The sequence below is a fragment of the Brachypodium distachyon genome, chromosome 2 (genome assembly GCF_000005505.3).
Source record: "Brachypodium distachyon strain Bd21 chromosome 2, Brachypodium_distachyon_v3.0, whole genome shotgun sequence".
Classification (NCBI taxonomy): domain Eukaryota; kingdom Viridiplantae; phylum Streptophyta; class Magnoliopsida; order Poales; family Poaceae; genus Brachypodium; species Brachypodium distachyon.
Genome location: NC_016132.3, coordinates 52,153,679 through 52,424,092, shown reverse-complemented (window position 1 = coordinate 52,424,092; position 270,414 = coordinate 52,153,679). Strand labels below are relative to the sequence as shown.

Genomic DNA, 270,414 nt, shown 5'->3' with positions numbered 1-270,414 from the left:
AAAACACTTCTGACTTTAAGGAAATAAAAGACTCGAACAACTCAAACCCTAAACCGAACCAAACTTCAAAACTGGTGGTGTTCTAAAATTGGGCTTCACCTCTTCCTTAGCGAAAACTTCAACGCAAAAAGATCCAAACTTTAGAATATATGGAGTTGGTGAAATAGCAGGGCAGTCGATATCCTCCCCTCATCATCCCCCCCAACTTGAGAGGAAACCGTCCTCGGTTTCGACTTTGCTTGTTGGATCTTCTTCGTCTTCACAGCAAACGTAGCCACCTTAATATCTTTGTCATACATAGGCTGCAACAAATGACGCTTCTCTTGATGCCACAAAGAATAAACATTGGATCTGCCTTGATGCGTGGTACGTTTATCAATTTGCCACGAACGGCCTAGCAGCACATGACAAGCATCCATAGGCAAAACATCGCAGACCACCATGTCCTCATAAGTACCCACCGAAAATTTCAGGCGCACCTTATGTGTCACCTTCATCTTCCCGAAATTGTACAACCACTGAACACAATGTGGCTGTGGGTGTTTCCATGTAGGCAATGAAAGAGAATCCACCAAACTGTTGCTAACAATATTGGTGTAGCTTTCACCATCGATAATCATCTTGCAAGCGGTGTTCTGGACTGTGCATTGGGTTTGAAATATATTCCAGTGATGTCCTTGTCCTTCTATGCGATCTTTGGGTACACGCTGCACCATCAAATTAGTGCAATTAGGAGCAGCATCCTTGGGATACACATCGAAGTTATCATGATCTTCCGACTCCACAGCAAATGGCACATCAACCTTGTCATCATCACTAGCAGAAACATAGCCATCTTGTGTAAGCATCACCCTTTTTGTGTTAGGGCAATCACGCCTCATGTGTCCTCAGCCTCCACAAGTAAAACACTCAATGTAAGAGGTGGAGTGTGTACTAGGTGCAGCTTTGGACACTCCAGATTTTAGCGCCTCATTGGGAGAAACAGGATTGGAGCGTGACGAAGGTGTCGGCTTAGCACTAGAACCAGCAACCTCGGTCTATGCATGACATCATGAATTTGCAGGAGCTACAGCTTGACGTCGCTTGAATTGTTGCTCCGCACGCTCAGCTTGATGCACAAGATCCTGAATATCATAATAGCTAACCATCTCCACACGATCTTGCACCTCAATATTCAGGCCATTAAAGAATCAAGACATTGTGGCCTTTGGGTCCTCCCTTGTTCCTGTACAGATCATCAGCAACTCCATCTCTTTGTAGTACTCATCCACATATTTTGTGCTTTGAGTGAGCTGTTGCAATTTATTGTACATATCTCTCTTGTAATGGTCAGAAACGAAGCAATGTCGCATGAGGTATTTCATACCTCTCCACGATGTTGGGCGAGTATGCATACGAAGAATCTGATTCCACCAAATCAGCACATAATCGGTGAATTCAACTGCAACAAGTTGAAGTCTCCTTTCCTCGCTATAATGATAGGAAGCAAAAATCTGATCCATACGCATCTCCCACTCCAAATAATCTTCCGGTCCACGATCACCCGAGAACGGAGGTATGGACAATTTGATACGCCCAAAACCACCATCATCATGTGGAACGCGAACAGCATGACCAACTTGATCACGAACAGGTGGTTGTCCACGAAGAGCGCCTGCAGGACGTGCAACAAATGGGCGCTGATCTGGTGCATCATAGTCAAGCTCTCCATCAGCAGCGTCGCCCGCTTGGTGACGATTTTGCTGTTCGGCAGGTCGGCGATGAACCACGTCATGAGGTTGTGCACGGGCAGGAGGATCGCCCAATGCATCCATCCAGGTAGCTAACTGTGCAATCTGTTCCGTCAGCGCGACATGACTCCGACGAATAAAATTGCAAGTGCTATCACAACCAGTCCGAACATTGGGAGCCAAATCTGCAGCAAAAACAGGCGGTTCGAGTTCCTGTGGCTCATCTGTAGCGACGACGGAATTTTCCCTGGTCTTGGAAGTCACCATCTCGTGCAAAGAAGGAGGAGAAAATCTGCAGTGGTACGGTGGCAATGGCAATCTTCAGATCGGTAGGATCGGAACAGATCAGGATCCAATCTTTATCTAGGGTGGCGGCCAAAGAGTCCAGGAGGAATACGACTCAAACGGGGTGTCTAGAACGAAAAAACTCCCAGGCGCCGACTCGGACAAGGACTCCCAAGCGGAATCGGACGCGGACTTCTAGGCGGAATCGGACGAGGACTCCCAGTAGATAATTCTTAGCAGAGAATCGCCGTGAGAAACCCGACGAATCTGATACCAAGATGATAAGGTTCAACGTGATCCAAAAGGGTTTTTAGGACCAATCTTTCACGGCGATCGGCGAACAAGCAGATCAGCAACCGAGCGAAATCAATCTGAAGTAATCCAGATCAAATTCCTCCAATTGCTCACTTGGAACTGATTAGAATCAACTCCACCGCAGAACATAACATCAGATCTTCAAGATCAGCAAGCAAACACGACGACATGCGCCCCCAAACATTGAGACTTTTCTGATCTATTCTTAATCTCGAAAATTCAACCCCCCTACAAACACGGCTACCAAAAACCCTTTATAGGGTGACTCTAACCCTAATCGGGTGGGACAGGGCCCACGCCACAACTATGGCCCAAAGGCTGACTCAAAAGTGGTTTTGGACAGGCCCAAAAACCATCAAACAAAAGCAAAGTAAAACACTTCTGACTTTAAGGAAATAAAAAACTCGAACAAATCAAACCCTAAACCGAACCAAACTTCAAAACTGGTGGTGTTTTAAAATTGGGCTTCACCTCTTTCTTAGCGAAAACTTCAACGCAAAAAGATTCAAACTTCAGAATATATGGAGTTGGTGAAATAGCAGGGGTAGTCGATATCCTTCTCTCATCAAAGTGCGTTGCTACTTTTTCAACAAAGTTGGTCAAAGTTAAAAAAGTTTGACTTAAGAAAAAACTAGATCTACAACTATTTATGGACCAAAGGAGTAATTATCATCGTCACCATTACATTTGTAAGGGTGGTCGCCGTTGCCGAAGTGCACGTGGTCACTCAAATATTAAACCATATCTCAACGCATATATTCCACGTCGAGAACCACCTGTCAGTCTGTCACCCCCATCGTTCGTTGACGTCAAAAGACGGCCACGCCACTGACGAGAATGACGACGAGGACGCCGCCGGCGGCAGCTCGGAGGGGAAGTACTCAGGCTGCTCCTGGTGGATCTGTGTCCACGAACCGCGCGACATCCCATCGGAGTAGCCCATGGAACGTGCTTCCTCCACGGGAGGAAATAGCGTACCGCACGAGAAATTCATCTCCGTCATCTGGTCCAGGCTCGCCCAATATTCTCCACCGGCCGCCGGATCACTCGAGATCGCTTCCACGGGCGGCGACGGCAACAACGATGGAACTGGAGCTGAGCCTGAGGCCTCCTCAGCAATGGGAGTAAATGGAAATGGCGAGCCGCACGAGAAGAAGGACGTCTCCTTTGTCTCCGTCGCCATCTCGTCATCCAGGCCCATGCTGAAGTACTCCAGCTGCAGGCTCGGGTAAGAATGCCCGCCGTCCGGCACGTACGCCGCCGCCGGATCACTCATGCTCGCTTGGACGCACGGCGGCAGGAAGGAGGAGGAGGACGACGACGAATTAGGAGCTGAAGCTCCGCCCAGGACCATGGCGAGGCACGAGACCAACGCGTCGTTGCCGAATCCGGCTCCGTGGTTCGGAGGAGCAAAGCTGCCGGCGTAACCGGCGTTCCTTGTCGGGTTATTCGTCGCAGTGATGGTGTTTTCGTGTCGAAGCGGAACACCTTGGCACGTGTGTTCGTTCACGTAGGTGACCTGAAAAATTGGACGGCCCTCGCCGGCGCTGCTGTCCTGTTGCCGCACTCGCTTCTTCGCCCTGCAACCACGCTGATGGCTAAACATGCATTTGTAGTAGTACCTGTACACACAGAGCAATTGACATGTCGAAATTATTGCTTGCTGCTGCACGCATTTAGCTAATTTAGACGTTGTTAACAAGTTGTTGGCTCATGCATTCTCAGATAGTCGGATATCACTAGTTCCAGAAATAAATTCATGGAATTGATTTGCCAAAAAAAAAAATCTTTTGTCTTGGTTGACCACTTGTTGACTGGAGAAGTCGTCCACTAAAATAGTACAAGTTCGCCCCTATTGACTGAAAAGGCTAGCTACTCGCTGCCAATGTTCATCAATCTGACAATATTTCAGCAACATTTAATATGTCTTATGGTAGCATTTTGCTTCTACTTTGGCACATTCAACATGATTAAATATTTGACGATTTTGCAAACAATGTACATTTCGGGGCAAGGTCTGGGACTATCTTGGGATTTCTAAAAGAAGTGAGTTTTGAACCATAGGAAATTGTCAACGTTCAGCCAACTAGCAGAAATGGTAATCCGGAGTAACGACAGATTTTCTAGCTATATCCGGAATGTGAAAACTTTTGGTGGCATATTTGGTAGTACTAGCTAGACTATTTTTTGTGGCAAAACAGAAATACCCTCAATATGTAATATAAATAATGAATATGTAAATGGGTGATTTTTTTTGAAATTTTAACCAAAATCAAACTAAGGTTATGCTCTATGCATGTATGCGAAATTTCATAACCAAGGTTTTCATCCTTTGTGTACTGATCTTGATTTTCATTTTTTAAAGACCAATCTCACAATTTTGGATTTTCTATGAACTTCTAAGATTAGCGAAAATATGAATCTCCTTACGATATGCTGCCATTTATATTTAAAAATTACCCCCAGGCACCTGTACAACAAAATTGCATGGTTAGTTTATTTCTTTCAAGCATGCAAACAGTGTATTAGTATAGTTTTAGCCAGTGACAAAATTCACGGAATCAAATGACCTTAGGATAGCCTTAAGTTGGGAAATTGTAGTGCCATCCATGCATACTGAGGATAAATAGGAGAGCTGGAAATTAATTAGGAAAACCATATCTTCACCTTGGAAATATTCTATCATGAATGTTCTTTTGCCCGTATTTTCTCCATAGGCAAGCATCCTTGAATGGCGAGGCTGTAATGTCTTGTCTACCATTTCTGGGGGGCGTAACATCTTCTGATCCGCTACTAGATTCCACGGGAAACAACAGAATAATGATTACCGAATCACCCAAAAATGAAGCAACCACATGCCAGGAAAGTACTAATACTAAAGATGGAGCATGAGTTGTGTACCAGATGCGTTTATCTTTTGTCAGAGAACGGCGACGGATGCTCCTCTCCGTCGTTACCTCGGGCGCGACCATCCTGGCTTCCCCTACTCTACTGCTGTCGCCAGGCTTCAGCATGAACAGAGACACCATGAACACCCGAGAGATCTGTTTGATCATCTCCAAAGCCGCTTCCCGGCCACCGCTATCGAGGGGGTGGCTGATCAACTCCCAGAGCCTGGCGCTGAGTTCTTGCCCGCCGTTGAGCTCTTGCCGCAGTTGTTCTACAGCCTCTAATTGCCCAAGTGCCATCTCGATCGAGATTCTGGGTTTGCTGGGTCTGCCTCCGTACGACAATGGAAGTACTGTAGGAGTTTGATCAGTTTGTGAACTGTCGACCCGAGTAGCTATGGGACGTCTTGATGAAGCAAACCATATTTATAGAGGCGGACACTGTACTAAGTACTAAGCATTGTCCTTGACACGGCTTATCATTCAAGCGCTTTTTATTCACAAGTGACGAAATAGTAAATGTATCTAGAGTTCTAGACACTTTTTGGTATAAATACATTCGTATTTGGGCAAATTTGAGTCATTTCATATGGGACGGAAGGAGTATATTGAGCGCAGTGTCAACGGTGGGGGCATTTCTTCATTGTGGTCCTACGCATGCAGCTTACAATGTTACGGGGATCCATTGATAGATTTTCTTAGTCCTTAAGGTATCTGTTGACCGGTGCCGTGCGTCTCCTTTGATATGCAGAATTGCAGATGAGAAGAAGAAAAATTCTTAGATAGTAGGTTGACCGGTGTTGTTTTCTCTACTCTACTGAATCCATCTCTTGTACAGATGGACATTGTCGAAATGAATAACTGAACCTGGGGTGTTTCATAGGGCCGGCTAGAAGAAAGAACTACGCAGGCTTAACTAAGAGAAACGATTAGACAGCAATATGTAACCTTGTCTGCTGTGTACTCTTGCTTTTATTATGTTATCACAGTACGCAATTCACCTTCTGTTTCCCTCAAAAACGAAAAGAAAACTATCAGGCCCCGCTTCGATCTGGACGTCAATATATACTTCATCTGATATGACAAAATAGGAAATGGTAATGAGGTGTTCCAAGCCTGCAATCAATATGCATACACCGTGGAACAGACGCGTGCATTGATTTCTAGGATCACTCCCGGAAGAGATGTTGGAGTGGACTGCACATACAGATCGGCAAAATGTGCAACACATGTAACAGGTCAAGAGGAGACTGGGCATGCAGATTACCATTTCGATCCAACAGGGTACCTATGCGTATTGTTTGTGCTATCCTTTTTCCAAGTACCCAAGCAGTATGTAAGAGCTCGAAATATTATCGACACAGATTTTTTTTTCTAGCAAAGTGATAGCACGAAAACAAGTACAGTACTAGTATTGGCCATCTAAATGGAGCATCATGTGTTAATCAAAGGATCGAGGTGACCTTGATATACGAGATCCAGAGTTGAACACCAAGTAGTGCTTATTATGAAGCAGAGTGATGTTCTGCGGACTGCGTTAGTGGTGGCTTGTTAACTTAAACCTAACGAGACAGGTAGCTGAGCCTTTTATCTTAGAACAAGTGTACGTACGTCTGGGGTAAGCCCTTAACACAGGTGGATGATAAACCGGGGGGTTCCTACGTATACTTCTTGGTCGGTCAACACCTGCTTGATGCCAATGAGCAATCTTAGAAGAAGAAAAAAAACAGGAGCCGGACAGCAGTCAACAAGTCAACTTCAGCGGAAATCTTAGCCCTTTGACTGCAATTACACAAAACATCTTCCTCTGCTCAAATTAATGAGCAAGTAAACATCGATCTGTACGTACTTCTCGCACAAAGAATATGTATTAACCACGTACTTAACTTCAGGTCAAATAATCGGCAGTGTCTTATACGGTCGCTCATCATTAATGCTGCACACACATTAACTGTCAATAGTGATCATCGCCAGCATTGCCACTGTCAGGGAGATACACATGGTCGCCGAACTGCACATGGTCATTCAGCCCGTATCTCAACGAGTCCCACGTCGAGAACCTGTCGCCCCCATCCGTCGTCGTCGTCGACGGCGCCGGCAACCCCGCCTCGGTCGAGAATAACGACGACGACGTGGACGACGATGCTGCCGGCGGCAACTCGGCCGAAAGGAAGGCAGGATGATGCTCGTGATGATGGCTGGGACTGCTACTCGAATCGAAGCTCAGCATCATGGACGGCCACGCGGGGGCCGGGAGACTCTGGTAGTGCCGTTGACGTTCCTGCTCCATCATCATCGCCCGGTGCGTGTCTCCGTGGCTGTGGCTGTGGGCGGCGCCGGTGGAGTCGAACCTGACGAAGAGGGAAGAATCACCGGAAGCGGGAGGCGGCGGCAGCTGGGCGACGACGTCAGGGGTCGGGACGGGCGCGGTGTTGCACGAGTGCTCGTACGTGTAGGTGACCTTGAACAGCGGTGGGTCGTCGCAGTTCTCCTGCTGCACCAGCTTCGAGGCCAGGCATCGCTTGTCCTCGCGGTACGAGCATCTGTAGTATAGCCTGCATATGCATTAATTGCCATTTACATGCATGTAAGTACTTAATTAGTTGACCTTAAAAATCACACAGGTGCGTAAGCTAGAAAAACATTTGATGAATCGAATTGCACTAGCTTGGGTTAGATTTGTCAACGAAGCATGTAAAACCATCGCACACTAACAATAGCATGGCGCACATATATCCATCATATTTCAAAAAAGTTGGATATATACCCCAAATATGGGAAAACGAGGTGGATCATTGCCACTAGTAGGTGTCAAATTTACTTTCGGCGCATCATCCATAAACTACCTCACACACCAACCATAAACTAGCTAGCCCTCAACAAACTTGCAGTTTCTTCAAACTAGTGGATGGCCTGACTTGTTCCATATATCCAATTTCCATGGATGACTTTTGACGGTCTATAGTAAGTCAACGTACAATTCTTTTTCTTTTGACATCGCTAATTAATAGTCGACTGGTAAATTACCTGGGGAAGGCAGAGTCCTTGATGTTTTTCTGGCCGTACTTCCTCCACAAGTGACCGTCAAAATGAGGTGTGAACGTATGTTTGACCCATGAAGGTCTGTCCTTCCTGCATCAAAATCCCAGATCGATGTAATTCAAAATTAACAAAACGAGTTGAATCTAGGATTCATGATGCATGGTAATTTTATAAACACTCCTAAAGAAAGGCATGCTTGGTATATCCTATAACAAATTAAGAAACTGAAGAATTTTCCTCAAAAAAAAACTGAAGAATTGAAAATACGCAAATAAAAATGTAAATGTATATAGGCCCATACGAAAACTGGCCTTTCTATGTTTTAGGCTTTGACCAATATTTTATCTTGTAACATATTTATAATACCTCCATAATTAATATCCAACATAGTTATAGTAGTCCCGTAATACTTAATTATTGGAGAGAGACAAATCTACATGTAGTTTCCGTTCAAATATTTGAAACGATATTGGTGGTCAAAGTGTTCAGAGTGTCCGCAGCATCACTTTTCTGGGAACTAAAGGGGGTATATGTTGGGTCAAACACTTGTGTTGTTGGTATATCTTGGTAATTACTCTTTGGACCTACATGTGCTTGTGTTGTTGGCAATTCTTGGTATATCTTGTTTTTTTAGGGAACTTGGTATATCTTGTTAATTACTTCTTGGGCCTACATATAGGCGGTCAACAGGAAAAGCCATCAACTGCGGGATGGTAATAATTAAAATTTGATCAAGGTTATAGAGAAATATACCGACATTTACAACTCTTAGTCAGTCTATTAAAGTATCTTCATAGTATATAAACTTTTTGATAGTGCAGATCGATGTTAGTAATTTTTCATAACCTTGGTCAAAATTCTAAAAGTTAATTTGACTTAGGACAAAACTAAGCATCTTCTAATTTGAAACGCATCGGGGGTATATATCTTTGATCCGTGTAAGCTAGCTATATACACAAGGGCTTTCATTAAATCTCCGCATATAGAAACATTTGCCCCCAGTGGAGTTACAAGAAAGTCGGGGGTCGACAAAAGCCACTCAACCAGTTCACCAATATTGAAGGCCAATATAAATTAAATAATTCATAATCTTCTCTCGTTTAAAAAATGCAAGCGGTTAATTAATAACTCATACTAACTAACTGGCGCTGAAAAGAATCGTCCTTTAAAAATGTCCAACATAAGAAGACTGCATGAATGATGAGGAATGTAGAAAAACAAAACTAAGATCGCATCAAGGTTTGTTGAACACTTTTACTCGGTCAGTTTCGTTCAAAGTAAACCACCACTGGTACTAGTTGGCGAGAGATTTAATAGTATGATCAAGAACAACTCATATATATACTGCACACTATGCGTATATATGCTCAAATTATTTCTGTGGAGGGAGTGGTCGAGACTTTTCTGTTTCTGTTATACCTTTTGGAAAAGAAAGCATATATGCTTGAGTCATAAAATACAGTTCAGGACGGTGCTGCAATATCACAAAGGAAACCACGTGTAGTCTTCTTTTTCTTTCTTATGAACATGCAGACAATGTGCATAAAGCACTTCAGTTTAATTAGTACTAGTAGTATACTCTAGGGTTCACGTACAGGAGAATGGAGACCTCTACTATGGTCAAGATATATGAGGATAGGCAAAGAAAAGGGAAGGAATTATGACATCGGGTTCCAAAGTCTCCAAAGGAAATGGCATTCATTGAAAGAAGTAGAATATTCATCTTTTCGCAGAACTATATATATAGGGAAAATTTCCAGAAATGTCAAGCATACATGATTAGTACAACCAAGGCAGCACGTTCTCACAATTTATCTGGTTTTCTTAGTGTAGTAGTGCAGGATATATGTCCATCCAAATCCTGAGCAGAGTTAATTATATGTCATGCATTTCAGCTTTCATCTGATCCCATGAAATATAGCTCTACTCGAAAAAAATAGGACTAACGGAGGAAGAACTAAAGAAAGAGTTGTAAGATTCCATTAAATTGAGTTTTCGGTATGTTTCTCTAGCTAGTGTCGCAGGTTATGCAGACGAGCTATCGCTCTCAAAAATCAGTAGACAATTAACTCAAGTTGTATTATAGGACGGTGACATCTTAAATATTCCAATTCCAGCTAGAGCTAGCCTATTACCGCCGATTTCTGACCATGTTAATATTTCCTCTATCTTAATTAATCTGTCCAAATCTTGCCCATTATGGCATAAGCCGAGGAAGCCAGAGAGAACAGAAAAGCATCTATATGTAGTTAGTCTACAGAATTGACAGATTCACTACACAAACAAGAGAAAGTTCACGCCACGCAGTCATAATAAGCTAGAATGCAAACCGACAAGCAGTTTCAGGATCTGCTTCAGAACGAACTCGGCAAGGGGAGACAGGATGAGTATATATTAGCTAGCTAGAGGAAGAGCAAGTTAATTGTTTCCATACCTTCTCTTCCGGTTGTCGCGCGGTGAGGAGTCCGGCGGGGAGAGGCCAAAGATGGCTCCAGGAGGGCTATAGGATGCGGAGGCAGATCCCATGGCCTCCTGCGCGCGGGGATCCTCGAAGTCAATGGACTCCCTCTTGGGGCGGGGCGACGCCATTGGATCTTAATTTGCACTGAGACGATGAGTCGATGAGATAATAACAAGTCGGGGCTTGGCGAGAAGCGGCAGCGGGTATGTGGGAAATGGAGAAGGAGATGGGGTAGCCACCTATGTCGCTTTCATGCAAGCTGCTGCTCGCCGGAGGAGGACTTGAATTTTTAGGAGCTCAATGGCTGGCGTGCAGTACAGACTACAGACCCTATCAATAGTACTTTATGGTTTCGTTTTGTTTCAAGTCGAGAAGCGCTGCAGGGTCTTTTGATATGTTTATTGTTTCCACATATTAGATTCGAGCGGATGAATCTGCCGCTAATCAGAGATTGGAATCCCCACTTTCTTTTCAATCATAAAATTTTCCAGTATGGATACAGATATATACTACATTTTTTTTTCTGTCATTAGTATCATTTCCGGTGGAACTGTTTTCTTTAGTACTATGATTGTGCTTTCTTGGCATTGACGATCGAGCAATCGATCCTACGTAGGTGGCCGGGGTGGGATGCGTGCGTGTTTGTTTACAGGCAAATTGCAACAAAATAAAGGGTACACACAAACAATTGGATTAGATGTAATACCAGTTGGGATTACAATAGTGAGGCAATTAGTTGTTAATCAGTGCCCTGGAGGCTACCAATCCCGAGCCACCCCCACGTTTCGCTGCAGTTGGGAACACTTTGCTGCAAATTGCTGCAAGGCCAGCCATTTTATCAAAGATAATTTGCTGATAAGATCTGAAATGATCGGATGATCTAATCTGATATGAGCAGGGGCTTCATATGTCTTCTCTCTTTGTAGGGTGTAACAGTAGATTTATAGTTTTGAATGGATCCTGACAGTGACTAAACGGTAAATTCAGTCTTTGTCCCTGCTGATTTTTTGTTAGTCTTCTTTATTTCCTTTTTATATATGGGGATTCCTTTAGGACTTTGCACCATTAATTTTCTTGAATCATGATTGATGTACACGTACTTGTTAATGTATGATTCGTAGTACTACTTGATAATAACATTTAACATCAAAAACGGAATCGTCGTAGTTAAATATTGGTTGTTCCAAAGTTTATCTGACCAAACATAACCAGTGAACGGATGTCCTTTAATTTGCTCCCAAGAAACAACAGCAAGCAGAAGTGAAAATTCATGATCAAGGGAATGGACGCAAGGATTAACTTACCTGACGAAGGAAGTAATATTGGTGCAATTAACGAAGAAGAGTTACCTTGAGCCTTGAGGCAGTTCCCTGAGACCAGCCCCCAAATTGTCAACAAACAAGCGTGCGACTGCGTTAATTAATGCCCTAATTTGAGGAACGAAAGAGCGCCGTGACGCCAGATTTGATTTGCTCTTCAGAGGCATGGATCTGCAAGGCCATCGAAAACTGCCGGCGTTGTATTCGGTATTCCCTCTCTGGGTCTTATCAAATTAAATATCAATCACAAGGAGTCAAGGACGTGGAGGGCTGGACTTCGGATCAAGGATTTAGGGGTTTACCAATTAATTACCACGGCCAGGGGCAGGGGGTGCTCGATTTTTTTAGATGATCCAGGGGGTGCTCGATTGATCGGCATGGTGCATTGGTGCGTAATGCATGATTTGGATCTGACGACATCTCCAATGGTGAGCTCCCATTTGTACTCTCCATTTGTGGTTATCTGACATGTGAGATCCACCTATAAGGAAACATGTGAAACCGTCAAACCATCCGGTTTCGGGTTACTTGAGACAAATTGTCTCAAAATGTGTGGTTCTACGAATAGTTTTTCGATAAGTGTGGTTCAGCGATACAGCTGATCCAAAAATTATGGTTTTCTGAAATTTACTCATATCTCTAGATGATTGATCTCACCTGCTTAATTACCATTTTCACGTGCCAACACCTGATGAAACGCTGGACAAACTAAGCTGCCAGGCTGACACCACTTGTTACGGAGGAGAGAACCTGAGATGTGGCCAGAGGTTGGAGACGTTATGAAGAGGACACCACCTAGTACTTATTAGATCCAGACGTCTACTCTAAATCTCGTTTCTACCTTGGCTTATCGACTCGGGGTTGCAACGATAAAATACTACGAGTGCAAGTGGCAAGCTAAACAAGTCGAGGTGTCCATGTCCACAAAGATTAGTTAAAGCTCTTTCTCTCAGTATCCGCACGTGGTTTCGGGAGCAGGGCCATGTAAATGCGATTAGCAAGTGGGCACCAACCATAAACAAATTATGTTGCCCTTTACCCGCTAAAGAAAGATTCAGTTTGTAATGGAAGGATCGAGGAAGGTGTTATAAAAAAGTATATATCGAGAAAGGCTCGCTCGACCACCCAAGTCCACAAGCCGGGGTTGATCGACCGAGGCGCGGATCTAACGGCCATAGGGATTTATGTGCCCAAGGTGAAGCCCTTGATTCGCACTGGCTCAAAATAGAGAAAAAATAATCCATGGCTCAATGCACTAGTGTCTAAGTTTAATTTGGTCCGTTAAATATGGTCAAAATCTCTAAGTTTGTGAAAAGATCAACCGGTCTATCAATAATCATCAACATTAGTACAAAGAGTGCTAGACGCAATAAAATTACAAATAGGTCACTGGACCACCTAGCGACGGCAACAAGCACTGAAACGAACCGAAGTCGGCCACCGTCCTCGCCCCTGAATCACCGAAGCCGGGAAAGCTTGCCAAAGAAGAGCTTGTTAGAGTATACCGTGAATAAGTCATCATATTAAGGGATCCAGAGGACCAACGCACCAGAGCAGCAACCATCGCCAAAGAAGATGATCATAGATCGGAAGAGCCAAACCCGAACCACACCAATGAGCATGAAAACCGACTCGAGGGATTTGCCAAAAAGAAGAAAAACTGACCGATTCCCAAAGGATTCGCCAGACACGCAGCTCCACATGCCCCATCAGCACTAGGCACACCTGTTTAAGTGCCCACGTCAACGCCAACGTGGTATTTTTCTTTACTTTGCATGTAGATTTGTACTAGAGTGATAGAGGATTGCAAGTTATGATTGTCCGTTGCATGTTTTGCAGGTTGATGTACTTAATTGTACGTCTATGTCAAGTTCATGTATCCGAGGTGCATTTTTTTTTGCGAGAAAAGGAGATTTCATTGATCAAAGAAGTGTTACATCGGGTGTATCCACAACCGGATTACACCCCAACCAACAAACCGTACGTTGGCGTGACCTTGCGAAAGCCGCAAGGTCGTGACTAACACTATTCTGAGATCTATGAATTTTGATGAACTTAATCTCCCTTTGTGAGGCCACTAGGCGTTTCACCTCCTGAATCAAGCTACTATAACGAGAACGGTCCACTGCATTAGCCTGCACAATGGCCAACAACTGGGCGCTGTCCGTCTCCACCTGGATAGGTTCGTTCGATCGCTGGAGGGCGATCACTATGCCTTCCATGCAAGCAACAAGCTCTACTTCAAGGGCATCGGCACAAATAGGCAGGTATCTAACAGCGCTGAAAATTACGGCTCCCAGGTGATCTCTCAGGACCATCCTTGCCCCCGCTTGTCCAGTAGCCAACACATAACTGCCATCCGTGTTAAGCTTGACCCATGGGACATCAACAGAAGTATGGGCATCCCGATTCGGCCGAAGTGACAGAACATTGGTCAGCTGCTTGCCCTTACACAGGTCCGTCGATGGACACTGTTTGATGGCAATAAGAGAGTCCACATAGCTTTGGAGGAACCAAGACGAAGCATGGATATCAGGCGGCACCTTCCCGTGAGTGATCTCATTATGAATATACCACACACGCCATAGGAGCATAAGAACCTTGATTCGCTGGACAGGAGATGCCTTGTCAAGGAGCAGGAAAAACCAATCCGGGCTCTCACCATCAGATGGGGATACAGTGGGCAGTGGCCAAACTTCCTTCATAGCATTCCAGAGGAGGCGAGCATGTGGGCAGGTGCACAGTGCATGAAAAGCATCATCATCCTCCTGTCCGCAGAAGGTACAAGTACTGAAGTCTTCAATCTTGCGCTTCTTTTTGTTGAGCCTAGTAGCCAAGCTATTTGTGGCCACTCTCCAAGCAAAAATTCTCACCTTTTGCGGCACCGGACACTTCCAAATCAGGTCCCAACACGGGTTGGATCCATCCGGATGTGCACTAGAGGTGGCCAGCTGATCAACCTGCTCAAGGTGCAAACCTAGCTTGTAAGCACTTCTAACTGAAAAAACACCCGTCTTCTCACAGTTCCATGAAAGGAAATCGTCATCACGGTAGATTGAAGGCCAAATCTTAGAGATTGCATCCACATCAACCGGCAAAAACCACCGCTGCAACTCTTCCATCTTCCAAGCACCAGTCTCAGCAATGAAATCAGACACCCACCTTGTACGACAGCGTCCCTGCAAAGTGATTGGTTTCAGCTGAAATTCCATGGGGATCCAGTTATCACACCACACACGAATTTTAGTTCCATTACCCACCCTCCAGATCATGCCGTGCTTCAACAACTCAAGCCCATAACTGATCGCTTGCCATGTCGAAGAAGCATTGCCCGTGAACACTGTGTCAGGGAGATTGCCATCCCGATAATATCGGGCCTTAAGCACTTGAGCACATAAACTATCAGGGTACTCAAGTAGTCGCCATGCCTGCCGTGCGAGCAGAGCCTGATTAAAGATATGCATATCTCTAAAACCAAAACCTCCTTTACCTTTCGGTTGAGTCATTCGATGCCAAGCCACCCAATGTGTCTTTCGCTTCCCATTCTCAATGCCCCACCAGTAATTATGTATCATCCGAGTGAGATCATCGCACACAGAAAATGGAAGTTTAAAGACACCCATAATATAGGTCGGTAGCGCTTGCGCCAGCGATTTAATCATGACTTCCTTCCCACCGGTTGATAAGTGGCTATCACCCCATTGTATCAATCTCTTCTGCAGCTTAGCTTGGAGGTTCTGAAACTTACTCTTAGTCATTCTTCCTTCAGGTGTGGGCAGCCCAAGATACTTAGACTCAAAATCCTCCTGTACAACTTGCAAGGTTGCACGAACAGCAGCTTGCATGGTTTGTGGACAAGACTCACCAAAGAAGATAGAACACTTGCTAGGGTTGATGAGTTGTCCTGTAGCCCACTCATAAACATGCAAAATTTGTTGGATTTGCCTGGCCTCGTGATTGTTAGCTCTAAAGAACATGAGCGTGTCATCTGCAAACATAAGATGTGATATCCCCGGGGCTCGGCAACACACTCTGAGGGGAGATATGATGCCCAAGTGAACTCCCTGTCGAAGAAGAGTGGATAGACCGTCAGCCACAAAAAGGAACAAGAAGGGGGATAATGGGTCACCTTGCCGCAAGCCGCGAGATGGTGCAAACGAATCAAGGATGGTTCCATTAAATTTCACCGAGTATCGCACTGTGGACACACATGTCATAATCCACATCCTCCAAACGTGCGAGAAACCCATCCTCTGCATCATGCACTCCAAATATCCCCAATCCACTCTATCATAGGCTTTAGATAAATCCAGTTTATAAGCGCAGAAACTGTTCTGCTCCGATGTTGCATGCTCAATATAATGCATAAACTCAAACGCCAAGAGAGCATTATCCGTAATCATTCGCTCCAGTTTATAAGCGCAGAAAATTTTCTGCTCCGATGTTGCATGCTCAATATAATGCATACACTCAAACGCCAAGAGAGCATTATCCGTAATCATTCGCCCAGGAACGAAAGCATTCTGATTCAAGGATATCCAATCTCCCAACAGGGGCCGCAACCGGTTCACCAGACACTTTGACACTACCTTGTACAGCACGGTACACAGGCTAATTGGCCGAAAGTCCTTAAGTGTATTTGGTTGGTCAATCTTTGGTATTAAAATGATCACCGTGTCATTGACACCCGGGGGCATTATTCCTGTCTGAAAGAAGTGCTTAACACCTGCAATAACTTCCTCTTTCATCACCTGCCAATTTCGCTGGTAAAACCTCGCCGGAAAACCATCAATACCAGGAGCTTTTAATGGCCCAATTTGAAACAAAGCATCACTGATTTCCTGGTCAGTAAACTCACGGCAAAGAAGGTCATTCGACTCAGCGCATAACAATGTTTATTGATCACATTACATTTAGCTCCACAAAACATTTCAATGTACACTATCAATATACATCTGTCCTGCAAAAATTGCATATATACTCTGTTTCTTTCTAAAAGCAGAATAGATGGATATGAGTGACATCTTACAAAAAAAATAGCTCTCTCCGGGTGTATTGGGTGGGCAAAAATGTGTTATGAACCCACCCACACCTACGGTCAGCTCTTATTGTACTCCCTTAATTAGTTATTGAAGTGTGGCAAGGATATGTATTCTCTTCTCCCACCACATCTCCAAAAAAAATGGACTCCATAATTACAAACGGAAAGCTAGTCGCTCTAACATAATGCAAACTCAGATAGGGTGCGTGGATTCTATGAACCAACCCAAATCCAACGGCTCGAACCAACATGGGTCCAGTGACTCCACCATGAAGTCCAGTCCCAGGTCATCCGGTGCCGGCACCGCCACGGGAGAAACCAAAGAGCTACCGCTTCCTTCAAGGCCACTAGCTCCTCCGGCCACCGGCGGCGACAACATACACGCACCGGCACCGTAGTTCTCATGTACAGGTTCAGACTTCACAACGTCGACCTCGCAGCCTCTGATCACTGTGAGCAGGGAGGAGACGATGGCGTCTTTCTCTTGTTTTATCGCCGCGGCGTAGGCGGCAGCACGGCCGCGACGAGCCAGCTGCTGCTGCTGCGGGAGCGGCGGCGCTGGCGTCGTCTCCGGTGCTGGCTTTCTGAGAGAGGCGTCGGCGATCTGCTGGATCTGCATCGAGGAGGCCATGTAGCAGTACTGCTCCGAGGCGCCGCTGCACGTGTGGTCGTTGGTGTAGATCACCCGGAACAGGGGCGGGTCCTCGGAGTTGCTCTGCTCCACGTGCTTGCTCGCCGGACAGCCGTGATCCTGGTGGTACGTGCACCTGTAGTAGCACCTGCATGCGGAGAGGAGATTGTTGTTTAGTGCTCGCTTTTCCATGCATGCCTTAATTACGGGACACACAAAGCTTCCTCCGATCCATATTAATTATTTCAAATTTGCTCAAATATGTATGTATTTATGCTAAAAAACGTTTAAATACATGTAATATTTTGACAATTAATATGGATCGGAGGAAATACAATAGTAGTACATCAATTGACATGCATGTGGCGGCCAAAATCGTGGCACATGAGACCACCTGGCATTGTGTGCCACTTGGATTGTCAGGATTGTTAGTTAATCTTGCCGACATGCATCATTAATTAGCTCCGAAAGAAGTGGTACTTCCATGCATGCATCTCATGTAATTAGGCTTGCTTGGGAGCTGGCAAAAGAAAAAAAAGCATGCTTGGGATATCGCGATGTGAGGAGCATCTCCAGGTCCAGGTATGGGGATCGAATCACATGCAGTCATAAACACTTTTTTTTACGGGCAAGCAGGAGCACTGCATTTTTCGGATCTAGCGTATCCTACTAGTCACTATAGGTCAGAACAGATGCTTGCTGTTCAAAATCAAATTCGTTTAAAAACCTGGCACACTAGGATTGGGCCAGCAGGCCATGTTGGCCACATACCCAAAAGCCCAGACCCACCGTGGGGCAGCCAGGCAGGTGTTGATACTCTGTTTTTTCCTATAAAAAATGTTTTGATGCTGTATGTGTGGTTCTCAAAAGAAAAACGGACACCTTATATGTGTATTCAATAACATGATGTAATGAAAAACAAAAAATAATACAATTGGGGCAGCATGTACTACATGAAGCAGTAGGCATTTTTTTCCTCTTCTCCCATGCTTGTGGGCTGCCATCATTTCCCTTCGCCATCTACCTCTCTGAGGGCTCATTCGGTTTGAACAATTTTTAGAGAATTTCAGCCTTTAAGATTTTTTTTCTGCGTGTAGCGTTCGTTTCATAGGAATAATAATGTTGAATTCCTAAGAATTGTGTCCTAAATGAGCTAATTCCTAAGGATTTTAAACATTATGTGAGACCTCACTGAAAAATCCCAAGGATTGAAGTGTGCATGACATTCCAATCATATATTTTCTTATTCCCGTGATTTCAAAATCTTGTGAACCGAATAAGCCCCCAATACCTCATCACGTCGCTGCTTTTTCTTAGCTAGCTCGATCCCCTCTCTACTGCCTTTCTTCCTCCTCTTATGTCCTATCGATGTTGGTGCGTAGCGTCACGTCAGGGTGTCGTACGTATGATCAGGAATCCTCTAAGCTCAAGGTAAATATGGGTACAAATACCGGTCCGGCGCCAGTTCTTCACCATCCCTAGCGATGGTCATGGTCGCTGTCAATATCAGCTGATCGATAATGGTGAACAGTTCATGACCTAAGACTATCCGTCGAAGTTTGGTAGGTAGTTTCTTTTCAAAGATTAATTGGGTGTTAAATGAAAGAATTATGTACTTTGTGATTAGCATGGCACCTTTGTTTGTGGCTTTAAGACACGATCTACTCGAATAACATTATCTATGGGGCCAAAGACATTTAATTTACATGTCCTATATAACAACAAAAAGTTGTCCCGGATGAGAGACTACTTACAAAATTATGGTTGGTATGACGATGTGTTTTGTTTATTTATTGCAAAAACGATGGTTATGCTAGCCTACTTATGACTCATAATCTCATGTCACATAAACTTTTAAGTTGATATATTCCTCCGTCCCACAAAAATTGGCACGGTTTTAAACTAGAACTAGTTCAAATCCGTCCAATCTTTATGGGACGGAGAGAGTACATTATTTTTCATTCATCAATACTACTGAAATCCGTGTCAATCTATATGGGACGGAGGAAGTACATTATTTTTCATTCATCAATACTACTGAAATCGAACAAACTCGTAACAAACCATGACACAAATGTATTGTTCGCAGAAAGAATCGTGGCATATTATGATGCAATCGATCAATTACTAATCACAGCAACAAAAAAACTGGTTTAATCAAAAGCAAGTTGAGCTAGGGAGCTTAATAAATAGCTTATCCCAGTACATGGGCAAATAAACAACCCCCAGTGGAGTGTCACGAGAGCAGACCGCGATGATTCGCTCCGGCCGGTGCTTAATTAGAAAACTAGTTTCCTTTTTCTTTCCCGAATTGGTTCGTTGCGGTTGTTTATTCCGAATTCCCATTTAGGCATGTGGTTTCTAGGTACACGACAACATACAGGTCAGCGTCACAACCTGATGCGAGCCACAGGTGTCTACTGACTACTGAGACAGAGGAGGCAGAGCACAATCTAATAAACTGCACATGCACCTATCGATCTCCTTGCTTCGAGGCACACTTGCGACTAAACTAATAGCAACAGGGAGCTTTCTGGCTTGCCACGATTAGTTAAGCATTTAAAACCCTGAAACGATCAAACCAAAAACGTGCTGTACTTAACTAACATGGGAAAGCCTTCAAACCCGATCGATCAATCACATGCACGCACTTAACCAATACGGAAGCATCCGCTATGTTGCGTGTCAGTGGTGCTGGCTCGATATTAACGTCTTATCTCTATGTTTGGTTAGAGTTGCGTGTCATTTTTGAAGCTTTTGCAAAGACCCCAGACTTAAAGAATGTGCACGCATATGTTTGATCCTGTTGTTTTTTCAGGTGTACACTTTGTGAGCATGTATTCACTTCGGGTTTTTTTTCTAAAACTTGTTGGATTTATCGCAATGTTGTTTTTTTGAAACAAAAGATCAATTTTTTCAATCTCTTGCAGGGCTATCTTCTGTCCATCAACTAGTTGCGGCCTTGGTCAATACTGCAGCCTAGAGCATCAATTCTGTTACCAGGGAGTTTATATCCAACATGTTCTGGTTGGCGGCTTAGCAATAGGGTCTGTAATCTTTGACTTGTGTGGGTCTATATGATAGAAAGGATGATGTGTAATAATTGGGATGTGTGTGTGTGTGTGTGTGTGTGTGTGTCTGGATGCAGAGGTCGGTGAGACGTTCTCTTGTACGGAGTAATACACAGTTTTGACCACCACTTGTTAGTTTTTACTACATACTAACCTAGCTAAAGTCGGAACATATATCTAAAATTTTCAGAACAAATATAGATATTCAAAGTTAAAATGTTCGAGCATTCGTATCCAAAACAACGACAAGTTTCAGAGAGCAGCAGTGTGAATCTTGTCACGTCAGTTTTCTGAAATATATTTCTGATACTGTACAGAAATAACATCAGAGTATCTTGGGAAGGTACAATACCTATTAATTCCCTAACAGTACGACCTAAATTATAATCGGTAATAGTACAATCTATGCAGGTAACTGGATAACATGCAGCACGCACCTTGGGAATATATTGCCCCTGATCATCTTCTGGCCATATTTTCTCCACTGGAAGCCATCATGATAAGGTGCATATGTGTAGTCTGTTCTCACGCCGACGCGAGTCTTCCTACTTGAGGATGCAAAGCACCATTAAACACAATACACCAAGAGAATATATATCGCATGCATTTATAGCAAGAAAACATCCTACGGAGCAAGAACCAAACCATAAACCTGCAGCTCAATATACAAACTCCATCCCTTGATCACAATGCATTTCATTCACCGTACCTACTTATAGCTAACTTAGGGATGATCAAATTTGATGAGACCAATATATAGCAATTTCGTGCGTGTATGCATAAGCATGAACTTACTTCTTGGCGTGCTCCTGGGCACAGCCTCCAACGCTATCCTGCAACGGCCTTTTGTTGGCTCCATCGAAGCTGCCACTGCTGGAGCTGCCCCCGCTCTTAGCCATGGTGGCCCTTTTGGTGGCTCTTAGCAATCTATCGCAACCTCCGATCAGAATCGATCGGCGATGAAGGCCGGCGTAGGCGAAATAAGTTGGAGTTTCCCGGCCGGGCGATATCCAGCAGTACGTCGGCGCTGAGGGAGGCAGCAGAGCGCTTTCGGAGCCCTGAATTGTTGGAGAAGGTACGGTGGGTTTTATTCTCCTTGCTCGTGCTGCAGACTGTACGGTTTATATATATGCACATGGTCTGCAGGACCTGGAGGCCCGGCGTGGACGCATGGAGTAGGTGCACGCTTGCTTTCAGGGTTTTAAAATGTCCCAGCACGCTTAATTAACCACACAAACGCGGGATCGATCTCTTTTGGACTTTGAAACTTCACCGGTGTGTATGCAACGTGACCTGCGTGGCTGCAGTACTCAAGTCTCTCCGCGGGCCCGGGGATGACATGTTAGTATAGCTTAATTAAGCCTAGCTACCGGTATATACATTGCGTGCACGCGCTACTGCAAATCAATATAATGCGAAATTTAACGCCCAACCAAATTACTCTGCGGGTCCTGATATGGACAGTGTAACACTCTGCAGTCTAAGGCCATCTCCAGTATTTGTGTGTTAGTTTGTGTGTTAAAATGTCATATCATCAACCAATCTATTACTCCCTCGGTCTCAAAATTGATCCAACCATATGTACAACCCATTAAGGGACTACAAAATATTATGGAACCTTCTGAAGACTATCGGAAGCTTCAATGACCTTCTTGGTACCTTCCGACACATTTCTGATAACACCGGGACACTCCCGAAACTTCTAGAACACTTCGGGAGTCAATCGGAACGCTTCCGATGCTCAATTCTCAATTCCACGAACACGTTCTAGTTCAACTACAAACCTTCGGACGTTAAGCGTGCGACCCTACAGGTTCGGTAATACTCTCTCCGTTTACAAATAAGTGTACTTCTAGGTTTTGTCCTAAATCAAAGGTATTAAAGTTTGACCGACTTTATTGGAAAACGTAGCAACATTTATGACACTAAATTAGTATCATTAGATCCATTTTGAAATATAGTTACATAACATACCGATTTGATGTCATATTTGTTGCTATTTTTTTAACAAAGTCGGCAAATATAGAAAACATTGCTTATTTGACGTAGGGGAGAGGATGGTAGCCCGCCTTCGTGTTGTTCCAGTGCTTGTTGCCGTCGCTAATGTACAAAGACCTGTTTGTAATGTTTACTACTTTTAGGACATTGTTTAATAAAATGGTGAACGTTTTAGCAAGAAACAAAGGAACACAAGATAAATCGCATTATAAGTCCAATTAAACCAAGTCGAGTTAAATGAACTACATGTACAAAAGTAAAAAGTAAAAGAGTGAATTTCACAGAACCACTACTTCTGGGGCTATGGTTTCAACTAGCTACCGGTTCGCAGCATTTACTACTACTCTAGCGGTAATTATTTTCATTTCACCTAAGTCTTCCGGATCAGAGAATTTGACAGCAAATCCGACAAATTGTACCAACACGTAAGACCATTTTTATCCGCCCCATGTTTTCACCCTGCCCCTCCTTATTTTTATTTTTATTTTCCTTTCTCCCCCATTATTCTCATGCTCTGGCCGCTGACGAAGTTGGGACTTCGACAATGTCCATATTGGTGGACTTATATCTAGGAAAGATTTTGAGTGTATGTGTTGGCGAACTTGTCGGCTAACAAGGACATAGGGAACACGATTTACCTAAGTTCAGAGCCCTCGGAAGGTAATACCCCTTCGTCCTGCTTGTCTGATCTGGTATTGATGAGTCGATTACAAATGGTTGCCGAAGAGGCTAGATGCACAGATTCGATCTGGCGAGTGCGTCTAGGCGGCTTCTATCTAGGTTGGGGTGCCCTTGGCTCCCCCTCTTGGTCCTTCATATAGGCAGGAACCCAGGTCTCAGGTAGAGTCCAAGTCGGTTACAATGAAAAAATATACTCTAATTAAGCTTCCTTATCTTCAGTCGCAAGATTTGGTATATGGACTTCTGGAGTCGTAGTAGGCTTCCTTGTGGGCCCCCAATGAAAAGATATACTCTAATTAAGCTTCCTTATCTTCAGTCGCAAGATTTGGCATATCAACTTCTGGAGTCGTAGTAGGCTTCCTTGTGGGCCCCCAGCTGGCCGTAACGGGTATACTCGAGTTGAGTACGTGGTTAGTCATAACCACGTCAGCCGCCTAGTCCATCGACCTGCCGCTCTCCATCGCCCTCGTCGTCAGCCTCACCGACCTGGATCCCTCTCTATGGCGGGAAAACGGCGGAGGAGAACGTCGAGGGAGCGCTCGCGGTTGAAGCTCCGGGTCACCATCTCACGGTGCTGGCGCGGGTCGCCGACCTCCTGGCGGCCACGTGTGGAGACGTTGCGCTCGCGCTCCTCGCCGCCGTTGAGGGAAGGATGCATCCACCGCGGTCGTCGAGCACCTCGACAACTTGTCATCCGCTGCAAAGATTGGGAATTGGGGACAAAATTGGGGATGGATAGAAGGTTGGGGCTCGGTAGAAAATTGGGGAGCGAGGACGAAATTGGAGATCGGTAGAAGCTTTGTAGACATGTCCCGCCGTGTATTGGTAGCCCGTGGGACGCAGGAGCGGCGGCAGGCCACCCTCTGCGAGGTGCTCGTCTCCATGCTCCCCACCGATGCTGTTCAGGAACCTTACATGTGGCGTGCAAGAGGCCCACTCTTCCCACCGATCCGCTAGGCGTGCAAGTTCAACGCGGTGCTCACGTTCCGTTCTTCCACTGGCTCGTGGCCCCCACCGAGGTGGAGAAGGATTTAGTGAATTAACTGCACGGCGACGCCCCATTGAAGACCACATCATTCCGATGGTTCCAAATGGTCCAAGTAAAAGTATGATCCCTGTTCAGAAATCCCTCCGGGATTAACGCAGAAAGGGAAGAGAACACCACCATTCCCGCAGAGTAGCATCCGCACTCGGAGACCACTCCGCGTGCCCCCAAGCCGTCCACAAGCGCGCCCAAACCTGCCGCGCAAAGACACACCCCAAGAGAAGATGGGAGGTGGTTTCCCTCTCCTGATCGCATAAGGGGCACTTGTTGGGATGAGGAAGCCCACGCCTCGCAAGCCGATCCGCCGTCCAGCACCTATTCCGAACTGCGTGCCAGGCGAAAAAACGACACCTCTCCGGGGCCCGCGAACCCCAGAACTCAGCCGCCATCGGATCAACCATGCGGCCAGCGAAGAGGTTTGCGTAGGCAGTCTTCGCCGAGTAGCTTCCACCACGAGACCAATTCCAGAGAAGAGAGTCGGCCCTCCACTCCTCCAGTTGGACCCCACGAAGCCAGTCCCAAAGAGTGAAGAACTCCCGAAGGGCGGCTTCCCCCAGGTCCGGTCCCACATCACCAGTCCACGCCCCATGCAGAGCCTCACGCACAGTGCATGTGCGCAAGAACCTAGGACGAACATGGCTCACGAGAATCGGGAACTCATCCCGAAGACGGACACCATGAAGCCAACGATCGGTCCAGAAGAGTGTCCTCCAGCCATCGCCCACCAGAGAGGAAGTGGCCGCCTCAAAGATAACATCAACCTCTTTGGGCGTCTCAACCCTGAAACCAACCCACGGTTTGGAGTCGTCCACCCTCTCAAGCCACCTCCAACGGACCCTCAAGGCCTCGTTGAGCATGCGAAGATTAGGGATTCCGAGTCCACCGAAAGGCTTCGGCGAACACACCACATCCCAAGCCACCATACAATGCCCCCCTTTAGCGTCCTTCTGTCCACGCCAAAGGAAACCACGACAGATCTTCTCCACCCCTTTAATGATCTTATCCGGGAGGTCGAGGGACATCATCGAGTAAACCGGCATCGCAGTCAGGGTGGACTTGACCAGCACCAGCCGTCCTCCCTTGGAGAGGAGAGGGGCCTTCCACGAAGCCAGGCGACCATCCACCTTGTCCACCAGCGATCTTAGCTGGCCCGCCGTCTGCTTTCTCAGGCCTAAAGGAAGCCCCAAGTAAGCGCACGGAAATCCCCGGACCTCACATTGCAGCAAATCGCCAACCAACTGGCTCTGGACATCAGAGTAGCGGATGAGATGGGCGGAACTCTTGGCGAAATTAGTGCGAAGTCCCGAGGCGGCACCAAAATCCAATAGGATCGTCGAGCACCCCACCACTTCCTTCCACGTAGGACACAGAAAAGTGACCACGTCGTCGGTGAAGATAGAAGTGCGATGGTCCAAGCCACGAGTCGCCAACCTCGAGAGCAAGCCCACCTCCGTTGCCTTCTCGATCATGCAATGGAGGACGTCCATCACAAGGATAAAGAGCATCGGGGACAAAGGGTCACCCTGACGAAGTCCCCTCCTGTGAGCAATGGAGTCACCCGGAATGCCATTTAGGAGGACTCGCATCGTGGCCGTGGAGAGGAGGCCACAAATCCACGCCCTGAATCTCGGCCCAAAACCACGCCGCATCACCGTCTCCAGAAGGAAGGCCCAACCCACCGTGTCAAAAGTTTTAGTGATGTCCAGCTTGAGAAGAACAGCCCCAGTCCTAGCCCAATGAAACCGCCTAGCCGTGCTCTGGACCAACATAAAATTATCATGGAGACACCGGCCTTTAGCGAAAGCACTCTGAAGCGGGCCCACCAACCGGGGCAGCGTCGGCGCCACCCTAGTCGCCAGCACCTTAGCCACAAGCTTGGCGGCACTGTGGATAAGACTAACCGGCCTAAAATCCCGGACCTCCATCGCGTCCGGTTTCACAAGGCGATAAAGGCAGTGTTAATGGCACCCATACCATGCACGTCTCGCCGCGCCAAAGCTTCAAAGACCGCCATCACATCTCGCTTAATGATATCCCAGCAAGCCACATAGAATCTTCCAGTGAAACCATCCGGCCCAGGAGCTTTGTCAAATTCTTGGGCCTTCACCACGGCCCAAATCTCCTCCTCCGAGAAATCCCTCTCCAGGGCCGCCAGATCGCAGCCCGGCACCTGAAGGAAGTCCAGATCGAGTGAGCACTCCCGATCCGGTGCCGAGCCCAACAGGCCGGAGAAGAAGTCATCCACCGCGAAGGCCTTCTCATCATGTTCCACCACCATGACACCGTCCACACGGAGATGGGTGATGAAGTTCTTCCTTCTCTGATGACTTGCATGGAGATGGAAAAAATTGGTACACGCATCCCCCTCCCGCAACCACAAGGCTCATGACCTCTGCCGTGCAATGGTACGCTCCAGCGACGCAAGACCAAGCAGCTTTCACTTGAGGGTTCTTCGAAGACCCCTCTCCTCCGGCGAAAGTAGCCTCGAGTCCATCGCCACATCAAGATGGGGTATCACTTCCGTCGCCACGAGAATTTGGAGCCGGATGTTCCCAATGAACCGGTCACTCAGCTCCGAAGCTTCCGTGCCGTGCACCTAAGCTTGGAATCCAAACGCTTGAACGGGTTGAGAATGAACTCCCCCATGTCCCAAGCCTCCTTTACCACATCAAGAAAACCTTCAGCCTTGGGCCAAAAGCTCTTGAAATGGAATCGCCTCCCCCGCACGAGCCGAGCCTCCAAAGTCACCAAAAGAGGGCAATGATCGGAAGTCGCCGTGCTCAAGGCCGCCATGAAGGCATTTCGGAAAGCGGTCTCCCAGTCCACAGATGAGAAGGCCCGATCAAGCTTCTCAAGAGTCGCAACCTCACGCTCGTTCGACCACGTAAAGCGGCGTCCATTGAGATAGAGCTCCTTCAAGTCAAGATCCCGAATAGCCTGCCGGAATTTACCCATCATCCTCCTATTCAAGTTCTCATTGCTTTTGTCCCCCGGATCCACAATAAGGTTAAAATCACCCGCTAAGACCACGGCCCCGCCATGAGATCCCGAATGTCACGCAGCTCTTGGAGAAAGAGCGGCTTGTCAGCATCGTCCTGCGGGCCATAAACGATCGTAACCCACCACGGCGTGCTAGGGCCAGTCGAAACACTCGCGGTAACCGCGCATGTCGTGACATGCGGATTGGCGAGCCGAACGACCGAGCTCTTCCACGCCAGAACAATACCACCACGTGTCCCGACCTCCGGTAGGTGAAAAAAGGTGTCGAAATCGGCGCCCAAGCACTCCTCGAGGAAGTACCGCGAAACCACACTCAATTTAGTATTCTGAAATCCAACGATACAAGCTCCCGAAGAAGCAACCACCTGACGAACCGCAATGTGTTTGGCCCTGAAATTCAAGCCACACACATTCCACACTAACAAACTAACATTCGCATCCATTGACAAGCCCACCGAACCACCGCACACCAAGATAACCAACGGCTATCCGGACACCGCCACCTCAATCCCCTCCTTGAGTGGAAGAGCCACATTCTCCCACCTGAAGAGCGAGAGAATCGCCGTGATGTGCTCCGCCGAGACAGGACGCTCGGACAGCTTGATGTAGGCCTGCATGGCCTCGTCACCAATGCGATCCCCCTCCCTCGCCACGCCCATCCGGTGCATGAGAGCGCGCTGCTGCCTAGTGGCGCCTCCCGGAGTGGCCTTCCTCCCAGCAATCCGTTTGCTGCGCCGCGGTGAGTGGTGTTGCACCACCTTCCTCCTCAGCCTACGCTATGTTGGCCGGGCAAGCACCGGCGACGAAGTGCGCCGCACCCGCGCTCTGAAGGCCTCGACCTCCAGGGCCGCAGCCACCACAGGGTCCTCCACCGGAGTGGAGGGAGAACCAGCTGAAGGCAACGCCTCCGCGGACTCCACCACCGGTGAAGCCTCACCCGAAAGGCTCACCATGAACATGCTCAGCATCGACTGCTCCACCGTAGCTGACGACGGCGGCGGCAGCGAAGGGAATGCCACCGCCTGGAAATCCACCGGCGACAGGTCGAGGGAGGGCGCCGGAGCCGAGGAGCGGCTAGACGGTGACAAAGAGGTCGCCTCCAGCCGCATGGGATCCCAATCATCGGTGGTGGTGAGCGAGGGAACACACCAATCGAGGGTAGGATTCGGCGTCAGCACCTTGCAGGGGGCGCCGGCCTGAACTCTGACACCGCCGCCGAAAGGCCCACACGCCGCCTGTGGCCCGACGCCTGAAACCACTCGGGTGATCGCCAAGATCATCCTCATCCACGTGCCCACGAGAACAGCTGAAGAAGTTCTGCCTCGTTCCCCGCGCAGGCCAATGATCCACGTAGCCCCTCCCGGGGTCACCATTGTGGCCACTGTCTCCGTCATCAGACGGCCAGTCATCCGAGGAAGGACGATCTGTCGAAGCCGTAGTGTCCTCCACCCGTAAGAGATGGACAATCACCATGTACTCCAGGAGACTGACCTCCGACGGGACCACCATCTCAAGCGGCACCAACAGATCATCGTCCTCCTCGTCCTTGAGCGCCGGAGCCTCGGGAATCTGAAGCCGCAACTCCCTCGGGATGAGACTGGGATCCAAGGTCCAAGCGTAGACCTGGAAGCGACCAAGATCAGCCCTTCTCTCAGTGTCAGGACACACCCTTTCGACAGCACACGCCGGCCCAAGCAAAGCCGGCGCCGTGCTGGAGTTCCACGCGTGAGGCGGCACGCCCTCGATCTCCAAGTGTGTATGGAAGAAAGCTGTATGACCCACCGCCTGTCGGAACCAATTCCAAGGTGAGAACCTCAAGGAAAACCCGCGCCCGTCGATCGACCCGACGGTCAGAACGGCGTCGCGCGCCCCTCGAGAGTTGAAGACCACCAAAAAATCGTCCAGCCAGAATCTGTGGGTTGTGAAGCTTCCCTCCAACTCCGAGAAGCGAGCCGCAATCACCCGACCCACAGCAGCAAGCGCCAAGCGCGGTCTCGTGCCAGTGACCGAGACCACTGTGCTCCACTAAGCGACCTCCGCCGCGTCCACCTCCGCCGAGCGCGGGATGATGCAGAGCTGCACACGAGGACGGAGGGAAGCCGCCCCCAAAGGCAGTGTCTCCACAGCCTCCACCCATGGTTTCATAGCCACCGGAGCCAGCTGCGTCATCGCGGGAGGCGGCACAGCGGCAGGAGGCGGCACTGCCACAGGCACCACCGGCACCCTCGGCCCCAAGCGGGCCAGCAGGGCAGGACCCGGCTTGGGGTGAGCAGCCTCCGCCACCGCCCGCGAAGCCGAAGCCGCGCGGCGAGCCGGAGCGCGAGGAGCCGGAGCCACTCGGCGGTCTTGAGCCGGAGCGCCCTGGGAACCCGCAATCGCCGCCCGCGCAGTGCCCTTGGATCCCGCAGCCGCCACCCGCGGAGCGCCATCACCACGAGGGCTCAGACGGGGTGGCCACCGGCACCTGCCCCGCCGCCGTCGGAGAAGAGCCCCCCGAAGGGTTGCGCCTCGAACGGCACAACCTCGCCACGTGGCCCTCGCCGCCACAACGCAGACACCTCGTCGGATTAGGGTAGAGAGCCGCGACGTGGTCATCGCCCAAGCAGTTGAAGTAGCGGTCCGCTAGTCGGCCAACTCCTGCCGGACCACCACCGCTGGGAGAGAGGCGTGAGGTTGCGGCGGCGCTTGCGAGGCCGAGGCGCGCGCATCCACCCCTCCCCATCAGCCTCAGGATGGCCGACCACAGCCGCCGCCTCCGCCGGAATCACCACCGAGGCCAACCGTCGAACACCTTGCGCACGTGAAGGAGATGGGGGCACCTCCTCCAGCGAATCCACCGAAGGGCTCCCGCTGCACAGCACCTCGCAGTAGGAGCGCACGGACCCCATGCTGTCGGAGTCCGGCGACGCCTCCCTCCAGCGCCTCTCCATGGTGGAAGGCCGGGAGGACCCAGCCGGCGTGGCCGCCATGGCTAGTCCAGCGAGCGGGGGAGGGAAACCATTGAGAGAGGGAGAAAACAAGGCGGCCATGAAGGGTGGCCGCCGGAGCCGGAGCGGCCGCCGGCGGGAGGGGGACGCCGATGCCGGAGTGGCGGCGGCGGTGGCCGGAACCCTATTCGCCCCCGAGTCGCCTTTTCCGCCAGAGAGAGAGAAGACTTAAAAATATGGAGAAATTTACTAAAAACAGCAACATAGTTATTATTACTCCTTCCGTCACAGCAACAGCAAGATAGTTATTATTCTTAAGAAAAACAGCAACATAGTTTTGCACTGGACAAGCCCAGGTCAGATGAGGGGAAACAAACTCCCGAACAACTACTCATCACGCTTCCTCAGCGTTGCCATACGACGCCTGGCGCCAGATTGAACGGAGCTTGGACTTTTTGACGAACTTGGACTGAAGGATCAGGCCTTGGTGTCATCCTCTGGCGCCATCGATTAGCGAGAGAACAGAGATCAGCGTATTGCTGCTCCATCGTCCAATAAAAAATATTTCAAGTTTGTCAAAATTTGAATGCACCTAGACATAACTTAGTGTATAGATGCATTCAAATTTAGTCAAAATTGAAACATCCTTTGTTGGACGGAGGGAGTATTTTTGTACCAAGTTAGTTCAGGTTGTTTTAATTTATTCCTTGCAAACGGTCTACATGATCATGCGCGCCATTCAAGGCCTTCAGATCTGTCAAGGCGTAGGAGACTGCAACCATATATTATTGGACATATAGTTAGGCTATGTATGCGGTATGCCGGTTGCTGTATGCTTATCTGAATTTTATATTACTCTTAGATTTTAGATCCGAACGAAGATTTAATACATGCCAGCTGCTGTATACTTATCTGAATATTAATACATATTCATAAAAAAGTAATTGTAATTAGACTATATGCTGGAGTCTGGAACCTGTATACCTCCGATTGACTCTCTGAACAAATATTTCAGTTTTCCAGAACAAACGGCACCACAGAGCGTTTAATCCCACTGGGGCGCATATGGGGTATGTGTGCAGGATCTAATTCTAGCTAGCTTTATCTTAAAACTTCCATGTATATATTATATATATGTACACAGGATCTATGCTTTACCTAAAAGCCTCCAGGTTTCTCTCGGGGCTCATCATTTTGGGATAAGCTATGCCTTTCCGCGTTTGCTTTCTAGACATGGTTAGGTCTTCGCTTTCCTTCTAGATGCATAGGCATATATAGCACAACCAATATCTACCCATAGATATAGATAAATGGCCACGTGAAAACATAGGACAATTGTCTATGATCGACACCACAGGATGCGAATTCTATTTTTAGATAATGGAGGAATCATCAATGATGAGGATGCTTAAGAAAATTAACTAAAAGATTTAGCAAGATTTCAACATATATATTAGACGAAATAGTGTAAGATATGCTACAGGGAAATTATTAGGGACAGTATCCACGCCATCACCTATAGTTTTCGGACAGTTTTCCTACTCGTCTCGGATCGGAGTTGGGATAGCAAGAAAAAACTCAGTCACAGACGAGACGACCATTCTTTAGAACTGTATCATGTTGAAATATATTTGATGTTGAAATATATGGGCCCAGTCTATATATTATTTCCTAAAAAAATTAAAGGCACATTAGGTGGAAATGCCAACGCTGAGTAAGCTACTCCATTTCCCTCCCTTTTCGTATTTGAAACCACTACCTCCGGCAAAAGTCCAGGCGCATTATTAGGAGTAGAAAGATTTGCACAGCCTGTGCAAAAAAAGGATAAATAAGCTGGCGTACATTAGCAACCCTGTCTTTGAGATTTATAGGTTAACGTTACCAAAATCCAAAGTATAGTCGAAATTTTGCAAAAGGTCAAGAAGGGCAGTATCAAATACAAGTATACAACATACATTTTATTTTATAGTGAATTTCATCCACAGTCAGTGAACTAAACTGCAGCTTGCAGTCGCTGCAGTTTAGCCACTGTGCTTTTTGGAACCTCAAAATACAGTGCCTAAACTTGTTCCATGTGTTATGGTCATTGGGCCGTATGTGAGATACGTATTTTAACGATGTGGCGTTGGATGGGTCTCTTTTTGACCACGTTTGACCAGCCACCATTGGCAATCAGGGGGTTTGGGCAAGTGCGGGATGAGGGGTTTTCTTTTTGCAAAATCTACATGGATCATTTTATTTTATTTTTGAAAAGTGCGAAATGACCTCTAACGTCTACATCGACTGATGCACATAGCATACATTATAGACTCCTTACATGGGCCATTTACCACAAGGGTCATTCTCAAACGATTTGCAGGAAAAAACCTCGTACGAATCCCTCATGTCTATAGAAACCCTTGATTAATTTGTCACAGGGAAAGTATGCCACATCAGCAAATCTTGTACCTTGTACGATCTAGGGACCGTAGATAAACCTGTGGAAGACTATTTACCCGAAAAAAAAGTTTAGAATTTATTTTGAGGTCTTAGAAGTATGGTGACTAAATTGCATACACCGGTCAAATTCAGTGACTATGATGAAATTTACTCTTGATTTTATTATCGGTGAGGGAACGATGCGTCATTTTTATGCACTGAAAAAGACATCACGGGATGCATGCTGTCATGCTGATGATCTAACAAGGATAGTGATGCCATCCATGTTGTTCAATAAGTGGACGAATATATATAAGTGAAATGTGATCCATGCTGTGCGGTTGGTGTGGGACTAGATCTCCTTGTACGATATCTCTGAACTTTTGAAAAAACAGTACGCGAAGGTACCACTAATGAAACATCCAGGGTCGCTGTCAGTCGTCTGAGTCTACCTGCAATATTCTGGTCATCTATACTCCATTTGACCATCTTTGATTGTACAAGTCTACAATCAGTGAAAGCCACTCATGATAAAGGGACTACTCGTTTGTATTGTCATTGATTACGTGTTCGCTAGCTACATATATACTGTCCGTGAATTAAACCAACGCGCGCTAGAGCCTAAACAAGTGTTTAACTTGCCTTTTTTTAGGAAGTGTTTAACTTGCCTTAATCACATGTATATACGGTTCCCACTATTATTCCAACCTTTGAATTCCAGGTCTAAAGTACGGACAACGGAGTAAGGCAAGAAATTAATGATTCTCACACGCTTTAGGGAATCTGACATGACTGTTTATTAGAGGCAGTATTGACTACTGGAGTAGGCCCATTGTGAATCAATCTGAAAGTTGCAAGATGCCTTCCTGCCTTCCTTTTTTTTAGATCAGTGCAGAAGTGGAAATCAGGGTGACGGCAGTCTTACATGTTTGATGTGATGCGAGCAGGGTGACGATCGAAGCTAACCAAGTGTCAGCCAAAGGGTCCTTTGGACAGTCAAAAGTCCCTTTCCCCTGAGCATGCCTTCAGATAGCTTTCCGAAAGCTAGATCAGGGCGGGTGGGAGTTGGATTTTGTTGCAATGCCTCTTCCTTCGATGCATATCATAACCAGCTGATCATAACTGCATATATCTCCACAGTCCAGGCTGAATTCCTTGTGCGCGTTCACTATCTAGCACCAGTGGCAAACCGAAGGATATCATGTATGGCATTCACCAGATATATATGCTCTCTTTCTTTCTAGAAGAGAGCTCGCCTTTTCCTTGGCTAGCTGTTTTGCACTTCAGATTGTTAGTACTGTAATTCAGCTTCTGTGTATTCTGTTTCTTTAGAATATTCTAGTAGAAGCACGCCTCATTAAATCAAAGCTCCGCAATTTATATGAAGTAATACATCTTTTGTGTACATCTTCTTTTAATACGGAAGTGTAACACATCTTAACATCATCCAAGTTGTTGTTCTTTTTTAGGCGAGTTGCAACTTGCACTTTTCCACACACAAAAAAAAACTTCACTTATTTCTGGCTTCCTGCCTTGAAGCGCCCCACCGGCCTAACTTTGGATCCGTGACGTGCGAACCGGGCCAGGACAGGACTAAGTAGGCTTTCAGCATCAAAACATGATTAAGTAGGCTTTCTGCATCATTGACAACGATTGATCCAAATCGGGCTGGATTTTGGGGCCGTAGCGATGTTAATGAGGCACGGAATAAGTCCGGTGCTAGGTCATGGGCTCGTGGCTGCCGCCCCCATTTTTTCATCCGAAGCCCATCGCCCACAACCACATGCTCACGTAGAGAGACTGGCGGCACACGGAAGTTGTAAAATGCATCCATTGAATGCAGAAGATGTAAAATTAAACGGACAATCTACCCGGGGCACGTGCCCAGATCTGTCTTACTGAGCGGCGCTGCTTTCAGATTCGGACGAATCGATCGCACGGTTTGCGGCCTGATCTAATATCTTCCCGTGTCTCTGCGGATTCCCCACCCCTCTTTCTCTCGTGTTCTTCTCCCCGCCTTGTTTCTCTCATTAACCCCGCCGCCCACCTCCAACGGATCCCAATCAGCCCTCACGGCACCACCTTTGCCCCCCGGCGGCCCCTCCTCCAGCACCTCCACTGCCGCTGCAACCTTCCCCCGCCCCAGGTCGTGGTGGAGGAAGCGGGAGCGGTGACGAGGTCGCCGTCGTGGGCGTATGCAGTGGCGAGGACGGAGGCCAGAGGAGATGGTGGCCGAAGGAAGAGACGATGAGTAGGACGTGGAGGCGGGTGAGTGTCCAGGGCGTGTCGCGGGAGGAGAGCAGGCGGCGGAGGCAGGGTGAATCATTGAGGAAGGCTGCGGATCCAGGCATTTGGTTGCTGGATCTTCAATTCGACGGAACAGCTGCCAGCCATATCCGGTATTGAGATTGTGTATGCGCCTTGACGGATCGAGAAGTTAGCCCAGTCGATTGATGGTGACTGGAGCGGCTCATTCGATGCATTCATGCATGTACTTTGACTGGCTCAAGGTATGCAGAGTTGCAGACACATATTGTACGCTCCCATACTGTATTACTTACAAGCGACTTGAATACTTCATTAGTACTCCATACATGCTATTGGATTTCTGCATCTCATGTGTGCGAGCATATATATTGGATTTCTGCATGGATCTCCTCCATACATGCTAGTTTTGGTTTGCATCTTAACTTGTGTGTATCCTGATCAAATTCTCATCCTGTCAGTGTTCTCCATACATGCTAGTTAGTCTCCTGGATGCTGGCCGGGAGTAGTTCCAATCTTCCAGAATGCCGCCGTCGACGACGCTGGAGCTCCAAGCAATACAATGTTTATTTTAGATCCATTTGCCATAGGTATTCTAAGGTATTCTAGTGAAGTGTTCCATGCGCCTGGGTGTGGATGGGATGGCCTTCGTCTTGTAAAATGTACATACTTGGAGCCGGAGCCATTTCTTATTCATGTCAAGACTAGATTAAGAGCCTATTTGTTTGGGCTGTGGCTGTGACAGAAGCGGCTGTGATCAAGGTTGACCGTTTGGCAACATAGCTGTGGAGTAGCTGCGAGCTAAAGAAATATCTGAAATGCCTCTTTAATGATAAAGCCACTATAACCTGTGCACGACAACCAACACAAATAAAAAAACAGTTGCACACACAAAAATTGCTTGCTTATCTCTTGTATGGTCCTAAAAATATCAAAAACATTTAATACTTCATGTAGATAAGTGTTTTTCATATTAGTAAAATATGTAGCAATTTATCTTTGTCAGGAGATATAGAGAGAGTTGGCAATTCTGTCACGCATGGTGTTCATGTTGCTCTCGTCGTGTGAAATTGAAACATCCTCGCCAAGCAAGGGTGTAGCTCGTTCACCTCCAGGCATGTAGTTTTCATCTGCATCACATTTGTCAAACTCTTTATCGCGTAGCTTGCTATCTCTGATAAAATTGTGAAGCGCCATGCAAGGATTAATAATCATCATTTGACTTGCGATCTTGTACTGCGGCACATCCCTTAGAATGCGCCATTTCTGTTTCAAGACACCAAATGAGCGCTCAATCACATTCCGAAGAGAAGAGTGAGCATGATTGAACACCTCTAACTTCCCAGTCGGTGGACGTCGATTCCGAAATTTCAAGACACCAAATGAGCGCTCAATCACATCCCTTAGAATGCGCCATTTCTGTTTCAAGACACCAAATGAGCGTTTGCGTAGTTCACTGTCTGACTAGCAGGAACAATAACGGGGATGTGTGATCCGTCAATCGCACCAATGCATCCTTTGAAGTGAGGCCAAAAACGTTTATCTCTAATTTTTGGATGCACGGATGTGAATGTAGGATCTATTGGTTTAATGATGTCTCCTCCCAATGAATTCAGACATTCCAATACAGGCTTGAACTTCCTGTGAATTGTTTCGGTTGAGCGAACAAAGCGATCCTCGGCTTGGATAAATGTTTGAGGACCTCCAAGCATCCACAAGCACATGCCAAGACATTCTATCGAAGCCATCTCTCTTGTTGACCGTAAATTATAGTTACTCACTAGAAGATCGTGCAAGCGCATGAAAACATCTAGATACATTCTAAACATCTTGTAGAAAGATTTTGGATGCTGTAATTTCTCCATCACCCATTCATGGCCAGTTTGCACTCCAATTCTCCTAGGTTGCTTATTCAAATATGTATTACTGTAGTGAGTAGCCATCTGGCCCAACATGGCAACACCATAAGTTAACTGAAGCAAACGCAAAAGTTCTAGTCTGCTATTGTTGCCATCATCACCATCATTGTTGTTGTCACCATCCATCTACAAATATCAATATGACGACAACATTAGAATTTCATTATTTGTAAATGATGCAAAATAACAGCACATACGATTATCCGATAATACACATAGTACGTTCACACAAACATGTAATAAAAATTCAACGACGACGATATTAATGTTGCAAACAACTCAGCACTTAATCTAAAATAAAAATTACATATCATGTGCCCTCTCAAGCCAATCAAACATTCCTTCCTTGGTCTGCACCGAAGCAAACATCTCTCTATACTCAGGCTTCATAAAAAGCATGCTAGAAGAGAAAAATAGAGGAGTTCCTTCCTCCACTCCGCATTGTCAAACCATCTCCATTGCCTCCAACATACTAGGGGCAGTCGAAGGAGGAGTCCTATTGGTGGTAGTGGCCTCAGCAGTAACACATATCGCATCAGTAGCCTTCTTGTACATCCGAAAAAATGGGTTCTTCTCTTCCATTGCTGCGAAATCATCATGAGAGGACTTTTTTCGCTTCCCGGTCTTTTTTTGCATAGGTACATCATCTTCATCGGTATCATCAGCAGCAAGATCAACAGTATTAGATGGTACTTCTCCAAGAATAGCGGATGTAGCGCCGGTGACATGACGACCATCAAGCATGATATCCATCTCATCCAAATTGGCCGGTCCTCCATTCCTATACCTTGCATGATCTGGATATTTCTGAAAAATTTACAAGTAACAATGAATTAGCATAACAGAAACAAACTTAAAAAAAATATGTACAAATAAAAAATTACCTCAATGTGAGTGTTCCACCAATCGCTCGAAGCATCAACAATATTCAGCTTGTTATCCCACCCAAGTCCAGATGCAGCAATTTTCAGTTCTTTCCATTGAGTGTAATCCTTTTTTAGTGCATCCCATCTATTCTTAAATTGCTTCTTCACATAATTTTCTTGGTAATAGTAAAGAAATTATCCTCAAGGTTCTTATATCCCTTTGAACTCAAGAACGGCCCTGGCCTATTGCCAAGTTGAACCTCCTTTGCACATACCTCACAAAAGATTCTAGTATGGTATGCGTCCCAAACTGCCTTCTCCATTTATTGCATTGACCAATCCGTTAACAAAAATATATATACATGGTTGCAACATAATTACAACGCATCATACAACAAGCACCCGAATACATTAGCGGCATTATCTAGTAACATCAATACAGGAGTATTATGACCACCGTCAACAAATTAACAACGACAACATCACAGAAGTGCCATTATAGCCAAAAATTATCAACAAATACTACCAATCAAAGCACAACCAAGCATACAAAATTAGAGAAAAATAATTACCACAACAGGCCAGCTTGGTCCGGAGGAGATGAGGACGAAGGGGGCGCTACGGGGCAGCGGAGCGACGTCAGGGCACGGTGGGGGCAGGCGGGCGCCGGAGAGAGATGCAGACGGCAGCTGGAGGGCAAGCGGCGGCTGGAGGGCGTGAGGTTAGGCCACGGTTGGAGGGCAGGCGGGGGCGGGAGGATGCGAGGCACGTGGGGGCAGGAGGGCGGCGGGGAAGGAGTGCGGCGGCGGGATGGAGTGCGGCGGTTGGAGGGCAGGCGGCGGCCGGGCCAGGAGGAACGGCCAGCAGCGGCTGGAGGGCAGGTTGCGGCGGGAGACCCTGCTCCCGATGCAGATGGGATCGATCGATGGAGAGATGGAGAGATATTTCACAGGCTAGAGATGAGAGAGAAATAACGGGCTGAATTCATTTTAGCGATGGCATATGCCTGGTAATTTCTATCAACTTCCAGCGGACAACGGACGTGGATTTTCAAGAAGTCCAAGAAGTACCTCGTGCATGTGCTTTGTCCAATATAACTAAAAGCAGCTTTAGGCTTTGGTGAGAAAGCGGGTCCAAATTCGTTGTTTGGTTGGGCTTCAGCTTTTTTGCATTGAAAGCTGCTCTGAAAGCCCAAACAAACGGAGCCTAAGTATAAATGAATAGAATTAGATGAAGTATAAACGAAGAGAATTAGTGTACTTTGTTAGATTCGTTAACCATTATCAATGAATTTTTGAATTTCATAATTATTGTGGTAGATCGTACATATTCGTTGTTCCATGTCGTACATTAACTTGGCAAGTAGCCACGATTAATGGCAATTAAGTACAGTTAATTTGGCAAGTAAATATGATTAAACCAGCAAGCGAGCATCCAACAAGCAGATACAGTTAACCTGGCAAGTAGGCACATTTAGTTTGGCAGGTAAGTACAGCTAATCTAGCAAGTATGCATGGTTAAATTGGCGAGTAAATATAATTAACTCGGCAATTAGGCACGGTTAATCCGGCAAGTACGTACAATTAACATGGCAAATAGGAACAGTTAATCTGGTAAGTGGGGAAGGTTAAACCGGCTAGAGGGCATCCGGTACAATTACCTGGCAAGTAGGTACAATTAACCTTACAAGTAGGTACAATTAATCTGGCAAATATGCATAGTTAACCTGGCAAGTAGGTAAGGTTAAACCGGCAAGGTTAAACCGGCAAGTAGATACAATTAACCTGACAAGTAAGAACGGTTAATCCGGCAAGTATTCATAATTAACCTGGCAAGTAGGCATGGTTGAACCGGTATGTTGACATCTGACAAGTAGTTACAATTAACTTGGCAAGTCGGCACGGTCGGCAAGTACTAAAATGGCAAGTATCCAGAGTTAAACTAGCAAGTAGATATAATAACTTGGCAATTAGGTACGATTAATCCGGCAAGTAGGGACAATTAACATGGCAAGTAGCCACAGTTAATCTGGCAATTAGGAAAGGTTAAGCCGACAAGTAAGCATACACAACCAATAGGTACAATTAACCTGACAAGTAGGCACAGTTAATCTGGCAAGTAGGGAAGGTTAAACCGACAAGAAGGTACAATTAACTTGACAAGTAGAAATGGTTAAACCGGCAAATAGATATAATTAACTTGACAATTTGGCACGGTTAATCAGGCAAGTCGGTACAATTAACCTGCCAAGTAGGCACAGTTAATTTGACAAGTACGGAAGATTAAACCGACAAGTAGGCATCCAGCAAGTATTCACGCTTAACCTGGCAGTAGGAACAGTTAATCCGGCAAGTATTGTGAAATCATAGGTGATGTGTAACATTGGCAAGTGTTTTAGATGAAAAACATTGATGTGGATATTTTGGATAGTATGGATATTTATGTGATGACATGTATCATGTTTTGGACTTAGTGATTTGCTATTGGTGTGTTGATCCATTAGTTTGTTATGTGAAAAACATGGCGTGAGTTGTGTGGAACTTACCCTGAGTCAAGTCATGGACTTGTGCTCGCACTGGTTATTTGTGTGTTCTCTTTCAGGTGTTGCCGGAGTTAAAGGAACGTGTTCAATGACGGGATCGAGGGACGAAACTTGGGAGAAGCTGAGGTCGAGGATCAAGTTCATGCGGGACGTTCGTGCGAAGGAACAATGGAAGTGAAGGCTACGATGATCCGGGAGAGCACCGGCTTGTCGTACGTTATTTACACCGGAGATGTACGGTATTGGAGATATTCCATATGTGATGGTCGAGTTTTGAAGACATCACAGGAAGAGTTGATAGCATGAAGTAGCATCGACGTGAAGACATGTAGGTCCAGTCGTGGCCGGATGAGAGTTGTTTAAAGATTAAATAATAGCGTCATCAAGATGGCGTTCGATGGAAAAGTGGTCCACATGAAAGTTGTGCGCGTCATCGAGGCGAACAACTTTTCTTTTAGAGTCATCTCAATCCGAGGTCGTATGAGGGACCCATGGGCAGAATACTGACCGGGACAGAGGAAGTCGTGTTGGATTCGGACTCGGTTTAGGGTCGCGAATTTTCCCTTATAAATAGAGGACGTACTAGCTAGGGTTTTAGCAAGGACGTGAGGGAACTCAGAACTTTGGGTCTAGATCAATTTTTGGAGAGTTCTTGTATGCATGGTTGCATCTTTTGTAATCGATCGACATCGTTGCAATTAAGAGATTCGTTGGCGGTGTCATCTTTGTTCTTCTCGGATCTTCGTGGATTATTCGTACTAGATCTTTCTAACACTTTGCTGCAAATTTATCACGAGTTCATAATACTTTGCTGCAGGTTTATCACGAGATCAAGGAAAGATCGCAATTATTTCATCTTTATTGTTATTCCTCGAAATCGATTATAGATTAATTTTCGTAACTTTCTGTCAGCTGTTACTGTTTTGATCATATCTTTTGATTGGTACGTCTGATTGAGCTGATTCTTATTGCGTTGGTTAGATAATTTCAATACCTTTCTTTTTCATACTCGTACGTATTTTTTGGTTCATCCAATAAAAAGTTATGGCTTTTTTACTATCACGGACAGAAAAGTGATTTAGGGTTTGAACTTTCGGGAAAAGTTTTAATTTGCTTCCGCGCAATCATTCACCCCCCTCTGATTGCCTATCTCGATCTCACAAGTATTCACAGTTAACCTGGCAAGCAGGCATGGTTAAACCGGCAAGTTGACATCTAACAAGTAGGTATAATTAACTTGACAATAGGCACGGTTAATCCGGCAAATATTCACACTTGACCTGCCTCAACTAATCTGGCAAGTAGAATAGCTAACGTAATGAGTAGGTGTGGGTAACCCGGTAAATAAGCGTGGATAAACGGACAAGTAAGCGCTGACATCAACAAGTAGACGCAACTAAATCGGCAAATAGACACAGTATATGTGAAAGTGATGTTTCTTTTCAGAACAATGGTGTGTGTTGATGAATTTATAAACACCAGATCGACCAAAATTTTACGTCCCTGAAAAAATAGGTGTAATTTAGAGAGGAGAAAAATGCCAACGAGCTGCGCCGAAGAAACGAGTCACGTTCTAACGCACATGCACGAGCAGGCGCCGTTGGGCTGGGCTGCGGGAGCTAGCGGCCTGCGAACGGAAGCTGGAATCACGGAACCTGGCGCTGCGCTTGCTGCGAGCGGAAGCGAGCGCGCGCGTGCTGAAACGCGCCGCTGGCTGCGCCTAGGTGGGGCACGCCACTGGGTAGTTAGCTCCAAAATTAAATGGACCATTGGCTGGGTCGTACGGCGTCGAAGAAATTTAGTAGGCTGACAAGGTTGAAGTTAATAAGTGGGCTTTCACGGTCCTGTGGGCCGTTAGGCCGTATGTCCCCACCTTTGAGTGGATCTTTATAATCACTCCTAAAATAATATAACTAGCTGAAAATGCCCGTGCGTTGCAACGTAGCAACAAAAAAGAATGGTACACTCGAAGGTCAAAATTACCTCTTTGATTTGTTTGAGCAAAGACCCTTTCGTACAATAAATAAGAAAAGAGAACTACATAAAAATATGAAGAAAAAAGAAGAGCTGCAAATGCAGTGTTCTGCTTGTAGCAACTTGAAGGTCATTGAATGCCAAACTGACTATTAGGGTCCAGAAATTTATCTTTGCCATTTGGCCGACTAAACTAACACCGTAACATGGTTGTAACCCACTAACCCCAAACCAGATCAAGCAGCAGCACCCGACAAAGTGCATACTTACCTTGGGCTCAAACTGGACGTCCTTGAGCGTGGCTGGGGAGGCCCAGGAATTCATATTGAAGATGGACTTGAGGCGACGCGGTGGTTGTGCCCGTGTAGCGATGTCGGACTTGCTCCGACGTCGACATCGATTCCCTTTCTCAGGCTCCAGCTCCTTACTGGTGAGGGCCAAATACGGCAGCCCTTCCCCTCCCCTCCATCCTCCTCTCTCTCAGCACGAGCAGCAGCAGCTACCCATCCCGTCCTTTCAGCACGAGCAGCAGCAACGCCGGGCCAATCCCTTTTTTTTCTCAGCACAAGCAGCAGCAGCGTCCCATCTTCTTCTTCCTCAGCATGAGCAGCAGCAGTGGCCCCTTCCCTTCTCCATCTCCCCCGTCAGCGGCAGCCCTTCCTTGGTCGAAATCTTCCATCGGCAACGCTCCGACCTCATCTTGCCAGTGCGCTTGAAGCGACCGCCCCCGTACAGGGTTCGATCTCTGTGCTTATTTGTGCTAGTCCCTGGATCGACTCACTAGCACACACAGTTTCAAAATGTAATACCACAATACAAATGTCAAAAGTACTTTATTACATCGTATCATCCAGAACTTAATTGTACTTACAAACTTGCATGACCCCTTGGGCCAGCATAAACAAATATTGTTTCGAAACCATAAAACATTGTATCGTAAAACTGCAGCAGAAAGGTAGAGCAAATGGGCCTCAACTACTCCCAGAGGAGAGAGCATGTTGGAATGTAACCACATGACCCAAAGAATATCGACGAACCTCTTCGTCAGATTCACCTGCATTATTGACTGCAGCCACTACGTGGTCAATACATTGAATGTATTGGCAAGTTCACCCGGAAGTTATAACAGATCCTACCAAGTATATGCAATTGAGGTATAGTGGGGTTCAGCTTTATGGCGTGGTAGCAAAACATAGTTTATCTTACTACAACTGAATGTTACATTATGGTTAACTAATGGACACCGGGTAGAAACACCGATGCTCCTATTAATCTAAGAACATCGAGTAGACACATCAATGCTCCTAAACCCAAGTTCAAACCATTCATTTTATTTAAGAAGTTGGAATGAGTGAGACTTTCCTTACAGCCCTCATATCTAGTTGCTCATGATTGTCCGTAACCAGGAACACGGCTAAGTCCTTAGTTTGACACTCTCGAGAGGTCGTACACATTTCCCACAAGAAATCGACGTGCTAATCCCTGGCTGTCCTCCGGGTGGAGTAGCAACGGCATCGACTTCAAGAATTTTCAGAACATATTCACCCAAACCACCTGAGGGACCCGTGCTCGCACCTACACAACTACCTCAGTACAATCCCTCTGATATGGGTTCATATTTCTTACTCCATCCAGCCAGAGCCCATATTAGCTTGTGGTTGTACTGAAAGCTACTAAACAGGAAACTAGTCCAGTCTCTGATACCCCAGGTGGCATTCCACATTTGCGACGCAAGCGCTCCTCGAATCCACGGAAGAGACGTTCATTGACGATCCATCTCCGAATCCACGGAGACTCGACTCAGAGGGACCCACAGAAATGGACCTGACGTCGCATAACATCTCAAAATCTCAAAGCAGTCCACCCAGGATGGTTCATTAGGGTTGTTTTTGCCGAGTTTCCAAAATCACTCCACATCATCATTTCACGGTGATTGAGATTCCCTCCCACGTTTACTAACATAGCATGGCTAAGCAAAACTATTCACGATGGCTATTGGTGGAGGATTCATGGCAAAGGTTACCCTATAGCTAGTAGGTCAATCATAGCTAGCATAAGTACGAGTAATAATCCTATCAATGCATTCTACAAGCAGCTCTAATACATAAGTATTTTAAAAACAAACAGTAATAGGATAATGATCAAAGTAAACTTGCCTTGGTAGCAGTTGGAGTTCAAACACTCGTCACAATCACAAGGTTCGCTCTCCGAGAAAACTATACGAAACAAACAACATACACATACATAAACACACAATTCATATCACGACAAAACAAGATATGCTATGATGTGATGCAACATGTGACATGTATTGGTTTATTTTATTCGGGTGATCAACTGGTCCTAAGCATTGATAATTAAAACAAATGCATTAGGGTTTTAAACAAAAAGGCAAAAACAATTGATTAAAACCCTAAATTATAGTTCCATTGGCATCAGCTAAATAATTTAATTCAAAATATTTATTTCTCTGTCCCAATGGACAGAGGACAATAAAAAAAAATTTTGGGCACTGGTTTCAATTAAAAAGGATTTCCAAAGAATTAGTTATGAATTAAATGGCATAAAAGGCCTTTCTGTAAATTGACTGTGATTCAAATATTCAAATTTAAATTTAAAAAGTGCCAAAAGATTCTACGGGTCAAGAGCTTTCCAGAAAGGTAAAATTTTTCAAATTTGGCCAAAGGGTTTAAAAGTTACAAGCATTTGAAGTTCTAGGGGCTTTTCTGCAAAACTGCCATTTAATTATTCCGGGAATTAAAAATTACATTTTCTTTTTTTCTATTATAGTGCCACATGTCACGTCCCTATTGGTGCGTACCGGTTCACTTAAAACATTAAAATGTTTTAATCTCGGCCGTTGGCCGAGATCCAATGGCCAGGAGGGGGTCGGGCTCACCTCCGAGAACCCTAGGGTTTCGGCGAACGGCGTCCGGCGGCGGCGCAGCTTGGGGCTCCGGCGAGGTCGGCGAGCGGCGTTCAGCGGCTTCGAATCTCCAAATGAAAAACCGATCGCATCAAAATGTGCGCAAGGTCGAGGGGGTCCAGAAATTTGAGGTCTCGGGCGGGGGAGGCTCACCGGCGGTGTTGACCCGAAGCGAAGGACGGCGGCGGCGTTCTTCGGCGAGTAAATCCGGCAGCGTGGGCGCGTAATCGGGCGAGCAAACAGAGGGAAAAGAGAGAGGGGAGGCTGGGCTTTATATGGGTGTGCTGGGGCAACTTCGGGAAGCACGGAATCGACGGGCGCGGTGATGGCGGCGGCGACGGCGCGGGCGGATCCGGCGGCGTGACGCGCGGCGCCTTCCTTCGGGACGAAGGATCTGACAGGCGGGCCCCGCCTGTCAGCCTCGGGCGCGCGCGCTGCGCGGGCGCTGGGCCGGTCTGGCTCGGGCGCGCGCGGGAGACTGGGCCGGTTCGGCCCATTTGGCCAGGCCGGTCCGGTTTTCTCTTTTTTTTTCCTTTTAGCCTTTTCTCTTTTTCTTTTTCTGATTTTTTTGATATCTTTTGATTTTGAACTCCAAATTGATCCAAATAAATTCCAAAAAATTTGTAAAATCATTTTTTATCATGATTCAACTTTTGGGAGTAAGTTTCCCTCAAAATAAAATATATAAAAATACATTTGCCCTATAAATGCGGGCTATATAACTATTTAAATAAAATAGTTTTTCAACTCCAAATAAATATCCAAAAATTATGGGATAGCTTATTTATGCAATAAACCCCATTTATAGATAAACCTTCTTGGTTTTAAGATCCAAGGCTCAAATGGGTGAAACCCTAGGGTTTAAAATGGAATAAAAACCTTTTAAAAGCCTTTTTGGAATTCAAATTTGAATTCAAACATGCAAATGTGGCATGATGCTCATGGATGCAATGCATATGAAAGGTTTTGGAATTTTGGAATGTGACAGCGCTGACGCCTCCCTACCTCCTCTTCGGCACTTTCCATGCATGCAGTGCTGCCCCCTACCTCCTCTTCCCCATGCGGCGGCCAGCAGGAGCGACGGTGGCTGAAACTGCGGGATGCCAGCGTGCGGCAGAAGCGGGGCGCGGTGGCGGCAAAGGTGGAGCGAGGCAGGCGGCAGCGCACAGGAGCGGCTGGCCCGGCGACGGGGTGGCTCGATCGGGAGGAGAGAGGCACAACACGGAGTGTGCGAGCGAGACAAGAAGGGCAGGACGAGAGTGAGAGGGATAGAGTTCGAGGAAGCCCGCGGCGGCTAGGGCTCGGGTGTCAGACAGATGTTTTTCGGGACCGGGGATGTGCGGTGGCATATTGAGCGTAATTTTAATGAAGTGACGTACCGCGACGACCGTACCATCACCACCAACTCCAATTTAATATATTGGTATAGATGATACTTCTAGTTCAGGAGACGCATTCCCTAAATAAAAAGTCCGGAAGACGTGCCAGTCCTAGAAAAAAGATTTGCACCAAAAGAGTCCCAATCAGAGGCTGAGTTAAACAAAAATTCCTAATCAGAGGTTAAAATCCTCGTCCAAATGCCAAATCTTGTAGTTGCAGCGCTGCTGCAGTTTTCGCTTTTAGAAACGCAGAACGGTGTATTTGTTGCAAAAGAGTCGTCATGTCCAACACTAGGAATTCACTTCACGACTTCAACGATCTAAAGCCCCATCGATCGTGGCAGGAAGAAAATCTTAGCATGAATAAGAAGGGCACTACTACTAGTGTTGCTTCTTTCCAATTTCCATGCTCGTGGTTAGGACGCAGCTCCGTGGGGCTGCCGCGTTAGCACTTACTAGCAGCGTGGAGCACGGGCCAGTGACAACTGGTTGTAGTTGGTGAATAACTTTGGGAAGTTTACCCACGCAAACCAGGTAGGAAATAACGATAGTGCATTCTGCTAATTTAAAATTCGATGTGAAAATATTTCTTTCCCCGTTGTCAGTGCACACTGGCGTCAAACAAACCTTCCCAACAAGTCAAATGGTGATGTCTAACCCTTTGTCCAACCACTCCCCTCTCTTGTTTGGACGACGCAGAGACCTACCAAGCCCAATGTCTATCGGGCGTTGGTTGGTGTCAACAACCAAAGATACGATGCATGGACCGGCCGGGCACTCAATTGCTCGTCAGGGAGAAAGGAGTCAACAGCAACATGGACCTTTACGTCCGTATCTCGGCAACTTTCCTGCGGGGCATTGAAAACCCTGTCATGCACGGGTTTACCGGCGGTTTAAAACGGGCAGGACACATATACCGGAGGGTTTTGTTATTTCTAAGAACTATTTCTAAGTCGACGATAACAACCATCCGATCCAATCATTGGGATACGTGCAAGATTCATATAAGTATAAAATACGACAAAATCTTAATTAGATGGTCATGATCGTCGACTAAGAAATAACTATTTTTACGTCAATTAAGAAATAGACACTCCTATGCCATATGGAGACCAAATGTTGGAGGCTTTACTAGCAAAATGCATCTGCCCACATTTTATTTCTAACTTGTTACATCATGTCAAAAATTACTATATTTAAAATTGGTGAAATATCACATGAAAATCTCGATTAGTGAAAACTTTCTGTCCTAATCATTAGATTTAAACAAAGCACATGAAAAAGTTGAAACCTCTAATCACCTAAATGTATTTTATGATTCGTAATTAGAGATATAGTTTTCTTTTCATAAAATATGTTCAAGCGAGTAGATATTTCACCTTTTCATCTGATCGGTTTATTAAAGATCTAATGGTTAGGATCGTAAGTTTCTAATTTTTCGCTGAATGTAGGTTTTCAACATATACGCTCCCATGTAATGTTTTCCCTCTTTCTAGCTGGTCAGGCCTACTTGTTAAGCTAATGTGGCTAGTGTTAAATTTTCCCTCGTTTCTTGCTGGCCAGGCCTACTTCTTAAGCTAATATGGCTAGTGACTGGGATGCCAACTCGAAACACAAACCTGATGAACACTTTTCTCCGTGCCTATTTCTCTGCCCGGCCCACAACCCACTATATCTCACTTACCCGCCCAAGCTGAAAATATGTAAGGAATCTGATGATCGCTTGTGGCGGACCTGACGCCTCCAAACTGCTCCTCGTTGCCCTCTATTTCACCTCCCGCCAACCGCGTGTAGCCTCATGGGAAGGGGTGAGTGGGTCGGGCCTAACCAAACAAACAAAGCAGAGCGGCGTAGTAAGCCAGGACGGGTTACAGGTAGGGCTGAGAGCCTAGTAAGCTGGTCGGGTCCTTAGGGAGAAAACATTCATCGGATTTATGCTTGTGACTTGGCATCCTAGTCAGCGCCCACGTCGGCCTGACAGATATGCCTACCAGCTAGAATGGAAAAAAGATGTTAAACGGGGTAAGCTTTGACAACGTGGAACAAGTTCGTCGTGAATATGATACACAATTTTAAATGGGGCAAACAATGTCAGAAATTTACAAACAAGATGTGAAAAGTGGAATTCACCCTATTGTATGATTTTCTTAACAACATATGCCCTTGTAATCTTTAGTTTTATGTTAAATATCAATTGTGTCAAATTTACGCGAATCCATCCAATTATAATCAAAAGATGATAACATGTACTCGTTGTGTCAACAAATAAGTGTACATCTAGGTTTTGTCCTAACTCAGGCCAACCTCAAAACAAGTGTCTACCTAACAAAATATTCCGGGCACTATACAACCTCAAAACAAATGTCTAACTAGCCAAAGTTTAATAATTGATCCATGTAACATAAATAACACTAAGTAACAAAAATGAGGTGCAATGCGATGGATCTTTATAATTCCAACAAAACAAGGCACCTTTCCACACACTGTCAGGCTATGACCCAAACAATAACGGCACGTGTCCGTTTACATCGTTGAACCGTTACACCTATTTAAGTGCCTAAATGAAAAAAGAAACATTAATAAAAAATGCAAGTTAGCAAGAAACACGAGATCCGAAAGACATGTTTTATATTTAGGATGCACGTGCACGTGCTTGCTAGTCTCAACAAAATATTGAGAAGGCACAGGCTAATTGGCGGGCAAAACGGGCTGCCCACAGGCCACATACAGAGAAAGTGTGATATAGTTACTATTTCTCCATTTTAGAATGTAGAATGTAGTTTTGTTAATTATCGAACTTTAAAGTTTTTGATCAACTTTAGTGCGAAAATACCAACATACGTTGTCAAATGAAGATTATTAGATTCACCGTAAAATATTTCTTCATAATATATATTTGTTTGACAATGTATGTGCTAATATTTTTACTTTAATATTTCTTTCTCTTGTTATTGTTGAGATGCCGCATGTTTTTTTTAGTTAGAAATATGTCTATGTGACCGACCCTCGAATCTTAACCTAACAGCAACAAGTGGAAGAAGGAAAGTAAGGATGGCATTTAAATCTTAATCCGACGACTCTGATGCATCTAAGCCTTTTGCTTAAAAATCAGACGATTTAAAAATAGTCACACATAAATTTATACTCCTCGCGATCCATAAAAGTGTCACCCAATTTGTACTGCGACACTTTTTCATGAATCGGAGGAATACATATTTAAAAACATAGGAAGTAAGCACTGACATACTCCCTCCATTTCATAATTCTTGTCGAAATATTACATGTATCTAGACGTTTTTTAAAAATAGATATATTTATTTTTAAACAAATTTTAGACGAGAATTATTTAACGGGTACGCAATAAACCACGACAAAGTCCGGAAGAGACCTGTCGCGCTCAGGCCCGAGTCGATCACAGGTCCAAGAAACCAACCACAGAAGGGCGTGCACCCAGAGGCTCTGGACAGTGGAAACGAAACGGACGTGTTGCAGAATTGCGTGGCTGCAAATGAGAGTGCAAATAGACACGTCCAGCAGATTTAAGCTGCAGAAATGGACCTTTGTGGCAGGCCGCTCTGCCACTTGCCCACTGCACGGCAGCACCGCTCACTGGGGACCGCCTAAAGCATTCCACTGGCCGCCCAAACGCATACCAACCCGCTTGCGTCGAGCGGGCCGGATTGGGATAGCCTGGGCCGTTCTGCGCCCAGCAGCTCGGCCACGGCACGGTCGATCAGATGCCAGAGAATATCCTACCAATCGGAGAAAACGGGTTTTGTTTTGAGGTAGAGCACCGTTCGGATTCACCGGTTACCTCACCTCTTGTCGCTATCTTGGCCCTGCGAGGTGAGAGGAATTTCGGATACTCTTGGGCGTTTTTAGAAGTTTATAATATTACGAGTCTTGTGATCTTCATCGGTAACACTACGGTGGAGGGTGCGATGCCATCGGAAATAACGGTATTTTGGTTTTTTCTCTGCTGCGGCGGTGACTTATTGCGTAGTGCCACGGGGCCAGAGAGTTTTTACTCACCGCGGATTTGAAGTGTCCGATCACGCGGATTTTGAGTTTATGTACTCGCAGATTTGTTTATACGGATTTGATGAGTTTTTGTCAGTGTGTCATGATGCTTATGTGACTTTGGAGTCTTTCTCTGGCGTTTTCGTGAAGATCATGTGGTTCAACGACCTGCATCTCTAGGGGATCATTCCCGGCCCAAGTACGTTCAACGCTCGCGGCTTCTCATCTTTTTAGATGGGCGACTCAAGGGGTTTTCTGAAACCTTTGAAGGGAATCAAGTTCGTGCAGGGGTACGAGTGGCGATGTTGCCGCTCCAGTCTAATTGCAGTTCTTTTGCTGAAGTTCGGAGAGTATTTCGTGTTGCAAAGATTGATGCCGCAGAGAATATGTTTTCGAGAAATTTCATTGTAATTTTTAGTCATACAGGTTACTTTGTAGTTTCTTGTGTCTATGATCCGAAACATTGTATCTGTAATGGTTTTCGGGTTTGAATAAAGTTACATGAGATTCTAAAAAAAAAGATGCCAGAGAATATCCCGTGCTCCCAATGCTACCACACAGTAGCACACCTAAAAGTTTTTTCAAAATAAATTAAAGGAATTCATTATGTATCTATGTTGTAATAAAATTTTATTTCTAAATTCATTATACACTGAGAGAAACAAAATAAGCCAAATGCAAACATGAATAGTGTTAGAAGTTTTGTCTTTTGTCTTTTGTCTTTTTGCGACCTATTCATATTCGGATTTGTCTTTTTGTTTCTTTATGCATATAATAAATTTGGATTTGAAACTTCGTGATATGGTAGACATATATCTTATGAATCCACTAAATTTATTTCGAAACTTTTGAAACTTAGGGGTACTACCGTGTGTTGGTAGGACAGTAGCACCTAAAGGGATGGGAGCACAAAATCTTCTCGATCAGATTTCAGCTGCACACATACCATATTGAATACACATAAGCATATGTCCCATGCGGAGTGGCAGAGGACGGACAATGGCGTGGCACGCGCAATAGAATCCATGAATGGAATTCGTGTTCGAGGCATAGGCAAAGTTGTGTGATGAATTGAGATGGTGTCTGTTGTCGCAGCTGAATTCGTGCTTGAGGCAATTCGATGTTGAAAAAAACGGAGGATATAACTTGTCCTTGGAGCAATCACGGCTTCTCCATCGCGACGGCCGCTTCAGCCGCCGTGCTATAAAACGCCATAGAGGGAACACCGCCATGCGGTTGCAACAGCCAAGGGACAAGCCAAGGCCGCGGTGGCTACTCGGCCAAAGCATGAGCGAGAGTGGGAGAAGGAGAAGGCGAATGGGTAAAAATAGATGCATGATGCCAAGAGACATGGGAAAAAAGATGGATGGACAAAAATAACCTGACGTTACAGGTGGGCGGCACTGGGCCTGTCTTGCTGGATTCACTATCAAATATGTTAATCTAGTAAATTTGAGCTAATTGGAAAAAAACTTAACACAATACTTATGGTGAACCGAGGAAAATTCCATCTAACCCAAACGTGCAATAAAAACCTAACTCCAAACGGTCTGATTTTATAAAATTTACTCATGTAATGTGTGCGTGTGTGTGTCATTAGCATCTGTCACTTTTTTTTTTGCTCTACACGGATTTTTTCTTCTTCACATAACTGAAAACACACGTGATATAGATTTAATATATGGAATGCATATTCTTACAACAAGTGCAACTTGCTAGGGAAAATCTGCGTTATATATAGTCTCTTCCCGTTTTATATTCTATAAAAAAAAACCATCATGTATGCCATGCGGCATACGCGTATGCCTATCTTCACAAAAACTCGCTAGCGTCATTTTCACTGGCCTGAAAAAAAAAGCGAGGATAAAACACAAGTTTTGGCTGTCAATTTGTACGCATGATATAGGAGTATCTAACAAAAAAAAGTAAGGTAAAAGATACGCCAAACACTTGGGAGAAACGGTCAAAATCCAACTCCACGTTACCTCACCTACCCACCCATCGTGTGGTTTTTCCTCTCCACTCAAAGAAACAGCATGACATGGCGGCCACAGAAGCCTCCACGTCTCCACACCACCCGCCTTCGTCAACATGCACGGTATACCAACCTCCCGTCTCGCCCCTGGCCTTCACCAAACTCACTCCGTCTCCTTCCCTTCCACACCTAACCCACCGCCGTCAACTCTAACGGCGGCCACGAACGGCACTCCGCCGCGCTCGTCCTTATATAACCGCTCGGCGGCACGGGCGCCTCTCCAGGAACAAAAACCACCAAAAACAACCGTTCCTTTTCAGCACACAAGGGAGCGTAGAGATCGATCGATCGAGGCGCGTACAGTGTCCGTTCCCGCCCGCCGCCCGTCCGCCATGGACTTCCTCTTCGTGGAGAAGCTCCTCGTCGGGCTCCTCGCGTCGGCGCTGGTGGCGATCGCCGTGTCCAAGATCCGCGGCCGCAAGCTGAAGCTGCCCCCTGGCCCGCTCCCCGTGCCCATCTTCGGCAACTGGCTGCAGGTCGGCGACGACCTCAACCACCGCAACCTGGCTGCCATGGCGCGCAAGTTCGGCGAGATCTTCCTCCTCCGGATGGGGCAACGGAACCTGGTGGTGGTCTCCTCCCCGCCGCTGGCCCGGGAGGTGCTCCACACGCAGGGCGTGGAGTTCGGCTCACGCACCCGCAACGTGGTGTTCGACATCTTCACGGGGGAAGGCCAGGACATGGTGTTCACCGTGTACGGCGACCACTGGCGCAAGATGCGGCGCATCATGACCGTGCCCTTCTTCACAAACAAGGTGGTGCAGCAGTACAGGGCCGGGTGGGAGGCCGAGGCCGCCTTCGTGGTCGACAACGTCCGGGCCGACCCCAGGGCCGCCACGGACGGCGTCGTGCTCCGGCGGCACCTGCAGCTCATGATGTACAACAACATGTACCGCATCATGTTTGACCGGAGGTTCGAGAGCTTGGACGACCCGCTGTTCCTCCGTCTCAGGGCGCTCAACGGCGAGCGCAGCCGCCTCGCGCAGAGCTTCGACTACAACTACGGCGACTTCATCCCCATCCTGCGCCCCTTCCTCCGGGGATACCTCAGGTTGTGCAAGGAGGTCAAGGAGACCCGGCTCAAGCTATTCAAGGATTACTTCCTGGAGGAGAGGAAGTGAGTTATTTACTCTATTGATCATTCTTCTTGCTTGACCCCTGTCTTCTATCATCTTCGTCCATTGCATTTATTAATTGGGGCAGTGACTGAAAGTGAGAGGCCAACCAGAACTAGGACCCTCTTTGTTGGATTCCTTAATTTGCTAAACTTTTTCTATCGAAATTATTGGCGAGTCCATGAGGAATCATGGGGATGTCATGCATGATGTGCTCTGCTCACATGGTGTGCGCCTGGTGCGTGCAGGAAGCTGGCGAGCACCAAGGCCATGGACAACAACGGGCTCAAGTGCGCCATTGATCACATCCTGGAGGCGCAGCAGAAGGGGGAGATCAACGAGGACAACGTGCTCTACATCATCGAGAACATCAACGTTGCCGGTATGCTCTATTTCTCTCTTCAGTTTTACTTTTGGCATAGGCTGCATTTTGTATTTTCTGCTCGTGCCATGACGAAACAATCTGCCGTCGCGACACGTCACGTCTGTTCTTGGAGTGTAGTGCAAGTCTGGAAGCTTGTTCAACTATGATGTTTCTGTCTGTACTAGGACTAGGTGCACTTGGTAACGTAAATTGGGTGTTTCCAGAATACAACAACCCCACCTTTTCTTTTTACTTACATGTGTAGTAGTACCAAACCTCTCTCTATCGCTTCTTTGGCGGTATGTCAATTTTCTCTTGGGAACAGCCAGCCATGAGCCATCCCCTGCAGTGGGGGAACAGAGTTGTCCAGAACGTTGTTGGAGATGTCGACGTGTCGTGCGATTGAACTGCGCACCATTATTTCGTTTGTTTTTACTCTAGGTGATTTCCATCTTTATGCAAGTCTTGTCTTGAGTGGTGCTCCTGAATCCTGGTTCGGTCCCGTGCCCACGGCGGCACGGCAATGCAGCGTGAGAAGTTTTGAAACATTGTGGGCAGCTGTGCTGTGGGCGTTGAAATACTACCAACCTTTGAATTGTTCAGTGACGGTGTTTCTTGTTTCTAACCTGTTGCCCGTACGTGCATGCAGCGATCGAGACGACGCTGTGGTCGATCGAGTGGGCGATCGCGGAGCTGGTGAACCACCCGGAGATCCAGCAGAAGCTGCGCGACGAGCTGGACACGGTACTGGGCGCCGGGCACCAGATCACGGAGCCGGACACGCACAAGCTCCCGTACCTCCAGGCCGTGATCAAGGAGACGCTGCGGCTGCGGATGGCCATCCCGCTGCTGGTGCCCCACATGAACCTCCAGGACGCCAAGCTGGGCGGCTACAACATCCCCGCCGAGAGCAAGATCCTCGTCAATGCCTGGTTCCTCGCCAACAACCCGGAGGAGTGGAGGCGGCCCGACGAGTTCCGGCCCGAGCGGTTCCTGGAGGAGGAGAAGCACGTCGAGGCCAACGGCAACGACTTCAGGTTCCTGCCCTTCGGCGTCGGCCGCAGGAGCTGCCCCGGGATCATCCTCGCGCTGCCCATCCTCGGCATCACCATCGGACGCCTCGTGCAGAACTTCGAGCTCCTGCCGCCGCCCGGCCAGGACAAGCTCGACACCACCGAGAAGGGCGGCCAGTTCAGCCTCCACATCTTGAAGCACTCCAACATCGTCGCCAAGCCCAGGGTGTTCTAACAAGTGCTTTGGTTGGAATGAGGACTTGCCGCTTTTGGTTTCATGTTGTACTTTCGTGCATGTTTGCTCTGCTCGTCTCAAGTCCTTGATTATAATTTATAGATATCCATGTCTGCGGGGTAGATACATGTTATGTTAATGTTATCTGCAAGAAACAGAAGAATTAAACAAATGTCAAATGGGAATGAAAAGACCAGGCTTCCATCATACAGTACTCCTATGTCGAGAGTTCTGAATCCCGAAAGTAAACTAAATTCTCCAACTGACTATTCTTTTTCCAAAACCAGCACACGTCGCAAAACGGTCATTGTCTCCTCCATTGTCAATTTGTAACGATCGTCTACATAGAATTTGCCTGCTGTGGTACTCTGACGGAAGTGACGCAGCATTGCAGTCTGGTTCATTTCTTTCTTTTTGTACCGCAAATTCCTTCCGATTCAAGCAAAGCTGTCGCGGGCACAGTTTGCGTTGGTTGTGATGCTTCAGTTTCTCCTAACTCTACCTTTCTTTCGGTTTCAAAAAAAAACCACTACTGCTGTGTTTGGTAGTTCAGTATTTTTGAAGTTTTGCGTGAATACCACAGTTTCTAAAATTACTTTGGTTTCAAATACTTTGAGATGTTTGGCTACAACAAAAAACCGTAGTTTTAACACTGTAGTATAGCTAAAACTATGGTATTTTCATTGTATAAAATAAAGAGGCATGGACCTTTTTATTTTTTACCAAGCACGGAGGAAAAACGGATCCTGCGTCGCTCGGTGGTCTTCAGCTATTGTCACTCGCAATTCCCTCAAGCCGCGGCCTCCCTCGCTAGCGCCACTGCCGGCCAGTGAGACGCATGCCCACCACGCCGCATGCATCCCAGCACGATGCGCGCGCAGACTCAACAGCCACCGCCACGATAGACGTCGATGTCGCGGGCGCCGCCATAGATCAGAAATTGGAGCAGCTGTGGGCGGCGGCGAGTGATGCAGGCTCCATCAGCAGGGGACAACGGAGGGAGAAGCTGGGAGAGGGGCACACAAGATTGGAGCGGAGGGAGGCAGAAGACGACACCATTGGAGCTTGATTCGGGAGGCAGCGGCCGCGAGGAATTTAGGTCGGGAGCGGGTCACCGTGCCGCCGCTGCTGGCCGCCTCTGCGCCACCGCCGCTGCAGGAGGTCCCCGTGGCTGCAGATTGATGCGTGCCGCCGCTGCAGCTGGAGGTTGCCGTCCCCGCTGCAGGTCCCCGTGCCGCCGCCCGCTACCGCCCTCTGCTGCAGGTGCGCCCCCCCCCCCCCCTGCGGGTCACCGTGTTGCCGCCACTGCAGGCTGCCCCGATCTGCCGGCTGTCGCACCGCCGTCGCTGCAGGTGCCCCCACCAGCTGCAGGTCGCCGTGCCGCCGCCCCTGCAGGCGGCCCCCGCTGCCGACCTCCATGACACGTCGCTGCAGGTCGCCGCGCCCTGCTGCGGGTCGTCGTGCCGCGGCCCTCTGCTGGTCACGGCGCCGCCCCTCGCTCCAGGTCGTCGTGCCGCTGGCCGCCGCGTCGCCCGCTGCCGCTACAGGTTGTGCCAACAGAACTAGCTAGCTAGGATATGCGGTAAAAATAGCACTAGCCAAACGCTTGTGTGGTTTTGTTAAAACTGAGATAAACTTGATTTTTTAGAAACTGCAGTATTCTTTGCCCAAGGTAATAATACTGTAGTTTTGGAATACCATGGTTTAAAAAAAACTTTGTGTCCAAACAGAGCCTACCTCTTTTCATCTTTTTGCAAGAACTGGTTGATGCCACAAACTGTTAGGTGCTTAACCTGTAAAGTAAGCCTATAAGGCCTTCCACAGTGTAGGTGAAGCAAACTCAGAAAGTTTGCACCGGTGCTTGTTTTGTCATTTGGCTACAATGGCATTCACCTCTTTGTTACCCAATGGGACCTACATGTTGGTAAAAGTATCAATTGATTTATTCAATCACATACTCTCTCTCCATCCCTCTTTTCAATGACATGTGGGCTCTTTCAACAACTTTATTTCTTTGGATCGGTTTATCTATATGAACCGGTGCATGCAAAAGCTGAGTTTGCTCCACCTGCTTTTTCATGCTCCAATGGTATGCACCGATGCAAACTCTGAAAAGTGAAGTATGCACCGATACATTGGAGAAGGCATAAAGCCTATCAATTCTGTCCAAGATCGGTAGGACATAAAGTAAGCCGTTGTCAAAAGTTCTCTCAAAAGTCGTGAAGTATATCGCTCCATTTGCTAAATTATACTCCCTCCGTCCCGAAATAAGTGACATAGATTTGCATAGATTTTTATACAAATCCACTTCATTTATTTTTGGACGGAGGGAGTATTATCTAATGGTTGTCCAAACCACATTTGACTGAAAATACACTAGATCATGGCCGAGGACAGGAGGCAGTAAAGAATGCATGAATTTTTTGAAAAATATGTATCTCAAGGCTCCTGCTCGAATCAAACACTAAGTATGTTTCATCGAAAGTTTTGACTTCCAAATCCACTTGAAAGGCTTTTTGTGGTACTTTTAGTGCCAGCACTAATCAAAAACTGCTACCTAAGTGATTATTTGTGGCGAATTGGAATATACTAGCACCAAAGTGCTTGCTATCCACAAATTTGGAAATTGGCATAGTGATATAGCAATTTATCTTTTACACTTATAAACATTTGAGTTGGTGGTCGTCAATTCATCTATTGAGATACACCCTATCTTGTTAGATAATCACTTGATTGTCACTCATTCAATGTGATGTAGATATGTATCAAGATCTTTTATTGTAGCTGATTTGGTTTGATTATAATTTTGAGATAATTGTTTTCTCAAATAAATATTTTTAGAGAATTATTATTTATCATAAAATTGGAAAATATGACCACATCAGAATTTTAAACAACTCATGCATGTAAAATGTACTAATTCCGTAGCAACGCACGTACATTTAACTAGTACCAATATAACAACATGAGTTAGTGTTTGATTCGAGCATTACTGGTGAAAGATCGGTATGGTCGGCTAGAGGGGGGGTTGAATAGGCGACTAACAAATTTTACTTTTTGTTTTCTTTTCTTGAAAGATACAAAGCACTTAATCTTAGGGTTTAGTAGATTCTCTAAAGTGAATGCAACCCTAGTATGAAATGCAATAGCTGAAGCAACAATAGATGGCAAGAATGTAAAGGGAAAAAGATACCACACGCGGAGACGAAGATTTCACCGGAGTTCCACCTATTGGGATCAGTGTACGTCTCCGTTTGGAGGAGTGCTCTACCACAAAGGTAGAGATGTCACAAAGGCTCACTCTATTCTCCAACTCACCACACCACAGAGGTGGGATGAGCTCTCACAACACCGCAAAGGTGAGGTGAGTTCCACTAGTGGCTTCCTTGAGGGCGAACGCCGAACCCTTACAAACTTGACCGGGGCAATCTTCACAACTCAATTGGAGGCTCTCAATCCAAGCCCCGAGCTCCTCAATCACCAAGGGAGAGCTCGAGGTGACCGCTTCCGTCTAGGGTTCCCAACAACCCAAGAGAAACGAAATCCACAAAGAAAACAAGGGGAATCAACTTTTTGACTTGGTAAAACCCTAGATCAAGATTTTCTCCTCCAATCCTCAAAGAATCAAGAGTTGGGAGTGGCTAGGAAGGGAGATCTTGAAGATTTAAGCTTGTTGTGTTCTTGGGGTGAGAGGTGGTGTTCTTGGCTGCTTGCTTGGTCATTTTGCTCGTTGGGGACGAAGGGGTATATAAATGGGTCCCCAAAAATCGAGCCATTAGGCACTGGTCGGGATAGGTCGGAATTTCCGCTGAATAGCCGAAACTTTCGGCTAACCAGAAGTTCTGAATATTCACCGGAAGTTTCGCAAATTCCTCCGGGACTAACAGAGAACACTCGGAGGTTCAGGCGGAAGTTCACCTGGAACTTCCGCCGTCTGTGAACCAGGAAAGCCAGAACGGTCTCTTTGAAAAATGTTTTCTTCTCACACCTTATTGGGTCGACTTTTTAGTGGGTGCAATTTGGTGTAGATGTGTACGTGAAATTGATTCACCCGTTACCTTCCCTTGTGGATTCCCTCTTAATAGTACGGATGTCCTACGACTCAAATCAACCGAAAAAGCCGCTAAACATTACTACGATTCTTTCCTTTTTGAGGGTCCACAACTCATCTTGTGTCGAGCTCTTTATAAACCCTGAAATGTTTAGCACAAGATTAGATAACAAAACACATTGTCATCACCACTAAAACCACTTAGGAGAAAAATGCCCCTTTCAACTGGGCATTCATAATATTTGCAGCATTTAATCTTGACATTCCAAGGTCTTAACAATTGTCAATTTGATTGTTTTGCATATAAATAGCCTAATAATTGCCTCTTAAATTCTAATTTATACCTCATGCGGTAACCCTATGTATAAAACTAAGAAAAACATCATAATCCTTTTTAAGATAACATCCTACCAAATACCTCTTACGTTCTGCCTCCATTCCATAATAATCCTACCCTACAATGTCAAAATCAGGGTCAAAGTCGTGCATTGGAGACTCTAAAAAGTCAAATGTGCCTTATGTTTTTTGGAAATATCTATGATATGATCAAGAACTGCAGTTGATCTTCCCCGGGCACTTCCCCTCCGCTATTAATGAGGATATCCCTGTTTAGGATTTTCGTGACCGATTGGAAGTCACAAATTCTCTTCAAAAAATTTGGAAATCACAGATAATTTTCACCTACCTCTATCCATGGAGGCTTTTGATGAACTCCATCTTCTGCAAGACCTTCTGGATGTTGGGACTCACATAGTGGATACGTATGATGTTTGGCTCCCTCTCTAGGGGTCTTCATATTCGTCTGCTAAATTCTATGCTCGCTGGTTTTGGAATATTTCTCCTCCCCGACCATTCAAGTGGATTTGGAAGTCAAAACATTCGATGAAACATACGGTATGTTTTTGCTTGGCTGCTCCTAATGGATCGTCTCAATACCCATACTTTCTAGTTAATAACCAGGATTATTCATTCCCTCTACGTTCTTCTTGTGAGTAAGATGGAAATAGACCCAAAATTATCATGTCTCTCATTCTATGGTCCTTCCCCCCAATTTCCCAACCCGCCCGTAGTAAAGGCGACACGTCCGATAAATTGGCGGCGGACTGGCGACATAAGCTAGGGGCGACAGGCAGTAGTGAGATGTGATGCAAAGCATATGAGAGAGAGGCTCCAATCTCTATAAGGGACTTTTTGCAACCTTTGTTCACCAAACTGATCCTATAATTTTGACCAACCTTGACAACGCATTTGATCCAACGGGTCTCCGATCCATCCGTTCTGAGCGTTCTCTCCTCTATAGCCTATAGAGGAAGCTCCTTTGGACTTCTTACCTCGGTTGTACTCTCTCCGTTTCATAATTCTTGTCTCCAATTTGACTAAAAATAGATGTATTTATTTCTAAAAAAGTGTCTACATACATGTAATATTTCGATAAAAATTATGGAAGGTAGGAAGTATATCGTACGGTCGCTCGTGCCTAGGAAGTGCAAATCACGCATTTGACGTGCCAAAATATACTAATCACCCCTTGTAACTTGTAAACATGAGCTGTCAGCCTGCCTGTCCACAACCCAGTTCGAGATCCTAAGAGGTAAGGGGGAATATGCAAAAGTTTGTATCCATCTTCCTCCTCTTCCAGCTAGGCCCCCTCGTGCCGGTTTCCCCTCCGCCTCTCTACCTCCCTCGGGGCGGCCTCCTCATCCTCCCCGGATCTACCTCGACGCCTCCTCGTGCCGCAGACACCACCGACCGCCGCGGGGAGGCGAGCGAGGGAGACCAAACGGCGCGGAGAGAATCGAGGGAGAACACATCGAGGGAGTAGAGCAAAATGTTCAAGTTTCTGAAGGACGTGGTGTCGGGATCCGGATCGGGGCTCAAGGACTTCCCCTACACCGTCGGCGAGCCTCACGCCTCCGCCTGGGGCTCCTGGACGCACCACCGCGGTGCCTCCAAGGTACTCATGCTCGAACCCTTCCTGCTTCCGGCTCCTGATCGGAGGCGGATCGATTGGATCCCCGTAGGGCATGCGAGCTTTTCGACGTGTCGTTGGCTTGGGTCGTTTCGGAGCTGAACTAGCGATTCGGGAGTTGGAGCTAATCGCACGCTCTCTTCTAATTAATGAGGATTCTAGCGTGGGCTTTCGGTGCTTTGAGGCCTCCTGCGCATTGGACTGTGTTTGCCTGAGCTCTGTAGCAGTTCCAGGGCACAATTTTGGACTTCGTGTTATCTAGCTTTGCTTACTCCTTAGGAAGTAGAATTGGTGGATCCTATGCTTAGTTGATAATCTGGCTAAGCAGATGGTTGAACTTGAAATGGATTGCTAACTTAAGGAGTTCATTTATGATCAAATATTGTCAGTGCAGAACGTTTGTGCATAATCTTACCACTTACCACCCCCAGGTGATTGTCACCGATATTTTGATCATGATCCCAGAAGGTTTTTTACCCTCGTCCTACCACCAATGACAATTTTGTAACTTGCGCACCTTTGATTATTTAAGAAGCTTGTTATTTTCCCAAAAGGATTAGCGGTTTTCTTAATTTTGTTACATATGTATGCCGTTTCCCACATAATTGTTGCCTTGTCTTCTCCAGGATGATGGATCGCCTGTGTCTATTTTCTCACTGTCAGGGAGCAACCCTCAGGACAGGCACTTGGTTGCTGGTCGGAATGGTGTCAAGAGATTGCGAACAGTAAGCTACTCATTTGACCTTTAAGATTCTTGGTGACTATTAATATTTAATACTACTACTTAAAGAAACATATTAGAGCGAGATAAGTCGTGGTAAAACATAGTCTTAAAAAATAATATGGCGGAAACTAAAATAAAAAATAACTACAAAGAGCATATTTAATAACAATGGCTCTATATCTCAGCATTGCACATTTGCACATGATATTATATTCTTCAATGCTTCAACGTTTTTGTATTTATTTTGGACGACTCTGCCATGTTCTTCTTACTTTAGGAGCCATTTCTATTGTATTGGAGGATTTTTTGTTGGTTTGACTAAACTTCTTTTCCTCTTTTAGACAATTGCTAAGTCAGTCCAGTGTTGTTCTTATTGCAGGTGCGCCATCCAAATATCCTATCCTTTCTTCACAGCACGGAAGCAGAAGTTGCCGATGGACCTGCTGTGAAACACACAATTTATATAGTGACAGAGCCTGTTACCCCACTTTCGGAAAAAGTCAAGGAACTGAACCTGGGAGGTACACAAAGGTACCATGAGCTTCTCTTGTCTTCTTGTGTTTAATAAAACATATGTGCTGAGATTGTGTACCCTAATGCTAATTAAGGCTGATCTATATGATTTGTACTGAAGTATGTGCATGCAAACCTTTACTGTGATTCCATGATGCTGATGATCTTTACTAATATTCCTGTATAACCGAGGTTGGATCTGCTGGTAGGTAAGCCTGTGGCTCATTGTTACCATCGAATTTGTGTCCATCATGATGCTACCAGTGGCCACATATTTAATATCGAGAACTGGAGGAACTGAGCTCTTCAAAAATTGGTAACCAGTGATAGCCTCAACTAGTCACGCACCTAGTGGTCAACCAGTGATTATTCAACCCAACTAGCTTGCTTATGTGGCCTTGGCAATTGCATGGTAGGAGGGGACACCCATTCTTTGTGACCTTGTATACTAACGATTATGCTTCCTACTTCCCAGTAGTGTAGTAGACCTGTTTTTAGTCCACTGCCCATGGTAATTGCAGCCTACACAAATTTTAGTCAATGTTATCACCATCTTGGTTTACTGAGCATGTTGCTTCCCAATTTTTTGACATTTTTTTTACACTTGTCTACCATCTTTTTGTTATCAAGATTTTATTCATTTTTCGTTTCAGTGAACTTTATTCTCATTATGGCTAGTAATTGTGTTTCAGAGATGAGTATTTTGCTTGGGGCCTTCATCAGATATCAAAGGCTGTGAGCTTTCTCAACAACGATTGCAAGCTTGTAAGTTCCTGCCTTGAAAGAATGGAACCTTATATTCTATTTGTTTCATACAAGCTGTTTATCAAAACTTTTTTCTGTTTATTACTATCTAATATTTTACTTGTTGGTTTGAGTGCTTCTAATGGTTGCTGGCTTGCCGCTTGCTGTTTGCATTGTTCTATTTTATTGCATAGACTGAGCGGATTTCATATGTATCATGTGTTGATGGATTTGCATCATGCTTGCTAGTTATTTGCATGGCTACCAATTTACCATCCAAACCTTTTCACCACAACAAAATGGTTTTCTTTGGGCCCTTAATTTGTGTAGGGATGCTTGAAAGATCGATGTAATATAATGTACATGTGGTTGATATTACTTGTTGAGGGATACTTAAAGATCGTCATAATGTACATGCTCTTTTTTTGCTTTGGTGCAAGTACACACATATTTATGTTATTGGCGCCAAAGGAATGTTAGAGGGTGCCTTTAGTCATATTTGACCTGATAAGGCATAACTTCTTTATTGAAAACAATAAATACTTACATACTTTGGTCATGCACGAGGTGATTCCTGTTCCTTCGTCAATTTCAGGTTCATGGGAATGTATGCTTGTCCAGTGTAGTTGTTACTCAAACTCTGGACTGGAAGCTTCATGCTTTTGATGTTCTTTCAGAATTCGATGCGAATAATGAAATCCCTGGTAGCCCCATGTTGGTAATGTTTCTTTATCCACACCATCATTTATATTAGCTAGATATAGTAAAACTAGATGCAGTTCTTTTTCTGGTATGTTTTGGTGAATGTTCAAACCACACTTTTGTGTCAACCTCAGGAGTTCAAATGCTCTTTACGCATGTAGTTTTCTCTAAAAAGCAGGTTCATTATGAAATGTAACAAAGTTCATGAAATATATTATTCTGTGACTACATTATATACACGTTTGAATCTATGTAAAAAATAATCTCATGTTTATGTTCTTCACAGCAATTTGAATGGTTAGTTGGAACACAGTACAAGCCAATGGAGCTGACAAAGTCAGATTGGGCTTCAATTAGAAAATCACCTCCGTGGGCAATTGATTCCTGGGGCTTAGGTGAGCTGAGTTAACACACTGCATTCTACATTTAACACTCCCTCCGTCCCATATTAAGTGACTCAAATTTATCCAAATATGGATGTATCTATAATCAAAAAGAGTCTAGATACATGTAATATTTCGTCACTTAATATGGGACGGAGGGAGTACTAGGTTTCCTTTTCCTAAATTATTCTTTTGTTTGGTTATTCTGTTTGTTTTTCTTGGTTAAAAATAAACCTGTTCTCAAAGACTCAGACAGTTCCTGATGGATATCTCTCAGTGTGCGTATGAATTGTTTATGGAATCTTTCAATGTAAAGTCTACTCATTTTGCATGCTATACAAAGCGTGAAATCTTAACTGATAAACTGTGGTGATAACTCTCCTGCTGTTTGTCCTTGGTGATCTTTTTGTTTGGTCCGCCATCCCTCTTTTTGTTCAGCAATGGTCCTTTTTCCCTGAATAATGAAATAATGAGAGCATGACACCAATTACCTTCTGCTCCAAATTTGACACATGGCGCTCAATTGCAGGGTGTTTAATTTATGAGCTCTTTTCTGGTGGAAAGTTGACCAGGACGGAAGACCTTCGCAACATTGCTTCAATCCCAAAGGTTAGCTTGCATGATTGCACTCCTGCCAACTTATGCTTGTATTGGGCTATTGGGATTTTTTTATTGGTTTTTAGTAATCCCATGAACTCATCATATTCTCCATTGTTTCTACGGTAGAACATTATCTTGACCTATTTCTACTAATTGTACATGGTTTCTGTGACTATTAAAGTTCTTGTTTTCCTTCTGTTGCAGTCTCTACTTCCAGATTACCAGAAGCTGTTGAGTTCTACACCTTCTCGTCGAATGAATCCTTCAAAACTTATTGACAACAGCGGCAAGTTCAATTGTTCTCCCTTGTCATTCTGGCATTATTGTTTTATTTTCTGTAGCATTCTCTCTTATTAATGCCCAGCTTCTTCAGCCTTTATTCTTAATGCTGCAATTCTTAGTACCATTTCAAATTAATTGCACTACTCTGCTTGGTTAATGAATTTGGCTGATTCTCTTAATTTCAGAGTTTTTCCAGAATAAGTTGGTAGAGACCATACAATTCATGGAAGTTCTTAACTTGAAGGACAGTGTTGAGAAAGATAGCTTTTTCCGGAAACTCCCAAATATAGCAGAGCAGCTTCCCCGGGAGATAGTTCTGAAAAAGGTACTGCTGAAGTCTTTATTACTCCCTCCGATCAATAATAAGTGTCTCAAATTTTGTACTCCCTCTGTCCAACAAAGGATGTCTCAACTTTGACTAAATTTGAATGCATCTATATACTAAATCATGTCTAGATACATCCAAATTTTGGCAAACTTGAGACATCTTTTGTTGGACGGAGGGAGTACTAACTTAGTACAAAATTGTACTAAGTCTGAGACACTTATTGTGGATCGTAGGGAGTAGAACCTTTGATGCAATGGTCCTGTTGCTTTGGACTTCTGTTGATTTTATGTGCAACTAACTGAAGTTTATGTTTCCATTATGTCTACTTTGTCTATAGTTGCTACCAGTATTGGCATCTGCTCTTGAATTTGGTTCAGCTGCTGCTCCAGCCTTGACGGTGTTGTTAAAGATGGGTTCCTGGCTTCCATCTGACCAATTTAGTGCCAAGGTTTGTCATTGTTTTTTCTTAACATTCAGTCAATACGTGTTATTTTTTGTCATGTAGTTAAGATGGTTTCAGGACTTGTCACTCAAGTTGAGAATACTGGCCCTTTTCAGGTTTTACCAACTATTGTGAAGCTTTTTGCCTCAAATGACCGAGCTATCCGAGTTAGTCTTTTGCAGCACATAGATCAGTTTGGGGAGTCATTGGCAGCACAAACTGTTGATGAACAAGTATGTGATTTGTTTTCATATGGACATCTCATGTGTTTCTAGATAGTTGACATTTGACAGGATAATTCTCTAATGTATTTGCAGGTTTTTCCGCATGTTGCCACTGGGTTCTCTGATACTTCTTCTTTTCTCCGTGAACTGACATTGAAGTCGATGCTTGTGTTGGCACCAAAAGTGAGTTGCACGATCTTTCATGTGGGGCTTAATTGGTTGATCATGTCTATTTGATCAGGCCTACCATCTTAGTTTATTTCATTGAAGAGTTTTGGAATGATAACCTTTTTTCCCTTGACATTTTGAATTTTATGTTCCTTTAGATGTAGGAGTGTCAAGTGTACCACTTGCACAAGTTCACCTCCGTATTATCCTATTAAAGAACAATGCAGGGACTTAGTTTGTTTCGTCTCTTTTTCTTTTTCACGAAGAATAATTTTCTTTGAGCTAATCAGCTTTCTGTTACTGTAGTTGTCTCAGCGTACTATTTCAGGATCTCTCTTGAAGTATCTCTCTAAGCTCCAGGTGATGTTTCATTCTAATTAAACTTGGTTTAACTCTATGACGCCTTGTTGGACATGAGAAGGTTTATACTACAGTTGTAAAAGCATTGTTATTTGTCTTCAGGTGGATGAAGAACCTGCAATCCGGACAAATACTACAATTCTTCTAGGAAATATTTCAAGTTACATGAATGATGGGGTATATGTCAAAGATGCTCCCACCAATTTCATTTGTTTATATTGTTACTTTTCTTTTGAAGTTCTACTTAGGCATACTGCACCTGTTATGTTGTAAAGTTCCAGGTGAGGCTATCGGCATTCTAGGGAAATTTTGATTACCCGTTTGAAGTCTTGAAACCCCAGATGTTTTTTTTAGCCTTTTAGCTGCATGGGCAGGTTCAATTTTTTGTTCAAAAGTGGTGCTTACTGGAGGCAAGCAAAACATATAATAATACAAATATGATTGGAAGAGAATGGTAATTAGCTGGAATATACCAGAAAACTAGCCAGGTTGACAATTTGCATCAAAATGGGACATAACCATGTCTAGGAGCAACCTTAAAACATTTTCTTGATTGATTGGTTAACTTCATTCTGCATTTCCTCATGTATCCTGGATATGGAGTTCATTTGTTAGTATTACGGTCCCATCTTATTTATAGTCTTTATTAACATGGCTTCTTATTTTTACAGACTAGGAAGCGAGTATTGATAAATGCATTCACAGTCCGCGCATTACGTGATACCTTCCCTCCTGCTCGAGCAGCTGGTACCTTAACCTGAGCAGATGTGCTATTATATTATTGGTAGAGCATTTTCCATCAATTGTTTATGGTCAAGTATGAATCATCATTTTACTGTGCCAGGAATCATGGCACTGAGTGTCACCAGTTCATACTATGAAATGACAGAGATTGCAACTCGCATACTACCAAACGTTGTTGTCCTTACATTTGACCCAGACAGGTATTGGCTGTTGCCTGTTGTAATTGGCAATTACAATCTTCACTCTCTGTAAATTTGATAAAATAGATGACCCTAGTTCTAACCACTGCTCCCTTCAATCGGTACAGAAGGTATTTTAGACATGGTCAGAAAATACCAAATCGTGGTTAAAAAATAAAAATTAGTGGTGTTTTTAATATATCCTAATTACCCCCTTTTGTTGGAATTGCACTTTTGCTGAATTCTAACTTGTTGTTAATTAGTGCTGCTTATTACAATACTGTCCCAATTTACTCCGTTTTGTTGGAATTTCACTCAGAATTAAATGTAGATTGGCTAGTGGTGGATTGCCGTGGAGAGATACTGGTTAAGTTGTAACGTTAAGACTTTGTACTCGCTGCTCTGCAGCCTCCTCCTTTAATTGATGATACACCTGCCGGAGTGTATTCTAGGAAAAAAAGAATTAAACGTAGATATTTCTTGTAAACCCACCTAATTTCATTGATGCGTCAAATTTTGCTCCAAATTCCATTTGGAAGCGTGTAGAGAGGCATTTTTTATTCACTTTTTTGTGCCATATGCTTTGCTAGCTCATGAGTAAGCCTTCTTCTTTGAACCCATAAAAGCAAAATCCAGATCATCGTTGCTATATGTGTGAATATGTTAGTTTTCTCCTTCGAAAAGAAAGCATTGTTTATTAACTTTCTGTCCTGCTGCCACATGAGTGAATATCTTGTCGGTCTCACAACTTAGAGATATCATCGAGCACTAGATGCATTAGTTCTAAAGTAGTCCTGGATGAGCATATTCCACTTTGGATATGAAGCTTTAGCAACCTAAGTGGCCAATGCCAAGATGGCGAAATATGATGCACATGACATTTACAGCCCTTTGATTGTTGGTTCTCACTGTACCTTTTAACTTGCTGTCCTGGTGGCACACAAATAAATATCAATTTGGTCTCACATGTTCAGAGATATCATTGAGGACTAGATCTATTAGTTTTAAAGTCCTATGGGCATATTCCACTTTGGATATGAAGCTTCAACAACCCAAGTGGTCAATGCCAAGATGGCAAAATATGATGTGCATCACATTTACAACCCATTGTTTTTAGTTCGCACTGTCCTTTTGAATATCTACCTGCCCTATTTCCACTAACCATGAAATGATTTATAGTGACGTGAGGACCAAGGCTTTCCAGGCTACTGACCAGTTCTTGCAAATAGCAAAACAACATCATGAGAAGGTATGCATATCTAGTTTACCTGCCTACTATAAATCCACTACACCCGACTATTTCACTACACTATTTATTTATCAGTTCTAAATGATGTACTGCAATATACCTATTTGTGGGGGTGCAATGTGCTGTGAGTACTACATACATTCCTTTTGTTTTCTATATTGTGAGAACTTGTGGTTCGTTGTGTTTTGTAGCTTAATACAGGAGATAACAGGCCAGCCGAAGGTACAGGCGTTCAGTTAAAGCCTGGAAATGCTGGTTTACTTGGGTAAGCTGTCATTTATACTAGTTATCATATGTAAGCTTGTTTTATTATCTATTGAAATTCAGTCCCTACATATAATTAAATCCTTCAAACAATATAAGCTTATTAGCAAGCTCGTCCTCTTTACATAAGCCTTCCCTGCATGATAGGATTATGTGTTTAGATTACAGTATAATGGTACATCATTCTTTATAACTTCTGTAGGGGAGTTTTCTACCATATTTTTTTTTTCAATTTTTCCACTCTACTTGTGCTGATGCATAAGCAGCTGTCAAATAAACCATTACTATTGACTACTCCCTCCGATCCATAAAAAGTGTCGCCCACTTAGTACAAAATTTATACTATCTTAGTACAAAATGGGCGACGCTTTTTATGGATTGGAGGGAGTACATATCAACTCATGTAGCAGATATCACTGAACATATGTGATATGTGATGATAGCGTGCTTGTTGAATCACGGGCCATGGTTGCTTTGGAATACCCAGTTGTTAGTGCTACCGTGTCAATGTTATGTCGTGGGATCTAATCACTTACATGAAACTTTGCAGGTTCTAGTAAATTATTTGACTTATTGTATAGAAACGTAGAACTCATTTCCTATTTAGTTGTACGCTTTTCCCCTCGCTGCCAAGTTAAGCTTGTACGCTTGTACTGAAGCTATCTTATGCTTGTGCAGTTTGTCTTTAGATTTTCTTTGTATGCAGTTCAGTAATTACTAGTAACACATTTATACACAGGTGGGCCATGAGTTCTCTTACTCAGAAGGGAAAAGCTTCTGACCATGGTCCAGTATCTACTGCAAATGCCAGTAACTCTCAAGTTTCAGCATCCCCCAGTGCCGCATCAGGTATTATTCATTCCCTAAATTGCTTAAAGGAGTTTTGAGCTCAGTTCTCATGACTTGCATAAAAATTGAGGGGCTGTAAAGGTGATGAGATAAGGTGTAATTTTTAAATGAGGACTAACAAAAACTATAGATGTGTTGCTTTGCATGTGAATTCTCGTGTTGAGTCGATTCTGTTCCCGCAGATACTCAGTCTGCCCCTGTAGCATATGCACCATCCACATCCAACTCTGTTGACCACACTGCACCAGCATCAGAAAGCTCCTCCTTAGATGGATGGGGTGAGCTCGAGAATGATAATCTTCAGGAAGAGAATGGTAGTGATAAAGAAGGATGGGATGATGTAGATCCATTTGAGAAGTCGCCACAATCTCTTCTTTCAAACATACAAGCTGCTCAGAAACGCCCGGTGGTGCAACCGAAGCAACCAGGTATTTTTTATACTTAGTGCATTTGTTTTCTTTCTAGCACATGAGCAGCAATTCTAAAATGCTTAATAATTTAATTTATTTGTTTTCTCCATTCAATGTTATCAACTGCAGTTTCAAATTCATCAAGATCAAATCCGCCAATGGCGCCAAAAGCGGATGATGATGCTCTATGGGGTCCTATGGCTGTTCCAGCGCCCAAAAGTGCTTTGAAGTCTGCAGACATCAAACCCTCTACATCCCACAATGCGGATGATGATCTCTGGGGTTCGATAGCTGCACCTCAGCCAAAATCATCTGGGAAGCCTTTGAAACCAGCAGCAGCTAACAATGATGATTTATGGGGTGCTATAGCTGCACCCCCACCGGTAACGAAAGCTAGGCCTCTTGCGTCATCAGGTAGGGGACGGGGAGCAAAGCCAGCACCAAAACTTGGTGCTCAAAGAATAGGGAGGACTTCCTCAACTGGTGGGCTATAGAATGCAACGGCCCATGATACCATTGTTGTACAAGAATGCAAATTACCATCTTTTTTTGTCTTCTTCTGCTCTGTCTAGAATATCCCCTTTTTGTAAACTAGCCTGCTCATATCTATATGGACATGATTTTTTGTACTGGTGGGCTATATTAAAGATAGCTCAGAAGATTTATGTACATCATAGGTAACCTTGAACTACTTCCTTAATACATATGTTTTGTGTGTTGGTTGTTTCTCCGTAACGACGTGGTTTCTACAGATTTTTGTATCGGATGCCTGAACTTGACTTGACATCGTTATAAATTCTAGGACTGAAACTTGCCAAATTACTGTCTGAAGCCACTACAGTATTGCTGGTTTATGTCATCAACGGGGCTTGACATGCGCCTCCAGGCTTCGGATTTGATGTTCTTAAAAAAAAACATGCCGAAGCCAACTACATTTTTGCACAAAACGCAGGCACGCAGCTGGTACTTCAACAAAGACAAAACGTGCGAAATGGTTCACTGGATGAAGAAATAGCTGGTACTTCAACAGCCTACCTGAATGACGCCAATGAATTGAAGAACTCACAGAGCGTTGGTGGAGTACTCTGAACTGCCTTTGGTTAATGATCTGACTTTGTCAGACCATCATCTCAAACAGGGGTCCTTGACAATTGGTTTTTCATCCATACAAGGACCAAGGACATGAATGGAGCATTGCATTTCCACAAGCAATAGCATGTAACCCAATGGCAACTAGCGGGGTGACCCGCGCAGATTGCGCGGCTAGACTTACACGATAGAAATGATATTTTTATTTTGTTCTAATAGATTTATTTTGTATGCAAGTTAGATGTATTGTATTTTGAATTTTTCAATAATTTTACTTGCCAAAATATATAGTTTTGAATATTTAGATGAGTTTAAATTCATAACGCAATATATTGTAGATTAGGTAGTCATTGCATGTTTTTCAAAAAAGTTTTATTTTATTAGCATTGTGTGAAATACAAAAGTGTTGAGCTTCTAAGGTAACATACGTGATTTTTGTTTTAGATATTTGAAAAGTTTCATTTTAGAAATTGATTATAGACGTTTAGATTTTTTATCCTATCTTTTGTATGTATGTTGCTGTCAGCATTTATTTTTATTATTTGTTAGGCCCCCATTGGCATGTATGACTTTTTCGGTGGTTTTTTACGTTTGACTCACAATCTTTCCATATTTTGTCATGTTGTTTCTGATGCTTCTGCTACTTAGTGAGAGATGTTCGACTTTAGGTGACCGATTTGCGGTCATAGTCATGTATTTTTGTGCACCTTTGGTGCATTGTCTTTCGGTTGGCGTTTTCATTGCGATTGTGCTGCTAGCGGCTGACGATGTTGAGTTGCTCGTTAGTGGTGTCTTCAAGTTCTGAGTCGTACTTGTATTGTAAATAGGAGATTATACTAACACCTTCAAAAATATTTAGGGGAAAATAATTGAATTCTGGTGGCATGTGCAAAAGCTGGTGTGGATTAAATTCTCGCTACATGTGCGAAAGCTGTTGTGAATTAAATTTTGTTGAGTTTCTCGTGAGTGGTGTCTTAAAATTTTGGGTCTTCATGTGTCTTTAAACAACTTGACCGGGATTTTGTTGTCGCATCGCTGATTTTGATGGCTTGTTGGGTCTATCTTTTTATCAGTTGCTTTGATGGTTGTTGTGTTGCGCATATGCTATTGATGGGCCTTAAACCAATGCGAAATCAAGATTGGTTTATATTCCCAATTGGTGCGAATTCAATTGGCCTCAAGTAGAATTGCGCTAGCAAGGGACCATGCATACATGGTCCTTAGAGCAGGTCCAATCGTATGTTCTGCCCTCAACAATATGTGATCTGCCCGGACACATGTCACGTTGCAATAGGTTTGTCAATCGACGTGATGCTTATACATAGAACTTCCTTATACATCCTGATGGAGATATTGAATTGTTTTATTTACATATAAGACGTCCTTTCCTAATAAATCCCAATGGAGATATTGGATTATTTTCTTTGCATATAAAAGGTCAGGACACTGGAACTAACTTTAGTTAGCACTTTAAGCTAATCTGTGTATTCTCACGCGCGAAATCTGATTGACAGATGATTCGCTATGGAGTATGACCAGGTATGTGAGATTCAATCGGTCTGTCAGCTGTTTAGGTGTTCAGACCGAAAGTTTCTAATACCTAATTCTAACCTTAAAATCTAAAATCAGCGTTAGATATATTTTAACCTTTGTGGACTAACATGATGGCTTCTTGTCCTTTTATTTTAATCATATAGTATATTCACAATTGGTTACTATTCCAGTTTGGTTTCCTATACTCCATGCGATCAGATCAAATTGATTAGTTTCTAACAATTTTAGACCCTGCGTTAACTTTTGCAATATGTGGACCATTGAATTTCTATTGCTTAATTGGTATATTGCAAAGTAAAAAAAATCAAATTAGTACTGTTTTAGAAATCTGAGTCTCAGGCAACCATGCTACGGAAGTTGTGTGTGCATTACAAAGACGAACAGAGGCATGCAGGTGTTCATGGTTTGGACTTACTCAGTATTGCGGATTGGTTTCCCGATCATTGATTTATTTTTACCGTCCTCAGATCTGGTTGCTTTCTTATCCCTTCTATATTATGCTACAATAAATTTGAACCCTACGATAACTTTTGCAAAATCTGGACCGTAGAATTTCTGCTACTTTAATTATTATATTGACCCGGAGTAGAATGCCAGCCTCGAGTAAGATTTCAGTTTGGTCTACTGACAATCCAGCATCAGGAGTTCAGGAGAACCGCCGAAGTCCGGGCCTGAACCTCAGGTTCTGCAGAACTCACGGGATCCCGATCTTCGCACAGTTGATGATTGGTCTCCAATGAGAGCATCCATAATCTCTTCTATCAGTCCAGCGCTGCAGATGCAGTTAAGCACTGGAGGATAGTACTCCGTAGTATAGTATCAGTCACCAAGAGTGTTCCAGTAAGTACTGAAGATCTCGAGCCAAATCTTCCTTGGGGGCTCAAGTTAGCAACCAAGTGACAAACTAATGCCTACCCTTCACAGTGAGCACCAAATTCTTCACCAGTAATCTTTGCAGGAGCAAGCTCCATCCTCAAAGCGATGAAAGCGGCTCGCATCCCTGACGAGAAACACCCGGTTGGCAATTGCAGAAACCGTCTTTAGGAATGAGTGGCAGTTCCCGCATACCCTTAGGTTCTTGATAACCGCAATCTCACTGCCAACGGTGTTCAGCATACCAAAGGCCACCGCGAGCTTCTCGCTGTGAAAACCAATCAACGGAACAGCGGTCTTCTCTGAGTGCCCCTCGATCATTCTGCCTCCCTGAATTCCCACAGTGCCATCAGTTTTCTCCTTCACCATCTGCTCAAGCTTTAGTACAAGCTCGTAAATCCGCTTTGCCTGTGGATGAGAGTGGTCATCAGCCATGAATAGGTGAACTCTCCCCTTGTGTTCGACATAGCTGCACCCAGGTTCCTTCTTGAGCCCACGCTCCCTCATCATCGCCCGTACCCTCACCACACAATCCAGTTGTCCTGTGTCAGTGTATATGTTCGCCATGAGAACATAGTAGCCCACATTGGTCGGTTCGACCTCAATGACATGCTCAAAAGCCTCCTCCCCTATCTCCACATTCTTATGTATCTTGCACGCCCCAAGAAGGGCACCCCACACGGCACCGTCAGCTGGCATGGGCATCGACGAGATGAGTTCTCGTGCCTCCTTGAGACGGCCAGCCCGTCCAAGGAGGTCCACCATGCAGGTGTAGTGCTCCAGTGTAGGTCGCAGCTGGTAGGCGCTCTCCATTGCAGAGAAGTACTTGCGCCCCTCGTCATACATCCCTGCGTGGCTGCACGCCGATAAGAGGCCAACCATTGCAACATTATCTGGGCGGATGCCTTCTGACACCATCGTCTGGAACAGATTGATAGCGACCTCACCATGCCCATGCATTCCATACCCAGTGATCAGCGCCGTCCATGACACAATGCTCTTCCTGGGCATTTCGTTGAACAGCTGTTGTGCCTGGGGCAAGCAGCCGCAGCGTGCATAGAAGTTGATGAGCGCGTTGCAAAGCTGCACGTTGGTGCGGAAGCCTGGGAGTTTCCCCCGCATGTAGCGTTCCACGCCCAGGCCTACACTGCGTGCCCCGAGGTGAGCGCAGGAGGAGAGCACGCTTACGAGCGTCACGGCATCTGGTTCCACACCATGCCCATCGCAGCCACGCATGCGGCTGTAGAGGTCAAGGGCATCCACCGCGAGACCATTCTGTGAGTGCGCCGAGAGCACCGCGTTCCAAGAGACGAGGTCACGGGAGGCCGCCGGCATCTCGTCAAAAACCTGCCGAGCAAGGGCAGCGCCGCGGCGAGCGTACACAGATATGAGGCAGTTCGCCACGGATGTCTCAGCAGCGAGTCCTGCTCGAGCCGCGAGGGCGTGGAGCTGCGGCACGACGCTCGGAGGAGCGGCTGGGACCAGCGTCAGGAGCGTGACGGCATCGAAGCGGACGCCGGCCACCCGCATGCGGCGGAAGAGGGCGAAGCAGGCAGCCGGGAGTGCATGCAGCGCGCATCCGGAGATTAGGGAGTTGAAGGCAGTGCAGAGCGTGGCGGGAGGCGTGGACGCCAGGGGCATTTCGTCGAGGAGTTGGTGGGCGCAAGGGAGGAGGCCGAGGCGGGAGTAGGAGGAGAGCAGCGCGGAGACGAGGTAAGCGTCGGAGGATGGGAGCAGGCCGCGCTTGGAACCAAGCGCGTGTATCTGGGATACGCCGGAGGGGAGAGATAGCGCCGCGCAGGAGATGACAGTGGCTGGTAGCGCCAGGGCGTGCGGCGGCGGCGAGGGGTCGCCGTCGCGGAGGAGGGCCAGCGCGTCCCGGTGCCTGCCGAGGCGCGTCAGGCTTCGAACCCGCGCGCTCCATGGCTCGGTGGAATTAGCGTCGTCCGCAAAGGCGGCGGCGGCGGCAACGGCGGCGGTTGGAACGGACTTGAGAGGCTCGGTGGCCGTCATGGGCAGGTGCGGAGGTGGAAGGTGTTCAACCATGTGTGTTTGTCGCTGGCATGTGGGCCCGCTATGTCAGGTATCACACACACTAAATCCAATACGTATGTTCTTCCGTCTATGCATATGCAGAAACTGATTTTCCTAATCGAAAACAGTTCGTTGATCATGCCTCGAGAAGGAGCATAAGAGCAGGTACAACAGTTCCCCTAAAGCATCTCCAATACCAAATTTAGGGGAGAAAAGCCTAAAAACGACATCCAGCAGTTTTCCTAAAGCATTCATGATATTTCGGGATCCCCTATCCAGAGATCTTTCTCCCCTACAGATCGGAGAGCCCGATCCCCTCTCCAATCGACCGTGAGGACCAACCGTCCTTCCCTCCCGCCACCACGCGCGCCACCTGCAGGTACTCCCCGCCATCCCTCATTCTCCTTTCTCTCTGTTTTTGTTCGATTTGGGGCAGACGGCAGCGGCGGCCATCAGTGGAGCGGAGAGCGGCGGCCAGCAGGGGATGAGGAGGAGGAGAAAGAGGAGGGGGGGGGGGGGGGCGGCCAGCAAGGGAGTGGAGGACGGCGCCGGACAGCAAGGGATGAGATGGGGGCAGCGTCGGACGGCAAGGGATGAGACGCGGGCTTCGGGACAAGGAGCAGGGGCGGGCGGGCTGCTCGGTGGGGAAGAAAGGAGAGGGAGCAGAGAGGGAGAGGGAGAAAGAGGTAAAGAAATAAGGGGAGAGGGAGAAAGAGATGAGAAATAGAGGGAGAGATGAAATTGCTGCAAATTGTTGTTCAATTTCAGTCAAATTTGGATTTGGAATTATGTGCTGCGATCTGAACTAAAATCTAAATAAAGTAATGAAATTTGGATTTGGAATTATGTGCTGCAATTGTTGTTCAATTTTTGTCAAATTATGTTGGTTTTCAAATGGTGGTTACACAAAATTCTTAAAATATAAGATATGAGAGATCTTTTACGGGAACTGCTGGAGTTGGGCAAATTTTTGGGAAAAATATTTTTAGGGGAGTTTCCCATTTTGAGATATAGGGGAGATATTTTAGGAAAACTGCTGGACTTGCCCTTATGTCGTGTGCTTGTCCAATCTCAAAAAAGTCTCGATTTATTTTAATTTTTGAAATGGCATATTTACGGAATCCTCATAAGTAGGATCAAACCTTATTCCATCTTAATAAGATTATTCTTTCTCGTTCTTAAGCAAGCCCTCAAGAGGCCCTCGAGAGGGCTTAGTTGATCATGATTTTGGTTATCTCTTGTTATTTTCTTTTTGAATGTTTCGAGAACGATATCTATTCTGCCCACTCAGGACATGTACAATGGTCATATAGCGATGTCACACATTTTAATTGACGCTAATGCGAGATAATTAAATAAATGTTTGCCTTCTCTTAATCCTCTTCACAAGAAAGATGATACAATTTTCTTATTTTACTAGATTCCACCTTTTTTATCACACATTTTCTTAACATAGCTTCACTGACAGGTCACGAGTTTATTAGTCTATATCTCTATTATCGAAAAACAAACTACTCCTATAAACAATGCATATTTTCTAAGTTCTAACAGGGACTAGTCCTAGTCCAAAAAAGATCTCAGTGTAATAAAAAAAAATTCCCCTTCTTTAGTCCATTTTAGTTTGTGTAATAAAAAAAATTCGAAATGGTGGAAATACCCCGGACTCAGTTTGTACAATAATAAAAATGTACTTTCTCATATCCAATAATAATAACCGGATGGACTACACGTCCCCACAGAACTCCAAAAAAAATCACAGTTTGTGCCCAGTTTTTTAGGACAACCAAACAAGTACACAACTAAACAGAACAAGAAGAAGAATCATTTGTAAATCTTCACAATTCAATTGCTTCTTTCCGCGCCACAAGAAGGGGGGAAAAAAAGGGGGAAAACGAATGCTCAGAGCCTCAGAGGTCATCGCTGTAGCGCCGGCTCCGTAGCACGGAGCTGACGGAGCTGTACCCGAGGACGCGGTGGAGCGGCCCCTCATCGGGCCCCTGCCGCAGCTGCTCGCCGCTCAAACGGCTCCTGGCACTCGCGCGCATGTACTCCTCCGCCGCGGCATCGTCCGCGCCAAAACCAGCAGGCTGCGGCGCCGAGAATATCTTCCTCGGCCCGTCCGTCGAGGCCGAGGAGCCAGGGCCGCCCCTCGCCGGCAGCTTCACTGCCAGCTCCTCCCCGCAGCCGCCGCACTGCAGGATGGCGGATTTTTTCACGGACAGCGCGGACGGCAGCTGCAGCAGTTCCGAGCACTTTTCGCAGGCGACGAACGGCGTGCCGCCTAGTATCGGCCGGCAGAGCAGGTTCCTCGATGTCGACGCCCCGCGCCTGCTGCTTGACAATGCCGACGCCGATGCCGACGCCGGCGCCGATATCGACGCCCCTCGCCTGCTGCCTGACAATGCCGATGCCGACGCCGACACTGACGAGGAGGAGGAGGAAGTGGTGGCGTCCTGGCTGTGGCGCGGGCTGTTGGTGGGCAATGCCTGCGCGAGCTGCGACTCGAGACGGCGCAGGATGCGGGAGTCGCGCCGTGTCACCTTCTGCGCGGCGCTGTCGTTGTTGCAAGACGCGGTCTGCCGGTGCCCAGGCGCACTGGCATTGGCACTGCCGAACCGGGGCGCGCCGGTGCTGGCTCTGAACGGCTCCTCGACGGCGACGATGAGCTTCCGGAGGTTCTCCAGCGCCTGCAGGAGGTCCTGCTGGAACGACGGGTCGGTCAGCGGCGACCCCGCAAGACCAGCGGCGGCAGGGTCCATGGCCGCCTCGAGTTCTTGCGAGCTCAGCGGCGACGCCCGGCGCTGGTAACACGAAGCCGATCTCGTCCTCGGCACGTCGAACTCGGATTCCTCGGCCGGCCTGGGCGCGTCCAGGTCGGCGCTCGACGGCCGCCTGGTCCGCCGCGACGCCGGCCGGAGCTCGCCCACGCGGTTGTGCATCGGCGAGCCGCCGTTTCTTCGTCCAGACCCCGGTTCCTCGTCTCGATCCAGATCGCCGCTCCTTGGGCCGGTCCTGATCACGCCGTATGGCCTGAACTGCGACGACGACGACGCTGACGCGGCCACCGTCTCCCGACTGGTCGGGTCGAAGTCAGAGCTGGGCGGCTCGAGCTCGTCGGAGAAGACGGACATGGTGTCGAAGGAGAGGATCTCGAGCTGCGCGAGCGCGTACTCGTTCTCGTCCGTCGGCTCAGGCTCCTTGCCTGCAACAAAGAAAGAAGACCGCGTCAGCTACCTCCAATTCGCAGCACCGATCCTGCGCCGGAAGCCAAGGCGCCGCGAGTTGTTGATCGGATCCTTTCCTACGTACCTCGGATGGGCGTGCGGCACTTGCTGCAGAGGTAGACGACGGCCTTGGGGTCCTGGTACACCATGGCGCGGCAGTAGGGGCACCGCCCGAACCGCATCTTCACCTGCTCGCTCTGCATATGCTTGCCTGGCTTGATCGTATTCGTCCCCTCGCCAGCTGCAGGGAGAGAGCGTTTGATTGCTGAATGTTCCGAGTAATACATCTAGCATTGGACAAATCATCTCAATATCCCATCTAGAATCCCTGTTATCCTACTCGAAGAACAGGGCAAGAATTCAAAGGAAACGAACCGATCGATAGGCGTACCTCCAAATCCAAATCCTCGGAATCCCCACGGCTGCCTCCTCCGCCTCGCCTCTTTGTCCACTCCTCGCCAAATCGCGAGTCGATGATTAGGAAAAGCAACAACAAGTATAGTAAATCCCCAAGGCTTGGCTTTCCTTCTGCAAACGTGGATCCAGAGAGCAAAGAGCACGACCGAGGGAGCGAGTAGCGGAAAAGTCTTCCTCTCCGGCCCGGCCGTGACAGCGAGGAAGCAGCTAAGCAGAGAAAAGATCAGGGTCCACTGCGATGTGAGGATGAGCTAGAATTCTGTCGACGATAATTAAGAGGAGGCCACTGCTGTTATTAGGAGCCGGCGCTGGAGCGCGGATTGCTGCTTCCAACCCCCCCGTTGACGTACGTACGCGGTGAGTTGGGAAGAACTGACATGGTAGGTGCACCGTGCACGGGCGCTGAAAGCGAAGAACGAGCGACCCGGTCTGGCCTGCGAGCGCTCCCTGCAGAATGTTTTCCTCGCCTCTTCTTGCTTCTCCAAAGTCCTAACCGCTTCTTCTCGAATTTTCCACAGCTAATTTCTCCAATGGATTTCACGGTTGAGCTGTTCCATGCTTACGTACGGCAAGAGCTCGACGTAGGTTTGGTCGGGAAAAAATGTAATCAGTCTGTAAACTGTCAAGCATTTGATTTGGGTCTGTTCACCCGTGTTCCCAGCTATGCATTGACGTCAAAAGGGAAGGAAGGACCAGGAAGCGTGTTGCTGTCTGGGTACGTTAATTATTTATGCACTATATATATAACCAGGCTCGCGGGAGCTGAGACCGTGTTTTTGCTCCACGCGTTCCCAATGCTTTTGGACGCTTTCTCTTTTGCCTCACATGTGTTAATAGCTGAAAACGTACGAACATCCTCCAAACAAGTAATAGTTGGATTTTTGTAGAGCTTCTTGTTCACACCAGGAAAGGGAATTTAGTCGTCGTGTGGTGCCTAACGAAAGTACTAATATACGGCGCATGCCTGGACTGCCTCGAGGTCAACTCATGATTATTCTCGACTCTTTTTTCATGTGTCTTCTTGTCACCTTCTGTTTCATGACTGCCGAGTAGAACTGAGCAAACAGTGAGTTGAGCTCAAGGCATGTCAAAGTGCCAAACCGTTGGGCTGCTGCAGTGTTGCCCATACCCGAATGTACAAGAAAGTCGCCAGTCATCTCAAGTGTTCCGTTCAGTGCACTATTCCTCGGTATGCTGTCTGATCATCAGTGACAAAATAGGCAAGCATTGAGAAACTTCTATGCTCTCACTATAAATATCTGTGTATGTCGAGGAAATTACACTTGCTGCGGTTGGAGCAAGGGGAAGAGCCCGACGGGAACCTGGCCGGAGAGTCCCCCAGAATCTATCGCTCTGCGTATTTAGGTGCCATGACAAAGTGTGTCGCCAGAAAATATCTTTTTTTTTATGGAAAAGCCAGAAAATATCTTGAACACACAATTATAAAGAAACACGTGGCCTCGGAATCTATTGCTCTGCATATTGAAGTGCTATGCCAAAGTGTGTTGCCAGAAAGGATTTTGAACAGAAAATATATTATAAAGAAAAAATGTGGCCCATGCAGGTCTCGAACCTGCGACCTTCGCGTTATTAGCACGACGCTCTAACCAGCTGAGCTAATAGGCCTTTTGTCGAAGTTTCGACTTATTAAATTTCATTTACAAAGCAAAATGTCACCAGATTACACCAGGAACAGAATATTTGCCAGCAAGTGCTGTTACAGAGTGTTACCAGTAGTCCAGTACCAGATTACACCTTGTTGAGGTAGGATCGTTGGAGCTGGCTAGGGTGGCCAGCAAAGCTCATGTCGGTGAGAAAAAAAAAGGCACATATGTTCCAGATTCCAGTAGGGCCGACTGCCCAGGACGCTGGCGTCCTTGATCTTGTCAATGCCAGTTAAGTTAGTGCCTCGCTTAAACTTTGTAGAACAGGTTATACACCACATCCTAAGGCCAAGAATTCCGTTGAGAACCCGTTTTTAGGTTCTGATGATGAATCCTTGGTCGATACTATGATCTAGTCTAGTAACATAAGTAGTCAGAGGAGACGAAACACTGGGGGACACGCAAACCACGCCAGGTGGGCACGGAACAAACATCCAAGACCATGGGCACCATTTACAGAATAATATCATCATCAACACTAGCATAGTTATAATCATATGTCGATTTCATTATCAACTTTGGCAATGATATGTTGATGTTTGACTACGACTCGATCCTACATGGATCGAGGACACACATGCGACCGGCAAGAAATCAAAGAAAATGATGGCCCAGAAATAGTTTTTCGGGGCGGTGACACAATCTTCTGCATGCAAGCAGCGGATATGAGCATGGGACTGGACCTCATCCCATGGCATACTTCTGCGTCCAGCTGCGGGCTGTTGTCTCGTACTTGGACCGATCCGTCTTGTACATGTGGGCGATCTCAGGGACAAGAGGGTCGTCTGGGTTGGGATCGGTAAGCAGGGAGCAGATTGAAAGCAAAACCTGGTGCGAGTAATAAGACTGAAGTTAGTGGTGCAGGTCAACAAACGTAACTGTAGATTAGTAGATCTCAAAGAGAGGGTGGTTCCATGCTTCTATACTAACTGAAGGTGTTCATGCAAATGTAGAGTTTTTAGGAGGATATGCACAAATTTAGGCAAAAACAGTAGCTTCACTTAATATTCACCTAATAATGTGACAACATAAACATGAAATAACACCATTTCCATGTCTTCTTGGTTATAACTTCTAAATGTGTGCATTGGATAATAAATTCTGACTCAACCAAAAGATTATTCAAAAGGCGTACACTATTATGCTATTAGAAGATGGCAAACAATTGCCGAACTTCCGAGTGCATCAAATATCATCAATCATACAGTTATTATTATTATAACGATATAATGAAGCAACGCGAGTGGTAGCTAATCAAGAAGATGAATGTGTCGGGCATTTAAACAATTCCTTTCCTGTATACATCATAAAGGGGTGAAGTGTTGTAAGAGCACCTTAGAGATTGTCAAAGCAGGACTCCATTGCTCCTTGAGAATGTCGAGGCATATGCTTCCATTGCTATTGATGTTCGGATGGAAGACTTTTGTCTTGAAAGACACCTGAAAGAGGAGACAGTTTAGAACCCAAAAAAGAGACCCATACAGAAAAGGCAAGATTAAATAACCAAGAGGTACATTCATAAAGTGGAACTCCATACAAATATATGTGAAAAGACAAAACAAAAATAGCAAGGCAACAAAATAGTGAAAACATGAGCTGCCATATTCAGTTGATCCTTGATATCACAGGGATAAACATAAACCACAGCATCACACAAACAAACACTGATGCATCCATGAAACATGGAGAGGGGGGCAATATTTACACAATCCATCCTTCAATAAACATGACAAACATGCAAGGAGTTTTTTTGCTCTGGAAAATGCTTCACTGCTAACCTTTGGAGGCTTGAAGGGGTAGTCCGGTGGGAAATGGATATTCACTAAGAAAACACCTCCAGCATAGGGACTATCAGGGGGTCCCATAATGGTTGCCTGCCAATGGAACATATCCTCACCAGCAGGACCTAAATAAATAGAAACCTATAATCCATAAATGCTCCTGTGCACAAGCAGCAAGGGCAAGCAGCACCATAGTACAATCTTAATCACTGATTATAGAAGAACTGATGATCCATTGCAGTGATTGTTGTTCATAACTCATTAAGCAAAAACAAAATGGATAAATTCAAAAGGATGATACATTTATCAGGGGACCAAGGCCTCAAGATGAATTTCCCCGAGAATTGTAACAGAAATAATTGACAGCGAAGGTAAAAATAATTAAGCGCAGAACAAGTTCCAATAGCATGCTAAAGGGTACCATTAATTATCACCCTGTAATTCCAGCAAAGATGGAGAGGAGGATAACGACCCACAAAGTTCACATAACCGCTTTACATATTAATTTTGAGATATACACATTGTGCCTATGGATCATAGTAGAACTGATAAATCTGGCTCATACCTGCACTGCATGATGTCGGAGGATCTTTCTGCAGGTCCTTTAGTTCCTTGAGGATACGTTTTGAAGCCATGATAAGCTCCTGCTTTGATTGCATTTGTGTATTTGTGAGAACGGGTAATAAGCAATTATAGAATTTAAAACATGTTTTGGTAACTTACAATGAATTGACAGCATTTTACACAAAAGGCAAAACAATTTTCCTCTTATAACTATCAAGGGCCAGTTCTTTTCGGCTTCCTGGAGCGGTTTCTCTGAGAAGCTGCCCTCCCCCAGCTTTGTGGAGAAGCCACATCCCAAATTTAGCTAGATTTCCAAAATAGATTAGGCCAAACTATTTAGGAAGTCTAATCAAATTTTGGATGCGGCTTCTCCAAGAAGCTGGGTGAGGGCAGCTTCTCAGAGAAGCCGGGTCTAGAAGCTGAAAAGAACGCACCCTAAGCCTGGCATTGAAGTAACTTCACTACTGACTCATCCAAAATAATCTACATCCAAATTCAACTTCTATGGACTGACAACATTCACCCAAATCTTGACCTTTTTCAACAAAAATTAATAAGCACTGGGTATTTGAGTCTCCAGTCATGGTCTGTATAACCAATAAAGCTAAAAGGTAACATAAAGTACTGATGCAATAACTCATATTTGTTTTCTTATCGCAACACAACCAAGTAAATATAGAGCTGGCAAAAAAAATGATAAATCCATACCATGGTAAATAATTTAATATAATGAAGTTATCAAATCTTTTTCTTCGAATACAGTAAAAGCTGACAAAAAAATCATAAAAAGCAAAGCGAACCATTGAAGCCCAAAAAACTATGCACGCATGATAATTTGGGCCAATGCTTCGCCCCAACCAAGTACCAAGCCTTTGCCTCGTCTTTGATTTTAGCAACTCGTACTTGGACAGTTCCTGTGAACTATATCTTGTAAGCAGGCCCATGGAGCATTGCTAAGGGGAGTGAGACCCCAGGCGATGCTGTGGGTAATCCCCAGGCAGGCAGAGCATGGTCACACTAAAACAAGTCCAAAATTCAACGAGCTATGTGACAAGATAGCTGGAGGCGTTCGGGCAAAATCGAGGTTGCACAGCACAGTCAAGCATGGTTACAAAGGCCATTGGCGAGATTTCAGCCCTTACTGACCTTACATCATGATTAGTAAACATTGTATCAACCCCTACTGCTGCTAAATCAGATTAACAAGTGAGGCATATAATAGATCAACCCCACAGGTTCAGACTCTTCAGAGTACTTATGAGAGACCACTGGTTACATTAGAAACAACGGTATTCTCACACGGAAAAAACAACTAGCATACATAAACGCACACAAGGTTGGAGAAATAACAAAATCCATCGCTTCTATATCCCGCGACCGAGCGATGCTAACGAATCACATCACACAACAGATCGATGCCAACGATCCAAGGGATAGAACAAAGGGCATCAAATCGATGTACGGATCACCACCGAGGCGAACGAAATCTACCGACCACAAGCCCAACCGCGACGAAACAGATTACGGAGTACTAAACTACCAGAAGCGCGTAAATCAATCACACACAGGGAAAGAAGAAAATTTGGGGGGGGGGGGGGGGGGGGGGGATCCAGATCGGGATCAGGCCCGGACATAATCGCGCCGATCTGACGGGATCCAAGGATGGATTTCTATTCTAGAGCGGCAAATGGTGAAGGGGAAAGGCGATGGGATCGGAGACGGAGTGCGACCCGGGAGAAACAGCTCGCTGCCGTGAGGAGAGGGCGGAGGAGGAGGAGGAGAGTGGAGAGGCAGGGGACCAGTACCTCCACAGGCGACGAGGCGCGGCGGACCGACCGCCGGCGGCGACGTGGGGGGCGATGAGGCTGGGCGAGATCTGGTGGGGGAGAGAGTCGCACGAGAGAGTGCTGACAGAGACCCAGGCACAGGCAGGACCAAGCACGCCCGTAGCGACCGTGACGAGATGCGCGCTGCCTGCCTGTCGTGTTCCAGACGCTTTTGCACGGTCGTCGAGCAGCCAGCCTGACTTGACGAGGCCGCCGCGTGATCCTGATCTTACGCCGTTGCTGCCCAAAACGAAGGACCCGGATCCTCTAACGTGAAGAAGAGAAGTCAGAGGTGACTTCCCTTCAGCAAACATACGTTTCCATTATAAACGAACGCCGCCGTGTTCCCTTGTTCTTTTCGTCGCACGCCCGCCGCCTGCTCGCGTGGTCTGCTCGCACCGCTGCCAGGTCCGGGAGGCTGCAGGGGACATCGCGGCGTCGGTGGTGGCGTGAATCGCGACGGCGTCGACACAAATTGCAGTGGCGACGACTAGCGTTGGGCGTCAGGCCGAGTACCGGCAACGCGGGGTTCGGCGGCGCTGGTGCTGGTGCCGCCTCCTCCGGCTTCGGGTGCTCTGCATGCGTCGCCGGCAGCACGTCCTCGCCGTCGAAGTACAGTGCCGCCGCCACACGCGGAGGACGCTAACGAGCCGTCGTCGTTTTGGCCGAACATCCACCGATTCCATTTTCTTCTCTCCGGATGGCGGGCGGCATGCAGGTGCAGGCGGCGGATCAACTCGCGGTGCCGGCGTGCCCGTGTTAGTTGCTGATTTCGTTTTTATTTTATTTTGGAATGAAAACGTCCGTTTGCTGAAGAAAAGTCACCTTCTGACTTCTCTTCTTCACGTTAGAGGATCCGGATCCCAAAACGAAGGCAACAGGTTCCTTTGGCGCGACCGACGAATTCACGTTTGATGGACGCAGAAAATGGCAAGGTAAAATGCCTGGCGATGGGTGGACAAACAGAAGGGAAGTTAAGTTGGATGAATCTCAATCACACTCGGGAAAAACAATGCCGAATTACAGAAGAGCACGAACGCTGTGAAGACCAGATCACAAGACCTACCGGTTTAACCGGAAAGAGAACGACGGCAAGGGACATCATCCCGATCACTAGTTCGCTACTGCCAAAATGGCACAGCAAAAGTTACTTGGAACAAAGAATCATCAGAGATCAACAGGTAAAAGCAAGCGGCTATCAACTTTGCTGAGGCTATTATCTATAAGCAAGTAACTAAGCGACCTAGCTATAGCTACATCTGCTGAACACAAGGGGCGCTATCTTTGTGCCCTCATGGAGGCGCCGGGGCTGTCTCCTCCGGCGGCGTCATCGCCCCCGAGTAGGAGTTCCGGATCTCGGTGATCCTCCCGACCACCTCCTCCATTTTAGGCCGCTGCTCAGGGGGATGGCGACGCACGCCGGACCATCACGCAAGTGCAGCTGAAAAATAACAACAGAAATGTAAGATACCTTTGGTTGAGCCTGTAATTAGAAATCCACCCAACTGATACATACAAAAAAAAACAAGTAAAATTGTACATAACTAATCAGAAATCCACCCAACTGTAATTACACCCTCAATGCACAATACATACCTTTAGAATTTCCACTTTGTTTTGTTCCATTTCTCTGAAATGGCTATCAAAGAAAATATCCTTGGATGGGTCCTCCAAGTCGATCATGGAAAGAAAAAGGAACAAATCAAAAGACAATAAGGAATGCAATTACGAGTTGTGAAATAGGCTATGACTTACCACGGTCAACCTTTGCCAAACGACCTGCTTGAGTAAGCAGCTTGCAGCTGCATCAAGCACATATAACGTTCCACTATGCTGCATACGAAGAATGAAAAACGACTATGAAACAATGAGACTACAAGCTAAATAAAGCAAACAGATGTAAGGAATTGATAATTTATCTTACAACTGTGATGGTGCTAAATTTTCTTCCCCAATAGAATACAGAAGCATGCTTTGATCTCTCTTCCAGAACTTCGCTTATTCTCTTGATCAAACATGAAACACTGCCGATAAAAGAACAATTGTTAATGAAAGAGTCTCACATTGCCTGGTCCTTTACCCCTATCTAAGCATGCATACCTATAAGGGCTATGATGACTAAGGAACTGATCAATTAGTGTCCCTGCAAACACCAGCAGAATACTATGACTAAAGATATTGAAAAAATATGCATAATAAATTAATAACAGAAGACTAGCTATGCTCACCGTTCTCGTCAAGATCCTTCCCTCGGGACTTTTTCTTTTTCTTTAGGGTTTGAAGGAGATCAAAACAGCCTTTGTTCTTAATCGCTCTCTTCAGTTTAACATTCTAACACAAAATAATATAGACAAAACGTTAGATATACTGATAAAAAAAGGAGAGCAAAAGTGAAGGGTAAATGACATTAAGCAAACGACCTCAGGATCCAACACATGCCCATGATAAATTTATACAGTAAGACCTTGTGACAATCTGATATGTTTATTTAACATCCCATCCTTGAAAGTATCAACCCTGCATAATAGTTGAAACTGGACGTTAGGCTATCTAATGTTCAAAACATGTATGCTCTTAAACAAGCTCAAATGCATCGTATAGGCCCCTGAGCTTGCAAGTTGCATATATAGGCTCCTGGGCTTTGTATATTGCATGCATACTTCCCTAACATTGTATTGAGTGTGCCAAATCACCAATGCATAAAAAATAAATTTCATGGCCCAAATCGCCAATGCATAAAAAATACTCCATCCGTTTCATAATTCTTTTCTCAAATTTGCCTAAAAATGGATGTATCTATTCCTAAAAAGCGTCTAGATACATGTAATATTTCTACAAGACTTATGGAACGGAGGGAGTAGATTTCTTGGCAAAAACATGATATTTAAAGTGGCAATCTGTAATCACATTTTGCAATAGTTGAGAACATGCATTGCAGAACAAGGCATTTACACCTACTAATAAAAAACTATTATAAATTTAGATATCTAACCCATCAATAGTTGGTTCCAATACTCTATCTGTCTTGAAACATTTCATCAGGTACGTCGGGATAGCTTCGCGCGTTACCATAACACTGGGATGCGGATTGTTTGCAAAAATTTCCACACATTTTTCAAGCAGTAAATCCTTTGAAACAGTTCCTTGTTGCACCTCCTCATTTTCAAGCTTCAATACGTTGATAAGGATCAGTGCGTTACCTACAAAACAGAAGTCAGTAACTTAAAAATAGAAACTAAGAAACATATGAAAGCAATCAAATGATAGCTTAGCTTACACATGTAAGCAAAAGGTAGATCCCCTTGTTTTGGTACACATAGGATATATGTGCTTCCGCCAAGGTTCTGCACCGGGGGAAGGGAAGACGATGCCATCCTCAGAGCAAGTCCAACAGCCTCCCTAGATGACCCCCTATCCTCAAATTTAGGACTCGCGCCAAGGTTCGTCTTCCTCCCCCTTCCCTCCCTTCCCTGCTGTGTAGTGGCCTCCGGCGGCGTTGATTGGTGGGGCGGCGGATGGGGAAGCCCGCGGTTGTGGCCGAGGGTGGGGATGTCGGCGGCGCTGGGGTCGGGATGGGGAGGCTGTGGCGCTCGGGGTCGGGATGGGGAGGCGCTGGGCGGGATGGGCAGGCAGCGGCGTTGGGGGTCGGGATGGGGAGGCCGGAGGCCGAATCCTGGCCATCGGGCCGACCCGGCATGGCCCGGGCACGAGAAGCCGACGGCCCAGCACGGCACGGGTGGGCACGAAATGAATTCGTGCCGTGCCGGTTAGGCCCACGGGCCTGATCTGCGAAAAAAGCCTGACACGCACTGGTTTCCTGTCTGGCCCGTCGGCAGGAAAGCACGAAGGCCCAAGGCGTGCTGTTTTGGCCCGTTCGGGCTGTTTTGTCCCATCCGTGCTTTTTTTGCCTGTTCCAATTTTGAAGGAAAAAAAATGGAAAAATCAGAAAAATTCGTGCCTCGTGCTGAACGTTTCGAGGGTTTCGTGCCGTGCTGTGCCAATTATTTCGTGCAGGACGTACCCGTGCCGGGCTCGTTCCGTGCTGTGCTGGTCCCGCCTATTCCCGTGCCGTGCCTGTGCCGGCCCATGGGCCGAAATCCTAAGAAAGCCTGGCACGATTTGGCCCGTGCCGTGCCGTGCTATGGACTGTGCTTTTTTCTCGTCTGTTCGTTTTAGCATTTGAGTCTTTTTCATGGTCGATAAAATCTTTCTTTTTATGTCTTGCTAGTTCAATGGTTTGGCAAAAGCACGCGGTGTAATTCCATTGATTTTTGGATTTCGATCGTATCTAAGATTCTTTTTTATCTGAGTTGCTAACTCAATGGTAGAATACTCGGCTTTTAAATGCGACTATGATCTTTTACACATTTGGATGAAGCGCGTCCAAAAAAACTAGGCCGGATGGCCAGGAGGCGTGACGTGGAGGCCGACGGCGTTGCGTTGGTGCAGTGAGGAGGCCGCGAGGTCGATGGCTAATTTGCTTGGGGCTGGGCAGTAAAAGTGGGCGCCCTAGAGGACCTCTCACGCCATCAGAGTGATTCTGGCCTGTTTCTGGCCGTCCGATGCGTCTTTGCTCCCACATGGGCCGCTCATGGGCTGGATGTCTCGGGGGACGCTACTCTGGAAACAAAATCAGAGGCCTCTGGTTCACTTGTATCCGATCCAGGAAGGACATGGTTGTGGTAGCCTGGGCCCTGGTAGGATCTGAATGCTGTGTTCCGTGGCCACCATCTCTCCCCTCGGCACGCACACATGCACGACTGATCTCCCCCGCGGGGCAGCAGCGGAAGAAGAAGAAGCATCACCATCCTCAGGCGGCGGCGAGGATGGGGTCGAACAAGGCGCGGCTGCTCTCCAACAGCTTCTGGTGCTGGCGACGCTGTCCTCCACCCCAATCACCATCGAGGCGAGTATACTAATCAGAGGTCCTTGTTTGTAAGGAACTAATCAAAAGAACTTGGATGTTCATAAATGAAGAGGAGTGAAGAAGAGAAAGGCTAAGGCGTCATTTGATTATTTTGAGTAAAAGATGTTTAAGATGAGAGAATATGAAAAAAATTCTTTATCTGCATATGGTAGAGTTGGTAAACGACGGAACACAGTAATGATAGATTACTTCCAAGATCGATACGCAACACAAAGGATGACTGCGAAATCATTATGATTTGAGTAGTTGTGTATAGCAAAAACGAAGGCAACGGGTTCCTTTGGCGCGACCGACGAATTCACGTTTGATGGACGGAGAAAATGGCAAGGTAAAATGCCTGGCGATGGGTGGACAAACAGAAGGGAAGTTAAGTTGGATGAATCTCAATCACACTCGGGAAAAACAATGCCGAATTACAGAAGAGCACGAACGCTGTGAAGACCAGATCACAAGACCTACCGGTTTAACCGAAAAGAGAACGACGGCAAGGGCCATCATCCCGATCACTAGTTCGCTACTGCCAAAATGGCACAGCAAAAGTTACTTGGAACAAAGAATCATCAGAGATCAACAGGTAAAAGCAAGCGGCTATCAACTTTGCTGAGGCTATTATCTATAAGCATGTAACTAAGCGACCTAGCTATAGCTACATCTGCTGAATACAAGGGGTTATATCTTTGTGCCCTTATGGCGGCGCCAGGGTTGTCTCCTCCGGCGGCGTCATCGCCCCCGAGTAGGAGTTCCGGATCTCGGTGATCCTCCCGACCACCTCCTCCATTTTAGGCCGCTGCTCAGGGGGGATGGCGACACACGCCATCGCGACCTGGAGCAGCTGGACCATCTCGTCTTCGATGTTTGGATGCCTTAACAAGTCCACGTCGAAGACCTCTGCCGTCCACTCTTCTCGGACCACGGACTGCACCCATCTCGGAAGGTCGCCGACGGAATCATCGCGTCCCGGAGACCTGAGAGGGGCTTTCCCAGTTAGCATTTCAAGGAGTAGCACACCGAAGCTGTAGACATCAGACTTCTGGGTTGGCTTCTTCGTCTCCATGACTTCTGGAGCACGATATCCGATAAGCCGCGCAGGAGCAGGTACATTGCTCATGAGCTGTGCCAGGCCAAACTCAGAGGCACAACCGTCGAGGTTCTGCGACAGAAGGATGTTCGATGATTTGAGATTGCCATGGGTGAACTTCCCGCTTCCCTCAGCATGAAGATGAGCGATTCCACGAGCCACACCAAGAGATATCTTTACTCTGGTCTCCCAGTCCAATGGAGCTCTTCCCGTAGTTTTATTCCCTGAAAGTATATTTATAACCATGTCATTTGATAAGTCAACGGACACCATGGACACTCAAGTGCCTCTAAAATAAGCTAAAGCTAGTGCAGGTCAAAGAAGGCTGTTTAATAGTTCAATGCTACAGTGTACAGTAATAATTTCTACAACCAAAGATTCAGAAGAAAAAGAAAGGATTGCTACGAGGAACAAAAGGAAGTTCCCATGCTTCCCTCTATCTGATCTAAGCCAGAAAGTATTGGTGTATCCGTGATTATACAAGAAAAGGCAGCAGCTCAACATAAGTTAACAAACGAAGAAAAGGAGCAATTATTTGGCACGAACATGGACACATAAATGGAAATTATGTACCTCTCTGACTTCAGCGCAGAAGTCTAAACACTAGAATGTCAGAAAGATTAATGAATTTGTGTCAACTAACAAAGATTTAAGTTCACATCAAATTGTGCCACGTAACCCAATTATGGAACTGTTGAAGAGCATGAAAGTGATTTTTTCTTGAACACGCTGGGGGCGTGTCATTTTCATTAAGAAGTACAAGAAGCTTGGCAATGTTAAAGGGTAAATAAATTCATATAGAAAGAGGATTCATTGCTACTCCTTCATTGATAGAAATCGAAGGATTCATCTAAGAGTAACCACAGAAATGAGATGAATTAAACTTTCAGAGAAAATGACATAAAACAAGGATTTGGCATGGTAATTAGTAGTGTGCCACCCTCACTTGCAGCATTCTAGTTCGTTATATAACTGTCAGACTGAATCTAGCTAAAGGTTGAATGTGCTATAGCCTACCAGTGCCCATTAGTCAAGTGACTTGAGTCTTACTTAGCCATTACTTAGCTTGAACCGAGGAATGTGTTGAATAGGTTAGAAGTTCATAAGAGACAAAAGAGAACATACCATGCAAAACAGCGGCAAGGCTACCAGATGGGACATAGTCATACACCAGTAACTTTTCATCCTTGGAGTAATAATAAGCACGCAATGGAACAACATTTTGGTGCTGGCCAATCCTGCCAACTATCTCCATCTGCTGTTCAAAGTCTTTCTTCCCTACCACCACCTCCTTTAACCTCTTGACCACAACTACGGTGCCATCCTCAAGAACAGCCTTGTAGGTAGTCCCATAACTTCCTTTTCCAAGCACTTCAGCTGAAGCTCTCAGCAAATCCTCCAGGTCAAAATTATATGAAGAACCCTCAAAGAACACCAGTTTGTTCCTCTCTGCTTCCTGAACACTACTGCTATAGTCTTCCTTAGGGTTTTCTACCCTTCCACCTGCAATAGCTTTTCCTTTGGACGACGAAGTTGTGGTAGGTTCTGTGTGTTTCTTTCTCTTGAAAATACACACCAAGAGTACGATAATCAAAATGAGCAACAACACCCCTGCTGCAGCAGCAACAGCAATTAGAACACCAGTTCTAATCCTTCTCCAGAAGCTCTTTTTGGTCTTGCTAGGCATTGGTGATGGTGATGTTGGGGAAGGAGAAGGTGCGGTTCCAGGACATGATTCCAATGGAAACCCACATAGAAAAGCATTCCCCAAGAAGGAACTGGCTGGGAATTTCTGCAGGGAAGGTGGTATTGGACCACTGAGGTTGTTGTTGCTCACATTCAAATGCCTCAATTTGGGCAGTTGGAGGTCAGGGATAGGCCCAGAAAGAGAGTTGTTCTGGAGAAGAATTGCAGTAAGTCCAGTGAGATTTTGCACTCTCAATGGGATTTCTCCATCGAAAGTGTTGTAGGACAAATCTAGAAATGTTAAACTGGAAGAAAGGGAAGTTGGTATAATTCCAGACAGGTTATTATGCTGAAGAAAGAGGGAATGAAGAGAAGGAATAGATCCCACATCAGGAGGGAGGTCAACAGTAAGGCGATTGGACCTGAGGCTCAATACCTCCAGGGCATCAAGCTTGCTAAGCGTATCCGAGGGTATGGGGCCAAAGAGCCCTACTGCAGGTAGGCGTAATGTGTGTACACGACTGTTGTCCGGTGTGCATGTCACTCCCACCCAAGAAGTGCAGAGAGGTGTTGTGGAGCTCCAGTTGAGCTTCCTGCCATGGGGCAGTGATGCAGCAAATGCAAGAAGAGCCTGCTTGTCAGAGTTCAGATCAGCACTTTCCGCATGCAGGAGGCATGCAGAAAGAACAGCAGCAGACAAGGCTGCAAGTATAAGATGCTGCATGGTTGAGGTTTTCTGGAATCGAATAGGTTTCAACTTCACAGTCCAAGTTTACAAATCGGCTCTTCACTCTTCTAGCATAAGAGGAAAAACATTAAGTAAGTGGAAGTGTCGAACAAAGCATGGAGGCAATAGTAGATAGTACAGGTAAAAGGAAGGTCTGAAAAACAGGTAAAAAGGAATGAATTCAGAATATGAAACATGAAGCATAAACTTTGCACACAATCAAGGTCCCATTTTAGATCATCCAACGACAGATTCATAGGCCAGCTAAAAAATAGTGTGTGTATATTATATCACAGTTGTTATAAGCTATGAGGGGTTTGACCGTTTGACAGACCAAAATTAGATACATGCACTGTGTTTGGTCATATAAACAATATATAATGTATGTAGGATAATGTTCACGGCTGTTCCAGGACAGCATTTAAGGACTCTCCCATTTGTACCAATATAAATATCTAAGCTAATATTAAGCATAACCAGGAATACCTCTTCATTTTGCACTTTGAAGTGCAACTGGAATCTAATGATGAGCACAAAAGCTGGTGCAAAGCTCATCCATGTATAATAGAACAATCCAGTAGATTGGACCTGGAAAGAAATACTTCCTTGGTGAAGCATTCTATGCTGGGCACCTCATATTTGCCAACTGCTACATAGTAAGCTCCCCTCTATTTCTTATAGGCTCATTTTGTCTCTTCATCTAGTCTCAGACTAGGCCAAAAGACCCACCATCAAGCTGACTGCTCTATTTCGTCTTAAATCTTTTTCAACGGGGGCAGTTGGGATCATTTGCATTATGACAATAGAAAGCCCATCACCTCACATCACAAAGTAGCCGTGATTAATTGATTATCAGTCTCCTTTTTAAAAACCACATTTCCAATTACCCCCAGCTACTGTGTGTAAGCACTGCGCTTAGGATTAGCGAACAAGCATAAAGAAAACAGTGGGCAGATGATGCCAAGACTTTGTTTGAACTAGGCTCCCAGAGCAAAAGTTGCTAGATTCACTTGTGTGAAGGCGATCTCCTTAAGTGTACCACTGTACCAACGTATAGCACCACATTATAGATCACCTAACCTTACATGACACATGCCTGAATCATGTCACCGTTGCGTTCTCAATTTTTAGATGCTTACCAAAAGTAACGGCGTAGGTACCTAAAGGGCAGCACATAGAGATAAAGCTCTCCGATGCAATGAGAGAAAGGAGCTTTAGTCTTCATAGTCTTTTGCAGGGAAGGTGGGGGCTTGCCGGCTGGGATAAATCAATGCGAGTGTTCAACAGACTGAGCTGGGTGAAGTGAATTTAAGTGCATAATTCTGTAAATTAAATTGGAGTAGTAGAGTTTTGCCAGAAAAAGGAATGTAATTGTACAGTACTAGAACTAATCACTTCAGAGATCGAGTAGTCCGGACAAGGTAATCACTTCAGAGATCGAGTAGTCCGGACCAGGTGATCTTGGCACACTCCTCGTACAACCTAACTCTTCCTGCATTAAAAAAACTCATGTTTTCTAAAAACGTTTTACTCTTTACTTCGAAACAAAGTAGCGAGATATTATGCCGAAGCGCAAACGAAACGACGGCTGCAAACTACATTGCCCCAATCGATTCTGTTCCTCAAACAGGGGGGCAAATCCAAGCCCAACTCTCAGTCTCCCCACCAAGCTTCGATCCCCCCGAAGGTTCCCCCTCGTTGCATCCAACAAAGCAAAACGAAGAAACGCAAGGTACCACACAAAGAGAGAAGACCTCCAACCTTTGGCAGGCTGCAAAAATCGAGAAAAGGCCAGGCGCCTCCCTCCCCGGACGCCCGCCTCAAGATCCGACCTTCCGACCAGAGTCACGCGAGGAGCGCACCAATCGAGCGCCGCGGCCAGGGACCAGCCCGATCTGCCCCGGAAGCGGCCGGCATTGCGCCGAGGCGGCGCGGAGAGCTCGGGCCGGAGCGAGCCCACGCAGGTCGCCGGCCCCCCTTCCTCCCTCTCCCCTCGCTGGAGCCTGGCGATCTCCACTGCGCGTCCGCGACTGGGCTGTACTGCTCCCGTGCTTCTCTGCGCGGTGTGTCGGGGGATGTGAGCTGTGACTGGGTTGCTGGTGTGGAGTGGATGCAGGCAGGGGTGAACTGTAGGGAACGGTGGCTTTGGTGCGGGGCCGCGGGGTGTGTTTGTGTGTACAAACAGTGTGTGGCAAATTTGGTGTGTATTCAAGAGAAGCGTGTCAGTGTTCCTGGGGGCGTTTGGTTTGTGACCGATTTACCCCTGAGGATGACTGACCGACGTCGTCGACAGCTACGACCTGCAGTGGATATCGGACCTGACATTTTTATTTGGTTGACATCGGGTTTGTCAGGCCAACATGTGGACCCAAACGTTGCAAAACAGAGAAACGAGATGCTGAGAGCTTTTTTTCTTGGGGTATTCTCCTGCGATAGATTTTTCATGTTTCCTTGCAAACGGAAAACTCTCTTAGCTTTCAAAACAGTCATTTGTTGTATTCCTTTGCTGCATCAATGTAATATTTTGTTCGTTCTGAAACAAGTGACTTACATTTGTATAAAAATCTATATAAATCCAAGTCACTTATTTTTGATTAGAAGGAGTACAACAAATGAGTTTAAATATATCCTTGGTCTTTGCATCCAAGATGAACACAACTCCAATTAACCAAATCAAAGATTAGAATGAAAGTATAAAAAGAGCATCTCATGTCAATCTGTAAACTAGAAGGTCATCCATGCTGGGGTAACACCTCCTGGGCCCCTCGCTCCGATATACTCTCTCCTTTTTCACAAAGGTTAGCATATATGATTTCGTTAAAATAAAACTTTAACCAAGAATTATTTCATTAATATGTAATGGTAATTTATATGATAGAAAATTACAATAATTAGGAAAAGCTTTTGAAAATGAATCTGCTGATATATATTTCATGTTTTAAAAAACACATTTTAATAAAGTAATTATTGATTAACGCCTTGTCTTAACAAAACCAAATAAACCTTTATGAAAAAAGAGAGTAGGAATTTCTGTATGCCCTCTATACCAGCGAGTCGGAAGATGAGGAGAGGGAGCACGACAGTTAAATAACTATAGGCCCGCGCATCAAACTGCCACGCTGCACGGCTATTTTGTAGCTTTTCGATTACGACCAACTTTGCCACTCTGCCCAAGATCCAAAATCATTTAGACCAGCTGTCCAGATAGTATTGTTCTCAGCTTACTGTATTTCTTCTCATCAATCGGCACTCATTCGTTCGTAGTGGCCGGAAATGTCAGTACGTACGGTTAATCGTGACGAAACATCGGCTTCTAGTCTGCTTCCAGATGCTATGCTACGTGCTAAATTTCAAAATCGCTGGTTCATTAGCAGTGAACTGCAGTACTCCAAACATGCTACCACTACGGGCCCTGGAATCTGGATATAGAACTGGCAAAACACAAGGAGAGGCCAAGACGGTTGCTCCGCACCGCAGTGCCCTCGTCCCTGCTGCAAGTGCAAAGGCGTAAAGGCGTATCATCTCCCGGGATCAGCTGCTGATAACATGCCGAGAGGGGGTGGCCACGCCTCCTGAATGCCTGCAACTACAGGCCTGCAGATGACTAAACAGTTGGTCCACCAGTTATTACTACACATCTGATGTGTCATTCCGTCTGCACGGCACTGTGCTAGCTGTGCCAGCCACAATTGAAGGAACTGGCACGCCATTCACGCGTACGGGAGTAGTAGGTCGTAGTAGTGGCAGTTCAGTTCCCACCGGGAGCACTACCAGCTGATCCAACACCGTTCTTCTGAATGCTCCAAGAGGCGATCGATCGAGGACGATGCTTCTCTCATTCTCTGTACTGTAGTTCCGTGCTCCTCACCGGCTTGGACAACGTAAAAGTGCCGGCATGTCTATTGATTCTACCATGTGAACGGGCAGTTGTGCTAGCACTTTGGTGGTTGGCGAACCGATCCGTGAGAGCGACGCAGAAATATTTATGGCTAACGTCTCTCGGATCACCAACCCACTCCAGTCTCGATCGAAAAGAAGAGAGAATAAACTGCGCGCAGCTAGTCGCTAGTCCTCGAGCCGTGGTATACTGCCGTCGATTATAGAAGTTCTTTTGTCCTAGAATCCGCTGGTGTTTCTGAGGTCATATGGGATATGGCTACAAGGAAAAAGGGTTGCACTTGCATCTCGTGGTCCATAGATCGGGGATTATATCCAAGTCTACAAGTGAGTATTATCGGGAAAACCTTCTGGAGAACTTCGCAAGGTAGACCTAAAAGAACTGGAGCGTTTCAAATTTTGTACGGAGCAACATTTCACGGTTTAAGCGCCCACAGCTTTCAAGCTGTTGAATGGTTCGGCGCCCGGCGACAGACTGACGATGGAATCGATGGATGCAATTTATGTGCCCATTTAACTTGGCCGCTTATGGGCCAGTTCTTTTCGGCTTCCTGAAAAATTGGCTTCTCCGAGAAGTTGTCCTCTAACAGCTTCCTGGAGAAACCACCACCTAAATTTGATTCGGCTGACAAACTAGTTTGGTCTAAACTATTTTGAAAGTCATGGTAAATTTATGAGAACAACTTTTAGTAGAAGTCGGTTCTAAAAGCCGAAAAGAACGGACCCTATGTTGTTCCAAAGCTGGCTTACATAATCAATTGGCCTGCCAACCCATACCTAAATTCCGATTCCCACAGGCTCCAAACTGCTAACATATTGGACAAGAACTATGTATGTACAAGAAAAGCAGCAAGTATCTCGCAAAAAAGCAGCAGCAAGTAAGACATGACCATGCTAACATTTCAGTTTTTCGGAACCATTTTAACTAGTCTTTTACTCCAACACTTACTGACTTACACCACCGGAGTGATTCGGTGTCATATCATGGTTAACATGAACGGACCCTCCCCTGAAAAAGAATACACACGACTGGACGACTGGATGATCCCAGCTGCGCCGAGCACAAGAATGCAGCAGACAAGCATTCGCCAGGAGCTCAGCATACTTTTCAAGCTTAAACTTAGGAACTGTGAATTTGCTAGAATCAAGAACTAATTTGTGGCATTCCAGTAGTTAGGAAAACTTAGGAACTGCAACTACAGAGCTTGTTTGATAGCTAGAATTTTTAGAAATTCATCGTCTCCTGCTGATCAGTCTGCAGTCAATTTTGAATGAAAAAATTCCTTGATGCACTTCGTACTTTCAAAAACTGTGTATTTTTCATGTGATGCAACCAAACAAATTCAATTATCCATGATCATGTGTTTTCAGTTCTTATACTGTAGGAGTAGTAAACAATATGCCATGACATCCAACTCTTATGTTTTTCTTGTTCCCTCAGACTGGGAATGAATCAAGGAGGCCACAAATTAGAAACCAACATGCGCAGACTAGGCACAAAGTTGTCACGAATTCAGTTTCATAGTTGTATCTTGGAAATGCCAATGCTATAATATTCATGAGGCAAAGGTCATAAACTAGTTTTGCCGCACTTGGATCTTCAGTTCAGAAACATTCAAAACTGAGCCTGCAGTCCCCATATACCAAAGATACACAGTACAAACCCCACAATCTTAGTATCTTTGAGCACATTCTATAAAAAAGATGGGGGAAGTGGAAGACCAAACAGAAACAGCATACAACTTTGCAATCACTGGGAGCTAAAAGAACAAGGGGCAACACCTCTACAAATGGTAAACATCACATAGGACCAAATGGCTCTGGGAGTGGTTCAAACCGGTGATCGAACACAGGGCTCTGGTCAAACTTGTCATCGACACTGTGCAACCAGTCCGTGTTCTTTGTGTCCTCCCTAAGCAACATGTCCTCATACCTTGAACAGCCATATATATCCACTTCACTCAATGTCTCTTTAGCTCCAATGCTTTCTCTATCTGGGGAATCAGTTGAGCTACCGCCATAGTATGAAAGAGCTCCATTGGAATCACCGGAGAAGTGTCCATTGGTACTACCATTGTCGGTATAGGCGCCATGGTCACCATTTGAGATGTGATGACCAGGATCTGATCTGCGAGTTGGCTGGCCCTTTGCAGTAGAAGACCGAATGCCATGAGGAAATAGAGATGCACCACGAATGCCACCCAAGTTTTGACGAATGTCCTAACATAAGTACCAGCCATTAAGTTTCTTCTAAATAAAATATATTAACTAAACTAAATCAAATTAATAGTGGGTTCTAGATCTACAATATTGAACACAACAATTGGTTTAAAGCTTTTCACAGAGAAATAGAAAGACATATTATCAATTTTGAATGGCACTTCCATAGAGAATATAAACATGAGGGGTAAAGGGTGAACATACCATGTGCTTGATTGCCATATCAATTGACTTCCTTGATATTGTCCTGCCGAATCCATTTTCTGCACTTGTGGCAGACCGGGAGGGTCTAGCAGGCTGGCTGTCCATAACAGATCTCTCAGCCTGTCTATTCTGGTTTCCACTGATAAGAGAAGGTGCCTTGGATGGTGCATCAGAAAATTTACTTCGAGTAATAGCAGGCACAGACATCTTCTTCACAGGAGCTGATGTAACTGGTTCAGCATTTGGGGCTGACCTGGCTCCCAGACCAATTCCTGGCCGTGCTCTACCAGCAGAGAGTGGTCTGTCTGGTATCTTAGTCCTTAAGTTAGCGGGAGTATCACTTGGGAAATGTGGAAGATCTAGTGTCTTAACTGGAGCTCGCAGACGTGGATTTGGGGAACTTGGACGGGATGATGGTGCTGACGAAGGTGCTGAAATTCGACCACGGCTCTCTACCGATCGACCACTAGATGTTAAGTTATTGCTGCCAGAAATCCTCCCAACAGAAGGTGAGCGAGCAATGGGTGGAGCTGATGAACGCATGACAGGCTGGCGTGTTGGTGTAGATGATCGAGAGCTAGAACGGGTCACTGAAGCAGCTTTACTTGAAGAAGAGCTAGAACGACATATTGCAGGTATTGTGCCAGAGGATGAGCTGGGACGACTCACTGCAGGAGCTGTGCTTGAAGATGAGCTAGAAAAGCTTCGGGGCCGAGATGTTGGAGTTGAAGACCTTGAGTTCTGTGCTGATGTGGCCTTCACAGCAGTTGAGTTGGGCATGGAGTTGGAAACGGATGGACGGGTTTTGTCTGGAGTAGATGGACAAGTTTTGACTGGGGTAGCCGGGCGAGTTTTGACCGGAGTGGATGGACGAATTTTGACTGGAGTCGCCGGACGGGTTTTGACTGGAGTAGACGACCGTGCTACCACTGGATGTGAAGCTACAACTGATGGTTTCGATGAGGGAACAGTGCCAATCCTCTTGCTCGGTGTTGTAGGTCTCGAACTGACAGAAGAAATGCTTCCATTGAGCACTGATGACCTGTTATTGCTAGATAAGGGAGCAGATTGGATAGAAGGGCGGGAGTTACATCGTGCAGGTCTAGTAGAAACTATGGAATGCCTGTTCTCTGTTTCATAAACAGAAAGCTGCAACAAACATGTGACAGTGTTATGTTAGTTATGATCATCATAGACCAACTAAGCAAATATTAGGTTTCAACAAACAATTGTACAGATAAGTACGATCTCATGCTTAGATGAGACAGGAGTCACAGGATACACTGTGAGATGACTATACTAAGTCAGCGAGATCCAAGGGTTCACAGCAGCACAAAAGAAAAACCGCCTGGAAGTCCATCCCATTCCTAACCACAGGTTGCTTTCACTGGACGAGAAAAATTAAAAGTGTGTTCTAGATTCAAAAGTACTATTGTGATCGTCTAGAAAGATATCAAATGTGTAAAATATTGGCAGGCTGGCATGTAACCAAAGTATTATGCAAGGGATACTTCTTTGAAACTACATGTTGATAACGAAAGTTGAATCACCGGCATGTAAAAATCTGAAGCAAATAGTACTAACCCTTGATGCCCTGGTAGTGGAGGATGATCTAGTGGTAGTATGTTTGGACACATTTGAGGGTGGAACTTTCTCAGCAACCTCCAATGCAGGAAAACGGGGTGTTCCTGGGGGAGTCAGAAGCCTAAGAAATACATTCACATGTTATGTACAGTCAAATAAGATAAGCAATAACACAAGCATACATGTGTGCACATCAAAGATCAGAATGTTTCACCCTGTATAACCTTGACCAACAACACAACACTACATTTTTGTGTCAAGCCTTGCGTATCAAATAAACTTTGTCATTCATCCAGATGGTTATATACTTATCTCAGCCCAGCACTGGAGTGTGGTACAACTCAGAGGCAAGTCTTTTACGTATTGCTACATAAGTGGATTCAACATTGCAATAATTATATAGAAAATTACAGACTAACTAAATTAAGTTTGGAATTGGTCAATTATATTTATAGGTAACCAGTTCCCACTAGTCCATCTTTCAGCTTCCCTAAATGACTTTCATTGTAATATTTTCCTACAAATATTGCAGAGTTATTACATTATCCCATTAACTGTTACAGTGAATCCTAAAAGTTGGCAATGCTATCGGTCAACGGTCTAATTTTGAAAGTTGCATTCATTCATTTTTAATGAGCCATTGCATTCATTTATTTTGCCTTTCCAACAAAAAGTGGTGCAGCCAACTCATTGCTCTAACAGGAATGAGCCCACTGAACACACATACTTCTCTTTGCTCTCAACGCAACTAATCCTAGCTAAACCAACCTACTTCACTTATTTACTAGAAACAATGACAGCCAACAATAGCCAACCATGATCCAGGCAATACCGTTGATTCCACGCAAAAACAGACACAGTTCACATAATTGCAAACAAGATCAGTACGACTCGTCCGAGAACGACCAACCCAACTGCCCAAAACGTTTGAAAACGCAGCATTGCCACCGATTTCACTGAGCTTGGATGAGGGGTTCACCGATTGCAAGAAAAAAACATGGAACCACACCCAAATTCAGCAAACCAGATCACCATTCACTACCAAACGGGGGCAATGATTAGTGCATCACCAGTCGTAGTCGTGCTTCCCGATCTCCGTGTTCAGTAAGTCCTCCATCTCAACCCCGCCTCAAGCTCCAAGCCCCCCACCAGATCGACTCCAGCAAACTGCAAAGGGATAGAGGACAGGAAAAAAAAATCACTCGTAAACTCAAAGGCATGCTACAGAACTCAACAGCTTCGGCTTACTACTCACACTATCTCCGGTGATGGAACCACGGGGATCCAGCGAGGCGCGGCCGGGAGTCGATCCGCCGTACGGTGCTCGGATCGGGAGAGGAGGGGTTCGCGGGCTCTCCCTCCTCCTCCTCCCACGCCGGCGCGGCGCTTCGAGAAGCTGCGAGCTCCTGCTTCCGAGTCCTCCTTTGGCCTTTGCTTGTGGCGATGAGGTGCGTGCGGCTACGGTGCGAGGCTGCGACGAGGGAAGGAGGCGACCGTGAGTCCGGAGACGAAGAGGAAGAAGCGAGAAAGACGGATTCGTGTGCTCCCCGCAGTTAATTATTTCCCCTAGACGGATTTCGTTTGGCTTTCCGATTTGAATCACGGGGCGGTAAATACTGGGGCATGGAAGTCACGAGTGCTTCTTCCATGTGGACCCAGTTCCCAGTTTGCGGTCCTAGCTTGGGTGAACGAAAGGATCAAAAAAGGAGCGGTAAGTCTTGAAGGTCGGCGGCGTCTTTAAAGGACAGAGGCGACGTGTCGAAATTTATGGGGCCCACAATGCCGACCTGTCAGTTTTACCGATGGCTAAACGGGCCCGCGTGTCGTAGACTGGCGAGGCTCCGGGTCAAGATAGTAATGTCAAGCGGGATGATTGTTTTATCAGGTGTCAGCCGTTACGGCCCACGGGTGTACCCTAATCTGCAACTTTGGCAAGCTTCTGTCATTACATAATTGGCGATACCGATGGTCAAGTACGCTATTTCAGCAGTACAGCCCAACATGCCGCGCCAATTAGTTGTTCAAGAACATGGCACGCCCTTGGTCAACGATGCAGCCAAATGTAGTTTAATCGAGTGGATTGATGAACCGGCGAGCAACGAAATTAAGAAGGCCAATGCAGTATAGCTTAGCTGCCGTAGCACATGAGTTGGCTCAGATCGACTTGCCAATTCAGCGCAAGAGTTCTCTCCGGTTGATAGAAGTACGTACTGCATCAGGTTAGATACACCGATTGACAGAAATGCTGTACAACGATTAACTACAGTCTACACGGTAGCCGCAGCAAGTCCCGTAAGTTAGTAACGTAAGTCGCCTGTAAGTGCAAAACCACTGCTACTACTACTCATGACCGTATTTGCCGCATTTCGTGAATGAATCATGCATGCTGATTCAGTCCCTTTACTGAAAGAGTGAAAGGTAAATACCGTACCTTGCATCTGTTCATGTAACGCATTGCTCGCTCGTTCAGCCATCACGTACAAAGGGCAGGTAGCTGGAGTTATCAGTGCAGCTTCTCACGCCCGACATACAAACATCAGTTAATGAGAGCAAAACGCTTTCGTTTACTAGTATCAGCGGTCTCTCGTGAAAGTTATAAACTCCAATCTCCTACTGGGTACGGAGTACATGCAGACGCCATCGCATCTTGTACAAATCTCGTAGCGAATGACATACCATTGCGGTTTAACGCCAGACTCTGCTCACCACCAATTAATCTTAGTAGTGCGTTGTGCTTAGCTCATTCAAAGGACAGCATTCAGCGGACATCCGAATATTTTTCAGCTGTCAGCTTCAGGCCAGGCGTACGAATCCCGTACCTGTATAAACTAGCACTTGGGTCGCCGTTTACTTTGCAATCCAATATAAAGGCCCCCGCCGTCCTTTCTTAATTCTTCTTCGCTGAAAGCCACAGTTCCCGACTAGCGATTGGCAGATGGTGACCAGGCGAGGCGGTGACCCTGCAGACAAATGCATTGTTGTGCCGTGTGAACCGGTGTCGCATTTGTTCATGATCCCGTCTGAGGCTATGCGCTCCGCACTGCTGTATCAGATATTCAGATAACGCACAAAGACGCCGAGAACATCGGTCGACATCACGATCCACCCTCCGATGCCGTTGGAGAGTGAAACTGAGGGGGCCACGATCTTCCTCTGTTTCGTACTTGCCACCGATTTCTACGCCTCCTTTTCTTTTATCTTTATATTTAAGCTTGCTGATATCAGGAATCGTTCACGTTTGGATTCACCCACCGTTCTTTTGCTGTCGTCAGTGAGAAGATGCATTGCCATCTGCTGTCAACACGCGTGCTGCTTTGACAGGCCTAAAGCGAGCTGCTTATGGTTATCTCTTGGGCTTTATTTTACTGATAAGATTGTCGGGACCGACGGGACGTGTAGGTTGTGCTTACCACGTAAATCAGAGAAGCAAAACCGTGACACGGATGTTACCAAGTGAAAACGGAATATTCTGCGAGAACAGATACATATGTGGCGTAGCTTAGCAGTTGAGATGACCTTGATCAAACCTGAACCACCATCCGGAAGCTGCTTGTTCTCTGGCTGGAAACGGGAGAAACATGTTGTGATTCATACGCAATATAAAAAGTTCCCACGGGTGGAATTGTCTTGTGTACGACTGGTGATCGTCAAGGGTTAGGTTATTGAACTCTTCAAGTTCACAAGGAGCGAAATACTAGTACACACATGATCGCACAATCCAATCAAGTGTCCTTGTCTTGGACTGATCAATGGCGCCGTACAAAGGGGCAAGTCGCAGCCCAGCGAAATCAGACGACACACACAGTGTTGCCGACGATGGTTTCTCCTCTGGTCGCACTCGACTCGACTCACGCCTGAAGGTGAAAGGTGGCTGGTTATTTCTGGAGGTCCATGCTGCGCTAATAATAACCCTCTGAGATTATGCAAACATTTTTAGCATGAATAACTGATTTAGGAAAGGTCAAAAGCAAGCGCCCCGTCAAGTTAGGACTCTTAAAATTTATCTCACCACTTTCAAGTCAGGAATAAAATCAACACTAGACGATGTTGCCTGCAATGATATGCTAAATAAATTCAGGGTTTCGTTCGAAAGGAAGGATGAAAAGATTAAAGTGCAATGTTCTACTTTAAGACCGAGTAAACATCTGAGGTTTATGGATATGGCTATAGATGCAACTGGGTTATGACTTATGAGATGGTTGTTGTCTTGGTCTATACTATGTCGGACGGAGCAATGCAAGAAAAAAAAATGGTCGACAAGAAGAAATTAGAGAAATGTTTGCCGGATTTGGATCCCTGACTTAAAGTCAGTGACTTTGTTTGTCAGGGGATGTGCATTTCAACATTTGTAACGGTCTAGCAATACGATCAGTGATTTCGGAGTTATAGCGGTTGGTATAGGTTGTTCTTCATTTCTCTGGTAAACTCCGATACTCTGTAATAAATGTTACTCCCTCCTGTCCTAAATTCTTATCGTGATTTTAGTACAAATTTGAACTAAAATCACGACAAGAATTTAGGATCGGATGGAGTATATTGTGAGCATGCCCTAAGTATGTTCTCTAACATCTTAAAAGAAGAATACAGAGTAGTACATGACAGTTTATAGTACGATTCATGCATTTTAACTTGGCTGTTAAAACTGTCATGTTATAACTGTTCATGAATGATATGAAATGGCAACTCCCTTGATGATTATTTTGTGAACATGACTGATATAAAGCTTAAATTTCTATCTGCTGAAGGATGATACTCACACGCAACCAAAAAATTAATAAAATCCACAGTATTGTACTTACATAACCCTTACATAATACTATTCCCTCCGATCCATATTAATTATCGAAATCTTACACGTATCTAGACGTTTTTTAGGCATAACTACATTCATATTTGAGCAAATTTAAAACAATTAATATGGAACGAAGGGAGTAATACTATTTACCTTTCACCGGTTTTGGATGCACGATCACTCACGGCACAGAAGAAAGAGAACAAAGAATCGCTGTGAATCACTCTACAAGAATCACTTTTAATCACCCAGCAAAACCGAACGACACACTCATCATCTTAAAAAAGACCGCTACTTTTCTACTCAAGAAAATACTATGGACAAACACTACGATTTGCGATGAAACTTTTCTACTGTTGAAAATACTATGAACTAAAATCACGATTTCAGCAGCTGCACATCAGACCGTCCATCTCAACAGCAACCGTGTAGATTAGAGCGAGGTCAACATCAGACACAAGAAATGTCCAAAGCATCACCAATCAACCAAAAAAAAAGAAGACCAAGCAAAACCCCTCCCAAGTCCCAATCCATCGTGTCAGGTTTGACAATTCTGAACGAGAGACGCAGCCGCAGCAACAAGTCATAGATAGCTCCGCTTTGGGGTCCCTCTGAAAACATGACGGGTTTTGTTGCTTTGGACAAGTGGTCCCTGACGAGAACACCGTATCAGCACAGCACACAGCACGAGCTACGGCAGGGAGGGGCAGCGGTGGTCGCCAGCGGTTGGACCGCCGCGGACGCTTTCTTCTTCTTCTTCTTCTTCTTCTTCTTCTTCTTCCTCCGAGGCTTCCTCGTCACCCCAACGCACACAATAGAATAAGCAGCGCGAATAAATAAGTTGCTGCTTACTCCGGCCCTTGCTTCCTCCTTCCCTTTCCTCCCCTCCTCTCCTCCCCTGTCGTTCGTTCCTCCAAGCTCCAACAACCCACTCGCCCCGTGCCGCGGACGCCGCGGCCGCAATCCCAGTCCCAGAGAGGGGCGGGTGGAAAGCGCCGCTTGTAACAGTAGCTCCAAAAGGCAGAGGGTTTCCCGGGGCGGTTGTGGTCGCCGTGGGGACGGAAGCGAACGCGTCCGCATTTGCTCTCGCCTGCACCCGCGTTTGTTTCATCTCCTCCTGCTGTCTCGGGCATATCCGTGTCTGATTGCTGTTTGGGAGCGGGATTGGAGGTCAGTTTCTTCGTTTTGCTTCTCCTCCCCCTTCTCAATCCTCTCTTCGCGATTATTCTGCCGAGGGGGAACAACTCTGGGGTTTTTCGGTGGCCGGTTCACTTCACATTTTTTTTTCTCTGGTTAAAATTTCACTCCAGGTTATAGTTCTCCTTCTTCTGTTCATCCTTTGGATTCTCGTGCTTTTCCATTTGCAACTTCCAATCTCCATGTTCTTTGTGTGTCAAAACTGAAAACTGGAACTATCGAGAGAGATGCTTGATGCTTTGTTCTAGTAGCAAATACAGTACTATTATGCGGAAACGTGCATGTTGCTGCCGTGCAAATTTTACCTTACGTACGTCTGTAGCTGTACCTTCTAGTCTTTCACCAACTACTCCTATTTACCTTGTGCAATCAAAGTACGCGTTACTGACGAGGATGGCCTAATACTGTTAGTTTTAAAGATTTATTGTCACCAGCTGTGGAGCTTAAGCAATATGTAAGCTTGGCTTACTTTTCTCTAGTCAATGAAAGAGCCATATCTTCTCGCGGGTTGTTCGTCTGAACATAGCAGAGTCAGGTCAGGCACGTCGTTATCGTTAAGGATCTGAGACAGCCGAAATGCGTTCACACCTTGGGTGCCAGGAATAAGCACCTCCATTTTGGAGACACTTCGATCTTTAGAATGCTCCTAAGCACCTGTTTCTCTTGCTTGTTTATATTCTCAGATTGTTAGCAACTGTGCTGGGACGTCAAGTTGCTGCTGATTCTATTGTACAGACATGGCCAGGTTTGGAGGGTTCCTGTATGCAGCAATCCTCGTTGTTCTGTGCATTTTCCATGTGGATGTCGTAAGGGCACAAATCACTCACCCTACTGAAGGTAACCTCAAGTTTCCAGTTGGAAATTGTTCTGGGCAGAAGATTGCATGGCTTTGGCTCAGCAAGCCAAGCCCAAATGTCAATTCTATCCTGCACTCTTCAGATACTCCATTACATATTTAAAACCACCGCTGTGGATTGAATTTGTCCCTCTTACGTGCAGCAAATGCTCTCAGGGCTATCAGAGGCAGTTTGATTGATCCTATGAATAACCTTAAGAATTGGAACAGAGGGGATCCATGCACACCACGCTGGGCAGGAATCATCTGCGAAAAGATACCCAGTGATGCATATCTTCATGTGACAGAATTGTATGATTAACACACATGCTTATTATACCCGTACTTTCCTTTTTTCAATTCTGGTATGTTTTTTAAAATAGATATATTTTCTGGTAAGTGGGTGTCATTTTCATTAGAAGAAGCTCCGAGAAGGCGAAAGTTATAAAAGCAAACAAAGAAAAAGAAGGCAAAAGAAAAAAAAAACAAAGCCAAAACTGTACACTAGCGCTAGCTAGACAAGCTAATCAGGAAGGCGCGAGTGGAACCGCAGCCTTCGGAGGGCCTTGGTGCCGGCAATCATCTAGAGATTGGCCTCAGCCAAGATGGCTTCTACCAAAGTATGAACCTCGGGGGTAGCACCATTGAAAATGCAGTCACTGCGGAGACGCCAAAGTCACCAAGCAGTGAGAATGATGAGAGAACGAGTGCCCTTTCAATTGCCTTCACCAGCCCGGTCTGCAGGCGAACCAGCTTCTGGAGGAGTCATTCGGCTCGGAGCAAATGGACTGCAGATTGAATTTCTGCAAGACCTGGTGCCAAACCTGATGAGCGAAAACGCACCCAGTGAGAAGATGAGAAATGCTCTAAAAAACTTGACCTCAAAGGGGTAAGCCACCCCCCAGGCTTTTGCATTAAGAAGAAGACCTTCTCACGCAGGTCGAGAAACCCCCGAACTCCTGCCCCACACCATACACAGCGGCACCGAAGCCTGTGTGAGAGCGGGCGGGCCTTAGGTCTGTGCTTAAGGCGTGGGGCAGACGAGGGGATTTTTTAACCCCAGCCTGAAATTCGCTCCCACTGGGAGTGGGACTCAGGACCTGAGGAGTGCTACTAGAGTTGTTCCCTTAACCATTACGCCAAGGGCTCGTTCGCGATGAGAAATGCTCTAATCTCTTTGATCGTAGACTGGGCAGGCGTCCGGGTGATCAAGGCCCCTATTCTCTAGGCGGTCGGCGGAAGCAATTATTTTTCATGCACATGTTCCTCTGCTGAAGCAATTAGCCTTGTGAGTATTAACAAGCTACTGCAGCGAATGATAGCAACAGCCATAAAAGCAGCTCCCAAGTTAAACACTATAACTGAAATAGCAATTTTCTTTGTCAGCTCAACAGCACTCACATCTCCAATTTTTTCATCGAAGGACATATCTTGTCTATTGTATAAGCTACCCACGTATTTTCTGAGAGCAAAGACTATTACACTCAAGTTTAATACTGAAAGCTTAACAAAGTCTCTAAATTTCTCCAATATTTAATATAGTTTTCAGTGTCATTAGTACTGTAGGTCCTTTTAGTTACTGTTGTAGACTAAGTTTGCAATTCCTAGTAAAAAGAGGGTCACTCGCTGGTGCTTTTGTTGCATTGCTCTATCTTGTGTCCTAAAATCTGTTTGTTATTCACTTATCTTTCATTTCTGTATAAAGCATAATATGTTGATTGGGTAGCATGTTCTGTTCCGCTTAATAATGCATACCTTTTCATCACATAGGCAGTTGCTTAAGATGAATCTTTCTGGAACTTTGGCACCGGAGGTTGGTCTTCTGTCTCAGCTGAAAACATTGTAAGTACTAATTGGGTGGACTGTTAAAATTTCTAACTTTTGTAGCTGCTCAGCCTGTAGGTTTAGGTAGTTCTTTTTCAGGTTTGTTCATAGTTTAGAGCAGTTTTGGTTTCCTGTTTCTTAGCTTGGTTTTCTTCGTTCTTTCGTTTTGTTTGTTGCTTCTGTTGGGTTTCCCTGGTTGTCTTCCACTGTTGTCCGTTCATGGTCTGTACTTTGCGCCTTCTTTGGTGTTCTTCTAATATACAATGACACACATTTAGGTTCGAAGAAAAAAAAATGCTGACTGAATTTAGCCCTTTCAAGTGTTTTTTGAATATTGTACTGCATGGGCTCCACTTCATGTTTTTTATGGCTAAGTGGCTTTTGAGCAAGGCCCAGATTTTCTGACAAAACAAACTTACAAAAATGACAGAATTAGACAGAAAAATAACAGATCTTGTCCCATTTGAACTGTTCCTTTCATGTTACTTGTTTATTCGGTGTGCATGCTTTTTATACCATCAGGTACCCAACATATGTGAGATAACTGCTGTACTTATTGTTTTGGAAGGGATTTTATGTGGAACAATTTGACTGGAAGCATCCCGAAAGAGATAGGCAATATCACAACGCTCAAGCTTATGTAAGTTCCTCTTATCTGAACTAACTTCTGTACCCTTTTTTCAGTGTGGACATGAAGCCACAGTACTTGTTTATCATGCAAAGCGACAGAAGTCTAAGTGCAAAACAACATTTTCTCTCGTTCTTTTCTTCATTGTGTCCAAAAAAAACAAAATAAAGGCCCGTTTATCTGATTCAGCATTGGGGATGGCATTTGTGTTTGATCCCATATATTTAGTGTTGTTATTAGACAGGGACATTTTTCCAATCTTATTTAATGAAATATGGTTGTGTACATCTGTGGATGTAGATGACCGGAGGTGTTTACCTTCCTTTTTGGAAAATAAAAGAGTTGTCCAATCTTCTTTTTTTAACTAAAAGGAAAGCTGCAGTAAATGGGCTAAAACAACTTAGCATTGAGTGTAGACGTGTAGTGAATCCTGACAAGTATGTATATAGGTCATGAAGCACCTAGGTCCTAGGCAGTTTTATATAGTTCTCTGTGCAGTAGTCCAGGTTGCCATTAGGTCAATCTGCCTTTTATGTCGTCTTGTATAGCATGTCTTAGAAAATTCTCCCCTCTCGTGTCAATGTTTTTGTTGTGCGGGTTAGTTTTCTTGCTGTTCTACATTCACTTTTGTCCAAACATAAATATATTTACGGTCTAGTGTTTTCCTTCAATCTTGATGGAAACTTGTGTACACTTTCTTTAGATATAAGTAAACATTCATAATAATATTCACTGTCACTACCTCAATTTTTGCAGAACTTTGAATGGTAATCAGCTATCTGGCACCTTACCAGATGAGATTGGCTCTCTCCAGAACTTAAACAGATTACAAATCGATGAAAACCAAATATCTGGACCCATACCTAAATCGTTTGCTAACTTAACAAGCATGAGGCATCTGTAAGTATCAAGTATCATAGTCTTCTCACTTTCATTCCTATGTTGCTTTTTATTTCGCCCTTTGTAATCGTGACTCCCCTTTTACCTCTAGTCACTTGAACAACAATTCATTAAGTGGGCAAATCCCATCTGAGTTGTCCAGATTACCCGAGCTCCTTCATCTGTAAGTGGACATCTGCTTCTGTTCTGATTTTTCTATCCTGTTATGCAATCTGCAGTGGTTGTGTTTAAATTTGTCTTGTACTGTAAACTGCAGCCTTGTGGATTCCAATAATTTATCTGGACCTCTTCCCCCCAAATTAGCGGAGACACGCAGTTTGAAAATACTGTAAGTGCAGTGGTACCCAAAGAGACTTCGTTGACATAGAAAGTTGCTTCGTATCAGAATGTGTTCTGGTTTATTTCAGTTCCTGGTTGCTTGATGATTATACTTACTTTCGCTGCCTGAGAAGACTAATTAATACTGAAAATTTCTTGAGTATACTCTAATATAACTTTGCCGGTGTATTAAATCTATTTTGGCTTGTTACTAAACAAGTACTCCCTCCGATCCTAAATTCTTGTCGTTGTTTTAATTTAGGATCGGAGGGAGTAGCAAATATCTTTCTCTTCGAGGATGTTTCTTTGTTCTTTTAGATAAATTTAACACTTATGTTAGCTAATTACATTCATCTTTATCTGTGTCTTTCTACTTCTAGTCAGGCTGATAATAATAACTTCAGTGGAAGTTCCATCCCTGCTGCATACAACAACATACCGACACTTTTAAAGCTGTGAGTACAACCCCTTTCCCTTTTTAGTATTTGAATTAGATGCAGATGCAGGGTATTGCATGGGCCATAAGAAATACTCCCTCCGATCCATATTAATTGTCGAAATATTACATGTATCTAGACGCTTTCTAGGCATAGATACGTCCATATTTGGGTAAATTTGAGACAATTAATATGGATCGGAGGGAGTTCAGACTTGCAGAGGCTATCACAAGTTTGAGTGGAAAATATGAACGTTCTTTTTGAAATGTATGTTTTGAGACCTTGAGATATGAGTAACACCCCCTTGCAACAACAAAATAATAATTCAGTTGATTAACTTCATTCAATAAGATTAACACATATTCTCCATCATACTTGAACTCAAATCAAGATGTATGTTCAAGTTTGTAATCCTTTTTCATGTTAGCAGGAGTCTTAGGAATTGCAGTTTGCAAGGAGTTATCCCTGACCTAAGTGGCATACCTCAACTTGGATATTTGTAAGTCCAGATCAAAATAAATGCTGCAATTTCTTTCTCAGTCTTACTATTTTTGAAATCCTGCTATCAAAGATTGTCCTTTTATTTTAGTTTGTAGCAGCAATTTTGGAACAGCTGCTTTGTCCAGAATATGTTTCTAAGTAATTGTGTTGGCTAATTCAGGAGATTATTCAGTATCTCTTTGCTAATTCTGGCATGCACTTTCAGGGATCTTAGCTGGAACCAACTGACAGGATCTATCCCAACCAATAAGCTCGCTTCAAATATCACAACGATGTATGTTGCTCTTGGTAATAGTGTGTATTTTAAAATAACTAAACTAACTTTTAGTTTCTGGCAGTGATTTGTCGCACAACTTTCTCAATGGAACTATTCCGGCAAACTTCTCTGGGCTACCCAATCTTCAGTTCTTGTAAGTAACGTTACCTTACAAAATGATGCTCTTATGCCTGATAACTGTGCTAATCTCTCATGCCACTGAAGATGAATGCTTTCCTTGTTGAACTATAGATTATTATGTTCTTTTCAGAAACTAATAGTGTAAGGAAAAAAAGAGTAGGTAAACTGATTTACTTTGCAAGTACAAGTATGTTGCTAGCAATATCTGCTACTTATTTTGCTAGAGGTATATGAAATTATCGTTTTACAGGTCAATTGAAGGGAACCGCCTCGACGGTGCTGTTCCATCGGCTATCTGGAGTAACATCACTTTTACAGGAAACAGAAGCCTTGTTCTGTATGATACTCTTCTGCATATGCACTTTCTGCTAATCTATTCGTGATATGCATATATAATATATAATGTGTTTTTATAATAATGCAGGGATTTTCAAAGCAACTCCCTCGACACTATTCCGGCTACATTTGAGCCTCCAAAAGCTGCCACTGTTCTGTATGTTGTTTTGCCATGGAAAATTGATATCAGTTTGCACTTCTTGCGCACTTATATACATAGCCCACGTTCAGCTCTATAATTTGTTGGGAATATAGAAATTTCATCGCTGGAGATCTGAACAGTTTGACATTAGCAGCATCAGCTGTCAAGTTACAGCTGGTAGCACACCTGTATAAGAGATGTTAAGGTTAATACAGATTCTATAACGTGGAAAAATACAAAAATAATAATCACCCTGAGATTTTCAACCAAATCATCTCTCTCTGATATGACAAATAGCATTACAATCATTATCATTTTCTGCAGGCTTTTTGGAAACCCTGTATGTGACAGTTCTAATTCAGCTCGAGCAGCCGGTCTTTGTCAACCCACGTCTGTAAATGAAGCACCCTCTGGACAGGGACCACAAGTCAGTATAAATTGTGCTCCTTGCCCAAAGGATAAAACTTATGAATACAATCCATCGTCCCCTATACCTTGCTTCTGTGCTGTGCCACTCGGAGTTGGATTTCGGCTGAAGAGTCCAGGGATCGCCGACTTCCGTTCCTACAAAGAAGCCTTTGAGATCGACTCAACCTCTGAATTGCACCTGCAGATTTACCAGCTATACATTGAGCACTACATATGGGAGGCCGGTCCAAGGCTGAATATGCATTTGAAGTTATTCCCAAGTAATACTACTTTATTCAATATGTCTGAGGTTGTGCAGCTCAGACATTTACTTGCTGGATGGGAGGTTACTCTATCGGATATTTTTGGTCCATATGAGCTTCTGAATTTCACGCTTGGTTCCTATGCAGACGGTATGCAGAATTTATTTTGCAGAAGAAAATTACATTCACAATTTTACCATATTAAACAATTAGTTGAAATGTGTCATCTTTATGTGTAATTAGTTTGCAAAGACAGACAGTGGAATATTACTGAAATTTTGTGATTGTTTCATATGCTAGTAGAATCAGATATCCATGTATGGTCTATAGTGTTCGTACGGAATATTTGGTGTTATTATGTTCAGCAATTGGTGATTGTTTCATGCAACATAATAGATCTTGGTTATTTCTTTGCCTTCTTCTAGCCTATATGCTATGCATTTTTGTTGTGAATTTAGAACGTGGTTGTCAATACGTGAGATTCACCACTACATGTTCTCATAAGGCATACCAACTTAACAAGGAGAAGATAATGAGATCTTTTCAAAAGGCATACCAACTTAACAAGGAATTTAGAATATTTGTATTGCTAGTTTACGATTCACCACTACATGTTTTCACACTGCCGTACAAAAAATACTCCATCCAGTTTTATGATTCACCAGTTTATTGTTTTGACTCCTTGTGCAGAATTTCCAACTGTGGTGTCGTCAGGTTTAAGCAAGGGCGCGCTAGCTGGAATTTTGGCAGGAACCATAACTGCTGCTATTGCAATGTCAGTGGTTTCTACAATTTTTATAATGAAAAGACGCTCAAAACGTCGAACAGTTTCGAGGCGCTCATGTAAGTCAGGGGCATCCTTCATTTATATGGGAGTTCTAAAGACTAAAGAGACAACATCTGATATGTTTCAACTCTATAGCAAGTAAACTTTTAGAGTTTCTATAGGTGTTAAACTCAGACCACCATATCTAAAGAGGTATGTTATTTTGCAGTACTGTCAAGGTTCTCTGTCAAGGTTGATGGTGTGAGATTCTTCACATTTGAAGAAATGGCTGGAGCAACAAATGATTTTGATGATTCAGCTCAAGTTGGTCAGGGAGGTTATGGAAAAGTCTATAAAGGAAATCTAGCTGATGGAACAGCTGTTGCAATCAAACGAGCACATGAAGACTCTCTGCAAGGTTCAAAGGAATTTTGCACAGAAATAGAATTGCTGTCAAGATTGCATCATCGTAATTTGGTTTCTCTGATTGGCTATTGTGATGAAGAAGATGAACAGGTGCATATGTCAATTTGTAAGATCGTTCACGTAGAATAAAATATATTGGTCATGTTGTTCTAAGCATGCTTATCATGTATGCAGAAGTATATGCAGACTGCAGTAATTGTTTTTCACAGAGAATTGTGTTTTGCAGATGCTGGTGTATGAATTCATGCCAAATGGCACCCTACGTGATCATCTTTCTGGTGAGTAAGCGGCAAGTCACGCTTTCAAGTTTTCCTACCTTCTTTTCACCCCATATAACCATGGTTTCTTACATTGGTCGATTATGGTCCCAGCACATCTCCCGGTATCCATATTCAGTCTGTTTGTTGTTAGTCTGATGTGTTTTCTTTGGGCACTGAAAATAAATAAATCAAAGTGCATAATTCTAAACTTGTGTTGGATGTTAAGCACCTAATCTAATATAATACTTCTTGCAGTAACTTCTAAAATACCTCTGAATTTTAGTCAGAGGTTGCATATTGCACTGGGTGCTTCAAAGGGAATCCTCTATCTACACACTGAGGCAGATCCTCCTATATTTCACCGTGATGTTAAGGCCACCAACATTCTATTGGACTCCAAGTTTGTAGCGAAGGTGGCTGACTTTGGTCTTTCAAGGCTTGCTCCAGTCCCGGATATTGAAGGAACTTTGCCAGCTCATATCTCCACTGTTGTTAAGGGCACTCCAGTAAGTCTCATTAGACCTTGCAATCTAGCAAGACCTGCACCCATCATGATCCAATTTTTACTGTTCCATGACAGACAACAGGCAACACAATACTTGTTTTTCTTGTAATGTGCAAGTTTGGTTGATCATATCTATCATATTTCCTTTTGGCAGGGCTATCTCGATCCAGAATACTTCCTAACTCATAAATTGACAGAGAAAAGTGATGTCTATAGCCTTGGTATTGTGCTTCTTGAACTACTGACAGGGATGAAGCCAATCCAGCACGGCAAAAACATCGTTAGAGAGGTAACGACGGTTCCGCTCTGAGTTACACCTAGTACCCCGATTTAATTAACTGTTTACACCTAGTATTGTTGTTTAGGTATTGGAACTTTTTTGACCATTCAGTAAGAATATCAGTAATTCATTAGAATTTTATTAGCGAACTATATAAACTGTTTCTTACTATAGGTAAATACGGCTTACCGATCGGGAGACATTTCTGGAATCATCGACAGCAGAATCTCCTCATGCTCCCCAGAATGTATCACAAGGTTCCTGTCGCTGGCCCTGAAGTGCTGCCAGGATGAGACCGATGCGAGGCCTTACATGGCTGAGATTGTCAGGGAGCTCGATGCCATCCGGAGTTTGTTGCCTGAAGGAGAGGATCTTGTGTCGGTAACCTCCATGGAGATAGGCTCCTCGGCCACACTAACTAAATCCACCTCGAACTCCGTGACAACGACCACCGGGGAGCATTTTGGCTCATTCCAAACCTCCGGCAGCGGCCGCGCCCACAGTGGCATCCCATCCGGGACAGTGGCTCCTCGCTAGCATGGCCAGCCAGTGTTTTTTCGTGTTGTAAATGGGCATAGGCAGTAGGCTTGTAAGTAATTGATGCATTGTAGAACGCTGGTTTGGCCTGCCGGGCGATTTGTTCTTCTGTAAATGAAATGTGTGTTGTGCGTTTCTGAAGATCAGGGTGTTTAACAACTGTAGGATGCAATGTTTCTTTTTTATCGGGAACTGTAGGATGCAATGTTACTACTGATATATACTGTTGTGGAGTACTGGAGTGTAAATGACAAAGGGTGAATGCTGACGAAATCCTTTCAGCTACAGACTTGCACTGCTACGGTCGGATTGACTGGAAACTCTGTTGATTTCTCTCCGCAGTCTACAGCGCATTTCGTCCAGCCTCTTTGGGAATTTGCATGCATTCCAGGGTAACAAACTAACAATGCCGCTTGTTACACTGACGCTGTGACCAAAACAAACAGACGAACTACATAAGCTTACCTTTTCCGGCTAAAAAAGGCAAATGGTGAGACTGCGCACCAACATGAAGAGTATACAATAGGCTACGGGCAACAATCAAACACTCTATATAAGCTTCTGCAAACTATTTCCACAAGAAATCGAGTTTCAACAAGATGGTGATGACCAACACGTAGTCACCAAGGCAAACTAACTTCTCAGACCTCAGCTCGTGTCAGCAAAACGAACGCGTGCTGAAAACCGTTTCACTTTTTACAGGGACGCCGTTTCATCTAGAATCGCCGTGTCATCCATACATGTCAAAGCTTTCGCCTGGCCGGAATTGGGAGAAGCTCCCGGGGGTCTCCACCTTCCCCAAGAATTGATCAATTCCTGCACGAACAACAAAAGATTCAGTACAGTAGCTTATATGCAAGTTTACGTGCTGTGTAATGATGGTATTCTGTTTGCCAAACGTACTTGGATTTGACATAACATTCGCATAGAAGGACATCTGGCCCAAACCGCCCGATGATTTAGAGCTGTTGTCGCTGTTGGATCCATACATCATACCACGGTTTTGCTCATGCTCCATATCCAAGTGACGATGCATCTCTGAGATCCTTTCGGGGTTGTGAGCTCTTGTGGCCATGTTCTGGTGAAGTGGCCCATCTGACTTAGGCTTCTTCTCGGTCGGGGACTCCTCGTCCGCCTCGGCCTCAGATTCAGCATTGTTTGGTAGAGAAGCAGCCTGCTTCCGCTTCGACCGTGCACGCCTGTTCTGGAACCAGTTGTAGACATTAGTCTCTGAGATCTGGCCATGCTGTGAGAGCTCTGCTGTGATATCTTTTATCTTTTGCTTGCTTGGTGTTCCATTTCCTTGGTCAAAAATGCTCTCAAGGATCTGCAGCTGCATCTGGGTTGGTGTCCAACGCTGCCTCGCTGTGATCTTGTGACCACCATGAACCATTAGAGGATCACAATACATATTACCAAGCCTCATTCCTGAGAAAAATGAAATCTCAGTTCAGCACAAAAGGAACTATCGGTTCGATCCACAACAAATACGGTAGAAACAAGAAAAATAAATTGAGAATGGGCAACGGGGCTCAGGAAACTCAAATGTTTGTGTCTTGGGAGTTGGTGCAATCTTTTAGTGGTATTAGATTGACTGAATTATATTATATATATATATTAAAAAAATCCTAGAGTGGTCGGAAATTCTTGTGAGGCCAGGTAGTAAAAATGAATAAACAGAAACTGCAAATGGGAAAAAAATATATGGTTAAGTTGTGAAGAAGAAATCTATTAAGTTGAGTATAAAGTATTGACTGATGCTCCAATACAGCATGGACAAGTATGCAACTGAACATGACTGTTTAAGTTATTATAATTGTATAATAATTAGTGTTTGACCTAGTAGAAAGATAATTAGATAAGTAAACATGTTACAAGATTCCTACATGTCAAGCATAAATTCTGCTGAACAGCAGAACATTGAAGAACAATAGAGGTGCACATGGGAACATGGCACGAAATGGTAATTGATCCTACACGACAAACTTGTGTCCCTAGATAATAAAGTATGCATTGTTAGCTATATTTCATTTGTGGTGCAGCATTTGAGCTCCCCTCTGTAACTTAATTAATGCTCACACTATTAGAGCATAAGTAACAAGGCCTGCGGCAACTATCATACAGTTTTTTTTTACAGTGTAACATAAGTAACAAGGCCCCAGCCATGAATATGACGTAGAGCCAACAAATCTTAAAGTCATTAACTCAACCAGTAAATGAAGTACCTCCCATGTATATTGTTGGCCCGATCTACTGTCAACTTCCTAATAAGTCATCAAATTGATGATATGGCACTTTCTTGTATTTCCTACAGTTCTCCATTTAGTTCACAAGCAACATGAAAATAATAAATGCATGAAATAAGTTTTTGAGGCGAGCTGTAGGGTAAATCCTACCAAACTGAAATTTATTAGCCAAACAATGGAGTTCACAAGCTCCAACCGCAAGCTCTAGTTTAGGCAAGCAATGGGGTGCTTTTACTGGCCGAGCCATTACACTAATCAAGAGGATGTCCATTACTATATTATCAATAGCTATAAGTATGCCAAGCAAACAAGAAACATAACAGGATCCTGCATAATTAATGATGGAAAATGACGCGCCATGAACCACAATCTCATCAACCGCCCACTGCATTACCATTGCAATCAATTCCTAACAACAAAAAATTATCAACGGATGAGGCACCATCTACGAGCATAAACAAAGTCAAAAGGTACTGTCACCACCAGTCGAAAACAACAGATTGAACTATACAGCACTAAAAAGAAAAGTTAAACCGATCCCAGTTATACTACCTCCAACGCTAAACATCATCTGTACAGATCTGATAGTAACCCATAACACCCGAATTTTGTTCATAAAGAAAGAAAGCGGGGTCCTTCAAAAAGTTGAGCCGTTTTCGCCCTTTATGCAGAAAGAGTAAACCGAACCATCAGCATGTGGTAGTTGCTAGTACAAGTGTACAGACCTGCGATGGAGTCCTGGTGCGCGGTGAGGGCGCGGTGCATCTCGACGAGTTGCTCGCAGATGGTGGCGTAGATGGAGATCTGCTTCCGGAGCACCTCCATCTGCTCGTCAGTCATGACCTTGACGTACCCCAGTGCCTCCACTCCGCCCCTCTCGTCCACCTGCTCGCCGGCCACGGCCACGGCCGCGGCGGTGGCCTTGTCCCACTCCATGGCTCCCCGCCGGCCCCTTGAGGAGGCACACAAAATTTCAGGAGAGAAAGAAGAACGGAATTTGGAAACATGGGCGGAGCCCCTGCCTTAATTTGGCGCAAGAAATTATGTACAGGTAAATTAAATCTGGCTGTTACGTGAAATGAGGAAGGAAAAAAGGAATGTTAACGTGATTTTGGGGGCGTTGGGTCGTCGTTTACCTCTTGGGACGGGGACTATCGCTCCGCGCTCGGGAGATTGGATCGATCGAGTCCACTGGCTCGTGCCGTCGCCTCGTCAAAACCTCAGCGGCTCAGCACCTCTGGATTGATCAGCAGCGGCGCTAAGGAAGTTGGGATGGATTGAGACGGCGGGCGGCCACGGCCACGCTGCTCAGCGGACAGCGGCTGAACCTACACGGCGGCGGCCGGCGGCGGAAGCCCGGGAGGGCCGGCGACTCCACGACTGGCCCGGCGCGGCTGCTTGAGGCCTGCCTCGCTGGGCGCTGGTCACCCTGCTGCCACGCCAACTCTGTCCGTCTGTGCCAAATTTCTTCACCTGTGTTCTCCCCAGTTTCTGGCTGGCAGGAGGAGAGGAGAAAGACGATCGGTTTCAAATTGAACTATGATGGAGTTGTGTGTGCGTCAGTGCGTGGATGGATTTGCGATAAGGAAGGGGATGAGTAGAACGGAAGTGTGGAGTGCGTAAAGGCAGGGGAAGAATGATGGTGGCGTGGGCATGTGAGGGGGGACGAAAGCTGAAGACGACTCCAGGTACTGTTGCTTGTCTTGTCTCGCTTCCAGGATCAACCAACTAATACCAGGTACTCCGTACTTAATTTATAGCACCGGCACGTCCATTAGACCGAATTGCCTGCGTAGCTGCGTGTCGAGAGATAAGATGCAACGCCATTCTGTTTGTCAACGCTGATGAAGAATATACAGCATGCATGGCCAACGAGATACTCCACAAGCCAATCATATATGATCGACACGGTGTCATGGACTACTCATTCGAAGTAGTAGAAAATGAAGAAGAGGAAGAACTCAGTTGTTTGTATATTTGCATTACGTGGACATACAAGTTAGCTATTGCGGACAGGTTGCCATGCACTTCTCCGTGGAGATTGATATACATTACGTAGTGGGATGTGTGGACGGATACATTAGTGGGATATATGGTAAAGGTACCATCCATGATCCATGCCTACTCCATTGGTGCAAGAGAAGCTGTACCCAATTCCATCCGCCGCTCATCATGCTTCATGCATGGAGCAGCAGCAGCACTCAGCTCAGGTCGATACTTGCAAAGTTCAAAACGAAAAAATAAAGCGTGTGCGCTCTCGACCGATAGGCAATCGATGGCTACGGAAGCAAGCCCCACTACCAAGTGCCGAAAAGCGAAAGGCGTGTGGAGAAAGATGGGGGAGAAAAGAAAAGACGTGCGTGGCATTTGACCCACGCCTGCCGGCAGCCGGCATGAGCTGAAAGAAAGAAGGAAAGAAAGACCTGCGATGGATGGGAGGCCGATGTGATGCTGCTTTTGGACCAAACGACACCCACATATGCACCGCACTCCGGCTCTCTCTCCCCTTCGCCGGAAATTCGGCCGCGCGTCGCTCTCGCTCGATCCAACGTGCGTCTGGGGGTAAATCATGGCTTGCAACGTGAGTCTGATGATGCTGCGTCGAAAAAAGAAAGAATTCAAGTCCGATACTGGTTCAAGAAAAGCAAAGGACTAATTTCTTTTGCACTCCGGAAAAAGAAAGGACATTGTAAAGGACAACCAGGCCGCTTAGCGCTAGCCGGTCTTGGCATGCACATGGTATGATGGTAACCTCAATTCTCTAATCCCTCTCGTTTAAAAAGCATTAACACCAGATTTTGTCATCATCCGCGCCGCGCCTGCGGATACAATGTCTAACCACTTCACTCCAAGGTCCTCTCTCTCTCTCTCTCTCTGTGGCTCTTCGTACCTGATTTTGTCCTTTGTGAGTATTTCTTTTCATTAACAAAGGTGTGGCATGGCTACGTACGTAGAATCAGCAAACATTTTCTTCGAAGTTTGGCCGCGCAGGAAAAAGATAATACTCCCAGTCCCAGCGGCACGCGCTAATAAGCTCCAGAACGTGCCAGGAGACCAGGACTCGGGAGGTTCCTGTCCCCTGGCCCGCAACGACGCGCTGCCGTGGATGCACGAAACCGACGCCATGCAAAGGCATTCGACGAGGCCGGCCCGTCCCGTGGTGGTCCGGGGAAGTGGATCTAGAACGACGGAAAAATTTAGAGGTTTTGATTTTCTACAGAAGCGATGCCATTTCGTGCTTCAGCAGCGACGGCCCAGCGGGCAGCGGTCGGCAGAGGAACAAAACTGCGGTTCATAGTAGTACGAACAAAAAGGCCTCCACGGGCCACGGCCTCGACGGATGGCACCCAACCCATGATCTCTTTCGAAAAGGAAACCGTGGTCAACCCGCAACGGGTGGCGCGACTCGGCCCCCCGAGCTCTGTCGCTCCGAGGCTTCAAAATCTCAGCATAAAGAGCCACGAGCCGCCGCCGCCGCCGGGAGAAATGGCGGCCGTGCGCTTCCCGCTGCGCGCTATCGTCTCCCACCCGCGTCCTCCGACCCGGCGCCTCCTCCTGCCGCTCCACGCCCACCTCCTCACCTCCGGCCGCCTCGCCTCCTCCCCGGCCACGCTCACATCTCTCGTCTCCCTCTACGCGCGCGTCCCGGCCCTCCACGCCCGCCTCCCGCTCCTCCTCTCCCCCACCTCCCCGCTCCCCTGCTTCAACGCCGGGCTCTCCCTGCCCCACCCTCTCGCGCTCTCCGTCTTCCGCCGCCTCCGCCTCGTCCACTCCCCCGACCCGTTCTCCTTCCCTCCGCTCGTCTCCTCCGCTCCGTCCCCGCACCACCTCGTCGCCATCCACGCGCTCTCCCTCCGCTGCGGCCTCGCCCACGACCTCTTCACCGCCAGCGCCCTGCTCCGTGCCTGCCTCAGGTTCGGCCTTGCCGACCACGCGCACCGCCTGTTTGACGAATTGCCCTTCCGGGACGTCGTGGTGTGGAACGCGATGCTCAATGGGTTTGCGAAGCTCGGATGCTTCGACCGTGCTATACAGTTCTTCCTGCAGATGAGGAGGGAGAGCGGCGTGCTGGAGATCAGCAGTTTCACCGTCACCGGAGTCCTGTCGGCCTGTACCGCGACAGCGGACTTGCAACGTGGGGCTGCAGTGCACGGAATGGTGGTGAAGTCTGGATTTGACCACGAGGCTTCGGTGTGTAACGCGTTGATGGATCTTTATGGCAAGTCCCATAAGGTGGCCAATGCAGCGGCATTGTTTGAGGGCATGGCAGAGAATGACAAGGACTTGTTCAGCTGGAACTCAATGCTGTCGGCATTGCAGTACTCGGCTGACCATGTGGGGACAATGAGGCTATTTGCAAGGATGAGGCGTGCCGCAATATGGCCGGATGCAGTGACTGTTGCGGCTGTTCTCCCTGCATGTGCACAAACTGCAGCCCTGAAGGTTGGGAGGGAGGTGCATGGGTACATTGTGACGAGCGGACTGGCTTGCGATGGTGCACTGGATGTATTTGCTTGTAACGCACTGGTTGACATGTATGCCAAGAGCGGTGCGCTGGATGAAGCATGCCGTGTATTTGATTGGATGAGCCAACAGGACGTGGCGTCATGGAATATTATGATCGATGGGTATGCATCCCATGGGCGTGGGCAAGAGGCACTGAAGTTGTTCCGCCAGATGACAGAGGTAGAAGGGCTGGTGCCAGATGAGGTAACCCTATTGGGCACAATGTCGGCTTGCAGCCACTCTGGGCTTGTCGAAGAAGGGAGGGGTTTTCTTAAGAGGATGAAAGAGGAGTTTGGTCTGGACCCACAGCTGGAGCACTATGCCTGTGTGACTGACATGCTTGGGCGAGCAGGAAGGCTGGATGAGGCAAGAAAGGTAGTACAAGAGGCAGGGGATGTAGGGGCTGGTGCATGGAGGACATATCTTGCAGCATGCCGGATGCATGGTGATAAAGAAAGGGCCCAAGAGGCAGCTAGGATGCTGATGACGACACAGGAGTCTGGGAGTGGTGGATGGGTGCTGCTAGCAAACACATTTGGTTGGGAGGGAAGCTTTAAGGAGCTGGAGGAGGTAAGGGGGGAGATGCGACGGCAAGGAGTGCAGAAGGCTTCACCTGGCTGCAGCTGGATTGAGGTGGGTGGAGGAAACAGCGGGAGTGCAACATTGATGCATGCTTTTGTTAGCGGTGATAAGGCACATCCTGAGGCTGACATGATCTATGAAATGCTGCACGTGTTGATAAGTTGGATGAGGGATTGCGGTGATTTGAGCATCATTACCCCATTATATGCAATTGAATGCTCATAACTGTTCATATGTTGTTACAAGCTAGCATCGGTATACTGTTTCTCAGCTATCAGAATGGTGCAGCATTGGATACTGATAGGCTTGGACCGTCAATACCAGCACTGAGACTTGGACCTGGCAACAGGGTTTCACCAAATATCATAGTTCCAGCCGCCAGTGCTCCAGCTCCAAGCCCCATTCCAAAGTTTGTTGCGCCATTCTGACCTGCATATTTTCTAGGTGGTATATTTATGTAGTTCTGTGGCACTTGATCCCTACCGGTATACTGTGGTGGAAAGAAGCTGGGGTATGAAGTTGGTGGCGGCAGTGATGGAACCATTGGGGGTTGGTAGCTGTAGCTACTTCCTGAAGGGGGTGGATCTGAGCGAGTTCTAGGAGTCACTGGCATGGCATTACTATAGTGATCGACATCTTTGGTACGGCCCCTGTAATGGTTGGAAGGCAATGGTGGATAACTGTAAACTGGACCATCCTCTATTGCTAATGTGATGCCGACCTGATCTGGGTACTTCAATCCTTCACCTGATCCTGCAAATCAACAGTTATATTTATAGGTTAAATATAACTGTATGTGAACCATATCAAAATAAATATGGTGTTGTAATTTTGAAACTCATCGTATTTCACTTGATCTATTTGTGAAACATAACCTTTTGATTGCAAGAGCTCGATCATAGATACTATGAGTATACTACCATTCCTACTAACTGATTTTCTTTTTTGCCACGTACTAACTTAAGATTTATTTGTTCTTCTGCTAACACCGTTATGTTTTAAGAAGCAATTAAAGTGTTAGTCATTTCTGTATGTTTTTAGCCTGACGATGGATCAAGCAGTCATGCTTTTTTGTACGAAAAATGTGGTGGTCATTTTCTGTACAAATTTAGGACGCATGTACCCATTTAAGATGCACCATGTACTTTTGTTATTGCTATCAGCCTATGTTGTTAGGATATTGCCTGGAAAATGGATATCATAAGACTTCTTGCAACATATCTGATTACCCAAATATTATTGGATTTCCTATTATTACTATTATTATTTTAATTCTGACAACTATTATAGTGTTATGTGCAAATGATTTTGCAAAATTATCTGTTCTACCTACACTCCGACAGCAAAAAATGTTTTGGTCAACATGTCAGATGGAAGATGCCAAATCAGATACTTCCGTTCTTGCAGAACAGAAATTTCTGTTTACCTGAAAACTGACCATTATCATCTTTCTCCTTGCAGATTCGGATGGATATATCCACAAACCCATGAGCTTTGTCTGACTTCTTCCTTCTAAGCTGGAAACTCCCAGTGTCCTCAGTAACACCAGAATGCTCCTCACTGCATGCAAATTTGTCAAGGTACTCTTTCATCTGGACAGTCACAGCTCCCTGGAGATGTTCCGTCAGAAAGATGGGCTCTCTCCTGTAGACTTCAACTGTCAGTTCCATCCGCTGCAGTGCCAGATCATGTTCTTCAACCGAGAGCGAGAACTTGGTGCCCCAATTTGCGTCCGAGTGTCCTGATGTATCAACCTTAGTGCAATACTTGCTGTTGGGATCAACCCATCCGACTGCAAACCACTGTGGCTTCAGCAATGATGATTTGCGGCCTAGACCACGTGCGGAGATTATGCAGAACTCGATTGATATTTTTGTCATCTCTACGGAGAGGGAAGGCGAGAAGGTAGTGGTATGTTGATGCAGACCAGGGGAAATGATGCGAGGTTTATCATCTCATAGGCATCCTTTACCTTGCTGCAAAGTTATTCCAAGACGATAATAGGAACTTCCATTCTATTTTGTTGCTTCCCTGTGGTAATGGAATCAATTCTGAAGTAGTGGCGCTAGGAGAGGGAAAAGCATAGTTGAAAGACGGTGGCAACAGAAGCATGTTTCTGTTCTCATTTTCCGTGCAAAGTGCTTCTTAATTCTGGAAAGTTGTCTTTGGACTAGTACTTCTTAATTCAGAGAGAGTACTAATTTACTGGAAAGGTCTTGTGGTTTGATTCTTCTATTAGTCTTGCTACTCAATACTGGGATAAGTTGTTCTCGGTAAAAAGAAGCGCTATCACAGCTAATCTTTGGGTTAGGTTAATCCTCCAGAAGATGTGCAAGTGAATGGCCGGCGCCCAGTGGCTAGATGTGGTTTGGATTGCCCAATTTCTGTAGTCTAGGAGAACCACTGTTTGCCTGTTTGGTCTGTTATTCCGTTTTGAGCTGTGATTTGTTAAGTCTAAATGAGTTTGCCCAGCTCGGTCTTTATATACTGTCGTTAATTATTACGTTGATCTGGTCCCCTTGTAATTATTGAGAATACTCCCTCGGTTGGGAAATGCAAGATGTGCTAACTTTGTACCAAGTCTAAATTTGTTCTATTCAACCAGTCATGATATATGTTATCACAGTATACTTAATCGATATTGTAGATATCAGTATATTTTTCTATAAACTTGGTTAAATTTAGGACAAAACTTAGAACATTTTATATTTACGAATGGAGGTAGTATTTCTTATCTTTCAAGCAGTAAGTTGAGTATAAGGCAGAAAGCGAAAGACCTTAATTTCACTGTGGCGTGGAAGAATCAGGTAACCGTTGTTTTTTCACTGTGCTATCACCCAAATTATTTAAATTGAACTGCTGATCTGTTAAGCAAAATGGCAGCAATTTTTATATTTTTTGAACAATTTGAGACGGTAGCTAAATGCTGGTTATTGTTTTTATTTTTTATGTGTGACCAGTACTCAAAGATAAAGGTTTGTGTGACTAGTACTCAAAGATTAGTGGTCTTTGGTATTTACTGTAACAGTCTGTTTGGCATCCATCATTTGGACATAGAATTCTGGAATTCATTTTGAATTTCAGAAGCCAACTTGTTTGGTTGGCACATAATTGGCCACAGGAATTCAATCTCAAATTTCATGAAATCACATTATAACTAACTCCAATTCCTCTCTAAAAGCTATCATTTCTCTGGATTTGTGTCTCACTGTACAAATTCATGTGGTAGACAAACATGATTTTTAAAATTTTTGAGATAGCCTAACACGTTTGCCAGTTGCCACGCCGCTTGTGATGCATGACTGCATCCTTGCCTATCATGGCAGCGGGCAGCCTGACTTGTATTTTGGCTCATTGTATCTCAAGAGGATATGGTTCCGAGACGCGCGAACCCTTCCGCTTGGACATCTGCCCGTGCTTGTCCTTGGGCGATGGTGTGTCCTTGTAAACGTAGCCTTCCCCTGCGTGAGTGCGTGACCACTTGGCCTGGTCCGATGCAGAAGCGCAAGAGACGATGATTTATTGGTACTGCGCTGCTTGTGCCTTGGTGATGTGATGCTTGCTTCCTCCGACTAACCACATGTACGTGCATATTCTACCGAGTCATAAATCTTCATGGTCCATTCCGTTCAACTAGGCAACTCGGTCCAATTAATTTCTGGTGGGTGTGCACCAGGAAGAAGCAAGAATGTTGGGTTTTTAGCAGAAAAAAAGTAGGCTGAACGGCAAAGTGACAGCGAGAGATGAGTTTCTAGATCGGATACGCAATAATTGGTTGGTGGGAGATTCAAAAGTATCATGGTTGTCAAAATTAATGATTCAAGCTCTGCCGAGTCCCAGATCTACATACAAGCACATGGAGAGATCAGGCGCGGCAGTTCATCTCAGAACTTCTCCATAATGTTTTGCTGTCGGTTTGGCTACACCAGGGACATGCACGCATGCTTTGACACCCTGCTGGCATGAGGCTTGCACTGTTGCACATCATCGCTTGTGATAATCAGATCCATGTATCGGTAGACAGTGGGCACAGAATCATGCATCATGGTTTGCTGTCCAATGCGCCCGATGATATGCTTATATAGTTGCTATCTGAATTCAAGAACTGACTACTGGGCCATCAAAATTCACAGATACGCCACCCAAATTACACCTGAACCAAGTAGGCAAATGGATCGAAATATTTTAAATACAGGTGACAATAATAAGGGCAGCAAACCCAGTCTAAGAGGTTAAGGTAGCCTGATGGTATATATGGGCAGGGCACTAGCTGCTGCGATTCTCATCCCTCCATACTTGCAGCAGCCAGGAGGCAAATTTAACATAACAGTGGCATTTGCACAGGCGGGCATGATGAACCATATATGCACCGATACAACTCGTACCTCCAGAGCTGCCACAAGGATTTAGTAGCTATTGTACAAGTCATGACACTATCTTCTTCGATATTTTTTTTTGACAGTAACTAATTTTTGCAGGCATTGCCGTTCGGTAGTCTCTGTAAATCAAACCAGAATAATTTGAGAATCAAGAAACCGCAGTTAATATGCATAGAAGTAAGCCCAAAACAGAAAAGGAACTGCATACTGGAAGCCACGTACTTAGAAGAGCAAGGTCAAATAGAAAATAATCCATGCTGCCATGGAAAACACTGCAAAAATGTGCACCCAGAACAAGATGGCGGCCGATTCTTTTCCACACCCTCTCAGGTTTGCAACAGCACCTGTAAACAGAACAATCTTATTATCAGATCTCATAATGCGGTTTGCTAACATGCAGCACATGGCGCCCCCACACCCACTGTTTTACAGATCTCAACAAACAAAACATTATGAGAGGAATCTTGAAACATGAGCACATGATGGTAAGTGATAAGCAGCGGCCCTTATTATCTCATACCTGACAAAACTGATGTGGGCATAGAATGCTGCAGTAGTAGGACAAACTTGAACATTTTGTCATCTTTGGGAATGAAACCGAGTTTATCAACTAGCAAGACAATGCCAACCCCAGCAATAGGAACCAAGACCAACCGTGCAAAAATAATTGCAATGGTGGTTCGCATACCAAGTCTCTTACTTCCTTCACCAGGACCTGGTGAATAAACAACGGCTAGTGTTTGAGATCTGGATAAATGCATCTCAAGACCATTACAGGGTTCGATCTGGCAGCAGTTTCGATGGAAATAGATACTTACCATCAACAAGGTTGCCTCCCACAGCAAGCAAAATGCATGGGATCATAGCTTCCCTGAAAATGTGTGACAGAATTTAGAAAAACGAAATCATTGTCCCTATGTTTACTTCTATAATTTAACTGGCATGAGGTCTATGTTTTGGAAATTGAATCTGACAGGAAGATGCAAATACCCAAGAATGAGACAGCTGTCTGTGAAGAAGAATAGAGGTGCATCGTCCGTGAATATCAAACCCTTCAAGAATGGAACAACACCGATGCCAATTGCAAAAACCTGTTCCATAGTGTAAAATAATTTTCATGGCACATCAGGAAGAGATATTTTTCTGTAATAATTGCCAGTAGAATACATTCACATGAGTACATACAGAGGCAATAATTGGTGGCTGAAGAAGCTGCTTGTCTTTTAGGAATTTAACCACGCATCTAACATAGCCAATTATCTGTGACAATAGAACACAATTATTTAATTTCACATGGGGATGTAAGTGCAACAAATTAAAATAGAAATCACTGCTAACATTTCTTACCTTTGATCCTAGAGAAGTAGCACCTTTTTTGTCCCCCTCAACAGATAACAAAGGCTCATTCTCAGGTACAGTACTATTCCGAGTGCTTGTTGGATATTTACCTAGTTCAGGCAACGTATTCTCTCCAGATGCCATAACTGGAAGTTTCTCCTCTTCACCATCAAAGGTCTCTCCTGGTGGTGGAGAAAGCATCTTGAACACATACGTGTAAACAATAATCGCACCAACCTGCCTCACGTGAAGAATTCATTCAGCAAATGATCTCAGTTGTTATTCATATTCTTCTAAAATGCTGAGCTATTCTCTTTATATTGCATGCTAGTCATTCTGACTTAGTGGCTTGTAAGTAAAACACTGAACACATGCACCCATGGAAAAGAAAAAACACATACCCATTGACCAAATGAGATATATGCATTTCCGTCTTGGCTGCATTTATCAGAATCACCAAAAGGATTGGATGGATCGCGACATAATGCTGCAATGAGAACCAGAGGTATATTTCCAATATTTCCTGTGTCAAAAAAATAAGGGGTAATATCAGTATCAGCTAGAAGATCATAAATGAAATGCAACCTTTCTTCAGGAAGAAAAACAAGCACCTATTCCAATGTGTATAACAGTGAACTTGAAGTACGGATAAGGAGGCCGAATGATAGACGCCACCACAAAGCCAATGAGAGAACCGGACACAGCACCTACAACGATATTTACTGGAATATACCACCTACAAAGTACAAAAAAGGGAGAAATGTTATAAATAGGAAGAACACAATCACAAAAGGCATTATGTCATCGTACACAAACAGCTACGACAAGATTGGATGACATGAAAGATGAAGTTCAACTAACGAGATGAATATTGCCGGTAACAAACAAATATGGTAAAGACCTCTAGGTAAATTAATGCACTGGAATAGTGCTATGGCCCGTGTTTGGGGCGGTAGGGAATCGGCTAGGGTTGAGGAGGGGATGGGAGGGGGTCGAGGGACGTTCTTGCCCTAGGCCAAGATAGAAGAGTTGTTCTTCTAATACTTTCTTGATTAATTCCTCATAGATGGTTCTCTTTATATTGATTTATGATGGACTTACAGTCCAATCTAAGTAACAAATGGTAGATTTTATCTCCAAGGCCATCCACAAAGGCTGACTCTTGATTGACTCTTATTGAAATTTGATGGTGTGAAAGAAAGAGAAATAGGAGAGAGAAGAGAATTGACTCTTCGTGAAGAGTCAGACTCTTAAGGCAAGAATCGACTAAGAGTCAGCTATGAGTCAACATATTCACCATTGTACGTCATCGCATTTAATACTAACAGATCATCTATGGTAAGTCTAAAAACACAAGTCACACAACCCATTGTATATATTATTATCTCGTCAACTCTAAATGACGTGGAGAGTCAATACTGACTGTACTACTGTTGATGCCCTAATTTTCTTAAGGCTCAAGCTAAAAGATATCTTCCTAACATAAATGATAAACTTCTTAACTAAGAGATCACGGGGATACTCTCCCTAACTTGGTGTTGGGTGGGCCATGTACTATTAGTAGATGACAAATAATGTCTCTAGTTATAGAAATATTTCAGTATATTATTAGAAAGAAGTGCTGCTATAAAAATAGTCCAGAAACTCTTGATTCAATTCCATTCCAACCCTAAAAAACCAACTGGAACCAATTAATCCCTACTACATATTTCCTTCACTCTTGGATGGTACCCTGTTTGCCTTTCTTGAAACTTAGGTCATGGGAGTTACTTTGTTATATTTGGAAGTTCCAGGCTTAATTTTGTCAGGAAATTCAGCAATAGTAAAATTACACAATGATACTTTGAGTAATAAAAATCTAATTAATATTAACAACAACTCAGTCAGTAGCTCACACGACAAAATTAAAGACATAATATAGACAGGGCATTCAACAAGGCATAGGAGAAGACTGAATTACTAAATCATTAGAAAAGAGAGTAATAAATCATCCAAAAGCAATCCTCACCACTGCAGCAACTTCTCGATCGTGATTGCGCTACCCAGTTGGGAAAATATAAGGCAAGGAAGCAGAAGTGAGAACACAAGCTGCACCAAACAGTAAGAATGTAAGCACACTGTCAAGTAGCTTATACCTTCCTACTCTGGACAAACACCATATTTCAAGCTCACAGTGCGGCTATAGGTCTCATTAGCAAGGCATTTATCACAAAGAGAATAAAGAAAGCTCACCCCGTTGAGAAGCTTGCGGCCGTTGGGCTGGAGGATGTTGACGTACTTGGTGGCCATGAGGAAACCCATGAAGCAGACGGTGAATACCTTGGCGATGGGCATCACGGCGTACTTGAGCATGGACAGCACCGACGTCTGTGAGGAACCTCCCTGCGCCGCTGTGACCAGCGCCTCCAGCAGCGACCTCCTCTCCATCATGGCTGACCCGGACTAGACTTAAGTCTTCTCTCTCCTTCCCTCAATTCTGCGATTAAAAACGACTTAGAAGGCAAAATATAGGAGCAACAGCAGGAAAATCGGAGGAGAGCTTTTGGTGTTGGTTGTTCTAAAGATAGCCCAACTGGAATACCCACAACCCAGCGTGACGAATTAACCAAAGTAGCCACGACGAAACTTGCACTAACTAACTTCCCGTTCGCGCAAAACCTCGCGTCCACTGATGCATGAGGAGAAGAGTTTCAGATCGAATTGGGGAAAAAAGCTAGGGGGAGAAGAAACCCAACTAGATTCCAAACAGCTCGACAGTTACAAATGACGGTACCAGATTCTGAAGAGCGTCGGTGTTCACTACCCCCAAATTCGAATAATCGCGTAGGGCGATTCCCCTAGAGCTACGTAAGCATCCGCCTGCTCCGTTCGATTCGTCACGCCACGACCAACTCAACAGTTTCGACCGCACGGAAACCCACCCCGAGGGAACTTCAGAGCTCAGACGCAACTAAAAACCACAAATCGACACTTAAGATAAGGATAATCCAATGCGAGAGAGCGGGGTCCACGACGACGACCTCCATCCCCCGAGCTCTGCGCCTCCCAATGCCGAAAAACAAAGAGCAAGTCAGACAAACGAGACGGGGATCAGCGAGAGAACCCACCGCGAAGTCGAGGAGGGGACTTGCGCCTGCTCGGGGGTCGGGGAGGGGCGGAGTGAGCGTAGCCGAGCCCGCGGGAGGCAGTCCTGCCGACCAAACCCCCGCTCCGTGAGGGTTCGAGGATTAAGAGCGTGATTAAGGTGAAGCCGGAGTAGTGAATGGCGGGGGGCTTTGCTTTTGGAGGCAAGTCGGGTGGGGGAGACCGGGAGGGGAGGGAGGGATGAATCTGGCAGGCAGGCCTCCGAAGGGGAAACGACGAGATGAGTCGCGTCGAGGCGTGGCCAGGGTGGGTGTGATTTGGTTTCTTTTCCCTTTTTTCTGTTCGGATGGGCGCGTTTTTATATCCGTTTTGGAGTCCGTAATTGCCAGGAGCGAGTGATCCACACTCTGACGCTCGCTCCGTACGTGGTCATCGAATCGGGGCCAGGTGGCAGCCAAGTGCCCACGATTTGTTTATTTTACCGGTTGGGTTTTCCTTTCTTTTATTTTGAGAAAAAGGGTTTCCTTTTTTTTACTTCGTAATTAAAAACCTCGCGTATGCTCACAAATATATATGGAAAAACTGAACTGAAAAATGTCAGAGGTTTTTTTGTGTGAAAATTGTCGGTTAGCATTTCGGGTCAAACCCTCCACACGAATAGTACAACCTCCAAATCCTGTAGACCGCTTGACGACATCTTGGTGGCGAGTTTTGTCTCTGCAGAGTATAGAGTCGGGGAATGACGTTGCATCTATTTGTCGCTTCGGTGTTAATGAGGTGTTAGGGTTTGCATCCACATCGACACAGGTGCTCTTTGTAGCTCTTTTGTACATATTGCCACATCCATCCTCTATCAAGTTGATGTATATTTGTCGCTTCGGCGTTGATGGGGTGCTAGGGTTTGCATCCACATTGAGACATGTGTACTCTTCTGTAAATTTTTTGTGCTCGTTGCCACATCCATCCTCTATCACGTTGATGTATATTTGTCGCTTCGGCGTTGACGAGATGCAAGGGTTTGCGTCCACATAGAGACGGGTGTACTCCTTATAAGTCTTGGAGACCATAAATTGTACTTCTACCTGTTTGTACTCATGTAGCTATCTTCAAGAAGACTAGGACTTGAATAGAACATGTAACTCACCTTCGAATATAGAGACTTGTAAGTCCTTTAGTTGATCTGGGTGTCTTAGATTTAGGGCCTCTTTGGATCACAGGAATCCTAGAACACAGGAACAGAAAAAAAAATACAGGAATTAAAAACACAGGATTTGGTAGCAGATGTTGTTTGGTTGAACCACAAGAAAAATACATGAATTTGGTTTAGAGAGTAGTAGATGTCATGTTTGTTATAGAGACAAAGGAATTTTTCAAGAGGTCTAACGTCTTGCTAGAATTACTATAGGATTGGGGTGTAGAAAATCAATCCATAGGAATTTTAAAGGATCAATTTCTTTCAACCAAAGAGACTATTTAGAAAAAATTCCTATGGGTTGAAGCCCTACAAAATTCCTTTGGAGTTTCTTCGATACAAAGAAGGCATTTAGATTTGAAAGTTTCCATAGAGGATGGGTGTGACAATGAAAGTGGAATAGAATATGATCATTTGGCATTTATTGTGGGTCCTAGTTTAGGATCCGAGACAAACGTTTTGCACTAGTTGTAGAGACAGCGTGTGGGTTTCAACCTAGGGCCTCTTTTCAATAGGAACCAAGGTAGACACAAATGGGACGAACATGCAAATTGACATGTCGCTAACGTATATAACTCCAGTAAACAAAAAAGTGTTATGAATAATAGTTCCTTTATATATTGGCTGAGCCATGAGTCTCGTATGGCGTAGCCGAGCTTAAAGCGCAGACAAGCAAGAGTCAAGCCGAGCTCAAGAGCCAACAAGGATGAGAAAAGTCAACTCAAGGTAGTCGAAGCAATACAAACAAACTGAAGCTTTCAGAAAAGACTAGGATTTTGGAGGTTAAAATTTTACTCTAGGATGTTTTTCGTAGAACTTGTTTAAGAGGGAATCAATCAAGCTTGATCAATCATTAACAAGCAATGCCAACTCAGCGGACATTGATCAGGGGATGCAAAAATAATGCTTCGGCATCAATTACGTGTCAGGCCTTTTGTTTTTCTCGGAAGTAGTGTCCCCGGGAGGATTTCATTGTTGGGAACAAAACCGCAACAACGGAACAAGGCCTTTCGCTTCATCTTGTGTATATATCCACAGTTCTGTACAAATAGAATGCATTCAGGATCAAGTTAACACGAAAGTAGGCCATGAAAATTATGGTAAACGTATGTAATCCAGTTCGTTCTGGACAGTAAAGGAAGAAATTTTCAGATAGACATTTCCTTTTCATTCATCACGAGAAGGTCAATCAAAAGAACTAAAAGCGGGAAGCCTCGTACGATGCTTCCCAGACGCGGTGCCACCATCTAAAACTCCCGTCGACAGTAAAAGAGAGACCTCTGATTGCACACAACAACACAGTGCCACAGTGGGAGTAGAGCACTAGCAAAAGCTCAAGTTTTCTTCCTGCTGCTTTCATCAATGTGATACTTGTTTACGTGTGAGATAACAGGAGGCATCTCTGTCCCCATCGGAGCTGCCGTAGCTATCGTAATGATTTTATCTTTTCTTTCATGGGCAGAGCCATCATAATTTGAAACCATCGGATTAATTCATAATCTAATTAACTTCTGATCGAGATGGTTGTTGACAGAATGGAGACAATTCTTATTTTCCAAGTTTCAACATACTGTCTCTTTCTCGTAAAAAGCATTCTCTGTCTCCTTTGTTTCGAGTGCTTGAGAAGACCTTGAAGTTTTAGCAAATGTAATCAACATTTTCAAACTTTGACTAAACATATATCACATAGTTGGACTAGATCAAAAAATATTTTTGCAATATTAGTTATGTTAGATTTTGTAATATCCTCATTGAGTTTCTAGATACAAGATGTTGTAGTTTTGTCATAAGTCAAACTTCTTAAATTTTGACCAAATTTCTAGAAAAATCCACCAATATCTACTTGTAAATTTGATCTGTTATGATATCTTTGTTGTAAACGATATTAACACATTTCAAAACGGAGGGGGCATTTATTTTTCTATAAACTTTGTCACAATTTTGACTTAGGACAATCATCAATATACAAACATTTCGAAATAGAGGGAGTTTCTTTAGATTTTGCTTAATAGTTGGAAACTCATCTTCGACAAGAGAACCAATTGGGGAATTTAATCAGGATAAGGTAGAAAAGAAGGTCCAATTTTACCCTTTCTCATCAATAGCCACTTTTGTTTTAATCCGTAATTATACTGAAGCAAAGCTCTTGTACGGAGTATTACTTATTCAAACCAGGATATCATTGTTGTGTAGTGTGGCGTGGGCATGTTCCGGATTGTGTTGAACTTGTAGCAAACGATTGTCATGCTATATTATTGGCTGCTTAGAGCATCTTCAACCGTAACTCTTAAAACAGAGTTCCTAAACAGGGTTTAGGGGTTTCTCCCTAAAAGTTTCACCCCCTATTTTAACTTAAACTTCAGCAGTACCTTCAGCCCGTATTTAGTTTTCCATTTACACTGGCCAGTGGGTCTCATACGTCAGTTGGACATTGTTTTTTTCTTTTTTCTTTTCTATTTCTCCTCTGATCTTCTTCCCCATGGAGATCGCGGCCGACGAAGTGGGATGCGACGGCCTGGAAACGGCGGCACGGCAGACGAGGGCCTTGGACGTGGCGGCCAAGGCACATATGGGCATGGCTAAGGCAGTCCGGCGGAGCAGTGACGGCAGAGGCGGAGGTGCGCTGGGGATGAGGAAGACGGCGGGCTCGGGGAAGATCCGAGGGCAGCGCGGCATCGGGGTCCTACTTCCTAGATGCGCGGAGACAAGGCGATGCCGTTGGCATGCTCGAAGAACGCAGAGGAGGTCGGAGACGCGCTGTCGACGGCAAGGTCGCGGTGGCGGCGGCGGTTCACGATGCGGGGGCGCTCTGGTGGGCGGGAGTTGGAGACAGAGGCGGCAGCGGCTTCACCGCGTCTCCACGGTTCTCCTGGACTGGTCGGCGCGCAGGGCGAGGGATTGACGGAAGAGAGGGGGTGTCGAGGAGCTCGCGTCGGCGGCGGGGAGCTCCGCGGCGGGGCTGCATCGGGGGCGCGGGAGGTGAGGACGAGGAAGCGGCCAAGGCGCAGATGGGCGTGGCGAGGCAGAGGCGGCGGCAGTGAGGCGCAGGGGCGACGAGGCAGAGGCAGCCGGCCAGTCAAGTGCACGCGGGAGGAAGAAGGCTGACGTGGCACGGGCAAAAAGAGAATAGGGAGTGCCTTGGGGTCCCTAGGAAACGGGGCTTGAGGGGTAATCCAGGGGCCTCCTTGGAGAGATCCGAGTAGGGACCCTGTTAAAGATGTTTTTTTGCCTCCAGACGCTAAAAACGGAATAGGGACTCTGTTTAGGGACTTTGCTGAACATGCTCTTAGTAGAGCTGTCCCTCTTCTTTAGATTTTTTATTTTTTAATAGGCGATGTAATCAATGTTGTATTGTTTTCCAAGAATGCATCAATGTTGTATTGTATCTCTCCAGTTTCAAATTAATAATAATCCATGTTGGTTCAATATATTTTCTCCACAATCTAGGGCCTTCGATCATGCCCACTTTGCCTTAAAAAGAGAAGGAAAACAAGAAGTCGTTTTCCGACAGAGAATTTCATAACGCAGCTGAAGAAAAAAGAGAATTACATAAGGGGTTCTGGCTAGCTCTGGGTGAGTACGTGGAACGGCTAGTCATCAACGTGTCTGAATATGCTTGGCTCTGTTTACATGTACGCATGAGTAAAAGTGAACCAAAAGGGGCGAGCGGAACCAGGGGCGACACCAGCTGGGGCAGGCCGGGCAACTTAAAGAAAGCTCCTTACTTCCAACAAAGTGGCAATTTTTGTTTATCTTGGGTCAACTAAATACGACGATTCAGCGAAAACTTAGTGTAGAGCGTACTACAGAAGTACTGTACAATGGTTCACCTCAGATGGAACTCTGCTGCCAGACGAGGACACATAGTACCACTAACACCGCGCGGCTTAATTAAATACGGTCAAGAATTTCCTGAAATGGATGGCTGGACGAGGCAAACGTCCAACACGACGTCGCCGTCGCCGCACGACAGCGTTCCGGGAAGGGCCGATTCACCGCGGTTTCTTCCAGGGGCGGGCAACGACGCGTGCCCCCTTTCGCTGCGCTAGATGCCTAGCGTATCAAGCCTCCGTTAGTAAAGTATTCACACGATTTCATAATCCGATCGTTGTACTCTAACTTTTGTAGTGCAGCTTTTAGTAAGCGCTTGGCAACAAGCATACGTTCGTACATGCATGACGCCGGCTCTCACGGACAGCCGGACAGGTCAGGAGAAGGGCACTGAAGCACAGCTTCGCGAAGGCGGACAGGTAGTTCGCCAGTCAGCAGCACTGGTCGCCCTAAAAATGGTCGCAGCTAATTAACTCTGACGCGCATATAACACGGCGATGGAGAGCATCAGATCGTTTTCTAAGATATACCGACCTTTTTGACATGCAATTTGGAGAAGAATGATCCCGCGCAAGCGAAGATGACATGCATACAGGCGTTGTTATACTTTCCCCGGGAAGGTTCCCGTGGTTTGGTTTAGTCTGCATCCGGGTTGATCCGGAGAGTGCTGATACGTACTGTTTCACAGTTTCAGAAACAGTAGCTCCTAAATTGGCACTTTGGCCGTCCAAGGGACGCTGGTTTCGCGACCTTTCGAAACCAGCTTCTTTTTTGTTATCTTGGGTCCCTGAGATGTCTTATGTGTAAATGCGGCATCACATGGCATGATGCAGCAATTGGTTCCATATGGATCATTGATCATGACGGCATCTACTAGAGCTTATTACATGATCATGGATTCAATATGGGTCATCACCCGAGCAGAGGAGCGTGTGGCCCGTTTACTCTAGGGGGTAGCTTCCAAAATTGAGAAATCTGTTTGAAATCAAAATCTTTATATGCCTAGTCGGGGATGACCCCGGTTAGGGTCACGACGACACATATCAGCCGAGATAACAAGAGCAAAGCCGGCACGGACGAGTACGCCGGCATCCTTAAGCCAAATTAATAACAGGCCGGCATACAGTATATCTATCTTGTCTTATGTGATTGCAGGATAAGCACAAGCAATCTGATCTCGGCCTACAGCGAGATGCGTCAACGGTTTTATCCTGAGCACATGGCACAAAGTAAAGCAGCGTCCCCTTTATCACGGGAAAGCAGTCGTTGCTCACGTCGCGGTGCCAGGCGACTGCACAGTGACGCGCCGAAGAAGGACCGATGACGAAGGCCGGGGCGTGGCTACAGTGCGCGCTGCCTGGCGCCACGAAAAGTAAAGCTGCTTTGTCCCCTGCCGTGCAACCCGGAGGGAACCATGGGGCGTACCCGGCGAGTCCCGTAGAAGATAGGATTTGCTTTTGGTCCACATGTCAGTGTGACATCGGCGGCCTATAAATAGGATTACCACCCCTCCAGGGAGAGGAGCTCTTCACTTAGTCATCTAGGGTTTTCCTTTTTTCTTCTTCCTCCTCAAGAAACTGCTCAAGGAGCACCATTGTAGCCCTCGGAATCTCGGGTAATACAACAAAGCAGGAGTAAAAGTTTTACTTCATCTAGAGGGCTTCGAACCTGAGTAAAACTGTGTGTGTTCTTTGTGTTGTGCGTGGTTCTAATCACGTCCTCCCTCCTCCGGTTCCTCCTTCGTCCATCGGCCCCAACATAAGCCATCCTATGGCATCTGCCGTGACACCACCACGATAGTCCACCTGTGGGGATCAAGTTAGAAGCGTAAGTGAGACCAGCACACGACAACAATATTCCTCTACATCAGGAAAGATCCACGGAAAAAAGGACACCACGCCCTTGCCCCTAGCCACCACAGACTCCGGCCAGAACGCAAGCAACATCTTCCCTGTCTACTCTACGCTTGGTGCTACAGCAGATCTTTAAAGGTTAGTTTTGGTCAACGCTGGCGTAGCCAGATAAAATTTTCAGGATGGTCCAACAGTAAAAATATTCATACAAATTATTTATTTTGGTGTTTTGAATTTTTTATATCTATGTTATATAGAGGATTGGAAAATCTCACGGTGGTCCATGGACCACCTGACAACCCCCTAGCTACGCCACTGTTGGTCAACCGGCAGCACCGCTATGGTGAAGATGGCGGCACTGTGCAGGTCAAGAATAACGTTTCTCCAACTTCTCGTCCACCTCGTCGAAGGCGATCTCGCCGCTGTCGTTGAGGAGTATGGGGCGGTTGGTCGCCACTCTTCTATAGTGGTGGATCTAGTTTTGTGTTTTGCAGGTAGGTTGCGTGTATCGGTTTATTGGTTCCTTTTTCGATCGGTGAGGTTCGGCCAATTTCGACCTCATTGTGGAGCTAGTAAGGCTCGGTCTTCTCGGATCCGTCTGGCCGGATCGGGGATGGCCATTCAACTCTCTTCGTTGCCTTCTTCTTCAGGACGGTGGTCTATTTCTCATATCAGTGTCACACTAGCGTCTTCTGACTCCGACCGGCGACTTCCCGACTGTTACGTCAACAATGATTTTCTGGTTTCGACGTGGTTCGAAGGTCCAAAGGCAGCATCGAGCTTCACTCACGGCACGCCACCGGCGAGTGCAAAAGGAAGACAATGACATTTACTTACAAAAACTTGTGTGTAATTTTTTTTTAAGATGGTTCTGTAAGGGTTGATTGATCTAATATATGGTCTTGGTCTTCTAAAAAAAAACCAGCACACGACGTGTCCACACTATATGCATGTATGGGCTGGATGGAACTGTGTGGATTGCACTTGTGTATCATACAGTTATTAACGTGTATAGACCAACGCAGAATCTATTCCGTAAGCGCGCACCGTTTCGTCTCCCGCTGTGCTCACTCGCTGCTGATCCAACGAGCACGACATTTATTCTTATCCTTGAGAAGATTTCGTGATACCAGCCCATTGTGTGCTACCGGACTCCCCCTAAATCTGAACTGTCCGATCTAATTCAAAGTACAGGATTAAAGACCTCATCCCCACCTTGGCACATATGCAACTTAGTCCTTATTTTTTCAGATTATTGCTCGGGGTCCACCATCTCCAATCTCTCTCTCTCGTGTGCACTGCAACTTCCCCCAAAATCGCCTCTAGGGTTAGCTGTAGCTCAACCCGCCTCCACCACCGGCTTGCCGCAGGGAGCTGAACGACCCTCGAATCCTTCGGCACAGCCACCGCAAGAGCTCCAGGATGGGGAACCTCTCCCTTCTGGCAATCCTAGCCACTAGAGGCGGGGCCTCATCCACCCAAGACGGCCACGTCGGTGACTTCGACGGTCACATCGGGTACGCCTCCGATGACTTCTTGGTGGGGTCATCCTCCACCAACCATAAACGCAACAAAGGTGACCTGATATTGCTTGTTACTGACTTCTCTTATAATCCTTCTGTGCTTATCTGCACATCCCCAAATCTTTCTCTCTTTGCCCAAATTCCCTTCTTGTTTTGTGCTTCCAAGTGTTATTCTAGATTTAGATGGGACGATTAGCTTAAAACATTCAGCTGGGAGAAGCTTAGGTGGTAACTTGTACCACCATGGACTTCGACAATTTGGGACTTGAGCTGGAATCGACTTCCGTTATATAATTGGTAATGGTAAAAGGTGGATTTTTGTATAGGAAGGCAGAATTTTGTTGGTCTTCGGTGTATTGCAATTAGTACTGTAGATCACAACTTGCCGATGCTAATTATTAGAGAAAGGTAGAATTTTGCTGGTGACGTGGTTAGGACTAACCACGTACTCGACTCGACTATACCCGCTACGGCCCAGCTAGGGGCCCACAAGAAAACCTACTACGACTCCAAGAGTCTACATGCCAAATCTTGCGACTCAAGATAAGGAAGATTAATTAGAATATATCTCCTCATTGTAACCGACTTAGACTCTACCTTAGACCTGGGTTCCTGCATATATAAAGGACCAGGAGGGGGAGCCAAGGACACCCCAACTTAGATAGAAGCCGCCTAGTCGCACTCGCCAGATCGAAACTGTGCATCTAGCCTTCACGACACCCCATTGTAATCGACTCATCAATACAAGATCAGACAAGCAGGACGTAGGGATATTACCTCGTCGAGGGCCCTGAACCTGGGTAAAACGTGTTTCCTGTGTCCTTATTACCGACGAGTTCGCCAACACATACACTCGAAACTTTCTTAGATACAAGTCCACTAATATGAACATTGTCGAAGTCACAATTTCGTCAGCTGGTCGTTGGTGTATTTTAATTTTCAAGCAGTTAAAAGGACACAAGCATCTCGTAGTGTATAAATCTGGCATACATGGGCTTGGCATCTACGCATCAGAGCTCATTCCGCGTGGTTGCATGGTAATTCCTCACTCCTCAGTGTCTCCTTTCCTTTTGTTATATAGCATATTACTCCCTCCATTTCACAAAGAATGGCACGCACGCATTTCAAGATTTTATTTTGACCAACAATTAGACTAATGATTTGAGGTTTATGTGTTACAAAAAATTATATCATTAGATTCGTATTTCAAAAACCTTTCCAACGATATAAAATTTGTAACATATAATCTACATACAATTGGTCTAATCGTTGGTCAAAGTTCGACCTCGAAAAGCGTGGACGCCATTCTTTGTGAAAGGAGGGAGTATGATATAACAATTTAGCAAATGAATATGTTCTCATATATCCGCATCAACATATTCTAGATTATAGAGTACGTTGGTGAAATTGTGTGAAATTGTTGGGCAGCATGTTGCTGACAAAAGAGATTGAGAATGTAACCTGGAAGTACAATAGTACCACCTGTGGATATGTAACGGCCCTTGATTATCATCAACAAGTCGAGATCTAATACCTTGCAATACACCATAGCACAAAAATTCTACCTTCTTCTAAAAAAATCAACCTTTTACCATTACCAAATATATACCAGAAATCTATTCCATCTCTCAAGTCCCAAAATGTCAAAGTCCATGGTGGTACAAGTTACCACATAAGCTTCTCCCAGCTGAATGTTGTAAGATCAATAGTCCGATCTAAATCGAGAACTACACTGAACCACCAAAAAAGAACGAAATTTGGACAGAGAGAGAGAGGGACTTGGGGAGGTGCAGATAAGCAGAGAACTAGCATGTCACCTTTATTGCGCTTATGCTCGTCGGAGGCGTAGCTGATGTGACCGTCGAAGGCGCCGACGTGACCGTCTTGGGTGGGTGAGGCATTGCCGCTACTACCTAGGGTGGCGAGCAAGGAGAGTTCCCCTTCCTGGAGCTCATGCGTCTCGTCTCTCTCCGCGGGTGGCTGTCGTCCAGCCATGCGACAAGCCCCGGACAAACGCTTTGCGGCCCCACGCCTGACCATCGACCATGAATATCCGGACTCGGAGGACTTCATGCCGATCGCTCATGCCGGCCCTCGCCGTACGGAACGTAAGAGTTTCTACCATCTTCTTGTAACCCTTATAACACTCGTAACTGAAATGCTTATTCCTGCTCTATCCCTGAAAGAGCCGACTCGGGTGAGCATGCCGCTGAGGCGTTGGAACCGGCTGCTGCTGCGGCGCCGGTTCGGGAGAAACGCGCAGTTGCAAAGTGCCCCGCCGAGAAAGATCTTTCGCAGAACGTGAAGCGGAAGAAAACTGCGGCACGTGGTCCTAAGCCGAAACCCTTGATCGACGGGTAAGGCTCTTATTACCTCAACCTCTGGTGCCGGTTTCCTTCTTCAAAATTATGCGAACGACTAAGCTTTTTATTTCTGCAGGGAGGCTTTAACAGCCACGCAATCTCGGACGTGTATCGCGTCCGAGATCCCGGCGGCTTCCACTTCTTGCGCCGAGGTTTGAAACCCGGCCACAGGTGAAAACGAGACTGCCGCGGATCCGACAACCCCCGCCCGGGATGTTGGCCCCAGTGCTGACGCCACGGTCGTCGGCCAAATCGAGACCCCCCAAACCGAGACTCCTGTGGCCGGGGTCTCGGCAACCGAGGCCGCTACTGAGGCTGCTCCTACCTCGGCCGCATTCGAGACGCCGACGGAGCCGCCGCAACAGCCGGTGGCGGGTCCTCAAGGACCCCAAGGGCCGCAGCCGACGCCGACGCCGCCTCCGTCTTCGTCGCGGCCGGTGGATGCCCAACCTGCTGCCGCCCGGGCCAAGAAGGCCAAAGGCCCTCCTGCTGCAGCAGGGTTGGTAGCTCAGGGTTCCGCTGCGCCGCGGCCTTCTGACAAGCCGCAGGAAGTGCCCCTTCGGACGACCAGCGGGCACAGTTGGGGGTCGTTGGGCCAGTCCGTCATGGACTGGAACAGCGTCGACCACTACGAGGTGACTTCCAGCACCTTGCAGTTGGCTCGGCAAAGCCCGCTGGTGGGACCTCCGCCCGCAGCGACTCCAGAATCGGTGGCCACCCGGATGTACCAAGCAAGGGTGGCTTTGTTTGAGGCCAGCCGATCTGCCGAGGTATGAAGAATTCCTTAAAATATTTTTCTTTCAATTCCGGTGTAGTACCGATACTCCTAGTCCCCGAGGTTTAGGGCGAGTAAGAATTAGTCGGCTGAAGCTCATCTCAAAAAACTTCAAACCCTTATTCCCCGAGATTCAGGCCGGGTTTTAGAATAGTCGGCCTGAAGCTTAGAAACTTCAAACCCTTATTCCCCGAGATTCAGGCTAGGTTTCAGAATATTCGGCCTGAAGCTTAGAAACTTCAAACCCTTATTCCCCGAGATTCAGGCCAGGTTTCAGAATAGTCGACCTGAAGCTTAGAAACTTCAAACCCTTATTCCCCGAGATTTAGGCCGGGTTTTAGAATAGTCGGCCTGAAGCTTAGAAACTTCAAACTTTTATTCCCCATTGATTTCCTGTTGTAGTGAACTTATTTGTGAATCGCTGTTTTGGCAGCTCTGCATGAACAAGCGCACCACCGCCTTCAAAACTTTGTTAACAAAGTACAAGAAATTGGAGACGGAGCACAAGGCGTTGAAGGCTGAGCGCGAGAGCCAGGGTAAGCATATTTAACTGAAATACGATCATTGTCCGACCATCAATATTCAGCAAAGACTAACATTTGTTCTTGTTCTCAGCCGGGGACAACGCTCAAGTAGCAGAGCTGCTGAAACGCGTCGTCGAGGTTCAAGGTAACACTTCATCTTTATTCCGGATTCCATTCATATTAAAAATCATCCTCTGTAACATAAGTCTGCTAAACAGATGAGAAGAAATTACCCGGCTGCTGGCGCAGATCGCGGCTCAGGCCGAGACGTACAAGACCGAGGTGAGCCAACTCACCTCGGCCCTCTCTTCCCAGGCCGATGAGAAAATCCGCCTGGAAAGCGAGGTGAAGAAGGGCAAAGACCTAGCTGCCTAGCTTGAGACCCGTGCTACTGCCGCGAAGTTGGAGGACGCCGAGAAGACCGCGTTGTTCAAGGTCGTCCGGCATGAACTCATCAAAATTGACAACATGCTGACGAGTAGTAGCAATAATGTGCCGAGACTCACTGCTATGTTTTGTCTCTGCCAGAGTTCTTCCCCACATCCCTCGAGCATGCTCAAGAGACCGTGAAGGTCGCCCGTCAGAAGAGGGATCCGGCAGCAGCGGCGGGGGAGCCGTTCGAGTACGACTTGGTGGATTACCTGGTGAGCATCGCGAGCCGGGTTAAACCACTCAAGTCGTTCGGTGTCGACATGCTGAACGCCGGCATCCGGGCCTTCCGCGCGCTATGGCCGGGAGAAGAAGCTCCTGCGGACATCCCGAATCTGGCGAAACGTTTGCTGGAGACGGAGTCCCAGCTAAGCGACTGGCGGGAGTCGGCCGCGCGCATCGGCGCCGACGAGGCGTTGTCGTTCGTACTATCATGGTACGATGGCATCAACCTTGACGTGCTGCAATCGATGCGTGCCGGCTCTCCTATCTCACGGACCCGGAGTTGGTGGCGAAGCGCAGGGAGCGGGCCTACTCCTTCATCCAGTATGCCGACGTGCATACGTTTGTGGAGGGCCCAACCTCTGAAGCTGACGCCGAGATGACCGACGGGGAAGAAGAAGAGGCTGCAGCCGAGGAAGATGCTGTGGACTTGGCCTCCACCGAAAATGCTGCGCCGAGTTCCGGCGCCAACCCCTCCGTCTCTTCTTAGCTTAGTCGTGAAAAACTTTAGAAATATTAGATTCCCGGAATGCTGGGTGCAAATGTAACCGGAATACTTTTGTCTGTAAGACACCAAGTTTTCAATTTAAGAAAGTCTTTTGTTTATCGGATTCCTGACCGAGTCCCCGAGTTTATTTTTTCTCTTAGTGAAATTTTATGACTTCGGTTCTTTTGTGTGCCTTGTCAGCGTTCGACGTACGAATCGCCAAGTCGTAAAACCACTCTCTCGAAAAAAGTAAGTCGAAGAATTCGCTCGGCAATAACCGAGTTAAAAAGAAATGCCGAATGAAGATAACGTGTATCTCGGATCGCCTCTTTGCTTGTTTCCGTAGTCATTTTTCATGTGCTCGGTTATTTTATACCCATCTCTAGCTTGCCATGAAGCCGGGTTGCGGACAGCAGCGAAGTCATAGAGGGGTTTTGTCAATACCGACACACTACTAGATTAACGTAAGATTACGCAATTAAGCCATGCCGACATACAAAAGAGAATTGCAATAAAGAAGTTAAATTTAAGTCCCCGAGTTTCTTTTAAGAACCCATTGGACAATTTCATTGTCTTAATTAGAACATTCAACATAAGGAAAAACAATACAAATACTCAGCTCTCAAGTATAGAACGGACGGAGCGACGCTACATTCCATGGCCTCTTGGTTTCCTCGCCTGACCGGTCCATCCTGTTCGCCTTTGGATATTGTACATCTATAAGATAGTAAGAATCATTGTGGAGTGCTTTGCTCACAATGAAGGGTCCTTCCTACGGAGGTGATAACTTGTGCATGCCGGCTGTGCGCTGCACAAGCCGGAGGACAAGATCTCCTTACCAGAATACTCGCGGGCTGACCTTTCGGCTGTGATAACGCCTTAGGTGCTGTTGATAGATGGCTGACCGAGATAGAGCCAATTCCCGTGCTTCTTCGAGCAGGTCGACATCATTTTCTCGGGCCTCTTTCACCTCGGCCTCCGTATACATGGTTACTCGTGGAGAGTCATGTTCAATGTCGGCTGGTAAAACAGCTTCCGCCCCGTACACAAGGAAGAATGACGTGTAGCATGTAGAGCGATTGGGAGTCGTCCTGAGAATCCATAGCACAGCCTGGAGTTCATCCAGCCAGCATCCCGGAGTACGCTCCAATGGTTCAATTAGCCGGGGTTTTATGCCGGCCAAAACCATGCCATTCGCCCTTTTAACTTGCCCATTGGATTGAGGATGTGCTAGGGAAGCAACATCCAGCCGGATTTTCTTTTCAGCACAGAATCGCGCGAAAGGTCCCTCCGTGAAGTTCGTTCCATTATCTGTGATGATACTGTGTGGGTACCCATATCTCAAGATGATATCCTTTAGAAATGACGCCGCGGTTTTGCCGTCACACTTCTTTATCGGCTTGACCTCAATCCATTTGGTGAACTTGTCAACCATGACCAGGCTATGCGTCATGCCTCCTCGCGCCCGCTTGAACGGTCCTACTATATCCAAACACCAGACGGCAAAAGGCCAAGTGATTGGAATAGTCTTGAGTTCAGATGTCGGCATATGAATCTTGCTGGCATATCTCTGGCAGCCATTGCACTTCCTGACTTTGTCTTCTGCTTCTTGTAGTGCACTTGGCCAGTAAAAACCATGCCGGAAAGCTTTGCCCACTAGCGTTCTCGAAGAGGCGTGATGGCCACACTCGCCTTGATGAATATCCCGAAGTATTTCTTGTCCTTCCTCAGACTCGACGCACCGCTGTAGGACGCTAGTGACTCTCCTCTTGTAGAGCTCACCGTTAATGATGGTGTACGCCTTCGCTCTTCTCTAGATTTGCCTTGCCGATACTTCCTCTTTCGGGAGATTCCCATCTTTGAGGTAAGACATTATTGGTTACGCCCAAACCGGCACAGGATGAGTAATAAAGATTGGCTCATTCGGCTCGTCTATCTCCATTGGCTCAATTGTCATTGTTTCTGCTGAGTTAAGGCGCTCAGTCCTCGGGTTACCGGAACCGTTGCCACCGTCAATGTCCATGGGAGTGACGTTGGCTTCTGAGCTCGCCGGGATAAATATCGACTCCGATTCCGGTGAGGGTTTGATGGACGGTTTGCGTAAATGCTCTAACGCCACCCCAGTTGGAATAGCCTGTCGTGTCGAGCTTTGGCGAGGTCAGAACTATGCCGGCACCAAACCCACTTTTCATCTTAGAGCCGTCAAAATGCAATTTCTAGTAGTTAATTTCTGGGGGCGGTGGTTCATACTCCATTTCAGCCCAATCCACCAAGAAATCCGCCAAAGCCTGAGATTTCACGGCATCCCGTCTGTCGTACTGCAGCGCATAGGAAGCCAACTCGACAGCCCATTTTGCGACTCGGCCGCTCGCGTCTTTGTTAGTCATGATTTCCGAGACGGGCGCCTCACATATAACTCGGATCTGATGTGCCTCAAAGTAATGCTTTAGCTTCTTTGCCGCCATATATACGCCATACGCCATCTTTTGGTAGTGGGGATAATTTTGCTTGGACGACGCTAACACCTCTCTCAAGTAATATACTGGCCTCTGTACCGATTTGCCATTTTCATCCCTTTCCACTACAATGACAGCACTAACAACTCGATTTGTCGCTGCTATGTATAACAACATAGGCTCCTTCTCCATCGGCGAAGCTAATGTAGGTGCCGTAGCAATCATCTTCTTCAGCTCTTGAAAAGCTAGGTCCGTCTGTGGTGTCCACACAAATTTGTCGGTTTTCTTCATCAGCTGGTATAAGGGTATAGCCTTTTCACCGAGCCGACTCACGAAACGACTTAGCGACACTAGGCATCCTGTGAATTTCTGCACATCTTTGAGGCACTTTGGCAGTTTCATTCTTTCTATAGCGGCAATTTTCACATGGTTGGTTTCTATTCCTCGGCTTGATACCAGGAAACCAAGCAACTTTCCTGCCAGCACATCGAATGTGCACTTGGCCGGGTTCAGTTTCATTCGGAACCTCCGCAGATTTGCGAATGTTTCCCGGATATCATCCAGGAGCGTGGCGCTCTTCTTGGTTTTTATGACGACATCGTCGACATATACCTGCACATTTTTGCCGAGTTGATCATGTAAGCACTTCTGCATGCACCTTTGATAGGTAGCTCTTGCATTTCTCAAACCAAACGGCATAGTGCGATAGCAATAAGCCCCGAACGGGGTGATAAATGATGTCTTTATTTGATCCTTAGGGTTCAATGGTATCTGATGAAAACCAGAATACGCATCCAGAAAAGACAACAACTCACACCCGGCAGTGGAGTCAATCGCTTGATCGATCCGAGGTAACGGAAATGGGTCTTTGGGACATGCCTTGTTAAGGGTGGTGTAGTCGATACACATGCCCTATACCTTGGCAGCAATTGGGTCGTCTTTCTTCTTCTCGACCATGACCGGGTTTGCCAGCCAGTCGGGATGCAACACTTCCCTGATAAAGCCGGCAGCTAGAAGTCGGGATACCTCTTCCGACATGACTTTCCTTCTGTCGTCGGCGAAGCGTCGAAGGGGCTGCTTCACCGGTCTTGCGTCTGGTCTGACATGTAATGAGTGCTTAGCTAACTCCCTCAGCACACCTGGCAGGTCTTGAGTTGACCATGCGAAGATATCCCAATTCTCACGGAGGAAGCTGCTGAGCTCGCCTTCCTATTTCTCCCCCAGGCCGGCACCAATGATGACGGTGCGGTCCGGGAATCGCTGTCGACCTGTACCTTTGTCTGCTTGGCTGCCTGAAAAACCACACTTCCATGAGGATTGGTCATAGCCGGCAGGCCGACTTGTGCCGCCTGCGCCATCGCAATAGCTTCTTGTAATTTCTTCTTTTCGCCAGCGATGACCAACGACTCGGCCAACGCAGACCCGGCCGCTGCACATTCCATTGAGCATTTGTAGTTGCCAGTGATAACTATGGTACCATTTGGTCCTGGCATCTTCATCTTCAGATAACCAATGTGAGTAGTAGCCATGAACTTGGCGAGTGCCGGTCTGCCAAGCAGCGCATGGTACGGACCGCTAAGGTCCACCACCTCGAACACTAGATTTTTGGTCCGACAGTTCTCCTTGGTGCCGAATAAGACGTCCACTCGGATCTTGCCTACCGGGGCACAAGACATTCCCGGCACTATACCATGAAAGGTAGTCCGGCTGGGCTCAAGCATGTTATCTGTAATGCCGAGCTTAAGCATCGTGTCGCGGTATAGGATATTGATGCTGCTCCCATTATCAATGAGGACCTGAGTGAACTTGATGTTAATGTCAGGCCCAATGAGCGTGGGGTCGACCACCAGGGCATATCTACTAGGGTTGTGCATAACCTTGGGATGGTATGCCTGGTTCCAGTTGATCTCCTGCTCCGACCAATACATGAACTTTGGGACTGCCGGCATAACAGCATTGACCTCCATCTCTCGCCTGCGCTGACTTTTCCTGTCAGTGGGCTTAGTGATGAAAATCATGTAGCTCTGGTGATGCTCCTTGTCCTCTTCTCCCGGTATACCCTGGGATTTTTTGTCCCTCCACCTGGTTGACTGCATTGTTTGCCTGAGGGGGTCCTTGGATCTGTGCGTTTGCGCCTGTGAGGGGTGGAGGTGGAGGTAACCGGCTTGCCTCGCTGTTCTCGGCCCGTTGCATCCAGCCGCGTTGCCGCGTTGTGTGGTTCGCCATCTTGTTGGGGTTAGTCGTGTCAAAACGACAAGGCTGATCTAACATCACCTCGAAAATATACTTCGGCTTATCTTGCCAGGGTTTCTTTTGTTCTCCCTTCTTGACCCACTGCTGATTTCCTGTTTTCTGACGCTGGCTAGGGCCGGCATCAGGCTAGTCCTGAACTGCAGCGACATGGGCTGGCCCATACCGGTAATCCGGCCTGTCATCTCTTCTCTTGTTGCGATGATCTTGATGATCATTCCTCCGGAACGCCCCAGAAGGATTGTATGTCGGGTGCTTCCTTTGTGGTTCTGCTGGCATCAGCGATGGCTGAGTCGGATCGCCAAGCGCGTACATGTCGGCGATCCTGATCGTTTCAGACAGAGTGGTCGGCATCTCTCTTTGCAGCCTCTGCCATAGCATGCTGACGTGCCGACATCCTTGGGCAAACCACGCTATGGCTTACGATTCCACTATCCCTTCACAGGAATTGCGGAGATTGTTCCATCTTGTCAGGTAATCTCGGTCGGTTTCGTTGTCTCTTTGCTTACACATGGACAACTGTTGAGGACGATTCGGCCTCTTCTGGTGCTAGTGAAATTGCTGACAAATGCTTCCTCAAAGTCTATCCAGCAATTGATGCTGCTTTCTGGCAAATTGTTCAACCATATCCTTGCCGGCCCCACGAGCATCTGGGGTACATAACGTACCGCCCATCTGCGATTGCCACCTGCCACGCTTACTGCCGTGACAGTCTTCCAGCCAATCTTTCGGCTTAGTACTGCCGTCATACGTTCTTGTACCCCTGGGCAGCTGAAAACCCGGGGCTGGTCTCTCCCTCATGATCCGATGCGCGAAGCAACGCGGTCCCGGAGGGCCTTGCTCCTCCAGAAGCTCGGACAGATAAATTCTATCAAGACGATGTCGAACATCCAGGGGCGATACCTGCCTGTTCCCAATTCGGCCTCCGAGCGGGCCGAGATTGTCGCGCTCACGCCTGATATAACCCTCGTCAGCCATGGCCGAGTATTCATCATCGTAACGGTCATAACGGCGATCTTCACCTCGATACAGGGGGTTGCGCTCGACACCCTGCTGTCCCGCAGCAGTATTAGGTGCCGGACCCCGAGGTCGGTGCCCATGGTCATGCGAGTAACGCTGTTGCTGATCTCGGCGGTTGCCGCCGGGACGCCGACCACTTTGGCTGTCATCCACCCTTCTGACTACTTGTTTCTCGGCCAGGGCCGGGTCACAGCGTTCCAACTGTTTATCCCAGCAAGAGTTAACGCTTTTGTCACGTTTGCCACCAGGTGAGGACGCTTGCTTGTCAACCAGGCCACCAGCATCTGCAACCGAGTGAATGACCTGAGATGCACCGGGTTTGCCGTGCATTCTCAAGTATGCCTAATTCTGTTCGTTGGCTGTTTGGAGCAGTTCTTTCACGCGTAGCTGCTACTGTCGAAGTGCCTCTCCCGTAAGATTCGGCAACTCTTCAGCCGCAGCCTCGGCAGCCCTGAGATTTTTGACAGGGGTATTGTCGCAGTCGTGGTGGTGTCACGGCAGATGCCATAGGATGGCTTGACTTGGGGCCAATGGACGAAGGAGGATCCAGAGAAGGGAGGACGTGAAGAAGAACACGCACGATTCACACTAGAACACACAGATTTACCCAGGTTCGGAGCCCTCTTGCCGAGGTAAGACTCCTACTCCTGCTTTGTTGTATTAGCCGAGATAGGCAAGCTCTACAATGGTGCTCCTTGAGCTGTATTCTTGAGGAAGAAGAAGAAGAAGAAGGGGAAACCCTAGAATGTCTAAGTGCTCGATCTCCTCTCCAGGGAGGTGTAGTGCTCTATTTATGGGCCAGGAATGTCACACTGACATGCGGGCCGAGTCCAACGTCACCTTCCTTGGGCCCCGCCGGGCACGCAGTTCGGTTCCCTCCAGGCAGTACCGCAGGGGACAAGACAACTTTACTTTTCCCTGCCAGCCTACAACGGGTACAGCTATCCTCTGCCGGCTTCCGTCATAGATTCCCTTTCGGTGCTTCTTTAGCGTGGTCACCTGACACCGGTACGCAAGCGCTGACTGCTTTTCTGAGATGATGATGTCGCTGCTTTACTTTGCACCGCGTGGTCAGGATAAGACCGTTGAAGGATCTCGGCACCGCCGAGGTCGAGGGGCTCGTCCTTATCCTGCAAACTTACAAGATAAGAAAACTATGCCGGCATACGCCCGGGATGCCGGCTTATCGTTAGTTTAACTTTATGATGCCGGCATACGTTACTATGCCGGCTTTGCCTTCGTTATCTCGGCTAGAGTTGTGTCGCCATGACCCTACCCGGGGTCATCCCCCCGACAAGAGCAGTCGCTTTCCACACTTTAGATGTAGCTTAACAATTATTGATGTTTTCCTTGAGCAAGGTCAGGCCCCGAAGGCAAGCGAGGGCTTTGGCTTCTTCCAGTTTGCTGCATCTTCGGCTTCTTCAAGTTCAGTACTTAAATGTTACTTTAGATGTAGCTTAACAATTGCTGGATGTAACTTCTAAGAACTAATCAAGATTTTTTTGGATGTTGTTTACTGTTAGTTTAGATGTCGCTTAACCATATTTGGATGTAACTACTAACTACTAAGGGTTTTTTTTGTGTGTGGTAGTTCATTGTGACTTTAGATGTAGTTTACCATATTTAGATGTAACTTCGATATCAAGATGTAGTTTCTTGAATAAAAGTACTTCTTCACTATACTAAGGATGTAATTTTGGCTGATTGTTAGACGTATTTTTTTAACACGAAATTATTTTATATCTATCATTCTAACAATTTAAATTTTGTATTGACAGGTTTTGTAATCTCCCATGGTTTAGGTGAATCCAAATAATAAAGAAGAGTGTAGATCAAGGTCAGTAGAACATATGGAGCTAATTTTGTCTTGCACACGCCAAGGACGCGAGTTTGTTCTTGCCAATCACCAGGTGTTAAATTAGGATCCGTATCTGCAAACTTCTTCAGTGTGTCATTCTAGTTGACGTTGTTTTCCTCTGATTCGTGCAAAAATTTGATAGTTTTGCACATGATGGGCATGTTTTCTTTTTGGTCGACTACGCACTTGCTGCACAACTTGGATTTCCAGTACATAAGTACATTTAGTTATCAGTTTCAGAGGTTAGAAGCAAGTAGCATTCTGTTTTGCAACTTGAAAGGTGTTGTCAAAACTCTACTGAATACTTGGATGTAAGTTAGGGTGTTTGGGACATGGAATCTTTTGTCGGCTGTCGCACCAGTGGCACCCGGGGTACCACCGCTGCATAACGCGTGGGCTACCTCGCTTGCTCCCCGGGAGGATCGCACCCCGGGCAGCACCCCGCGAGCTGCCCGGCAAGTCACCAGCACGGCAGGGCTAGCCGGGCTGCGGGGCTTGCCCTGGAGGGCAGCAAGAAAAATCCCGCCCGGGCGCTTCCCGGGAAGGTTACTTGCCGGGAAGGGCGTTCCCGGGCACAGGCGCCCGCTACAGGAGCGGGACCGAGTGGGCAGGACAGCAACACCATGTGGCCGCTCGGTGGGCCCCCCGTGCGCAGGGTTCGCCAGGACAAGGAGTGAAGCACACTCAAGCATTAAATGCACCGACAGAAAGGGGGTTCCCCATCCAATCAGCCTACAGTGACTGGCCCGGTGTAAATCCTAGGCACGTAGGACCCTAGTTGCAGGGCTACCCATCCTGCATGCGAGCCAGCACGGCAGGACCGAGCTGCCCTGGCTCCCTGTTCGCCATTTGTCACCCATGCACCGAGGCACTTGTGGTATCCCCTTGAGTATAAAAGGAGGACCCCCGCCAACGGTCAAAGGGGTCGGTCCGGTTCGGGTTTGAATGGACTCTCAGTTCACTACTAACTCTAGCCAATAGTAGCAAGTAGCACTTAGCTAAGAAGAGAGAGAGCACCCGGGGACTTCCCCCGGCAACTTGTAAACCGTCGCTCATCGATAAATAGCAAAAAACTCAGAAGCAGGACGTAGGGTTTTACACCTCAGGGTGGCCCGAACCTGGGTAAAAACGATCTTGTGTTCATCGTGTCCCAACACTTGACATTGGTCCCGCCAACGATCACCGGAGCGATTCCCGCCACCCACTGCCTAACCTAAAAGGGGGTGCTCGCGCATCACCGGTGTCTGAGCCCCGTGCTACGACATCGGCTATCACGAAATGATTGTTTACAATTTGTTCATTTTTTGTGATCAGATTATGAGTTACCTAGATGTAAATTTTGGTCGTTGAAGTTCGATCATCTTTTTTTCAAGTCAAACCAAAATCATCAAAAGATCTAGTGTTTGATCCTTTTTAGTGGTTTTGGACGCTAGCTCGAAGCGTCCATAGAAAAACGAATCCTGGAAGGACATGACAGAATGTGTGCAAGGGAATTTAATTCCGTGCCCTCGTTGGGTTCCCCGGCACGTGAAGAGGTGTCAGATCTGCTTTTAGAAAAAGTGTGGACAAACGGAAGTTTCCTAATCGGTGTTGTCCAAAGTGAGCACTCTGTACGCCAAATCGTGCACGCGCACTCCGTAGCCCTCCCCATAGACCAAACCTTAAGATTTTCCTTTGTACTTGCTTTATATAGAAAAAAACTTAAACAAAGAGATCTTTGGAAGCCCAAAGCAATCAGCGTTGTGCAATTCAACCTGGGCAGCTGGGCCGCTGACGAAACGGACTGCAGAAATGTTCCGTTCTCTTTAAAACGAGACGGCCCAACCAACCTAGTTGTTCACAAAAAAAAAAACTAGTTTTGTTTTGAGAAAGACGGACCATTTTTGGAAGACTCAACTCAGGCAGGGAAAGTTTTACAAAGTAAATAAATTCCGGGATACACAAGGCAGTAAGGCGGCGTAGGGAAGACGCCCGATGATAATTACTACGGTCGTCGTTGCTCGCAACACCTCCAATTTGGATCGCGGATCCGCGACGCGATCACATGCGTTTTACGCCCTTGGATGGATACGTACGGTGTAGACCAAGGAGCGGAGGCGCTACATGTATTTTTACAGAAAAACCCTCACGTTATCTCGCTATTCAGAATACCTATATAGCGGTTCGCGACTCCAGCTCGGATCTCAACCCTACCCCCACTACGGTCCGGCGAAATGCCCATGGTCACTTCGGCTTGACGCAACGTCTCGTCTGCGGCGAGCAAGGGGGGAGTGGGCGGTTGCGAGATGGAGGCAAGGCCTCATCCTTCCCGCGTACGGAGGGTAGCCGCGAAGAAGCGGCCGAATGCGTGGGGGAACAGTGCGAAGAAACTGCAGTGGCGGGAGATTGCCGCGTACTCCGGACGCGCCTTCGCCACGAGCACCGCAGCGGAGAGATTCCGCAACATACAGCTCCAGGTCCACCACACGCCCCTTTCCCGATTGTCTGGACTGGATTTGTGGGTGTCATTGGGGGTGGTTGGCATGGGTTTGGTGGTTTAAGGGTTAGGAGAGAATTGATTGAAAATCTTTTACTTGCACGAATTGTGGGAATAGTTGGAACCAAGCTCAGGGGATGTGAGCTACGAGGGCTATGGTGAGGAGGAACGTTGGCCTTTGGTCAATTTTTTAGGAGAAACCGAGAAAGTCAATTTTGAAAATAACGATTTGTTTTCTTTAATCATGCACTGGCTTCACTTTGGTTAAGTAATTGGGTGTTGGACTACATAGTGTAATTACATCAGTAGTGGTGTACTGGAAGATACTAAGAGGACAAAAAGGGTAGTTTTTGTTGATGTATTCATTTGTTGATTCTTTGGATGATCATCATTGGGATAATTTGGTTTGTTGGAAGAAAAATGTTTTGAATTCTAGTCTCTAGAGCATAACTTATGGTCGGATGAAATGGATAATATGAACTTGGTGCAATGTGTTATCACCGCTTCATATTTAAATTTCCCAGCCTTGAAAACGAATGAAAACTCTGTTAAACTCTGAGAACATGAAGTCATGAACTATGAATATATATGTCATGATCTACATTTCAACGATTGATTCAGTTAGTCCATTTACTTCCTCTTTTTAGAGATTCAAACTTGGCTAGTTAACTTTATCTCATTCCCCACTCAGTTGTTTAGCACTTAATTAATTCTGGTCGAGTTGCTTGGTGGTGCAAATAGTATTCCTTATTATAAAATCCTTTCCTGTATTTTCCCTTCTCCCTTTCTTCCCATGTATTTTTCCCTTTCAATCTGCTGACATGCCTCATACCATCTGGGGTTCTTATTTCTTAATGAAACTTATTTTAGTTTTCTTACTCTTTAAGGGAGAATTTGATACTCATGATCCTAAGGAGAATGGTTTGCTACAACCTTACTTGAGGAAACGATCTGAAATTATCGAGATAGTTGGAGCCTCTGATATTATATTTGCTTTATCGCAGTTGGGAATCTGTGCTGCGTTCAGTAGAGGTACACCTGTCTTGATATTGATAATGACCGTTCTGGGTTCAAACGATCATTCTGACATGCTCCTTGGTTCCAGCGACAAACCAGCGGATTTGCTTTATGAATGGAAGTTCAGATGAAGTAATTCATAGTTTGTTTTACAACAAGAACAACGACTCACTCATAACTGTATCAGTTTTTGGCTCCGAAGATTTCAGTGACTTAAGATGCAGGACAACTCCAATAGAGTGAGTTTGACTTCTATTCCTTTTGCAGTGTCAGGCTTATACTTTTTTCATTTTATTTAAATGATAGTTTACTCTTTTAAGGTATATACGGCGTGGAAAGCCAGATGCTGGTTTCCCTCTTTTTGAAACAGAATCCTTGAGGCCAGGTTTTGTGGAATTTGATGATGAAAATGGAAAGGTGCTGACTCACTCAGCTCATGACAGGTAACAGAACTCCATACCTTTTTAAGGGCAAGACAATTTACTCCGTCCTGATTATGACACTATTTTCTCATTTCAAACAGTATTTATAAAGTGTTTGACCTGAAAAACTACACTACTGTATACAATATCTGATAAAAATGTTCAAGAGATACAGACAAGGTATGGAAATCTCTCTTGATTTAATTTCCTAAATTTCATTGGCATTTTACAGTAGTCCTGTATTTTCTTGTTCGTGTAACTTTTCTGTTCGTGCAAAACTGACGCGATGTTTGATATCATTTTTCTCTCACAAGTAGAAGTACAAGACACCCCTTCAGGTTCAGATTGTAGTTTTTGAACTGTGTTGTGCCAAAAGAGACAAAAGTTGATTAGCCAATCAATTAATTAAATTGGTAAAAGCTGGTTAGGCAAAAAAAAGATTATCACAATTATACGGAATGACAAACTACTGCCTTAATCCACATAGTAACGGTACAGTACAATGGCTGAATTCTATTTTTATCTATTTGCACACCACTTCTGTCATTCAATGGTTGTCTTACCTTTCATCTCATATGTTCTAAGATCGCAACATTGTTAGCAACTTAGTTAAGATAAAGAAGCAGAAAGCAGGTAACCAAACAACCAGTTATCTAAAAGCAGTTCAACCCAATAGGTGGATTGTCCTAATCCACTTCAATGCCATATGGAACCTAACTTCACAACGGAATGGTGAAAGAGATACTGCTTTGATTCTTTAAATGTGCTTGAATTATCTATTGAATTTATATGTTTTGTAATACTTGCCAGAGAACACTTAATATTGTTGGGTCATTTGGAAGTTCCATTGTTAATTCCATCATAGGGAGATAACTGAGAATTGAAGAAAAATACAAGTGTTTGCACTATTACTGTGGTGCTTCTTCACAGAGCTTCCTCGCTTATCTTCCAAATTAAGTTCAATTTGGTTGTTATCTCAGAGTTGCATTCATATACCTATTAGCTATACAGTGCCTGGACTGGCCTATATCCAACAATATCTCTTAACAGGAAACAAGAAAGAATAAGCAAGTCATTATTGTATCTAGTCTCCGTTCTCCCCTAAGAAAGTCATGCTGCCCTACCTTCTTCTTGGCTGTATTTATCCTGTAATGTTCTAAGGACCATCACATGCATATTATTTTTGTTTGGTAAAGTAACTAATGATGAACATTTGGGAATAATAGAATTGTGTTTTGCAAAGTGCACTTCAGAGAGTGCTTCCTTGCTCTCCCAAGAAGTGAATATAGCAACTTTTAGGGTAAAGGCAACCACCCACAACTCTGCTACCGCATATGTTGTTATAAAAGTTTATTTGCAAAACAAAGTTATACTAATAGTTATGTCGTTCTTTGCCACTTCGCAGAAGGGATTACTTTATTGCTTTTCTTTCCAGAGAAAGTTTCTTGTGCACAACTTCCATTCACAAGTTTCATAATTAGCTCACAAATTTATATCTTATTGCTTATTGTTGCCTTCTGACAGCTCTGGTATAATGCTATTGATCTACACTGCAAATAGGGGCTATCTTCCTCTTGACATTCTTTCTATCGAAGATGGTAAGCTCTTGAAGTCATTCAGACATCTTCTTCATCACAATAAGAGGGTCGATTTCATCGAGCAATTCAATGAGAAACTTCTAGTGAAGCAGCATGGGGAGAACTTTCAAATTCTTGATGTAAGCATTTTTCCCCGTAGTATGGTAGGAAGGAAATAAAGCAAAACAATTTATTTTCTTTTTTGTCATGTACTTCTGTGTGTCACTGCAGGTGAGCAACTCCAAGATAATAGAAGTGAGCAGGAGTGCGTTTGTGACTCCATCAGCTTTTATTTTTCTGAACGAGATGCAGTTGGTCCTGACCTTCCGTAATCGAGAAGTATTGGTTTGGAATTGCCGTGGTGAATTGGTTACATCCTTTGAGGATCATTTGTTGTGGCATCCTGATTGCAATTTAAACAGTATTTATGTAACTACCAACCAAGACCTCATTATCTCTTGCTGCAAAGATGATCCAGATGATTCATATCCAGAGGATAATGGTAACATTTAAACTTTATGATGCTTCAACATGTATTGCTGATGTGTTATGATTTGTAACGGAGTTCGACCCCGCTGCTTGTTGCATTTGACTAATGTACTTCTTATTGATTACTAGTGCTGCCTATCAGTATATTTCTGTTTTATCTCGTCATTTTAGGTTTGGTTTGCAGCAATATCAATTTTTTCCTTCGATGGTAGTCATTGCTTCCAAGCTTAGTTTTGGCTCCATTTAATGATCGATGCATGCAATTGTCCGCACATTAGTGTACATCACGAATGTCTGTTATGCTTGTTTTGACCAAGTCCTCGAAACATCACAATAGGAATGAACTATTCTTCGAGTAACTTGAGTGCGATGTTTTCCAAATTCTCTACTAAGTCAATTAAACAAAAGATGCATCAGTAGTATGTTGAGTTGCATAGGTACATATTGGTTATTGCTTTTTTCAAGTTGTATGTTTGAAAAATACCCCTCGAACTTACTGCAGTAGATATATATAGGAAGGATGATGCTTTATTTCTCCCTGCATAACCTAATTTCCACTTTGATTTGTATGCAGCTTGTTCTATAAATGTCAAAATAAAGGCAAGAAACCTCAGTAAACAAACGAAGTCATTGAAGTTCCTAAATACTCCTGCGGAGGCCCTAAGGGACATCACATCTTTGTACTATGATGAAGAGCACGAAGAGATCTACACGCTGGCAACCAACATGGCCTTGTGCATGTGTGGTCAAATTAACAGCTGCTCAGGTAAGCAGGTTACATCAGGCACCAACAGATATTGTCATCAACATTTAGCACCATTACTATGTAAGCAACTTTCATCCTTGCCTTCGTGGTGGGAATGTGGAAGTCGTTCATGCAAGGATTTTTATCCCTACTCTTAACACTGGACGATGCTATGTAAGCAGACAACTGACATCGGGTGCGTTGGAGCAAAAATGACAATGTCGGTGATTTGATAATTTTGGCTTTCGAACGTTGTGGATCCCCTGGGAAATAATTCGTTCGGGCACCGGAACTCCAGTCCTCACAAGACCAGCTTAGAACACGTGAACAAAACGAGCCTTGCAGAAAGTTAGAAAATGAAAAATGCATACTACGCCAAGCAACTTCCAACTTCGCAACAGCTGCCTGCCGTGTGGCATGCAGTTTCACGCCTCACTAAAAAAAAGTTCGACCCTTCACATATAGCCGAGCAAAAATGGCTATCTGTCATGTTAAGGCAGCCCATGCGGCAAGACCAAGTTACAAATAGAGCTAACTGCAAGTAAAATCCCCTTTTCTTGATGTTCATGAGTTTGAGAAAGGTGCGGGCATATCTCAAATTATTCAACGATGCAATCACCCATGATCCATCGCAAAACTACAACACAAAATTGGCTACCGCAATTTTGAGTTCAGACTCTGGTATTTTACTTGTCAACAACTTCAATGAGTGTCGTCTCAAAATCAGCAGGAGCCTCAAAACCATGTAGGTTCATTACCGTGGCGGCAACATTGGCGAGCCCAGGTGTCTGGATATCGGACCGGAACTTCACTCCTGGGTGGAGACCAGGGCCTCCAATAGCAACCGGGACCTGCAAATTTACAGACGAGTTAAATATCAAATGATAAATATGAAAACTTGCGTTGGTTTTGGTTGTACGAGAAAAATATCAAAGCATAGCAACATTGTACTTACTGGCTGAAGCGTATGTGAGGTAAGAATTTGGATGCTGCCACTCTTGTCGAGCATCGGCTGACCAGCTTTGTTTCTTTTCACCATATCCTCAGCGTTACCATGATCAGCAGTGACAAGATAAATACCACCAACTTGCTCCACCGCATCTAAAACTATCTGTTCCGAAGAGAAAGAAGTGATAGGTTAAGTACAGGTGCAAAGACTTTACAATAGCAACCAAGCTAAAAACATCAAAAACATACTACCTCCGTTCCATAATTCTTGTCGAAATATTACATGTATCTAGACGCTTTTTAGGAATAGATACATCCATGTTTTGGTAAATTTGAGACAAGAATTATGGAACGGAGGGAGTATATTAGAACTGTGTAAGCAACCAAGTGGAAAAGACCAGGAAAAAAATAATCTATAGTGGCACATGTATCTCCTGTCTAAGGTTTATTTTCTTGTTCTCACCTTCACGGCTTCATCAGCAGCCTTGCAAGCAACCACTGTGGCCTCAATATCACCAGTGTGACCCACCATATCACCATTTGGTAGGTTAATACGTACCTACAAAAATAATATGCTAAGTAACTTTATGGGAACCGAACACAATCATCTATTTTAACTGTCAGAACTCTTTACCTGGTCAAACTTTCCACTGAGGATAGCATCCCGGGTTTTCTCGGCAATTTCGAGTGCCTTCATTTTGGGTTGCTCATTGAATGTGATACCACTATCACTTGGAATCTCTACATACTCTTCCTTGGTTTCATCGAAGTATCCTGAACGGTTTCCATTCCAGAAAAATGTGACATGGCCAAACTTCACCGTCTCACTGTTATGAACAAATCAATGAGTCCCGTAAATACAAATAAGAAAAAAAACAGGTACTCCCTCCGACCCATATTACTTGTCGAAATATTACATGTATCTGGACGCTTTTTAAACATAGATACATTCATATTTGGGCAAATTTGAGATAAGTAATATGGATCGGAGGGAGTAGGACTATGTACTTAGCACATAACATGATAGAACTCTAACAATCGAACCAAAACAGTAGAGCATGCAATAAACTAGACATAGTAAATGTTTTCATTTACCCTGTGAACATCAGTTCAAGTAATGGTTCCATACTGTCTTTGACAACTGATCATGACCAACAATTGTAGTACAAAGATGAATGTGAAGAAAGATAATGGAAAATCAGGTACTTGCCTGCAAGCAAAGGTGCGGACACCATTCTTTACCAAGTATTCACCAGATGTCCTCTCTATCAAAGGAGGGTCAACAAGGTACTTGCTTGGAAGCTTCAACTCGCCATCATATTGAAGCATCCCAGCATACTTAATTTTTGGTACACGAACACGATCAAATTTATCAAAATCAGCAAACTCCAGTGCTTTAGCAAGCATAACCATGCGATCAGCTCTAAAATTGAAAGTCACAACTGCATCACCATCTACTATAGGGCCTACTGATTTGCCACTCTCATCAACTATCACAAACGGGGGCAAATACTGATCATTGGCCTTGGGCTCTGCTCTTAGTGTTTTCACAGCTTCAAGTGCACTCTGGAATTTGTATGGCGCTTCTCCAAGCACCTGGGCATCCCACCCACGTTTGACCACACCCCAGTCATTCTGCAAATTATGAAAAGTATGACTTTGACTTCAGCAGGGAAAGATACATATTCCAATTCAGAAAATAGTTCAAAATTGTAACACACTGCTAAACAAAACAAGTTGCTGGTCGACCATAAAGAGAGTGTACCTCATAACGGTCCATGGTAACGTTCATCCTTCCTCCACCGGATGCAATCCTTGCATCAACACCCTTCTCACGAAGCTGAGAAAGATCATTCTCTATTGTCTCTACAAAACCAACACTACTGCCATCCAAAACATCACGCCCATCAGTAAGAATGTGAAGGCGAATTCTTTTTGCTCCCCTCTCACTAGCACCTTTTAGAAGTAACTGAAAATAGAGTGAAACAAAACAAATAATTTAAATCATCACAAGACAACAACCTAAGGGCTGAGCAATCATGAAGTCAATGGCATGATTAATCTAGCATACCTGCACTTGATCTAGCCGGGAGTGGACGCCACCATCACTCAACAAGCCAATAAGGTGCAGGGTACCTTTATCAAAAGATTCTTTTATGTAATTGAACCCCGCTCCTTCATAAATTTTGCCAGAAGCAAGAGCAGCATCAACAAGCTTTGCGCTGTAGAAATAAAGTATATTGTTCAATTAGCTTTGCAGTAAACAACCAGAAAGAGTTGATGGCTATATATAAAAAAAAGAAGTGAGAGTGTGAAAGAATCATACAAGTGAAGCAAAATAATGCAACAAAGTTGATATAGCAAGTAAATTTTCTAGATTCATTTGTGTATAGGCCATAGTTATGTGTAGGACTCAAACACCATAACCAACGCAAGCACAGAGCAGCACCGACAAGAGATGAATCCTAGCTGGCAATTGCTCAAAAAAGTTGACGATAACACGACACAAGACCATTAGACCATACTTACAGCAGATAATATATTTCCAAAATAAATACAAAATCAACAGCATACCCTTGGGCAAAAATCCGACCAGCACCAAGAGCATTGTGGCCAACTTCACTGTTACCCATGTCGTCATCACTAGGTAGACCAACAGCTGTTCCATGAGCCTTCACTAGTGTCCACTTCTCTGGAGCACCCTTTTATTTTCCAAAAAAACAAGTTTAGCTGAAGCATACTTTATAGCATATCTAAAAGAAAGTTATGAAGGAAAAAACTAATAGCATTTGCCAAAACTGCAGACAAGCAAATCTAGCTTAAATACAACATATGAATTGGAAACACTGTAGTGAGACACTACATAGGCGACTAGTTACTAGTGCACAGTATTGACAGTACTTGAGCAAAAAGGGACTGATAATCATCACATCAGATTCATCGCCATACCCGAACAAAGTAATCCAAACTCACAGCACATGGGCCTGTGCAAGATAATTCAGACAATAATATGTGTCTACTGGCTGAAAGATTACAGAACAAGCATGCTGAACAAAGGATCATGCAACAAACTAACAAAGATGCCTAATCTACAGCAGAAAAAAATGTGGCAACCACATTAAGCACAATTTGCCACAACTTTTAGGTATTTGTTGGTGCACGCTTCTTCATGCACCATATGTCATATAAATAACAATTTGCAAACTTTCGCCACACTTGTGGCTCCAATTTTGTTAAAAACATGTTTAGTCTTAACCAAACATGGTCCGTCAAAAGAAAATATTAAACTAATGATTGCGGTTTTAAATCCAACTTTAAGGGTACACAGGTGTAAGGAAACATACATTCTTGAGCGAATCCATGACGGGCGTCTGGGCGACATGGATGCAGTTGTACTTGTCAGGGCTGGCCTCGCCCCATCCGTCCAGCACGATGACAGCCACCGTCTTTCCCTTTGGGAGCTTGGGGTGGTCAGGCAGCGTCCAAGAGGAACCTGAGCTCGCCATCGCCTACATAATCACACCAACACCAAACAGCCATATAAATCAAAGTTACATACAGCAAATCCACAGAAAACAGATCTGCACTACAGAGTGACAACACAGTATCATCAACTAGCACTAATCATTAGATCGGTCATTTCAATCTCCAACAACATCAGTGACTTAGTGTGATTAACCACGTCAAGTGCCTGAATAAAACTGAACAATTGCCTGTATCCATTTCTCTATATGGGAAATCCCTATAAAAGATTCTTCTGCCAGATCCCTCTTCTCCCTATCAAATTCCCTAGATCACCCCCCCCCCTTATGTTTCAACTCTCATATATTTTATTCATATCTTGCAATCTTTTTCCTGAACAACTAGATTGCAAACAACTATGATTTACATCTAATCTTTCCTATTGATTAAAAGTTTTAAACTATATTGTTCAAATTAACTACAATACTATAACTTAAATAGCAGACAATTTAAACAGCAATAATAAGGTTTCTAATGAATATATTATATTTGCTCTTGTTGTAACATATTTTTTTGTGGTGGCTCTTTTTCAAACGGCTATATTTCTACTGGCTATCTTTCTAATGGCTGTTACTATAAGCTATTTCTAATAGCTATATTTCCTAGTCTATATATGCAAATGCGAGGACATTGCCTGTTCTCTAACATGTTGTCACATCTTACTCTGGCAATACGTGAGTACATTGTTATTAACATCAGTTGAAGACGACAACAACGAAATCATTCCCATAATCCACAATGAAAATTTGTGGTTGAATGCTCCACGCCATGAAAATTATATGCGATTCAGACAGCAAGCAAAAGTACCAACAGCAAGTATCAGTATCAATCGAGACAACGAGCGGCAGGAGCAAGCAGTAGTATAATTTAGTAGTCCATAGAGCAAACAGCACATAATCAAGCAACACATAAAGCAGCAGTAGTATTTTTTTTTTTGCCTATGGATGATGGATCGTTCCCCTGCTCTCCTATTTCTCTATTTCACAAATCAATCTCGATTTCTCTGGCTCACCCTCTCGCTTTATCTTCTCCATCTACCCTGCATCCTGCAACCTCCCCTCCCGATTCGCCCACTTCACTCCTGCTACCTCCCACTCCCGATCCACCGCGGCCACCACCTCCTGCAAACTCTCCCTGCGGATCCATTCGACTACACCGCTAGCCTCCACCGCCGCCGCCTGCCTTATCCATGCCCCTGCTTCCCCTAGCTCTCCCCGACAACGCGGCAGCCCAACAGATCGGGCGGCGCCTCGTCCAGATCCTCTCCCCTCGCGGTGACCCAAGGAAGGACCCAGCGGTCTTCCTCGTCGAGCAGCGGTCCGGAAGTGACCGGCATATTCCTCAAATCAAGGATGAAGGGGAGGAACAAATCAGATCAGAGAGGTTGTTCTTACCTTTGCTTTCGCTTTTCTTCCTGTGGTTTGCGGAGCAAGAAGAACTTTTTCGAGGGCGGAGGATAATATGAGAGGGCAGGCGGGCGGGCGGGGTATTAATAAGGGGGGAGCAACGGCGACGAAGGGTGCGAATAATTTAGGGTGCTGCTGGCCTAATCATTGGACGGTTCGATCAACGCTGTGGGGGTACCGATTCGAGCCATCCGACGGCTGAGGATTGCGTGCGTACGAGCTAGCAGAACGGGAAATTCCCCATTGTAAGTACTTTTATACCAACTGATTTGACGGACGGACGCAAACCACGAGATCCGCCAGTTTTATATTACGCCCCTGGTATTGGACGGCCCTGATGGTGCCGCCTGTCACGGAGTCACGTGACTTTCGAGGCCTGGATCTCGACGTCAGATCGCACGGGCGGGCGTGAGAGGGGGCCCCCTTTCGGTGGATATTCTCTTCAGATGCCGTTTTGGTCGCAGCGTTTTCTGCCTCTTCCGTTTTCGTTGTTTCCAGTGGGGAAAAGGCCCTGTTTCTTGCTAACCAAACAGCTGTCTGATGCATGGAAATATTTGACCTTGCAACCCGGGAAACAGCGTATTCTTCATTTCTTCTGGGAAAGTTTGGCTGGCTGTCCAATGGGCTGGATGACGAGCTGGGCAGGACGAAAAAGGAGTCTGGGACGGGCGTCGTGCGTGCGGCACAGCTAGAAGAACAAATTACAGCGGTAGTCCATGGGGCCGCACCGGGCTTGGAAAACCAGTAACGTCCCGTCGTTACGCCCAAAGGTTGGACTCGTTCGCTTTCTCCTGTCACCTGTCGACAATGCACATCAATCACCGTCGTCTTTTCTTTTAGACTAGTAGATTTTTCTTTTCGAAAAAATTCTTCCGGAATCTGGTCAGGGTTTTCTGGACCATGGGGGACTTCGGTTGGGGGGCCTGCGCATTCGATGCATTGCTTCGGGCCTGCAGCCTCGGCCTATCCAAAGTGTTGGATTGTTTATTGGGCCGCAAAGGGTATTCTGGCAGGATGGGCTAAAGGATGCTTCTACGCAAATATTGTGCGTTTTATGAGGAGCCAACGTAATTTGAGTAAAACCCTAGCCGCCGCCGTTTTCAAAGAAGCTTCGATCTCATCTCCAGTGTCTGGCATCAAGTTTTATTTATTTTTTTTGTTAGGTTTTTGTGTGCTTCTCGACGGCGTATTGACGATGGAGACGCCGTCATCTAGAAGTTTGGTGTCATGGCTCCTTCATTGTTCTAGTGTAAGCGTTGTAACCTATACCATGGAGTCAGTGATTCTCACGACACATCTTTTCAGATTTTTGGTTTTTTCCTTTGTTGGTTCATCGACGGAAAAGTAGTTTTACAACATGTCTTGCAACGGGTATGATCCCGGCCATGGTGCGTTCAATACTTCAATGATCTTAGGTTCTCACCGTTTGAGGTGGGCGGCTCATGCGGCTTTTCAAAAGCTCTAAAGTTAGTTCAGCTTGCGCAAGCATGATATTCTGCAATTTTGTCGACAAATACGTGGAGGAATATCAAGATGAGAAGGATGGATCAAGAGAAGTTTATTTCGAAGGACTACAATAAAGTTTTTAGTTTTGTTAAGCTTTTTTATTATTTGTGTCCGTTCATATATCGATCTTTTGTACTTTGCCTCTTAGAATCAACAAAGTCAGATTGTTGTTCTTAAAAAAAAAGTAATTTGAGTCGATGCCACCAAGGTCCAAGCACCACGGATACTTGACGCCAAATAGAAAGAAGAACACTCGCCGGGCCTAAGAAGTTCAGACACCATAAAGCAGAACAACAACCGACCAAATTGAGCGAAAAACAAGAGTACAAGTGCCCAATCTGCTTTTTTCCTTTTGCCTAGCTACGCCCCCACTTTTCACACATCATGAAACCGATAAGCTACAAAGAGTGTTCGACCCTCTGGTCGTCAAAGTTCTTTGGTGTTCATACAGTTTTTCAGTTAATAACAGCAGTCCGTAACATTCCGGTTGTGCTATGCAATCAAAATCAGGGGATAAGTAAATGATGAAACGCTATCACTCATATATGACTGACGGACGTCGGACGATTCCTTTTCTTTTCGAAACAGACTGACGGACGAATTTCAGCAAGTAAGCAGGAGGCAACAGCTCGCCACACAGGACAGAGCAAAGCAAGGTGTCTCTATTTTTTTTTAGGGGAATCAACTTTATTAAATCACACTAGAAAGAGTACAGTGAATCAGAAACTGAGGGCTCATGTCCAGCAATACAGTCGATACCTCATTCACCCACGCAAAACATCCACATTCATGAGCGACTGCATTAGCTGAACGCCGAGCAAACGAAATAGAAAAACTAGAAAACAAAAGACTAAGTTCACCGATTTCACTTAAGATAGGAGCCACCATGGCTCTATGATTCCTCCTCTCCAGCCAAAGACGAACCAGCTCCGAACAATCCGTTTCGATGATGATGTGGTCGAAGTGTTGGTCCCTCGCGAAGAGAACCGCATCCCGCACAGCCAGCGTCTCAATTATGAGAGGGTCTGTGATACCCTGATACGCCCCCCGAAAGCCCGCGGAGTCTCTTGCAACTCCATCTGTAGATATCGAGTGTCTATCCGGTCTATCTTTCCTGAAATTCAGAGCCGGTCGCACATGAATCATCGGGTGGCTACCTGGCTAGACTGACACGCCTGGCTACCCAGAAAGTGTGTAAGCACCAGGCTTTCTCTCGGTTCTAACTGAATTTCAGATCCCAGGTGTGCACGTCTCTTCTCCAGGATGTCACGGTCCCGGGGCTTGCTATAGCTAGCAACCAGCCAAACGTCGAGTCATGGTCTTTCCAGTGTCACAATGAAAAGGCAGACACAAATCTTTCCGCAAATATGATTCCATGTTTCCATCTACCAAGGGGAGCAGAAGAAAAGGACGAAAATGATGTCCCTCTCTAGATCTCTCTGGCGATCCTTTAGATGGAATCAAAAGCGATGGCCAATCAAACACTGCCCAAACACTGCGAGAAACTCGGGATCCAGGCCAGGAACTGCATACGTAAGGCTTCCAAAAAGAAGAGGAAAAAAACGTATACAGCAAGATCAAGCTAGACAGCACTCTGTAAAGGACGAGGTGTTATCTCGAGAGTTGGGAAGACGAGAGCCGTATATACAAAATTGAAGTATTTTTCTCGCGAAAACAACAACAACAACGGAAAGAATTCTAAGGTAACATAATTCATGGCATGCTGTCGACAGTAGCTAGGAGTGAGGACTTTCATGAACCCAAAAAACCTCAATTTTGTATATGTACGCTTTGTGGGGCATCAAGGAACAACAGAGAGATCGAGCTCTGCTCCCATGCCCGCACACAATGGATCGATTTTCACCATCTCACAACAAAATCCATAACCCCAACCGCAGGCAGGCGCAAGGGGCAAAAAAGAAGCCTATAGCTTGACTAGATCATCAAAATACAAGAAACGAATAAATAAACATAGCTAGTAGCATCAGCTAATCATCTAGGCGGAAGACCAGCTCCTGAGGAGCGAGGGCCCGGCGAACATCTGCTCGAGCGCGACGACGACGGCCATGGCGAGCGCCACGCCTACGCCGCTCCCCGGCTGGTGGTGCACGGCCAGCCGGAACACGTCCGTGCCGACCACCTCCTCCTTGGGCCTCACCTCCGCCACCGCCCGCCTCTCCCCGTCGTACACCACGCAGCTCCGCTTTGCGTACGACCCTTCCACCTCGTAACCCGACGACGAAAGCTCCCCGGATCCGCTCGCGCAGCAAGGGGTGACGTGCGCCAGCGTCTTCCCGCCGCGGGCGCCGCTGCGGCGGACGCAGTAGACGGGGCGGCGGGTCTCCTCGCCCGCGAACACGAGCCACTGCTGGCCGCTGAAGGAGCGCTTGCGGCGGACGGTGAAGGCCGGGCGGCCCGCGGCGTCCATGAGCACCACCTCGTCCCCCGACTCCGACGCGTAGCTGTCCACGCGGTACGCCAGGTCGCCCCTCGCGTCGAACACCGTGAACCCCTTGCAGTCGAACAGCAGCGACTTGCGCCACACCGTCAGCACCGTCGTCGCCGTCGTCGGCTCCTCCTCTGCCGCCGCCCGCTCGCCGGCGCCCCGCGCGGGCACCACCACGTTAGGGTGAACCTTGGCCATGTATCAGATCGATGATCTCAAAGAGTTTGGAGAGTAGTAGCTAGCTCTGGATGGGGCGGTTGCTGAGTAGTCGTCGGCAAGCTATAGCTAGCTCAGAGCTGATTGAGCTAGGCTAGGCTGCTTGTTGGTTCTGAGAATGGAGTCTAAGGTGGGTGGGGTGCTTATATACAGGTCCCGTGCCATGGTGGGCCAAAAGAAACTGTACGCCTGCGGACTAGAAGGCAAAGGCATGTTGCTCTGACGTGCGTAGGGACAGGGGTGACATGGGGTGCTGCTTAACGACCTGTTCCTTGATTAATCAATTGTGCCAGTTTGTTTTTGTTATCTCCGATTGTCTGGAATAAAAAGCAATAACAAAGGGAGGACTGCTTGTATAGGATTGCACGTTATTCACCAGAATCCGAGAACGATGATGCATAAATCAACCAGGATTTGTGTACTGCTACTGCATTTCTTTTCCCCAGCTATTGCCCAGAAGCCACTCGATCGGATCAAGATCAAAACAGCCCAACATCTTCCTACAGTTTTGCGCGTGCATGCTATACGTGTCAGATTAATTAGGTCCATTAAAGCTGCATTTTCTAGTTTATCTTGCATCATCTTACTACGTGAACAGAAAGATAACGATGCCGCATTTTACGCATGAAACGTAGAGACCTATTCCTACATGTTCGATTTGGACGCGAACTGTTGATTGTTATCCACGTACTCGCTTCGAGCGCCGGGCCCGGGATCGACACGCGGCAGGACGCCAGGCTTCGGGTGGACAAGCCCGCACCACAAGAATAAAAGGAGAAACGCTAGTCTACTGCGGCTCAGAAAGCGATCCAAGTCGCATGGCCCCGGGTCGGCACAAATTTATTCCATGCCGATAACATTCCATTGGTCTAAACGCTAACGACACGGTGCTTGTTCGGTTAATCAACGCGAGGAGTGAAGGAATGTGATTAATTAACAGAGCATGACGATATCCTTCAGGGTTAACTAGCTTAGCTAGTCACGATCAGGGGCTGTGGTTGAAGGATAACAACGTTGCTAGGCATACTAGCCAGGTATATATCGGTCACTTCTTCTTTTGGTAGCATTCCAGGTAGCTGCTGAGAAGTGGGAAAGGCAAAGCTTGTGGCTAGCTCAGAGCCATCTGTAGTCAATTCATTGGTTCCCTTCTCGGTGCTAAAACTGGCTAGACTATTTTAGAGACCTAGGGGCACCTGTACGTGCTCATAATTTAACCGGTCATTAGATATTTCTCATTTAGATCAGTATACGTACGCAAAACATGTTAATATAAATGAGTGCGACAAATGGAGCTGGGGGATTGGCTCTCGGTTCGATTGACGGGCTAGTACTGTTTGTTTGACAAATAACAAATCAAAACTACCCGAGCTCCGAGTCAAATGATCATGACGAGCTCAAATAAGATTAGCGTGATTTTAATCTTTCAACTGATAATTTAGACTACCCTCTACACGTGGCATATAATATATTTATAATCTTGACGACGGCTCCCATGTATCACCTCTAAAAATACATTCAAAACATATATGTACGTTGAAACGGTTTTGGTGCGCTGATACATTATTGACGAGCTATCCACCAAACGGGCGAGCAATGGTCAGCATCAGCTGGCCTCCTCCGTTGGTTGGGGAGATGCTCCACGATTAAGACCGGGGGCAGTATCGGACTATTGGTGGAGACCAGTACCCGCAGCACAATGATTTTGTCCGTAATCTTCGGCCTAATCAATCAATTTTATGCGGATGTGCCGTATGATCAAGGGTACGTGTGCGCTGGACGAACCCGCAAAGCTGAACTATCGTACCGTGCATTTCAAATCAAGGTTGCTAGCTACCGCTATCAGTTAATTATATTTCCCTTTGTCTAAAGAAGGGTAATACTATTACTTAGTACATTTATAATCTTTTTTTCCTTAACAGACATCTTGCCCAACCTCTGCCAACATCAATCTGGAAATATCAGCAACTATTTATGTATTTATGAAAAAGATATGTTAGTGCTAGCTGCTAACAGGTTACAGGAGTACTGTGTTGATCACATGATTAGCTTTATTTAAGTAGCCACACTTACCCACTAATCCTGGTTTTTGAAGGACATATGCAAGGATTAAAAGGCTGTCATGATTTATACATTACAAAATCATCCCTTGCTCGCCACTATCGATAACGGTAGACCTTTTGCTCGACAAGCTCATCCCGGCCGGGCATGTGACACTTCCTTTCGATCCATATATTTTAGTAGTAATTATATAAAGTTGTTTGTAGTTTACAAACTAACAACTATCTTTTTGGATGCATTACTCGTGTGCACTGTGCACGCACCACCCCACTAAGCTTTTGCTCTACTGCATATATGCATGTATCTGTTGCTAAGATCTCGAAAAGTATAAACACATGCTTCTCAAAATAAAACCCAACGGATAGCGCCCATCCCCATGCGGATATCATGGTTTAAGGGAAGAAAACATGTACTACATGTAGCCAATGGGAAGTATCGAAGGGGACAAAAATTAAACTTGTCATTTGCTCTGCTCTCTAGCACCCCTGACGCTGTCACTGTCCCCCCCATTTACTTATGCAATGACACAAATGCCATCTTCCTTGATTTATCGCGACATACACAGTACCAGTGCTAGGAACAAAAGTGTAACCTGGTTAAGTTGACAATCACAAACATGCCAAAAAGAAAGAAGTAAAATCAACTAGTACTATGCCGGAACGTACAGGCGACAGGCCCGATCGATGCTCCAAGACACAACACAATGATGGTCCAAGCACCACAACATCCGTCAATCTCAGGCTGCTACTACAACGTCCAATCTGGCTAAAGAAACATGGGAGGGCGGACAGGAGACAGGGCGATTAATACCCACAACCTAACTGCACGATCCCAACTTAAGCAGCCAGCATCATGGTGTCTCTCCATTGTCCCGAATGGCGTCGACGCCTAATCAAGTGGCCACCTACCCATTAACCTTTCCCTTCTAAATCCCTAATTAATCACACTCCTTCTAGTACCCCAGAGATTAAGGAAAGCGCGCATGCAGCGTGTCCCCAGCGGCACAATCTCTCCGCGCCCCCCGACACCGTCGCTCTCGGCTCTCCGACCCCCGCGCGAACCGAACTGCGCCGGGCCCCACCTTACCGGCCGGCCGATCCCCCATTGCGTCTCTCTGTAGCCGACGAGCGGCCACACATCGCGTCACGTTGCCTTGTTCCCCGCTGATCGATCTCGCTGGATCGGCTTCTGGTTTGCGTGCTGTGTGCTGCTGCTGCGTGGGTCACTGTGCGGCGTACTGTAGACCTGTAGTGGCAGGGAGGGATCGAGTAGAGTAGTGGTATTCCCGTGATCCCAGGTTGATTTGGGGGCTCCGTGGCGCGATGCTCGTCACAGGTCTGCTGGCCCCGGGGGCGCGGCGATCGGTCGATGGATGGGCCGCGCGCGCGGTCAGGTTGAGGATGGAGGCTGCAGTCTGCGAAAACGTTGGAAAAGCACGGGGGTATCCAGCTATCCATGCGAGCGAAACAGGCCATGTGGACTGGAGTCGAGATGAACAATGATACGAGCGGATGGAGGAGTTGGCGATCGATGCAGAGAGTTTCGTATTTAGTGCCGCCGGATAGATGGATGGGGGAAATTAAGGGGAACGCACGCGATCGATGCATAGCTCTGGATGCCGAGAACTGAGGACAGCTGGTAGCTAGAACGACTAACCGGCGGACGACCGCGTGTTTCCTTTTTGGCTCCTGTCTCTTCGGCTGCCATCTTCCTCTCCTGTTCCCTACTTGGAGAATCCGTCAACTTTGATGAAAAAAAATGGAGAGAATTTCCACTAAATTTCCGAGCTTCAACAAGATATACGGGTTGCAAAGGTATTCGATTTTTTTTCGTGAACTTTTAGTAATTGTGCCCCGACATTTTGAGAGGAGTTCATGCGGCTTTTTAAAATTTACAAGGTCAGTCCAACTTGTCTCCAGGTTTCGCAGTTTCATCGCTAGATATGCAGAGAGTGTAAAACGTGAATACTAGATCTAGAAATTTTAACTATGAAGAAGCTCGGTGTAATTTTAAGTTTTATCAAGGATCTTGTTGTAGGTGTAAGCTTCACTTTGTTTGGTAATTTGTATTCTGATCTTTGAATCAATATAGCCATAACGATTGTGATTTCAAAAAGGGGAGAGGGGGCCGCAGGGGTAGGTTTTTTCTTTGTTAATTCTGGTGATTTGAAGGGTTGCCATGGGTCTTGGTAATTTTAGCGATTTGGAGAATGGCCCTAGGCTTAATGGATTGTAGCTCCACTCCTGATTTCAAACCCATTAATCACGATACAATCAATGGTTCAATGCAGTACTATGTCCTAGCAGTAAGCTGCACGAGTGGATCCAATGGCGAAAGACATTTTTCGGGAGTAATTTGTTCAAAACCACTACTTTTGGGTCATTGTGAGGCAAAAGAACGAAACCACCATATTATAATTTATTAAAAAAGACACCATTTTTCAGGTAGGTTGTTGCATGAGATAGAGAAGAGATTGCTACTAGCATTGCGCTTATTTGCTGGTCGATTCGGAGGCATAGAAACAACATTGCGTTTGATCATGCCCAGCCAAGTGCACGGAGGATCATCACGAGATTTTTCGTGAGGCTGTCAACTGGGTCAGGGCTAAACTCTTTTCGGGAAGAGGCTTTGGGTGTTCAGGTGTTGACGTAGTGATGTGGCGTGACACCGGCTAATACGTAAACTCTAAAACCTGTAACTGCTGCATCGTAGCCTCCTTCTTTAAACGATGATACACCAACCTTGGTGTATTTTAGAAAGAAAAAAAAGGTAGGTTGGTGCACAAAGCCCAAATGGTTGTATCATTGATCCTAATCCCGATTCTAACATGACCAGGACGTGTTTATTGTTACAACCATTAGGTTCATGCCATGGCAAAGATGGAGCTCAAGACTGCCACTTTTTCGGATGACGTTACTTGAAACACCATTTTGCTATTTTCTTTTGCACGGAACCCAAATATATAGTTTAATGCATTCACATTAAATTTGCCAGCAATGCCCACCCGTTCTGCGTTGGGGTATGCTAGTCATGAGGAGGAGGACAAGAAAGAGAGAGAGAGAGAGAGAGATGTATCACTGGATATGTGTTCCCGCTTGGACATAAGAGGTTATAAGTGGTGACGATGATGGCGGTTAAGTAGATATGTGTGCGATAATCCAGTTCGCCTTCCACGTAAGTTGCCGCATCCTGAAAACTATTTTCGAGCATGGGTGTTTTGTGTTTCCTTTCACTTCTTATCGCTAGCATGCGCTCGTTAATCCCTCATCATCGTGAATCAATCCTACTATTTTACTTTGTTTTTTATGTCAATTGATTGGAGATTAATCGGACAAGAACAAACTGGCTTTTGAGCCCCATGTTTCATCACCGCAACATCCTCTGCTTGCTTGAAAGGTTTTAAGCCATCCATGTGCGAGGCGAAGCTTATGTTATCAAATATCATGTCGAAACCTGTAGGTTGCATATTTGAGTTTTGAGCAAAAGGCTTGCCCAAAATGTAATCGTCCTTCAAGTTTTTTAGCAAAGCGGTGGTTCTAACTTCTAAGTAATATTGTCCTGGAAAATGTTGAACTACGCCATGTCAGATGATGTGCATGGTAGTTGTAGTGTCAAAAACACGCCTGACAAGTGGGCTTACACATCAGAATCGAGATTAGAGCCGTTAATACAATTGTGTAGGTTTTTGTTTAATTTGATTGAAAGGTGCTGATTTCGTGTAATAAATTTTTAAAATGGTAGTGGCACCAACTAACAATAAACCCAAACAGTGGTTTTGGAAGATCTACGTTTTGTTTTTTGTTTAGAAAGGAGGGGACTGCTCCCAACTCCATCCTTGTTTCAGTAAAAAAAAAACATTGCTGAAATCGCCAACCACACATGGGACAGAGTCTGTGCCGCATCGAAATGTGAAGCCAGGTCACATACCGGCCCGTTCTTCAGAGAACATGGCTACAGGTAACTGAAGTTCAGTAACCGAAGGCGAACAAGGTACTTTAAGATTAGCTGATTACTAACAGGCCAATAATAAGTGAGTAATATAACCAAAACACACCAGCTAGTCTCGGGACATCAAATGACAGCCCAACCAGCCTCAATGTGCCTGACCTGGACACTGCATCCTTGTCGGCTGTTGAACACTTCGGTGGACACCCGTGCCAGCAGTCTGCCCCCTCGCCGTGGCGGTGAAAGACATAGCTAAGTAGTTTACACAAAACGAGTGCTCCAGTACAAAGTGGTAATCCAATGCAGATCGGTGTCTGAAATAACAACGAAAAACACCATTGCTCCTCGACACCAAATCTGACACAAGATGATCACTGACAAGCAACCATCCAAGCAGTAAGAGTACAATAATCTCAACCTTCACGTTCCACGATAAGAGTAACAATTACAAGCAGCTACAAACCCAGGACAGGGTACGTATGGGGCGCACCAGACGTACACAACGAATCCGGATGAACAATAATATACACTAGAGAATTTCGAAAATAAAACGAATTAAGAACCTACGGCACGAACTCAGAAGCCTACAGTGTCACTAGACCATCTGCTATTGGCCGCGGCCGACCCCGGGACCGGCCGGTACGCCCCGGACGCCGCGGCAGCCGGCCGCTGGTTAGCGTTGCTCACGTACTGGCGCACCGGGTCGCTGCTGCTGGGCGCGGGCGCGGTGACGGCGGCCATGGGCGCCCCGACCACCACGTACTGCTGCACCACCAGCACCGACACCGTGGAGGAGAAGTCCGACGACACGAGCATGTCGCCGATGGGCCCCAGCTCCGGGCACTCCATCCAGTCGTCCAGCGCCGACGTCATGGGCGAGCCGGCCTCCCCAGGGCGCCGGCCGACGATGTAGAGCTCGTGCATGCTGTTGTCCATGCTCCGGATCGTCGCCACCGTCTCCTCGCTGTTGGCCACCATCTTGTCGACGTAGGTGATGGCGTCGTTGCCGTGGTTGCGCGCGCGGAACTCGCCCAGGTACTCCTCGTCCATCTGCAGCTCCGTCTTGCTGCCGTCCGCGTTGATGGCGATGGCGCGCGAGTCCACGTTCTCGTAGGAAGCGGCGGAGCGGTAGGAGCCGGAGCCGGAGCCGGAGGAGGAGTTGGAGTTGGTGGAGAAGGAGCGCGCCCTGTAGTCTGGCGGCAGGAACCGCAGGATGGTGAGCCAGACGCCCGGGTTCTCGACCATCCGCCACGCGTAGGCCAGCGCCTCGCGGTCGTCCGGCCCGCCGAAGAAGAAGAGCACCACGCGGTGCTCCGTGGCCATGCGCGCCGCGGCCGCGCTGAGGCCCCGGTCCACGAGGATGGCCACGGAGCACGGGGACGTGGAGAGGAGGCTCTCGTTGAAGCCCCGGATGGACGGGTTGATCGGCTCCATCCCGCCGTCCACCGTCTGCTGCTTGTGGAAAGGGATCACGATGAGGGACACGTGCTTGTCCTCGGCCAGCACCGACACGTCGTCGTGCATGGTTTGGTACGGCGACACCGCCGCCAGCGTCTGGATGGAAACACCTCCTGCGTCGCACAAGCACCGTTTGTCGGTCAGCCATTTGAACTTACAAAATGTTACAATAGGCACTCATGTGTCATGCCTGCACTGACCGGTAAGCCTCTCGTAGTTCTCGAAGGCGTTGAAGATGTGCTCCGTGGCAGCGGGCAAGGCAGAGGACGAGCCTGACCGGTTCTGCTTCGAGGCGGAGGCAGCGGCGGCGGCGAGCATGTTGGAGGCCCGGCCAGTGAGCTCCACGAGGTGGAGCGCGTAGATGAAGATTGGAGAGCGCTTGCTCGGGTTCGAGAGCTCCAGAAGCGACAGCACAGACGGCACGTTGCGGGTGGTGTGCACGCAGGCCAGCATGCGGAGCTCGCTGTCGTGCCTGATGCGCTGCAGGTTCCGCCGCTTGTACCCGACGAGGCGCCGCGACGGCCGATACACGCCCAGCACCACCGGCGTCACCAGCGCTGTCATCGCCACCGACACCAGCACCATCACGGCAAACGACTCGTCGTCCAACACCTACGCAAATCAACGCATGATCTAAGAAGATGATTAAGGGGAAATTAATTTTAGCTACTGGGGTACCTCCTTGTCTCTGCCAATGTTGAGCACGATCATCTCAACGAGTCCCCTGGTGTTCATGAGGAATCCCAGGGCGATGCCCTCGCGGAACGGCATGGTGTAGAGCGCGGCGATGATGATGGTGCCCATGATCTTGGCAAAGCTGGCCATGACGAACACCAGCACGAGGAGGCCGACGGTGATGGGGTCCCTTACGTTGGCGATGTTGGTGCGCAGGCCACTGATGGCGAAGAAGAGCGGGAGGAGGAGACCCGTGACGAAGTCCTCGAGCTTCTCGATGAGCGCCACGCCGAGCGTCCCGCTGGGGATGACGAGCCCGTAGACGAAGGCGCCGAAGACGGAGTGGATGCCGATGGCGTCGGTGCACACGCCGGCTAGCATGACGCCCGTGAGGATGAGCGAGACCTGCATCTCGCTGACGGCCTCGCCCTCGGGGATGCGGCGGATGAGCCACCACATCCCGGGCCGCACGGCGTAGAAGCAGAAGAGCACGAAGGAGACCCCCGCGAGGAGCACCCAGAGCGACGAGAGCGCGGTGCTGTTCACCTCGGAGATGGCGATGGCGAGCGCGAGCAGGATCCACGCGCACATGTCGTTGACGATGGCGGCGGACATGGCGATGCGGCCCAGCTCCGTGTTGAGCAGCTTGATCTCGGCGAGGATGCGGGCCAGCACGGGGAACGCCGTGACGGAGAGCGCGACGCCGAGGAAGAGCAGGAAGGAGCTCTGGTGCACGTTCCGGGACACCTGGTGCCGGAAGATGAAGGACGTGGCGATGCCGATGCAGAAGGGCAGCGCCATCCCGGCCAGCGCCACGAACAGCGCCTTCTTCCCTGACCGCCGGATCACGTCCAGGTCCATCTCCAGGCCGACCAGGAAGAGGAAGTAGAGGAGGCCCAGGTGCGCCACCGTCTCCAGCGTCAGCAGGCTGCGCTGCGGGAACACCATGTTCGCCCACACCTCCATCTGCCCCATCACCGAAGGCCCCAGCAGCACGCCGGCCTGAACACGTACGCGTCGACGATCACAATTCACAATGCGGGCATACGTGATTAGTACATTATTCACGGGAAATGTCGTAACGCACGAGGATCTCAGCGATGACGCGGGGCTGGCGGAAGGGCTTGAGGAGGAGGACGAGGAAGCGGGTGGTGACGACGATGACGGCCACCTGGAGGATGAAGAGCGGGAGGGAGAACTCGAGCGGGTTCACGCCCTGCCAGATGCCGTTGGTGGTGATCATCATGGGCGAGTAGCACACCACCAGCCCGGCCGCCTTGGTCCCCGTCGAGTTGCGGATCTGCGTCGTCACGTTCGTTGGCAGGTCCATGTCGGCGTTCAGGGGCGCTACGGTGGACGCCATCTTGGCGCATGGGGAGCGAGACCTCTCGCGCTAGCTAGCTGGATCACCCGCTCGCGTCTTCTTCTTCTTCCTCCCTGCTAGATTTGCCTCCGCTGCTGGCTGCGTCCTGCGATCGAATGAGTTTGGCTTCGACGTACGCTCGGGAACGGGTTCGGGGGAATGAAGTGGTCAAACGGGAGCAACAGGTGGGGTCACTGCGTTGTATCGGCTTTCACTGGTTGCCCGGGGACTTTGGAGCTTGCATGCGGAGGGTCTCTGCTTTTGGTTTTTGACCGACCACTCACTTTCGCTACGAGTTCTACCACGCAATGCTTGGTTCTCATTAACTGTCTTCCGCGAGACATGCTAAATATGCCGCACACGTGCTTGGCCCATGATTGAAGGCGTGAAGGCTGTGTTTTGGCGTTGCGCACTTAATTGTGAGCTCCTGGGAGACGTTCGCGCTCGTGCTTAGTATTGAGTATAAACTTCATGATCAGTGCAGGTAGATGTTGCTGTGTGGAAATCGAATTTATCCCGTCAAAAAAGAAATCGAATTTACATGAGACTTAGTCTGTACCAAACTGATGATATTGCCGCGCCACACGTTTTAGTGTCACTGTCACATGAGAGTACTGAGATTTCTGCCACTGCGAAGAGATGAGAAAACGAGGAGAGACAACATGGTCATCTATTACATAAAGGGCGCCTGCATAAAGACGGTATCAGTATAGCGAAAAAGAAGTTTAACAAATACTCCTGCAGTTCCCCAGAAGCTGCTACGTAGCTAGAGTTGGAGTTTCAAGCTTCTGTTCTCTAATATATTTCAAAATATTCAGATTACGTACTTGAAAATGTCATGTAAATTTATCCCGCCATACAGTTCTACCAGACAAGGCTTTAATTGACATGTTGCTAAATTACGGGATGAGATGTTTGATTTTGAGCTCCGGAGAACTTCTTGTGCACCATGAAAGTTAGTTTTTTTTTTAAATGTCTCGTTGCTTGAGAGATAAAAAAACAATGGATGTGAACTAACTGTGACTGTCAATATAATGGATTTTTTTTTTGACAAGTGATTACGTGTTGCTTAACAAAATTGATTGGATTACAATCAAGCATGACTTGACGCATCACGCAGGATGGCATAGAATCATGCAAAACACCACCACTCGACACACTAATAGACCAACGAGCTAAGCCATTAGCAACTTCATTACTCTGGCGGTCGATCTTGCGAAAACGGATGCCAGGATCAAACACCATGAGATTCTGAATGTGTGCAATGATGCCACAGATAGAAGAGGATCCAGGCATCTTACTATTGATGGCTTGAATCACTTCGGTACAGCCACTTTCTACAATAATAGGTAAGGTCGAGAAGCCGCGAGCCATGCGCAGACCTTCTAGACAAGCCGAAGCTTCAGCCGTTGCCGCATCCCGGCAATGAGCAATCTTGTTCCAGGCACAGGCGAGAACGGTCCCATGGTGATCCCGAAGCACAGCACCCCAACCAGCCGAGTTATCGGTAGCATAAAAACTTGCATCAACATTAAGTTTAGATTGACATGCTAGTTAATTAGGTAAAAAAAATTGTTTTTCGTATCTCAATATTGATAGAGTCTAGTTTTGGTCTCTAAACTCTAATTTCAGACAAGTTTGATCCTAAACTTCTTAACTTTCAAACTATCAATGCATATGACCAATGATGTGGGGGTAAATATTGATAATTCAGATTTTTAAATAAATATTGTATATATAAAAGATACAAATAAAGTAGGTGCTGGTATGCTCAATAATGTATGAACATTCATAAAAATCATTTGTTATTTTCTATGAATTTTCTTGTAACTTGTTCTTAGAGATTCACGGAGTTTCTACAATTTTAATTGAAATATTTTATTATATTTAAAATACGATCGTTTCTTCTTTATTTACGCTGGCATCCTGTTTTTTGGTGATTTGTTTTTCAAACTTACTACGGAGTAATTTTATTTTCTTTTGCAATGTCTTGGTGATTGGGTTACCAAATGTGTCGAACCACCACCAGATCATCAGTGGTATCGCTTTGACTTGGATGAGATGCCAAATCTACCTGATATTGAAAGTTGAGTATAAAACCTGTATTGTTTCAAAATTTAAAGGTAAGTACTTAACTAAGCCACGGTCGAGAGAGAAAAGACTGATTTCGGTAAAATATATTGGGATGTTTGTCTGTTGTTTCGATGAACATGTACACGTATTTTGTTGAAATGATTGGACACCAATAGATGAAAATTATTAAAGTTGGTGACGATGTTGTTGCATGTTTGAAGTTTGGTGGTATTGATTGTTCTCATAGCTTTGATGTTTTTTTTTTCCTGAACTCTGTATGTAATACTGGATCCGCACGGAGAATTGGGGATTGATGCGATGCGACGCGACAGGCTGACACACTATTTTTCCTAGCAACTCATCGGGGCCAACTTCACTGCTCTAGCGAGTGTAGGTTGCTTTTCACGCCGACCACGTCGCGGACTCGAAAGCGTTCGCGCCACCACACGACAGCGTAGAACGTTGTTCTCCGTTCCTGGTCGTTTCCATTAGGGCGTGCACAACAACGCGTCGCCCAAGCCGGCTTGTAGCTCGCAGGCTGGAAGGTCACGATGGCGGCTCCGTGACAGTGGCTGCGTGCCTCACAGATGTTAGCTAGAGCTGCGTGCAGAAGAAGCGGGTGTGAAAGGGGAGAAATGAGACGAAAAGGTACTTCAGGAGAGATAAGATAAAAAAGAACAGTATACGGAATAAAAAGTAAGGACGAGAAGGAGAGGTAATCACTAGTCGGCCATCGCGATTCCTGAGCGGCCTCGCCTCTCAGGTCTCAGCCCGCGTCGATGCCGGTGCAGCGCCACGTTTCCACGTACGTGATGGGTCAGAGCACGCTGCAAGACCGCACTGGTGAGGTAACACGACGTTGCTCCGGTGTGCAGGTGCGAGCGTCTACGTTGCCATTTCTAGTTGGGTATTTCCGTATTTGAAAACTAATGTGTTGGTTTGTTAGACGTTCGACGACACGACAGAGTACTACTTTCACCGCCAGCATAATAAGTAAATAAAGAACACTAGAGCTGATCACTTTATGAATCTCTTGGATGAGAACACAAGTTTCCTTGCTGCAAAGAAAACATATAGCGAGAGAAAATCAACGGCATATAGGAGGAGTACTTGATTTCCTTTTCGTAAATGGCAGTAATCTCTGCATTAGGTATTTAGGTGGTAGTAGTAGTTTTTTTTGCAGGTAAGGTGGTAGTAGTAGTTACTTCCCGGTAAAAGAAGTGGTAATTACTGTCCCACCAAAAGGTGTTAACGGTGTTAATTACAGACGACTAAGATCAGTTTGTTCACACCCAAATATCATCCATACCATATAATTTCACACGCTAAAACGGAAAGAAACGATCGTAAAAGCAAGTAATTACGAGCACGCGTAGTTTTTCCTTTGTCATAGCGCTGCGTAGAGCAGTTTCCAAACATAAACCGCCTCCCTCAAAAAGAAAAAGAAAAAACGCACCGTGTTTATTCGCACCCATCCCTCTGCGTCTGCGGTCTGCGCAGAGGAAGCTATGCGGAAACACGTAGCCTGCCATTGCCCAAAATGCGGCATGAAAAATTAAGGTGGAAAATTCCTCACGCTTCCAAAAATATACGGCAAAACCCCAGCGAGCCCGGGCACCCCCAAACACGAACTCCTTCTCCCTGCCGTTCCCTCTTCTTCCCTTTCCCGGCTTTCCTCTCCTCTCCGCCATACTTCCCGCTCCCCTCCCACCTCCGCTTTGACCGCCTCCCCCCATATCTCCCTCCGCCTCTCTCTCCCTCCCTCCCTACCACCCGCACGAACACACGCGCAGAACGATGTCAATGTGGCGCTTCTCCCGCTCCGTCCTCCGCGCCGCAACCGCGGCCGCCTCGGCCCCCGCGTCGCCGTGCGGGCGATCCGCCGCGCGCCGGCTGTACCCGCCCCCCGCCCTGCAGCGATTTCGCTACGCGTCGCAGCCGGCGGCGGAGGCGGCCCTGGGGAAGGACCCGGAAGCGGAGGTGACGGCGGAGGAGGCGAGGCGGCTGATGCGGCTGGCGAACGTGGAGGCGCTGAAGCGGCGGCTCGGGGACGGCGAGGTGATCCAGTACGCGGAGCTGCTGCGCGCTTGCGAGGACACTGGAGCTGCCCGGACGCGCGCCGAGGCCACCGCGCTCGCTGGCGCGCTCGACGAGGCCGGGGTCGTGCTCCTCTTCCGCGACAAGGTCTACCTCCAACCTGACAAGGTCAGCAAACCTCGCATTGCCGCTCTTCCCTCGACCTATCCCGTATCCTTCATGCTTCAGAGAAATTACTGTTCACCTTTGGTCTTCTGTGTTTGCGATTCGGTTCCGTTCGGCTCGGTGATCCGGAGGACCTATCTGATTCTAAGTTGGTGTTCGACCCGTACGGCCGTGGTCGTCCCTGATGTTTTTGAAAATTGTAAGGCACTAAGGCATGTCCGATCCGATGCACCCAAGGGAGGTATGCGTTGAAGTCATTTCGTGCTCCCTAATTCGGTCCCGGAAGTTTGCCTCACTTCATCGGGCTCCAATCCAACGGATGATGGCTCCTAGTACTGATCCGCGTGCCCGTACCTCTGATAGCGACCTTCAGGTGTTCGGTACATTTCCTCCAAGGACTGCATCTCCTGTAATTTTTCGGTCCAGGTTCTGAGTTTGTGACTTGTTTTCGTTTGGCAAATCCCACCAAGGCTTCATGGATTTAGACGAATATCGGTCAATGGATTTAGACGAATATTGGTCCATGGATTGCACTCATCGTTTTGCACGTGCCATCCGATAGCAATGCGATAGTCAGGTGGAACAAATTATAATTCATCGTCCATTTTGTTATACACTGTTCTGCTACAATAGCTGATTGGATGTTTGGGACCGACGTGGTATTGGTGTTGCTACCATGGCCAGCCCGTAGACAGGCGCCAGGAGCAGTCCACTTGTCGGTGAAACTTTTTTCTTTTCAAAAAGCCGTCTGGTTTTGCTTCAGGACTCAGCTCCAAGAGATGGCTACTGGTGGGGGTGATGGCTCACTTTGTGCTCCTCCTGGGTGCGCACGGCGGCCGCACCAGGGCAGAAGCTAGTATTTCCGTTTCGTCCACGGGGATAAAGCACCTAATGAATACTTTCTCATGTATAGCTTCCTTTGCTCTGGGCTTGCTGTGTCATACAGGGATGGGTCGTTGCCTTGGAGAATCCAGTTTGCTTTTTTCTTGTTTTCATCTTTTGAATGGTGGGTGACTGCTTGTGCAGGGTGCCTAGATCATGTTACTTAAGTACCTTAACGTACTAAACTACTAGTCCACCATGTTTAAAGTTTGTCATTTGATAGCAAGATCCTTTAGTAGTTGACAGAGGAATGTGATTTGCTTAAGCTGGCAGTTTTTTCACAATGGGCATCTTACTCTTTTTTTGTATAAGTAATTCTTAGACGCACTACACGATTACATTATGTTGTAACTTTCACTTTTCGTAGATATGCTTTGCTTATTGAAACCTCCTTGTATCACGTGCTGAACATTTGTAGGCCCTGTGGCTAGATGGGCGAAAAGGAAAGTTTCCTCTCATTCTCATTGGGTTGATGGTAGTTCATGGTAAAATTAGTTAGTATTAGATGTATGAGGCAAAAGCGTGTAGTTGCCAGAAAAAAAATACTACTATTCCTCTCAAGCATTTTTTTATTTTGATTTCGTTCCATATTTTCTACTTGACTAGCAAAATACCCATGCGCTGCTACGGAAATTAGACTGTTTGCTGTATAGACAAAATAGACTAAAATTACATATTACCGACACTGGCTCCTAATTTATGTTAGCTTTTGGTTGTAAACATCATTACCATATTTGTCTATTACAATAAATTTATAGACTTATTGTTTAAAATAATGGGATGGGTTTTTTTTAATAGTATAAAAAGATGATGAGATGACAACCGCTATAAGAGTAAAGAAATATTTACTTGAGCCTGCTCTCTTGTATTGCCATTACTTCAGAATTCTAAGTTTTGTCTTCATTGATATATGCTGAGGTTTCTTGCGGTCTTACTTGAAGTAGGGCGCAGTAGAGTAGCATTAGCTGACATTTAACATTGACTGTGGCGGCAGTAAAACATTAGCTGTACTTAACGCTAGATTGCAGGAGTGAAGATTAGTTGATACCAAACATATATGCAGAGACTGATTTTCTTTTGTTTGCTTGCTATAGATTGTGGATCTTGTAAGAAAAGCTATGCCCCTTGCACTGACACCCGAGGATGATCCCAGAAAGGAAGAGCTCAAGCAGCTCCAGACAAAGTTGGAAGATATCAACAAGCTCGCACACAAGCAAGTCCGACGTATCCTCTGGTCTGGACTAGGGTTCTTGATCACACAGGTTGGGCTCTTCTTCAGGCTCACCTTCTGGGAGTTCTCATGGGACGTCATGGAGCCCATCACATTCTTCACAACTACGACAGGACTGGTTGTAGGGTACGCATACTTCCTCATCACATCAAGGGACCCGACATACCGAGACTTCATGGAGAGGCTGTTCCAGTCTCGGCAGAGGAAGTTGATCCAGAGGCAGAACTTCAACCTGGAGAGGTACCTGGAACTCCAGAGGTGCTGCAAAGATCCTTTGGAGAAGATGTGGGGCACAAGCCATTTTTCGAGTACTGACATTGCTCATCTCCACGAGTTGTCCGTTCAGAAATGACAGCCTCCCTTCGCTCTAAACACTAATCTACAGTGCTCTTATTCATCTTTGATTCTTTTGGGGTAATGATAAAAATATATTAACAAAGCTGATTTTTCTTGCACTTGTCAGGTAGACCTATTTCTTCGGAACCTTTTCATGGTCTTCTCCTACGCAAGTGTCTAGGCCAGTAACTCAGTGTAACTATACTCTTTTTTGTATAATTCTGAAGCACAAGCAGCTGATGCTTGGAACTTGCCAAGAGCTGTATAACGCGGCAGCTGCTGCTAATCAACAGTGTTATGTGATCCAGTTGTTTTTAGTACTTCTGACTGATACCTGATCTCTTGGGCCTGAGTAATTTTCTTTGTTGATGCCTTGATGGCATATCTGAAAGAGTAGTATTTTCTCTTGGTAAACTTTTAGTGTTTATTTCAGTGTTGACTTGAATACCAAGACTTTACCAAGGTATACCATTCTCCAAGCAGCCTGTGAATTTTTTTTTTACCGCACGTACTGCCTTGTATTTGAAAGTGAAATTTGTGAAGTATTTATGGAAGGGAAATTTGTGAGGGTTGGTAGCTCAAACTGTGATTTATTTATCACGTGCTTTGAGTCTAGATCTGCGGATGAGTTGCAGCGAGGACTCGTAAACTCTGCGTCGACGTCGACGGTCGATTGTGAGCCGAGGCGGCGACGGCCACCACCAGAACGTTTCCGCCTCCCTTGGAGCAGGGGCGGAAGGTTGCTGCATCGGCAGGGTGTCCTGAAAGAGATTTATCCATCGGTGTTTTGGTTCAAGTCTTCAAGATACCCAGACTGCTCCCGAGTGGATGCCATTTTCTCGGAATCCAGGAAGGCGTCCCGTCTTTGCAAGTATCGTGCCTCTCGGTGGCTGCTTTGTCGATTCGATATCGCTTCTTGGAATGGGCAAGTAGTGGCGTTCGTGTTGGAGCGTGGTCTGCACTTCTGTTGACTTTGACTGACAGGTGGAAATAAATCCGTTTCTCAGAAACATTGATCACGTTGAAAACAAACACCCACCACCAGAAGCACGATAGAACGCCTGCAGAAAATGGTATACAGACTATCACTGAAAGTATAATCTAGGATTGATTTCTAGTTGGTTGGGTTGGTTGGCGGTACACTTACTACATCGCATTAATCATCCAACCAATTTTTGTAAGCGGAATAGAGTTTTATTTACGGATCTTTGCAATACCGATGATTCAACAAAAACATCCTAGATACTTTCACAATGATGATCCGAGTGTACCTTGCTCCATTGCGAGTCCTTGCGAAATTAACGCCATCGTCCTGCGTACGTTCTTCTTCTCTCTACCTCTTCCCTTCACAAGTTCCTCTAATGGATGAAGAACAGCCTTTCGGTGTGTGTGATCCTTCTTCTGATCGATGTACGTACAGAACGGACAACCAGCGCTCCTTTTATATGCTATGGACCGACGCAGCTTTCAGCCGGCAGACGCAGCTTTCCAGCGAACAGGCGTGTCGCTCCATTGCCGTCCGCTTGCTTCCCCCGCATGTCAATTAATCAAGTGCTAACTGCCTTTGTTAATCGCACGGCTGCATGCAAACGGTGCGACGTTCCGGCGAGGAGACGTCCAGCGCGAGCAGTGGCCTTTGTCAATTCATCACGTGCATGCGCTGAAGCCAACTGATACATCCATTCAATTCTTTAATTAGCAAAAGTGCTACTTCCTTTAATACAGGCACACCATGAAATTGAAGATTAAACAGAGGGAGAAGAGAGGGAATTAAAACCCATAATCCTAATCTATTATATTAGCATCCATCACACTAATCTTTTATTATTAGAATCCTTCTACAATTTACATTGGCCACAAAATATTCTTACAATTTTGATTTTGAGAACATTTGGCAAGTGCTAGTTTATCTTGTTTGACTGAAAATCTTTTTAGTTTTTTTAGGAAACCCCGCACATCACAGGCGTCTCGTAGTTGATGAGTACGTCACTCCTCCTGAAAGAACAACGTCGGTTAAACTCCGAAATAAATCAAAAAAATGCAAGCATCCACGTCAAGTCTGGGCTGGTTCCACCACAAATAACCAACCACCTGAGCTAGTTTCAGTTTGTCTGGTTGTGCAATCTTTTCATTCAGAGCATTGAAAAAAAAACACAAAGATAAGAAAAACATATTATTGCAATGTCATGTTCACTCGAATCTGTAGTTGCACCAAAGTTTGTTTGATTGAGCCTATAAAAAACATAGGAGCCATAACAAGAGGTTTGGGTGGATGAAAATTTCCTACTGAAGTGCAAAGAAATTCTTAGAAAATTTTCCTATGAGATTCAATACTACAAATCGGACGACTCACATAGTAAAGGATTCCAATCTTGTAAAATTTATATATAAAACCTTTGAACCAAAGAGGCCTAAGACAGAAATGCAATTATTTTTTGTTTACACTGAAAGCAAAAGAGGTTATAGACTGAAAAACTGGGTTCTTGAGATGGACATAACAAACCGAAAAGAATATTAGAGTAATGCGAGTAGGAGAGAAGATAGTATGGACAAGAGCAAAATAAAGATCCATGGGCTACTTGAAAGACATGGGATTGGGACATGCCAATACAGTCCAAATTACTTTTTTTTAATTGCGACCTTATTTTGTATCCAATGGGAATAATATATGCGTGGGAATCTCGTATAGAAGTCAATAAGAAGGCATAGATGATTAGCTTAGAGATGCGATGATAAACTCAAGAGCAACCATTTGATGGAACAAAAGGTGAAGAGGTCACGGTGGACCAAAATAAGCTGGATACATAAAACAATGTGGATTGCTTAGTTATAGAATGTTTTTTTTCTCAAATCCTAGATAATTAAGCCTTTCTCGATCGGGATATCTACATGTTCTCTTGGAACTCGTATCGTGATGATCATCAACCAGTGGAGTGGACTACCGAAATCAAGGCAGTTGCAAAGGTACAGTGAAGCAGAATATATACGAAGTTGCAAGGGAAGTCAGAGACAACAGAAGATGGAATAGGAAAATCACAAGATAGTCATGTACATATATTATAGACACACAAGAACCAATTTGTCTGAAGGACTTATTGGAGAAATTAAATGATCAGATAGAATTAATTAACTCCTATTACAAGGTACGATCCGAGAGGGGTCCCGTCCCGATCGAGCTTAAAATTGTATGGCATTCGCATCCGCCGGCCAATCTCTCCTTGTTTCTCATGCATCCTCGTCCCTTCCGATGACAAGGCCAGTAGCAGGTAGTTGAGCCCCGGCCCTTTTTTTTATTCCTCGAAGGAGAGAGTAAATTAAGCTGACAAGAAGAATAGACGTGGCGGCGTACGACGAAAAAAGAGAAACGAAAAAAGTACTCCTGCTCTTCCTGTTGTTGTGTGTACAGCAGCTAGCACCGGTTAAGCGTGCGTGCATGCATGCGCTGATCATTGTCTGACAGTGCGTGGGCTCTGAATGGATGGATGGATGGAGCTTAATAGTAAATACTTAGGCGATGATGTAGGGCGGCGGGAGCGGCATGCCGACGACCTTGCCGCAGCGGAGGCCGTTGTCTGGCATGTTGTACTCGTCCCTGAGCGACCTCGCGGGCGAGGTGACGCTCATGTACAGCTGCTCGCCCATGTAGTACCTCTCCCAGATGTTGGTCCTCAAGTTCCACATGCCGGCGTTGTCGAACGTCAGCATGATGGCCGTCCACGACCTCGGGTACACCTGGATCGTGTGCCGGCTCACCGTGTCCAGCAGGTTGTATGTCTTCCTGCAGTCTGGCGTCCATAGCCCCGGCCCCATGCTGCATGTATATATATATATATATATATATATATATATCGATCGTTCGTCGGATTAATTCATTCATTCGATGGATCATGCAATGCAGCTAGAGAATCGTACGTACCCGGCGGCGAAGAAGGCGTAGCCGTTGAGATGGAACGAATCGATGCTCTTCTCAGGGTTCTCGAAGACGACCTCGATGAAGGTACGGAACTCGGCGGTGAGGATGTTGGGGGCGACCTTGATGGGGGTTCCCTCCTTGGGCGGCGTGTCTCCGATGAGGTTGTACTCGAACACCCCCGTGGTGGCGTTGAAGTACTCGGCGAGCTTTGGGGGCGTGTCGGGGTCGACGTGGGACACCCCGTTGAGCGCGTACCGCTCCTTGCCGTCCACCTTGGCGCGGCTGGTGGAGAGCTTGATGGTGCGCGTGATGTTGATCTGCCCGTAGTGGTAGGACCCCTGCGGGTTGGGCCGGGCCGCGCTGGCCGTGAGGTTCCAGCGGAAGGACCTCCACTGGTTGATGGACCAGGCCCATCCGTTGGGCGCCTCGGGCAGCTTGGGCGACGCCGGGACGCTGGAGCCCTTGTAGCGGATGATGGCCGTGATGGTGCTCACCTCCTTGATGAAGCGTGTGGATGCCACCAGGAGGTAGTCCCCTGGCTTCTGGTTGGCCGTGACGAGGAAGGACAGGCACTGGCCGACGTGGACGTCCAGCGAGTCGTACTCGTTCTGCACGGTGTGTGAGCCTTCCATCTCCACCAGCTTGATCATGTGCCCCTGCACGCGCACGTTGAGCGAGGACTTGATGCCGACGTTGCAGACGCGGAAGCGGTACGTCTTGCCGGCCTCCACGTTGTACATGGGCGGGTTGGAGGCGTCCTTCTCGTTCTTGCCGTTGATGAGGAGCCCCGCGGGGCGGCCGATGCTCTTGCCGGTGTCGATGTGCTTCTCGAGGACGGCGAAGTCCTTGGTGTACCAGTCGCCCACGAGCACGGAGAAGTCGTCGGCGGGAGGGTCGAAGGGGACCGGGATGAGCGGGCGGCTGTGCACGGACATGAGCCCGTACCCTCCCGCCGCGCGCTGCATGCCGATGCTGGGGAAGTAGAAGAAGGTGCCGATCTGGTCCTTGGACTGCATCTTGTACGTGAAGTTGGTGCCCGGCATGATGGGGCACTGGGTGCCCGGCATGCCGTCCTGCCACGAGTTCTTCCGCTGCTGGATCCCGTGCCTGCGCACACGATGCATATATATCCTCCAAACCAATTGAGTTGAACTGAGAACACGCACTTTGACGCACACGTATACGTACCAGGTGAAGAGGAAGGGCTTGTCGATCTGGTTGAAGACGTTGACGACGATGTTGTTGTTGGAGGTGCAGTTGATGGTGGGTCCAGGGAACATGTCGTTGATGAGGATCACCTTCTGGGGCACGCCCATGGGGGACCTCGTCCCGTACGTCACCTTCCACTCGAAGAAGAGGTACGGGTCCTCGGCGCGCACGGCGGTCGACAGCGCCGCCAGCAGCAGCAGCGCCGCACTGCAGGCGCGCATCGTCGTCGCCCCTGCTGCTGTCATTGTCCTCCTCGTCCCCGGCGGCGGCTCTCCTACTTTCGGTCGGTTGTCGGTTAAATTAGGATCGATCAACGCAGCCGCAGCGGTGGATCGACCGGATTCATGTGGCGACGGACGGAGATTGGGGGGCAGAGAGACAGGGGAGGGGACACACAGGAGCCCGAGACTTATATGTGTTGAGGCGCCATGGGAAGGAGTGGTTGGTTTCCTCCAGCGCCCGCGATGCCCGCGCGTCCGCTCGCCTCGGCGCCGCCGATCTGGCTCTGTGGCTCCACCGCCTGCGGTCGGTCCCGGGTTCTATTTCTTGACCCGTTCCTGCATGCATGCATGCATATGCATGGCACATAGGTGCGTGGCCATAGCGCTCGGTCGGGCTAATTAAGCTCGAACACTATCACATAGGGATCATCATGACTACTGGTTCGTTCGTTTCTTGGTGGTGCTACCATGATCCTGTAACCGCTTGCTAACTAAGCTCGAGATCTTACCCAGTGGACGTTCGTATCTCACAGAAATGTGATCTTAACCATCAGGATCAGACGTTACATCGGATCACATTCCACCGCAGGGATCGTATTGCAACTGACATCCTGACAACCGTGAGGAGTTTGGATTCGGTCATGTTTCTCCCAACGTTGGCTGCAAGCCTTACAGGCCCGCCTGTTTGAGCAGCAAATATTTGGGCCCGTTTCTTTCGGTCAGCTAGCCCCCCTATCTCCAAGCCCGACCACCAGCCCACATGGCGAAACCCCGCGACACCCGCACCGCTGCACATGGCAGGCAGGAGGCAGGCAGCCAACGGAGAGGGGAGCGGAGGTAGAAGGAATTGAGGAAAGACGAACCCCGCGGAAGCGCAAGCGCAAGCGGACGGCCATCATCCGCGCCATCGCCGGCCGCTTCCGCCTCCGCACCGACCCAGGTTCCCCTGCATTGCCCCCTCCCCCTCCCTCGCCCTTGCTGAAACCCTTGCCCTAACACTCGAACTACGGCTGCAAATCCAAATGTTCTCTTAATTGGAGTAGATGCTATGCGTTTCTGTGTCCTTGCCTGCGGTAGGAGTAGCTTCGATGCGTTTGCCAGTGCTTTATTTCATGTCATGTCGCACGAGATAAATTCACCAACAACCGTTGGTTGATTTAATCAGAATCGCATTCGAGCTACGGTCTGTAAGTTTATTTTGGGAGAACTGCAACCATTGATGGGGAGAAACGTCAATTATAGAAGCAAGGGTCATGTAAACTAATGTGCGATACACACAAACAAAGCAGGCAAAATGTGTGGAGCGAACTCAGTGTTGAGTTTCAGGGTGGGAGGGTTCTTCTGATATGCCGCCACTGCTATTCGAGCCATTCTCGGCTACGACCCTGCTGTACGGGTCCGCCGTGGCTTGCCCTGCATGCTCAAACTCTGTGACAGACGAGCTAGATGAGCTTAGCCCTTCATTTTGGAGCATCATCTCGATTTCCTTCACCACCGAGCTCATTGTGGGCCGTCTTGCAGCCGACTCCTCCACACACTCCATGGCCAGCTGCACAAACCTCCTGAACGCAGCGGACTTGGCGGCGTCGTGGATGGCTGGGTCGATGATGCTCTGCAAGCCGTAATAGTCGTTGTCGTTCGGATCTATTGCAATCCTGAACTCCCGGACGATGTATCTGCCCTTCGTTATGGGCAGCCTGGCGCTTAGTAGCTCAAGCATGACGACGCCGAAGCTGTACACGTCGCTCTTCTCTGAGAGCTGTTGCGTCATGTAGTACTCGGGGTCCAAATAGCCCTACAAAATGAATTGTAGCCATCAAGGACATGAATAATGAATGAGATCTGTGAAAAGACTCGTGATAAACAAGGTAAGGGTAGCATTTACAAGTGTTCCTTTGACTTGAGTAGAAACATGTCCCTTTTCGGTGTCTGCGACTAGCTTTGACAGGCCAAAATCAGCAACCTTTGCTTTAAGACTGTCATCCAAGAGGATATTCGTGGACTTGACATCTCTGTGGATAATAGGCGGATCAGCGAGTTCATGAAGATACGCTAGTCCTCTAGCTGAGCCAAGAGCAATCCTGAGCCTCTTCTTCCAGTCCAGGTAAATCCCCCTTGCTGCACCAAGGTTGCAAGTTGTGAAGAAAATGAAACATAAAAGTACTTAGTGTTTAGGTAGATGAACTATGTTCAGTTCACATACCTTGCAAGTTCTCTCGCAATGTACCATTGGAAATATATTCATACACCAGCATCTGCTCCCCTTGTTCATAGCAAAATCCTATCAAGCTTACTAGGTTCCTATGATGAACTCTAGACATCAGCTCAATCTCATTCTTAAACTCCACCGCACCTTGCTTTGATCCATACTCTGCTCGTTTTATTGCAACAGTTGTTCCATCTGCAATCATTCCCTTGTAAACCTTTCACACGAGGAAAATCATTAAATTAGCTATATGTCTAAATCTTCTATGAAGAATGTTGACAGATATAGTTATCCACCTTTCCATAGCCTCCTGATCCAATTTCATGACTTTCTGAGAAATTGTTGGTGCAGTTCTTCAGTTCATCAAACGAAAAGAACCTTGCTCCTTTGAGCTGTGGAGCACCTCCACTGTCTTTTTGAGCAACTCCCCATGAAGCTGAAATTTGGATGTGCATGAAGTAAAAATAGTAAAGTTTCAGCAATCTACAAAAAATTGTCAGTTTTGGGGCCTCTTTGAATTTCATGTCAATTTTCCTATTGAGCCTTTTTCATTTGTAGGATTGAAAACCATATGACTTTTTCCTGTTGACTACTTAGCATGTAATTCTGAAGGAAAACTTGCATTGATCCCAATCGTGTTGATACTTTCCTTTGTTTCTAGTATTTTTTTTTGAGCTTTCCTTTGTTTCTAGTATGGAAAACACCTAATCCTTAAAAATAATCATGTGTTTTCCTGTGATGCAACCAAATAACTTCTTCTCCCTCTGTCCCATATTAAGTGCCGAAATATTACATGTATCTAGACGCATTTTAGTAAATAGATATGTTCATATTTAGACAAATTTGAGTCACTTAATATGGGACAGAGGGAGTATTACATATTCCCGTGTTTTCGATTCCTGTAGGATTCAACATGCTACGGCATCTATTTTCTACGTTTTTTCCCTGCTCCTGCATCTTTATGGAATCATTCAATTCAAAAAGGCCCTTACAGTTATTTCTATTTACTATTTGTAGGTATTTGACAGATCATTTGTTGTCAGAACTTTGTATGAACAGTTGTAAGCTTGGGCAGGTAACAGTTAGTTGCAACTTGAAGGAAAAAAGGCTTTTGTATGGTTGCTGTGTTGTGCACTTGTGCCATGGTGTGATGCTAATCTAGTTAGTCACATGCAATCTTTGCGAATCCTAGTATTAAAGTTCTGTCATTTCTCGGCAACGCTAACAATTGTTGGCATTGTAATTTACATTCTTTGGAACCTTACCGAAAGGATTTGCTCGTCCTGATGATTGTGTTGTCCTTTTCTTTTTTAGTAGAGCAAATACTGCCATGGAAATTAGGGCAAGCAGAAGAAAACTGCAGGCTACTGCAGTTCCAGTTATAGCGCGTTTGCTCATTTGAGATCTCCCACTGCCAACACCACCTGAAAAAGGAAGTACCAATGAATGTCTTACATAACTATTAACAGACTTTGCATTGATGTGATTTTAATACCTGCAGGAAATGAGGTATATTGATCTGCAATGAAGTAATAAGGTCCAAAAATTTGTGGTGGCTTATAAATTTGCTTGCTAAGATCAGAGCCAAGGTTTATCAGTTCTGACTGATTGAAAGATGCCCCAGTCGATGGAAAGAGGCTCACTTGAACTTGGAGATAGTCATCACTGTTCAAATGGACGTCAGAAAGCAAAACTGCATGAGGGCTCAGTCCCAACTCTTCCCAGAGGCTGGTTTCCAGTTGCTGAAAGTTTGTACTGCCACTCAGGTCAGTGAACGATGGCGCTCTGAAGACCATCTTACCCGTGTAAGGATAGGCACAACTGCAAGTTGCAGGGTCTAGACTTTGGTCACTGGAACACGAGGTTGAACCACATTGGGTTACACTAGTAGTGTATGTTATAAGGTTGTCTTGCTGAAGGCTGCAGAAGAAGCGGTTGGAGAATTCTGGATCCGAGCACACAGGATTCCCTACAAGTCTGCGAATAGGTGAAAAGGCAATTCTAGTGAATAAATGGAGGAGATAGAAATGTGCGAATCTTTGTTCTAGAACATGCATGTACTACTCACACTAGGGTCTTGTTATAGCTTTGGGTTATATTGGCTACAACTATACGATTGTTAAGAAGATTCACAGTCTGCAATTGTTGGCTGATGTTGCCAGCCATCTCAAGTGTCCCGTTCAGTGCGTTATTCCTCAGTATACTGTCTGATCAGTGACAAAATAGGCAAACATGAGAAACTTTTATGCTCTCACTATAATTGATTTCTGTTATGTCGCCAGGAAATTACACTTGCTGCAGTTGGGGCAAGGTGAGGAGCCCGATGGGAACCTGGCCGGAGAGTCCTCCAGAATCTATTGCTCTGCATATTGAGGTGCCATGCCAAGGTAACAAGATTTGATTGAGGGAGAAACATATTACTGACTGATGACTACCGCGAGGGAATGTGAAATGATCAAACATTGCATAGTATAAATTAACTCACACTGAAGCAAGAGATTTCAAAGTCGAGAACCAGTCTGGTGCTACTGATGGATCAAATGAATTGTTGCTTAAATCCCTGGGTGTGCAGAGAAAATTCATCAGTCATCACAAGAACAGCCTATATCATGAGACTATGCAGAAGCTACTTACACCACTTTTAGTTTGGTCAGGCTAGTGAGATCTGGCAGTTTTCCTCTGAGCTTGTTGTTTGCTAAATTCCTGCAGGAAATAAATTGCCAGGTAAGGTAAATATCTTATTCATTTTGGCTCTTGGTGATCACAGCGTACACCACTTACAGGCCAGTTAGGTTGACTAGGTTGCTGATGTTGGTTGGAACTTGTCCTGTAAAACTGTTCTTGTCTAATCGGCTACAGAAGATGCAAAGGAGGTCAAAAATAGCAACTAGAATATGTTGGAATAAAGGCATTGCCCATAATACTTACAGAATTTGGAGCGTTGTGATGCCACCAAGCTCAGGAGGGATAGGACCAGACAATTGATTGTTGTCAAATAATCTGATGAAGATGAACAGAGTAATCAGTATAGCATGTGCAATGCTGCTAAAAATGAAATCAGTACTTTCTTACATGTGTTCAAGGCTCATGCTTGAGTTGAAGAGGCCAGTTAGATTACCAGTTAACTGATTCTTGTTGAAATGGCTGTTTATTGATTGGAAAGAAGAATCAGTTGGGGTATGGAAATGAAGCGAGTTAAAATACTTATATTGATCATGCAATCCTTGACCTGGGCTGAAAGAGAAATGTTAGTGGAACTTACAAATGTTTGGTATGTGTCAGTAGGTTAAGTCCTGGAGAACCACCTGAGGAAACTGGAATAGGTCCAGAAAACTGGTTATCTGCCAAGTCTAGCCAAAATAGATTCGAGAGTAGGCCAATGGACGCAGGAATTGTTCCTGTAAAGTTGTTTGAATTCAGCGCCCTACAGAGAGGGCATCTTCATTTCATTAGCACAACAAACTAGCAGCGGAGCTCAAACAAGAATGCCAAACAACGATTAAGGTTTCATCTGTTTGACTGTTTCTAATAGTCCTTACAAGAACGAGAGCTGCACTAGGTTCCCTAAGTCTTGGATGCCCCCTGTGAAGCTGCAGCCAATCAGGATTCTGAGAAGCATAGTACAGTAGGTAGGTCAGTGACTGCTGTTGTAAAATATGCAAGTCAAGGATGTGCACTAAGGATAATGTAGGCATACAGTGTCGTAAGCTGGCTCAGTTCCCCGATTGCAGCTGGCAGTGGACCGCCAAGACCAGTATTGAAGGAGAGGTCCCTGCAAGCACCAAGCACCCTAACATATATGAGCAAAGCAGTATATTATACTTTATCGAGGTAAATTAGCCTGTTCTTTTTTCTAAACTTGCTATATATGTAACACCTGGTTTTGTTACGAGACCTTGTTAAAACATTTAAGTTGGTAATGTTGCAATATGGAAATTGGAAACAAAGAATCCATGTTATTGTTTCTCGTAAGAAGTCAAAGTCTGTGCAGAATCTTTTGGTATGCTTTAACATTTGAAGCACAAAATGTACTCTTACTAATGATGATTCATAAATTCAATCGATTTTATGGGTACATAACTCACAGGTAAACAAGCTCACTGAGTTGACCTATACTGTTGCTTAATGTGCCTTGAATGTTAATGCTTGAAAGCCTCCTGGAAAGATGGATGTCAAAGTTAACTGGATGATAGATGGAAACTAAAACATCATTAGTTAATACTCACAGTGATGTCACCCGGCCTTTGTCGCACGTAACCCCATCCCATTGTGTACTAGTACCACAGGGATCAGTTGATGCTTTCCAGCTTGCTGGTAAGTCCTGCCATCCACTGACAAGAGACTGGAGTGCAGCCACTGACAATTTGTGTCCATGTTATTATTCAGGCAATTTACAGATCACTGACTTGAACTGTATTTTCTTTTATTTTCATTTTTTCTGTATTGTGCTACTTTCCAGATAAAATAAGGAAAATTGTGAACTTGGAGATTATGATACTCCCTCCGGCCAGAATTACTTGTCGCAGATTTAGTACAAAATTGTACTCAATCAGTGACAAGTAATTCCGGCCGGAGTAGTACTTTTCCATTATGCACTTGAAGATAAAGCATCACTGAACCTTTTCTGAAATAGGCGATTTCTTTTTTATACATTTATGCCAGATAAAAGATATTTGATCTAGACATTTGTGTGCGGCTTGTTGTCACCTTCAACATGCTCAATCTACATCTTTCCAAGAAAAATAGTCTAAGAAAGAAATTAGGTTTATCATAATTACCATCTTGAGAATCTGTCTGACAGTATCGCACAGGAATGCTTGCCAACAACATGAAGAGCAGCAGAACCTTCCACAGTGCCTTCATTCTGACTTCTGAGAGCTTATGGTAGATGACAATTCAGAAAAACACAGAGCGGCAGCAAACTGCAAAGATGGTTGTGAAAGCTTCTTTTTTGTCAAGAAACATCTAAGGTGGCGGTGTCAGCCGTGAAAGCCTCTGGTACTTTAGTAACGCAAGCAGCCCTCAAACAAAATCAAGAAAGGGAGGAGCCTCCTAAGATGAACACCGAAGCCTTGCTCTTTAAAAGAACATTTTCTTAGTAGGAATAGGTCAACCGAATGTGCACTTGGTTACATATTCTGTATTATATCTGGACCAGCTGCAGATTTTGTTGCCAACATGAAGAAATAGTCGAGGCAATGGAAAGGCATGTAAAACAACCAAGTTGCATAGGGATTACTGACTCTTCCATTGGGTGTTATTTCCTAACCTTTTCTAGACGGGCTGTGGGTGGCAGGCCCAGCATCCAAAACCGTTTTCCTTTAAACTATGAAGTCCGGCCATGCTTGAGAGTTGAGACAACTGTTGGTTGGCTTTTCTTGGTTGAAATGATATCTTGTTATCTTACACATATATAATTTTTTGTTGAGTAATTAATAGCATTACTTTTCTCTGGTACAGCATATGTTCGTGGCGACTGAAATAACAATACCAGTGATTTGGAAAGCTCTGATAATGACAAAGTTATTGGTTTGTTCTTCCATTCTTTGTGCAAGGTAATTTGTGTTAGAGAAATACTGTGCAAGGTAAATTTATTGAGGGGTAAAATTCTCTGTTATTACTATTTAGCATGCATGACCTCTATATGTCATATCATCAAATGGCTGCAAGTGGGATATAAGTATGGACTAGGTCTTGGGCTCTTGGCTACGGTTAATTATTTACTGTATTTTGTGGAAGTTATTCATCAATCACAGGCCGTTAGTTTTCTCAGAAAGCGTCCATTAATTGTTAACTATACTTTGTGAAAGGATGGTGTCATATTGATGTAGGGTCATTTAGAGAATATCTATTGAGATTGCATCCGATAGCTACTTAAGTTGGTAATCAGATGAAAATAATTCAAAACAGCAAAGAATGTTGTTTCTTTTGGCTTACTGATTGATTGGAAATGTGTGCTGGAGATGGACAAAATTTCTTCGTTTTGCACATTCATTGCAGCTTTAGGTTATCAACAGAAAAGAAAAAGGTCATGAATGATAATATCAAAAGATAATTCTCGGCTGTTACATCTTAAGGATGTAATTTTCAAGTGCCTGCTTATAAAATATTCAGACCTTGGTTTTATCAACAGAAAGAAAATGATATTGTATAATACATGTCTTGTGTCCTACTCACTTCGACCATGCACCAAAAACAATGAGTAGAGACAAGAAAGAACCAATCAATACATAGTACCTATTTTGGTTCAACTGATTAGGAATATACACTGTTGTAATCGAAAGCACTGCTGCTGCTGCTATCATCTTTCATAGGCAAATGTTCCTCTTGAGGATCTCTACCTCCAAAATGCTCAGTTGATAGAGATGCTGAGTTTAACAACTCTGGCCCTTCATTCTGTATAATGATCTCAAGTTCCTTCACCACATCATTCATTGCAGGGCGGTCAGCACCGGACTCTTCTACACATTCCATAGCCAACTGCACGAATCTCCTGAAGCCAAATAATTTTGCCGAATCCTTGATTGCCGGATCAATTAGGCTTGTCAAGCCATAGTACTCTTGATCGTACTGGTCAACTGCGGTTCTGATCTCACGCACAATGTACTTACCTTTCTCTATGGGCTGCCTGGAAGTTATTAGTTCTAGCATGACAACTCCAAAGCTATAGACGTCACTCTTCTCAGAGAGTTGTTGAGTCATGTAGTACTCAGGATCCAAATAACCCTAGTTATTCAATATAGAAGATGAATCAGAACAAATATTCTTTTTCCCAATAAATACTTTGCACTTCTAATTCCCAGAATTACTTACCAGTGTTCCCTTCACTTGGGTAGAAACATGGCCCTTTTGTGTGTCAGATACTAGCTTTGAAAGACCAAAATCAGCTACCTTTGCTGTTAGGCTTTCATCCAAAAGTATATTTGTTGATTTTATATCTCTGTGGATAATAGGTGGATTCGCAAGCTCATGGAGGTATGCTAGACCTTTAGCAGACCCAATGGCGATCCGAAGTCGCTTCATCCAATCCAAGTGTATCCCTCCTTTACCTGCAGTAAAGCTATGGTTAGGCCCTATTTACTTGTTTACAAGCATGTAATAATTACATAAAAAGTTGATGGTACTGATAACAAAGAGTATACCCATAAGGTTCTCTCTTAGTGTCCCATTGGGAATATACTCGTAAACCAACATCTGCTCCCCTTGTTCGTAGCAGAAACCTACTAGACTCACTAGGTTCTTGTGATGAACCCTTGACAGTAGTTCAATCTCATTCTTGAACTCAGCTGCACCTTGCATGGATCCTTGCTGTGCACGTTTTATTGCAGCCATTTGCCCATTTGCTAGTGTTCCTTTGTAAACCTTTTAACATATAGATAGGTCATTAGATGCCTCTGTAAACCCTTGCTTATATCTAAATATGTGATCAGGGAAATTAGTTACCTTTCCATATCCTCCAGATCCTATCTCGTGGGTTTCTGAGAAATTATTGGTGCATTTTTTCAGTTCCTCAAATAGAAAATATCTTGCTCCTTTCAGTTGTGGCACGTCTCCGTTATCTTGACCGCCTGCTCCCCATGATGCTGTGGTATCAAAGCATTGACAAGATCAAATAAGCAAACATGTTGTGACACTTTTAAAATGGTTATGTTTATCTTTCTCGGAAAAAATCATGTTTGCGTCTGTAGAAAACTAACTAGCAAACCAGTTCAAATTGGATATAAATGTATGGATGTAACACATCTTCCGTTAGATGAACTTCCAGTGACGAAATAAACAATTACCAAATGGATTAGAAGTTCGCTCTACGGCTTCCTTGGCTAGTTTCTTCTGCCGGAGAGCATACATTGCTACCAGAACAAGGCCAGCAATAAGGACAAAACCAGCAACTGATATTCCGACTATTACACCTATGTGCATTTTGGACTTCTTATCGCTTGGGCCTGAAATGAACAAGTTATGTAAGATTTGGAGATACATCAAATATAAGAGAATACAAACACAGTGTGCATACTTGTAAAGTATTTGCTTGCGATGAAGCTATATGGTCCAAATTCTTGTGGAGCTTTGTAAATTTGGTTGACCAAAGCAGAACTGATTCTTATAACTTCTGAGCGATTGAAGCTCATTCCACTCACTGGGAAAAACTTCAATGTGAATACTAGAGGAGCTCCTGGACTGAACTCAACATCAGAAAGCGCAATTAATCTTGGAGCTAGTCCAAGGTTCTGCGCAAGTGTCAACTCCAATTGTTGGAATATCCCAGGGTTTGTCATGTCAGAGAAGAAAGGTGCTCGGAAGATCATCAAACCCTGGAAGGGGTTAGTGCAAGCACAGTTCTGTGAAGTATCTGGATTTGCAAACTGATCATTGGGGCATGCAATGGCACCACATGGGCCTGGGCTAGTAGAGTATGACACTTGCTTCTTTTGCTTGAGTGTGCAGAAACTGATATTGCCTAAGCATATAAGATTCCCTGTTAGTCTGGACGAGAGCAGAAAAGATGGGTGAGATACATGCCTCTTAGTTGTACAAGGTAGACACCATAAGGTGTGATACTTACATTAGGCTGCCAGTGTAGCTTGGTTTAACATCAGCTTCAACGATTTGGTTATTTGTCAAATTAACAACCCGCAGTTGTGAACTGATGTTACCACCCATATTAAGTGACCCACTGAAAGCATTCTTAGCTAGTGATCTGCATTACAATACAAGGTTAAATCACATCAGAAAGCATATAGACCGTTGGTATATTAGAGTGTAACTAGAAGTCATATAAGGGTCTATCTGTAACTAAAACAATACAAATGTGAATGTAGGGCATGAGTTCTTGAGTAACACAATTATTTCTCACAATCTACAGAACATTACTGGAGTTAAACTGTCAGCCAGATATGGTATTGGAGAAAGTTGTAGGGAGTCTTGAGGAAATTACATTTGCTGCATCTGTGGGAGGCTGAAAAGAGCACTAGGTATTGTCCCAGTAAGATGATCATTGTCCATAAATCTGTAAATTATCCAACCAGAGCAACAACATTCATTAATATAACTTAAGAGAGTGGATTTTCTGCACTCAAGGGTTTGTGCAAATACTATGGGTATGTTTGGTCTGAGCCCAAGCTTGCCGGATCAAATATTTTCCTAGATAAGATTTTGCTCAAGGTTTTGCTTATCCATGAGTTGACCAATATTGGCAAGAAAAGTGAACTAGAGTGGACAAAAGAGCCATTAATTAGCATGTCAAAAAAAAAGATGAAAAATGGCCAAAAAACTGATAGGATAGATTTTAGCCACGGATTCAAACATATGCTATATCGTGTCATAGATACAGCCTCAGGATCCGTGCAGCGCATGTTGCAATAAATGTAGGGTGAAAGTGTGCACAGATCAGAGGGTTGTATTCATGTCTGAGATAGTTTTTCCCTTGCTAAATCCATTTGGTGTTCACTTTGTTAATCCTCATGCAACTCACATGGTGTTCAGGGACGTTAACGCTGACAACCATCTTGGTGCTGGTGAGCTTGCAAAATTATTGTTGCTTGTGTCCCTGTTCGGAGAGAAAAAGATTATCTTAACACAGCAGAAGAATCATTGAAATTAAGTGTTGATATATTTCCTATCTTACACATAATTGAGTTTAGTTGCATTAGCGAGGTTTGGCACTGTTCCGTTAAGTTGGTTGCCTGCTAAGCTCCTGCAGTAGACCAAAGAAATATTTGCAACATCATTTACAAGTAAGAGGAAATTATATTTAGTATTTCTTAATGATCGTTACTTACAGTTCTGTCAGGTTAGGCAGGTTGCCGATACTATCAGGTACCGGACCATTGAATTGGTTATGATCTAGTCGGCTGAAACAAGTTGAGTGTGAGCAAAAAAAAAGAGTCAAGGAATTGCACAGAAGGGGAGTGAGACAAAGAAAAACCGTTATCAAGTATGTACATAATTTGAAGTGTTTTGACAAGTCCAAGAGATTCTGGGATTGATCCAGTAAATTTGTTGTTGTCAAATATCCTGAAAATGATTACCAGAACTAGTCACATGGTATGAAAGAACAGATGACGTTAGCAAGTGCAAGTCAATACAGTGCTTACGCATGTACAAGAGTCATATTGGCACTGAAAAGACGGTCCATTGGACCTGTCAACTGGTTCTCGCTAAAATGGCTGTTGATTCAGATGGATGGAAAAGCAGATATGGAAATTAGTACATTTAAGCAGCAGGGCATTCGTTATTCCTTTTAATGTAGAGCTGGTACAACATCTGAGTACTTACAAATGCTTGGTGTTGACAAGTCTATCCAACCCTGGGGCTGAACTTGTTGAAACTGGGATTTGTCCTGAAAGTTGATTGGCCGACAAGTCCAACCAAAAGAGATCTGTGAGAAGGCCAAGTGCTGAGGGTATTCTACCAGTGAACTGATTTGAGTTTAGGGCCCTGTATAAAAGTAATATGTCAATTGAATTGTGTCACCTCATAAACAGAATAATGTTCATTCAGGATTTCCGTCCAAATTTCAGGGAATTCTTACAGAAATGTGAGCTGTCTTAAGTTCCCTATCTCCTCTGGGATGTTACCAGTGAAGCTGCATCCGAGCAAAATCCTAAAAGAAAAGATATGTCAGCTTTTCCTCTCTTTTTTTGGGTCATCTCCACAAACCCCAAAGAGGATTTATGTTGTTGTGTGGTCACTGGTCTTACAGAGTGGTGAGCTGCTTCAGATTTCCGATGTTTGGAGTAAGTGGACCGCCAATACTTGGATTGTTAGACAGATCCCTGCATGTAGTTCATATCAGTAGTCTAAAGCATATCATGTTCTAGATCTCTAGATGATTTTGTATGCTGATCCTCGTTCCTGGAGTCGCATCTGTTACAGCGTGGTTTTGTTGAGAAAACACTGCAGTTCTTTTAAAACTGACTAGCTGAGGAAGCATGGGCTTACAGATATGTCAAAGCAGAGAGTTTGTCTATGCCGTTGCTTAATGTGCCTTCCATGTTCATGCTTGACAATCTCCTGCAGATAGCAAGTTTCAGCGGTTTGATTGTTAAAAAAAGAAGTAAAAGATGACTGCTGATAAAGTTGAGCACTCACATTTCTGTCACTCTCCCATTAGAACAGGAGATTCCATCCCAGGAGGTGCAGGGATCGGTCGACCCTGTCCAGCTTTGTGGTTCATTCCGCCAATTTGTCATCAATGCTTTCAGTGCAGCAACTGTATAAATTATTAAGGTAACATTAGACGGGCGCTTTTATGAGAACAACTCCAATAGTCGATCTCACTCCTGGCATGGATATCAACCACTAATCTTATTTGTATGGGAGATAGATACAAGTATCATTGTAGAGAATTTAAGAGAAGTCTTGGTCCAAGAAAGGAGTGCTTCTTTCAACTCTCAATTGTACTGTCAGGAAAGAAACACTGTTTCAGTTTCTATCATGGGAACCTATTCCTCCGTACATTAGCAGGAGCTCCCAAATTTGATAAATTTGACCAACCATGGATTTGATCTACTACAGTTTTAGTTTTGCACCATCTAGCATAACAAATTGATTGTAATAATGACAAAAGGTTTAAGAGTTAACTCTTAAGGCTACCTAATAAAAAAACAGAAGCAAGTGGTAAATTATGTTCATCCTATGCTCATCTTGTTCTCGGGAAAACGGCTGCTCAGATGGCAACTTACGGACGGCAACTTTCTTCCTATAAGACTATAGCCCGATAAAAAGCATGAACGATTGTGGCTTACCATCTTCGGAGTCCGTCTGGCTGAAGCTTGACTGGAAGCCCGCCAAGAGCAAGAACAGAAGTAACACCCACTGCATCGCTACTCCACCACGTCGTCCTGGACTTTGCAGCAAATCAAGGCCACTTCAATCCAGAAACAACTTCGATAGATCTTCTTGTGGGTGAAGTCTACCCAATGAGCAAGTTCATGGAGGAGCTAGCAGCTACCAAATGGCGTCCTCTCCGGTCCTTCCTGAGGTTAGTAACGAGGCCAGTCAAAGAAAATAGCCTTCCAAACAAACCCATCTCATATATAACTAGATGCAAGAGAGTTTCTTATCCGGCATTGCCTATCGGACTGCTTACCAGGTCCAAACAACCAGCAAGTTTCAGTTGAACTGATCAAAAGATGAGATGGTTCAAGAAAACGTTTGTGTATTACTCTTGAGTAGTGGGGGCAGTTGCTTCTTGCTTATTCTTGTGGAGCCTTATCTGGGCAGTGCCTTATGCATTGCTCCTTCTCAGCATTTGTCCAGTTGTAACTTCTTTGGCTTGGGTATTTCTAAGTTTTGTATCATTTCTGTACATTCATTGTTTAACAGATAGATACATTTAGGGGGCCATAAGCCCATCCGGTGGATTCTGTGTGTCCTTGACCCACATGCCAGACACTGGATGTGCTGCTCAGCTGATATACTTAAAGTTATTTGTAACCTTGTGCAGGTGAGGCCTGCTATTAATTTATACGAACTATCAATATGAATTTTCAGGCAAGGGACCTGCCAGGAACCAGCCCTGTTGATGTGGATGTGGCATCAGGAGTTGGATTCATGGCTGGCCATGAGTCCCCTTGAAGGCGTCTCCGAATCTGCATACGGTTGGTCATGATAAAAAAAGATTCGGGGAATGGATCATCCTTTATATTATCTGGGTTACTCGAGATAATAAAAGCTGTGAGTTACTTTTCTTGATTGGACCATCAGAAGCACCACAATGGTCTGTTCGAGCTGCAAGAAAGGTGAAATACAGTTGCTAAACCTATTCGTTTTGAGCCAGGCTATGTCCCACTGATTGATAAATTAACCAGGACGGCAATCTTTTGGACCTGCCCGGCCAGCATCCTTCCTTTGTCGTCATTGCTGAAGGCCTAGCTTACAGATTGAAATGCAGGTACGTCCTGATGCATGATGTAGCGAATGCAGTCGAGGCAGGCAACGCCAAAGGACATCTTAATGAAATGCGAAGAAGTTTGCACACAGAAAGATCCTTCTGCGATTGGCCAAACTGAACTGCAGGCCAATGATTTATTTCTGGAGGTAAATGATCCGTCCTTTTCACCCATTGTTTTAGTTCTTGATTGCAGTTTGGGTGATTCATGAACGGTTGAGAACTCAATCCTGAATCCACTTGGCGGCCTGGTGCCAATACGGCAGCACACACGTCGTGTGATTCTTAAACTTTTTTTATAAAGGAAAAAAAAAAAGACTTGTACGTGTGCGCTTTGATTTCATTTAATTTTAAGATCAACCGTATTCCGTATGCATGCATCCTGGTGCACGAAGTCCGGTCTAGCATGTAGTACTAGCTTGAAGAAATGTTCCGCGTTCAAAATACTCGCTCCGTTTCATAATTCTTGTCTCAAAATCAAAATACTCGCTCCGTTTCATAATTCTTGTCTCAAATTTGTCTAAAAATGGATGATACATGTAATATTTCGACAAGAATTATGAAACGGAGAGAGCAGCAAGCATGAAGGACGCCGTCGAAAGGACCGGGCGTTTACATCTTCTCGGCTTATTCAATGCATTTTTAGAGTTTGGACGAACTTGCGCTGGTAGCTTTCCCCGGCATCAGCTGGTAGTTCAATGATTTAAGAGTGTAGAGGAAACTTGCCAGGGAACGGGTAGCACCTGATCTCTCTAGCTGTACTAGTACGACATTGACGTGGTCGTAGAGTAAAGATTAGCAGCAAATTTGAAGAGGTGCACGAAGGGGCTGTTTTTAAAGGGAAATGACTGGCTGCAGCTCCCTTTCGGCAAGGTTGGTCAATCCGTAGGCCGATCGAAGCCTAGATCAATAGTACTCCGTATGTCTTTGCTCGGACGGTGAGTTCCTAAAACTGTTCCAAGTCGCCCATAGTTGCAAGCCGTTCCTGATCGATCGGTGCATATTCGTTAATTCACGTGCAGGAGCCGATGCAGTGCAGAACTAGTGACTGCCAATTGGCGCACGCGAAGGGGATGCAAGAGCTAGACGCCGGAAGCCCTGTCGCCCTGACCCACTGGGCAGGTAAGTACCGTACGTGTGCATGCATCATGCATGGACTACAACCACAACGTTTGAAGCTGTCAAACATGACGCCAAAACGGCCGGGGCCGGTCTTGGAAAGCGACCCACGCTGAGTCCCTGCCCTGACATTTTCTGTTCCGCCAGCTCCAGCCTCCAGCGTGACGCTCACCTGCTGTCGCTCCAGTCCATAGCCATCGACGACGGGTCAAGCGCGAACGCCTGTCCCCTGCTTGAGTTGAGGACTTGAGGCGCATATGCATCGACTGTATCGACATGGATCACAAGCATCCGCCGTCAGAATCGCCGCCCTTGCTAGGTGCTCCCCCCGTGTAACTGTAAGCTAAAATGTGTCCAAACAAGGTGCAGCCAGCCGTATGCTGCTCCCTGTTATTTCGTTTGAGATTATTATTTTTTCTCCGATGGGGGATCTCTTGCGTCGATTATGTCAAAGCCCAAATTCACCAGCACCGCGGCGCGCGGAAAACATGAACCTTGAGGCCCATCTAAAATCGGAATTAGAACGCATGGACTGGAGGCGCAGGAAGAACGGGATTACGGGAACTCTATCCAAACCAGAGGCATCGTCATCATTTGGAATACCGTTACACTGTCGCTTGATGATGATCTGATTAAGATGCGACAGCGTGTTCACGGGAGACGGTGGACGCACACGATAAAAGAGAATTATAAATGCGACGAAATCTTGCGATGCCATGCAGCACTACTCATACTAGTACTGCCATGTGGTGTCAAGTCTGTACGGCTCGGATTGAATGCTCGCGATACCCAAAACCATGTGTTCGCTACATAAATCACGCATTGTTTGTCTGGCAGAGAAGTAGCAATGAGATTAATTGGAGAGGATTAGCAAAAGGCGGTCGGTGGTACTACCAAACTAAAGACGAGTTGTAGAAGAGGAGAAGACCTGGTAAAGCTTTATACAACAATAATGAATCTCCAACGACTTCATCATACGCTGTACGCAATACACACGCACGGCATCTGTGTCAGGGTCGCAATTGGAGAATAATTCTTTGTGTACCACGTACACCGGTTCAAAACTCGAAACTGAATAAAAATCATACGGCGGTTGGGCAATTCATCTCAAGGCCGACTAGACTCCACCGGTGGGATACGCTCCTGAAAGCAGCGGGGCAGAAATAAAGGTGGCCGATCGATCTGGTTCCTATCTACTGCTTGAAGCGAAGTCGAGATGTTTTACGGCCGGTACGGGAGACACAAAAGGAGCCCAACTTATGGTGGTATCCAACGACTGCCGTCCCTGCCGCGGCACGCTGCACCAGCACCAGCAGAACCCAACCCAACCACTCGAGACCCGAGACACCAAGTGGAACCTTCAGCACAGCTTATGCTCTGAAAAAAAAAACTGTCGAGGATCACAGCCTTGTTAATAATTTCTCAGTGAACCACTACTGCTGATAGGGTATGCCACACGATTCATGGCGAGATTAACCTGCCTTGGAGCAGTTGTTTTGTAGATGTACAAACAATTGTACATACGAGCCGGAACGTGAGCCGCTGCTGCCACTTTGGATTAACTTTGCCTTTTCGCTTTATTGCTTTCCTACAGGCCATGCACGGCGGCCGGCCTGGGTTCTGATTTCTGAGAAATCTTAGGCCGTACCAGGAAGGTGAGAATAAGGTGGAGAGTCGGGTATGTACGTATAATTTTCGATGGGAGCGAAGAATCCAAACGGGAACAGCGATACATGACCGAACTTAGAAGGAAAACGACGCCGGGCACTGTCGATGTGGACAGACAGACACGTACGCGATAACCGAAAATTTAGGGGCTGCCTTCTTTTTTGGTTAGAATAGAAATCCAGGTGATGCCAATTTGCTCTTCCATGCACTGTGCAGCGTACACTTCTACGCCTAAGCATGGTCCGGAATTCAGGAGCTTGGTCGTTCGGAAAATATTTCAGAAGCTTACCCTTTGATACACACATTCCTGTGAACAATTGAAGTAGCGAGTGCTAACTATTCAGATAATGAAGCTTTATTTGCAAGCTACAGAGCCGACACCACTCTATAGCTGACAGATCGAGCTATGCACAAAAGGCTTTGCATAAATGTGCATGGTGCTGGTTGGTAATCACAAGGGGAGTTGACATCGTACCCAGCAATATACTATTCCATATTTGTATTGTCAATCAATCTAATGACACGTACAATGGTTGATAAGACAGTCTTTTCTTACTTGTTCCACGTCATCTAAAAAAGATAACAGAACATGTTGTACAATGGTAAACTTTTAGTGTCATATCTTACAACTAATGCTTACATGAATAAAATTAATTAAATAAATGTTAATAAAATGTGAAATCTAGTACAATGAGAAATTTGCATTTTCTATGCCTTATCCTTCTTACGAAGAGATAATCTCTTACCTAAGAGAAGGCTTATGTCTTTTTCATTTCTTTCTCTTCGATATCAGCATTTATCCTACGTGGCATCGCTAAGAAAAACCTGATGTCACCCAATTGTACACGCCTTTAACTAACGTGTGTGGTCATTGGATCTGTCTTCAAATACTATCATGGCATATAAATATATGATGTGTTTGGTTCTAGGGTGGGGACGGGGCGGCCACGGGTCGCATGATTCCGCGGAAACCGGCGAGCGAGAGGGAACGATTTTCCAGGCGCGATCTCTTCGGCGGGCCGCTCGGCTCCAAGGTGCTCACGGATCCAAAATGAGAAAAACTCTGTGCACAGCCCCAAATGTATCCATAGAGCCCAGATTTTACGAATCTATTGGAGGAGAATACAAAAATTCCCCCCCCCCCCCAAAAAAAAATCTCTCTCCTATCCAACGTACGGAGTAATTGTTTTAGGATACCTATAGAAATGCTCAAACCAAATAAAAAACCACAGCTCGACGGCCATGCTAGTTTTAGAGGGCGCCAAGTGAAACAAACACACAACAAAGACCATACTTCCGTGTTTGTGAGTTTTGTTCACTCCGTGATCGATTTATTCCTTCCTGTATGACCGGTGTCGGAGAGAATGCGTGGTGGAGTACTAACAGGTCACTCCATAATACACACAATACATCTCGGCCGTACACGTGTCACCTGTGCCGCCCGAAACTCAAAATCTTTCAAAACCCCCATAACGGACCGACACCGTCCCCTTCTTCTTCTCCCTTCATCTCGCAAACGGGCGCTCGCTACCGAACCAGCGAATTACCCTTTCACCGGCGCGTCGTGGAACCCAGGACATGGGCCCGCCATAAGCGACCGTAGGCCTGCGGGCTGCGTGCGAGCGCGACCCTGACCAGGAACCTACCGGCTCCTCCCCCGTGCGAACCCGAAGCGAACAAAATGACGCTCCGCGGCCTCTCCTGACCTGACGCAAACTCCAAGCTCCCTCCCCTCTCCATTTCACTTGCATTTTCCCACTTTCGAAAAATCATTTTTTACCTTTTTATTCCCCTCCCACCCCCTCTCTCCTCCCCTTCGGATCCAAACTCCCCACGAACGCCACCGCCACAAATTTGAAACCCTAAGTCGCCGCATCGATCTGCGGCGCTAGTCGCATTAGGGATTGCTAGGCTGTAGCGTCTCGCCGAGCGGAGGAGGCAGCGCGCGCCGCGGCGTTGGCGGCGGCGGCCGGCCATGTCGACGGAGGACGAGAAGCTCCTCAAGGAGGCGAAGAAGCTGCCGTGGGACGAGCGGCTGCAGCATAAGAACTGGAAGGTGCGGAACGACGGCAACATCGACCTCGCCGCGCTCTGCGACTCCATCACCGACCCCAAGGACGCCCGCCTCCGCGAGTTTGGTGAGATACGCTCCCCCCACCTCCCGATCCGCCCCATTGCGCTCGCGGATCCGCGTTATGCTTTCGTTCGTACGGTTCCATTTCGAGATTGCTGCGGGAACTTTTTGGCGTTAGATCTGAAGGCCGCTGTTTCTTTTTCCTTATGTGGTGGTGGTGGTTAGCCCCGCTGTTTAAGAAGGCGGTTTCGGATTCGAACGCGCCGGTGCAGGAGAAGGCGTTGGATGCCCTGCTAGCTTTCCAGCGAGCCGCTGATGCTGATGTATCCAGGTGCGTGCCTTGATGATGCTATGTCATCTGCTGTTGTGCTTCTCGCCATTTCCCTATGATTTCTGAAGTTGCTCCATCCCAGGTATGCCAAGGAGGTTTGCGATGCCATTGTTGCCAAGTGCCTCACTGGTCGGCCAAAGACTGTTGAGAAGGCTCAAGCTGCATTCCTCCTTTGGGTGGAGCTGGAGGCATCAGAGGCTTTCCTGGTAAGTCGAACTGCAATCGGTGATTACTTTACTTATGCATATACGCATTGTGATGAATTGCATGCATTGAACGCATTATTATGGTGTGTTCTCAGTCACTTCGTCTCCCACAACTCACATCACACGTTTTATCTTACATGTAATTGTAGACTTAATGCTCATTCCTGGCGTACTAGCAAAAATAATAATTTATATGCCATGATAGTATTTGAAGACAGATCCAATGGCACTATTATCATGTACTACCTCCGTTCCATAATTCTTGTCTCAGATTTGGCTAAAAACGGATGTATCTATTCCCAAAAAGCGTCTAGATACATGTAATATTTTGACAAGAATTATGGAACGGAGGGAGTAGTAAACTTACATACGACATAAACTAATGGTAAAAATACGCATCGGTGACTGGACAGATCCTCGGCAACCTATATTCAGAGACGTGGGAGTTTACCTTATAGTGAACCTATTTATGTTAGCCTATACGTAGTGAAATTAAATTTGACTCATCGAAACATATATGGTCCATTTGGTACCCCTGTCATCATTTATTTGCAACTGCAAATACCTGCTTGATTTCTTAAGTATTCCAAAGAGCTTGCTATTTAGCTTCGAGAAGTATTCATTCTGGTGATACGACAGTCTTGTTACTAGGCTTTGATGAGTAGCCTTTGTTTGCAAATATTTCCCATGTCACCACATGTTCTATCTTGTAATCATAATTGATAGCATGCCAACTTGCTCAAAACAACTCTTTTGCTTGTGCTACCAGGAATCTATGGAGAAGGCTGTAAAGAATAAAGTTGCTAAAGCTGTTGTACCTGCTATTGATGTCATGTTTCAAGCACTTAGGTAAGTTTCTAGCTGGTAATCTGATTCTTATTACAACAAGTTTTGTTGAACTCTCTTTGCATCTTTTTTTTCCTGCAAGTGAATTCGGAGCTAAGGTTATACCGCCCAAAAAAATTCTCAAGATGCTTCCTGAGCTTTTTGATCATCCAGACCAGAATGTTCGGGCTTCTTCCAAGGGTTTGACGCTTGAGCTTTGTCGATGGATCGGTAAAGAGCCTGTAAAGTCAATTTTGTTTGAGAAGATGAGGGATACAATGGTGAGATTATTTGTACCAGTGCATTTTTTATTGATAAAATATGTATTATGAGCGAGCTGTATAATCATGCTTCTTTCTGTTTGTAGAAAAAAGAGTTGGAAGCAGAGCTTGCAAATGTCTCTGGGATTGCTAAGCCAACTCGCAAGATAAGGTCAACTTTGTGAAAGAACTCCTGTTTAATATTTTTAACGTTACATGAACAATTTCAGACATAAACCTGGAATACAAATATCTAAAATCTAGGTTCAGGTTGTATTAGGATTCTCATGAACTAAGATAAAATAGCTCATACACATACATAATACCATATGTTTGAGTTTGTTTGCTTAAGAGGGCTATATACTCCCATACCTCTTAACTATTTGTTAACAACCTATTTCCTTATTTATTTCGACATAACGGCAAACTATGCAAGCATCTAAATATATGTATATCCAATCCCAAAAGTTAAATTTGTGACATCTATAACCGTAAGAATACTTTGTTAGGGTAGTGTCGATAAGTGAAATTCATCGAGCCGACATAAGCTAAACAAGTTTTCAGGATTTATTGTGTGAATGCTGTCATGCAATTTGTGCATGTTGTCTAGTTATGATCACGGGAGCTAAGCTACTCCATCCCCAGGCATAAGATACAATTTTGACCATTGTTTTGTTTGTCACAGTAGGAGTATAAAGTTTGTTTTTTTGTTTTGTTTTATTGCCTCTCTGTCGCTTGCAGCAGTAGTGTTTTTAAGTGTAAAAGGAACAATATGCTAGTTGTAGGATTATACTGATTTGGAATGGTTGTCATCGCCTCATCAGATGTTCAATGAGGCATGATCATTTGGCACTGGTAGTTTAAAACTTTCTTTTGAGTTATCTAGTAGTGCTGCAAAAGTGTTAGTTTCTGGGTTCCCCGAAGTTTGGCTTATGCGACGTTTTCAATTTTGGTGAAGCATTTATTGATCTCTATGCCAATTTACAGTGACGTTGTTTTCTTTACCATGCTCATGTAGTGGTGAATAGCACATATTCATATTTTTCTACTTGGATTTAAATATAATTTACTAGATCCGAGCAAGAAAAGGAGATTGAGGAGGAGGCTGCGCCAGAGACAACAGGCGCCAGTACTTCTGAAGAGGCAGTGCCAGATGGTCTGTTATTTTGAGGAACACTTTTATTGTTATTTTAATTTTGGTTACGGGCAGTTTGGTGTCTTTTATATTTAACATGAGAGTACTAATACAATTATACTTCTAGCCCCTACGGAGATTGATGAATATGATCTTGTTGATCCTGTGGACATTTTAACTCCACTTGAAAAGTCTGGATTTTGGGATGGCGTGGTATGTGATCTTTCATCCATACACACACTGCTACCATCTTAGTAAAAGTCTGTTATGGCTTTATAATTTTTTGATGATATTGTATTCCATGTCATAACAGAAAGCAACTAAATGGTCGGAAAGAAGGGATGCAGTGGCGGAGCTGACTAAGCTTGCTTCAACAAAAAAAATTGCTCCTGGTGATTTTAATGAAGTTTCTCGAACACTTAAAAAGGTCAATATTGGTTCCAAGTCTATGATATTCCATACATCAAAATTGTGGCCAGTGCACTCCAATTTTACATGTCATTGTTTAGCATGCCATCATATCCGTCTGTCATCCAAAGTTATTTGCTGACTCATCTTTATGCTTTCATGTTTCCTTATATTTTATAAGGAAACTCTCCTTTTATTGTTTCTCCTGACATATGTTGACTCTGACTTGAAGTAATATATAGGAGAATACTTGACTTGAAACTACATAGATCAAAGTTTTTGGATATTTTGCATTGCTTCATTGCCCCAAGTGAACTTGTGTCATGTCATTTTGGAAGTCTCATGGAAGTCATTTTATGTTCTGTAGTGTAGGAATACTTAATGGGTAACTATCTTCACAGCCTATTCTAGCTCGTTCGTGTTGTTCTGGAAGTCTCTTTAGTTATTATGGTAGCATTTTGTGATAGAAGTATCCTTTGAATTATTTTCGTGTATTTGTACTTTCGTGCCAGTCTATTGTTGCTAGTGTTATTTTTCACAGAAGTGTTCAGGATCCTGTATGCATCATACATTGTTGCTTCTAAAGTTCTAATAATGTTTGTATATTCTTTATTCACATGCTTTCCTGTGCTTTTTTGCTGTTGCAGCTTGTTACAGATGTTAATTTGGCCGTTTCAGTGGAAGCTACTCAAGCAATAGGAAATTTAGCTAAGGGTTTAAGAACACATTTTTCTGGGAATTCACGCAATCTGCTTCCTGTTTTACTTGTAAGTCGAATTATCCTTTTCTGAATAATCATACATTTCTAGCAAATTAATTTTGTTGTTTGTGACATCTGATAGCTTAAGATGTCTGACCTGCTTTACACTGTAGTTATGTCCTGTGTTTCTGTACATGTGTTCTTTGCCTTTCACTTCATTCACATGACTGACTAGTGCTGTTAGATTTATGAATATGTGATCCACTTGAAGTGAGTAGTCTTTGTTATGAACAAGTGCTTGTTGCCTTGCTTGTGATAGTTTGGAGCCTGCTTGGAAGGCTGGAAGGTACAAGTTTCTTTCAGGGTGACTATGCTCCAGGAAGATGTAGGGCATCTGACTGAAAAAAAGACAGTTTCAGGATGGGATTGATTGACCTTAGCTGGGTCCGAGGTGGAAATGGAGAGGAAGAGAGAGTTCTGAACTTGTGAACTGTATATGCTGGTATTGCTGTCACTGATTGGCTGGGTGTTCTTGAGTAAGTTAACAGGGAAGTGCGCTTGAGAAAAGAACCTCAGATGATGGTCGTTATGACGGGGGAGCACATCAAAGGGAGAGAGAGGCAGGAGCTGAGTTGGAGAAGCCACCATAATTTTCCTAATACCATCGACAAATTTGTAAAGAAATATGTGTTAGGATGATATGGTCGTATGGTGCTTTATGTGATATCCAAACCATAATTTAGTGCTAAGAAAAATATATTTTCTGATTTAAGAATTTTGTAATAATATTACAGTTAATCCTTTAGTTCGTCTTTTTCATTTGATTGCATTCATCTGTGTTTGTGATTTCCAGTTTGAAAACCCGACACCTACAGCTTTCTTTTGCAATTGAAGTTTGTTAAAGTTAGTTGTGTTGTATAATGTAACCTCTGGCGGGGGCTCAGGGCAACTGAGTATGTTTGTTCTTCTTCATGTTGATCGAGGAAATTCTTATGCTGCACTAACGTGAAATGATGATCAAGTAAAGTGATATGTTTCATCCCATTTGTCCATGTTCTGTTAAACAGGAAAAACTGAAAGAGAAAAAGGCAACTATGACAGAAGCACTGACTCAGACGCTTGAAGCGATGCATAAGTCTGGCTGTATCACTCTTCTTGATGTGATTGAAGGTTAGTATATTTTTTACTGTTATAAACGCTGTACTGTTCTGGTGGAAACAGGTGACATGTTTTTTGCATGCAGTTTACCGGCGTGTTGTATACATGTCTTAAAATGGAAGCTATTAAAGTAGCATTATTTTGTACAAACATAAAAAAACAAAGAATCTTTATTTTATTTTGAGGGGAGTACATTCTTTATTGTTGTCTCAAAAAATGAATAAGAAAATTATCTGTTGTGTTATTGCAGATGTTCGAGTGGCTGTAAAAAACAAGGTCCCTCTTGTTCGGTCCTTAACATTGAACTGGGTTGCATTTTGCATTGAAACAAGCAATAAGGCGACTGTCCTAAAGTTGCACAAGGACTTTGTTCCTATCTGCATGGAGGTGAATAATTATTTTTAGTTTACGGGTTTGTACTTTTCTTGTGTATTTTTACTTGCTGTTAGCTATCTGCACTAATTTCTATTTTGTATTATTAGTGCTTGAATGATAGCACCCCAGAAGTTCGGGATTCGTCATTTTTGGCTTTGACTGCCATAGCTAAGGTTTGTGTCTTTTGAGCGTGTTTTTCTCTTGGCACATCTCTGTACCCTTCAATTTTACTTAGTGTGTGTATCTTGTGCTTTTTGCTATCCACATAGATGGTTGGTATGAAACCCTTGGAACGGTCCCTTGAGAAACTAGATGATGTGAGGAAAAAGAAACTGTCAGATATGATTGGTTCTTCCAGTGATGCTGCTTTAAGTTCAGGGCCAGGTTTGAGCTGCTATTACTTTTGTACTTTTCCATCTGTCTAAATGGGATCCATACATCTCTTTTTTGTATTGATTTATATACCAACACTGTTGTGAATCTAACAAACAGCAACTATATATTTCAGTACCTACCTCAGGTTCAGGAACTGTCACATCTACTCGTGAGGTACCTTTTCTATGTTTTGATTTTACAATTAATACACCACACAAATTACAATCTGTAGCTTGTCCACCAAGACGAAGTCTGCTTCTCTGTGTTTGTGCTGCGCTGTGCAGCGTGTTCTCTGGAATTTTATTTCTTTTCAGTCCATTCCAATGCGCAGTAGTCAGGTGCCCTAGACAGGATAAATTGTCTAGGTGCGTTAGGTTGCTGCCTTGTAGAACACGGTTTGTTGCAAGATTTTACTGGCTGCTGCCTGTAAGAAAAAGCTTTCCTGTTGTTACTATACCCAAAATTAAAAACAGAAGTGCAGGGCAGCTGCCACGTAGGTTGATCTATCAGTTGACAAAGCAACCATGATTATTTCTTGTTGTGTAGGCTACCGATAGCTCATCAATGAGGAGATCTGCTGCAAGCATGCTTAGTGGAAAGAAGCCTATCCATGCAGTGGTTAGTATTGCTTTCCTGCTCTTGTATGTGCATACCATATACTATGTTTGAGTTTCTACTATATAAACTTAACCACTATGTTTCCGTTGTTTTAAGGCCACGACTAAGAAATCTGGACCTGCTAAGTCAACCGCTGCAAAAAAGACAGATGGTGGACCACAGTCAAAGGCCTCTTCTGCTCCAGAGATTGAAGATGTTGAGGTGACTTTCTTATTTTCACGATGATATCCACTTCCTTTTTAGAAGTACAGCCTTTTCGAGTTTCATAGTTCTGCATTAAATCTATTACATCTTAGTTGCTAGTCTAGATCACTTGTGCGGTTGTGCTTCAATGTTAATTGCCACAATTTTCTCTGGGCACTATCTTGAAAATATTTGGTGTCCAGACTACTTGATGTATATTTTCTAGATTCCAGCATTTGAACGTTTTGAATTTACCATAACGATACCAAACCGTACATATTTTACAGAAGTATTTTCATTATACCCAACTGGTTTTGAGTGACTATAATGAGTTATGTTTACTAGGTAGTAGCTGCAAATAATTCACCAAGAACGATAGTTGCAGACTCACATGCATTTTTTTAATTTCCTGCAGCCTGCAGAGATGAGTCTGGAAGAAATAGAAGAGAGATTAAGTACTGTTGTGAAACAAGAGACAACTTCCCAATTAAAGAGCACTGTCTGGAAAGAGCGCCTCGAAGGTTAACAAAGATCATATGCTGCCTGTTTTATTCTTTATCTTATTTGGTTTGGCGGAATAAACTTTTATTTGTATATTTACATCTTTTCTGTTGATATACTTTACTTAGAGAAGGAAGCAGTATTGCAGTATTGCAAATTTGCAATATTGTTTGATCTTCTTGCTATTTCTGTTCTGTTTTTTTATATGTATTCTACATCTTTTCTGACGATTAAAGATTGTTCTCCAAATCTAATGCTCCCATGATGTACATTCAAAGTTTTAAACCCTTCCATTGTTCTTTTTGGCAGCTATTGGCACTCTAAAGCAGGACGTGGAAAGTCTCGCAGAGCTCGACAAATCTGCTGAACTCCTGGTTCGTTTATTATGTGCTGTGCCTGGATGGAGTGAAAAAAATGTGCAGGTAATTTTACTAATGATTTTGTGTTGAGTAAATCACTTCCTTCTGAAAGTAATGCCATGTATATTTTAAACGAAACAGGTTCAACAACAAGTTATAGAGGTCATCACCTACATTGCCTCGACTGTAAAAAAGTTTCCAAAGCGATGTGTTGTTCTATGCCTTCTTGGTACGAGCTCCTCTTACTTCGCTTTTGAGAGTACACAAACGGTTCTTGTGTTTCCATATCCAGCTATTGTTACCAGATTTCTGATTTCCAATATCGTCATTATCTTTCAGGCATAAGTGAAAAGGTTGCTGATATAAAAACTCGAGCACCTGCAATGAAATGTCTCACCGCTTTTTGCGAGGCAGTAGGTCCAGGGTTTGTGTTTGAGAGGGTATGAAATAACATTCTATTTAAGCAACTATTGCAGTCGTTTTATGCATATTCAACAGCCTCAGCATGTCTGCCATTTGGTGGCGAGGTTATCACTTATGAATCTTAATGCATGAATAGTATTAGACTTAACAAATTTACTTGATGCTTAAACAAGTACTTCCTTCGTCCCAAAATAGGTGTCGCTTTTTTTTTTAAATGAGTGACTCTAGACAAAATTGCGACAGTTATTTTGGGACGGAGGTAGTAGCAATCAATTAAATGTATAGTTATTACTTGTCAGACTTTCCACTGACTGGTTGATATTCAGCAATCACCATAACTATGCCTGTCATATTTGTAGCTATACAAAATAATGAAAGAGCATAAGAATCCGAAGGTTCTTAGCGAGGGTGTTCTTTGGATGGTATCTGCAGTAGAAGACTTTGGGATTTCCAATTTGAAACTAAAGGTGCACTTTACTTTGCTTGCTTATAATATTCATATAAAGATGCTGCACTCTAGCGAGGGTGTTCTTGTTCTTATTCTTCTTTTTATTCTAGGATATGATTGATTTTTGCAAAGACACCGGTCTGCAATCTAGCGCTGCTGCAACAAGAAATGCAACTATCAAACTGATCGGAGTGCTGCATAAGTTTGTAGGACCAGGTGGTTTGCTTGTTTCTTAGTTTCTGTATGGGTTGAATAATGTACTGTTTTGTTGTCGGCTGTTGTTGAAGTAAACCTTTCCTGTAGATATCAAAGGTTTCTTAAGTGATGTCAAACCAGCACTTCTCAGTGCTCTCGATGCTGAATATGAAAAGAATCCATTTGAGGTATGCTGTCTCTGTTATTTTTTACAATTTTTTTTGAAGTTTTAACAGTCTCAATTATGCTCAATTAACAGGGTGCTGCTGCTCCTCCGAAAAGAACGGTTAGAGCTTTGGATACTGCATCGTCTACATCTGCTGCCTCATCTGATGGGCTTCCAAGAGAAGACATAAGTTCTAAGATAACACCTACTTTACTAAAAAATTTGGGGAGCCCAGACTGGAAGGTAATGTCTACAGTTATTTGGTTCCTCTTCAATTTTTCGTATTCATTTTGTAAGTTTGCCTGCATTTGGTATTCATATTGTGGTTATATGAAATTTCAGGTAAGGCTGGAGTCCATAGATGCAGTCAACAAAATTGTGGAGGAAGCTCATAAGCGCATTCAGCCGACAGGCACAGGTCCATTGGTTTTGTCTTTCGTGAAGAACTGTTAAATATAGTTTATGTTGTGTTATACACTTATACTCCCTCCATTCCCTTTTATAAGACGTTTTGGCATGTCAATTGGGCTTCCCAAAACATCTTCTAAAAAGCAGCAGGAAGTATTCATCTAAATTATACAAACATTATATTTGTTCTCTTGAAACTGCAGTTGACCTGTTCTCAGCACTTAGAGGCCGGCTTAATGACAGTAACAAAAATTTAGTGATGGCGACCTTGTCAACGATTGGTGGTCTTGCATGTGCTATGGGTCCTTCTGTTGAAAAATCAAGCAAGGTGTGGCATCGACTCTACTTTTGTGTTCAGTTTTTTTTTTTGCATATATAATAACCTCAACTTTACGTTATGATGAAGGGTATTTTGGGAGATGTGCTGAAGTGTATTGGTGACAATAAGAAGCACATGCGAGAGTGCACATTGACTGCTCTAGATTCATGGGTTTCTGCTGCTCAGCTTGATAAGATGGTTCCATATATTACAGTAGCTTTGGGTGATCAGAAAACTGGTTCAGAAGGGCGAAAGGATCTTTTTGATTGGTTGTCTAAGCATGTCTCAAAAATGAGTGATCCAGCTGAGGCTCTGCCTTTGTTGAAGCCATCTGCATCTTCTTTGATGGTATTAGCATAATAATTAAGCTGATTTGTTGGTATTCATTTATATTTATCAGTATACTGTTCATTCAAATTCAAATGATTGCTATATTCTTCTACTGAAAAGGATAAATCTTCTGAAGTACGCAAAGCTGCTGAGACCTTTATGAATGAAATCCTCAAGATTTGTGGACAAGCAGTGGTATGGTTTTGTCCTTTAGGTTGTTTTTCTGTTCGCTTGTCCATTTTTCTGAAACCTTTTTTCAATGGATGATTACGTTGTATGGTGTAGGTTGCAAAGAACTTGAGAGATTTGCCATCCCCTACTTTGGCTATCGTAGCAGAGCGGTTGAAACTGTCCAGCGTACACGATGGTGCCATACGGAATCTTAATTCACATTTTAGTTTTTTCTCACCGCTAGTTGTTCTGTACTGATAGGTGATACCGCGTCATTCAAACAGGAATATCTGATTCTGTGAAGATGGTGACTACGAACATTAGTTTGACCGGAAAAGGCGGTTTGAAGAACGGCAAACAGGGTCCAAATGATCGTGGGTCTAATGTTGGCAAAGCTGCATCTCAAGTGCGTGAATTGATGTCTGTCATTTTAGAAATGGCTCTTTTTTTCTGACTGTTATTTTTCATTATCAGAAAGGACTTCCAGCAAGGGCCTCTGTTACTATGATTTCTTCTCAAGACTCGGTACAGTCTCAGGCGTTATTTAACATTAAGGACTCAAACAAGGTAGGCAATCAAGTCCTGTTACCTGGCAACTCGCAAAGTTGTGAACTGGGTTCTTATATTTATATACTTGATTCTTCAGGAGGATCGCGAGAGACGTGTTTTGGTACGCAAGTTCAAGTTTGAAGAACCACGGCGTGAGCAGATTGATGAACTGAAGGTTCGTTGTGGAAAGAGAACTGGCCTAAGCCTGCTGCATTTTTGTCCAGAGATATGCATTTTATGTTGACTTATCAATAAGCAAAAACCATACATCTTTGTTACTTTCAGTACTTGTTTATTTTAATCACAAATCAGTATGCACAACAGCTGCATACATTTTTATTGGCACAAACAGTAGCTAAATCTAAGAAGTAGCGTGTTTTTCATGTCAGAACTAAGGACTGGTTAATTGGTATATCAGGTTAGTAAGCATCAGAGCCTCGTGCTTAGCAGTAGCAGATGTGCTGGTGTCAAAAGCTGGTATGCATACTGCTGTGTTGATTGGGAAACAACATTCCTTATTACATCATAATATTGCTGGTTTAGATTTTATCTTAGAATCTGTTCTCATTACTGTTGTTTTTATGTTTAATCATGGAATGTGTTCACTTTTATCTTGAGCACCTCACCATCTTTCCATGAACTTATGTGTGTGACTGTATATTCGACTATCTTGATATGTACTCATGCTGCTGTGAGCACTGCCGAGAATCTAGTGTTTCAACATATTTGCATTCATATTCGATTGCTTAGAAATTTTGATATGATGTTTCATTCATTTCTTCCCACATGTTTGTGGATGTGCTATTCATCATGTGAATAACTCATCTGATTTATGCAAAAAAACTCGTCTACAGGCTGATTTATTTAAGCATTTCCGAGAAGATGTTAGCTTGCGGTTGTGGAACTCAGACTTTAAGAGGCAAATAGATGGTATTGAGTTGCTACAAAAGGTTGGAAATCGATGACAATACGTGAACTTTGTCTCTGCCATTTACTATGCAACCTAGCTCATATGAGCGTTTTGTTGTGATGCTACCAATTTGTGCAGGCACTTCCTTCAAGTGGCAAAGAAGTGATTGAGCTTCTCGATATACTGCTAAGATGGTTTGTGCTGCGCTTCTGTGAATCCAACACAACATGCCTGTTGAAGGTTTGCCAGTTAAAATTTCTTAGGAGCCTTACTCCTTTTCTTGAAGCAATATAGCTTAATTGGTTTCTGTGCATTTTGTTTGTTTTCACTTGTAGGTTCTTGACTTTCTCCCTGAGCTTTTTGATGGTCTAAAAGATCAATCTTACATGCTAACCGAAGCAGAAGCTGCAATCTTCCTTCCTTGCCTTGTAGAGAAGGTACAATGGAAAGTTTAGCTGTGCACAAAAGGATTAGTTGCTTTGGAACCTACTCCTTATAGAGTATGGTATAGCAATGTGTGACTATAGTTTTTAACTGCTTCATTTCATTATCTAACAACTTTTGTATTTGCAGTCTGGTCATAACATTGAAAAAGTCAGAGAGAAAATGGGGGAGCTGATAAAGCAAATGATGAACATCTATGCTCTTCCAAAGCTACTTCCCTATATTTTGGAGGGATTGCGCTCCAAGAATAACCGGACTAGGATAGAGTGTGTTGATATTATTGGATATTTCATGGATCATAATGGGACTGAGGTCTGTATCCCCACCCTCCACCCCCTGTTTTGTAGCTGGTAGATTTTCTTGCTTACTTATTTGTATAATTGCAGGTTGGTGGTTTGTTGAAAAATTTGCCTTCTGTTGCGGCGTTAACGGCAGAGCGTGATGGTGAAATCAGGAAAGCCGCTCTTAATACACTTGCCACTGCTTACAAGAACCTTGGTATGTACTTTTCTTTCTTCTTTTTACTAGATTCTTTTTCATGCTGAATTGCTAGAATATATGTCAACCTCTTGTTTCTATTGGGAAGTTAGATGATCCTTTTCTTTGCTAATCGTTGATGGAAACAATATTCTGAGAAGACGAGAACTGCATTCAATTTTTCTAGCATCCATGGGTGGGCAAAAAGACCAAAAACCGAAACCAAGATCGAATTAACCGAAGCCGAAACCGATCTAACTGAAATCTCGGTCATCGCTTGTCTGTTTGGTTGTCAGAAGTCAGAAACCATATTTATGTCTGTGTTCTGGTTTTGGAGCGTTAACCGAACACACCAAATAAACCGAAATTCAGGTTGGCTTCTATTTTATCCCACTAGTGTCCTAACTCCAAAGGCCCACTGGTTGCAACTTGACTTCTCTCTGGACATACTGCAACCCTAGGTCACTTCTGTTTTTCTGAATCCCCATCCCCATTGATACGTCCTCTGCTGATCCATCCACAGAACAAGCCTCTCCTTGCTCGCTCCACAAGGCTGCCTGCTAGCAGCGGCAAGTGGAAAGCAGATTGAGCGAGTTTATTGTGGCGCGCTGAAGACGGTTCGAGCTCGCGATGGCTAGTGGAGGACAGATCGAGCTTCCTATCTCCTTGGCAGCAATCCAGCATGCCAGGAAGGGCTCTTCCTCCTCCGGTGCCACTGATTCGGTTGCTTTGTTAATGTGATTTTCTTTAATTTCTCTGTTCGATGGTTTCATTTCTGTGTAACTTTATTGGTGCATTGATTTTGTGAAGGTATTACTTCGGTGTTTTTCGGTCTAACCGAGAACCGAAACCGAAGTTTCGGTCAACTGAACCATCGGTTATTAGATTTTTTACAAGATCAAATCGGTTATCGTTTTGGGAAAACCGAATTTCAAAAACACTGAAATCATCGAACGGAATTTTCGGTTATAATCAAATGCCCAGCCCTAGTGCATAGTATAAATTGCTAAATTTTTCACATTGTCCATATTAGCTGAAATTACATCTTGGCAACATTTGTGAAATTGATTTGCAAGAGGTTCTTAGTCTACTCTCTTTTCTCAAGCAGGGGATGATGTATGGCGATATGTTGGGAAACTTTCAGATGCTCAAAGAAGTATGCTTGATGATAGGTTTAAATGGAAGGTTATCATCTCTCACCCTACAGAAAAAATATGTAGTATTCTCGGTGTAAAATTATCTGGTTATCCGATCAAGCCAAAGGATGTATAATATTGATAATTGTATATTGTCAGGCTCGAGAAATGGACAAGAGGAGAGAAGGCAGGCCTGGCGATGCTCGAGCAGCTTTGAGGCGTTCAGTTAGAGAGAATGGGTTAGTTCTTGTTTCTCTTTTCTTTTCAAACTTGGAAGACTGAAAAATGCAAAAGGAAAAACATGGCAGTTCACTTGCTTCTTTTGTGATGTGTTATGGCAACATATTTTTGGTTATTCAAATTCTTTATTTTGGATATAGGTCCGACGTAGCAGAACAAAGTGGGGAATTGGTTTCCCGCTCGATGGCAGGATCAATGATCTCAAGGTGCTCCCGCTATCTTTTTGATTTGTTTGCAATCCCTTTTATATTTCATAACATATCTTTACTTTTGTATGCTTTTCTATGAATAGGGATAACTTTGGGTATGCTGATGCCCATATGGTACCAAGGCAGATGACCTCCGCTGCGGCTGGTCCTGCAGACTGGCGTGAAGCTCTTGATATTGTTGCATTAGGTTTGCCTGAGCAGGTTGTGATGTTGCTCATTTCCCATAGTTCCTGCTCTGTGTCTGTTCCTTTTTCTATGCTACATTCTGATTTCTCACTATAACAACCTACTGTTTTCTATGTATATTGTTGAAGCACAAACACTTGTCTTAATAGTTTTTGTTTATGCAGTCTGTTGAAGGAATGAAAGTCATATGCCATGAGCTAACTCAAGCGGCCGATCCTGAAAGCTCTGTGCTTGACGATCTCATCAAGGAAGCGGACAGATTAGTTTCATGCTTGTCTGTTATGGTAAGCCTTCATTTTTTTCTTCTTCTGCTTACCTTTTGGTTTCGTCATTCTGCTAACTTTGATCGTAATAAATCTTTCAGGTTCCGAAAACATTTAACTTCAGCCTATCTGGGGCTTCCTCAAGGTCTTGCAAATACGTTTTAAATACTCTCATGCAGGTAATATATCTATGTTTGCTTTTATTTTGTTTTTCTATATCTGGTAAATGTTGTTTATGAGTCCTTTATTATTTGCAGACTTTCCAGATCAAACGTCTTGCTCATGCTGTGAAGGAGGGTACCCTAGATAACCTTATCACAGAGCTACTACTCTGGCTTTTAGATGAAAGGGTTCCTCTTATGGATGATGGCAGCCAGCTGCTTAAGGCTCTTAATGTCCTCATGCTTAAAATCCTGGTCTGTATATTTCTTTACATGCTTACTTCCTTGCTGTCTGCTCTGTGTTTATGATCTTATTTTGAGCAGGATAATGCTGAGAGAACGTCGTCATTCGTTGTGCTAATCAATTTACTGAGGCCTTTAGACCCTTCAAGATGGCCTTGCCCTACTCCATCAGAGTCCCTTGTTGTAAAAAACCAGAAGTTTTCAGATTTAGTTGTGAAATGTTTAATTAAGTTGACAAAGGTATGTTGTTATTCGTTATCAGCTGTTGCTAATCTGTATGGGATGTCACTTCTGATGACATATGTCATCTTTCAGGTTCTTCAGAGTACAATATATGAAGTTGACCTTGATCGCATTCTTCAAAGCATTCATATTTATTTGCAAGAACTTGGAATGGAAGAGATACGGAGGAGGTTTGTGTGATCACCTGGAGTTGAATATTTAGATGTTCAATTGATATCTTTTTGTATTTAGACACGTGCATATGCTGCAGGGCTGGAGCTGATGACAAGCCACTAAGAATGGTCAAAACTGTGTTGCATGAACTTGTAAAGCTTCGTGGCACAGCAATTAAAGGTCACCTTTCAATGGTCCCTATAGACGCTGAACCTCAGCCAATCATTCTGGCATACATCGATCTTAATCTTCAGGTAGAATTTGCCACATTTTGCCATTTGATTGTCCCATAAAAGCACTTACGCACTTCCCTTTATCTAAATAATACTATTTGGTCACTTTAGACCCTTGCGGCAGCCAGGATGTTGACGCCATCTGGGCCTATGGGTCAAACTCACTGGGGTGATGCTGCATCAAACAGTCCAAACCCATCAATTCATTCGACTGATGCACAATTGAAGGTACATCATCTGTTCCTATTACAACGTCTTGGGTTAACTACATTCAACTTCGCTCACTGATTTTTGACACAATTTGATCTTGGTTTTGGGTATGATCAGCAAGAGCTTGCTGCTGTATTCAAGAAAATCGGCGACAAGCAAACATGTACGATTGGTCTTTATGAACTGTACCGGATAACCCAGCTGTACCCAAAGGTAATTTGTGGAGTATGCTAAAAGAGTCACTGGTGATTTTGAAAAGCCTGATGAACCTAGCTGTTGATGTATGCAAGTATTTGGAAATGTAGATGTTTGGTTCTACGCTATGTCATTTAATTTGTTTAAAAGTTAATCTGAAATACTTCGGGTTTTTAGGTTGTTAATTTGTTGATGGAAGTTTGCCACTTTCAGCTGTCTGTTAGTTTCTGGTGCCTGATTCAGGATCATGTTTTTTTCAGGTTGATATATTTGCTCAGCTTCAGAATGCAAGCGAGGCATTTAGGACATACATCAGAGATGGGCTAGCACAGGTTTGTAATCTCCATCCTGAAGGGTTCAATTTTTTTTGATAATTTTTATTTTGACTGAGATACAAGAAATTTGTTTTTGGTGCAAACAGGTAGAGAAGAATGCTGCAGCTGGAAGAACACCCTCCAGTCTTCCATTATCAACGCCACCTCCAATTGCAGCAATACCCTCTCCAAAATTTGCTCCTTCTCCTGTCCACACAAAATCTATAAATAGCAAAACAGATAGTAATGAAGATGACCCCTTTAGAGTCCAAGGAGACTCTGATTTTCGGTTACCATCTACCGACCAACAGACTGATAGATACCAATCATCAGGTCTTCTTCACATGCCAACTCTTTTCATCTGGATATCTGACTATCCATTATTGATATTTTCCATCTGATTCTTGGAATTGTTTATTTCTATTGCCAGCAGGGACATTGGATGCTCTTAGGGAAAGGATGAAAAGCATTCAAGCTGCAGCTGTAGGAGGCAATTTCGATGGAGCTCATACTCGGCCATTGGCAAGTATGAATGGCAATATGCTTCATGGTGGGCCACGATTGGATGGAGAACCACAAACACAAAGTAATATTCCACCTATGGATGAGAGGGCATTATCTGGGCTGCAAGCACGGATGGAGAGGCTGAAAAGTGGGTCTATGGAACCACTCTAAATACATTTAACAGCATCATGAGAAATACCAACCATTGTAATTGACTGTAAATTGGCAGCATAGTCGTGCTATTTGTAGATAGGTATGTCAGACGCATTACATGATGAGGGGCCGACATTTTGTAACCCCCGTTCATGATCAACCCACTATTGCGGAGTTTTTGGTGTAGTTTTAGAGAAGCTAGTCATATGTTTTGCCTGTAGCTTGCCTGTTGAGGGCCTCGTTAGTATTTTGACACAATTTTACCTGCCCAGTTGAGTTTTCCATTGTTGTATAGCAATACAGAAGTATTTAAATCTTGACCGTTTCTGGGCGGAGTAACCCATTTTAGTCACTGCTTGCTTATATACCTGAAACCGGTTACTTCAATAACAGAACGAATGGCACTTTTTATGTGTGCATGTGAAAAAAACTTACTCCCTCCGTCCAACAGAAGATGTTTTAACTTTGACTAAATTTGAATGCATCTATACACTAAGTAATGTCTAAATATATTCAAATTTTAATAAACTTGAGACATCTTTTGTTGGATAGAGGGAGTATGATAATTCCACCTCCGTCCAACAAAAAATGTTTTAACTTTGATTAAATTTGAATGCATCTATACACAAAGTAATGTCTAAATATATTCAAATTTAATAAACTTGAGACATCTTTTGTTGGATAGAGGGAGTATGATAATTTCAGGTAAGGTAGATAATGACACCCAACCTTGAATCCATACCTGCATTATAAATATGTTGTTAATGTAAATGTGCAGTTTAATTGCTTAGAATTTCTGTATAATGTTTAGAAAATCGCTAATACAAAAATGATTCGATGTGTCAAACCAATAACCAGTATTTTTTTTTCACCACCCTTGTCACCCTAGGACAAATACGTACCCACCATTTACAGAATCATTTGGTTCGTATTATTGCGACTACTCGTACACTGCTGAGTCAAATTGACCAAACACATCTTTATCGCACAACTATTACAACAAATAATCAACTACCAGAAGAAAAAGAACTGCCAGTAGCCTCGTGTTGCTAAATCACTTGCTTTGACGAGGTTCCCCATGTTCATGCACCTCTTGCACGGCGGAACAAAATAGGAGCCTCCAATTCTTGATCCTATTGCTGTGCAGCCTCTATTTTTCTGAAAACATCTACAGCAGCCTTCCATGTTTTGTCGATCTGACAAAGCTCTGGTCGAGACACTGACTTAACGCTTGTCACACAAGCCGCCGCAATGCAGCGCCCCGCGCAGTGCGGCGCATGTGACGATATGACTCGAGCCGGCGGCCACGTACGGTGCGGTTACAGTAGCTAAGCGCCTCAGCCAGCTGGGTAGGTCGGAAGAGTTGGTCCGGTCAAGGGGCCTTCGTGCTCAAGGAAAGCAAAGAAAGCCGCTTTTCACCGGTGATTGCGTCCGCGCTTGCGTCACGCGTGCCGATCACATGGCATCTTCCCCTGGATGCACCTCTCGGACTGAGCAGCCCTGTACATGCGAGGAGACCGCCGCCTCCGCCCTCCGCAGCTAGTGGAAGCATCAAGCCTCTCGCCGTTGGCCCCTCTTTCTTTGTCAACAGCTTTCTTAACCGAGTCGAGGTTCTCTTGAGTTTCATAAGCACTTTTATCTCTGCCTGCTGCCTCTACTGATACACTAAATGGTCGGAGACCACTGTTTTAAGGCACTGGCGGGAGTAATCTTTTACTGCTCATAATTGTCATGCTTCCTCCGTCCAACAATACAGTATATTAGGGTTCGGTTGACCAAAGCTTTGACCGCAAATTACTTCATGAATATATAACTAATGTGATTAAAATTATAACTATAAGCAAATGTCCTTAGTAGAAATATAATGGGTATGAATCTATGTCATATAATTATATATTAATAAAATAATTTGTGGTCAAAGCATTGGTCAAATGGACGGAGGTTAGTACTACTCATTTTAAAAGTAATCACGGAACTCAATGGAACCTCAATGGTGACAAGACTGTTAGCAGTATGTCTTAATTTTTAGATTTTGCAGGACTGCTAGTCCTTCTCCAGTGTAATATTTCAGCCGGACCGAACTCTGTTTTTTTTTCTAGTATGGACATTAGAGCAAGCCGGTGCATGAAGTTAAAAGAATGAACCGGTAAATACGCATGCACCTGCGAAAACTTCCAATAGAATAATAAAAAAATTATATTTCTACCTCCGTCCCATTTTAAGAGGCACACACGCGTTCCAAGATCACAAATTTAACTAACAAATCATAAATTATGCTGCATAAAAAATATATCATTAGATTCGTAATCAAATGAACTTTTTAATAATATATTTTTTTAGTCATATAACTTATATTTTGATGGTTAAATTAATGATATTGGAACGTGTGCGTGCCCCATGTAATGAGACGGAGGGAGTAAGCAGCCGCATTAGACCAACCGATCACCACACAGCTACTGGAGCATCCCTTTCATCAACGAAGATGATTTTTTAATCTCAGGTGGGTCCCACTCCAATGTTTGGTCCGACGCATGCATGTTGTGGAAATTTGGGTTTCAAGGATCGGTCCGTCCGGCTGCTACGAGGCAAAGAAAACACAAAGTATGGTCGGACCACACTGCGGCCTCGGTAGATAAGCAGAAAAAGGAAACATCCCCCAAAAATATACGTTACCTAATACTTCATCCGAACTAAACTGAATATAAAGAAAGCGCAGTATAGATTTTTCACATTTGAAAAAATAAAACAAACGGTTTTGCTATATCTAAGTTGCCTGATTTTTAGTTAGAAATAAGTTGATTACTCAGCCGTTGGATATGATTCGTGCTTTAAGATTCAAAACAGATGATGAAAAAAGATGTTTAGAAAATAAGATCTAGATACTAGTCTAACGATTCTGATTCATCAACTTAGATCTAAATCTTTTGCTTAAAAATGAGACAACTTAGATATAGCTCAACAGTAGATGGGCTTGCGTCGCTGTCCTCCTCCCGACGATCCCCAGCCGTGCCCTCCTCGCCCTCGACGCGCGCCGCGTGATCTCCTGGACGCGCACCGCCGGCATGCAGCTTCTCCCAGCCAGCGCGCTTCTTGTTGCGGGGCGCCGCGAGCTCCTTGACGCACGCCGCGGCAGCTTCTCCCAGCCCGCACTGCCGCCCTCTTGGCCGGGTCACGCCCTCCTCGTTGTACGCCGCCGTTACCTCCTTGGAATCCGTCGCCGCCATCCTCCTGTGCACGGCCGCTCTCTTCTCAGCCTGCTCCGATGCGTTTTTTCGACAGCTTAGATTACGTTTTTGTCCTGCCTTATCGATGCTCCATCTAATTTTGAGATGATACTCCATACATCACAGTAAGAATATTAAGGAGTACCAGTTAATCTGAGTCGTTAGATTAAGGGTGAGTTTGTCATCGTGGATTATGATAATCCAGCCTTTTCAACCAGCTTATCTATATTTTTGTGTTTTTGCCTGTTTTCGTGTGTATTTTTTCACAGTAGATTATAAAAGAATTTCATCACAGCACAGTTCATCGATGCCAAACTTAGCCTAAGAAGACAAACATTTTACATTAATTTTTGGTTACCATAAAAGAGCTCTTCTATAAAGCTAGCAACGATCCTGAACGCTCCGTGCCATTCAGAAAGCCGAGATACCCTTAATGACGCATGTCGTGCGACGTATTGCGTCTGTTAACCATGTTTAGCACACCATATCACAGCTAATCCCAGCAGGACGCAGTCGATCACCAGCCGTGGGTTTACTGCCATAAAAAAATGAACAGTCAGTTAAATTAAGCAAAAAAAATACCAACCGAAGACGCCCTTCCATTTTGCCCAGGGCGGAAACGGACAAGCAAGCAGCACACTGTCCCTCCATCGCTTTCTCGGTTCTCACCCCGCATCCTTTTCCCGGGAGCTGCCTGTCCGTCCTTTTCGGCTGCGATTTTCATACTGTTGTCTGCCACCGAAGGAATGGGCAAACGCCGGCCGTCGACAAGGCGCTATCCGCTATGGCCCTCCAACCAAACCACCCGGAAGGCGGCGGATTTGCTCGCCACCCCACACCGTTGCTTGCGGCTCCCAGGCCGGCCAGGGTTCAGTGCACGTAGATCGCATCCCGGAAACTGAAACTGGAGGCACGTGCAGATTGGGGCCATATTTTACTCCTCACGGGAGGAGGTGCACCTGCTCTGTATGTCTACTGGGTAAATAAATGGCGGGAGTACTAGGTTGTTCAGTATGAACGGTCCATGCCTGGAAGTTATCCCCTTGAATGAATTGTTAAATTGCGTTGTAATGTTCCGAGCATATCCTTCTGTCGATCGATCGACATGCTGCCGCAGCTGGTTCCTCCCCTGTGGATACAGCTGGACGACATGCCATGCGTCACACTCCATGGGACAGATATGGACGAAAACACGCGATTTACATTGCTCACTCTCTGCAATAGAGAACGTGGAATATCATAACACAGTAATCTCACGTTTTAGGTTGAAACTAAAGCGATGGCACATCGCGATTTCACGGCATGGACCGTGACCTGACATGCCGATGCAGTCTCTTTTTCGTCCTCGATCTTCTTTTTTGCAGAGTCCTGTCGTTTCTCGAAAGTTTCTCCGAAAGAAAAGAACCCAAAGCACTGTAACGACACCAAAAAAGTAGTAGGCAAAATCACCGGAAAATAAAATACCACTTCCTACGTAGACCGTAGTAAGCGCAGGGCAGCGCAAAGGAGTTCAATATATCCGCACGTGATGCAAATGTAGGCCATACATTAACACATAAACGATGGAGACACCGGCGTCTTGGTCCTGAGATTTGTCCCGGAGACCTCTGCGCGCGCACGCACGTAGTCGCATCGCCATTCGCCGAGGCCGCCGAGGTCGCCGAGGTTAACATATTTTCCGCCCGGAAAATCTCTCGCCCGTCCTCTGTCTCGGGCCACGCTGAAGCTTTTGACCCTTCTGTCCATTTCCCTCTTAGCCGTCGCTTTGGTAATCCCTAGCGCGGGTCAAACTCTTGTCCACGGGGGAACCTTCGCCGTAGCATCGGGCGTCCTCATCCCAAGCCCAGGAGGCGGGTGGAGGGGAAGGGGACAGGCCAGGGCCCACAGGCGGCCCACGTGCTGCAGGGCCCGTATATAACCGCCTCCAGCGCCAGGCCAACTTGGTCGCCAAGGAAACCACACACTCGATAACAGCAGAGGGGTCGAGGACCCAGGAGGGCGTCATCAGCAGCAGCCGCCTTTCGAAGCCCCGGAGCAGACACAAAGGGGTGTTTTCTGGAAGGTTGTCGAGAGTTCTTTTGAGAGAGAAAGAGGTTGGAGGAGGATGGCAATGGTGAAGGTGGAGTCGACGGCGGCGGAGGGGAGCGGGAGGAGGGACGCGGAGGCGGAGCTCAACCTGCCGCCGGGGTTCCGGTTCCACCCGACGGACGAGGAGCTCGTGGTGCACTACCTCTGCAGGAGGGTGGCGGGGCAGCCGCAGCCCGTGCCCATCATCGCCGAGGTCGATCTCTACAAGTTCAACCCCTGGGATCTGCCCGGTGCGTTCCCCTTTGCTCTGCCCCTGCTTCTCGCTCTCGCAATCGCATCGCCATATAATTAATTCCTCTGTTTCTCTTTTCTGTTTCGCTCGCCATGGCTGCCTCAATCATGTATTATTGTTTCCGTCGATCTTTGGAGGACCGACCAAAAAAGCTTTGCTGACTTTGGCCGTGCGTTTGGTGCAGAGAGGGCGCTGTTCGGGCGCAGGGAGTGGTACTTCTTCACGCCGCGCGACCGCAAGTACCCCAACGGCTCGCGCCCCAACCGCGCCGCCGGCAGCGGGTACTGGAAGGCCACGGGCGCAGACAAGCCGGTGTCGCCCAAGGGGAGCGGCGGCAGGACGGTGGGCATCAAGAAGGCTCTCGTCTTCTACTCCGGCAGAGCGCCCAGGGGCGTCAAGACCGACTGGATCATGCACGAGTACCGCCTCGCCGAAGCCGACCGCTCGCCCGCTAAGAAGGGATGCCAAAAGGTAAGCGACGCGAGCGTTCCCCTTTGCTCTGTCCCTGCTTCTCATTCTCGCTCATGGAAGGGGGAGAATTATGAAATTAGCCTGCATTGATACTGATGCTCTCCTCTCTTTTTTGGTTCTGCGCTTCGCAGTTGGATGAGTGGGTGCTGTGCCGCCTGTACAACAAGAAGAACAACTGGGAGAAGGTGAAGGTGGAGCAGCACATGGCTGCTGTCCAGAGACAGAACGGGGAGGTCATGGACGCGCCGATCGCCACCGACACCATGTCCGACAGCTTCCAGACGCATGACTCGGAGATTGACAGCGCATCCGGGCTGCAGCTGCACGGCTTCAGGGACATGGTACAGGGGCAGGCGAGGGATGGCATCGTCACGGTGAAGGAGGACAACGACTGGTTCACGGACCTGAATCTGGACGAGCTGCAGGCTTGTTACATGAACATGCAGGGGCAGATGGTGAATCCCATGGCGGCAGCGACGCCTGGGCTGGACGGCAACGGCTACCTGCAGTCGATGAACTCACCGCACATGAGGATGTGGCAAACAATCTTGCCACCATTCTAAGATCCTGATTATTTAGTTGGTTTCTCAAGACATTGGATCGCTTTATTGAGATGTTGTAAATGGGAAGGGGAATAGAAGCGACTAGATAATGCGTGCTCGAAAGGAAGATTGGAAATTTGGCGAGCATGATTCTGCAAATGTGGTGATAGGTCTATAGTATGTATTCTTTGGTTTCGATCTATGCATTTTGTATTCTGCAAATACTTGTCCTTTTGTTCACATAACATAATCTGAACTGAAGCACATGAATTATCTCATTTAGTATCGATGATCGATCAGAAATGTATGTTTGATTCTTCTCTTACTTTTAATTTGGTGTTTATCCGAGTTGTGGTACAGTTGTTTCAGATATTGACAGAATGGTAGCATTCAGTGCATCCATGAACAGACTGCGACCACGCAGCTATCAGTTAAAGCAGAGACGTCGCCATGCACTGTGTTGGTCGCATCATGACTCATATGATAGTTATTAGTTAGTGACCCTTGCAGCTAGAAGATAAAATGATAATGACACTGGACACTAGTATGACAAGCAAAGCCCAGATGGTTGTAGGTTGTACAGAAAAAGTAAATTATTTTTTCCTAGAAATGTCATCGTCTTATCAACAAAATTTAAAGCAACTTGCATCTGTTGGTTGCAAGTAACTCCATCTTATAGCGACTGGACTGCATATCGGAGTTCGGGATATTATTTAGTGACAACTGACAAAACGAGCCACTTGCTATTATTGGCATGGGATATCCTATAGGATGTTACAGAAAGGTCTTGAGATCATGCAACACAAGCTAAGCTACTAGGCATTATTGAAGCAACAGAGCATGTAGAAAAGAACACCTAACTGATCAGATATAACAGGAGTTCAGTTAAGCTCTCACCTCAGATATATAAAGTGATGCATTGATTACTAGCAGGCTGGCCGCAACTTGTCCCAGCTTCAATCCAATGTGCTCTTCTAGTCAGATTCTTGATATGCATTGCACTAAATAAATACTACTCCCTCCGTCCCATATTAAGTGCCACACAAGTTTCAGTGTGTAGGAACATGCGTATCTAGACAAAGTTGCGGACACTTAATATGGGACGGAGGGAGTACCATCAAAAAGGTTGCAATGACTCTGACAAAACGAAAATAATATGGTGCTGATACATCGAGAAGAACAATAAGCAACATAAGATTGCACACAACTACAGATACTGCAATTGGATCAGTGCCTCGGCCAAGAAATGGTTATTATGAGAATATGGTAGTTTACATAGTACACAATGAAGCTGTTTATTTGAAACATGCTAATGATGAAAATTACATAAGAGACAATATTGAGTTTCAAATCATATGAATGAGAGAACCAAATAATTGAGCATGTGGTCATTACAAATTACAAGCTACAAAGGAATGCGGGGACCGATGCCTACCCAAATTTAAACAGGTTAAACATAATTTGCACTCCAATTCAAATCTACAGTGAAGAAATTGCATAGAATATAAATAACTGGGCAAAACATACAACAATCAGCCTCTCTATTCTTTCCTGAATGATCAAAAATAGCTTTCTCAAAAATTTCTAGCATTGCCTTCACAACAGAAACACCCTTATTACCTGATCCATTTCTTTTCATGTCACTTTTAAGGAGATAGTCAATTTCATCGCTTTCTAGGATTTAGTCCGAGAGACACAGAACCACTCCGTGAACCGACAGAAGCTGACGCCTTGGCAAGCTCTCTGCCTGTAAGCCACGCCTGAATCATCGATTCAGTCTTCTGCTCTGGTGGAAAGCCCTTGGCTTTCATCTCCTCGTAATACTTTGCTGCCTCCTCTAGCTTCCCATTTAAGAACAATCCATGTATCAACACAATGTATGCACTCCGATCAGGGTTCAGCCCATTTGTAGGCATTGCACTCCACAGTTTCTCCACACTGTCATGCTGCCTCCACCGGCAGAACTTCCTGATCAACATAATGTATGTGTCTATCTCGGGCTCGCAGTGCAGTGTCTTCATCTTATCCAGCACATCAAACACCTCAGAGGGGCTTGTAGCCACGTCAAATAATGCATGGAATGTCCTCACTGATGCCAATAGCCCTCTCCCTATCATCTCATCAAACATTTGTGTTGCCTCCTGGACCTGCCGAGCCTTGCAAAGAGGCCCGATGAGGGAGTTGTAAGTGGCTGTGTCTGGTGGAGTCCCCCTCTCCTCCATACTCCGGACAAGCGCCTTTGCTTCATCCACACACCGCCCCTTCGCGAGCGCATACACAACTGCATTGTAAACTTTCCGATCTGGCACGATGCCAGCCTCTTTCATGCCGTTAAAGAGCTTCAATACTGAGTCCAAACTCCCGGCTTTCGAGAAGCACGAAATCATGCTCCCATAGGATGCAACGTCCCTCTCAATACCCCTGACCTCCATCGCAGTCCAAAACCTCTTCGCCTCCCGCACACTGCAGACCATGTTGCACCACCCGTTGAGGACAATGTTGAAGCTCTTGGTCTCGAAAGGGAACTCTTTCTCGCTGGACAACAGCAGGTGCTCGGCGTCCTGCACGTTCTTGTACCGGCAGAGTGCACTCAAGAGACCGTGGAACTGGGCGACGCCAGGCTCAAAACCGAAGCTCGGAAGCGCATGGAATGCGGCGATCGCCCTAGTGACGTCGCGCGCGGCGCAGTAGCGCCGGACTAGGAGGAGCACCGCTCTCGGGGACGCAAGCGACTTGCGGCGCATTTCGTCGAGCAGGGCGCGCGCATCGTCGAAGCGGCGGTGCTTGGCGAGGATAGCGAGCATGGAGTGGCACGCGTGACGTCCGGGAGCGTAATCTGGCTGCGCGGCGGCCCACAGGAACGCGGCGTGCGCGGCGGCCCAGCTGTTACGGAGGCGCGATAGCGCGGCCACCACGAGCGTCTCGGAGGCCGCGGCGCCGCACCGCTCCAGCAGGGTCCTGGCCCGCGTGGCGTCCGCGTGGGAACCCTCGGCCGCCGCGACGACGGCGTCCACTCCGCGTACGACGTCGGCCGGAAGCTGCTGGTGGTCTGGAAAGGAGAATGGGTCATCCTCTCCCTCGCTCTCTCCATCGCCGCCGGCGACGGGCTCCCGCGAAGTGGAGAGACGCGAGGCATTGAGCAGGAGGAGAGGTCTCGGTGGCTTGAAGGACCCGGAGGCAGAGAAGTGCGTGATTGCTCCCGCGAGGACTGCGCGCAGCATGGAAGAGTGGGAGGAGCAAGGAGGGTTCGGGTGGCGACTGATGAGTTTGCCTCGGTCTCAAGAAAGTATTGTACTATCAGGAGATTTACAAAAGGCAAGCGCTGAAGCACAAGGGTGAAATAACTTCCGTTTTGCCTTGGACGCGGCCACGCGGGAGGAAGAAAGCTAAAGAAAGCTAAGGACGATTTCGAGTGAGCTACTCGAAGCAGTCGCCGCGACCTTCTCACGGCACAAGAGGTATGCTAGCTAACCAGATTCCTGTCTCTCCGACTATTGTTTCATTGCTCTATCGGGCAGAGGGTTTTGGGTGGGGGTTGGAGAAGACTGGCTACCTCCATGGCACGGTTCTCTCCTGACTTCTCGAGGTCAAGGAGCGCACCCCTCCAAGCCGCAACCGCAACCGCCGCGCACGTCCAGAGCCTAGTGTCCCTCCTCCTCAAGCACCAGGCCAAGAGGCGCCAGCTCCTCCAGATCCACTCGCAGCTCGTTGCCCACCAGGTGTTCGACCGGCGTCCCACGCCGTGGCATGCGCTCCTCAAGGCCTACTCCCACGGCCCTTTCCCCCAGGAGGCCCTGAACCTCTTCAGGGACGCGCACCGGAACATGGCCGACGACACGTACGCCTTCATGTTCTCCCTTAGGGCCTGCGCTGGATTGGCGTGGCCTTGGACTGGCGCGCAACTGCACGGGCTTGTCATCCGGAAGGGGTTTGAGTTCCATGCCTACGTGCATACTTCCCTTATCAATACATATGTTGTGTGTGGGTGCCTGGTGGATGCGCGGATGGCGTTCGATGAGATGCCGGTGAAGAATGTGGTTTCTTGGAATGTGATGATCACTGGATTCGCTGGACGGGGCGAGATTGAGTATGCGAGGCTGCTCTTTGAACGGATGCCAAGTAGGAATGTTGTCTCGTGGACCGGACTCATAGATGGATACACACGTTCTTGTCATTCTGTGGAGGCCGTTGCTCTTTTACGCCGCATGATGGCAGAAGGCATTAGCCCAACCGAGATAACCGTATTAGCAGTTGTTCCTGCAATATCTGATATTGGAAGAATTCTTATGGGCGAGACCTTGCATGGCTATTGTGAGAAGAATGGCCTTGTGTTAGATATCCGAGTTGGGAACTCACTCATAGACTTGTATGCCAAAATTGGGTCTATACAGAGCTCACTAAAGGTGTTCCATGGAATGCTGAACAGGAGAAACTTGGTGTCATGGACATCAATAATTTCAGGTTTTGCAATGCACGGGTTGTCAACTGAGGCAGTTGAACTGTTTGCAGAGATGAGAAGATCAGGAATCAGGCCCAACAGAGTCACCTTCTTGAGCGTTCTCAACGCTTGCAGCCATGGAGGGCTAGTGGAGCAAGGGGTAGAGTTTTTCAAAAGCATGGTATATGAATACAATATAAATCCAGAGATCAAGCATTTTGGGTGCATCATAGACATGCTAGGTAGGGCTGGACGGTTATGTGAGGCCGAGCAAGTAATTGGTGGTTTGCCTATGGAGGTTAATTCAATTGTGTGGAGGACACTTTTGGCTTGTTGCAGCAAGTATGGAGAAGTGGAGATGGGGAAGAGGGCGATGAAGAAGATACTACACACAGAAAGAGAATCTGGAGGTGATTTTGTGGTGGTATCCAATATGCTTACTGAGCTTGGTAGGTTTAGCGATGCCGAAAGATCACGAAAGCTATTAGATGAGAGGAATGCCGTTAAGGTTCCTGGACTTGCTTTGGTTGGTGAGAGTCCGTGAGTAATATAAGTTGGTCTGTATGGCGGAATCATAGGAAGAAGCTCTCAGATTTTTAAGTAATTTTGCTCAACATTAGAATTATCTTCCTGTATTATACCAAATGAGATAAGATCTCCCCTTCTTTATGGTGGGTTCATTGTGTTCTGTTACCTTTATCTCCCATGCGAAGTTAACATAACTAAATAGCTCGGTTGTTTCTTCTTGGCTGCTAAATTATTGTTGGATCATTGTATTTAAACACCACCGACTCATCTCATTATCCAGTACTCTCTTATTTCCGTCCATTTATAATAACCCTATATTTTTCATTCGCTCCACCTTCAAAATTACTAGTTCATGGGCCTCCCTTACAGTTTTCGCTCAAAAGAAAATACTACTCCGCAGTTCACAGTATTATTTGTTTTGTCACCTTTTTTACTCATGTTGTTAATCACTTACAGGAAGCAGATATGTTGAATGACATGTTCGTGGGAAAATTCACTTCTCTTTCAACATTGTAACAATGGGAGCAGCAAAGAAACTTCATGCTCATCTCATAGTTTCTGGGCTGTACAATTGCCAATATGCAATGACTAAGATTCTCAGATCTTATGCTGTTCTGCAGCCAGATTTGATTTTTGCTCACAAAGTATATGAGCAGATTGAAGCACCAACAACTTATCCCTCAAATATCATGCTTAGGGGGCTTGCTCAAAGTGATGTACCAGAAGAGGCAACTGCTTTCTATAAGAAAGCTCGAGGAAAAGGTATGGAGCCAGACAACCTGACATTTCCATTTGTACTGAAGGCTTGTGCAAGAATTAGCGCTCTCAAGGAAGGGAAACAGATGCACAACCATGTACTGAAACTTGGGCTTCTTTCGGATATCTTTGTTTCCAATGCACTCATTCATCTATATGCTGCTTGTGCTCATTTATGCTGTGCAAGATCTGTTTTTGATGAGATGCTAGTTAAGGATGTGGTATCCTGGAATTCCTTGATATCTGGATATAGCCAGTGCAATAGATTAAAAGAGGTTTTGGCACTATTCAAGTTAATGCATGATGGTGGAGTGAAGGCTGACAAGGTTACTATGGTCAAGGTAGTTTCTGCATGCACTCGTCTTCGGGATTGGAGCATGGCAGATTGCCTGGTTAGGTACATAGAGGATTACTGTATTGAAGTGGATATTTACTTGGGTAATACTTTGATACACTACTATGGCAGACGTGGGCGGCTGCAATCAGCTGAAAAGGTTTTCTTTAACATGAAGGATAGGAATACTGTGACACTAAATGCAATGATAACCACATATTCAAAAGGAGGAGATCTGGTTTTGGCAAGAAAAATGTTCGATGGAATTCCTAAAAAAGATTTGATCTCATGGAGTTCTATGATATGTGGGTATTCACAAGCTAGTCATTTCTCTGATGCTTTAGAACTCTTCAGGCAGATGCAGAGAGCCAAGATGAAACCAGATGCCATTGTGATTGCAAGTGTACTTTCTGCTTGTGCACACTTGGGCGCGCTTGATCTTGGCAAGTGGATCCACGACTATGTGAGGAGAAACAAGATCAAAGCCGATACCATCATGCACAATTCTCTGATCGACATGTACGCGAAATGTGGGAGTACCGAGGAAGCATTTCTAGTGTTCAAAGAAATGAAAGAGAAGGACACCTTGTCATGGAACTCTATCATATTAGGGCTGGCAAACAATGGCTCCGCAGAGGACGCCCTGAGTGTCTTCCACACGATGCTCGCCGAAGGATTCCAACCGAATGGGGTCACTCTCCTCGGAGTACTGATAGCCTGCACCAACGCGAATCTCGTCGAGGAAGGGCTCAACTACTTTGATAGCATGAGATCAGCTCACAACATGGAACCACAGATGAAGCATTACGGCTGCGTCGTCGACCTACTGGGCCGCGCCGGTCAGCTAGAGAAGGCTATGAGGTTCATCACCGAGATGCCCATTGCTCCTGACCCCGTCGTTTACAGGGTGCTGCTGGGAGCATGCAAGACACATGGTGATTTAGCAATCGCCGAGGTAGTCACTAGGAAGCTCATTGAGTTGGATCCCGGTAACAGCGGGGACTACACGCTGCTCAGCAATACGTACGCGAGTGCCGATAGATGGAACGATGCCATGAAGATCAGGCAGCAGATGGAAGACACTCATGCGAGGAAATCGCCCGCTTGCAGCGTTGTGGACGGCTAAGTGCCTGAGTGCTGAGCCAGCTAGCTCGAGCTTGCTTGGCAACCAATTTTAAGTGGAATTGTGGAATGGGAGTTTAGAGGAGAGAATTACTCCTGGGGCATTGTCCCTGTTGTTCTCCACTCCAAATCTCCGTTTGGAAAGGGAAATTTATTTAGATTTTAGAGGGAAGTCCTTTCCTTGTTTTTGTTTAGTGGGTTATCACGAGACCAGTTTAGGGTGTACTCACACAGTTACAAAATGAGGTGACAAGATCAATTGGCAAATGCAAGGGCATGTCTAGGTAGTGCGCGAGCATAAAAGGTGTCTTCCGACAACTGCTGTGGTCCCCGCATCCGCATTCACACGGACAGCGACATCTCCTGTGGTCCATCGTTCCCACGAGAGAGCGACGTGGCCTTTTTCTCCTCTGTTATGCCTTTTTCTCAGAGAAGATGACTTTTTCCTTTCACTGTGCTATAGCACCATCTCATTTTCTTCTTCTCACCCCAATATCTCCACAAAACACATCTACTCGAGAAAAATACCACAAACTACATCAACAAAAAGTCCCAAAAATAGGTCCGATCAGGACAACACCAACTGCTGTTGATCCTAACCAAATGAATCTAATTGTTCTAATTTCCTACTAAGATCCCATCAAAATTCATCGTTATATACACCCAAAACAACAATTTTTTCTAACAAAAGGCATTTATCTACTACGGTAAAAGCATTTACCATGAGATCCCTGTCTTCCTCTGTTATATGAGAATTCCACACACCCAGCAAAAATACTTTATCCAAGCTCACAACTCACAAACAGATGTAACTTTTAACCTCAAAATTACATTAAAAAATAAAAAAAGTAACTCATAACGTGAAAACTACTCCTTCTGTTCCATAATTCTTGTCGAAATATCACATGTATCTAGACGTTTTTTAGAAATAGATACATCCATTTTTTGACAAAGACAAAAATTATGAAACTGAAGTAGTACGTCTAAAAAATCTAGAAAGTAACTCTTAACGTGAAAACTTCATCTAGGTAACTAACAAAAGTAACTGTCATACGCTGAAAATACATCCAACAAAGTCATAAAGTAACTCTGACTGGAATTAGCGTGAAGCACTCAAGACAGTTCAAATCAAACAGAGAATCGAAAAACCGGAGTCGGAGAAGAAGAGAAGGAGGTGCGCGAATGGTTGCATGCGGTGGACCAGTCCCAGGCAGATCCGGCCATCCCTTGCGTTACTGCGGCCAGAGCTCGCCTCCGTGCTTGACGGGGTCATCTACGAGGTCGCCTGATTGACCTGATTGCGACGACGGTGGCCATCGAGCAGCAGCCTGCAGGGGGATGGCGACCGCCGCCGAGATGGAAGATCGCCATGTTTGCCTTCGTCAGTGCATGCTCCGCCATCACGCCACGGACGCCGAAGACGAAGACGAGGAGCACGTTCAGCGGGACGTGGATGGCCATGGCGAGCGTGGACCAGGTCGCAGCCGGCGGCCTTGCTCGTCGGACCAGGCCGCTGTCGGCGGCGCGCGGTGCTCGAGATCTGATCAGAGGAGGAGAGGAGGAAGAAGAGGTTGCGTGCGTCTGGAAAGGAAAGGCAGGCGGCAAGGGGGCAGGGAGAGAGAGTGCCTGAGAGAACGGGTGGACTGGAGAGCCTGTGGGTCTGTTGATAAGAATTTTTTAGAGGGGATCAGGGGAATGAGTGAGCACTTTTGGCGACCAGACGGTGCGCGCTCATCAAATAGATTAGGCGATCATGCAAATATAAGTGCACAACAGTAAAACACACTAGCACATTCCCACAAAGTAGGTACAAGTTCCATCTGTTCGGTCTTTTGTGAATTGATACCAAATTAATAGAATAAAGTTTGGTTCATAAAATTTTATACCAAATATTTAATCGGTCTTTTTAGTTTCACTGTTCCATTTTTATGCCCACTCCTAGATTCGTGTCACAACTAATTTGAAAGTTTTCGGTCAATTATGAAAAACCTCAATACTATCCCACTGTTTTAAGTTACAATTTTTTTCAGCAATTTTTTTCTTACCTACTCCATGGGGCCGGAATTACTACAAAATTGTACAATCAGTGACAAGTAATGATGTTAGAATGAAAATTCTTGTCCTATTCCATTGATTGATGATGATATTTATACAGGGTGAAGAGACACCAATATATGCATTGCTGTCCCAAACTTTTGCCTTCGCGTCCCAAATTTTAATTTGGGACACGAACAGTTACATAACTAACTGCCTAATTAATTATTCACTAACTAATAATTAACCTAATTGATCATAGATAATTATTCTCAACACTCACCCTTGATCAATTTGTTTCGTTGATTTGTATATTCTCGAATCATCATGGAATCTTGTAATCCTGTAATTTCCTTCAAAAACCATGTGGAAAAAATATTGAGGAAATAATAATAATAATATTGATATGTTATGAAAACTCCCTTTAAAAACCCAATGGAAAAATTAAGGAGAAAATGGTATAACATATTTTGAATATTGTCTCTTGATAATTCATATTGAATTATGTGGACAATAAATATGTCTTGTATATTATCTACAAAAAACCCCGGTGGGGAAAATAGAAAATATGACATATAATCTTATGTTAATATCGTCTCATTAAAAATCTTTGATGAGAAACTAGTGAGTAAAACTCATAATAGGAAAAGAGTGCAATATGATGTTGTGAACAGGTTAAACTCAGGTGAACACTCCCCTTGATGCTTGCAAATTTTTAAGTTGTCGCATACCAATCCCATATACACATTTCTGAAATGTGGAGTTGGGCAAGGACTTAGTAAACAAATCTGCGAGATTATCACATGATTTGGTTTGCAAGATATTTATCTCCCCATTTTGTTGTAATTCATGAGGATAGAATAGTTTAGGTGCAATATATTTAGTTATATTACTTTTTATATAACCTGATTGCATCTGAGTAACACAAACTGAATTATCCTCATAGATAATCGTTGTTGATTCAATTGAACTTATACCACATGATTGTTGTATGTGGCTAATCATTCTTCGTAGCCATACACTTTCACGAGATGCTTCGTATAAGGCTATTATTTCTGAATGATTTGTGGATGTAGCAACTAGAGTCTGTTTAGAAGACTTCCACGATATGGCTGTCCCACCGTGTAGGAACATGAAACCGGTCTGGGATCTGGTATTGTAGGGATCAGATAAATAGCCAGCATCAGTGTATCCGATTAATTCAGAGTCTTGGTTTTCCTTTTGAAAAATATAGACCTAGATCTTTAGTGCCTTGTAGGTAGCGAAAAACTTGCTTGATTCCTACCTAATGGCGTTTTGTTGGAGCTGCGCTGTGTCTAGCTAGTAAATTTACCGCAGATGCAATATCCGGCCGGGTACAATTTGCTAAGTACATTAATGCTCCAATGGCACTAAGATATGGGAATTCAGATCCCAAAATCTCCTCTCCATCACCTTTTGGTCTGAATGGATCTTTCTCTACGTTTAGAGATCGAACTACCATAGGTGTTTTGCATGGATAGGATTTGTCTATGTTAAATTTCTTCAAGATTTTCTGGATATATGTAGCTTGGTGAACCAATATTCCCGAAGGAAGGTGCTCAAGTTGTAAACCTAAGCAGAACTTGGTTTTACCCAAATCCTTCATTTCAAATTCCGTCATTAGATGGTTACGAGCCTCATCAATATCCTGTTTGTTGCCAATGATGTTTAAATCATCAACATATACAGATATAATGCAAAATCCTGTTTTGAATTTCTTGATCAATACACATGGGCAGTCATCATTGTTAGAGTAACCCTTTTTAATGAGAAACTAATTTAGTCGGTTGTACCACATTCTATCCGACTGTTTTAAACCGTATAAAGATTTATTCAACTTTACACAGTACATGTTGCGTCTTGCGTTAACATTCGGAATTTGGATTCCTTCGGAAACCTTCATGTAAATATCCGAATCTAATGACCCATAAAGATATGCAGTCACGATGTCCATCAACTGCATAGATAGACGATTTTGAACAGACAACGAGGTTAAATATCGGAAAGTAATTTCACTCATAACCGGAGAATATGTTTCATTGAAATCAATGCCGGGTCTCTGCGTGAACCCTTGTGCTACTAGTCTCGCTTTGTATCTCACCACCTCATTGTTTTCGTTCCTTTTCTGGACAAAAACCCATTTGAATCCCACTGGAAAAACATTTGGAGGTGTAGGTATTACTTCTGTAAATACTTTTATTTTATTGAGCGAGGCTATTTCTGCTTGAATTGCATACTTCCATTTAGGCCAGTCGGATCGTTTTTCACACTCAGCTATGGTTTTTGTATCATGATCATTTAGAAGGTTGTCTGCAATCTTAGTTGAGAAATATGTGTCAACGAATGTAGTCTTACTATTATATGTTTCTCCAGTATCTAAATAATTTGTGGAAATTTCATTTACCTTTGGTGACTGTTCGCGATTTCCCGTTGCGGTTAAGTCTAGGTTTTCCGATGTCCCAGCATCAGTAATTGAGTGCACTATTGAGCTGGGTTGTAAATGTTGGTTATCCATAGGGTGTATATTACCCAATTGATCTCGGTCAATCAAATGTTGACTCACATTTGTTGTTGTTGTTGAAGGAGGTTCAGAAGGTTTATTCTTATGTTTTCTTTGCCGCGGCTCCTTCGTTTGTTCCTTTTGTTGTTTGCTGGAAGCTAGATCCTTTAGTTGTCGTACTTCTCCCCCTCTTCCTTTGAACGGTAGGTGCAGGAGGTTGAGTGGTTTTTATAGATACCTCCACTCTTTCTGGTACGTTCTGTGCAGGATTATAGGATTTAATTACACCTTTGTAATCAACAAATGCGTCTGGTAAATTATTTGCAATATGTTGCAAATTTATAATTTTCTGAACTTGTTGTTCAGTTTCTTGAGTACGTGGATTAGAGGCGGAAATGCCTTGGACATTCCAATTGATTTCCTGGCATTCTTGTTTTTGGTACTTTAAATCTCCCCCTAATGCCGGGAAATGGTCCTCATTAAAAATACAATCAGCGTACCGGGCAGTGAACAGATCCCCTGTGAGAAGTTCTAGGTACTTGATTATTGACGGTGATTTGTACCCCACATAGATCCCCAATTTTCTATGTGGTCCCATTGATGTACGTTGTGGTGGTGAGATCGGTACGTATGTAGCGCAACCGAATTTTCGCAGATGGGAAATACTTGTGGATTTCCATGTACTAATTGAAGGTGAGAAGTAGTGTGATATGCAGTTGGTCGCAATTGAATTAAATCAGCGGCATGTATAACCGCATGACCCCAACAAGTTGTTGGTAGATTACAATTCTGTAATAAAGGTCTTGCAATAAATTTAATTCTCTTAATAAAAGATTCAGCCAAACCATTTTGTGTGTGGACATATGGGACAGAGTGCTGAACTTCGATTCCTAATGCCATGCAATAATCATTGAAGGCGCGTGAGGAAAATTCAGCAGCATTGTCCATTCGAATTGTTTTAATTCGATGCTCTGGATAATGAGCTTTTAATTTAATTATTTGGCTCATTATCTTTGCGAATGCATGGTTACGTGTGGAAAGGAGACACACATTAGACCATCTTGTAGATGCGTCGATTAATACCATGAAATACTAAATGGTCCAAACAATGGTTGAATAGGACCACAAATATCTCCTTGAATTCGTTCAAGGAACTGTAGAGGTTCCGCTTGTATTTTAAGATAAGAAAGTTTTAAAATGAGCTTGCCTTGTGCACATGCTGTGCATACAAAATCCTGAGATTCTGGGAATTTTGCTTTATTAAGATTATGACCAACAGAATTATTAATAATTTTTCATATCATCCCGATACCAAGGTGACCAAGGCGATCATGCCAAGTCTGGAATGTATTGACATTCTGAAAAATTATTTTATACGCAACATGGGCTATATGTTTTATGTATGTATAGTACAATCCGGACGATAAAGAAGGAATTTTTTCAAGAATTTGTTTGCCATATCCGTTACTTTTTGTAAATAGGAGAAATTCCTCATGTTGTCATCGTGGGTTTCTATATGAATCCCATTTTGACGGATATCCTTATAACTTATTAGAGTACGAGTTGAATCAGGATACAATAAAGCGTCCTCGATTATTACTTGTGTACCCATAGGAAGTGTGATGATAACCCGTCCAGAACCAACAATTAATGTATCGCGTCCAGCGATTGTCAAAATATTCCCTTGCGTTTTAGTAAGGGTTTGAAAATATTTTGTTTCCCTAAGTATAGTGTTTGTGGTGGCGCTATCCACAAGGCAAAGTTCTTCGTCCATTTTGGATTGACTCCCGTAGAAAAACTATATATGGAAAAGGAAGAATTTTAATATCATTCTTAAATAGATATATAGAATACATACAAATTTATTTATGTATTAAATTGATTAATACAATCGTAATTTACAATACATATGTCAAATATGTAGGTATCGAAGTGCTGATACATTAATGTAATATTACAATTTAGATGACAATGATCATTATAATTTATTTACAACAATACTTATGAACGTAAATATAGATAATATCTATTTCGGAGATAGGTGAACTATTCTAGGTCTCCAAACACAACATTTGAAGTTAATTCAATGATCATGTTCTCCGTGCTCATTAGATCCCTGAACGATCGGATTGTCGGATTGTTGCTTGGTTCTTCTTTGACATCATGCGAACAACCGGCTTCGTTGGAATTATCGGATTGCAAATTGAAGTGTGATTCAAATCTTGGTCCTTGATGAGCAGGTCGCTTTCGTCCTACGGATTGTAGGTACAGATCTACCAAATGTCGAGGAGTACGGCATTTCTTTGTAATGTGCTTATAGCACTCACATTTTTGACAAACTTTAAATTTGTCGTATTGTGGTTTGAAATTGCCTTTCCCCTTATCCTGTACACATGGCTTGTTTTTCTTGTTGTTGCCCATTTGCTTGCCTTTGAAGTTGTTTCGTCGATTATTCGATCCATTGAACTTGTTGTTCTTCTGAAAATTAGCATGTACTTCAGGTAAAGGAGCAACGCCTACCGGACGCTGATGATGATTTCTCATTAGAAGTTCATCATGTTTTTCGGCCTGGTGTAAAACATGGATAAGATCAGAATATCTATTAAATTGGCGTGCACGATATTGTTGCTGAAGGATCCTATCGGCCGGAAGCATAGTAGATAAGGTCTTTTCGATCTTTTCCGCTTTAGAAGGTTCCTTATCGCAAAATTGCATCTTTGAACAAATTTTATGAACGGCATGATTGAACTCTCCTATAAATTTAAAATCTTGTAGGCGTAGTTGATTCCATTCATGTGTGGTTTCAGGCAAAATTACGGCCTTCTGTTGTTCATATCTAGTTTGAAGGGCAAGCCATAGTGTGTATGGATTTTCTTCCATGAGATACTCTAATTTGAGATCAACATGGATGTGGTTCCTTATAATGTATAAGGCATTATATTTGTGTAGATCTGTGATGGGCTCTTGTCCCTCTATAGGAGGTTGTATGGCCGCTGAAAGTCCGCGTGACGCAAGGCTCACTTTTGCGTCCATTGCCCAAGTTGGATAGTTTCGACCGTCGAGGGCGAGTTCGTCAAACTCTTTCCCAGTCATTTTGTCCTACATGGGATTGAAAAACCATTGATTTTGTCAATTACTAGTAGGTAAAGCCAAAATATTGTGGTCATTGTTGTAAGTAAATTGCAATAAAATGCATGAAATTTAATCAATGTTAAATTCATATAGTGTAGACCTCAAATAACACTTTGAAGATAATCACCGATTTATTGGTGTAGATCTCTCAGCTCTACGCGAAATAATTCGCTGCTTTCAATAAGGTGTATCGTTTTACCGTTATTGAAAGTCTATAGTACCTTGTGATTCGTATATATTAAATTGAGGTAGTCACATGGTGATAATTTTGTTTATCATGAATGGAGATTTTTCTTGAATCAAGTCAATTTTTGGGCATGTTTGGTGCCTTCTTGGGACTTAATTGTTGAAGCAAAACTCTAAAAAATGCAAGAAATAAAGATCTCAATTGCAAAGTGTAAATATCACATGTAATAGTGGATGTATATTATACAAACACATTGAACACGACAATATTTACATTGACATTTTCATAGGAATATGTCTTTAGTAGGAATATATCCTAAAAACCACTGGAATCTAAATAAATATAAGTGCAGGGACCTATAGGTATGTAAAACACAACTATTAAATAGATACATGGACCAATTCGCAAATAGCCGAAATTTCTGGACTTTTCTGCAAAATGGCCGAAACCAGTGGAGGGTGGGACTCGCACAGGGGCTTCGGGCGGGGGGCGGGGCCTGGGCCTTGGCGGCCTTTCGGTCGGCCCAGGTCGGGCCGAGGTCGTGCCGGCGTGGGCAGTTAACGGGAGGGGGGCGCGGGCGGTTAGGCCTTCACCAGCCCCGACGCCGCCGCCGCTGCTCGTCGCCGTTCGGGCCCCCGACAGCCGCCGCTCTCCTCTGCCGCTGCCTGGCCGCCTCCCTCGCCGCTTGCCTAGTCGATGGAGGGCCCCCCCTCGTCGGTTGAGGAGAGGCCGAGGGTGGTGGGGTTCCACCCGCTGCCGGCCGGTCCAGCGCGGTGAGCCGCCATGGCGGCCGCGAACCGGCGGAGAAGCTGGCGTGCTTCCAGGTGGACGTCGTCAAGCCCACCATCTTCGTCGCCACCTTGGTCCGTCTCGTAGTTGCCGCCGCCGGTCGAGTTGATGTCAAGGCGAGGAGTCACCGGCGGGGTCGGGGATGGAGGCGGCGGCGCCTTGCCGTCACGCGTGGGCACAGGCCATGCCCGTGGATGGGGCAGTAGAGCAGCCGTGGAGGCGGTGCAAGGGCGAGCACAAAGTCGTCGTCTTCTCCGATCATCGGCGCCGCTGGTCCGGCCATCATCCATGCCATGGTCATGGGCACGGCGGCCGCGGATGTAGGGGCCGGCGCAGCGGGAACCATAGGCACAGCGGCACGGGTGAGGCTCGGGCGGCGCGTCCGGCGTCGGGACGCCCACCGACGGGGCAGGGCCCACCGGCGGCGCGAGGTCCACCGGCGGCTGTGTCCTCGGTGGTCAGGGAACTCAAGAACAGTATGGAAAAAGAGGGGCACATCCTTGATTGTCATGATTCTAACCTTTTGATTGTAGAACAAAACGTGGCTGAGAACGTGTTAGAATGAAAATTCTTGTCCTATTCCATTGATTGATGATGATATTTATACAGGATGAAGAGGCACCAATACATGCATCGGTGTTCCAAACTTTTGCCTTCGCGTCCCAAATTTTTCAAAATTTTGGCCACGAACAGTTACATAACTAACTGCCTAATTAATTATTAACTAACTAATAATTAACCTAATTGATCATAAATAATTATTCTCAACAAATGAGCCAGAGGAAGTATAATTTTTCATGTACACAATTTTATTTTAGGGATTGTACTCACACAGTTATTAGTTCGTAATAAAAAAGTGTGCTCTTACCATCTCGGGGAAACAAAACCAGCTTTGTCCATACGCTACAATCAACATTTGCCCTTGTTAATTCTTTATCACCGAATAATTTGGATTGACACAATGGATTAGGTAAGTTGGCATTTTGATAAATTGGATCTGACTATGCATACGAGATCCATGGCATCAACAGCGTACAGAAAACTTTTCAAGAGATAACAGCAAACAGAAGTACCATTATAAATGAACTCATCAAAATAATCTGAAACGTTAGACAATTAAACTCGCAGAAAAAGTTTTAATTCAACACCGCAGTGTAACTGGACAAAGGTCTATGATAGGATCGGAAACAAGGCTAGGCAGCACGTCTATCTCTATGGTGCAAGCAACATTCAGCGCTTCCCGCCACCACCGCCAAGCTTCGGGCCTTTAGCACCCTTCTGTGCAGCACCCTTCATTTGTGACTTCTGGGATTTGGTCACCTCTGCCTTCTTAGCCTTCTTCTCATCCTTGGTTTTCTTAATACGCTCCTTGATCTCACTGCACACATGAACATGTTAAAGACATTGGTCGGAATTAAAGGCAAAATGGTTGAAAAGCAAACAACGATATAGATAGCAATAGCCATGTGAAAAAGCGAAAAATGTACCGAAGAGCAGCTTCTCTAGCAGCATCACGGACTTCAGGCTTCTCAGCCCTCTTCTTCTGGATAACTTCCAGGGTGGCACCAACAATCGACCGGGAGTATGGCTTCTTGGTGGTGCGACGCCTCTTCTTCGCAGCTTCAGCGTGGATATCCTGCATGAACACAAGACATGACAAAATGAATCAGCAACAAAAACAAATTAAAATCCATTACTGCAGCTAACTATAGAAACTACACATCATGAGCGCCAGCAGGATTACAAGAGGGGTGAATGTATCTGGTAGATATTTAGATGGGAGTAAATACAAGCATGCTAGCAGGAGCATTGTATGCAAATATCACCTCTTACATGTTCTATCAAAATAGGAACAAATGGTGATCTTATTATCAACTTATATTGGTAGAATTACCCCACGATAAATGCCTCACAAAATGCTGATTATGAAACAGCTGAGTTCAAAGTGAATGTCAGCAACATTTCAGAAGTACAAGAAAGGAAAGGATAAGACAGTAACTGCAGGTTGGAGAATGTATTGTGTATGAAGTAAGAACATAGCGACCAAAAAGTGGCACCTTCTTGTGCTGCTTCCTGTACATAGCTGTCCAGGTAAGCTTTGCAGGCTTCAGGCGGTTGTGGAAGTAGCGCTTGCATTTTGAGTTGGCAAAAAGGAAAACCTGCAGGAGTAAAAAAACTGAATTAATAACGACAAGCCTATATGTTCGTTATTTATGACCTTCAACATACGAAGAACAGAAGGTTACCTGTGAATCAGCACGAATGAACCTTATACCCTTTCCTGGGTATATCTTCTGGCCGCTGAAACGGCAAAGCTCAGTCCTGCAAAACAAAGAAACAATGACTTGAATATTGAAGGCAACCATGATAATCACTACCAAACTAAGTACAGAGGAGGTGTTAATTGGTGAAGATAATGACACATTGAAAGAACTTGAGCACAAAGCTTACTTCAGAACCATCTTGGCAGCCTTAGAAAACCTTCACAAGTTCCTGCATAGAGTCCAAAAGAAAAATTGAATCAGAACAAACATGATAAACTCTTAAAACGTCAGAGCAAGAAGTTAACACAAAAGCACAACCAACATGAGCACAGCAGAGGAATCAAGAACTTCTAACAACAAACTTGAAATGATAATATAGGATCTTTACAGGCAGCAGAAACACAAAACAGTTTGCGCTGCAAAGCGGATGCCCAGTTCCATTTTGCACGTTATAGGTTAGGCTACTATTTAATCACAAAGAACATGGCACCTGGGTACCTATACTCAAATAGATGAAAAGAATACTCTTCTTTTTTTGCAGGGACTTGGAAAGCGTAGTACCAAAAAAAAGCTTACGTCATTGTGACAACTCATAGTGAACCATTATCCCCAGTCAGGACCGCATTAGGTGATATTGGGCGACTACTGGCAGCAAAAAGTTGAGTCAAATCTCTGCTGCAAAGCGGGTTCCCATGTTTCTCTTGCACAACAAATAATGGCTACTGCACAACCAGAACGGCTACCGTGCCTCAGTACTTGTGCTCTGATTCAAATTATCTTAAAAAAACTAAAAGGATCGGCAGCGATCAGATCCTATGATTAATCATTAACCACCTTAAGCACAAAATTTAGCTGACTACCGGGGTACTACTGGTAGCAGAAACACAACACACTGATGTACATCTCTCACAGGACAGGAATGGGGTGATATCGGGCGACTACTGGCAGGAGAAAGTTGAGTTAAATCTCTGCTGCAAAGCGGGTTCCCATGTATATCTTGCACAACAAATAATAGGCTACTGCGCAACCAGAACGGCTACCGTGCCTCAGTACTTGTGCTCTGAATTCTGATTCAAGCAAACATAAAACAAACAAACATGATGTGATCAGTTGTCCAACGGGATTATTAAGCACAAAGGTTGAGTGTTATTGGGTAAGCACGGGCAGCAGAAACACTTAAGTCACTGCTGCAAACTGCGTACCCATGTCCATCTTGCACAGTAATGATTAGGCCACCGCAAACTACAGAGGAGTACATCTGTATTCGGCGCCCCAGTACTTGTGCAAGATCCCACGCGTAGCAAACAGTTAGTCACAATCCCAATAGAAATCACCTTGCGCTAGATGTAATAGACAAATTCAGATCACAGAATAGCTAACGATGCGTTATCCTAGGGTTCTATCGCGGCAAACGAATGACCTCGCGCAAAATAGCCACCTACCGAACTACGCAAGGGCGCATCCTTTTCTACGATTCAACAGCTGATTATCCTCGGATCAAAACCAACCAGAACTCAACAAAGAAAAGGACGAACTAGTAAAAGTGTACCGCAGCGGTGGAAGAAGCGCGACGGCCGCACGGATTAATCTGAGGAAACGAAACGAGAGAGAAGCTAGGAGAATGGGAGATACCTTAAGCAAGGAGGAGGAGCGGCGCGGCGGCGGATGGGAGTGGGAAGGATGCGCTGCCGCGGGTAGGGTTTTGATGACCTCGCGAGTGGGATGGACGCGGAGTAATTGGGCTCATGGGCCCGTCTGGTTGGGTAGCAGATCTAAGCCCACTATTGCTGGACATGATTTGTTTTTCCTTGTCTTGTTTTTTCTCCTTCTCGCGGTATGTTTTTTTTCCTAAGCAATTTTACAGATTCCAGTTAGTAAAGGAAACGAGGATTGGCTTGCATGGAATTTTGATAAAAAGGGAAAATTTTCGGTGAAATCTGCATACAAGGTGACAGTTGAAGTAGAAACAAGATCATCAATCCAAGGCATAGCTTCTGCTTCTGGTACAAATGATGGCCACCTGCCTTTCCCATGGGAAAAGTTTTGGAACCTGCCCCTTCCGTCCAAAATTTTGCACTTCTATGGAGGATAGCAATGCACACAGCCTTCCCCTGAGACAAAAATTGACACGCAGAGGTGTGGATATATCGACATAGACCCAAAATGCCCTGTTTGCTTCCGGGTTGACGAGGATGGGGGCCATACTTTTTTCAAATGCAAGCCAGTGAAACAACTTTGGAGAGCAGCACAAATGCAGGATATCAGATTGTTACTTAGCACGTGTTGCAGTCCGAAGGATGTGCAAATCTTCCAACTAAAAGAGGAATTTGCAAGAAAGCATGCATCTTGTTATGGCTCTGGTGGTATGAAAGAAACAAAGCTACTAGAGGAGAGGAGATTAGAAGCACGGAGGAATTTTTGAGATCCCTGGAGACTCATAATAAGGAGTTCCGCGACTTCTGGAACAAGGAAAAATCAAAATTGACCTAGGTAAAAAACTGTTGTTGGAAACCTCCAGATGATGGCTTCTTGAAAATAAATATTGATGGAGCTTTTAATGGTGAAACAAAGACTGGATGATGGGGGTTTATTATGAGGAATTCTGAAGGAGGAGTCGAAGCAGCTGGAGCAGGGAAGTTAGTGGGCTTATCTGAAGCTTTACAAGCAGAAACCCTTGCTATGCTACATGAAAGGGCGAGTGAACTGGGATACATGAAGGTAATTTTCGAAACAGACGCTGCAGTCCTGAAGCATTCAGTTAATGGGAAATTGGGAATGCATATGACAACTCAGTCTTTGGTGCTCTGTTTCTTGAAGCAAAATTTAAATTGTCAATATGCTTCTGTAATATGGTGTCCCAGGTATTGTAATTCTGCTGCACATAAATTAGCGTCTTTTGGCGCAAGTTTGGTAGATGAAAGTATATGTATGTTGTTGAATGATGTACCAAACTTTGCATCTGTTGCGGCTGCCAGCGATTTAGCTGGATCGACCACGTAGTGGAATGAGTGTTTTCCATTGTCAAAAAAAAAAAGTCGATGGTCGAAAGCATATTCTGGCTCTCTTTTTCAAGCAAAAGGGATAGATTAACATTACTGAGTAAGTGCATATGCGTTGCTACGGAAAAAAAAGATATTCAAAATATCGTCTGTCCTGCTCACAAATTAGAAGAGCACACACAATATGCCATCCTCTTTTTCTGCCTATCGGCTCCACGACTAATGAGACATGACTCCGCTCCATTGTCATCCATGTTATTCTATTGACATGAGTCATTGTCTTTTCTAACTATGGTGAATATCCGCCGTGGTTACAGCTTTGTTCGGCATCAAGACCGTCGTCGCTCCAGTACACAACTAAGTCTGAAAACAGTTGTTTAAACATGGCATAACTACAAGCAAAAGTAAATTTGGATCAAGCTATGGCTAAAAAGAAGCCCATCAATGCTACCAAGACCGACTTCTCCACAATATATATTACCAATATGAACTTGGAATGGTAAATAAATATCTAATATGGTAATGGTAGAAACTGAGTGCACTATTTAGCTGCTAAAACTTGAGTTTGCACTTTGCAGCCTAAATTTAAAATGCCAGAAAACACTATATGACATCCAGTACATGTGACATTTTGAAACAACACAATCTTTGTTAGAACTAATCTTGTTATTAGTGTTAAGTTTAGTTTTAGTCTCAAGTTTAGCATGATGTTGTTTTAGTAGCAGGCTAAGCTTTAGCTAGTTGTATGCATAAACATGACAGGCATGATCGGCAAGAGAGCACAGCACTAAGCGAGATAGAGAGAGTGAAGTGCAAGCGGCCGGACTGCAACCATTAGTTAAGTATACTTGCATTCACTGGAATTAGTCAAGGGAAAAAAAAATTGATCGGGAGAATTAGTCAAGGAAATTAGTGTTAGCTAGGCAGCTGCGCATAGTGTTTGGCCGAGTCGTAGGTCTGGCCGTTGGGTGGCCATCGAGAGAGTGCTGAAACCGGATCAGGCAGGTGTGGCCTGGCCGGTGGGGTGTGTGTGTGCATGTTCCGTAACCAGTTGAGATTAAAATGTGAAGAAGAGAGAAAAGCACAAGTTGTGGGGCTGCGAAATTCCTCGCGCGCGCGTGTGTTGTCTGTTTAGCTTGTGTTGATCGATCCTTGTTGAAAGCTGCTCCCTGGGTTCCTAAATTTTTGTCGCTGTTTTAGTTCAAATTTGTACTAAAACAGCGACAAGAATTTAGAAACGGAGGTAGTATTAATCTTTTGTAGTTCTCTGGAAAATTTATTTGAAAAGTAGTCGATCATTTTAAGATTTCCCCTGTCTAACCAAATGTAATTTCAAGAACAATGCAAACTAAATAAATTAGGGATAGTAAAAGCAGAATTTGTTAAGTAGAAAGGTTAAAAGCTTAATATTTAGGTAATCGTAAGCGAATCCTATAGTAAAATTTCTCAAAAAAAACATTTGTTCACACACTTTAGGGATAGCACGAGCGAGGAGAGTCAAGATACGACCAAAGCCCTGCTAAAATTCCTAAATATTAAAGCTCCAACCCTGTTTTGAGCAGTAATGGCATTGGTATTACTGTCATTATCTGAGACGTGAGCTACCAGGACCAAACATTCCAGATAATTATCTCCTCGGCACATGCTAATATGCCTTTTTACCTGGTATACCTTCTCCCCGGCACATGCTAATATGCCCTTTTACCTCTCTTCACTGCAGCCATGTCATACCAACAGTAACAAAACTTGAAGTGACATAGTTCGAAGAAACACACAATTGTAAAAGTGGTGCAGTCTGGTGAGGATATGCATGCTGCAGTTGATCGAGGGGAGTTCGTCCCATAGCGCGACCGCCTGCCTGTTCAGTGGGAAGTCATTTTTTTGGATACTGTACTATGATGTTTGAATCCAAATAACAAATCCTTTACTAGAATAGAAGTTTATATATCTGAATCTCAGACAAGTCTAGACTTTGCGTAATGCCATCATGCCTGGGTTTCAGTATTTCAGATTTCAGGAACAACACATGCATATACTGATACACGGAACAAATGAAACCTGGCAGCAAATCACTAGTGATGAGAACAAAATTTTAGCATACAGTAAAAATGTTCTGGGTATTAGACTCTTCACGACATGAATTTCCCATTACTAGCTTCTTATCACAACAAATTCACAATCTTGAGTATTGTGTAAAAACTCTTTCACTATTGCACTTGAATGATGTTCCAGAGCATGTATCTGTTTCAAATAGCATTTCCACCCTCTTATTATCACGACAAATTCACAAACTGAAATGAAAGTATATCCTTGTTCAAACTCTTTCACTCTTGCATTTCAATTATGGTTGCAAGCATGCATCTGTTTTCAACTAGCATCATTGTCCGGTTCAGAACTTACGACTGGTAGGTTCCTTCTATACTGAGGAGAGGTTAATCTCCTCTCCAATGGTGTCTTCCTCTTGCTCACTACAAATCTGTTCACCCCTTTCCTCATCGGCATTATCTCAGGGAAATCTTCGTCAGGAATGTTGGCAAGCTCAGAGATGTCCTTTATTTGAGCTGCCCTCCTAAACCATCTTTCAGCCTTAGCTTCCTCAGACATATCCAGAGGATCAGGGTCCTTCACAGCAGAACCTTCCAAGCTCTTTCCAGTATAGCCTCTACCTCCGTAACTTGAGTAGCCCGTTGTTTGATTAGGGTTAGCTGAAGCACTGCCACTAGTAGCAGTGCTATTATCAGGATATGAACTACTCTTATTGCTGTTGCTGCCATTATTATTGCTATAACCGGACGTATAAGGCGGTTGTGCAGAATAGCTGGCCCCATTGTGAGTGGATACACCACCGCCCTCGTTGAAGCTCCCATGAGAGTAGTTTGTGTTCGAAGTGTGGGTATTGGATTGACCACCTGTCCCATGAGATTGAGTTTGATGCTGATAGTTGCCAGATCCACCTCTGCCATCATTAAACCTTCCCTGGGAGTTGTTTGTGTTCCAAGTGCCAGTATTAAAAGTACCACTAGATCGATGATCCACCTCATGAGGTTGCTGATGATGCTGATAATTGCTGCTTTCAGCGTGTAAATAACCACCGGCACTCAGGTTTTGCTGTAAGTAATTTGTGTTCCAATTCTCATTAGTCAAGTTATTGCTTGCCTGACGGCTAATAACCTGTGAGTTGTTCCGACTATTTCCCAAATTTCCTGGCAGCTTATCAGCTGATGGAGAACCTTCAGGCGCTATTCCTGTATCTGGAATATTCTCAGTCTCTGCTGTCACATCTTTCTTGGCAAAGTAATCAGGAGGAAATGGAACAAATGGGACGAAATTGGAATCGTCAGCCTGCTCAAGCACATTGCGCCTTTTGTACTGCGGTGATGTCAGTGATCGGTCTTTCTTCTTACTAACAACAAATCGATTCTCACCTTTCCTCATTGGCATAATATCAGGAAATTCTTTATCAGAAACAGCAATTGAAAGGTCATTTACACTGTCAAGTTCTGCAACTTTCTTGGACCATCTTTCAGTAGTATCTGATGATTTACTGCCATCTCCCCTCTCAGTTGAGGTCACTGTGCTATCCGATGTGGAGCTGTTAGCTTCTGTAGCTATATGACCATCCTTGTCTACCTGTCCATTACTCTCTGCATTCTGTGGCTTGGCAAATAGATCTGGAGACAGTGGCACAAAAGGAACAGGATCGATATCACTAAGATGGCCGGTTAATTTCTTGGGAGTTCCTATATTTACACCTCCAGTATCAGACTGGTTGTTTGGGGCTGAAGTAGATGCTGAACGCCCAAGTATCCTGTCTAAAGTTTCACTGATCTTGGAGTCCGATGTAGCTCCTTGAGAGCTGTTGTTACTGCTGTATTGTGCACTTGCCAATCTTCTCTCCAATGGTGTCTTGCGTGTGCTAACAACAAATTTATTTACACCCTTCCTCATAGGCATAATCTCAGGAAAATCTTCATCAGCTGCCAGACTACTTAAATCGGTAGAATCGTCAAGTTGAGATACTTTGCTCAACCACCTTTCTGCCTTCTCATCGTTTTCAGCAAGTTTCCTTTCAATTTCAGATCTGCCAGCGTTGGCTAAATTAACAAGCTGTGCCACACCGCCAAAACCAGCACCAGCAGATGCACGATTCAGTGGGATTGTTCCTGGTCTTTTGCAGTCACATCTTAGGCATGACATGTTTCTCCCATAATTATGGAAGTCACACCTGGGCAAAAGGACAACATGAAGTCAGCTACCACAAAGTAAAGATGAACTTCAAATGTAAAACATACTCCCTCCGTCCCATATTAAATGAACTTTCTATTACATGTACCTAGACGTATTTTAGTATATAGATACGTCCATATTTAGACAAATTTGAGGCACTTAATATGGGACGGAGGGAGTAGAAGATAGCATGTCAAATCTTACTGCGGGCATTCCCACTCTCCGCCAGTCAACATCTTCTTTGGCCGATGCTCATTGCACTCAAGGCAACTCACATTTCTTGCAAAGTTCATGAAGCTACATCTGCAGGTTGAACAACACATTTACATTCAACATTACAAAAAAAAATTGGTAAAACAATTCATGACAAGTACTAAGCGAACCAGTAACAGATAGCCTCAAATGCATCAAAACAAGAAAAGTAATGTGGCTCTTTGAACAAAATTATGAGAAATAACACAATAATAGGTTACGATTATTGAAATGTTGGGTTAGCATTGTAGATGACAAACAGTGCACACGAGCGATACAAGCCAACAGTTACAAAGCTTATTTGACAAGCTGAAAATAATAGCAGGGTGAGAAACGAAAGCTGATTTAGCCTATATACCTATACAAGCCATCCCCACTAAATATTTTTTCTAAACATGCAACCATGCCACAACATCACATCATCAATTTGTTCACGCCTACTTAGTGGGATCTCATCACTAAATGTATTTTTTTACACATGCTCACATGCAACTTGCCATCAAGCTATTTCCGATAAGGATTTTTCCTACACATGCAACCATGCCACATCATCAATGTGATCACACCTACTTAGTGGGATCTCATCACTAAATGAACTTTTTTTTTTTGCACATCCATGCCTGTAACTTGCCATCCATTTTGTTTTGTTGACCATATTGTTCCTAGGTAATATCATAACTGTTAATCAGGACATCACATGGTTAATTACATAAGATAGACCAGCTACTTTCGATATAAATCATTATATATTTTTTATTTAGTTGGACAATAAGGTTGTTGTTTGTTTGTGTTTTCCAAGATTCCTTTAGGTTATGACTGTGCATAGTAATTCCCTTATCAAGGGCACCGATAAAACATTTAGTACCGTTCTTAGATATTGCTTTGCTTTAATTTCATTATATGCTTCCAATTTTGGATACTTTTTCGTTGTTACTCAATTTCACTCATTTATGTTAACTACAAATTTCCGCAACAACGTGCGGGGCGTCATCTAGCTATATAGATTCATGTTTTGTGTAAGGCTCTATGCTACATTACAGGAAAACATAAGTGTACTTTTAGCCATGTCATGTCTTGGAAGATTAGATATAGAATTGGTTTTCAAGCAAGGCAACGTAACATGCAACTGTCCAATCAGCAAATGTAAAAGCAAGAACTAACATACCTTGTGCAAATCCAGTCACCACGCTTCATTTCAATACTTTGCGCTGGAGGCCTAGAGGATTGCTTAGGTTGGCTCAAAAAACTTTGCCCAACAGTTGATTCCATGGAGGTTCGGGAAAGTCCACTAGAATTTACTAGCTCAGTCAAAATATTTCTCACAGCTGAATCAGTAAGTTCTTTGTCTTTTAAATAGCTGTCTGAAGAACTGTAAGCATAACTTAACAAACACCGAACAATGTCAACAGTTTCCGCTCTCATGGATTGAAATACCTGGCAAAGTTATCACAACTTTAGTGTGTTGACCAATACAGTTTTGCTAAACTACACGATGAGGATAACAGTTGTGCGTTGGCAATGCATAACGAGGTCAATATTTGAGGGTTGCAATTGATATCTGTTGCAGGGATGCTTCAGAAATGCAGCGTTTACGTACGGAACACGCTTATCCCCAAGTATCCCCTTTTAAAAAAATAACAAATGAAATAAATGGTAATTCTTCGAGCCTAAAATATCTCAAACTGGATGCCAATTCAAATATGTACCCTTATATCATTATATGAAATATAAATGTCTGCCTCAATCAATCTATAGCCAAGAACGAAGAACTTAGATTTGTTCTCTTCATGATCTCCAGCCACCGCCGCTGTCGACTCCTCCCCAACATCGATGCCCCTGACCAGCACGACTGCTGCCACCTCCTCCCGATACCTCCTCTGCTTCCCCCGCCAGCCGTCACGCTCGATCAGGACCGCTGACTCCAGCCGACACAAGCTATGTGTTTTGTGACTGTAGTTATGCTAGTTGCTAATTGAGCTTCGTGCCTCTATTTGCTAATGGCATACGGCAAGGCTAAGGTGTGACGGATTTTTTTTTCACTATGTCTCTGGAAAATGCAAACCATCTTGAAATTGGAACTGAAGTAAAAAAAAAACATTCCAACTAGGCATTTCCCCTTACTCCGTCAGAAGAGCAACAAGGAATGTAAACTAGTTTTATCAAGAAAATGACAGACTAGAATTTTACTAAAACTTTGCTCAAAACTTCTTTAGGGAATATATATACTCCCTCCGTCCCATATTAAGTGACTCAAATTTGTCTAAAAATGGACGTATCTATATAGTAAAATACGTCTGGATACATGTAATATTTCGGCACTTAATATGGGACGGAGGGAGTATAAAAAGATTGTCCCTGAGCTGAATGGCATGTTTAGTTTTCGCTTCCTAATTCTACGCCACAGTGTATCACTGGTCACATCAGGCTAATACTACAAAGCAACAAGAACTATAAATCGCAAAGTAACCCCCACAAATCATTGAGGAATGCAAGCAACTTGCAGAAAAAGTAAGAACTCACATTGTTCTCTTTCCCCGCAAGGTACTCTTGCAGCCGCTGCACAGATGCCTCCCCATCCTTGAAAAGAGCGGGTGCAGCGTTAGCCACCACAACCTCCACATCCTTCCGCGGCAGCAACCTTCAGTCAACACACACACACAAACACCCAATCAATCAGCGACGCGAAAATCCAGTCGGGCAGATGGCAAAGTGATTCACTTCACCTGAGAAGGTCGGGCCGGTCGCGGGCGAATGCCAGGAAAGAGTACACGGCGGACTCCGCCTCGGCGGACAGACTGCAGCCGGTGGCTAAGGCGAGCTCATCGGCGGGGGCGGGGACGCGGGCGTCGTAACCGGCGGCCGCGAGGCGGTCGACGAGGCGGGACCACTCGGGGAAAGGGGCGTGGGGCGGTGGGGTCGCGGAGGTGGAGCTGTAGGGAAGGGACGATGCGGCGGTGGAGTTGGAGAGGGTACGGAGGGGGGAGGAGAGCAGGAGTTGGCGGCGGGATGCGGCTCTGGGCGGGGACAGGAAGAGCGCGAAGGCGGCGGCTGAGGGGCGAAGACGGAGCGGGGAGGAGGTTAGCAGGAGGGAGGAGAGCAGCTTGGAGGCGCCGCCCATGGCGACGGCGGCGGCGGCAACGGTGGAGAAGAAGAGACCTGCAGAGGGTTTTGCGCCTCCCGCCCCGCAGCCCTTCCTGCCTTCGGAATGGTCGGGTTTAGCCGGACGACACGGTGCGGCGGACGGCGTTGGCGGTACTAGCACAAATATCTTGACACGATCGCACGGTTAGGATTCGTCAGCCCGAACCTGTCTATCGAGTGGGCGGCCCAACTGTACAGTAGGATTGGCCCGAGTGAACTTCAAATGGTGCTGGCTTTGCTTTTTAAAAGCCTACTGGGCTAATGTAAAGAAAAGCCTATTGGGCCTAGGTATTCTCGTGGTGCTGGGCTGATTCGGCCATTTCCCAGGTTCATTTTACACCTCCGTTATCCTTTTTTTTTTTTGAAAGAGTTGGAAAGAGTGTCTGTTGTCAGAGCAAGTTCAACATCCCAAGTTGATTAGTACTATTCCGTAGTTGACGAGGAGCATGTCCCGTGTTTTTTTTAGAAAGCATGTGACGGTAACAACTGTCAGCGATAAGGTAAAAAAAACAGTAAACAAAGACACAAGTTAATGATTGCCTCCGAGATAGTCAGCGAGTTCAATCTCCATATATGCACACCAGTCACCAGTGCTACTACTGCAATTGACAAGGCGCCGTGCTGCGAAATGAGTGCCCCGATTTTCTTCTCCAGTTTTCACATAGCTTTTGCCTGCCACCGAGGCAATAGAGACTGCTCACGGCTCACCTGGATACTCTCAATTTGGGGAATGGGGATGACGAGAGAGCGAGCGAGCGGCCACGATGACCAAGAGGAACCTGCGGTTCCGCAGCGTCAGACTCGCCGACCACTCGTCTCGCCGAGTCAGACCGAATCCGGAATCCGGCGCTCGGCAGCTGTCAACCCACGACCAGCCAAGAATGGCTGCGTAGGCAACGGAACCCCGATCGTGTGAGCTCCGTTTGTTTCCATTTCTCTTTCTCTTGTTGGATCGACAGCTTGGGATAGGGAAACGTATATTCCTTTCCAACCACAAGTCCACAAGGTGTGGACTTTGGAGTTGGAGAGATCATACGCGCACCAAGCAAAAATAATAACCCACAGTGGACATGAACGCCTTTTCTTTAATTCCCACGTTCATCCCGTTTCGCACCTCGTTTGTGCTTGCGCTCCACCACGGAAGTGTGAAGCCGCCCACTTACTTTCCCAGCTGGTACGTTCACTCGTATCGTGTTCGAGCGGGAAGATTCTAGACTGCATGCGTTAGGTGTGAACGTACGACGATGCAATGCACCATTTCACTCGGCTAAAGTTAATTATTAGCTGGCTAACATATCAGAACACTTCCCCAAAGAAAATCCAGTAGCGGCAGTGGACATTTCCGGTTAACAGACGGAACGACGCTGGAAAAAAAGGTTAGCTATATCCCAAAGATTGGATGTATAGACTACTAAAAATATGTTCTCAGTTCGAAATGGAGTTCTCATTTCGTAGGGATTACAAACTCGTTATTGCTCCACTGATTGTGCGAATGTCTTGAGGTAGTACGTGTAATACATCGTCACCATGCCAAATTAATGCATGGATAGCCTGCGCACTAGGACGAACAAGTCGATCGACGTCATTTGACTCTGTCTGATTTGTTAATATTGGTGATTGGTCGAGGGTGCGAATCTAAACACGGATCCACTCTGCACTCTCAGTGGGCAGTGGGTTACTCCTCGACTTAGTAATTACGCAGTAAGACACCTTATCAGCCAATCCCGGCCGGACGACTCTGCACATAAACGGAAGTACTACGAGACCCAGATAAAAGACGGAGTAGTGACGTACTGTATTTTCCAGAGAAGCTAATTTCCAATTCCACCCAGCTAGAATGCATTTACCGCATCTTAATTAATCATCTCCGATGCCCTGGCCGTTGCCGCGGTCTTGGCAACCCATTCAACTCATACGGCCGGGCGCATGCAGATGTCTGCAGGCACCGCATTCTCACGCGCGCCGCCGGGCTGGCACTTGGCGCATGCATTTGCCCACGCACGCGACACGTCCAACTTAACACGTCCAGCGTGTTCCCGAGCTCCGACGCATGAAAACAAGAGGAATCCACGTACGCGGACGGATCCAAACAGGTTAAAACCAAAGAGGAGCGAAGAAGAGGGCAAAGACGAGGCGCACAGCAGCACACTAGCTATAGCTGGAGTAGTGCGCACGCAGAGCCGGCCAAAAGCAGAACATTGCGCGTGAAGTTGACTTTCAGGACGAGCCAAGTAACGAGGGTCCTCCAATTCCTTCCTCACCTCTCAGTATAAAATCCCCACCACAACCATCCAAGGTCTCTCACTCAGCTCGCCGCTCTACCGCTGCTTGCCTATCATCAGCTCAGGTCGGCACCAGAGTCCAGACTCGCAGCAGCTCAGTTAGCCAAGTGTTGTGTTGTGTGGTAGCTAGCTAGGCGGCGAGAGCTAAGAACGAAGTACGGCGCCCGGCGCTGCCCTCCTCTTCGTTTCGAAGGCGACGGCGAAGATCGATGGCGGAGTACGGCCGGAGCTGCTCCCAGAAGAGGAAGCCCGTTCTCGCTCTCCTCGTATCACTGCTGGCGTGCCTTCTTCTGCTTGCCCCCCTCGTCTCCTCCGTGCCGCTGTCCAGTAAGTGATTGAACCATCATCGCCCGATTCATATGCATATGCATGGCCCTTTGACTCATTTCTTCTTTTATTATGTGCATGCATGCTTCAATGTTTCATACAGTAAATGTATTTATGCATCGTTCTTCTTCTATGTAGGAAGCGTGTCCTTGGGGAATAACCATCAAGCCTCACCCTCGGCTCTGGAAGTGCCTGTTCAGGTCGATCAACAATCTCTCCCCTTTCTGTATCCCTGTTCCGTTGCCTTTTTCTTGCTCCCTGCTTCTACGCGTATAGCTGTTCCCTGGGTAAAGTTTGTTGAGGCTTGAATTGGTAGATGCCAAATGTTACTCCTACAGTCCGGCTTGGCTGCTTCCCTTGCTGTTCGATCCATTGCTTCTGGTCATTTTAATTAGAGACTCAACAACACGCATTGTGTCAGCAAGCGCACGTCCGCACGCTGGCTATGGTACTCACAGGAACTACAGGAAAACATATACAGTATAACAACCATTTGACTGCTCCCTGGCTGGCTAGCGCACTCAAATTCTCACGGGTAAGTGCGCTCTCCTGTAGGCTGTAGCTGTCCAACACCAATCAACCACTAGTGCACCACATACAGGCTACTGCTCTGGTGACTCGACTCACTCAGTTGACCTTTGGATGCTGGGAAGAGCAGACCAGAAGCTGTGTTGGGTTGCTGGGGGCACTCCCATATGTCCAGTCACATGCAGTGATCGATGCACAGGCACAGCTAGCCAAAACTGGCCGGCCGGTCACAGTGCAGCTCACATGCGTGGCCACTTGTACAGTACAGTTGTATACATATTGCCCCCCACTCGATCGAGACGCCTTTTGTCCTAAAGGTTAACAAAAGTCCACTTCACTCGTGCGTGCGTACCACGAGAACATTCCCGGCGTTTACCTGCAAGTTGTTTACACCTCAGATTCATCTCGATTTGTGACGCTGACGAAGATCTGTTGTTGGGTGTAGGTACAGGGCGTGGTTACAGCTGCAGAGAGAAGCAACCTCGGCGAGGCGGCGGCGAGGATGGACATCGAGGTCAACGACTACCCTGGATCCGGCGCCAACAACCGCCATGATCCTCCCAGGAGCCCCGGGAGAGGGTGAAGTCCCACGCATAGCTGCACTGCAGAACCTCGATGTATATAGTGAAGAAAGTTTAGTGCTGGATTTGTAGGTGGTGCTACTTGAAGTCGATCGGGATCAGGCCTTTGTTTGTTAACTACTGAACTCTGGATTAAGGAAAGAAAAACTTCTCTAGCTAGTTCAGTTCGGCCGGTACTCGGGAGACTTATCTCCTAGCTCCTCGACTGTAAAAGGCGCGCCGAAAGCAGATCTAGAAAAACTTTGAGCTCTCTCTCAATCGCACGTCGACGCAGTTCATTCATTCATGCATGATGAGTTGGAGTTGCATGTGTTTCGTGCGTGATCGTTGATCGATCCGTTGCACCTCAACATCGTCCGCGTCAGCGTGCCTGGTCCACGTAGAAGTTTTCTGTTACTCTGATCCGTTTACTGCTGAAATGTTAAATACCAGACGTGTCCATACGTCGCGTTTTTCCTGCAGAAGAAGCCGACGTCTTCCGTTGCCACGGTCTCTTAGACACTGCACATGAAAATTCATGTTTATAAAAAAAACAACAATTTAATTTGACATCAAGGAGTTGCAGAATCAAAGAGTTACATAATGCAACATCAGTGACAAAGCTTCTGTTTACGACTAATGCATGCATATTTCCTTTGCGAAATCAAGGTCAGACAACAATCCACAGTCACGCTGGTTATCGTCATTAGATTCGGCTCCACTTGATCATCCTCTACTACGTGAAGAAATTACTCTAGCCCCGCCTCACACTCATGGTTCTCAGAATGTCCAGCAACCATCTCGTTCCATGAGATGCAGTCCGTCAAACACCTTCCGCACAGACTCAACATCACCACACCTGGAATATATAGTCACGAGTGCATTCAACACGTCGACCTCGACTCACATCCCGGTCGGGCATTTTCACGAACACCCTCCACGCCTGCCACAACTCCCCAAACCGGACAAGCATGCCGAGCGTGGCGTTCCTGAGGTGGAGCTCGAAGGTGGCATATGCGACGGGCATGCACGCACCCTGTGCTCCGCGGCGCGCACGCGGCACCACTCGCAAAGGTGGAAGAGTGCCACTCAGGCGTCCTCGTCGAGTGGCTCCGAGGAGGACTCAAGCATTCAGAGTGCATGTGGCAGCTCCCCATGCGCGTAGAGCGCTCGCAGCACCACGCTCGGGTCGGCGGAGAACGTGGAGGCTGACGCTGACAACACCGAGCCGGTGGTGCGAGAAGGCTGGGCGGGCAATGAGATGATGTGCTTGTTCCGCGGGCACGTGGGCGAGAGGGTTACAGGGAGCGGACGGAGACGAGGAGGAGTGGGGGAGGGTACAGGTGGTGCTTGGTGGGCGGAGGAGGAGCTGGACACACACGGTTGCCGCCGCCGCTCGGATCTCAAGCAACCGGCGCTGCCGCCCGCCTCTGTGCCGCAGGCGTCAGGCGGCACAGAGCGCAAGAGGCCGATGGATGGATGTCGCGGAGCAGGGAGGGAGGGTCGGACATGAACTCACGGATATAGGTTTGAACCATCAATGGTAGTGACAAATGACAACAGGGAACGAATGCGAAAGGGAGGCGGCGAAATTAAGAACTAGATCAAGATTGCTGTGTGCGTTCCTTTCAATGGAGACAAGCAGATCTGATTGGCATGAACGGAACCCTACTTGGCAATTTTTGTGTTCCTGAAACTTCGACTGAAGATCCAGT

The 270,414-nt window shown here is 45.3% G+C and overlaps 29 protein-coding genes, 4 long non-coding RNA genes, 1 other non-coding gene and 1 pseudogene across 62 annotated transcripts; 14 read left to right on the top strand and 21 right to left on the bottom strand.

Moving 5' to 3' along the window:
- Positions 1-3,117: 3,117 nt before the first annotated feature.
- Positions 3,118-5,518, bottom strand: LOC104583343. The gene is made up of 2 exons (XM_010235233.1): positions 5,232-5,518; positions 3,118-3,952 (listed from the first exon to the last, which is right to left on the bottom strand). Exons 1-2 carry the CDS (start codon positions 5,516-5,518, stop codon positions 3,118-3,120), a joined length of 1,122 nt encoding a protein of 373 aa, XP_010233535.1.
- Positions 5,519-7,006: 1,488 nt separating this feature from the next.
- On the bottom strand, positions 7,007-10,967 carry LOC100840602 (probable WRKY transcription factor 38). Its single transcript, XM_003564449.3, has 3 exons — positions 10,695-10,967; positions 8,246-8,350; positions 7,007-7,773 (listed from the first exon to the last, which is right to left on the bottom strand). The coding sequence occupies exons 1-3, from the start codon at positions 10,847-10,849 to the stop codon at positions 7,173-7,175; spliced, it is 861 nt and encodes a 286-aa protein (XP_003564497.1). The 5' UTR covers positions 10,850-10,967; the 3' UTR covers positions 7,007-7,172.
- A 6,034-nt stretch (positions 10,968-17,001) lies between these two features.
- On the bottom strand, positions 17,002-21,865 carry LOC100836758 (probable WRKY transcription factor 38). 2 transcript variants are annotated; one of them, XM_024459757.1, is made up of 3 exons: positions 21,579-21,865; positions 21,221-21,331; positions 17,002-17,860 (listed from the first exon to the last, which is right to left on the bottom strand). In XM_024459757.1, exons 1-3 carry the CDS (start codon positions 21,680-21,682, stop codon positions 17,275-17,277), a joined length of 801 nt encoding a protein of 266 aa, XP_024315525.1. In that variant the 5' UTR covers positions 21,683-21,865; the 3' UTR covers positions 17,002-17,274. The 2 variants fall into 2 exon arrangements, with proteins under 2 accessions (XP_024315525.1, XP_010233534.1); XM_010235232.3 differs by having other exon boundaries at positions 21,221-21,328.
- A 12,957-nt stretch (positions 21,866-34,822) lies between these two features.
- On the top strand, positions 34,823-35,899 carry LOC104582891. Its single transcript, XR_730950.3, has 2 exons — positions 34,823-35,362; positions 35,579-35,899. It is a non-coding gene; the product is annotated as an uncharacterized LOC104582891 (long non-coding RNA).
- Positions 35,900-52,965: 17,066 nt separating this feature from the next.
- Positions 52,966-55,714, top strand: LOC100839986 (trans-cinnamate 4-monooxygenase). Its single transcript, XM_003564447.4, has 3 exons — positions 52,966-53,895; positions 54,142-54,275; positions 54,907-55,714. Exons 1-3 carry the CDS (start codon positions 53,111-53,113, stop codon positions 55,503-55,505), a joined length of 1,518 nt encoding a protein of 505 aa, XP_003564495.1. The 5' UTR covers positions 52,966-53,110; the 3' UTR covers positions 55,506-55,714.
- Positions 55,715-61,175: 5,461 nt separating this feature from the next.
- Positions 61,176-71,416, top strand: LOC100839682 (N-terminal kinase-like protein). Its single transcript, XM_003564446.4, has 21 exons — positions 61,176-61,510; positions 62,152-62,250; positions 62,629-62,780; positions 63,455-63,527; positions 64,102-64,224; positions 64,495-64,603; positions 65,121-65,200; positions 65,396-65,477; positions 65,659-65,798; positions 66,139-66,249; positions 66,360-66,476; positions 66,561-66,650; positions 66,942-66,995; positions 67,098-67,172; positions 67,667-67,742; positions 67,840-67,939; positions 69,098-69,167; positions 69,359-69,432; positions 70,171-70,280; positions 70,463-70,708; positions 70,820-71,416. The coding sequence occupies exons 1-21, from the start codon at positions 61,385-61,387 to the stop codon at positions 71,182-71,184; spliced, it is 2,472 nt and encodes an 823-aa protein (XP_003564494.1). The 5' UTR covers positions 61,176-61,384; the 3' UTR covers positions 71,185-71,416.
- A 2,321-nt stretch (positions 71,417-73,737) lies between these two features.
- On the bottom strand, positions 73,738-76,296 carry LOC100836139 (putative pentatricopeptide repeat-containing protein At3g11460, mitochondrial). Its single transcript, XM_003567178.4, has one exon. The coding sequence runs from the start codon at positions 76,250-76,252 to the stop codon at positions 74,273-74,275; it is 1,980 nt and encodes a 659-aa protein (XP_003567226.2). The 5' UTR covers positions 76,253-76,296; the 3' UTR covers positions 73,738-74,272.
- A 1,611-nt stretch (positions 76,297-77,907) lies between these two features.
- Positions 77,908-80,546, bottom strand: LOC100835835. Of its 2 annotated transcripts, none has more exons than XM_010234190.3 (3): positions 79,856-80,546; positions 79,550-79,751; positions 77,908-79,442 (listed from the first exon to the last, which is right to left on the bottom strand). In XM_010234190.3, exons 2-3 carry the CDS (start codon positions 79,749-79,751, stop codon positions 78,148-78,150), a joined length of 1,497 nt encoding a protein of 498 aa, XP_010232492.1. In that variant the 5' UTR covers positions 79,856-80,546; the 3' UTR covers positions 77,908-78,147. The 2 variants fall into 2 exon arrangements, with proteins under 2 accessions (XP_010232492.1, XP_003567225.1); XM_003567177.4 differs by having other exon boundaries at positions 79,550-79,705; positions 79,856-80,544.
- Positions 80,547-81,433: 887 nt separating this feature from the next.
- Positions 81,434-81,507, bottom strand: TRNAI-AAU. Its single transcript has one exon. It is a non-coding gene; the product is annotated as a tRNA-Ile (tRNA).
- Positions 81,508-81,974: 467 nt separating this feature from the next.
- On the bottom strand, positions 81,975-85,882 carry LOC100838161 (ubiquitin-conjugating enzyme E2-17 kDa). 2 transcript variants are annotated; one of them, XM_003564442.2, is made up of 5 exons: positions 85,696-85,882; positions 83,892-83,970; positions 83,324-83,451; positions 82,880-82,984; positions 81,975-82,373 (listed from the first exon to the last, which is right to left on the bottom strand). In XM_003564442.2, exons 2-5 carry the CDS (start codon positions 83,959-83,961, stop codon positions 82,230-82,232), a joined length of 447 nt encoding a protein of 148 aa, XP_003564490.1. In that variant the 5' UTR covers positions 83,962-83,970; positions 85,696-85,882; the 3' UTR covers positions 81,975-82,229. The 2 variants fall into 2 exon arrangements, with proteins under 2 accessions (XP_003564490.1, XP_014754699.1); XM_014899213.2 differs by lacking the exon at positions 85,696-85,882 and having other exon boundaries at positions 83,892-83,989.
- Positions 85,883-86,715: 833 nt separating this feature from the next.
- Positions 86,716-96,290, bottom strand: LOC100838882 (probable inactive receptor kinase At5g58300). Of its 3 annotated transcripts, XM_014899212.2 has the most exons (4): positions 95,896-96,290; positions 92,847-94,202; positions 91,410-91,945; positions 86,716-87,089 (listed from the first exon to the last, which is right to left on the bottom strand). In XM_014899212.2, the coding sequence occupies exons 2-4, from the start codon at positions 94,129-94,131 to the stop codon at positions 87,009-87,011; spliced, it is 1,902 nt and encodes a 633-aa protein (XP_014754698.1). In that variant the 5' UTR covers positions 94,132-94,202; positions 95,896-96,290; the 3' UTR covers positions 86,716-87,008. The 3 variants fall into 3 exon arrangements, with proteins under 3 accessions (XP_014754698.1, XP_003564492.1, XP_014754697.1); XM_003564444.4 differs by lacking the exon at positions 86,716-87,089 and having other exon boundaries at positions 91,006-91,945; positions 95,896-96,288; XM_014899211.2 differs by lacking the exon at positions 86,716-87,089 and having other exon boundaries at positions 91,006-91,945; positions 92,847-94,199; positions 95,896-96,288.
- Positions 96,291-99,548: 3,258 nt separating this feature from the next.
- LOC100837550 (uncharacterized protein DDB_G0271670) lies at positions 99,549-103,637 on the bottom strand. The gene is made up of 5 exons (XM_003564439.4): positions 103,295-103,637; positions 103,110-103,206; positions 102,040-102,160; positions 100,456-101,604; positions 99,549-100,251 (listed from the first exon to the last, which is right to left on the bottom strand). The coding sequence occupies exons 2-5, from the start codon at positions 103,154-103,156 to the stop codon at positions 99,832-99,834; spliced, it is 1,737 nt and encodes a 578-aa protein (XP_003564487.1). The 5' UTR covers positions 103,157-103,206; positions 103,295-103,637; the 3' UTR covers positions 99,549-99,831.
- A 3,842-nt stretch (positions 103,638-107,479) lies between these two features.
- On the top strand, positions 107,480-118,078 carry LOC100835526 (probable LRR receptor-like serine/threonine-protein kinase At1g06840). 3 transcript variants are annotated; one of them, XM_003567176.4, is made up of 21 exons: positions 107,480-108,001; positions 108,764-108,865; positions 109,028-109,175; positions 110,634-110,705; positions 111,256-111,327; positions 112,072-112,215; positions 112,307-112,378; positions 112,472-112,543; positions 112,914-112,988; positions 113,401-113,469; positions 113,677-113,745; positions 113,810-113,881; positions 114,119-114,205; positions 114,293-114,361; positions 114,671-115,167; positions 115,708-115,860; positions 116,013-116,299; positions 116,436-116,487; positions 116,725-116,975; positions 117,129-117,263; positions 117,429-118,078. In XM_003567176.4, the coding sequence occupies exons 2-21, from the start codon at positions 108,766-108,768 to the stop codon at positions 117,789-117,791; spliced, it is 2,859 nt and encodes a 952-aa protein (XP_003567224.1). In that variant the 5' UTR covers positions 107,480-108,001; positions 108,764-108,765; the 3' UTR covers positions 117,792-118,078. The 3 variants fall into 3 exon arrangements, with proteins under 3 accessions (XP_003567224.1, XP_010232490.1, XP_024314187.1); XM_010234188.3 differs by having other exon boundaries at positions 107,481-108,001; positions 108,712-108,865; XM_024458419.1 differs by lacking the exons at positions 107,480-108,001; positions 108,764-108,865; positions 109,028-109,175 and adding an exon at positions 110,051-110,151.
- Positions 118,079-118,184: 106 nt separating this feature from the next.
- Positions 118,185-121,774, bottom strand: LOC100837241 (WUSCHEL-related homeobox 8). Its single transcript, XM_003564438.4, has 4 exons — positions 121,174-121,774; positions 120,763-120,989; positions 118,695-119,219; positions 118,185-118,607 (listed from the first exon to the last, which is right to left on the bottom strand). The coding sequence occupies exons 2-4, from the start codon at positions 120,971-120,973 to the stop codon at positions 118,522-118,524; spliced, it is 822 nt and encodes a 273-aa protein (XP_003564486.1). The 5' UTR covers positions 120,974-120,989; positions 121,174-121,774; the 3' UTR covers positions 118,185-118,521.
- A 1,749-nt stretch (positions 121,775-123,523) lies between these two features.
- On the top strand, positions 123,524-125,350 carry LOC104583342 (pentatricopeptide repeat-containing protein At3g14730). Its single transcript, XM_010235231.2, has one exon. The coding sequence runs from the start codon at positions 123,524-123,526 to the stop codon at positions 125,348-125,350; it is 1,827 nt and encodes a 608-aa protein (XP_010233533.1).
- LOC100836938 lies at positions 125,299-127,028 on the bottom strand. 2 transcript variants are annotated; one of them, XM_024458417.1, is made up of 2 exons: positions 126,552-127,028; positions 125,299-125,878 (listed from the first exon to the last, which is right to left on the bottom strand). In XM_024458417.1, exons 1-2 carry the CDS (start codon positions 127,003-127,005, stop codon positions 125,400-125,402), a joined length of 933 nt encoding a protein of 310 aa, XP_024314185.1. In that variant the 5' UTR covers positions 127,006-127,028; the 3' UTR covers positions 125,299-125,399. The 2 variants fall into 2 exon arrangements, with proteins under 2 accessions (XP_024314185.1, XP_010232489.1); XM_010234187.3 differs by having other exon boundaries at positions 126,564-127,028.
- Positions 127,029-128,911: 1,883 nt separating this feature from the next.
- Positions 128,912-134,252, bottom strand: LOC100836625 (protein PIN-LIKES 6). Of its 5 annotated transcripts, XM_024458416.1 has the most exons (13): positions 133,616-133,773; positions 133,428-133,510; positions 133,075-133,318; positions 132,851-132,930; positions 131,454-131,578; positions 131,244-131,365; positions 130,852-131,079; positions 130,690-130,764; positions 130,495-130,595; positions 130,323-130,375; positions 130,025-130,219; positions 129,727-129,848; positions 128,912-129,623 (listed from the first exon to the last, which is right to left on the bottom strand). In XM_024458416.1, exons 3-12 carry the CDS (start codon positions 133,270-133,272, stop codon positions 129,727-129,729), a joined length of 1,299 nt encoding a protein of 432 aa, XP_024314184.1. In that variant the 5' UTR covers positions 133,273-133,318; positions 133,428-133,510; positions 133,616-133,773; the 3' UTR covers positions 128,912-129,623. The 5 variants fall into 5 exon arrangements, with proteins under 5 accessions (XP_024314184.1, XP_010232486.1, XP_003564484.1 ...); XM_010234184.3 differs by lacking the exons at positions 133,428-133,510; positions 133,616-133,773 and adding an exon at positions 133,950-134,252 and having other exon boundaries at positions 129,713-129,848; XM_003564436.4 differs by lacking the exons at positions 133,428-133,510; positions 133,616-133,773 and adding an exon at positions 133,950-134,252.
- Positions 134,253-141,961: 7,709 nt separating this feature from the next.
- On the top strand, positions 141,962-155,040 carry LOC112271030. Of its 5 annotated transcripts, XR_002963810.1 has the most exons (7): positions 143,530-144,433; positions 144,514-144,682; positions 144,765-145,458; positions 145,897-145,999; positions 146,079-146,132; positions 146,206-146,422; positions 146,516-147,249. XR_002963810.1 is itself a non-coding variant. In XM_024459919.1 (6 exons), exons 3-6 carry the CDS (start codon positions 145,294-145,296, stop codon positions 154,665-154,667), a joined length of 360 nt encoding a protein of 119 aa, XP_024315687.1. In that variant the 5' UTR covers positions 143,530-144,433; positions 144,512-144,682; positions 144,765-145,293; the 3' UTR covers positions 154,668-155,040. The 5 variants fall into 5 exon arrangements, 1 of the variants encoding a protein (XP_024315687.1); XM_024459919.1 differs by lacking the exons at positions 146,206-146,422; positions 146,516-147,249 and adding an exon at positions 154,630-155,040 and having other exon boundaries at positions 144,512-144,682; XR_002963809.1 differs by lacking the exon at positions 143,530-144,433 and having other exon boundaries at positions 144,440-144,682.
- A 1,811-nt stretch (positions 155,041-156,851) lies between these two features.
- On the top strand, positions 156,852-161,582 carry LOC100836011 (annotated as a pseudogene).
- Positions 161,583-161,871: 289 nt separating this feature from the next.
- Positions 161,872-167,589, bottom strand: LOC100835392 (2,3-bisphosphoglycerate-independent phosphoglycerate mutase). Its single transcript, XM_003564434.2, has 10 exons — positions 167,300-167,589; positions 165,728-165,892; positions 164,958-165,085; positions 164,455-164,605; positions 164,149-164,352; positions 163,594-164,018; positions 163,018-163,210; positions 162,847-162,942; positions 162,391-162,546; positions 161,872-162,286 (listed from the first exon to the last, which is right to left on the bottom strand). The coding sequence occupies exons 2-10, from the start codon at positions 165,887-165,889 to the stop codon at positions 162,122-162,124; spliced, it is 1,680 nt and encodes a 559-aa protein (XP_003564482.1). The 5' UTR covers positions 165,890-165,892; positions 167,300-167,589; the 3' UTR covers positions 161,872-162,121.
- Positions 167,590-170,510: 2,921 nt separating this feature from the next.
- Positions 170,511-171,620, bottom strand: LOC100834904 (protein LURP-one-related 8). Its single transcript, XM_003567174.4, has one exon. The coding sequence runs from the start codon at positions 171,459-171,461 to the stop codon at positions 170,814-170,816; it is 648 nt and encodes a 215-aa protein (XP_003567222.1). The 5' UTR covers positions 171,462-171,620; the 3' UTR covers positions 170,511-170,813.
- A 6,209-nt stretch (positions 171,621-177,829) lies between these two features.
- On the bottom strand, positions 177,830-181,255 carry LOC100834780 (cation/H(+) antiporter 15). Its single transcript, XM_003564432.4, has 4 exons — positions 180,703-181,255; positions 179,619-180,617; positions 179,141-179,552; positions 177,830-179,053 (listed from the first exon to the last, which is right to left on the bottom strand). Exons 1-4 carry the CDS (start codon positions 180,976-180,978, stop codon positions 178,059-178,061), a joined length of 2,682 nt encoding a protein of 893 aa, XP_003564480.1. The 5' UTR covers positions 180,979-181,255; the 3' UTR covers positions 177,830-178,058.
- A 3,428-nt stretch (positions 181,256-184,683) lies between these two features.
- LOC100834479 (calcium uniporter protein 6, mitochondrial) lies at positions 184,684-188,181 on the top strand. Of its 2 annotated transcripts, XM_024458316.1 has the most exons (3): positions 184,684-185,256; positions 187,230-187,674; positions 187,830-188,181. In XM_024458316.1, exons 1-3 carry the CDS (start codon positions 184,849-184,851, stop codon positions 187,889-187,891), a joined length of 915 nt encoding a protein of 304 aa, XP_024314084.1. In that variant the 5' UTR covers positions 184,684-184,848; the 3' UTR covers positions 187,892-188,181. The 2 variants fall into 2 exon arrangements, with proteins under 2 accessions (XP_024314084.1, XP_003564479.1); XM_003564431.3 differs by having other exon boundaries at positions 187,230-188,181.
- Positions 188,182-190,672: 2,491 nt separating this feature from the next.
- On the bottom strand, positions 190,673-193,205 carry LOC100834602 (L-ascorbate oxidase homolog). The gene is made up of 3 exons (XM_003567173.3): positions 192,804-193,205; positions 191,619-192,722; positions 190,673-191,513 (listed from the first exon to the last, which is right to left on the bottom strand). The coding sequence occupies exons 1-3, from the start codon at positions 193,067-193,069 to the stop codon at positions 191,210-191,212; spliced, it is 1,674 nt and encodes a 557-aa protein (XP_003567221.1). The 5' UTR covers positions 193,070-193,205; the 3' UTR covers positions 190,673-191,209.
- A 571-nt stretch (positions 193,206-193,776) lies between these two features.
- LOC112270866 lies at positions 193,777-196,711 on the top strand. Of its 2 annotated transcripts, none has more exons than XR_002963402.1 (4): positions 193,777-193,985; positions 195,071-195,149; positions 196,269-196,326; positions 196,569-196,711. It is a non-coding gene; the product is annotated as an uncharacterized LOC112270866 (long non-coding RNA). The 2 variants fall into 2 exon arrangements; XR_002963401.1 differs by having other exon boundaries at positions 196,566-196,708.
- On the bottom strand, positions 194,262-200,156 carry LOC100834305 (probable leucine-rich repeat receptor-like protein kinase At5g49770). Its single transcript, XM_024459313.1, has 19 exons — positions 200,030-200,156; positions 199,478-199,607; positions 199,337-199,408; positions 198,949-199,023; positions 198,791-198,859; positions 198,514-198,675; positions 198,324-198,395; positions 198,180-198,251; positions 198,033-198,104; positions 197,886-197,954; positions 197,737-197,811; positions 197,542-197,613; positions 197,320-197,454; positions 196,747-197,228; positions 196,517-196,675; positions 195,548-195,687; positions 195,249-195,468; positions 194,931-195,163; positions 194,262-194,840 (listed from the first exon to the last, which is right to left on the bottom strand). Exons 1-19 carry the CDS (start codon positions 200,112-200,114, stop codon positions 194,355-194,357), a joined length of 2,880 nt encoding a protein of 959 aa, XP_024315081.1. The 5' UTR covers positions 200,115-200,156; the 3' UTR covers positions 194,262-194,354.
- Positions 198,673-209,703, top strand: LOC106866250. 7 transcript variants are annotated; one of them, XR_002963396.1, is made up of 8 exons: positions 198,673-199,082; positions 200,712-200,806; positions 201,692-201,854; positions 202,205-202,316; positions 207,747-207,994; positions 208,064-208,292; positions 209,166-209,265; positions 209,410-209,703. It is a non-coding gene; the product is annotated as an uncharacterized LOC106866250 (long non-coding RNA). The 7 variants fall into 7 exon arrangements; XR_002963397.1 differs by adding an exon at positions 205,033-207,234 and having other exon boundaries at positions 209,166-209,703; XR_002963398.1 differs by adding an exon at positions 205,033-207,234 and having other exon boundaries at positions 207,700-207,994; positions 209,166-209,703.
- Positions 201,329-207,651, bottom strand: LOC100833995 (probable leucine-rich repeat receptor-like protein kinase At5g49770). Its single transcript, XM_024459314.1, has 20 exons — positions 207,343-207,651; positions 206,999-207,229; positions 206,343-206,463; positions 206,193-206,264; positions 205,952-206,026; positions 205,783-205,854; positions 205,527-205,688; positions 205,346-205,417; positions 205,194-205,265; positions 205,031-205,102; positions 204,877-204,945; positions 204,724-204,798; positions 204,187-204,258; positions 203,815-203,949; positions 203,266-203,735; positions 203,036-203,194; positions 202,695-202,834; positions 202,394-202,613; positions 202,065-202,300; positions 201,329-201,977 (listed from the first exon to the last, which is right to left on the bottom strand). The coding sequence occupies exons 2-20, from the start codon at positions 207,072-207,074 to the stop codon at positions 201,507-201,509; spliced, it is 2,841 nt and encodes a 946-aa protein (XP_024315082.1). The 5' UTR covers positions 207,075-207,229; positions 207,343-207,651; the 3' UTR covers positions 201,329-201,506.
- Positions 209,704-212,640: 2,937 nt separating the features above from the next.
- On the top strand, positions 212,641-230,073 carry LOC100833867 (protein MOR1). 2 transcript variants are annotated; one of them, XM_003564429.4, is made up of 53 exons: positions 212,641-213,068; positions 213,230-213,335; positions 213,418-213,541; positions 214,311-214,390; positions 214,470-214,647; positions 214,734-214,798; positions 215,700-215,782; positions 215,889-215,974; positions 216,075-216,188; positions 216,817-216,936; positions 217,937-218,039; positions 218,278-218,414; positions 218,510-218,575; positions 218,672-218,786; positions 218,911-218,951; positions 219,324-219,395; positions 219,492-219,596; positions 219,994-220,099; positions 220,389-220,501; positions 220,580-220,667; positions 220,778-220,878; positions 221,221-221,328; positions 221,420-221,525; positions 221,613-221,692; positions 221,764-221,913; positions 222,013-222,088; positions 222,282-222,406; positions 222,485-222,745; positions 222,848-222,922; positions 223,013-223,094; positions 223,183-223,304; positions 223,373-223,465; positions 223,545-223,622; positions 224,302-224,397; positions 224,496-224,597; positions 224,693-224,794; positions 224,931-225,113; positions 225,188-225,299; positions 226,387-226,463; positions 226,574-226,653; positions 226,795-226,860; positions 226,947-227,064; positions 227,214-227,333; positions 227,414-227,491; positions 227,570-227,728; positions 227,798-227,956; positions 228,032-228,129; positions 228,210-228,366; positions 228,457-228,573; positions 228,673-228,768; positions 229,011-229,082; positions 229,172-229,397; positions 229,498-230,073. In XM_003564429.4, exons 1-53 carry the CDS (start codon positions 212,906-212,908, stop codon positions 229,737-229,739), a joined length of 5,982 nt encoding a protein of 1,993 aa, XP_003564477.1. In that variant the 5' UTR covers positions 212,641-212,905; the 3' UTR covers positions 229,740-230,073. The 2 variants fall into 2 exon arrangements, with proteins under 2 accessions (XP_003564477.1, XP_014754647.1); XM_014899161.2 differs by having other exon boundaries at positions 229,495-230,073.
- Positions 230,074-234,875: 4,802 nt separating this feature from the next.
- Positions 234,876-236,560, top strand: LOC100834178 (NAC domain-containing protein 68). Its single transcript, XM_003564430.4, has 3 exons — positions 234,876-235,263; positions 235,450-235,736; positions 235,868-236,560. Exons 1-3 carry the CDS (start codon positions 235,050-235,052, stop codon positions 236,297-236,299), a joined length of 933 nt encoding a protein of 310 aa, XP_003564478.1. The 5' UTR covers positions 234,876-235,049; the 3' UTR covers positions 236,300-236,560.
- Positions 236,561-237,554: 994 nt separating this feature from the next.
- Positions 237,555-239,735, bottom strand: LOC100833682 (pentatricopeptide repeat-containing protein At5g15010, mitochondrial). The gene has a single exon (XM_003567171.4). The coding sequence runs from the start codon at positions 239,497-239,499 to the stop codon at positions 237,943-237,945; it is 1,557 nt and encodes a 518-aa protein (XP_003567219.1). The 5' UTR covers positions 239,500-239,735; the 3' UTR covers positions 237,555-237,942.
- Positions 239,736-239,744: 9 nt separating this feature from the next.
- LOC100833558 (putative pentatricopeptide repeat-containing protein At3g15930) lies at positions 239,745-243,723 on the top strand. Its single transcript, XM_014898650.2, has 2 exons — positions 239,745-241,256; positions 241,723-243,723. The coding sequence occupies exons 1-2, from the start codon at positions 239,836-239,838 to the stop codon at positions 243,458-243,460; spliced, it is 3,159 nt and encodes a 1,052-aa protein (XP_014754136.1). The 5' UTR covers positions 239,745-239,835; the 3' UTR covers positions 243,461-243,723.
- A 9,450-nt stretch (positions 243,724-253,173) lies between these two features.
- Positions 253,174-256,054, bottom strand: LOC100832938 (60S ribosomal protein L24). Of its 3 annotated transcripts, none has more exons than XM_003564427.4 (6): positions 256,016-256,054; positions 254,571-254,612; positions 254,366-254,441; positions 254,177-254,278; positions 253,607-253,755; positions 253,174-253,497 (listed from the first exon to the last, which is right to left on the bottom strand). In XM_003564427.4, exons 2-6 carry the CDS (start codon positions 254,579-254,581, stop codon positions 253,350-253,352), a joined length of 486 nt encoding a protein of 161 aa, XP_003564475.1. In that variant the 5' UTR covers positions 254,582-254,612; positions 256,016-256,054; the 3' UTR covers positions 253,174-253,349. The 3 variants fall into 3 exon arrangements, with proteins under 3 accessions (XP_003564475.1, XP_024315828.1, XP_024315829.1); XM_024460060.1 differs by lacking the exon at positions 256,016-256,054 and adding an exon at positions 255,933-255,957; XM_024460061.1 differs by lacking the exon at positions 256,016-256,054 and having other exon boundaries at positions 254,571-254,623.
- A 3,251-nt stretch (positions 256,055-259,305) lies between these two features.
- Positions 259,306-265,088, bottom strand: LOC100832627 (zinc finger protein VAR3, chloroplastic). The gene is made up of 5 exons (XM_003564426.4): positions 264,585-265,088; positions 264,382-264,499; positions 263,027-263,295; positions 261,814-261,912; positions 259,306-261,607 (listed from the first exon to the last, which is right to left on the bottom strand). Exons 1-5 carry the CDS (start codon positions 264,977-264,979, stop codon positions 259,750-259,752), a joined length of 2,739 nt encoding a protein of 912 aa, XP_003564474.1. The 5' UTR covers positions 264,980-265,088; the 3' UTR covers positions 259,306-259,749.
- Positions 265,089-267,211: 2,123 nt separating this feature from the next.
- LOC100832316 lies at positions 267,212-268,987 on the top strand. 2 transcript variants are annotated; one of them, XR_002964088.1, is made up of 3 exons: positions 267,212-267,611; positions 267,750-267,811; positions 268,591-268,987. It is a non-coding gene; the product is annotated as an uncharacterized LOC100832316 (long non-coding RNA). The 2 variants fall into 2 exon arrangements; XR_001405902.2 differs by having other exon boundaries at positions 267,253-267,611; positions 268,585-268,987.
- Positions 268,988-270,414: the final 1,427 nt, after the last annotated feature.

Coding starts and splice junctions, on each gene's coding strand:
- LOC104583343 (XM_010235233.1), bottom strand. CDS start 5,518: ATGGCACTTGGGCAATTAGAGGCTGTAGAACAACTGCGGCAAGAGCTC. Junction 3,953..5,231: donor ACAAAAGATAAACGCATCTG/GTACACAACTCA, acceptor CTGTGTGTACAG/GTACTACTACAAATGCATGT.
- LOC100840602 (XM_003564449.3), bottom strand. CDS start 10,849: ATGGCGTCGCCCCGCCCCAAGAGGGAGTCCATTGACTTCGAGGATCCC. Junction 8,351..10,694: donor CGCGACAACCGGAAGAGAAG/GTATGGAAACAA, acceptor ATTTTGATGCAG/GAAGGACAGACCTTCATGGG. Junction 7,774..8,245: donor AAGGACTCTGCCTTCCCCAG/GTAATTTACCAG, acceptor ATGCATATGCAG/GCTATACTACAGATGCTCGT.
- LOC100836758 (XM_024459757.1), bottom strand. CDS start 21,682: ATGGCTAAGAGCGGGGGCAGCTCCAGCAGTGGCAGCTTCGATGGAGCC. Junction 21,332..21,578: donor GCCCAGGAGCACGCCAAGAA/GTAAGTTCATGC, acceptor TGCATCCTCAAG/TAGGAAGACTCGCGTCGGCG. Junction 17,861..21,220: donor AGGGGCAATATATTCCCAAG/GTGCGTGCTGCA, acceptor CTCCGCATGCAG/GTGCTACTACAGGTGCACGT.
- LOC100839986 (XM_003564447.4), top strand. CDS start 53,111: ATGGACTTCCTCTTCGTGGAGAAGCTCCTCGTCGGGCTCCTCGCGTCG. Junction 53,896..54,141: donor TACTTCCTGGAGGAGAGGAA/GTGAGTTATTTA, acceptor TGGTGCGTGCAG/GAAGCTGGCGAGCACCAAGG. Junction 54,276..54,906: donor CGAGAACATCAACGTTGCCG/GTATGCTCTATT, acceptor ACGTGCATGCAG/CGATCGAGACGACGCTGTGG.
- LOC100839682 (XM_003564446.4), top strand. CDS start 61,385: ATGTTCAAGTTTCTGAAGGACGTGGTGTCGGGATCCGGATCGGGGCTC. Junction 62,251..62,628: donor GTGTCAAGAGATTGCGAACA/GTAAGCTACTCA, acceptor TTCTTATTGCAG/GTGCGCCATCCAAATATCCT. Junction 64,225..64,494: donor TCCCTGGTAGCCCCATGTTG/GTAATGTTTCTT, acceptor TGTTCTTCACAG/CAATTTGAATGGTTAGTTGG.
- LOC100836139 (XM_003567178.4), bottom strand. CDS start 76,252: ATGGTTGAACACCTTCCACCTCCGCACCTGCCCATGACGGCCACCGAG.
- LOC100835835 (XM_010234190.3), bottom strand. CDS start 79,751: ATGTATTACTCGGAACATTCAGCAATCAAACGCTCTCTCCCTGCAGCT. Junction 79,443..79,549: donor GTGCCGCACGCCCATCCGAG/GTACGTAGGAAA, acceptor TCTTTGTTGCAG/GCAAGGAGCCTGAGCCGACG.
- LOC100838161 (XM_014899213.2), bottom strand. CDS start 83,985: ATGCAATCAAAGCAGGAGCTTATCATGGCTTCAAAACGTATCCTCAAG. Junction 83,452..83,891: donor TCCGACATCATGCAGTGCAG/GTATGAGCCAGA, acceptor CTATTTATTTAG/GTCCTGCTGGTGAGGATATG. Junction 82,374..82,879: donor CTGCTTTGACAATCTCTAAG/GTGCTCTTACAA, acceptor TACTCGCACCAG/GTTTTGCTTTCAATCTGCTC.
- LOC100838882 (XM_014899212.2), bottom strand. CDS start 94,131: ATGCAGCATCTTATACTTGCAGCCTTGTCTGCTGCTGTTCTTTCTGCA. Junction 91,946..92,846: donor CCTTGCCGCTGTTTTGCATG/GTATGTTCTCTT, acceptor ATATACTTTCAG/GGAATAAAACTACGGGAAGA. Junction 87,090..91,409: donor GGCCTAAAATGGAGGAGGTG/GTCGGGAGGATC, acceptor ATGGAGGAGGTG/GTCGGGAGGATCACCGAGAT.
- LOC100837550 (XM_003564439.4), bottom strand. CDS start 103,156: ATGGAGGACTTACTGAACACGGAGATCGGGAAGCACGACTACGACTG. Junction 102,161..103,109: donor GGGAAGCACGACTACGACTG/GTGATGCACTAA, acceptor TGTATTTCTTAG/GCTTCTGACTCCCCCAGGAA. Junction 100,252..100,455: donor ATATGGCAATCAAGCACATG/GTATGTTCACCC, acceptor TACTTATGTTAG/GACATTCGTCAAAACTTGGG.
- LOC100835526 (XM_003567176.4), top strand. CDS start 108,766: ATGGCCAGGTTTGGAGGGTTCCTGTATGCAGCAATCCTCGTTGTTCTG. Junction 110,706..111,255: donor CTGTCTCAGCTGAAAACATT/GTAAGTACTAAT, acceptor TTGTTTTGGAAG/GGATTTTATGTGGAACAATT. Junction 111,328..112,071: donor ATCACAACGCTCAAGCTTAT/GTAAGTTCCTCT, acceptor CAATTTTTGCAG/AACTTTGAATGGTAATCAGC.
- LOC100837241 (XM_003564438.4), bottom strand. CDS start 120,973: ATGGAGTGGGACAAGGCCACCGCCGCGGCCGTGGCCGTGGCCGGCGAG. Junction 119,220..120,762: donor GCACCAGGACTCCATCGCAG/GTCTGTACACTT, acceptor CATTTTTCTCAG/GAATGAGGCTTGGTAATATG. Junction 118,608..118,694: donor GAATGTTATGTCAAATCCAA/GTACGTTTGGCA, acceptor TTGTTCGTGCAG/GAATTGATCAATTCTTGGGG.
- LOC104583342 (XM_010235231.2), top strand. CDS start 123,524: ATGGCGGCCGTGCGCTTCCCGCTGCGCGCTATCGTCTCCCACCCGCGT.
- LOC100836938 (XM_024458417.1), bottom strand. CDS start 127,005: ATGACAAAAATATCAATCGAGTTCTGCATAATCTCCGCACGTGGTCTA. Junction 125,879..126,551: donor TGATAATGGTCAGTTTTCAG/GTAAACAGAAAT, acceptor GTTGATTTGCAG/GATCAGGTGAAGGATTGAAG.
- LOC100836625 (XM_010234184.3), bottom strand. CDS start 133,272: ATGATGGAGAGGAGGTCGCTGCTGGAGGCGCTGGTCACAGCGGCGCAG. Junction 130,376..130,494: donor GACAGCTGTCTCATTCTTGG/GTATTTGCATCT, acceptor ACACATTTTCAG/GGAAGCTATGATCCCATGCA. Junction 130,220..130,322: donor GGGAGGCAACCTTGTTGATG/GTAAGTATCTAT, acceptor TTTATTCACCAG/GTCCTGGTGAAGGAAGTAAG.
- LOC112271030 (XM_024459919.1), top strand. CDS start 145,294: ATGGACTGGAACAGCGTCGACCACTACGAGGTGACTTCCAGCACCTTG. Junction 145,459..145,896: donor AGGCCAGCCGATCTGCCGAG/GTATGAAGAATT, acceptor CTGTTTTGGCAG/CTCTGCATGAACAAGCGCAC. Junction 146,000..146,078: donor GGCTGAGCGCGAGAGCCAGG/GTAAGCATATTT, acceptor TCTTGTTCTCAG/CCGGGGACAACGCTCAAGTA.
- LOC100835392 (XM_003564434.2), bottom strand. CDS start 165,889: ATGGCGAGCTCAGGTTCCTCTTGGACGCTGCCTGACCACCCCAAGCTC. Junction 164,353..164,454: donor CCCGGCTAGATCAAGTGCAG/GTATGCTAGATT, acceptor CTCTATTTTCAG/TTACTTCTAAAAGGTGCTAG. Junction 162,943..163,017: donor TCAGTGGAAAGTTTGACCAG/GTAAAGAGTTCT, acceptor TTATTTTTGTAG/GTACGTATTAACCTACCAAA.
- LOC100834904 (XM_003567174.4), bottom strand. CDS start 171,461: ATGGCCAAGGTTCACCCTAACGTGGTGGTGCCCGCGCGGGGCGCCGGC.
- LOC100834780 (XM_003564432.4), bottom strand. CDS start 180,978: ATGGCGTCCACCGTAGCGCCCCTGAACGCCGACATGGACCTGCCAACG. Junction 179,553..179,618: donor ACATTGGCAGAGACAAGGAG/GTACCCCAGTAG, acceptor TGATTTGCGTAG/GTGTTGGACGACGAGTCGTT. Junction 179,054..179,140: donor GAACTACGAGAGGCTTACCG/GTCAGTGCAGGC, acceptor TGTGCGACGCAG/GAGGTGTTTCCATCCAGACG.
- LOC100834479 (XM_024458316.1), top strand. CDS start 184,849: ATGTCAATGTGGCGCTTCTCCCGCTCCGTCCTCCGCGCCGCAACCGCG. Junction 185,257..187,229: donor TCTACCTCCAACCTGACAAG/GTCAGCAAACCT, acceptor TGCTTGCTATAG/ATTGTGGATCTTGTAAGAAA. Junction 187,675..187,829: donor GGGCACAAGCCATTTTTCGA/GTACTGACATTG, acceptor TGCACTTGTCAG/GTAGACCTATTTCTTCGGAA.
- LOC100834602 (XM_003567173.3), bottom strand. CDS start 193,069: ATGACAGCAGCAGGGGCGACGACGATGCGCGCCTGCAGTGCGGCGCTG. Junction 192,723..192,803: donor AAGCCCTTCCTCTTCACCTG/GTACGTATACGT, acceptor TCGTGTGCGCAG/GCACGGGATCCAGCAGCGGA. Junction 191,514..191,618: donor TACGCCTTCTTCGCCGCCGG/GTACGTACGATT, acceptor ATATACATGCAG/CATGGGGCCGGGGCTATGGA.
- LOC100834305 (XM_024459313.1), bottom strand. CDS start 200,114: ATGAAGGCACTGTGGAAGGTTCTGCTGCTCTTCATGTTGTTGGCAAGC. Junction 198,396..198,513: donor CTGACACATACCAAACATTT/GTAAGTTCCACT, acceptor ATCAATAAACAG/CCATTTCAACAAGAATCAGT. Junction 194,841..194,930: donor CTCAAGTCAAAGGAACACTT/GTAAATGCTACC, acceptor TTCATTTTGTAG/GGCTATTTGGACCCCGAGTA.
- LOC100833995 (XM_024459314.1), bottom strand. CDS start 207,074: ATGCAGTGGGTGTTACTTCTGTTCTTGCTCTTGGCGGGCTTCCAGTCA. Junction 206,464..206,998: donor CCAGACGGACTCCGAAGATG/GTAAGCCACAAT, acceptor TAATTTATACAG/TTGCTGCACTGAAAGCATTG. Junction 204,799..204,876: donor GCAACTAAACTCAATTATGT/GTAAGATAGGAA, acceptor CTCTCCGAACAG/GGACACAAGCAACAATAATT.
- LOC100833867 (XM_014899161.2), top strand. CDS start 212,906: ATGTCGACGGAGGACGAGAAGCTCCTCAAGGAGGCGAAGAAGCTGCCG. Junction 218,952..219,323: donor CTGTCACATCTACTCGTGAG/GTACCTTTTCTA, acceptor CTTGTTGTGTAG/GCTACCGATAGCTCATCAAT. Junction 226,654..226,794: donor CGTTCAGTTAGAGAGAATGG/GTTAGTTCTTGT, acceptor TTTTGGATATAG/GTCCGACGTAGCAGAACAAA.
- LOC100834178 (XM_003564430.4), top strand. CDS start 235,050: ATGGCAATGGTGAAGGTGGAGTCGACGGCGGCGGAGGGGAGCGGGAGG. Junction 235,264..235,449: donor CAACCCCTGGGATCTGCCCG/GTGCGTTCCCCT, acceptor CGTTTGGTGCAG/AGAGGGCGCTGTTCGGGCGC. Junction 235,737..235,867: donor CTAAGAAGGGATGCCAAAAG/GTAAGCGACGCG, acceptor TGCGCTTCGCAG/TTGGATGAGTGGGTGCTGTG.
- LOC100833682 (XM_003567171.4), bottom strand. CDS start 239,499: ATGCTGCGCGCAGTCCTCGCGGGAGCAATCACGCACTTCTCTGCCTCC.
- LOC100833558 (XM_014898650.2), top strand. CDS start 239,836: ATGGCACGGTTCTCTCCTGACTTCTCGAGGTCAAGGAGCGCACCCCTC. Junction 241,257..241,722: donor GCTTTGGTTGGTGAGAGTCC/GTGAGTAATATA, acceptor TGTTGAATGACA/TGTTCGTGGGAAAATTCACT.
- LOC100832938 (XM_003564427.4), bottom strand. Junction 254,279..254,365: donor TCATTCGTGCTGATTCACAG/GTAACCTTCTGT, acceptor TTACTCCTGCAG/GTTTTCCTTTTTGCCAACTC. Junction 253,498..253,606: donor GCTAGAGAAGCTGCTCTTCG/GTACATTTTTCG, acceptor TCATGTGTGCAG/TGAGATCAAGGAGCGTATTA.
- LOC100832627 (XM_003564426.4), bottom strand. CDS start 264,979: ATGGGCGGCGCCTCCAAGCTGCTCTCCTCCCTCCTGCTAACCTCCTCC. Junction 264,500..264,584: donor GACCGGCCCGACCTTCTCAG/GTGAAGTGAATC, acceptor TGTTGACTGAAG/GTTGCTGCCGCGGAAGGATG. Junction 261,608..261,813: donor GGAGAGTGGGAATGCCCGCA/GTAAGATTTGAC, acceptor CCTTTTGCCCAG/GTGTGACTTCCATAATTATG.